We start from the raw sequence: 235020 nt of genomic DNA on the forward strand, positions 1-235020 counted from the left end.
TCAGAAGTGACGCCAATCCAAATTTAACCAATAAGAAAGGAATGACCCCTTTGCACGACATTTGCAAGAGAAATGACGATAACGTCCCATTGGCGAAGATGTTATTCGAGCTCAGCGACGAAAAATATCATCCAGTTCAAATCGACGCCCGAGACGAGTTGGGTAACACACCCCTACACTTGGCTCTCCAGAAAGGACACAACATGTTGGTAGAGTTGCTGCTAAAAAGAGGCGCCAGCACTCATTTAGCCAATTATAAGGAGGGATTTACCCCTTTGCACATAATTTGCAACAGTCACTCCAGCTATATTAGCGATTTGTTGAATATGCTATTCGAGCTCAGTGACGAAAAAAATCATCCAGTGCAAATCGACGCGCGAGACGAGTTGGGAAACACACCACTGCACTTTGCTCTGAATAATGGTACCAAAAAAGTCGTAGAATTGCTGCTGAAAAGAGGCGCCAATCCAAATGTGGCCAATAAGGAAGGATTGACCCCTTTGCACATTGCGTGCAATGGTAACTTCGACGATGAAGAATTGTTTGAGATGTTATTCGAGCTCAGCGATGAAAAATACCATCCAGTCCAGATCAACGCCCAGGACGATTTGGGTCACACAGCTTTACACTATGCTCTGGTTAGCCAGAACAAAAGTTTGGTCGAACATCTGCTGAAAGAGGGCTCTGATCCAAATTTGGCCACTAAGGAGGGATCGACATCTTTGCACATCATTTTCAATGATCGCCGCCACCATACAGAATTTGCAAAGATATTATTCGAGCTCAGCAATGAAAAATATCATCCATTGCAGGTCAACGCTCGAGACAAGTGGGGCCGAACACCGCTACAATTAGCCGTGGCGCGTCTTTCGCTGGATCAGGCTGATGTACTCTTGGATCATGGCGCTGATCTGTCCAATTTTGTTTTTCCCGATATGAATGTATCCGTGGATTATGAAAGTAGCAATATGAAATTGAAATTAGCGTCTCGCATTCTAGTCTTTCTTGAAAGTCTTGAAAAAAGAGGATACGAATTAGACCGAAGCGACGCCTTGAAGATTATGAAATTTTTTGCTGAATGCAAACTGTTCGAGGTCAAGTCGATGGATCTTGAAAAATCTTGGTATGACGACACGTTGTTCGTGATAGAAGCTAAAGAGATAATGTTTATTCCGAGTCTGTCGCTCTACGACTTGATGCAGTTACAACCCAAAGAGGCGGCTAAACAACTGACATTCAAAGATTACTTCGAGTTCGCCGGGTCGAAAAATTTTTTGTGGCTCTCAGAAAGATATAGAAAGGCTTGTGCTTTACATCTGTGCGAGAAACTATCCAGGGCATTTTTTCGGAGCTGGGCACTGGATTGTTTCTATGAAATTACACATAAACGACTGCCGCTTCTCTGCTGTGATATGGTCCTGGATGTGCTAGAGAACCAAGATTTATGTAATATTTGCTTGGCAACTCCAATCCAAAGCTCATGATAGCGATAAGTTCATTTTCGTTATTTTTGTAATGTCTGGTGTTATTTAATGTAGCAGACTTTCCATGTTATTCGAATAAAAAATGAGTACACCTAATCTATCCTACCTATCTATTTCAGAAATAGATTGCATTCTAAATTTTAATGAACTTTGTTTTCATAAAAGATCCAATTTTTGGTAAAGTATCATTGAATATTGTAAAAATTCCTATAAGAAAACTTATTAAAATGAAATATTGTAAAATACGAGTTTATTCACTGTCAATTTATGTTTATGTAAATTAATTATTTATAAATGTAAATTAATTTAAAAAAATGAGTTTACAATTTTAATGAAAATAAAATTTTGTATCAAAACATTGGTTTTATTTTTTAAGTATTTTTAAACGAATATAGTTGAATTTTCAGCTGATGGTTTTTATTTCAGAATTTAACAGAGTAAATTGCATCTAAGCCACGCAATTAGGATGAAAATTTGTAAATAAAAAAAGATTCGATAAAATACAGCTATGAAGTCGCGTCGGAATTATTCATCGTCGCGGAATCGATGGTACGACGGGCGACCAATGCTCCCAGCTCTTGATGATGTTGTAAGCTGCGTTGCCGGGGCTCAGGGTGTCTCGGCACTGTCTGTGGCCCAGCAGCGTGTAATCCCGCGCTATATGGCCGTGCTCGACGCCGTACTCGATGAGGTTGCATTAAAAAAAACAGACATTGCCTTCACTTATCCCATTTTAACGTATAGTAGCGAGGAGCGCGCAACACTAATGACAAAAATGTATTGTATAGCATAGACAAAACCTATGCTATGTTATCTTTACATTTTTCTCGCTTTTCAGAATCAATTTATAGTATAGGGCGTTATAGTACATTACGTCACTCGTGCGCGAAGTTGTTGATTCTCGCACGAGTGACGTATACTATTTTCTATCACGAGTTGTGGGAAGTTTTTATTTCCCGCGCGCTGTGATAAAAAAATATGAATAATACTCATTAGAGTAATTATAGCCGCGTTTTATCACAAAATGCTGAAAGATTGTCTCGCTACCACAGTGAAAAAGTCAGACTATCCATTACTGTTTGCGACGATTGTCCTGGGACTCACACTTGTCAGTCAGTGGCAATGGGGCATTAACAACGGGAAATATTGTTCATGACTGCTAAACTTACTATATATGTACAGTTATTTTTTCTTTGCCACTTGCAGATTTACAGATGAAATATACTTGACATCTAGTGGTGGATGCCTAAAGTGCTATTATCGTATTCAACTCAGCTGAAAAACTGACCTACATATTTGAAACAATTAAACTCTTATTTTTAGGTCATTTAAAGTTTAATCAATATTTTTAACCTTATTGTAACAGAAAAATCGACAAGAATGGGTCAGTTCTTGATCAGATATTTTAAAATATTTCAAACGGTCTTTTTTGATTCTTAGCTCATTATTAATTTTGTACATTTCTACAAGAATTACCATAAAACATGGCAATTTTTACTGTAGGTATTTTCTTCGTGATACTTGTGTGTGCAACAGCGACGACCGATGCTATTTTGATCAATACGAGTGCTGGCGCAGGCGTGTTGCGCTGGCGAGTCAGCTGCATTTGCGCGAACTCGAGTACGGATTTCGGCGGAAAGAATTCGAAAAGTTGAAATTGAAATCATTCATAGAATGACAAAAGTGGTAGTTTATTGAACTATCTTACAGAAATGATTTACGAAAAATAAGTTTTGAAAAATTTTAAAAACTCCTTGTTATTTATAACTGTAAGTATACGTATAGATTTATTACTCTTGTATCGTGTTACACAAAAAATATCATTCACCGAAGCATTGTTTTAACATTCGATGCAACGCGCATCGAGCCGAACAATCTATAAGAAACAAAAGAAAAAAATCGATTCTCTCGCGAAGAAGAACTTCGTAAGGGCGTAAAAGAAGAAGAATAAGAAACGACAAATTAAGCTCCCCTCGCGAAAAGAAAGCGCTATACGAGGGTCTTCCTAAGCCAAAGGGCAACACATATGACACTTGCGTCGAGACGAGACGCCGGCAAAAAGGTGTAACGACTGCGTATACGTAATAAATTGATCTGGAAGTTTTTACCGAAAAAAAATTATTGAACGTTCCGAGCGTATTTTAACGGTAAATTTGTTCAATGGAAAAAAGCTGTAGGAATTGAGGATTTTCACAACAATCCCGTGACTTCTGCCATCGATTAATTCACGTTTTCACGAAAAAGGCGTACTATTTCAAACTTAAAAACGCCCGAGGCATAATCCATGAAATAAATGAATCGATTCCTGCAATATTATTTTTAATCAGTCGTAGAACGCAGTGGCCCTTGTCAAAATCAAATGTTGTATCACGAAACGAAAGTGACAAAAAACAAAAAAAAATGATCGAAGGAATTTCGTCGTGGAATTGCCAGTACTGCTCGCGTAGGCATTTACAGCCGTCGCCGCCACCACCGCCACCCCACCTCGGAGAGAAAATAGCCCATTAAGCGGAGGGTTAAAACGCTAGAAGCAAGAGAAAGCGAGAAATCGACGGAAATGTCTGCTTGCGCGAGGGAGGGTGATGCGCGCGCAGACGCGTAATATCTCCCTTTTCAACCCCTTGAGTGTGCAGCGCGCAAGCCCACAAGCATCCCCTCTCGAGCTGTGTCGTCGGACTACTCTGCTATACGCTCTCTTGTTCCATCCTCTGCGCAGCAGCAGTCCAGTAGTACGTGTGCAAGATATCTCGCACCTACTATACTGCTGGCGGTGTACTCGTCGTCGTCGTCGTCGTCGACATGGCCTCTCCGTCGTGTCGCAGTCGCGCGTAATAGTCCAGCCGCAATATGGAAACGACGTTGCCTCCTGGAGGTGCTGCCGATCGGCTGTCAACCTGAGCTTCGAGAGCTCGAAAAAGTGCTGCAAAACAAACCAAATACGCGATCGATCGCGGTATCAGTGAAAAACAGTGTGTGCGAAAAAGCTCAGGGTGAGAAAAAGGGAGCCGCGCTGCTGCTGCCGCCGCGAGAGGCGCCACCCCCGCTCGTGTCGTGTGTAGCACTCAGCAGTCAGAGAAAGAGAGACACGAGTCGATATATCGAGGCTCGACAACGACATTGTGTGTGTGTCTGTGTGCGTGCAACGTATGCTTGACTTTTGAGGGTGAGTATTTGCGAGCGACGATCGCGTTCTCGATGCTATACTAAGATTTCACAACGAGAGACGCGTGTGCTCGATTAAAAAAAAAACGGAAGCGACGAATATATGGCTCCGGGTAATCGTACGTGCCGTGGAGGTAAAATCGTCCAGAGCCCTCCCCAAAAGGCTTGACCCGTCGCGCGCTCGCTCACGTATTTGCGCAGACACGTACACGTATACGTATACACACGGGGGTTGGCCTCGCGCGAGATTCACTGTACGTATGCGCGTGTGTCTGTATGTGTGTGTGTGTGTAATGTGCACTCGCAGCTAGTCTCTCTCTCTATGTCGCGCGTCCCGCTTTCGAAAGCTCGCGCAAAAGCTCGTGGAAAGCTCCGAAGCGCGCACCGAGTATAGCGTATAAAGAATTCATAATAGGTGGGCGAGAGAGAGAGAGAGAAAGATATGCAGCATCAGCTCTTTCTTTTTCATAAATGGAGCATACATATGGAAGGCGAATGTGTGCAGTGTCGTCGCGCGAAAGCTCGAATACATGTACACATAGTCGTATACCATGGCACATTGATTCAATGAGAGAAATAGCTTTAATTGTAATATAGGACAGAGCTGTCACGATTGACGCGCGTGACGCGTCTTCTAATGCGACATGTGCATCGACAAAGAGAGAGAGAAAGAGAGATGAAAGTGATACCATATATCGGTCGTGAATGATTATTTTTATCAACGACGTCGGCGGCGGGGGGACAGCGGGCGAAGGTCAAAGTGTCACAACTGGCTCGAACTCGCGCGCGCGTTAATATCATTATACATTGTTGCATCGATATCGCGTACAATACATACAACGGAGCTCTCGACGAAGCTTTTTTTCCACCCGATTAAAGGGTATCACGGATTTTCCCGTATATATATACAACGCGGCCCGTGCGAATTATCGATTAAACTTTGTGGTACGTTGCGAGTGAGAGAGAGAGAGAGAGAGAGAGAGATGTTCGTGTGGAGTATACAAATTCTATTATAACGCAATCGCGTTCGGAGGCATTTATGCATGTATACGTGCTGCATATATGCATTAGCGTGGGTATATACGAATCAAGGTGCCACTCCGATATTCCGACGGCCGCTCTTAATGAAGGAATATTTTCATTATTATCATTGTTGCTGTTGCTGCTGTCCTCTTTGTTGGGGGAGCAATCCGGTGCACGCGATCCAACTCGAACCTTTTTTTTGGTACTCCGTATTTGTAAGAGTGTCTGCGTATATACGCGCACACACACACCCGCGTTTCCCGTGCGCGACTTACATAACTTCATCCACGCGAAGAGCAAAAGCAAAAAAAAAATTACCGACTCGAGTTTTGCTGTCGTTTGTATAACACACACGCGTGTATATAGTCTGGGAGCTCGTGTGTATAGCAATGAAATTCGAAGCGTCGGCAAAGATATTGTGTGTCGGAGCACAGACGGCGTGTGCGGACTCGGCATATTTTTTTATCATATACTCATTACTTATCGCGAACGAAAGCGCGCAAAGAGGGTTCGCGTAAGTCTCGCGTGGTCTTCGCGTCAAAGGGATAGGAAAAAAATCGTAAAATTAAACGGATTATATGACACTGGATATAGTTAGTCGTACGTTATACGTAATATACGACCAGAACAGTTGATCTGTTGCTTCGCGCGTCGCGATGTACGCATTCGTACTCATACACGATACAACATGCTACGACTTCGGCCTCTCTGCAAATCGATATAAACCCGTACACACGAGAGCCTGCACACAACGCCGTTCACATGTACGTGCGTCCTGCAGTGTGTTATATATACATCGAGTCCCTTTCGTGTCTTTAACGTGACTCCGCGCGCCGCGATAAGAATAGGCCAATTTCGCCCAGCTTAGTTCGCGTGCAAGCTCTCTCTCTGTCTACTGCAAATTGTATACCACGCAAAAGTACTGCGTAATGACTCGTTTATATGTATACTCGTGCGGCTACGAGCGTGTTTGTCAGAATGGAAATAATTTGTCCGACGAGAATGAAAGAAAGAAAGAAAGAAAGGAAGGAAGCGAAGAATTTATTGCCTTGTCTATCCTCGATTAATGAAGTTCGAAAAGCTTCGGCGCGGAGGATTAAAAACCGATCGAGCTATTTGAATCGCAATTTACAACTACTGCTCCAGTTACTCAGACGAAATCTTTGTAACAATTATCTTTTCTATCATTCCAGATTTTACCGCTCGACTAGCAGCGTAATCTTTGGTTGGAGGAGAAGAAAGAAGAAGAAAAAGGGGGGCAAGAAACTTCCGATATATATCTATACGTATATACACACGGCACAGACATAGAGCTCTAAGTGCGTGGCGCGCTGTGCTGGTTCGGGAATCGCATGCGCTTGGCATCGGGGAGGCCGCCGTCGCCGCCACCATCGCCGCCCTCTTCCATAAGTCGCTGCTCCGCTGCTGCTGCCGCTGGTGACTCATCGTCGTCGCGGCGCCAGAAGAAAGCAGAAATCGCCTCGTGCTGCACATCGGCAGCAAAGAGTAGCATTGCCACCACCATTACCGCTACTACTACTACCTCTACCACCTACGACTCGCGACTCGAGCGGCTGAGCAAGACGATAATCGCCTTGTCGAGGCTCGACGCGGTGCGCGGCTTCGCGGATGCCTCGCTCGTTCTGCTGCTCGCTCGATTCGTCGCGATTTTAGTGAGATTCTGGCGGAGAGTCGTGCGGTGAAGTAAAAGTGCATCAAACGTGTGTGTGTGTGTGTGATTTACAAAAAAAAAAAAAAGGTTCAGTGCTTCTCGTGACACGTGCGAAGGTTTTTCATCGAGTTGTACACACGAGTGCTTCGACTTTCGACGTTTATAACTCGAAGACGTAGAAGAACAAAAACAGGCCACTACCATCGACGGACACACGCGCGCACTTATATAGACAAGATCAACAGCGTACTCGACCCAATACTTTAACGCGGAGTACAAAAGATAAAACACGGTCAGCATCCGACAGAAAAGAAAAACAACGGCAGCGACTGGCCGCAAATAGAATGAGCAACGAACAAAATAATAGAGAGAAAGAAAAAAAATCGAAGAATCCATAAGGGCACGAACACGACAGTCTACATCGGGCGAATGTCATGAGCAACTCCGACTATATACCGTGTATAGGGGAAAGAGCAGCAGCATGGCACGACTACCACTAGTCGCTTTCCCCTGAGCTGCTAAAGAGAGAGAGAGAGAGAGAGAGAGAGAAAAAGCTTAGCAGTGGTGTATAGTAGCGCGAGGGCAAGGAGCTCGCTCGCTCGCGCGGGGGTGTATATTATATATATCATTGTATATATACACCGCAACGATCGCGTCTGTGTATCGACCGCCTGGCGCTTAAGCTCGCAGATATATACACGGATAAACATAAAAAAAAAGCTCTCGAGTGGAGTGTGTGTGTGTGTGTCAGTGCTGTGCTGCGTGCGTCTGTACGTCCGTGCTCCGTCGCGCGCTCGTGAGCCGCGACACGGAGCAGGACTCAAGAGCCAAGTACCAGCATGAACGTGAGTATTGTACATCGCCAATCGAATATCATCTTGTTGCCGTGTATTGTTCCTTACTTTCCTTGAGTTACGGCGCGATACGGAATACGTTTACCCTTCGTCTCTATCTATCTATCTCTCTCTCTTTCCTTTGTGTTACGCACCTTTCGCGTCTGCACACCAAAGGTATATAAGCCTTTGAAGCTCGTCGCTGTTGGTACTGCTTAATTCGAAATACATAGCTTTGATATAAACAGGCAACCCTTTGGCCGTAAATCGAGCCCGCGGCACTGCGCGCCGTTGTACTTCTTTCGTCAAACGTCGAAAAGCTTTTATAAAGCTCGCTGCCGGGGCTTTTTTCGTAATGCACGCGACGAGGCCTAGATCGACGAACGCGCGCGGGAGAAGCTTTTTAGTGCAGCATAAACTTCATTGAGATATGCGCGTGCCGCGATATATATCCGCGAGAAAGAGCGAGAGAGAGAAAATAATAATAAAGCTCGCACTATGTGCGAAGTCTACGAGATATTTGGATGGACGTCTCGCTCTCTCGACGCGCGCTGGTCGCGAGTCGCAGCTAGCGTGTGCTCGGAATAACTATATTACCCCCGCCCCGTACAAACTCGCGCACATACACACGTGTGTATTACGAACTGTACTGTATATCAAAAGCGCGAAAATATGTCGGCGCGTGCGGATATTATGGGCGCGTCTGCAGTACCTTAACGACGACGAATTTGCAGCGCTCATTATTATCGTTGTTATATTATGCGAGGAAGGGAAAGAATTTTAATTACGAGGCCGTGGCCTAGCGTAGCTCTTCTTCTGCTTCTTCTCGGAGATTTTCGATTTATTTACGATGCGCGCGATCCATCGGAGCAATTAATTTTAGCCGCGCGGAGAAGAAGAATTTTCAAGCACGCGCGAGCGAGCGAAGCCCTACATAGAATCATATTTATTCATTCCAATTTCGATGATTTTGAGAAGCGTCAGTCGGTTGCGATTTATTTCCATAAATCGAGCTTTAAAGCGTCGTTATAAGGTCGCGGAGATGATAATTTACAAAAGCCACGAATAACTGTTTTATAACTGACACGTGATTTTGTTTATGTTCGCGTGGATGATCGGGCGGTAATGAATGAAGAAAAAAACGACGGGAACTTGAAGAGAGCGAAAGAAAGAGAGAGAGAGACGAAATGGTCGTTGTTCAAAAGCACATATGGCAATAAAATAGGTGAAGAATATGTCGAGCTTTGTGTAATTTATACGTGGTATGCGCGCGACCTGGGAAAAGTGCCAAAATGATCGTATGTAGAGCCTAGAAAGAATGTGTGCTGCGGCGCGCGTCCCATGTTTTTTTTTTCGTAAAAATATACCGATGAATGCAGCGATTCATTCGCGACCAGAGATTATAGTTTTGGTGAAACGTCACGCGAACTGATTTTCATTTAAAAATCATACAAACCACTTCGGGGTTTTATAATGTAAATTTTTTCTCTCCCACCGAAGCCGCTTCGCATGAATCTCGATCGACCTCGCTCGCGCCGCACAAAAGTAAAAAATCCTCTCGCGCTAAATTATTCAGAGCGCGAACGAGCCGAGTGCAGTAATACACAAATCCACGTTCACTTACACTCCGCAACGCTATAAACGCTTTAACTTTTATAATCGGACCGTATTGTAAATTTCTCGACTTTATAAGTGCCCGGAGAGAGAGAGAGAGAAAGAAATTTATCCTATTTTCTCTCGCGAGTCTTGTAGTGTATTTCAGCCGCGCAGCCCCCGGCTTTCCCCGAAAAGTGCACTCCAGCAATAACCCACGCGGGAGAGCGAGAGAGAGAGAGAGAGAGAGAAAGAGAGTAAAGAAGCTCTTTTGTCGGACTCTTGCTGCGTTTACCCGCGCGCGCGCGAGCAACTTAAGCTCCAAAAATATACCGACCTTTTATATTACGTTCACGTGTGAACACACATGTGTGTGCAGTACGCAGCAGCAGCAGCAGCAACGGCGTGTCAGGATGAAATTTTCGTTAAAATAGCCCTCTCCAGAAGCTATACGCGAAGGCGCACAAAATAAATTCGTATTCTACCCAGGACAGAGAGAGAGAGAGAGAGAGAGAGAGAGAGAAACGGAGAAAATCAAGCAAAGATCGCGGCGTGGTTTATTCGTAAAACAAGAAACGCAGCCATCCCTGAAAGCGCCGAAGTAAAACAACATTTTAAAGACTCCATGCGCACGACATTTTGCGCTTGTCACGTTGTACGCGCGTTTTTAAATTAAACCGCATCGCGTCGTGTTTTGCATATTGCACGATATGTTTGTTCTGCGCATAGCTATAAGGCAGATGCCTATGTTATATATCTATAACTCTCAATTTTTCCTATATTAATCTATGTTTTTCTCGACAATTGTCATCTTACAGATACTCGCTGCATCGGAGGTCATCCGATCGAACAACGCGGATCATCGTCACAATGGTGAGTCAGAATATAACAATGCTATTGTATATATACAGTCAACGCAAATACAATAATGATATACATTCTTTGCTAATAATGACTGCACTCGTGTACTCGATCCGAGCTTTGTCCCTGCCTCGCGAGTCGCGATAAGCTCGTTTCAAACAAAGTCGGGGAAATCCTCGCGACTATAGAGCTAAAATCGAGAATTTGGTCAATGCATCGTACGCGTTTGGCTCGCACACGCATCGCGGTTAAAGGCGCACGCGACGAGAAAGAGATTATCGCGACGAGAGACGCTCGCGCAGCGGCCGAGTTCTTTGACCCCGCGTACAGAGAGAGAGCTGTCAGCGAGTTTTATAACTCATCGCTCGCATAAGCGGGCCGCCGTGAGAGCATACGCATCGTATGATATTGTACTGCAGGCAGTTTCTTCGCACTCCCGATCAAAGAAGTTCCTTGTACACGTCGATGAGCACTGCGTGCTAATACCGCATGACCTATATCGCATAGCGTCGAGCTCGTTTTCGAGTTTGATGCAGACGAGGCCCTTTTTCCATTGCGTTGACCTGCGGGATAATTTTTTCGAACGAGTTCACATTTTATATGTCTACCTTAAGCATGTAGCTAATACAAAATGTTTAAATTGACCTCGTTAAATAGACATCAGCTTGGAAAAAAAGTCCATGCGAGCTTTTCCAAATATTATGCATCGTAAATCGTGTCCGCGCGCTAAAAAAAGCTCTCGTCTGTCTAGGCATTGGCTCTACACACATAAGACGGGTCTTGGGTTTTACAAGCGTTCTCTCTCTCTCTCTCTCTCTATAATGCTGCACAGCATGTGCATAAGCGTATACGAACGGTAAACAAGTGCCACGCGGAGCGACGTATGTGCGGCGTATGCACGTTTTGATTTTTTATTCGCTTGGATATCTTCCAAAGCTCTCGCTTGTAAACTGCAAGCTCGAGGCTGTATTGGCCTTTGGGAGCACATGCGTCCGTGGACGTACGAGAATATACACGTTCAAGCTACAAGAGCAAATTGTTACAAAAAGAGAATTCTGATTATCGTACATAGCATCTTAAGGGGAAAAATCGAGAATCATTCATTTATTTTACATCTATCAAAAAAAAAAAAAAAAAAAACAAAAGTAAAGTGGGCGCAGCGGGCCTCGCCCTGGTTCCCAGCTCAACGGCCGAAGCGTAGCGTCGTCTTCGTCGGCTCCCCGCGTTTGTATCCGCGGGGAATCGGCACAACGATGTGACATCGCGACTCGAGCCGCGAATGCCGAACTGCGGCACTTTCGGCGAGTCCCCTTTAGCCGCCGAGTCGGGGAACGATCCCGCGACACCACAAAGCCGCCCAAATGCGAATACCTCAACGTAGCCCACACGGCTACGCGGCGGTTTGTATACACAGAGGCTTAATTGCTTGTCTTGGCTCGTGTCCTGCGAAAAGTCGCGACTTTATCTTGTAGGTATGAGCGATGACAAGTGCTGTAACTGAGTCGTGCGACAGATGTCGTAGTGATCGGACGAGACTCGCGTCTTTCAGAATCGTCATCTCACTGATGATCGCTTCATTTAAAGTTTTTTATTGATACATGCAACGAGTCAAGCATAGAGTCAGAAAAATGGAACTAGCAACCAAGGTATACGGGGCCAGGAGAAAGACTTTCGGCGATCGGCAGCGGCGAGGCGTTAAATGCGTTACAATTCACCGAGCCAATTCAGCGGTACATTGCGGTTTCTCTTTTTATATATACCTATATATATACGGCAAAATCAACCGATTGCCAGTTCATCGTTAACAACATGAGCTATTGATAGATCGAGGGAAAATGACGCGGCAGAAATGTCACAGCGTACCGCGTGCGTTTCTATTTATATTATAAAAAGTACTTTGTACAAATAGTGAAAGTAAACACCGTACAAATTTTTCTTTGTCAAAGCGAACGATTGTATCGAAGCACTTCTTCGAGAGGATTTATATTCTGGATAGCTGCAAAAATAACTGTTCGGTAATCACGGCGAGATCGAAAGTCGCGCATTTTTTGCTGTGAACTGAACGTTTTCGAGGGCGAATAAAAATGTTCAGAAAAGAATCGACGTAGAAGAGGTTCTCGACATTAAACTTAAGCGTTGTAATCATGTTCTGTTCTCACGTGTTTATGGAGATTATTCCCGATTCCAATTGATTTGTCACAACGTTCACAATCGAAGGCATTGCTTCGATCATGTACTACATTTACGAAGCCGCAAGACTGGTAAAAAATATCACGTTCAAAAAGTTTGCAACGATTGACATTTTGTTCGCATTTGCTAGTGACGCCGTTATGCTCCGCGTCCATGTGCATTTTGAGCTTATTTGTCTGCGGAAATTTTCTCTGGCATATATGTCTCGCATTTGAAGTTGACGCTCAAGTGCACCGAGTCGACGTGAATTTTCAGACGATCCTTGGTCGAAAACGTCCTGCTGCAGGCGTCGCAGCGATAGGTCGCGATACGATCGTGCATCGTCTCGACGTGCCTGCGCAGATAACTCATCCGTTTGAATTGCTTTCCGCACTTGTAGCACGGATGCCTGCGAGCATTGTGCACCGAGTCCACGTGAGTCGCGAGATTGCCCTTCTGCGAGAATTTCTTGCCGCACGTGTCGCACGTATGGGCCTTGGCCATGTGCACCGACTTCGCGTGGCTCCGGAGATTGCCCTTGGTCGTGAACGTCTTTTTGCAAACGTCGCACGGATGATCGATCTCGTTGTGCGCCGCGTCCATGTGGATCTTCAGACAACTCTTGCTCTTGTACTTTTTTCCGCAGACGGATGGCTACGGCTCTTGCGCGTGACCATTTTGCGTCCGCGAGGCGATCTGCCATTTGCCGGCACGTGGCTCTGAACAGAATTAAGTTACGTGACGACTTTGTGAAGCATATTTAACGCATCGAGACCAACTTACTCGCGTGACTTCTTCCTGAAATTGCGTAAACGGAACCTCTTCAAAAAGCTCCTCGACGTATACTTCAAAGTTAATATCATTCAGCATGACATGATACCTTACCAGCACACAATACCTTTTCGCGTCTCTCGGTGCAACAAAGCTGCTATACCCTTAGCGTCGCGATTGGTCATCGTGGCGGGCGACACGACGGCCGAGAAGAGTATAATATGCAGGCCACGAGCTGCAGCGAAGACAGTTAGCAACGCAAATGTTGCAGAGAGGGTGGATCGTGATATAATTGTAATTATAATTAGTTTCAATCGTGTCCGGGGTGATCCAAGGGCTTTCAGCAGCAACAAAAAAAAGTAACAAAGTTGAAGTAAGAATTAAAATAAAGAGAGAGAGAGAGAAAGAGAGAAATAGAGATCTGGGTGTACAAGTGCTTGGACCCGATAAAGAGGGGAAAATGAATGAAAAAAAAGCTACCGGCATTTCACTGCTTACTTATCTGACCGAGATCTTTGGCGAACATTGGCCGGATCGAGAAATTGAGAGGTGTATATTTATCTATTGCCACTGTTAAGAGGAATATGGGATTTTGGAAAGTGGACAAAAAAACCAACATAAAACTGATGATATAAAGTCAAAAACACTATTATTATGCATTCTTTGTTTCACAATTATATACAAATCGGTTTTCATACCTAATAATCAATATCAAATAAAATTTCAAATATTTTTACATTTTTCTGAATATTTCATTATTTAAACAAAAACGTCGATTATAAAAATGTTTAAAAAAATTTTTAAATATAGTTTAAAAAAGTAATAACAAACGTAAAAAAATAAACTGATTTCAATATTTAAAAAAGCGCCCACTGACAGAGATGCCCGTTGATATTTCTCCTTTATCTGTAACAAAGAGAAAACAAAGTTGCGATTATTACATGATATTATTGATGAAACAAATTAACAATATTCAATGCACCGTTGTTATTATTATTATTATTATTATTATTATTATTATTATTATTATATATCGATTCGTATACGCTCGAGGCATATAAATTGGCAAAAATTCAGGCGTAAAATCAGTTGCTCAACATCAAATCATAATTAGCATGCTCGTGTGATCCTCGGCGAGCTCGCGCGATCACATTGACCGTTGCCGTCGTCGTCATTCGATGCATGCTCACAGAGCCGCCCAGGTCATTCGCGTAATTCAGCAAATTTGTGACAGAGCACGAATTGATTCAGAGAGCAGCAACAGAGATTGAGAGAGAAAGAGAACGAGAAAGACTCGTGTTCTCTCGATAGATAATAGCGAACGCTCGCCGAGCTTAGACGTTTCTCTCTCCTCTTAGAAACCAGCCCAATTATTTATTTATATTTATGGGAATATGAACCGACCAGAAGCGACATGTGTTGTTGTCTCCTCGGTAGCCGCTATATTTTGAAAAATCTAGCCTCATAACTTTTACTCGCGCGCGATCACGTATATTATTACTATTATTTAAAGTTAGCTTTGAGTTTTTTTACTATATTTACCTTAGTTATAAGGCTCATATGATGTATGTTCATGATCAGGATCTTTTATTAATCTGAATTTCCACGTATTGTGTCCATTTACGGTGGTGAGCCAATATCCAACGACTTTGTAAACTCCAGCGTATTCATAAATACGATCACGTATTTGTTTATAAACTCTGACGGGACCGCCGTGTCTCCATGCATTAGCAACAGTAAGGCTTCCATCCTCACAAAGTTCTACATTACAGTTTCGTGCTAATGCTCTGGTCTTGTTGGTCATAGTAATTTTATTAGGATCTGATCCACGTTGGCCACAGTATACGATTACATTTCCACTGTCAAGATCACCCTTGAATTTACGAGACAAAATAATAGAATAGGCTTGATTTCCTGGGTTTGCATATATTCCACACTGCTTTTCTCTATGAAGTCCATATTCAAATAATTCGCGTCGAGAAAATTTCCTTCCAACATCGTATCCAGAAACTGGTCCTACGAATCTAAGTCTATTTATTGTTAGTCCTGGGGGCATTATCATCACCTACCCAAAAAAAAAGAAATACGTCAAAGCTCGCAGTCAAGATGCTCTTGAAAAATGTAATAAATAAAATCGACCAAGCGTTTTACCTCGATTGTGTCAAGGGCTCTGATATTGAATCTGGTAAGATTGTAATCGGCATCAAGATATCGATCATTGAAAAAAAGCAGCAGCCGTTTTGATGGGACATTGAGCCTACTTGCAAGCTCTTTTTTTAGCCCCTCGACCTTCATTCTCTTATGGAATTCAACGTAATTAACAGAACTACCACTTAATGTCTGACATCTCAAATACGTCATTTTGACGCGCGAATCAAGAAAATTATTATTAGATTACACTTTGTACAAAGTAACAAAAGTCCCCGTGACAGTTAGCTTCACAGAGCACCACGACCGCGTGTACGTGAAAAAGCGACAGAAATGACGACAGCCAATGCCGCTGGTGTGCCAACCGACTGATTATTGGCGGCAAAAGAGTCGCGCGCTTATGTTGTTGCCCCGTCTCATAGTAATTCGTATCACGTGGCTCTCGAGTAGGGCAGGTACAAACTCAAAGGGCGTCAACTCGTAACGTATTATTATATAGTAATTTAACACGATACTTAATGATCAATTTCTTAGCTATAATATCAATGAAATCAAATTAATTCCATTAGAATTCGACAAGCTGACAGTTCCATATTTCAAACTGTTAGTCCAATAAAATATTTAATCATTCAACGAAAAGTTTAAATTACAGCTTTTCAGAACGAGTAGATGTGAATCTCGCACCGAGCGAAGAGGTCCGTAATAGAGAGAGGGTAGAGAGTATGACAAATCTCACATTCGAAAGGTCGATTGTGACCATGTGCTACATTTATGTGAACTTTGAGGATATGCAAGCGGCCATATGACTTGTGATAAATGTAACATTCAAAAGGCTTGCTACGATTATGTACTAAATTCGCGTAAATTTTGACTTCGCCGTTTTACCCAAATGATTCGTGACTAATCTCAAAAATGATGGGTTTTCTACGAATGTGTACCGCAATAATGAGTACTTTTAAGGTTCGCTAGTGCGATATCGCTATTGATAAGTTACTTATTGCGGCGCAAACATTTTCTTACGCGCTCATGTAAATTCGTCTTAGAAGCTACGAAAAACCCCAAGAGCATTGATAAACATGGAAAAGAGTACATTGGGATCGAGGAAATACATTATATACGCACGATAGGACGAGATCAATTATAAATGGTCGAACGATTTGTTGCAGCCGAACGTTAAGAAAATATCTGTCCCGTAAGATTTTCAAGAATCCCTCTCGTTCGTGCGACAAAAGCTTGCAAAAGCTCTGCGGGCCCCTCCGCGGGATCCAACATCGCACGCGTAGTTCGTGTACATAATATATAGTTCCAAAATCAGCCTTGTACAATAAAATCACGCGGTGGTCGTCGAGCGAACGTGCTTCGACACGATCGCTTTACGTAGAAATAAACAAAAACCTATACTGCAAAAATAAACCCATGCGCAAAAAGTACATAAAATGAGCTGCGCGAGCTCTCGTGCCGTATGTTCGCGCGCTCTAAGAGAGCAAAAGAGGAAGTTAAATAGGCACGAGTACACACACGCACACATAATACAGCACGAGACTCATGTGCGTGTATGCGTATAAAGACACACATTGATAATAATCGTTGCAAGGGGTGAGCGAGCATGTGTGTAGCTTTGTACGTTCTGCATGTGCTGCTGCTGCTGCTGCTGCTCGCGCGCTTGACTCGCTCAACGCTATACTGCCTATTCCACCTATTAATAGCTATTAAAGCTCGTGCGTGCGCGTCCCTCTCTCTCTCGTACCGACTCGAACTTGGTCGCGGAGATGCGTGAGTTACATATAGTCAGCATCGTCGTCGACGAGAGCTGCCGCTGCCACCGCCATCTCTTCGCGCAAATATCGTGCGTGCATGTGTGTGTGTGCGCGTGTATGCAAACGCACAGTAGCAGAGGAGCAGTGTCTCGCGCTGCGTATACAATATCTGCACGTCTCTCGGCGCGCGAATCAGTCTTTATTCCGAGGCCGGACGCGCGCGACCGATACCGAAAAGTGCATATATAATATATATATATATAGTTCGAGCCTGCTGTACATGTGATGCGCGTGTGAGTGTGCGATAGGCGAAACGCTTCGCTCCGTTTTACGCGAGCACGAGATGCAATTATACGGTGATGATCGTGATGATGTATGTGGCTGCGAAGTTCGTGACAAGATGTATAGTGACACGATAATGTGATCCAGGCGAGAAATAAGAAGAATACTTGAACGCGTGTTTTTATACAGTGACAGCAATTGTGCACGAGTACTAGACAACTTTAGTCAGCGATGACGTGAACTGGACCGTATATAACATAGTTTATAGGGTAAAATATATAATAATGGCCGATTCGTGGATCGAGATCGAAAAACGCGGGCTTACTACGAGTGTTCGAGTATAAACGAAACTACTCTCTGCACGAAAAAGAATAAAAGAATTCGGAGAGTATGCTGGTGTGCGTTTGTATGTGTAATATATATGGGCAAAGTTTAGGGCGTAAACGCGCGCGAGCTTGCAGCACGAAACGCAACGCAACGCATGAAACATCAGTCTCTCCTCCTCGCTCTTTGAGAGTCTCTCTCTCTCTCTTTCTCTCTGAGCTCTCTGGTCGTTCTTGGAACTGCCAGGCTTGAATGTCCGACCATGTATAAATGTGTGTGCGTTCGTGCTCTAACAAAAAGAGCCAGCCGCAGCAGCAACTAAAGAATATCTTATCGACGTCGGCGAGTTGGTGCTTTTTTTATTTTAAAACATGCGGCGGCGGCCGTCATCTAGTTTTAGTTTCTCTTATTTTCCAATGCTTTTTAGAGCTTTTCGGAACAAATAGAGAAAAAAATGTCGACACTCCGAGCTCGCGCGAGTGCGTAAATTATACAGGCATTCGATATAATACAGACAGCGTTTGTACGAACGAGTGTGCGTGTATTGCGTCGATCGACGGCGCGAGCTTTTGGCTCGGAATGTCGTGTTTATACGCGCGCGTGCGTTCATCTGTATGCGTGTGTGTCGCTGCGTAAAGCTCGCGCGGGATGAAATCATCGGAGAATTTCTGAAAATTGCGCGTGAAACTCGATTTTAGGTCGCTTCGTATTAAACTTCACAGCAGCAGTAGCAGCTCGAAAATTCCAAGTGCCTCGTCCCCCTCCACGATATATAACGACGAAATTGACGATAACGAGTCGCTGCTGCTGCACTGGCAGCTATATATAAAGAGCTTTCGTACATTAAAGTCGGTATCGCGCGGCTCGAGTCACGCGAGGTCATCCTCCATGTACTACGCTCATCTTGTATATAAACCGTGTCTGCCGCCGCTGCTGCTACACACACACACACATTTTATATTGCCGAGCGTAAAGGATAGAAACGACAAGCGACGATGATGAGTCTTCATTAAAGTTCGCTGCATCAATTTTGCTCCGTGCAGCCAGTCGCTGCCACTCTCGAGCCTACATTATATTACACGAGCCGTGTGTGTATATATGTTTTTTTTACATATATTATTCGACGACGCTGACGCTCGATATTCTTTTTGCAAGCTCGACACGTTTTATCGAAAAACTCACACGAGCGCGATATATTAATATTTTAATATGTATCTCGCATTTATTTCAGTAAAGTAAAGATCCCACGATGTATCTAGAACGTTAATGTAGATCGTGAGCCTTTTTGCGTCGAGTTACATGTGGATGCGTGCGCGGACGTTAAGCATATTGCCCTCTGACGTTTAGCGAGCTTGACCAATGACGCCAAATTCCCGTCAAGTACACATCTATCATTTTCGTGACGATTGTACGATTATTATTATTTTTTTTTTTTTCGTTTCATCGCGATCGATAATTGTTAAATGTCTTCGAATTAAAACGATTTTCCATCTTTATCGTCAATCTGACTCTCGAAAAGGCGAAGAAAATAAAATTAAGCTCTACTAGAAAGTTAAGAGTTTCGATGTTATATTACGACAGCTCACGCGCGCGAAACGTGAGTTTTAATTCTGGACAGTTTGATTTTTGCGTACACCGAAAATAGCATCTCTCTCACTCGGTTCTATATTTGATCAAACAAAAGAAAATACGTCCCCCGCTGCATCCGATTTCTGTTGTGTGTTGTGCTTACAGTTGCTGGCTCGCCTACCGGAGAGTTTTGAGAGAGAGACCGAAAGGAGGCATAAAAAAAATATATGCGTAAGACCTCTCGAGCGAAGCTTATCTTCGATTCGTTCTTTTCATTACTCTTTGTTCGTTTTTCATCACCGCACACATGCCGAGCTTTCATTACAGCCAATTCAGTCTGACAACTTGACACGGCTGCTGCCACTCTCGTATATGCATAATCTAAGATATTGCTCGGTCCGGAGATCTTTCGAGACCGATCGTGACATTTTTTTTCGCTCTTTCTTTTTCATATCGCAGGCCTGCGTATGTACATATACGTAGAGAGCTTTATTAGTTTTCCGCGCTGATTTTTCGAAGGCGGAAGGAAGAAATACGACGCCTGTGCACATGCACACACGCGTTCTCACGACGTCATTTTACAACACACGTTATAGGCGTGCACGTGAATAGGCGACGTTGTTCCATTCTGCTCTTTTTTCTCTCTCTGTCTGTCTCGTTCTCTATACAGGTTTATTGCGACCGGGCGATAAGTTACGCAACTCGTCCGTCGTGCTCATGTGCGCACGTATGTACGCAGTATTTATATGTATGAGTGACCCGGGCCGGTGTTACATGTACGCACGACCTTTAACTCGCCGTCGGGGACATACGTATCGACGTTACCTTCGACGATCGGTTTCGCTGCTATTTTTTTTCCTTCGATTTTTCAATTTCCGATTCTTCGCCGAGTATACGCGTGCGGATGATGTTAATATCGATCGATTACCAATAATACCGATACTCGAGGAAGCGTCGGCTGCGTATAGGTAATTAATACACGCATCGTATTATATAGTCGCATTTGGGATTTTGGCCCGCGGCAATGTATACACGATACTCGAAAACAAAACGTCCGCTCCCAGATTTTTTTTTTTTTATAATCCGGGACTGCCTATGTATAAAAACGACGTCACGTGCGTGAGTGTGTGTATCGGCGAGTCGAATCGATGCCATCGATGCGGGTATTGCGATCGAGCGCGCGCCACCCGCAGAGACGGGGGCCGGCACTTTAATAGAGGCACAGCACACCGCACGCGAGCCGTTTATTTTCATTCCTCGCGCGGCGCACAACAAAAAGCTCCCGCGCTTGGATCAGAATGTACTTTCCATTCGACCGTGCATATATCTAGGTTTAGGATTCGAAACCATCAAGGGCGTGCACGATCTCGATGTGTATTCATAATTATAAATATCGACTGCCTATATTCGGATACAAATCGTTAATATTCACGGCCGGATTCGCTGTACACGTACATGGCAAGAAGGTCGAAGAGTCTTGGAAAGGAAGTGTACGAAAAAAAATACCATAAATGACTAATTAAAATTGTATCGCGTTCACGAGTAATTGGCTCGGCTATATATACACGTCTCGTTATAATCATAAAATTAAATTCTCAGCGGTCGAGACAATGAACAACGCAAAAGATTCCTAACGCATTCAAGAATCTCACCTTTTATAGTTCGGCTTTAATTCGATCGGTGAGCTTGTGCCATCCGAGACTCGAGTGCTGCGTATAGGACACAGTCGCGAGATAAGGGAAGCTCGGCGCGCAAACAAGTGCTGTTATTGTAAGATATCGCGACGCGGACACTCGAGTCCGCGTGTTACGATATATATAAATATATAAAATGAATCGAATCGTTTGTCTATGCGCGCTGCAAGATCGAGGAAAGAGCGCACTCGATGATATATAAATTCTTTATCGCGTTAATCATCTAATTCACACATACACGCGTAAGAAAGGTGAATGATTATAAGGCGGAAACTATCGAGGGGAGCCGTAAAGGCATTGTTTAGCGTTGAGAATATAGATGGTTGAAATATTTTCATAGAATAAAATATGCACATAATATCGTACTAAATCGGGTATCGGCAGTCGCTCAACTCATTGCGTGGCCTTTGGGCATGACTTTCGTTTCCTCCAGTTGTACACACAGAAAATTATAACAGCTCAACTGAGAATCTCTATTTTGTTTTTCGAGCGCTTGCTGTTGCTCATACGAATGTTTCCAAGTCGTAGATGACAAATCAGACGAGCTTTCCACAAAACGGCACACAAATCTCAACGCGTATGTAATTAGCTATAGACGTAATGCGATAGTCGATGCATCTCCTGTATCGCGTATCAAGTTTTATCGACTAATTATCGATATCCATATGAACACGATCGATTCACGCATTTCATTTGTCTCAAGATTAAAGTCGTACGCACAAAGAAATCATCGCGTTTTCGTGTATGATCGATATAGCAAATGAACAACTATTTACATCATATAGAAATCTCAAAATTCTCGAATGCTTTAACTGTATACAAATACTCGCTTCTATTCTAGCACGATCGGATCGTAATTAGAAAGGCGCTACGTCACATCGCATCGTCGTCGTCGTCGCGTCGAGACAATAGGCGTCAAAGCGGAAGCAAAAAAGAGCGACGCCTATATAGGTTCGCGCATGTATATACACAAGTGACTTTTTATTTAACGCTGGTATATTACAGGATCGTGTATATATTTTACATTCATAGTTCAAAACTCACCTTAATATATATGCACAAGCTCGCGCGAGCGATCGCCTGTGAAATGTAGGATGGGGGAGGGGACCGGCTCTCATTGTTTCGATCTCGAAATTGCGCAAATTACGATATGTAATGTTTGGGAGTTGTCGATTATTCCAGCTGTATTATAAAGGAAAGGATGTATGTGTGTAAGTGTGTGTGTAAGTATGTATGTATGTTGTTGACCTCGTATTTAATATTATTATACATTAATATATGCGACGACGACGACGACTACGCCGGTTAACGACGCGCGACGACAATGTAATAGCGAATAATTTATTGCGTGCCGCTCGGTTGCCTGTGTGCAATATTGCATACATGCGCGCACACACGCACACATTTACACGCACACATTGCACTGTAAAAAGCTGTAATATAAATGCTATGGGATTTTTTTATCGTTGATTTAGTTCGTCGCGTCGATGAAAACGTATTATAGCCTTTTCTTTTTTTTTATTGAGTGGATGTGTCGAAGAGGCGTTATATTATTGTAGGCATGCTTCGATTGGATCTTGGATGCATAAATATTAAGGAGCTCTTTTTTTCATTGCATTATTTACGGCTTACCGTGCTGATGTAGTTTATATAAGGTTCTGAGGAGCAATCTCGTGCGAGTTTTGCAAGCTCGTGATATTTCGATCTCGATCCAACGCCGTGGCATATTATATTCTGCGTCTTCCGAGATCATAAAGTATCAAATGTTTCGTTTTTAAGTGAAAAACTCAAAAACTACTTTTGCAGTGTACCATAAGTGAATACATTGACATTATTCGAGGGACCCTCGACGCATCGCGCGCATCGGGCCTCGATCCGGAAGATCAATTATAATAATACACACATACGTGCGCGATAAGCGACGAAATCGTAATAATCGTTACATCGATCGGTGCCGGACATCGATCATGATGTTGATGCTGATGCTCTGCGTCATCATGAAAATCGCCGAGGAACTGACGCCGAGAATCGAGCGCTGCGGCTTGTACTACCAGCACGTCGAGCGGCCGAGCGCCATACCGATGCCCTGCGGAGGAGGTGGAGGAGGCGGCGGCGGCGAGGCTTTGGCCAGGCATCACCACGTCAGGCCGAGACGACGACGCCGATATCACAGAAAACGTAAGATCGACAACGGCGAGAAATAAATTACGGCTTGCGATAATTATGATGTGTATATAATTATTTGGAGCGGCGCTCGAGTGTCGTTGAACCCGCGTTGACTATCATTACTATATGCACATGCTCGACTTTATAACTAATATTGTTATATTAATGTATCCATTGTCTCGCGTTTGTCATTTTGCGCGCTCGATCGACGATCCGCGCAAGCTACTTATTGCACGAGTTACGTTCGTTGCGCGCCGATTAATAGAGCGCTTAGCAATGCAAATAATGTTATTTGTATCAATGCACGAATCGAGGCCGATAAAAACGACACGTGATATTATTGAAAGGCGGCTCAGATTCGCGAGACTATAAGAGGCGCGCTACATAATAATAATAATAATAATAATAATAATAATAATAATAATGTATAATATAATGTAAAGCACATGCTGCGAGTGCATTCCTTGATATCGCACCTACGTGACGGTTAACGCGTTGATATTTAAATGTATAATATTATATTATTGTGGCCCGTGCGCCGCACGCCAGAGACGGTGGAGTTACAATTGTGATAGATGCCTCTAAAACTTCACGAAGCTTATCACAAAATTCGCGATCGACACGGCGCAGCGAACATTTCTAAGAATTAACTCTCTTATGTGATCGCGATCATAATACAATGTGGTTTGTGCGCCTGGAGAGGATGGCACGCGGCGAATCGATGCTATAAAGGCCACTCCTCGAATAGGCCTCGAAGCGCATACGCATACATAAATATTGTATGGGTAAGTATAATCGTCTTTGCCAGGGTTCGCATGAGCAGTGATTAGAGATAGATGCAGGATATAAAGAAAGAACAATAAAAGTACCGTGAGAGGAATAATATAGTGTCGTGAGCGTATTTCTACGAATGATTAATTTTATCGGTAATACTCGTGTAATGACATCGAAAGTGAATACATAATGTACGTATTTTTCATTTTCAATAAAGATTTTTTTTTAATCTGGTACCAAAATTTTATTTTCTCAAAAAATAGATAACACGTTTACGTTTACGTAAAAATATTAGTCAAGAAAAATAAAATAGCAAAAATTAATAAAAAAAAAAAAAAAAAAGGAGGCAAAACTATATCGGGGCGAAGGCGCGCATCCTCCTGCGTCACCCGGTCGGCGGGCGGCGTTTACGTACGCGACCGTCTCCTGTATCGACACCCCCCGCACCCACTGGCTGTCCAGGGATGCATGAGTAGTGTATATGAAGCGGTATAGGAAGCGCAGTGTCATATCGCTGCCGCGCACAAGTCCGGAATTCGTGAGCCGGGGACTCGAACCCGCGCCCGGCCCGGCAGTTCGGTGCCTCATGATGGCCGTGCAGCGACACTGCGCGCACGACCAAGGGGCTCTGCTGCTCGGCAAGGACAATTTCGTGGCCCTTATGTTTCTTTCGCGCGCTGCGCTAAAACACGTTATAGCAAGTCGAGAGTCTACTGCTGTATAGCTCGAGCCCCTCCACTGCTCGCGGCGCGCACCGGCGGAGTAGCGCTTAGCTGCTCGGATCTCGTGTCTCTGAAACGTATACGAGCTTCGTGCGTCTCCGTCTCTGTCTTTCTACCGCGCTGCGTTGGCTGTACATTTTTACGCGCATACTCTCGTCTCAAATCGTATATAGTGTATACGATGCATTTTTTACCGATATCATTGACATTTGAATCGACGTCGATAAAAAATTTATACAAAAAAAAAAAAAAAAAAAATGTACGTACGTTTTTTTATTCCGATCGTTAATCGATAATATCATTTTCAAGTATTCAAATCATTTCCAACGAGCCAATTTGGTAAAAAAAAAACACCTGTGTAGTGACCGCAACTGCGAAAAAAAGGTCAAAAATATATCGGGGCGACGGCTTTCCTCCTCCCACTTCTCCCACTGTTCAGGCAGCGCGTCTGCGTTAATGGCCCATACACATTCCCCTACTGGGGCGGGCACTCTCATTCAATTTTTTCAGCGCATAACGCTTCCAAGGAATATAAGTAATCTATATTCTTTCACGCAACTTATTGACGCTATCACAATGGGATTCGAGAGGAATCGAACCGTCGCCCATCCCGGCAGGCACACCTTTGGCCGTTGATAAACATAGGCGCGCCGAGCGTCTCGGCCAAAGGGGCTGCTGCTCAGAGCGCTGAAAAATTTCAGTTATCAAGGATCGATATTTTTTCTCATCAAAGTTCAGGAGGAGGGAAAGAAGAACAGGACTGCATCGGTCGGTAGTCGTGGGCGAAATTTTGTGAAAGCAGCCTAATGTCAACGCCCCTATGTTACGTTCTTTTACGTAGCTCTCCGTCTATATACGTATCCGATCGTCTCACTTTCTCTCTGGCGACACGTGCGCGTCCACGATAACAGACAGCTATTAAATGAGACGTTCTCTCTACTTCCTCTGTACTCTTTATATATTTCTATGCATATAGTACGTGTTGCGTTCGATTAGTCGCTTGCTTCGCCGCGCAACGTCATACTTCGAGAAACTGTAGTCGCGCGCGCTGTTGTTTATAAACAATGAAGAAAGCGAACGATCGACCGCAAATTTTCGAGTTCCGCGTACCTATAGCGCGGCCGGTGTACAGTCAGTGTACACGCTGCGACGCCGCCACACGAAATCGAAGTACAGAGATCGAATGAGCGCGTGATTTTTTTTGAAGGAATCTAAAAATCGTGTACGTATCTTAAGTACGTAACAAATATCGTACTTTAAGTGTATCCGTGCGCGTTGCTGTGCGCGAGTGAGCAAAACGATGGTGGACCGCGACGTATTCCGTATGAGATATGACAATTTCTACGTGGAAGATACGGCGGACGACGATCCCAATTTTCAACGCGTGAATCGTTTGCGAAACTTGCGAGAAACGATCGATTGGGACATCGTAGCGGATCGACACCGATTCCTCGGTTATCTCTATACGATTTGATCCCAAACTGGACGGGATACCTCCCTGAAACTCCAGCAAACTTTCCGAAGGGAAGAGATCGATTGGCTTCTCGTGGAATCCGTAAAGTCCGCCAAAACCATATCTCAACGAAGCTTATTAGTCGACTTCGTGGTCCGAACCGGTTACAATGACGAGCCCAGGATAGATCGAAACGGCAAGCCATCGTCGCGTCGCACTACTGCGTTGCATCGCGTGCCTAGAAGCAGTCGCTACCTCAGCTGTCAGCTTTTTAAGATTTACGACAGGTTCGACGTTAATTACACCGATGAATTGGGATTGACGCATTTTCAGGTGGCTTGCGAGCAAGGCTTGAATAACGCAGTAACGAAGTTTCTTGAACGCGGTCAGGATCGCTCAATTGCCTCTTGCCGGACATAGGCGGTCCACCGCTATCAATCGACCCACGATTGCTGTCACTTACACAAGGGCGAAATAGTGTATAATAGCAATGAACGAGGTCGTCATCGGGTCGGCCCGCGCGAGTCGGTTTATAGCAGACCCTAGCACGTGGCTCTGAAGTACGGCCACGGAACCTTGGTCGAACTGCTGCTGAGGAGAGGCGCCGACGCGAATTTAGCCGATAAAGACGGATCGACCCTGTTGCACATACTTTGCAAAGAGAGCGACGTCCGTAACTTGGACGCAACGTTATTTCGATACAGCGACGTAACGCGACGGCCGATACGGATCAACGCCCAAGACAAGTTGGGCAACGCACCGTTGCACTATGCCACGAAGACCAGAAACAAGACGTCGATCGAATTGCTGCTGAGGGCAGACGCCGATCCCAATTCAGCCAATGAGGAAGGAATGACCCCCTTGCACATCATTTGCCAGGCGGACTATGGCGAATACTTCGCGAGGGTATACTTTGATATCTATGCTACCGAGTCAGTCATCGGAAGCTGCAGGTCGACGCCCGGGACAAGAAAGGCCGCGGACACCTCTTCAATGGGTCGTGACGAGTTTGAAACCGAATATGGTCGTTTTACTCTTGAATCGTGGTGCCGATCTGTCGAACTTCGTTTTGACCCACCTACAGTCACTTCGCCGAGAGATCGAAACTGCTGAAAAAGACCGAGAGATCAAAGACCGAAGATTTTGGCTAAATTAATAATGGCGACCGGAATTTTGGCTACGGTCGAGCATCTCGAGAACAGGGGATACGAGTTGAACCGAAGCGATGCCCCGACGGTGATGAAGTCGTTCGTCGATTACGAACTGTTCGTGAAATCGGCGAAACCTGCCGAATCTTGGCTCGAGGATGAAAATTTCGCGAGCAACGCGAAGGAATTGAAGATAGTTCCAAGCGTGTCGTTGTACTACTTTATTCGTCTGTCGCTCGCAGAGGTGGACGATGGACTCACGTGTATGGACTGCTTCGAGTTTTTACAAAAGCATTATAATCAAAAAGCGCTTCGTAATCATTTTCTCCCCGAGGGTGGTATCATTAAGTCTTGTGCCGTGTTTATGTGCGAGAAACTGGTGGAAAGATTCGTCCGCCGCTGGGTACTGGATTGTTTTCGCGAGATTACACATAAACGACTGTCGATTCTCTGCTGTGACATGGTCCTTGATAAACTAACGAATGAAGATTTGTGCAAAATTTGTTTGGTAACTACAATGCAAAGTTCATGAATGGCAAAGATGTTGCAAAATTTTCATGTTACTCGAACAAATAAATTTTAGATCAAACGCATTAATCTGCTTCGACTTTTGATTTTATTTCGGTTTTATTTATTAATTTATCATTTTAAGTGTTTCCATCTGTCTCTCTAGGCGAGAAATTTGTTCTCCAAATTCGTACCAAATATCAGTCAAGATAATGAAAATCGCATCTTACGCAAAGAAAAAAAAAAAAAAAGATCAAAACTATATCGGGGCGAGGGTACGCGTCCACTTCCACCCACCTCTACTCTAGCTTAACTCCGAACTTCTCCGACTCTATACGGCTCTAAATGGCGCGCACAAGTCCGGGGCCGCGTTTACGCGCAGTCCTTCTTTCCTGGGCACTCGCCGCCCGCGCAGCCCGTCGAATTAGCCACGCAGAAAGGCGATCGGTCGGGAACTGCCCGTCCCATATCGCTGCCACGTCCCTGCGCACAGACTCTAACTCTCGAACTCTGAATTTGGCGGCAACGGGACGCGAACCCTCGCCCAGCCCGGCATGCCCTGCCCCCGCCACCGCGCACACGTGTGTGTGGCGGTGGCGTCGAACGACTCAGCGCTCTCGGCCAACGTGGCAGCTGTTAGGAGGACGATAATTTTTACGATTCAAGGTGACGATGTGAATCGCGAAGATATAAATCAGTCGAGGGTAATTAGCGGCAGCGACGGAAAAAAATACGCCTGAATAACTATCGATTGAAAATAATATCACACAAAAAAAAATTAAAACCCAAGTGAATTGAGAATTGATTAACAAAATATTTAACAAAGAAATTAAAGTCTAAATAAACCATTTAATTAAAAAAAAAAATAAACATTATAGGCAAAAAAAGTTTATTAAAATTTTCAAATATCTAACTAAGGAAAGTGTTTTCTTGCAAAATGGATTCTAAATAATATAAACACCTCAATAAACAATAATTGCAAAAAAAAGTCAAAAATATATCGGGACGAGGGTTTTGCGCCGACGGTTTGTGTCACCTCGCAATAGCGCCCCACAACAATCCCCTCTCTCCTTGCGCACTCACTTGATGCGGGTCGAGCCGCCAGCGCCCCGCAACGATGGGCCGAAACGTCGGGTTCAGACGCGTCAACAAGTTCTCGTTGGTCGCTGATTCTATGGCCGCGAGAGTCCGCACGAAGGGTCCGGCCGAGAGAGGGAATCGAACCCTCGCCCATCCCGGCGCCACGCAATGGCCAGCAGCGACTAGTGCACTTAGCGCGCTCGGCCAGAGGGGCGCTGTTACGTAATGACAATTTTCATCATTATTAGTCGCTCTCTGTAGTCTGTCGAACGTCGAACGCGCAGCGGGGATCACAGCATGTGTGTATATAGCAGTCAGAAAGAATATTAGAAATAGCAGACCAAAGTCGAGCGCGTACGGTAAGGCGAGGCCCCCTCCCCTACCACGATTATATTTAGTGCGTAGGCCGCTGTGTCTCGTCGTCGTCGTCGTTGTCGCGCTCGGCATACGACACGGCCGTATAATTAGGAATGCAAAACGTCTCACTCACATCAGCTCTGCTTATATAGCTGTGTCATGCGTGTGTTTATGTGCAATGTGAATATGTGCTAGTGTGTGCACGCGCCTTCGTCGTCTAAATGTTTATAATCGCGTGAATCATGATTATTCCACATAGAACCAGTCGTTCTCTGCATCGTGACACATATATAATGTCGATACTTGACACATGCCGCGGCGAGATAAACGCGGTACTATGTAGGTGCGGGCGCGAATCTAAATTCTAATGTACCTCGTTTTCCTGTGAATTGCATTTCGCGCGAAGTGTTATGTCTCATTCTTCGATCGATAGATCGATGCAACACGACTCGTTCTTTGCTTTTTTTTCCTCTCTTGCGTATTAAAGTGTAAGTGATAATCGACGAGATCGCGAATCGTCAAAGCGACAAGAAAGTGGGAGCTCGATTGATAAAAGTCTGCTACTGCACGTCGAATCGTCGTGATGTATGTTTTCTGTATACTTCTAAGTCTTTAAACCATTTGTTTTTTATTTTCTCATCGTTAATCATATTTCCATCGTATTATGAACCGCTTCCAACTACATACGCATACTCTCCTTTCCCCCCCCGCATATCTGTCACCAAAAATTCAAGTGGTTCTGAAGAGCGTCGAATGTGTCGTCACGAAATGCTGTGCTTCGATCCTTTTACGATCGTTCCCAAAACACCACCACCCGCGCACAGACGGTTCGCACGTGTTTCTATAAATTACACATTCTGCGATGACAAACTCACACACACTCACGACATGTCATGTCAGTCTCCTGTACATATAGCTAATATCACGAATATTGATGTGTGTCAAGAGACAATGGAAAACACGCGTATATTAATTCATCGTGTGTAATGCGCGCTACGATGCGGCTGTCGTGTGTCGCCTGCGTACACAATTACGTCCGCATATTTTTCTTATTGAGCCTCGCTGTTAATGTATAAGATGCAATGTACGCAACATCGAGCATATTACCTATATTATATGTACGCACCTCGCAACGAATTACGTAAAAAAAAAACGGAAATTTCGAAATCAGCAAAAATTAATCTTCATTTGTGTTAACTCGTGGCGGCGGTGGTCATCGCGGTCAAACTCGGTAAATTTCAATTTGGAGTTGCGAGAAAAAAGCTTCAACTTGATTTTAGACGAGCTGCTTCATTATATTCTACAAGGAGTGATTGTTGATTTTGTTGCTCGTGAGCCTCGTTTGAAACCTCTTGAGACGATTACCGACCTACAATTTATAACGTAGAGCGCATGCCGCCTGAGCAGCTATATGCCGGCCGTTCGAAATATCTTTACGACCCGCGATAATCCGCCGATTTGCGTGTACAGATAACGCGTAAGTTAGAGGAATTGAATTTCGATAAATTTCGACTTCAACTTTCTTTACTCTCGAGCCTTGGATAAGACAAAAGGGAGAGAAGAGAAAATGATCAGAGTGGCGTCGCGATGTGTGCAGTCGATGTGCACGGCATGGGGGCGATGACATTGCCGCGCGGGTATTAAATGCACGAGACAGCCAAAGAAGCAGCAACGACAACGACGACGACAAAAATTATAAGCTGAAAAAAAAGAGAGTAAAAAGAGCGAAACAAAAATAAAGCCGTGTGTTTATGTGTGTACAACATACAGCGAGGCTCTCGGCTGTCACGTACATGACGGCACATTCTTCGTGCATTTATTATAAATGCAAAGTGACAAGAGAGGAACTCTTTGCGACTGTAAGCGTATGTTGGTGTATATCATACAGTATTTATATACGACGGTCAACGTCGCGTGCAGTTGTGTGTGTGAGAGACAGAGAAAGAAGAGTCCACCTTCGCAATTGCCGCGCATGACCTCGTCTATCTGTCTCTTTTCATCTCTCGCACGCGAATAACCTACCATGGCAGTTGTTGTCTACTGCCAGCAGCCAGCCAGCCGGTGAGCGCACAGTTATAAACGTGTATACCGTGCAGATTATATTATGTAGAGGTGTACTTACATACTGTAAAGGGAAGGAGAAACACACGGCGCCTCCTTCTTCTTCTACTGCTTGAGAACGAAAAAGAGCCGAGCGAGCGACTCCGACTTTACCGGCGCGCTCGAACATCGGAGTCAGTCAGTCAGTCAGTCTGCCTCGCAGCGCTGCTCCGAGAGCTCGTGTGCACGTGTGCGTGTGCGTATGCGCGCGTGTTTTTTTTTCTTTCTTTTTTTTTTCCTTCGTTATTACGCACACGCGAGGCGTTTCGCGCGACCGTATAATACGAGGGATAAGACAATATAATACTCGTACGCGCAGTGATTTTTTATCAAGTGTGTGGTGGTGGCCCCCCCGCTAAAGAATCGGCAGCCACTAGGAAGAGAGAGAGATAGTAGAGAGAGGCTTGAGAAAGATTCTCACACAATCGGTGACACTTTTGTTCGTTACGCCCGCTGCTGTATACAGTGTTTTCGTAACGATCTTCTTCAGTCAAGTGCATCGTTCTGTGTAGTGTATAGTTTTCCGCCCGTGTCTATGTGTGTGTACATAAGTGCAGCGTGAGTGTGTATAAATTGCTGCTTTTAGAAAAAGGCACGAAGAAAAGTTAACGTGTGTTTTTCATTGTGCGCGCGCGTGTGTGTGTATCTGCCACTGCAGCAGCCTTGTCATTATATTGCATTAGCCAAAGTGTGTCTCGTACATAATATAATAACGCACACGCGGCCGAGACGCTGCTGTATACGTGTGCGCACTGTGCTCGACTTTATTCAGCCTATCCTAACGTAATATCCCGAGAGATTATTATCACTCGCCTCAGCTGCTGGGGCAAAATTGCAGTTGCAAGATGATGTGATCACGGCTGCTGCTCGAAACACGAACGACACAGTCGAGCTATATTGATGATGCTGCTGCTGCAGCTAGTAGTATGCAGTAATAACAACAGCTGACCGACATAACTCGTGGATAGTATAAACACAAACGTCGAGTTGGTGTTATACCGCTGCAGCAGAAATCGCGAGTATAGACTGTGCAGAATTCTCTCAAATACATACATACACAACTGCACTCGCTGCAGCAGCAGAGGATAAATACCGATCGTCGTTTTGCGCTTCGTGGTGTTGGTGTGTGTGTGTGCTGCGTTTGTTGCATGCGTATATACATGTCTCGTATATGCATCGCAAACACACGCAGCAGCACGCGACGCAGCGGTCGTCGTTGTTGTTGCTTTCGTAGTCAACGAGTTTGAAAACGATTTTTAAACTCTCGACTCATCGTCGTGATCGGGTGCTAAGTGCGCTGTCGACATCATGGACGACGAAGGTTAGTCCACATACCACAGTAATACAGTGCGACAGTGCGAATTTTTTTTCTATACAAACGAACTTTCGATCAACGGAATTCCTGCCCGCGAACGCGAATTTCCGGGTAATGCGCGTATTATTTTCACCCTAAATAAAAAAAAGAAGAGACGTTTACGCGGATATTTGCGCGCGACGTATTCGACGCACACAGCTGTGTATTGTTGTGCCGTATTGAAAAGTTGATTTTGTCGATTCCTGCGGCACGCGGCCTTTCGCGGAAACTCGACGTTTATATGTGCAGTCGGTGCCGTCGATTCGCGCAAAAGAGCGAGCGAGAAAGATAGAGACCAGCTCGACTCGCTTCTTATGTTTTTTAAAAGCCGATCCGCTTTTTCTTTAGAAAGCGCCAGTAAACGGGCGCGCGCGACCAAAGAGCGCGATGATTATACTTTACCGATATTATATATAAATATTATATCGAAAAACGAGCTCGCCGCAGTTCGTGGATTTATTATTATATTAACGTATTTCTATCTATATATTTATGTATATACGCTTAAGTATAACGTCTATCTCTATCGCTTATATTAGCGCTCTCGAGAGAGAGATATATAGTGGTCGCGATGAAAAAGGAAAAAATAAAGTAAAGAGAATCGTTAATGACTGTCGAAGTTGTCGCGCGAGCGCGAGCTTAAACGATAAACTCGTTTGGAATATTACTTATAAGCTGCTTTTGTGTTCGGTTTCGAAACGAAACCGACGTTATAACACCACACACAACACACAGCGCGAGAGAGCTTGATGACTATTTTTGTAACTACGCGTGTGCTACTGCTGCTGCAGTCCGCTGCTACGAGCTGCATTATAGTCTCGAAGTCGAAGTTGTATAGTATAGCATTATATAGCGCCGACGCACAACACCTCTCTGTCGTCGTGCAAAAAATTATGTTACATAGGTATAGCTTTTTTTTTTTATTACAACGACGAATGATTTAATAGAGTCGCGACTTTTTTGCTCTCACTTTTATGTGAATGGAAAAGAGTCAGTTTATCGACTCCTGCTCCCACGCACGTATAGCTATATACAATGCATCGATTTACTGTGTTTACTTCGTTTCGACTCGACTGTGTGTATAATAATGAATTTCCTTATATTATGCTGCGCGTCATCGTTTGATGCGTTGTTGCTTCGATATAATCGTATAAATACATAGACCGAGTTCATTATACATACATTTTCCAAAAGCATAGAAGATAAGGCCTGCGAGTCCCGGGTCAATTAAGTTTTGACATTTGTTTAGGATCACGCAGCAGAAGCAGCGGCTCTCGAGAGTATTTTGTCTGAATAGAATATCTCGCGGCTCCGGAAGCGATAAAACAGACAACGAATCTCCCCTCCCTCCCCTTGTTTCATTAATCAACGAAACAGCGAATTAACCATAAGTTAGATAAATCAAATTTACGGGTTCATAATTTTAATGGCTGTTTGAAACTTCCCCATTATCGACTTATATATCTGTTGACGTATCTGCATATCTGAAAATTCCCACAATATTCTTACGAGCGATCCAAGTGAAAGCTCCGATATTTATATCGAATAACGATTTTTTTCGAACGAAGGATGACGCTGATCTCTAATCGATGAAATCGTAATTGCTTCTGTCTCAGGTTCTGGAAAGACAACAACAACCACGACAATGATGGACGAACCGCAGACGCCGGGCTCGGACTGCAACTCCAATCCGGCCAACGAGAATCAGGATCACGTCAATTCCGCTTTCATCCAGGACAATACGGACTTTTGGTTCATCGATTACAGGTATGCGATACACTACATATTATACTCAATATCGTTATTCTGCAGTCTTTCCTTCCAGCAATACCGATTCTTTCCTTATTTTTTAATCATCGATCATCGAAAAAAATTTTTTAGTTTTCTCATTTTTTATTTTGTTTATCTTTTCTCCCGCACAAAATCCACCGCACGCACGCACGCGCCACTTTTATTTTCTCTCGCACAACATCGCTTCTGCACAAATCCTCCCGCAGTCATCTCCAAACTGCACTCGACGATCTGCGGACTCGCGCAGCAGCAGTCGCTAATGTATCGCCGTTCATGTTGAAACAAACGCAAAAATCCAAAAACGAACAACAAATCGACGACGACGAAAACAGGGACGGCGGTCTGCACGTCCACCCGAGCGTACTGTCCTCGCTGTCGGCCTCCTACACCAAGGATGATCTCGGCTATTACGACGATCTGGCGCGCAACCTCGACGCGAATCTCGCCGAGGTCGACATGGAGAACTGCAAGACGTCGGATCTGCACACGCTGCTCAACGCCCTGCCGACCATGTGCACGGATCCCGTCCAGCACTCGGAGGTGAGTGTCTTTCTTTGCCGATGATGATCTTAATTTTATCGTTTTTTTTTCATTTTCTTCTTATTCGTTTCTTATTACTACTACTACTTCTTCTTCTTCTTCGTTGTGACGGTCTTCTATATCGATCTGCATTATGTAACTATAATAATACGCGCTGAAAGAAATCGATCCACCGCGTCGCTGAAAAATTCGTTTCCAGCGTCTATCGTCCAGATGCGACGGATAGGATCATTTTTTTTCAGCGCAGCTCTCCGACGTAGCAAAGATTTCGTTTAGAATTTTTTTCTTTCTTTCATCTGTATGATAATTCTGTAGTGGTTATGTACATTCATTACTGTAACGCACCTACACCTATACTATTTTATTTATATTTATATCTAAAAACGAGCTGAAAAATAAGGCAAATTAACCAGTAATCGGCTTTGATACTTTCAAGTTGCTATATTACGCAACGACCGATTGATTTCTCAAATTTCGTTATGCAAGCGTAAAATCGATAATATTTTTGAGTAATAATAATAATCGTAATGAACGTAAAAAGGTAATATGTATTGCTACTTGTACTAACACCTCTTTTCATCACCGAACCGGAAAACTCTCATCTTGTGTACTATACTCGGTCCTGTTATTCAACTTTTCTTAATATACTGCTATGTTCGCACACGATACAACAACAAAAACTACAAAAAAAATAAAAAAATAAAAAAAATTAAAGAAGCCAAAGTGAACGAATTAACGAAAAAGGCATCTGTTGTGTCCCCGTTTTCTCCGACAGTTTAACTATCAGCGGGAAGAATTCGCCACTTTAACTGGCTCCGTGATGGAAGAGATCGGCTTCAAATTACACGATGCTAACAGTCAGGTAGGACATATCCCGCTAAAAAAAAGAGTTGTGCATAAATAAATACAATACTTATTTTGTGCAACGCAAAAATGTTTATAATTTTTTTCATTATTTTCATTTTTTTCGTCTTTCATTTTACTTCTTACTTCTTCTTCTTTATCTTCCTCTTCGCTCACCTACATATTATACAACTATTTTTGTTTTATCTATTCACGGGAGTGCGATATCTATGCAAGGAGAGAGAAAGAAAGAAAGATAAAAAAAAATGCGCAACGAGCACAGCAGCACGAAATTGCGAACAAAGAGAGATGGACGGAGGTGGAAATAAAAATGTATGCGTGAGCCGTTGTCGAAGCCCGTTACACGAGACACGTCACGATAATACGTGACTCTTGAGAATCGCTGCGTTGCTCGTTACCCATTTTTCCATGCACACACACACGAACACACAGAGACACACATGAATATGCATTATATACGCAGCGTTGAGTTACACGTTACAGACTTTTTCTCCTCTTCTTTCGCGCGCACTCCTCTCCTCTTCTCTATAATTGCTTAGTAACAATACTGCGCTCTGTTTTTTCATCTTTTTGATACAGAGTTTTTGAGCGGAAAATGTCGTTTAACACTCGATTTATGCTTTTATTGACGATGGTGCTTACAGAGTATAAAGCTTTATAACGCATAACACGCACAGCTTTGCATATGGTACGATGCAATTTTTGATGCAGATGAGTGGCTATAGGAATACACTACTCACACGCACACTAAAATCCACATCCTCGCGCGGATAAGAATCTCGCGCGCGAATATCATTATAGACAGATGTAGAACACGCGAAAAGCGGCTCTTCTCGCCGACGAGGAGAGATCGTTAGAATAAAATACGAAATAACGCAAAAAATTAAAAATAAAACGAAGAAAAGCTCGTAGAGAGCGAATTATCATCGATGCAAATTAGAAAGTAATTTTTACGACACGTGTGCCCACACATATTTTTGCCGAGATATACACTTACATACATGCGGGGCATTAATATTTCCCGTTGCGGCGCGGCCGCTCTCGAGTTGCGCAGTGCCGAGAGAGAGATAGTCCAGCAATAGTTTATACATATGTATATAGACGCACACACCGGGAGAAATAGAGAGAGAGAAAGAGGAAGCTATAATTACACATATGTGCGCGTACTCTCGCACGCGTCTTACATACTGCACACCGTGCAGCAGGATCGTTTCTGCGCCGAGTATACGTTTCGAATTATTCATATACACAAGATGCTGCGAAACCTACATTCCGATACGATGCAGTTCGAGAAATTTTTTTTCTATCTCAAGAGGCGTTGAAATAATGAATTTGGGTACGATACGCGTCTCGACGTATATACTCGCGGGGCTCGATAATACTTATCAATGTACGCGCGCGCGCGCGACACACATGTTTACATATTATCGCACGCCAACAAATTTCACATTAATTACGCATACACAAGTATCGCTTTCCATACCGATGTGTTATTATTGTTTAAATTAAATTGCGTGTCTGTGTGTGTGGCTTATTACATTGGGCGTTGGTATATCACAACACGCACTTGACAATTATGTGTGATAGTAACAGTTGTATCTCGAACATAAGCTATATTTGACGTTTAGCTTGTACATAATATATAACCGCGTATACACATTCTCCTTGATAATATCAATACAATTGTTAATTTATTATCGATTTTTCCGCTTGATTGGCAAATCAATAAAATAAAAAAAAAACGTTCGATTTGATTATTTTTTTCTATACACATCGCTTGGTGGATCGTATCGTCACAATTGTTGCTCGAATTGTGTCCGTTTACTCAATTATAGATAAGGAACAAGCAATTTTTACTTTGTTGCACTCAAAGTATACTGTGGTGATAATGTGGTCGAAAACGAATTCAAATGTCGCAAAAATACGTGTAAATATCGAAGTTATACTGTGTTATTGTTCAATATTAATTATGTATCTTGTCCGCACGTCCGGAAGAAGGCATGGCTTCATAATAATAATAATAATAATAATAATAATAATAATAATAATAATAATAATAATAATAATGATACATGTGCACTTACACATACATATTTATGCGTGTATGTACGCTGTGCTTGTCGCGCGCTAAGAAAAATCTGTATACCGAGAGTGAGGAAAAACTCACCTTGCGAAAAATGTCGCGAGGAATGTCGCAAAATCGCTCGACCAAAGCAAAATTGTTTTATCGGTTCGTTCTTTTCTCTTTTTTTTTTGTCAACCATTTCGCAAGGTCAGTAATACGTGTTTTGCCCTACGTATGCAGACGCACACGCGCGTGCGGAGGTCGTAAAGATTTTTCTCAGCTCGCATCTCGTACACAACGCACATTACACGCAAAAAAAAGGATGTTTCGAGTTTCCAAAAAAAAAAATATTCACGAGCGAGAATTTTGTGTTTTTTTCTGTCACGCGATCGATGTATAGGGCGAAGACTCGGCCTGCTCGACGACGTCGATCTGCAAGTCGTCGCTGCTGTTCTCGCCCGTCAAGGAGATACCGGTGCTGCCGACCGGCGCCAGCTACAGCGTCGACTCGCTCGACTGCGAGGACATGCTCATCACCTGCAAGACCAACAACAAGGACAACTACACGATCGCCTTCGAGGGCAGCATGGCCATGTACTCCGACAGCTCGGACAATCAGGACTTCGATAATCACGGTTCGTACTTTTTTACTTATTATTATTGTTATATTTGTTTGTGTCATACCGCGTATACAATAATGTAATCGAACGATAAAGAGTCTTGCGAGTCGGTGCGCCGAGAGAGCGTCGATGAACTCGAGTAAAAATGAAAGTTTGCGCTGTGCTCCATGCTGTGTATATATAGGCGCATTATAGTCGCTGATTTATACCGTGTGCGCAGGAATCGCGTATGGTGTGCGTGTGTGCAGTCTCTGTGGCACAAGTTGGCTGTGGTGCATGCTCTATCGCGCGCGCGAACGCGCAACACCGAACACTTTCCCCGTTACAGCGATCGATGTGCTGTGCTGCCTCTCCTTGTCTCGTTGCGGGGAAAGCAAGCGAATCATATTTTTTTTTAAGAATTATTCTTTTTTTTTTCTTCATTCGATAGTAAATTTCTATATACATTATCCTTCAACGTTGATTAAATATTGACTCATAAACAGGCGACGGCCAGAAACGCATGATCGGCGGACCCTACGAGGCCCCCGACTCGTATTACGGCCAGGCGCTCAATCTCAAGAACATGCTGGACCTGTCGATGGCCTGCTCCGACACCAAGATCTACACGACCTGGAGCAATCTCTACAAGCACATCAACGCCAAGACCATGAAGCGCCATCCGTCCGGCAACAACAACACCGAGCCGAACTTTTTGCTGCAGCAGAGCACCGGTGCCGCCGGTGCTGGCGGCGGTGCTGCTGGTGGCTGCGACGCCACCGATGCCGCCTCGAGAGCCGTCATAGCCGCTGCCAACGACGCCTTCAACAGCAAGAGCCGCAGCCGAAGTCTGCCCGATCTGAAGAGGTCGGCAGCGTCGAAGAACGCCTTGAACTTTTCGGTGAGTCGCGCGCGCGCATTGATTTCCGATTTTGTCTGTATATATACTAGAACGGTGTTTTATACGTATGTTATCTCGTCGTCGTAATCAGGTCGATTCCGGTGAGACGAGCAGCCGCAACAGCAGCAACAATCGCCTGCAGAGCTCGGCCTCGATGATGAGCCGCTCGATCACGGCCAACGACCACGAGGACAACGACGACAAGAGCTCCGACAACAGCGTGTGCGGCGCCAACACCCTGTCCTCCGGCAGCAACAGCAACAGCAACAGCAGCAGCTCCACCACGGGCACGGGAAGCAAGAAGCTGCACAACATGAGCCTCGTGCGCCTGTACATGAAGCAGAAGAGCACCAGCGCCGAGGGCATGAGTCTGACCCTCGACTCGGAGAGCGAGGGCTGCTGGCCCACCACGAGCAACAGCGGCGAGAGCGCCAATAATGGTGCCACCTCGGTGCAACCCAAACAGCAGCAGCAACAGAACAACAGTGGCAGCAACGATCTCGCGATCAAGTGGGTGAAAAACGACAGTTTGGCTACGACAACGGCCACGACCACCACTACCGAGGCAACGAGCCAGGCTTACAAAAAGATGTCGACGATCGCTTGCTCGACGTCGATGGACGATCTGACGTCGAGATCGATCCTGTCCCTGGCCAAGGACGACGCCGGCAACAGCTGCTCGGACAAGTCGAAACTACTGTCGGACGACGCGTCCAACTGCACGACTCTGAAGATATCCACGGGCATTCAGGCCAAGACCGTGGAAACCGAGGACAACGGCGTGCAGACCTCGCTGATCTATCCTCCTCTCGGTGAGCAGCAACAGCAGCAAACGAGCCCCGACAGCGGCAAGGCCAGCAGCAGCAACAGCAACAACACCATCAGCACGAGCTCGCTCAAGCAGCAGACCACGACTCGCGAGCACATCGTCAACACGGAGAAGCCCGTGTACGTGGTCTATCCGAACTACGCGCTGCCCGATCTGTCCTTCCTGAGCGCCGTCTCGGCCGATCGGATCTCCCTGAAGCCGCAGGCGTTCAGGCCCGGCAGCCGTGTCGGGCGCAGGCCCTTCTCCTGCGGCGACTTCGACGCGCTCAAGCATCGCAACTTCAATCACGTCAAGGACTGGGACTCGCTGAATTTCCTGCTGCCCAAGGAGTACCGACAGGCGCTCGGTCAGTGCACGGGTGGTCCCGAAACCGTGGTCGCCGCGGCGAGCAGCAAGCAGCCGCTCTACTGGCTTCAGCCGCGCTCCAAGAAACGAGCCATGTTCTTCAACGACGCCGTCGCTGCCGCTGCTGCTCATCATCATCATCAACAGCAACAACAGAACGCGACGAATCTGTCGTCGAGCAGCAGTACGGGCACGCAGCCGTCGTCCGGCTACAGAGGCTCGTCGACCATACTCAGCGACTCGTCGGCCAATCAGAATCAGAACTCGGCCAACTCGGCGACGGGCAACAATCCCCTGTATCTCTATCGCTACGACAGCGTCTCGTCCGAGGCGTCGCTGCTCGGCCAAGAGAAACAACAGATCAACCGGCAGCAGCAGATGCAGACTCGTGGCGCGCCGACGCTACCCAAGCGATCGGTTTCCTTGCCCCAGAACGAGTGTCCACCTCGACCGCCTCTACCTCGTGGCATTTTGCGCAAGCACCACCGTGCCGCAGCAGCTGCAGCGGCTGCCGCGGCCAACAACAACAACGCCGCCGCCGCCGCTAACGTGGCTGGAAAGCGCAGCAGCATGTTCGAGCAGGGCGGCAATTACGCGATGGAGCCCAACTGCGAGAGCAATAAGCGCATGTCCCTGCAGGAGCCCTACTTCATGAACAATGACTTGCATTTCCTGAAAAATGCCGGAGTCCTCGAGTCCGAGAAGGATATCGACGAAGCCGAGGAAAAACAGCAGTTCGGTGAGTTCAATATCCGCCTGTGCTCTCTTATAGTCCCGGTATACTAGCAGCAGTATAAGTTTTACTATCTCGAGTCGGCGGAAATATTATCGATTTTATACATGATGACTGCTAGATTGATTTGCAAGTCTAATGCCATTCGGAACAAAGCTTTTGACTCGGGGAATTTAATTCAGTCCGCAGCGGTCTATGGCGTTATTGTACCGAACTTTTCCATTTATCAATGTCTGATTGAGTATTCAAGACAGTTAAAAAAAAACTAGTCCATCAATAAACTTTTTATTCTTACATTCGCGTACAGTGACCCCTTTTTTTTCTCTTTGTTACCCAAAAAAACGAGTAATGCGTTATCTTTGAAATTCGTTCTTTATTCGCAGATCGATTGCGAGGTTTCGACAACGAAGAACCTCTCAGCCTCGATGACGAGTTCAAGCAACTGGACGACTTTCTCAATCGTAGCAATTACTCGACTTGCAGCGACGATTCCAGTTGCGACCTCGACAAGAGCATGAAGCTGCGTTCGTGCGTCAAGAAATTCCTCGCTCTCAAAATCAATCAAGACATACCGAAAATGATCGACATGACGGACTCGCAAAAGAAGACCGTGAGCTTTGCCGTTAACAGGAAGCAGGGATTGCTGATGCAAGACATGATCGCCAAGGATCGCTTGAACGTGAGCGAGGCGACCGATCAGAAGATGGATAACAGGCCTATAAACTTGGAGGAGAAAAAGAGTAAGTGTATGCAGTTCAAAAAAAATGAATAAATAAAAATTGACTAACGTTCTTATTTTTGTTTTAGAATTGATAAAATCAGTGGGCAAAGCTGTCGACGTGCTGCTGAAGTACTGGAACAGCGAGCCGGTGCGCAGTCGCCAGGACTACAACGACAAGAACGAGTGCTCGCAGCTCTGCTTGAATTATCTCTGCCCGGCCATCTACGCCGTGATGTCGGACGAGCTGAAGCCCCATCTCGACTCAACGTTCGGCCCCATCGCCAATAGCGTCTGGCAAGTCGTGGAGGCCTCGTCGCAGCAGGGACCGCTCACAAAGACGCTCAACGACCTAGTGCAGAAAATCAATGCCGAGGATTTCATTCCCGAGGGAATGCTAAAATTCCGCGCTTTTGTTTTTGGTCTATTGAAGTGAGTAGTGTCTCTTTTGTCTTCAAAATGTCTTTGAGTTATTGTAATGTAAAACATCGTGTATTTATTGCTTTTTTCAGTTTGCGATCCCTGGACGCCTGGTTCGCTTATCTGTGCTCGCGTGAATCCGTCGTGCGCAAGCATTACAAATCTTCCAATCTGTTCGTCAGCGCGCTGAGCTGTCCGGCGAGTCGCGAGGTCGTCGACTCGCTGCTCAACGTGCTTCAGCCTCTGATCTACTGTCCCTTCCAGCTGGACCTGCTCTATCAGTATCGTCAGCTTCACAATAGCTTCGGAGTGCCGAGCTCCGAGCAAGTGATCAAAAGATCCGTGAGGCCGCGATCGTGCGTCATGTACGACGAGGACAACAAGAAGGACGAGGCCGAAGCCAAGAAACGTTGGAGCCATAATCCGATGAGTGCCATGTTTCACGTTCAGGATCGGCTCGACGATTCGGACGATTATACCGATAGTCTGGAACACACACCAATGAAAAAAGCTAGTCTCAACAACAAAATGACTTCCAAGGTGGCATTGCGCAAAGAGGAGGCGGCCGCGGCGATGAAGAGCGCCGAGGCCAAGGGCGAGACGCACTTCCGCAAGCTGCAAGAGAAATGGGAATGTCTCGGTCGCGATGATTCTAGTCCGAAAGAAGCCTACCCACTGCAATCCCCCTCCTCCCTCGCTTCCCCGACCACTCCCACTCGCACCCTGTCCTTCAACAAATCCAAAATCCCGCGTCCTCTCATGTCCCCGGTCAAATCCCCGTCCGGTCTCCCGGTCCCCGTCAAAAATCCAAGGGCTTCGGCAATACCCGCTCCTAAAAAATCCGCAGCATCGAGCACGACGGTGGGACAGAAAAAATCCCCAACGCAGCCGCAGGAGTCGCCAAGGCGAACGAGTCGAGTCGATCAGACCGGCGCGTCTAGCCAGCGCTCGCCCATGACAAGACCGAGTTCGCTGCCCTACAAGACCTATCAGGGCCAGCAGGACAGAAACGGCGTCGTGCACAGGCGAGCCGCCTCGACGTCGTTGCCCAGGCCTCATTCCATTGCCGCACCACCCAGCAGACATATCAGTAGCAAACAACCTGCACCAAAGTACGTACACACATACCTATACGATTTTTTTCTGTAAGAAAAATGTCATTATTACTATCATTTTTTTTTTTACTTTCAGACTCGTGCGTGCGACTTCAAGCAGACCACCGTCGCAGAGTGGCCACTTAGCATTCACGGAGGGTGAAACGATCAAGGTGATCCTGGAAGTGGACGCCAAATGGCTACTATGCGAACGGGGCACGCGCAAGGGTCTTGTGCCGCGCAACTGCGTGAAGCCGCTACCCACTTAGCGTGGAGCCTCGGGTATACCGCTACCGATCGCAGCCAGGAGGCGTGCAACTTTGTGTACATAGATAAGTTTAAGAAGAGAAGTTGTTATAAGTCGTAAAAAAGAAAAATAATAATAATGATAATGCTAGAGTACAGACTCGCGTTCGTACTTCGGAGTTATAAGGCGTGTGAGAGTGGTCCAATGCTATGCGTTGACGCTATTATAATAAGCTAGAATGCTGGAGTAAATGATTCTTTGATTAAAAAAGAAAAAAAAAAGAGTAAGATAGCTTTTGAGAGAAGGAAAGAGTAAGATAAATTACAAATGTATCGATGCTTCGTTTACATGTATTTGTGAAAAAAAAGTCACCAGCTATTAATTAATCTTAAGATTCAGATGTTATTATTATGATTATTATTGCTGAAACTATACATTGATTATGGTATTAAACAAAGATTAATGAAGATAAATCACGGCTAAACGTACGATTTTAGACGCTAGTCATATACCTTTAAATGCTTTCGAATAAACCAGAATGTATTTAATTATTATTGCTGACCATATATAAAAATATATATTTAACAAAAAAAAAGCTAAAACCATTATGGTATTCCCATAAGAAATGTACATAAACAAAATTGAAATGTATGAATGCAATGACAAATATAGAGATTAACGATCATTTTTTGAAGATTTAGCGATGATTGTCAGGTTATAAAACTTATATAATACAAAAATTATATATGAATATGTATAAATGTAACTGTGATGATAGTTTATAGACGAGTAAATTATCGGTGAAAATCTTGTGAGCTGGATAAATACGTAAACATTATCCCACGGCAAAATAAAAATAACGTGTACATCGCTATAACTTGATTTTTTTCTCAACGAAGGAAGAAACCAAGGCAGTTTTAAGATTTTTTTTTTTAATTTTTACGAAATAATTTATCGCGAATCGATAACTTATTTTTCCGCTTGTATCGTATAATACAGCAGCATTATTTTTTTGTTACGCTATATTTTATCATTTGCGGCGCACAAAGCGCGTGTGTATTATCATTACTGTCGAAAGCTGATGATCAAAAACAAAAGCGAAATAAAAAAAAAAATAAAAAGAAAACCCTCCGCTCTTTTGTATGTGTACTTTTAATTTCGACGAAGTTTTTAATTACGACGGTTTGTAGCTATTAGCGCCTACGAAAAAATACAAATCATTATTTCGGTAAAAACTTTTTAATTAATAAGTAAGTAAAATAATAAAAGAGCAGCAGCAGCAGGCATAGCGTCGCAGCAGGATACTGTCCTCGAAATGTAACGGCGCATTGTGTTTTTTACTAGCTTTATGTATTCCTCGGGATGTGGCAAAATTATAAAATGAGTATTAAGCTAATAAAAATTCATCTTAAACAATCAAATGTTCTACTTTTGTTATTATTTATCAACAAAAAATTCACATTAATAGTATCAAATTATACATTTTTTGCATATTAAGAACGAATGAGGTAAGGTTGAAAATGAAGAGACACATCAGCTTTTCTTTATACATAAATTCATTCACGTGTTTGTATAATTTACGTACAAAATTGGGGGATCTCGTTATCGGTCGTTTCTGTTTCTCCCACTGCAAAAACGTACACAGCTTTTTTATATATTAAATATTCATTATATAAAGGTTTATTATAATAATGACTATTGAATTGGTTCTCTGCACTGGGTGCGTAATAAAAAATACGCAAATAAACGCTTGCGGGTCTCCATTTGGAAGTCGTGTCCATTGGCGGAAAAAGTCGTTTCTCACCCTGTAATACATGGCTTACGAAAAAACGCGTTTTGAATTTCATTTTTAATATTAAAAGCAAAAATATTGTGCGATGCTTTTCTATTCATTTTTTTTGTCCTCGCAATTAAATGAAAAGTCTACATTTTTCGGATAGTATTGGCAGGCGCGCTCTGTGCAAGTCAAGTAGAGAAACGTCATTTCGCTTCAATAACACCACTCCAAATGGAACAAGCACACGATATTTTTTTATGTATATAATGCTCGTGTATATACGGACGATTAAAATTAGGATGATTTTTTCGTTTTTTTCCTTCTGACTTCGGTTTTTCACTGGTAATGCAGTACGAGTGTCGTTGGAATCGCATAGTTCACGATTACATATTATTTACAATTGTCAGTCTTTATGCGACCTCAAAGATGTATGGACATTGAAAGATAATCATCCATCGAGTCTTCTACAATTTTCTTTCGCCCGTGTCGATGATTCATTTATCAAAAGATTTTTCCCTGTCTTTTTTTCTTTAATTATATTATTATTAATCGATACGTTACATACCGCGTGTATATATAATATATTCAGATTATATAATTCGTACGTACACAGATATTAGATTTGTTTCTTGTTGTTGTTGTTTTTTTTTTTGTTCATTTCATAAAAAATAACTATATGACCTTGTAAATATGTTTATATATAAAACAAATATATCGAATAGTATAAATATATGATTATCAATTTTATATAATATAAATCTAGATTGTAACAAGAACAAGTATTGCGATGCGTCGTAGTATACACAAATCACATTCATAACTTAATAATCAATGTACAAACGTATACGGACACTCCCCTGGGTAAGGGGGTAGAGAATTAAATTTTCAACAAATCGATTTTGCCCCCTCTCTCTACTTTTTTAGCGCCGTCCGAAAAAATTATCCGTCGAGTCGATCATTTTTCTTTATTGATGTCGATGTGACATAAAAACCGATTTAAAGCCTGCCGATCGATTAATTAGTAATGTGTGGAAACTCACTGTCAGACTCTCTGTTTTATTATACATTTTCGATGATGAATTATAAAAACGATAATCAATAAATGATTAAATTATTTTTTTTTTTAAATAGGAAAAATTGTACTTTTTTAGCAATTAGCATCACAGACAAGTTTACATCATTCGATATAACGTTTTTTTACGTAAAGTTGATTAACTTTTAATCGAGTCCATTCGTTCGTTGAATTCTTTCTTTTATTTTTCAATAGAGAGCGCAGAGAGTATTCCACACACATTGATTTATCGATGCGACCTTTTTTTTCGTTGAACCGAATGAAGCAATTAATAACTAGCCGAATTACGCATTCACGCGATTACGAAAAAAAAAAATTAATGTTACAAAATATAGTAAATATATTATAGACGCAATTTTATGTATTAAAAGCTATTTACAACGTAACTTTATTTTTTTACAAGTTTCACCGATCGAACCCTATCACCGTGATCAAAATTTGTTATGATATTTACAGATAAACTTGCTCCTCTCGCGCTCGATCAAACGTACGATATATATAATATAATGTATATAAATCTACACACATTTATGTAAAGCTACGATGTGATTTCGATTATTTTCTTAGCTAAAATTCGTACACTGCTGATAAGTTAACAGATTTTTTTGTCCTCGCAGTGAATGATTACAATATAAATTAACTTTGAAAAAACGATGATAGACACAATTATTATTTACCTACATGCAGTACATGCCCATATTTTTTCGTTAAGAAATTACACGGCGTTAACATTTTTTATATGAAACATTAAACAATGATTAATGAACCAATTGAGAGCAATAAATTCGATATCGTTCAAAGTGAATCGTACTTTGCGGAAGATCGGTATGAGTCAGTCTTGTATTGACTCGTACTGCAAATCTTTCAGAAAATCAATGTTATAATGGCACGATATGTATGGATTATCTAAACATGATGTTAATTTTTTTTTCTCTCCTTCTCTGTGCTATGTGGCATTGGTGCTCAAAGATATCTGCGATTCGATTATTTACATAAAAACTACCGTTTACAGTCTATCGTTTTTTTCTATATAAATTAGACTAACATGCTCGGTTAAAGGTACACCCAGTCAATGATAAATCGCCATTTACACTCGTGATATTTTCGTCTCTCTGCTTATTTTATAATTATGTTTTACTTTTCATTTTTGGCACCGTCGAAAGCCAACAATTCGTTATATTGTAAAGAGCGCGGATTTAGGCAAACATTAATCAATCAGTCGAATGAATATCAGATGTTCGCTCCGATCTGCTTGGTTGCATATATATTATATACTTTTTTTGTGACCAGACAAAATTAATTGTTTAACGGGGCAAAAGGTGTGTAGACAGAATTGAGGAGTTTGCACGTAATGTATATATGCTTTGGAAGACTAACAAAAAAATCAGACACCAGTTCACTCGTTTCCCCGATTGGAGTTACGTCATAAAAAATAGGGCGGAAATTGCTCTTTTGTACACATCGTCTGCATCTCTGACAATCACTTCTTGTTCATTTTTCATTAACCCACTATCGTCAAATATTTTTTTTATTTCTCTCTACTACGTCGACAACCACTCATAAATCTCGCGTTGTAAAATTTTACATAATCTAACATTTATGCGGTTTTTACGTATATTTGGAATTGGCTATCATAAACCTTTTAGTTACATTAGAAACGTGAAAAATAATCTGCTTTGACCATCATTTTGAAGAAGACCGTCGGTTTGGGATATAAGAGTGTCTACCAGGTACATCGTAACAAGAATTCATACTCGCAACTTTAGACTGTACTGTCTTTTGTCGTGGTTATCTCGAAGAAGTTCCAGCTGCAGTTGCTCGACGCGAATCTATTTTTTTTTAGAAGGATATGAATTTTCATCGTTATTCTTTGAACTTAATGTTTTGTTTGTACTTTAGCTTTTGTTTAGATCGAAACTTTTCAAAAACCGATACTCCTTTCAAGCAACTGCAATTAAAATATCTTCGATGGCGGGTGGCTACAAGCAATTATCGAGCGAGAAAGACATCGTTAACAATGAGAAACGAAGTGTTTTCTAGACACTCGTATGCTCGAAAAGATTGAAAATGAAAAAAAAAAGAAAACAAAATATTTTCTATACCTATACGTATATATTTACATATTTATTTCTTGGTCTTGCTAATGTACCTTATTTTAACATAAATGTACAATTATTTTTTATAACGTCATAGTTCAACTTCAATAAGATATTTACAAAGTTTTGAGATGTTATGTACGCTTCTCATAAATCCATACGATTTTTTATAACGACATATCAATATATTTTATGCGGCTCAGAGCATACAAGTGCCACTGCAATGTAATAAATTGAATAGTATAAAACAGGAAACTCGTCATCCAGTCCAGTATTTAGTCAATTCAAATAGAAAAACAATCGTTTAAAAGGATGTCAAAAATTAAAGAACTATCACTGATACAAGATGGCTCAATAAATACTAACATATTATATATAATACAATACATTAATATATTATTACTTATTTGGCAGAGAAATGTCATTGCTCGGCAATAATTCAATAAATTCAAAAATTCTATTGACACATAGATGAAAAACTCATTTCTAACTCATTTTTTAATTAAATCAATTAATTTGATTAATTAATTTAATTAATATTAACTCGATAAATGAACATCATCTGACTTAATCTGACCAGTTTTAGGTTGGATAACTTATATACCCAAAATCACAAACTACAAAAACTTTTTTTACAAATAAAACTCATCAACCCCTATGATTTCTAGGCATCATTGGGGATGATTATTCAATGATACGTGTACGCCAACATTAACCCTATGTACATAATCTCGTTGCAAAATTACGTAAGACAAAACAAAATTTCTAAACTTATTCGTCATGGGTACATTAAAACGATAATAATACAAGCATTGTATTTAAAAGCCATCGTTTCCCATTGACGGTTATTTTTACAATTACCTATTTATAAATGTTAATGATATTTTTTTCTGATTAATTTAACATAGTGTAAGTTGAAGATTCGAGTATTAAACTACAATCATTGCTGGAGGCGTAAAGTGTGTTTACAACAAACAAATACGTTGACTCGCTTATATCAAGATATATCTCGCGAGAAAACCGCATCACATTGTGATTCAGAACAAACTTGGACCGTTATTATAAAACACACATATCAGTTTCACAGCAAATACATTGTAATTTTGATAACACTGTTCATCGCTCATAAAACTTCCAATGTCATTAAACAGAAACGTTTTAGAGTTTTTTCATATCACTGATCACATTTAATTCTTGTGCGACAGCTTGTAGATCGTAGAGGGCATGCTTCAACGACGAGTAATGGCAAGAACTTCTTTACGAAGTAATTGCAAAGTCATCGCTGAAGCCCGGATCTAGCTACATACTCGATTCCTTCGTTATGAGGGACTCGTTCTCTACGCGAATGAGGGTCGATATGTTGATCACCATACTGCGACTCAGCGATGCAACTCGCTCCATCACACATGACGCAGAAAGACGCGCTTCTGCGTCGTGATCCCAGCACTCCTCCATCGTATCACAAATAGATAGAAGACCCTATAAGAATGGAGTAAAACCGTTAGTTTAAAAAATTATGTAATTTTTTGAAAAAGCAGATATAAAAAATTCTTACCGGATGTTTGCGCCACGTATCTAAAATAAGTGGCCTTTCTTTTTTATGGACTACGCTCTCTTGCATGTCCTCTAATGTAGGATGAAGTCCTACTTCTTCTTCAAAAGGTAATCTGTATTCTCCTATTGGGCCCTGTAAATTAACCATGTGTGTAAATGGAAGAATTCGTATTCATCAGTCTGATTAAAAAAAAAAATAATAAAAACAATAACTTACGTCTTGTACAGTACAGCGGGAAGCCAATTCCCATAAAACAAGTCCACATGCATACATATCAATACGCAAAAATGAGTCTCTTGTAAAATTTATAGCTCCTTCTAGTACTTCGGGAGCCATGTAACGACGAGTTCCTACTTGACCGTGGGTATCGCCGCACGGTTTGTTCGGATGAAAGATAAGCGCCAAACCAAAGTCAGCTATGCAAGCACTCATGTCGCTTTTCAGCAAAACATTTTTCGATTTAAAATCTCGGTGAGCTACAGCGGGTTTGTAACCGTCGGCTTTGTTAGGCGGAATTTCTTCGTGAAGGTGCATTAGGCCTCTGAAAATTTTAAAGGAACAATTGATTGACTTGTCAAATACACAAAAATCAGATAAATAAAATGTATACAAAAACACATTAATATATATTACCTTGCCATGGATTCAGCAATTTTACACATTTCAGCCCAAGAAACAACGTTGGCTTTCAAATAATCACACAAAGAGCCTTTTTCATGATACGCAGTGATTAACCAAAATTCAGCTTGTAAATTATCGCCACGTTTTTCAACGCCGATAAACTGCAGAATATCTTCGTGATCCATGTGAGCCAGTTTGAATATTTCTTGTTCCGACTGCCAAGATTGCTTATCTTGGATAGGAAAAACTTTGACAGCAACGACTGTGGAACGAAGTTGCGCTTTCCAGACAGCACCGAAACGTCCGCGCGCTTTAATTTCCAATAATTGAATAGGTCGATTGCCCAAATTAGGTGACGGTTGAGGCATTGGACCGGGCTCCATAGTTGGCAACTGTAGGTAAAATATTAATTTTAGTTTTATTTCAAATAAGATAAATATTTACAATTTCAATCGAATTTTAAAGTACCTCGTTGAAATATCCTTGCTTCTTTCGTTTGCAATAAAACAAAACTGATCCAAGAATTACTACCAAACAAACAGCTGAGATTGATATTACAAGAGTTACAAGTTGTTGGTCATAATTTGGAACTGGTTCTGGTTCTGTAAAGAAAAATAGTAAGTTAAAATTACTTTTTTCCATACACTTATTAATAATACTAAGAATGTTAAGCAGCCTATGTTACCTTGAACAACACGAGGAGGTACTGTTGGCTGTGGATCCCAAGAAAAGTCTCTATTACACATGTCACCTTCACAGCAACAAAAGAAAAGCTGTTTCTTCCGATCAGCGCTCTTTTCAACACAACGTTCTTTGTCATAACATTCTTTGCTATCCAAAAAGCAGCCCTGAAATAGAACAAAGAAAAATTTTATTGATGCCTCAAAATAAAAAAGAAGATATCAAACAGCTTATAGCTGAAAAATTCACCTTCAATTTTATGGTGGAATTTTGAGTAACTCTGTCGTATTGCCACAATACATAACAGTGATTACGTTTTCCAGGCTCTTGAGGCGTACACCTTTCGATATCAGAGCAACCATCCTTATATTCTCCATTGCACATGGTTTCATTGAAAAACTCACATGTTTCTGACCCTTTGACATCGTGCTCAATAGGATATCCATGAATATCGTGGGCAAACGAAGAGCCTGGGGAAAAAATCATTTTCATTACAATAAACCCATTGAATTTGCAGCAAGGAAATGATTGATCAATTCATACACAATGTAAATGCCTAATTACAAAAAGATATTTTTCAAATTGACTGCATATTGCATCTATCATTATGCAAACAAAATCTACAAATATACACACAATCTTTATCAGCTTATCAAGGTTTTTGGAGTAGATGAATCAATTAAAATTTTAAATGCATAAAAACATTTGATTTTTTTTTTTTCAATCTAAAATTAAATATAGATTTATGAATAAGAGTACAATGCTCGTTATAGCATTTCACAAAATTTTATTATGATGAATGGCTATATGGAATACTTTTTATAAACTCAAGAGTATGAATTATCTTGACATTCGTAAAGATTCAAGATAAGAAAACTGCAAAACTTGAATCATAACTTGAGTGTTTTAAAAGGACCTAAACTGCATTACATGTTTCAATTTCATTCATCTCATTCATGCAAAGGATCAAGAATGCAAGCAGAAAATAACTTACCAATGAGCCCGAGGACCAGGCTGGTCAGTATTATCATGATTGCGCTCTCGGAGGCACTCATGATGATAATTCAATGACGGCGACGAGGATGATGCCCAACTGCAGCGGGATTACTCTCTCGCTCACTCACTCACTGCACTCTCTTTGTATCTCTCCTCCGTCCAGGCGGCTCTCTCTCTCTGTATATATATTATTAACGTCGCGCAACAACAGCAACGATCGGAAAGAACTGCATCGCATTTAACGAGCCGAGAGAAATTATATAGAAAGAGTACGACGACGACGACGACGACTAACGTCGAGCTCGTATGACGGATGGCTTACTAGGATTAATAGCAGGCGACAGTCGCTCTCTCGCCTATATAAATGCGCTACTCGGCTGCATTTACAGACGTATAAGCAGCAGCGGCAGCAGCAGTAGCAGTTTGCACGATCAATCTCCGGTGCATTGCTTTGCGCGCCTATGATGCATAACCACGCAGCAGCATATATTGGCCACTAAAGGGAAAATTGCGAGGCCGTGTGCGGAGTAGCAGCACACACACTTACTTCTCTATATAATAAAACACAGCAGCTCCGAAGCGCGCGAGCGAGAGCAATTGGCCGCAGTATGTGTATATTATATATAGGCTATATATCTGTACACTACAGGCGCACACACACATACACACTAGAGGCCAATGATATTCGGTATCCTTCCGGCAGTCGATACGACGACGTCGATACCGTATAAACAACAATTGCTAATTCCTCGTCTCTTGGCACGAGCTACGACTGCAGCCTCCATGCCTCGATACTCTCGCCACTCTTTTCTCGCTGTTCTTAGCGCGTGCGAGCCTGGAGTCCACTAGGATATATTTTTTATATATATTCAATGATTCTTCCTTTCTCACTTCTCACTTTTGTATATTTTTGTTCTGTCACCTTGCCTATATACACAGAGACAGGCGCACGCACGAGATTTCGGAGCAGCACTGCTTGCACTTTTATAGACGATCGCACATGATGCACGGCAAACGGAGCGCACACGCACGCCGAACTGTATCAAAGTCGCGTTGTAAATATATATATAACAGCAGTCGTCGCGCACACGAACGCACGATATATAACTGTATTTTATGTATACACAAAAGTGTGTGCGTGTGTCTATAAGCGGAGTCTGCCCAGCAGCGAGGCGAAGAACTCCGTGTTGTTGCTGCCCTCGTGCGCTAGACACAAAAGGAGGATATTCTCGTGTGCCTCCTCGCTCTCTGTGCACTCTGTGTTGTACTCGTCGTCGGCGTCGCAGACGAAGTTATGCAGTTATATATGTCCCGCGACGACCAAGATCTCGCACGCACGCACACAACGCGACTACGACGACACAATGGGTGTTTGGCGCGAGCCAAAAGAGCTGCAGAACGAAAATAAGTCACGCTATAACTCGCGGCGGCGGCGACGACGACGGTCGACTGCATACGAGCAACCGACAGTAATGTTAAATGTAATGCCTGCACTCGTACACACACGGTATACACAGAAGCAGCAACAGTGCGAGCATAAGAAGGAGAGAGAGAACAGGCAGCAGCTTCCACTAACTCCGAAACGGCGCCTCCAAAGATCCGATCTCTCTTTTTTTGTAAATATATCTGTCTGTCTGTCTCGTCTCGTCTGTCTCTCTCTCTCGGGGGGCACTGCCTGCCTGCCTGCTCGCTCGCTCGCTGGCGCACCGCGAGAACGAAGATATACGTGTGGCGTGTGTATTAATATAGTTAATGCACGGATTGCTGTCTGTCTGCCTGACTTTGATATAGTATATATATTTCGGTCTATCCGCGTCAGAGAGCCGCGCGCGAGAGGTTTTTTGCACGGCACAAACAACAGTCGCTCGCTCGCTCGCTCGCTCACCGCGTATGTAGAGTGTGGAATATTATAGAGGTGCTGCTGCTATATGTGAAAAAAACAACACTCTCGGCACTCCGCGAATCTCGCACTGCACTGCATTCGGCACTGCACTGCTTATGCACGGAGCAAGCGAGAAAAACGTCAACAAAAATATTGTATACGAAGTTCGAGCGAGGGGAGGCCCTTAGAAGAGTGGCCCACGGTTAAGTTAGAGTACAACAGTACTGCGTGCACTGTGCAGCACCTCGCGCTTCATATACACACTAATGAGGAATCGCGAGGATCGCGCATACATGTATACACCTACACACGTATACACGCTTATATATGCTGCTCTGCGAGTCTCGGGGACACCAAGAGTCCAACCAAACACTCCGCAAACACAAAAACACATAAAAGCGAGAATATGTATGACACAGGCGCGCACGCATACATAGGATATGGATGACACACACAGAGATTGTGCGAACGACGCGAGCGACGCGTTGCCGACAACGCGAGAACCAAACCCGCGCGATTCTTCTTGTGTGCTGCTGCTGTGCAGATTATACATGTATGAGCAGTAGCAGCGCGAGGAGGGAGAGCTGAGAGCGGAGGAACGTGATCCATATATCAACATGGCGCTACTGCCCCCTCCATATTCCGCGCTCGAGTTCATATATCCATTATCATTATTGTTATTATCGTTTGTTGTTGCATGTATCGACACATGCGTTTACATACGAGGTTGTGCAGTATATATATGAGTAAATAAAAATCGTACCAGAGGGAGAGACGGGAGGAAAATCGCGATTATAATCCGAGATTCTTTTTCCGGTCTTCCCTCTCTTCCTTCCTTCTTTTTTTTTTCGTCATTTTGTTGCACGATGCGATAATGTTGTTATCATTGTCGTGACCTCTCTCTCTCGTTCGCGATGTATTTGATGCATAATAAGTCATTCGGGTTCGTTTCGCGGGGGGGTCCCTCGTGTACCACGCGGGTTTTCGAATGCACTCGAGGCTGCATTATTCGGCAACCTAAATAATAGTAGTATTATTTTATTTATGAGCTTCAATTATTTATTTTGATCGCTATATGCGTACCCCAATTGACAGAGATCATTTTCTACTTTATCCACTCTACCCGTCTGTCAAAAACTGCTGCAGCTTTCGGAGAGCTTTATACGGCGCCGGACTTGGCCGCGCTATATTCGACGCCGAAGGCGCTGCTGTCCTCTCGTCGCACATGTGTCTGCATTTCAGTTTGGAGCTAATGTATAGCAGCCAACACTGCACGTGCTCCTGTGTTTACGTTATACTTGAAAGTACAAATTTTCAATTGGAACATCGACAATCCGATCATGAATCCGATGGAACAGCGAAACGGAAATCCAGTCCTCCAAAAGGTCGCGTTCGTTCGAGGGGACGGCCGATCGCCGAGTGAAATCCGACACATAAGCGCCCGGCTCGGTGTCTTCGGCCAAGCCGATGGCAGTGCATATTTGCAACAGGGTTTGACCAAAGTGTTGGCCACTGTTTACGGTCCGCATCAGGTTCGACTACAAACACTTTCACATTTTCAATGTTTTCATCGATCGCAGAGTCAGTTTTTTGACACAACAAACACACGATGGTGTATTTTTTTCAATATTTTTTAGCCTCGCGGAAAGTCAGCCGGTAATATGTTGAAAGCGGTGAAGGGTATTGTCAACTGTCAATACAGCACAGCAGTGTTCAGTTTTGGAGCTGGAGTGAGAAAGAAGAGACCTCGCGGTGACAGAAAGTCCCAGGAGCGGGAACAGCAGCTTCGTCATGCCATGGAAGCAATAATCAATTTGGAACTCTTTGCCAAGTCTCAAATAGATATCTTCATTGAAGTTTTACAAGTTGATGGAAGTGAATTTTGTGTTGCAGTTAATGCTGCTACTCTTGCATTGATAGATGCAGGCATTCCCATCAAAGTAAGCATACTTTTGTCATGTGTACCTATGGTTTTATAAAAATTTTTACTAAAATTTATGCGTTACTTTCTTAGGATTATGCTATCGCATGTTCAATCACTGTGGCAGATGATGTAACTGAAAAAGATGAAGAAGGTGCTCAAGATGGTGGTAGTCTCATTGATGCCAATTGGGTAGAGGAATGCTCTCCAGGCTTTACTCTATCAATAGTTTCTCTGCCTAAAGTTGTTGATGAAACACAAACTCAAAGCTCATTGATTTTGGCTCATGGAGCAGGTCGAAGGTTACATTTGTCTCGACTAGAAGCCTTGAGACAACGTGCACTTGATGCTTGCAAAGATATAAGAGATATACTAGATGCAGTAGTGAGGAATCATTTGCATACACACGCTGCGATACAATCTGTGGAAAAATAAGCATGTTTTGTGATATATTGATAATGATAATTGTAATATATTGCATAGTTTGTAATTAATAACTAACTCATTTTTTTTAATATTCATAAACAAGTGTCATTAAAGACTTTTATTTCTATATTTACAGTTATAATTGGTTCAATTTTCATAAAAATATCCGCAATCCAGTCAAATTTGCTTAAAGTCATTGTTACATTTTTTAATTAATTTAAAAATATTATCAACATGGTAGTTAGATGACAAAATTACTACAGCAATCATAGTAATAATTATTACAGATCCTAAATTAAAATAATGGATTACAGAAACTCAATGAAAATTTATCAGAAAACTATTAACTCTAGTTTTTTTCATGCAAGCTTTATCTTAAACATTACTTCAACACTTGCAACTAAATGAAATAATTTTATGCAAAGGTGCTTATGTACATTGGATCACTCTTAATTACTTTTGATGATCAAAAAATCGTATTTGAATGATTTTTTTTTTTAACGCCGTAAATCTAATCGTCCATTTGAACACGAAAAATCGTAACGCATAAAACCATTCTTTCGTTTAATACAATATATTTTAAATGTTACCTACTAAATGAGTTTCTCGACATTTTTCAATGTCAATAAAAACATTGAAATACAATTGAAATAATATGTAAAATTGACATATTTGTTATAACAGTCTCGATGCAAAACTATCATCTTTCAATTTACGCGATACTAAATTTTTTCATAGTTTTTTCTCGAAACTCCATGCAATTTCGCATAAAAAGTGAAATATTATACACTTTGATATAATAAAAAAAAAACAATGTTAAGAACCTAGGGTACATTAAATGCCATACTCATTAACAGTACTGCACTTAACCGATGGCAGCAATTGTAATAAAAGTCGTTTTCACAAAATCCAAAGCCTATGCTTTACTACAAGGTTGAATCGAATAATTAAGTGGCGGTGGTGGCACAAGCAAAGGTAAAGGCGTGGGTGGGGCTGGTCTCGGAGTTGTTGGAGTATCGTCGATTGGCTGCTGCGGCGTCGAAGGAGGCGGCTGTGTTGCAGCTGCGCCGTACGCAGATAAGTAAGCTGGCCATAGATGCGGTGGTGGCGGTGAACCTGGCGGAGGAGGAGGCGGCGAGCGGTCATCCAAGTCGTCCGAATCATCTTCCAACACGGGTGCTGATTTTACTGGCTTCACCTTAATCACCTTGACCTGTCGATAAAGTACCAATGTAAAGACTTTCGCGCAATTTAAAAAAAATTAAAAGAGCAGTTTGACACTCACCTTGACTTTCTTTTTAATCTTCTGTGGTTTGGCGCGCTTTTGCTTTTTCCGCAATTTTCGTAATCGCAGTTTACTTGGCATGTCTAAGCCCAATTCACTTTGAGCAAGCGCTGAGTTAGGAGGTGGTGGCGATGGCATGTCACCTTCGCCACCGCTGGGACTTGTACCTTCTCCAGGCTTTATTCCATCGGCAAACTGAACCGCCTTTTTCATTCTGATACTTTTAGCACTCTTCGATGTTATGGATGTCTCTGCTTCGGTTTCTGGGGCAGGCACCTCCTCGATAACAGGTGCAGATTCCGATGGAGTCAACAGACCATTCGTCATAGAAAGATTACTGTAAAATATAAATCAAATAAATTAAAACATGATTCATAAACTTGAAATTATTATTTAAACAAATAAAAAAATTCTTACCCAAACCCAGGTAAAATTAGAATTCCTTTTGCTGGAGGTGGTAATATTTTTATGGACGTATCGTCCGTTTTAGGTAACGAGCCTTCTTCGACATTGTCAGCATCATTTTCAGCTGCCAGAGCAGAAACCACAGAATTGTCTTTATCACCCTCGTCGACTTCCACCTGAGGTCGTTGCGCTTCCTCCTCTTCTTCCTCGTCAAACTCTTCTTCGTCTTCGGCATCGACTGCTTGAGTCGAGATCGAAGCAACTGTTTCCTCGTTTTCTTGCAACTTTCCTTCATCTTCCATTTCTTCATTATCCAAAAGGCACGGAAGGACCTTGCTCTTACCGAGAATTTTTTCAGCTCTTCTCTTTGCTCTCTCGAAGCGTCGCCGTTCTTTTTCCTTATGACGGAGTTCTCGCTGACGTTTACGCTCTTCTTTTTCAGCACGACGCGCTTCCAAGATGGCATCGTAATTGTAAACGGGTAGAGGCAAAGGTTCTGTAAAGTAATTAAATTAACGCATTTAGTTGAGACGAAAAATCATCGAATTAGACAAATGAGTCGTAAACAAACCTGGAGGAGGAGCTTTGGGCGCTGGGGAAGCTTTCGGCACTGCCGCTGGTGCCACCATGGGCGGTGGTACATTAGGAATGACAACAACTGGAGGTGGAGGCACATTAACTGGTGGAGGCTTAGTCAAAACGGTCTGCGGTGGTAACGGTGAACTCATGACACTTGCCGGTGACATGGGCGGTGGGACAGATGGACTGTAGCGTACGACGGGCGATGGTTGAGGCGATCGCTGCGACCAATCCATGCCCGTTGAAGGTACAACTTGCAAAACGTTACCGATTCTGACGATAGAGGTGGGCGTTGGTGGAGGTTCCGGAGGACGTACTGGAAACTCGCTGGGAACGACTTGAAGCACGTTACCGACCTATTAAAAGAAGAAACAAGCCTCGTGAGATCATGCTTTAATTTGAAAATTGTGTTGCTTCAAAAGAAAAAAGATTGTTCATCTACCTGAACCACTTGAGGGGGTGGATGTCTTGAGGGATAGTGTCCATGGTGTGGAGGAGCCGGTGGTGGAAAGTTTGGTGCATATACTGTTGGTGATCCGTAACCGGCTGGAGCACTCGTATCCATGCCCAAGGACTTTTTGATTCCCAATTCCAGTTCAAGCCTATGATACAATATCGATTTATTAGTAAATGTGTTTTTCAAAATTATAAAACGAGTAATAGCATTAGGGGCTCTCGTACCTATCGTCGAGCGACAGACGCTTCGGCGACTCAGGTGGCTCGTCAGCAATCCTTGGATAAGTAAGATTTCTACTAGTTTGGTAGTATTGATCATACGAACCCTCGGCTTGAGTTTCAGCGTACCTGTAAGATCTGGGATCTCCCGCGACCGGAGCGTCGGTGGGACGAGGAATAGGTTGCTGGGGTACGGGTAAGGGTCTGGTGGTATCAGGCACGCCGGTCAACTGAATTATTGTATCAAGGCGGCGAGCTGGTCTGGCGCCCTCGACGACGTGCGCCGCAGGAACTCCTTCGATACGACTGTAACTATCCTCGAGACGAGATCGATCGTTCATACCGTAACTGTGTCGTGGCGAGTAGGATCTGTTTACAGAAATATCCAAAAATTAAAAAAATCGAATTACAAACATATTAGTAAATAATTGTTTGATCCTTACCTGGATCTTGTTCTTGACCTGGTTCTAGAACGAGATCTCGACCTAGACCTGGATCTAGATCTGCTTCTCGATCTAGTCCTGGATCTGGTTCTAGACCGTCTGAGTTTATCCAAACGATCATGGTTCCTGTATCTCGTTCTTGAATTTGACCTACTTCTACTTCTGGAACGTGTTCTGGAACGACTTCGAGACCTCGATCTAGTCCATGATCTGGATCGTGAACGAGAACGATACTTCGGCCTCGACGGTAGCGGCGATCTTCTGGATAATCGAGGCGGAGGCGACTTTCTCAAAGGAGATTTTCGTTTTTCTCGTCGGGGCGGCAGTGGACTCGGCGAGCGACTGTCCCTCCTTCTACGATTCCGTCTCATCTTGTAATCCCGATCCACGCTCGTCTCTCGAGATCGATTTTTATTTTCATAACCGTAATCTTTTTGGTAACTGCTAGACGGTGGTGGTTTTGGGTCGTCCAATCTTGTTGACCTTCGCCTCTCGTGATCAAAGTTCTTTTCACGTAAAATTTCCATAGGATCGTAAGGCTTGCCGCTTTTGACTGGGTCTTTTTCATGATTGTCTGATTTTCTTCGACTGCTGGATTCACTTTTGCTATAACTTTTCTTTGAATCATCTGAATAATAAAATGAACAGAGATTAGTTACAATATTTCATAATTTTACAGAATATTTTATAAAAGTCTAATTATCTTACCTCTATGTTTTGCTGGGCTTGGATCTCTTTTATCGCGCTTACTTCTCGATTTATCACTCTTTCTTTTAGGACTCTTACTCAGGCTTCTGCTCTTCCTTGCACTCGCACTGCGACTGTCACCTTCTTTGAAATCCCACGTACGTGATTTCGAGCTTTTCTGATCTTTCTTTTCTCGGGTATCTTCACTTTCTTTACGACTCTCGTAATCCTTTTTAATCGGACTTTTCGCTCTTGGAGAAAGTTTTTTAGCACTACAATCATCTTTTAATTTTTTTTCAAGTTTGATTGGTTCGAGAGATTCTGACTTAGGAAGAATCACTTGCTGAGGAACGAATTTTAGAATATCTTTCTTTTCGTCCTTCTTTTCTTCTTCCGGTTTGGTACGAGGTTCTTCAGCTTCATGTAGTCTATCCATCGATTTTTCCTGCAACAATTTACTTTCATATTTGATTTTCTCAATGTCGAGGAAAACATCTCTGTAAGAGGAATCAACCGTTGTTTCCAGTTTCGATTCTATCTCAGCCAATACTGGTATGCCAAATTCTGAAGCTTCTTCGATAGCGGTTGGTTTGCTTTCCCAATCTGTGGGAGGTAGCGGTTGAAGAGGAATGTCAACGAACCGTCTTTTTGATGATGACGAATCTCTCGATTTTGTACTTCCCGCATCATTGAGTAGTTCTTTTGTACTTTTCTAAAATTTAAGAAAAAAATTGGTTCAACATCATAACTGTATTTGATTATAAATAAAGTTAAATTTAAATTTAAATAACTTAAAAAAAACTTACGATTTCAGAAATTTCCGGAGCTTCTAAATCTAGCTCATCTTTAACAGCGAACACATTTGCATTTATAGCCCTCTCTAACTCGGCAAGTTCTTCCATTTTTTGTCTTAAAGTTTCCGCAGACTCGATGTCGTCGACTGTCGGGCTGCTTTCTCGCGGCGACTCTTTTTTAAAATGAGGAGTTATTGTTTCTAATAAAGAATTCGTAAAAATGGCGCTATTATCACAAGTTTTTGGCGTAACAATGGGGATCGGTGCTGGTAAGGGAGCAGGTAAAAGTTCCGTGCTTGATGGCCATATGTTACCTTCGTCTTCCCAATTAATGACTACTGTTTGATCTTCTTCCGGCTGCTTGACTAAATTCCAATCTGCTGGTGGCGGCGGCACTGGTTGAGGAACTTCGATCGGTACACTCACGTTGAGTTTGGCATCTACTATAGAAAAGTAATATTTATTAATAATAAGCTTACTGAAAGTCACTCGTCTTTATGAGAAATTTAAATAATATAGAACTTACTTCCAATCGTACTGAGGGTTTCTTCCGCCATTTTCTCAATTTCTTCGAAAGTTTTTTCTGTTATTTCCTTTGAAGAACTTTGTTTTGCCTTTAGTAACATTTCCTCCCTATCTGCATTTTCCTGTTCATCCTCCCAGATTCTTAACGTACTGCTTCTCTTTTCTTTTTTCTTCTTGCTTTCTTTAACGGGAGTTACTTCAACTGGAATATACATTTCACTCGCATGATCATACTTCAATTCCTCAATTTTAGTCTTCTTTACTTGCTTTTTAGCCGATTCTCGTTTAGCCAGAGTTTCCGAAGCTTCGAGGCTATCCACATCCCACTCGTTAGCAAATATTTCATCATTGTTCGGGCGTTGAAACTCATATTGTTTCAAGGATAAAACGTTCAGAGAGTGGAAATCAGTATTAACCCAATTTTCACCCGTTGCTTTACTTAAGGCAAAATGCTTGGCCATTTTTTCATCGGCTTTAGAGTCTCTAGAATCCCAGTCAGCTTCAAAAGTTTTCCGAGATTCATCCTTTACTTCTTCCTTCTGAACCTCTGATTCATTTGGATCAACTTTATCTTTACTACTGCTATCTTTTATTTCTTCTGGGGATTTAGATGCTTTTCGTTCTTCTGGCACATTTTTGCTTTTAGTTTCTTGTGAATTATTTGATTCTTCGGAAACTTCTCTAATTTTCGGTTCTTCAATTTGTTCTTCTACCGAATGATTATTCGTACTCGTTTTATCCCAATCAGAATTAGAATCTTCTTCGTTGGCCGATGAATTTTTTAGATGTTTAGTGCTCTTTTCGCTACTTGACATGTCATCTTTCTTAGAACTTTTGCCAGATTTTTTCTTCGATTCATCATTCGATTTCAGCGATTTGTGTTTTTTACTTTCAACTTTTTTACTCTTGTCACTTCGAACTTCTTTGCTCTCCTTTTCGGCCTTCTTTTTCTTCTTCTTATCTTTAAGTTTGCGAGAGCGTTTTTTCTTCGGAGCTTTTGTATCGGAATCGCTCGAATCACTGGAATCGCTGCTGCTGTGCTTGCGCTTACGCTTGCGTTTCTGACGTTTGCTCAACTTCTTCATCTTCTTCTTCTTCTTCTTCTTCTTTTTATCGGACTTGCGACGTCTCTTCTTTCTAACTTCTTCCGAACTCGAGCTAGAATCATCGCTACTACTCTCACTGCTTTCGGACTCGCTAGTTGATTGTTTTTTGCCACGTTTGCGACGACGCTTTCTGCGTTTTACTTTTGCGTCTTCGGAATCCGAGCTTGATTCGCTCGATTCACTGCTCACGCTCAACTTGCGTTTCCTTTTAATTTTTTTGGACTTGCGTTTTGACGTTGATTTTTCGTCTTCTTCTTCATCGTCACTGCTTCTTTCAACTTTAATTTTCATCCTTTCCCAATCACTAGGGACTGAGTGAGAATTATCACTACCGTCATCTTGATTGCCATTATCATTTTTATTTTTATGGTTGATTTCCACTTCATTTGACTTAATTAAGTGATCAGTTTCGGAATCATTTTCTAAATTATCTGATTTTTGGTGAAGCTGAAAATAATAAATTATAATTATTAAGATATTTATAAAAGTAAGTCAGTTTTCAATATTAATTGATCCAATTATGTTTTTGCCAAAATTTCAAAAAAACATACCACGGGCGATTTTTCGAGACGAATTGGTGTTTCTTCATTTTCGTCCATATGTTTCAATTTATCAGTCTTCTTTGACTTTTCTTTAGTTTCAATTGATATCAGTTTTTCGTTTTTATCCAAACTTTTATCCCTCTTCTTTTTATGTTTTTTCGATGATTTTTCATCTATACTGGCTTCGTCATGTTTGTGTTTCTTTTCCTTATCTGTTTTTAGTTCAGATTTTTCTTTTTTTTTCTCACTAACGGTATCAACGATGGATTGAGAAATAATATTAGGATTCATTGGAGAACCTACTGATTCTTTCGAGACTTTTGCTTCTAAACTAAATTCATAGAAGCTAGCAGGAGAACCTTTACCTTTTTCACCATTAACAGTTAACATTTTCATAAACTGTTCATATTCTGAAACAAGCTTGTTATCCTGTCCATCAATAGCAGGTGAATTGAGTTTGTTTGTGTCCAATGGCTGGATTATTTCTCCACTCTCATGTTCTGTATGCAAAGGAGACACTAACATTTCCTCGACTTCTGGAGATGGTGATCTCGATTTTGAGTCTCTTTCCTTTTGCGGAGAAGGTTCCGTTGAATGTTTTTTGTGCTTATTGTGACGATGTCCATGGTGATGTTTATCTTCGCGACTATGATGTTTTTCGCGTTTAACTTTATGGTCTTTATGCTTTTTGTGTGGAGATTTATCTTTTTTCTTCAACGTTGGTGAATTAGACTTCTTGGATTTAGACTTTTTGGATTTTTTGGTAACACGTTCCTCTGATTCTATAAGTAGTAAAATTCGTGATGAAAATTAAAGCCTATTAAATTATTGAATATATCAATATGTAAAATAAATTGTATATCTAAATCACCTCTTTCATTTTCTTCTATTGATTCTTTTACTTTTAGTTCTTTTTCTTCTTCAATTTCCATTTTTTCGGATTCAAATGCTTCTGATGGTAACTTTGTTTCAACAGCAGCAGGCTTGATTAAAGATTTGTGTTCTGATTGAGCCGTAACTTCTTTAGTAGAAGGATTAGCTTCGAACACGTTATCGTCAACCGCTTCTTCGTCATTTGATTCATTCTCGCTATCCCACTTGGAACGAGGAAATGATGGCACATCGATCGAAGTACGAGTACTGATAGATTTGGATGGATCCATGGTTTTGTACCATAATCGCTCATGGTGTCCTTCCTCTCTTTCAGATGTTATAATCCTACAAAAATGACGATGGTGTAATAGAAAATTTACGTCATAAAAACCGCAATTATCATGATTTATCGATAGATTATTCAAGTAAATTTGCAGTAATATAAAAATGGCAATTACCTAATTTGAGTAGCTTCACAAATGTCTTCCATTTTTTCTCGTCTAGGTGGAGACACGACCTTAAGAATAAATTGACGATCGAGAAAACTTGGTTTCTCTGAATATAAAACAGGTGGTTTAGTTTTAGTTAATTTTATTGATTCAGGCGGAAATTCCTTTTGACCATTTGAACTTTCAGCAAGAAATGGGTATCGGTACTGTCGATTATCAGATATCATTAACATTTGCTCCAAACACTCATTATAATCTTCAACAGTTCTGTAAATAAAAGTTTAGTTGTTAAAATTATTCTATTAGGTCACCAAAAATTGCAAAAGATTCGGTACTAACCTGAGTTTATTCATATTATCTCCATAGTCAGAGCGCCTAATATATCCAACGTCATCGATTAAGAAACCATATTTTCTGAAATCGTCCCAATTTCTACATCTCAACAGTTCTCTTTCTCGAATGTCTCTTATTTTATCCTTCTCTCGTTCTCTATCTCGATGAATTTTGTTTCGCGGTTCTTCTCTTTTTTCTTTAATATCAATTCTATCTAATTTTCGATCTCTGGATACCGATCGTTTACTGAAATCGTCGTCAACTTTGTTTTTCATATCCTCTCGATCTTCGTCATACTTTGACTCGGATTTAGACTCTTCTCGTCGACTTGATTCAGGCTTGATATCTTCTTTTTTATTTTTCTCGAGTTTGGTTTCTTCTTTTCTAGAAGAACTAATTTTTGGGTCTTTTTTCGATGTATCCAATTTAAGTTCCTTTGCTGTTTCATCATCGGAATTTTTATTTTGTTCTGTTCTATTTATTTTGTTAATTTTTTCAATATGTTGTTTTTCATCGTCATTTTTTTCTTGTTTGCTAATTTTATGATCTTCTTTTTGGATTTCTTCATCATCTGTTTTATTTACTTCAGCCTTTTCAGGTTCTTGGTGGAGATGTTCCTTATTTTCTTCTATTTTTTCTGTTTTGTTACTTTTCAAAACTTCTGGTTTGCAAATATCTTTTTCAAAAGATTCATCATACAATGAAATTTCGGCAGATTTACTTTTATCTAATTCTTCACTACTTTTACTAACATCGTGCTTTTGATCATCTGCCTTTTTGCGGTAATCTTTTGAATCTTTTGACTTTGACTCAGAACGTCTTTTTTCTGATGATTTAGAATCTGAATTCTTTTGCTTTGGTTCTTCATGCCTAGATCTAGAATGATCTCGTTTGTCACCTCTACTTTTTCTATCTCTTCTGTCTCCTTTATCTCTGTTCCTTTTTTTATAATGATCATCATCAGGTGAAGATCTTCTATTATATCGAGTTCTATCCCTTGATCTACTGCGTGATTTTTTATCACGACTTCTTCGTCTTTCCCTAATAAAAAAAATTTAAGTTAAATTTTTTTTGATTCAATAATCATTTTTTTCATAAATTTTTAAAATGATGACTCAAGCATCATCCATTTTTAACATTAAAAGTATAATATTAGCCCTTTGTTTTCCAGTCATTTAAAATTCTTAAAAGCTGCTAATCAGTAATTTTTCTCAACAACAATATTTATCCCTGTTATTAATATTATAATGTTATTTATAGATAGATATTAAAAATTTATTGAAATGGTCAATGAACTGATGAGTTTTTTAGATTTTATAAAACTTTTAATCTTACCTGTCTCTTTTATGAGCTGAACCCCTTGAAGGTTCATCCATTTTCCTTTCTTCTCTCATTTCTCTTGCTTTTCGTTCTTCCATTATACTTTTTACATTAAGATCTCTTGCTTCTATAAATGACAAAAATTTATTCACAATGATTCATTAAATAAAAAACAAAAAAATAGGTTCAAACTTTACCTTGCGCAGCTTGCCTGCATTTATTCTCCTCCCTAACAATTTCTTCAATTGCCAATACTTTTTCTTGCTCTGTAATTAATCGCAAAACCATTAATAAAATGGATTTTTTATATAATAAGGTTAAATAATAATTTAAAAATTCAACTTGCTTTTAATTCTATCTGGTTTTGGAATTAATTTATTGACTTTAGTGACTTGACCAAATTTATTGGCAAATGCCATTAACCTTTTTTTTGCCTGAATTTTGCCTAGAACAGGTTTTGATACTTTTGGACTTTCTGACTTAAAAGAGTCACTGCCTGTTCCTGTAGTACTGTCGGGTGTTTCTGGAGGCTCTACATCTTCAGGCTTAAAATTTGTTGCTGGTGGCAAAGGAGGGTCCAAAGATTCTGAAGGTGCAGTGTCCATGTTGTAAATACCTACAAATACAAACAATCATTGTTTACTTAGATATACTATTAAATAGCCTACAAAATACTTTTTGGCAAATAATTTAAAATAATACAAAATTATTTAAGCCTTGTGTTCAAAGTATTAATAAATTTACTTGCCAAAACTCTAAAAAACTCAAATTATTTGAAATTAAATTTTATCATAAAAAGTAAGAATTCTCTGTAGTATTCTCCAAAATAAATAAGAACATTAGCAATGTCAAAAAAGACTATTCTACAAATTATTGACATGCATGCACTTTTGATAATTATTCAAATTTCTAAGTTCTAATGCTTTCTATTATTGAAGAAGTATTTTATAATTAATAAGAAACTAAGGATATCAATTAAAGATTATGTTGCAATAAACGAATTGTTAATAATTACGTTCATGTAGTTTTATCTTTTCTTTTCTTTTTGTTTTATCTTTTCTTTATCTATTGTTTTAATGCTCGACTCAATGAATAAAGAAAAATTTCAAAATGCTATCGACTGGAGTAATACAATACGATGTTATTGGATCGAGTGTCCCAAAAGCCGACAGTTAAGAAAAATAATACTTGACTTTTTTTGCTACCACACGATGGATTTTATGCATTTTACTTACTTACTCCCGGCACTGATCACGAATATCTCTCACTCTGTCATCAATCAACAGGAGAAAATAATAATAGGCGATTGCCAAGTCAAAAAACTGCACCGCAGCATCACAAAATTATTATTTTTCTTATTTTCCTATCTCGATTGACTCGGGTATAGGATGCAGACTCATAACCTTGTTTATCCACACACATTCATCCACTTACTTTACTGTGGCAACAGAATAGCAATGCAACCGCGCGCGTTATTGTCAGACATATTGCTTTACCGAGCAAGTGAAAAATTGGCGCCTAAATTCTAATTTTTCATACCTGTTGTGAGTTTTGAATCATTCGGTTGACGAATCTTCTAGTGAGGCGATGACGGAATAACAGCTAAATGAACACATACATTTTCAAAGTCACGCGTGACGCAGTGTCATCGAAAAATTCTTTGGAAAAATGACATTCCTACTGTTGTTGTTCACCATTATTTGAAAAATGAGAACACGAACTAGTAAGTTTAAACGTTCTTATACATTTTTTATTTACATTAGATTTACAATTTTCATTTTTGAATTACATTTCTACAAATGAATAAATAAAATTCTAAAAACTTTTTTTGTAAAAAAAAAGCGACAGTTATTATTAACAATTTACTTAAGAAGATTGCAAAGTCAGTCAAAAAAAACTGTATTGATAATTTTATTTTTGCTGACTTTGTCATCTCCAAAAATTTGTGTATAATTACAATAAAATTAATTACAATTCATCAGCTTATTGTTTTGATGACATAAGTAAATCACGGTTCGTCATCACTCTCAATTTCTGAGGGATCTTCTCCAATTGCTTTCCAAAATGCTGTTACCAATTGTTCAGCAGCAACTCTCCTTTGCATGTGTGGTAAAAGTTGTGCATGTTCTTTCATCACTTGTAATTGGCCAAATAGTGCGCCAAAGTCCACTTCATTAGTATCCATTATATTCTCTAAAAAAATATATAATGATAGCAAGTGGACAAGACTAATTTTTTGTGATTATTTATGATATGTTAAGAAATTTATTTACCTAATACATCTTTGAATTCCAATTGATCCACAACTTCTTGAGGACTACTCAAGTCAATGTTTTCCAATTGTTCGCCCACCTCCGCAACTTCTTTTTGTGCATTTTGTGTGTGCTTTTTAGTTTCTGCTGATTTGAAGCTGGCATTTGGCCATACATGAGCTTCTAATACTTCAACTATTCTGTCAATACCATATTTACTGTGATCATCTTCAAAATCCATAACATCAGCTTGTTGTTCCAATTCAATAAGTTCAAACTTCTTTGTTACACACCATTCTACAGCTGTAATAGATTTATTTCAGTGCAGTTGCAGTTAAAATTTAAAATTGTAATTTTCATTGTTTAATCTGAACATACTTTTTTCTCTCACACTACTGTTGGAAATAGAATCACACACTAACAACAATATTTCAGCATCTGTATTAGATATTATTGGCATGACCTGCTCATCAAATTGCTTTAAACAGTTTTCCTGTGAACAAGTTCAAAGTAAGTAATCATAACGATGGAAACATCAAAGAAAAAAATCATTTCTAATCAATATACCGTATTTAAATCACAGTGAAAAATTAGAGCCTCAAACTTAGATGGATCGGATGGTAAATTTTCATTTGTACATAACAACAGTTGAGCACTATAATACTTATTGTCAATATCTAATGAGTACAGGCCGGACTCTGCCATTTGTGATAAATGCTTTGCTCCCATTTCTGCAATAAGAAGTTTACTTTTGTCAAGCATTTTCAATATTTTAATGGGTGTAATAAAGTATGAAAAAATTTTTTGCACACTTGTAACGATTTCCTTGGCTCGTTCGGCATTCGAGCTCGTGATTGAAACACGGGGTAGTTTCGCGATTGACTCCACATTATTACTCATTGTTAAAGAGTGAAGGATGGAAATTTAAAACACAAATGTTTATATGCACTGTATGGACGAGCACTACTTTGACCAATGTGTCAAAGTCAATAAGGTTAGGTTGAGCTTTATGTTCAAATTGGCCTGAACCGATCGTTACAACTGTCACGTTCGTCGTGGACTCATGACGCGACATCATAATATTGATTTGATAGAATCGTAATGAGGTAATGAAGAAATCATTACATTTATGATATGTTAAAAAAAAATAATCAAAATAAACGAATAAATAAAAAGTCACAGTTACAAGTTTGAATTATATTTTATTATTAGATTTTCTTAGAATACTTAAATTATTGTAAGAACAAACATATTTATTAAAAAAGAAAGCCTTTATTTAAGCTCCGCACAGAAGTTAGTGGAGACTTTGCAGTCTGAAATTTATTTGTAAAATTCGTGCTCGGATTCGTCCTTCTTGATGTTGTTTTTGTAGCCTTTTTCAAAGTCTTTATTAAGAACGATGTATCGATTTTCCCTCACAGCATGCATACCTGCTTCTTGACAAATCGCATTAATGTCGGCACCAGATATTCTGTCGGGTCGTGCAACGTAATCTTCTAAATCTACTTCTTCGCTAAGATTCATTTTGCTGGTAATGGTAGAGAAAATTAATCGTTTTTGACGGCGATCAGGCAGTGGGAACTCAATTTTACGATCCAATCTGCCAGGACGTAAAAGAGCAGGGTCAAGAGTGTCAGCCCTAAAATGGAACAATAGTATGTTATTTATCAAATTCATTTTTTTGTACTCTCAATTGTATACATTCAAGCTTGTCCTACCTATTTGTTGCCATAATAACTTTAACATTAGTTGTTTGATCAAAACCATCCATTTGATTGAGTAATTCCAGTAAAATACGTTGCACTTCCCGATCAGCTCCTGTCTGAGCATCAAAACGCTTCGTAGCAATAGCATCGATTTCATCTACAAAGATGATTGCTGGAGAGTTTTCTTTGGCTAGACGAAAGACATCTCGTACCATACGGGGTCCTTCACCCAAATACTTCTGCACAAACTCAGAACCCACAACTCTGATAAAAGCAGCTATGAAAAAAAAAAAATTACTATTACCTCTGATTTATTCTATAATTAATTAATAGGAAAAGATTCTACCTGTAGTATGTCTGGCAACTGCTTTTGCCAACATGGTTTTTCCACATCCGGGTGGGCCATACATCAAGACACCTCTTGGTGGGTCAATACCAATTTGTTTATAGAGTTCAAAGTGTGTGAGAGGCAATTCTACAGCTTCTCTAATTTCTTGCTTTTGCATGTCCATACCTCCAATGTCACTATACAGTATATCAGGCTTCTCATCTTTAAAATAATTCAGTAAACCAAATGTTATCTATTGTTTTACCATAATATAAAAAAAGCTAGAATTGAGTTGAAAAATTACCGGCTTGAAGCATAGAAATGCTGGAATCTGCTTCTGGTGGTAAAACATCGACCAAAGCATTGCTGTGTTTGTGGAGAGCCACACTAGCAGAAGGTTTCAGCAATTCTCTGTCAATAGTTGACAAAATCCTTACGTAATAGTTTGATCCTGTGGTTGAACCAACAATACCAGTATTTTGATCTACGGCTTCTAAGAATTGACCAATAACTAAAGGAACACTTTGTATCCGTTTCACTTCTTCTTGAGCATGAAGATATTCCTTCTTGAGATTTCGTTGCTCATCTTTGATATACTCTTCTTGAACTTCAAGAAATTCAAGCTGGCGTTGTAATTTCTGCAAACAAATCCAAATGATTGTATGAGTTCAGAACAAAACATAACTCACTCTCCATCTCAGTTTATAACTATTTTATATGTAAAAATAAAAAAGTTGACAAGTAATTGATTAATAATTTACCTTGTATTTAGTATAAAGGTCTTCCATTTCTGTGTCCTCACTAACTCCCGTTGGATGGCCAATTGCTGCCTTGGGATCAATGTCACTGATGTCCTGTAAACACAATAAATTTTAATCAAAAGAGATTCCATATCGCGCAATAATTCTAACGAATCATTTAGCCTCGAAAAATACGTAAACATAACGAGTGCCCGTGGCAATCGAAACGAGCACCAAGGACAAAGGGGTTGGCAATTATTTTGTAAAAATTTTCAAAACACCCATGCTAACCCAATTGATTACAAAGATCTGTCTGATGGTTGGTTGGCGCACGGACGATTAACGCATCGTCGAGATTTATTTATAAATAAAACGTCTAGCAGTACGAGTTTACCTTTTCAGGTAGCGAGACATTCATTTCCTCCATGTTTATGGTGCGACTGTCAAAAAAAACAAAAAAAGTCTCGGTGAAAAACTGTTGAAGAGTCGCGATGAATGACTTGGTATTTTGAGTATTTTCTTTGAGGCTGTGCCTCTGTCTCTGTAGGTTATCGACAGTCGACTCGACTCCGCTAAATTTACGGTATTTAACGCCACAGTGTAGGCTCGCTTTACAACGGAAGGCCCTGTGACGGCTGTGACGCGCCGCATTCGCTCAAATCTGCAAGTCTCAACACGTTCTTGTAGTGGCCAGTACAGAAAGTGTTGCCCACCATAGTGCAAAAACATTGCCGCTAATACAGTCATCTGAATCGCGCGGTTTTTCACAGTTTAGTCGTTATTTAGTGAAGAATTGTAAAAATTCAAGTTACTTGTGTAAGGTTTGTGATCAAATCTTACGCTAATATTAGAGCTGGCATAATTGTCAAATTCTGTATCTAGTCTAGTCTGGAAAAAATCAGTTTTAGAACTGTCATAACCTAAGAACTGTCGGCCCCGGAGGTCTCATAGTATTTGTTTATCAAAGAAAAAAAACGAATATCAATTTCATTATGACGACCGAGGATTTGAATGTCGAAAAAGAATCACCTTCCGAAAATGTGCAAAAACCTCAGGATCGAACACTGGAAGATCAGTCGATGCAGACTGAAGAAAATGGAACTGAGGAGGTGACAAAAACCAGAAAGAAACCTAGGCGTAGGACGAAGGCCTTTAAATTAAATATACTAAAACAAATGGAATTTTACTTTAGTGATTCCAATTTGAGTAAAGATAGATACTTGGCAGAACTCATCAAACAATCTCCTGGTAAGCACTCCCATAGGAAAATGATTATTCAATTTTGTACTGTAACTTAATGCGTCTTTTGAAATTGTAGATGTTGACATCAACGAATTTTTGAAATTCAACAAAATCAAAGCTCTAACAACAGAACCTGCAAAAATTGCTTCTGCTCTTAAAAAATCGGAGATTCTCAAAGTATCTGAAGACGGCACTAAGGTTCGCAGAATTACTCCAATTAATGAAAGAAATAACGTTGACGATTGCACCATTTATGTTCAAAAATTGCCACCAGAAGCTGATCATGATTGGGTTGTAAAGGCTTTCTCAGAGTTTGGTAAAGTGGTTTATGTATCTATTCCAAAATTCAAACCTAAAAAAAAATTTAGAGAGCAAGATCCAGAATGTATGAAACACCAAAAGATAAAAGGATTTGCTTTTATTGAATTTGAAACACCAGAAGGCGTTGACAAGTGTATAGAGGTAATTTTTTTTTAATAATTTCAATGCATTTCATTAAATTTAGGCTTACATCTTGTTCTTAATCAAAAGTATGATACATTTTAAGAATTATAATAAAAAAATAAACATTTTCAAAGAAGTAGTTCAATAAGAATTATTAAAGTAGACTTTCTATTATTTTCTAAGTGTAGATTAAATAGTTCAATCTAATTCTATAAAATGTTCATCCTATAATAATGATCTATCAAAAAAATATTCATTTAATTAAGTTATTCTCAACACTTATTTGTAATTTATTAATTATTTTATATTAATAATTTTTAGAAATTCAAAGAAAATAATGCTCTTTTACCAACTGAAGTTAGTCATGATAAAGTAACAAGTATTACAACTCATGAAGATTACAACCCAGATAATCAGCAAAGTACTGAACGAGCAGCAGAGTCAGAAACACCTGCAATAAAACAGGAAAAAAATATAATTGCTTCTGCTCTAATTAAATCAACTGAAACGAAAGTTGATGATACTATTGAACAGTCCACAGAAACCAAAGCACCAGAGAAAAAAAAAAGAAAATCAAAAAGTTTATCAGATGTTAACGATTCAACTGAAGTAAAAAATAATGAAAATCATGAAAAAACTTCAGAAAAAAAACTAACAGAAAGAAAAAGAAAATCAACACAAGAAATTGATGAGCCTGCCAAAAAGTTAAAAAGGTCAGAAAGTTGTCCTAAAAATAAAGAGAGTTCCATTACTTCCGATTCCGTTGCAGAAAATGAAGAAAATAAAGTAAAAAAATCAAGAAAAAGATCTTCTTTGGGTGGAGTTCCAACTTCTGAAACTGAAACCCATCAAAAAAAAAAGAAGAAAAATAACGATGACGAAAATGAAGAAAAGGAAGTATTTTCTGAAGAAAACGATGTGGATGTAAAAGAAAAAACATCAAAGAAAAAAAAACAGAAAAATAAAAGAATTCGTGTAGGAAAAGATCAACCTCCTGCGCTTCCCAGCAATGAAGATAAACTACAAGTAATGCGAAAAACTGATTGGAAAAAGTTGCGTAATCAATATTTGACTTTACAACGAGAAAAAATGCGTAAATTGAAACAAGATATAAGGAAATCGGAATTTTATTCAAAGACGTCGAACGATCCAAATTTTTCGTTGGAAACAGAAAAAGGCAATTTTTGTTTGCCCACAAAAGAAACTAAAGTTCCAGATAGACTCAAATTTACACCTGGCGTAATTGTAAAAATGCAACTAAATGAGACTGATGATCCCAAAATATTGAAGGTTTGTTGCAAATGATTTTCATTTACTCAAATATAGTACATTTTTTTAAAATTTACTTATTTTCATATTACAGGATATATATAGAGGTCCAGATAATCCTAACATTAAATATGTAGATGCATCTGAAGATGCCAAAGAAATCTTCTTAAGATTTGATACAGCAGAATCAGCTCAAAGCTTGGCTGAAGCATCTGAGCAAAGAAAATGTACTGTACTGACTGGTAAGTAACTAATTTCTTTTTCATTCTATAAGAATCAGCGATAAAAAAACATTTATAATAAATATAAATTATAAAAAATATTTATGATTTGCAGGTTCAGATGAAAAAGAATATTGGGACAAAATACTACAAGATCGCACCCAGAGATTCAACAAAAAAGACCGACCCAAAATAAGAGGACGTCAAAAACTTTTCAAAAAAGCTGAGAAATTTCGAGAACAGATAGCAAAGCATAAGAAATTTAATGATGAATATTTATTAAATATATCTGAATGAACGTATGAATATTTAACAAATTCCATGTAGAATAATTTATAATTAAATCCAATGATTATCACTGGGCATTTTGAACCACGGAACTAGTATTACACAAATGTATATTAAAGATACATTATATTAGTAAAAATGTGAATGCCATAGATATTGATTAGACCATTAAAGTTGTTTGTAATAAAATAAATAAATCGAGTCTATTTATGATTAAAAAATTGTTACAAATTCATTTATATAATTAAAAATTCCTATATTTAATAGTATAATTTTATTTTTTACAAAACAGCTATGGTAATTATAAACCTAGTCTTATAAATATACACTCTTGTCAACAAGGCACTACCACCTTCCTCGTCCTCGGAAGCCACCACCGCCTCCGCCGCCACCGCCACCGTTTCCACGGCCTCCTCTGAATCCGCCACCGCCGCCGCCACCACGTCCGCCACCTCCGCGGCCGAAACTGTTGTTGAAACCGCCGCCGCCACCTCCACGACCGAAACCACCACCTCGGCCTCCGCCTCCGCGGCCACCGAAGCCACCGCCACCACGGGGTCCGCCACGACCGCCGCCTCCACGTCCTCCTCGGCCGCCTCCGCGTTTTTGTACGCTACCCGCGGGTTTTGGTAAGAACCTTTGTAGTGGCAAAAGCTTTGCTGGGTCGATGTAGAGCTAGAAAATTTTAAAAAATATTTATGAGTCTTTATGTAACATTTTGTTTTATGTGATTAAAGGAGTTACTAAAGTTAAATCAGTAATCAATGCTATCAAAAATTGTTCTTCAAGTCAGTATTTAATCCTTTTTCAAAAACTAAACATTTTATGGCTTGCTTCTAGACAAATGTTCACAAAGTAGTTTAGTAAACTCAAATACTGAGTTTGAAAATTTCTATTATTTATAGATGATAAATTATGAGTCATTTTACCTGTGTGTCTTTTGCAAAACTATCAGCTTTGCAATGATCGCTCAATTTAATAGATACATAGTAGTCCTTAATATTGCCAAAAATTTCATCAATTTTTCCAACTTGCTCTTTATTTTCTAAATAGATTGGAGCATTGAAGTATGGAACATCCTCAATGTCAACTTTGGCAACCAAGTCATTTTCAACTGTCCATGTGAAATGACCCAATGGAGTCACATGTTCTGGAGGTCCTTGATCGTAATTGCTAAAAATTGATAATTTTGTAAGTACTTATTCACTTCTAAGAGATAAAAGAATTATTTGATAAAAAGTGACTTACTTGCTTCTGCGATCTCCACCACCTCCTCTACCTCCTCGGAAACCACCACCGCGGCCACCACGACCAAATCCGCCACCACCACCTCCACGACCACCTCCACGACCACGGAATGACATGTTGATTATATTATGGTACCTGCGATAAAAATAGATAATGAATTTTTGATAACATAATGCAATTAAATGGTTTCAAATCACAGCTATATCACAGCTGCATTACAGCTATAATAGACTATTAAGGTATGTTATAATTAAGTTATTATTATTAAATAAGTTATTGTTACTGTTATTAATTTTATCTATAATGGTCAAAAAGGGTATAATATATTTTAATGAAGTATAACATTGTCTAGTTGGATACATAATAACAGTTCAATACAATGTTATGGATCTTCAACGCTTACTATTAAATACAATGCATTTAATATTAAAAATAATAAAAAATTAATAATGAATTCTATTTAACTACACATACAAGTAGTAAGAATATATCTTAAGCTGAGCTTGATGTTACGTCTATAGCCAATGGTTCATCACACAAAATGACACCACATGGAACTGAATAGACTCATTTGATGTCTCAGTATCTTTTGACCGATAGTTTGATCTTATTAAATGTAAAGGTCTATTGGTATTATAATGTTGTATTGAACTATTTTTATCCCTCCAACTAGACAAAGTACTTTTACAAAAAGAACTGAATAAATTATTAGAAAAGACTATCACGCCGGTTCTTCAAAAAAAAAAAAATAATTCTTTTAAGCTTTTACAGTCAAAAGTTGTAAATGAAAAATTTAAAAAAAAGCTCCTTCTCAGCCCTTGATAAATCACAACTACGGTGCACTTGACTTATTTCAAAATTAATTTTAAAATCCGCACGCCTCACGAGTTAACCGGTGTAAATCCACGTGTTCCTTCTTAACCTCACCGAAGAAGCACACTGCAACTGTACAAGTAAACAAATTTTTCAATTGTCCACTTGTTGCAATCGCGTACTTGCACAGAAACAACGACGACGACGTACGTTCGTCAAAGTCGGCGTCGAGATAAACTATTTACACTATATATAATTAAAATCTTAATCGTATGCAGACTTACGGGGTTAGATTATTACGAAAAACAACGTGCGCCGCTCAACACATGCACACAGGCGCGCTCGAATTTGCTTCAGGCACTACACACGGACAGACAGTAGACACGCGCACGAACGAGCGAGGAAAACTTGCGCATTCTCGGGGGAGACGGGACGCTGCTGCGACCAGGCGGCAACCTTGAGAAACATCTCGCGGTCGCTTATGCTCTGCGCGTGGAGTCGCCGCAGCGGGATATTTCAAAATCGAGGATTGAAATGAATACAGAGACTGCAGTTGTTTCGAAACTTTTTTGGTTTATCGTTGCGTAATAATAACAAATAACTTTAAAAAAAATAAATGTACATGAGGTATAAATCAGTCACAATATCTCATCTCAAGATCATTGATCGCAGCAAAAAAATGTTCGCAATCGCTTGATAAAATTTAACACTGGGTAGTAATTATCATCTATATGTAAAGGAGAGAATAAAAAAAAATAGATAAACTCGCTCGCTATGCTACATAATACTGGAACACGAGCATTATCATCTGTACATAATCGATCACATTCCTTTGTATGCAGCATATTTTTTTTGGTCACGTGCAGATTGTAACACGATTATTTCGTATAATCTTGAATTATAAAATTAACGACACGCATATATTTTTACAGCCAACTGCCAACTGTGTTGCGCTAAATTTCCGCGGGCTGCGGCGGATGCAGATAATCCTTCAGCTCGATGTACTTGGGACCGCCGAACGTGTCCAGCAGCGCGATCGAGCTGATCTTCAGCGTGGCGAAGAAGAAGTGATGATCTGCGGAGAGACGAATTACAAATTGAATATGTTGTTTTGATATGCGGCACTGCGATGTGTCCTTATAATTTACACTTATACCTTTTGGCATGTGAGCCAGCCACGGATGTCTGCCGAAGACTGCACTCTTGGCGGCTGGATAATCCGGATTGTCGATGCTTATCTGTAATCGCACGAAATAGAGACATCAATAATTGGATACGTAGTGAATATAAACATGGACGCAATACCGTACCGGCTTGATCAATCCAGAAAAGACCACCCGGGCGCATCGCGGATCCATCGGGTCGTAATTCATGGCCCGGCAGTAGCGACCTTGTGCCAGGGTCATCATCAGCGTCGCGCGATTGTCCCTCTGCGTAATTATAATCCATCATTAATATCATCGTCATCATTATTATTATTAAAATGCATGTTTGCGCGCTAGTCAAAAAAGCAGATCGTCTTATCGATCTCGCGATTGTTTGCCGATCTTTATCGATCGTCGTTATTCAGTCTGCTGCCTTATCTCTCGCCTCTCCTGTGCGCAGCCTCATTTTCACTCTGTTATCTTCGCGGCAATATAATCCTTTTAATTCCACCTACGCGCGCTCCTTTGTATTTCGTGCGCGAAAATTACTTTTAGTTTTATTACCAAGCTCGCGATAAGAAGAAAATATAAGGTTTGAACCGCGCGAAACGATTTGTATTACGTATATATAGGATATGCCCGCGTATATAGACGCGTGTTATATAGATACGATATATATACACTACTTACAAAAACGTCTTGCGCTGTAAAATCTAACGGTGTCAGGAACAAATATGGAATTCCAGTACCGTTCCCGAGAGGTCCATCGCTGAACGAAATGACATTGCAGAACGGATAGCTTTCGATGTCTTTTCGCGAGCTTATTGTCGCCACCGAGGTCCAACCTGTATATATTAATAATGATTATAATGTATGCGTAATTATAAAATTACGAAATTCGAACGTAACGTTACGTATGGATTCGCGCAAATTAAACACCGACGCACAAGTCGAGGTTATTGACTACTATATACATACCTGCTTGGTTGACGATGTATCGAGCCATCAGTGCCGCCTGATCGATCGGCGGCGGTCCTACCCGGCTTCCATGACTCCTATGCCGATCTTCCTCGGCGATGGGATAGAAATCGACGTCATCCTCGTTGTAGTAGTAGTAGTCGTTGAGATCGTCGACTCGGTGACGATGACCGCCGCCGCGATGCCAATTGGGCTTGTTGCGCTTGCCGTGCTCGTAATCGTAATACGATTTCCGATTCCTCGGAGCAGTTAACCCGGCGGCTTCTCGCCGCTTCCAGGCGCGAAACTCCTGGAACTCCTTGAATTCGCGCCAATCGCGATAATCCTCGATGTTGGTCGACTCGACGACGAGGAACAACGATACGATCGCGGCCAGACCGATCAAGACGATTTTTAATTCTCTAGACATCCTGTGTGTGTGTAGCGTACCGAAAATAAAAAAAGAGGAATTTGATTTTCGTTTATCTGCGATATACATGAATTTCGCGCGGTTCAAACTTTCTAAATCGCGATTACGTTACGCGTACGTATAATGCGTACGTATTTTTGGCCGGAAAATCAAAGAATCTATAACGCAATCAGCGCGTCAGCGGTGCGAGGCTGGGAAATTCGATCGGAATATAATATCATATCCCGAATCAACGAGACTGCAGGCACCCGAAGTGCTATAGTCGAGGATTTTAATTATAAATAGTAGCACAAATAATCACGTGCGTATCTCGAATCGAGCTTCTCTCTTTCTCTCTCTCTCCTTCGAGCGCGGCACGTAGTCATTATCGATTACTCGATCTCTGTGCCCCTAGCGCGCGAGATTATTATATCGTATATGTGCATTATACGCGTGTGTGTATACGATCGCGATCGTGCGCACAAAGTTGCCGAGCTTTATTATAAAGTAATAATAATATATTTTTCGCGTCGAAAAAGATCGGCGCGCGAGAGGCAAAAAAAGGTCAATTAGAAAAAGTCGACGCCGCGCGCGGGAAAAATCAACACGGGGAGAAAATTGCAATTAAACTTTCATAAGCTCGTTTTCACGCGTGTCCGTATGTAATGTATATCCAACATTCGCGGACGTTGATTATTTTTCTCGAAAACGGCGCGTCGAGGGTGGTCGTCGTCGTCGTCGTCGCGTGCGTGAGATATTTATACGGAAAAACGAACGTAATGCATTTCAGAACACGCAGCCAAAAACGAAATAAGAAGTGCAGAGTCACGAATATCGTATACAGAGTATACGTATAGCACTGCACGCGATCGTAGATGTATATAATATTTAATCTCGCGTACCTGTTCTTGCAACTTTGTTATCATACGTTAGTCGATGAAAATAAAATGGGAGGAGAACAAAAAAAAAAATTTGTCACCGGAACCGACGGCGACTTGTTGATTTAGCTCGAAATTGGTAATAATGTCGCGCACCGGTTTCACCGAATAAAGAGGCAGAAAGTACAAGTGCGCACTTACATACACGCATACACACACACACACACACACACACATGCACGAATGCGTCATGCGAGCAGACTACGCGCGTTGATTCGTTCCGATCAGAAGCACGAAGCACACGAGGCGATGTATTATAATAATGCTTCACCTCGGTCTTTCTTTTTTTTTTATCAAGTCCGAAACGCAGGTCTAATGTAACGGTTAAAAGCCACAGCTATGTGTGTTATTGGTGTGTTTGTCATCGGATCATCGTGCGCGCGCGAGAAACATTTACATACAGTGTGTATATATTTTCACGTGTGCCCGACCTCGCTCCGCAACTATAACGATGATCCGATCGCGTGAATATCACATTTGTATATAGAAACCAATGAACGAAGGAGGAAAAAAATGTCGATGTTTGAGAGAAAAAAAAATTTGATATACCTGAGTTTAAAGAGTATAATACTACGTTATATTCTCTGCGGTGTTGACCCTCGTTACATGCCTGGAGAAGCCGCTTCGCACACACAAACACACTCGGCGAAAAAAGAAGTGTATTACCTCGTATACGTATGGAGTTGCTCTATCGCGAAAATAAAAAGTAATACATAACTTCTCTTTTTGTATTATACGTGCCTATTACGACTGCGCTGCTCTTGATCACTGTCACTTGCTGCTGCAACCTGTCGTAATTCGCTCGAGTCGCGTTGTGTGTGTGCAGTCTGCTGCTGCTGCAGCACAGAGTCAAGCTGCACAGAACGAGAGACGACGACGACGACGTTATACTTATTATACTTTTACGCGCTACTGTTGTGTTGTGTATATGTAAACTCGGAGCGCCGCGGCGCGCTGCTGTTTTTCTGTCTCTGCGCCTTTTGTGTGTTTTCGCTTCTTTCTTCCCTCTGTTGTAAACGCGAGCGGCCACAGCTGATCAAATCTCTTCGGCAGATTAATGATTTTCTGCCTGTCCGACGGTGCAGTCATATTTCGCTTCATTATTATAGTCGCGTGCAAGACTCCAAAATTTGTATCATTTTATCGAAACTTCGCTCTCGTTTCTTTGCGGCTGTTGCGATGTATGTAATAGATGCGACGACGATTGAAAGGAAAAACACAGTCTTATTTTTTTTTACTTTTTTTCGTACTTTTTCTTTATTTCGAGAGATACGCGCATCGAGATAGCAGCGTACATATAGGAATCGTACGTCGTTATATATTATACTTTTTTTTACGCAGAATTACAGAAGAAATGTAGGATGTAAACAGGCATTAGAGATAGTGTATTATACAGTGTATACGTAGGACAGGTGGTTGTGCTCGTTGTCGCGACGTCGCGCATTGCGCAATTTTCGTCATTATTATACTATACTCTAACATAACGGCAGATTTATCTTTGTACGTAGTATAGGTACTTCCCATTTCTCACGGATTGATCGTTTTATTTCCTATTTTTTTTTCCTTTTAATACGACGACGAAAGCGTGTCACACGAGATTGTGTGTACACACATCACATATTAAAAAATAGAAGTTTATGTAGCGTCGCATCATCGTCATCGGTAAAGCGATCGGTAGGCGCGAAGGGACTCCTCGCTGGCTCGGTAATAATCTTCGGGGGTGACGCGCGCCGCGCCGCCGAAAAACGCCAGCACGTCGATCGTCTCGATTTCCATACGAGCGAAGTAAAAATGATGATCTGCGTCAGTGCGTAGAAAAGAGGAATTCGTGATTATTGCGAGAAATGTATTAGAAAATTTATTACGATGAGGTGCACTTACTAGCCGGCATGTGGGAGAGCCACTGATGACGTCCGAAAATTGCACTCTTGGCCGATTCGTGGTCTACGTCCTTTTCTTCTACCTACGTATGGATACATCATTGTGAAATATGTACATGCAATTTATATGTATTATGCTTACCGATTTTATTCTACCGCTGATGATAACTCGAGCGCATCTCGGGTCCATGGGGTCGTAGCCTTTGACCTTACACCAGTCACCCTGCACGAGTGACATCATCAGGGTTGCACGATTATCTTTCTAAAATATCATGTATACAAATCGAGGTTGTCCATTAAAACGAAATCAAATGTACTATGATTTATTCAATTGATTAGTAAGACTCACGCTGAGATCTTTACTGGTGCTGTCCAGAGGCGTGAGAAACAAGTAGGGCACTCCGCTGCCGTTGCCCAGTGGCCCATCGCTGCTCGACACGATGTTGACGTAGGGATAGCTCGTCAGCCTCGGGTCGGTGCTGATCGTCGCCACCGAGGTCCAGTCTAGACTCAACGAAACACACACACACAGTATGATATCTAACTTTGTATTAGCGAACTATGTATACACGGAACAGGATGAAACTTACTCGCCTCGTTGACGATGTAACGAGCCATGAGAGCACTTTTACCGTGATGAGGCGGCTCGCGGCGTTGCTGCAGCCCCGGCCGATCGGCGCTTATATCGCGCGACTCGACCAAGCTCGACAGCAGCAAAAGTACAACAAGCGGAAATGCGCAGGTGTACTTCATGGTGATGCACGATGATCGCTGTTTCGCTTGCAACTATAATGATATTTCGGACGCGACCTGCGTCGAGCAAGCGAACGATTCGATGCGTGCGTAAGAAAGTCGGTTTACCGATTTATATACAAGTATCGTTTATGACTTATATGTAAAGCATAAACGATCATTTGACAGATAGAGCATTAGTAATTACGGCCGATATTTTATCATTTTATACGTGAGCGTTCGTTGCGTGTCGGTACGTGCATATTGTTTATCTATAATCCGATCGTATCTCTAGTTATTATAAAATTAAAAAAAAGAAAAAAGAGGGAATGAAAAAAATCACGTCTATAAAAAAAAAAAAGAAATAAATTATATCTATCGAGAGAAAAGTGCCTACGAGTATCCCATTCTTATCGAGAAATCATAGTTCGTGTAATCAACGTTTGTTAATAGAGATACATTTCATTTGTAGATGTGTACCGACGAAAAATGCACTTTTCAAATCGTAATAATAAAACAATCGTCATTTCATTCAAATTCGCGCACCATATAACATTATCGTGGGCGCGAGATAATCTATTTATTCGCAGGTATAACATCGTCATCGTCTCGTATGAATGAGAAATAATACATAAGAAAAGTGTATGTATATAACGCATGGCGAACATAAGAAACTGGCACTGGTTTATCGTGTGCCTCATGGGTTTGGTATATACGCGAGCACAGCAAGTGTAGTATTATGTCTGTGTACGTATGTGTGCGTATATGTACGAGCGCGCGAGAGAGAGAAGAAATGTGGGTCGCCGGCTAACTGTTCCATCGTACCGTTCTCGGGGCCTCCTCCCACTCGGGCACGACGACGACGACGACAGCGGCGGCTGTGCGGCCTTCGGTAGGGGTCGTCGTCGCCACCATCCAACCAACTTCTTCCTTGGGGCCCGAGCGTCAACAACTCGGGAATACAGTCCCCGGCGAGACTTTGCGAGACACGCACATATAACACGAAAAATATACACTTACGCGTATACGGCGCAGGTATACACGTTAGATCGATAGACGCATTGCGAACGATTTGAGATAGAGGCGCGCGACGAGGCGCTTTCGCTTTTAGTATTTTTTTTAAATTTTTTCAACCCCGAGAGGTTGACTTTGAAGAAGAGAGTAAGAGACACAGTGAAAAATAAAACAACAATTTTGCATTTTCTTCTCGACATGATCAGTTGAGAAGCACTTTGTCGATCAAAAAAAATTTCGCGAGTATTCGGAGCAGATAATGAGAATACATCGTTGAAGCTTTTTCGAGGATAGAAGCTAATGTGAGAAGATTTGTTCATCCACGAGGACTTGATCAGCATCGAGTGAGTACCATCCATTCAATAACTATATGATACATCGTTTATCGATTCGTGAGAATATTTTCCAAATTATTTCATCCATCGGATCTCTCGTTGAACGATAATACATCAAAACACCCTATTAGCAACGATACGGTTTCGGTCGTTGTCTCTTGCAATAAAGTATCGACCCATACCGATCAGGATCTATCTCGAATCGTAATAATACGTGTTAATAGCTTTGGCACGCGGCTCCTACAGCGACGATCGTTGCGTTTACGTTACGTTACGATAGTAGTAAGTACGTCTTAACGCGAAAGAAACGGCAACGTTAGCGGTATAAAACTGCCGCGACGCGCGTGCACACGCGAGAGAGAGAGAGAGAGAGAGCTTCGAACTGCCCGCGCGCGCGGAATCGGCGCGTATCGTCGTTCGTAAATACGCGTATAAGTGTATTACGGTCCTTTGACTACTTTTGCGTGTTTACGTCTCTGTGAGTGTATATGCGCATAAACGGAACCTTTGGAACTCACGGTCGAATTCTATATCTGTAAAACGACAAAAAAGTATGTTTTCGAGATATATGGGCAAAAGGTAGCGATCCATTCGAGTGTACGTAAGACTAATGTGCTACAATCATTATCCGCGAGCTTTAATTGATATCTATTTCTCCAGAGTAAGAGAGAGAGAGAGATGTCTACGCACGATTATACACGCCTCGATTTCCGCAAAAATCAGCCGCGAAGCTGTGCGTCGATAGGTGCACACTATACACACACGCGAATGCACGAGCGGCTATCGCAATAAACACGCGCGTTAATTAAGTAGAGCGCTCAATTTTTCACTCGCCTCGGACACAGAGTAACTTTTCGTGTGCAAAAGGCACACAGCTAATAAATACCTATATCCCATACGGCTACAAGACTCCGAATGACGTGCCTCTATGTATATAAAGAGGAGAGTTGGAAAGAAAGTTCCGAAGGCGCGCGTTAACGCGCGCGGACTCCCCCTTTTGATTGCGTATAAATATATCACTGCGTCCAGTCCAGAGCGGCCTGTGTGCGTGTTTCAGCCAGGGAAATCCGCTTAAATTTCTATTTCGAAAAAAAAAGGAACAGAAAAAAAAAACGAACGAGCGTGTATACGAAACAACAACGGGCTACTACTACTATCCACTGCTAAGTGGCTTTATCTTATGCATTCGCATTCCGATCTACATCTGCGCGAGTGTAAACGAGCATTACACGCGCGCGCAGAATAGCAAATTATCATTGGAAATTGGCAATTTAATCGAATGTTTCCGAGTGTGTCTATATGGTGTGCGTTATGCTCGCGTTTCGCGCGATAGCAGGCACGAAACATATATATAATATATCATCATTATCCCCTGTATAGCGCCAAGGAAAACCTACCTACGTACGACACACGACGACGTATCGTACATATTTCTAGCTAAGCTGCGCGCGAGAAAGATATTTTCCGACTGAATTATTTTTCCCATGCTTATATATAGGCGCGACAAAAACTTTCTTCGCTTTCCGCGCAGACAATTATTATTGCGCGCTCGCGAGCGCAAACGCGCGCGTTTAAGATAATGTACACACACACATACGTACACACTAACGAGTTGACGTAACTTACGAGCTGAGCATTTAACTGCGCATGCATTATTTTTGTTTTTCCGCAAAAATATACAGTACCCGCGCGCGTTTCTATTAATAGACGTCGAAATAAAGAACGGAGAGAGAGAGAGAGAGAGAGAAAAAAAATCACTGCCGGACGGACGCGGACATTATATTAGGAGAAATTCAGTCCTCTCGCGCGCCAAAGTTATAAGTATATAAGTAAGCTCGAAATTTCTTTGAATGACAATAACTCGGCGCCGAGCAGTATAAATCTCTTAATCTATGTAGGACGTATTTGAGAATTTGACATCGTTTTACCATTTTCATCCTTTTGTACGGCGCTCATCGCGCGAATGCCTCGGCTACCTATATACAAGTGCGTCAAACGTTTAAGCTCGCGCGCGCGAACGCGCGTGAAAGTGACGATAATAACGCTCGGCGCTCGCTCCGGTCCGCGTCACCGTGGCACAGGTATATATATATATACAGGTACAGCACGATTGAATCGTTACCCGTGAGATTAATAAGATTTCCAACCATGTATATATGTACAGTGACGGCTTTCCATTTTTATCGAAACTTCGCCTAATAACCCATCGGGGAATTAAAATGTACTTTTTTCTTCCTCCTCTTCTTCTTCATTTTTTACGAAAGCCTAAATTCCTTCGCGTACTACGTTATAAATATGCTATATACGAGATCGTTGTACACGATGTTTCGGCGAGAAAGAGCAAAGGAGAAGAGGAACGAGCAAAAGAAGAAGAAGAAGCAAGAGCGAATCTGTTGCTGTATATATGCACGCGATAAGTAGGTCGTCCCGAAATCCCACTGTACCACTGCACCGCGAGAATCGTGCATGTGGTGCCGTATATATAATGTACAGATATTTCCGTACGTAGATGCACCAAAGATTACGGTTACGCGTGCGTGATGCGGAGTGTTTGTGTAGCTCTGGCATAATAATATATATAACAACGATTTCGCCAGGCGCACGCCTCGAGTGCATCGTACCGTGTACACACACACACACACATACACGCGCGCGCGAACGTATTTCAATGATATCTCGTTGCCGATTATGTATAGCTGTATAGTAAGTTGCTGTCGAGGTTGAACCTTGACAATGACCGGTTAGAGCAAAGTCGAGGACGAAAATACCTTGAACGGAGGCGTTTTTATATCGATCTCGAGAAGTTGAGCTTTTGTTTAAATTTCTTTTTTTCTTTTTCTTTTCGTGTCACACATATGAGACTAACGTACGAAGCAATGCCGAAAATTGTTTTAAATTATTTTCTTATTATCGTTTTTTCTATACGTTAATCGAAAACTTTGATACAAATCTCATTATGGTATAGGATACGCAGTGCAGTGCAATGTGGTCTAATAAGAGGACACATACCTGCACGATCCTCGGCTTATTTCGCTCGGCGTTCAATATACATACGTATGCGCTGTCCAATACCGTTAAGTTTTATACACATGTATAATATTATAAAGTCCGCACGTGTGTTTGTGTGTGTGCGTGTGTGTCTGCATGTGGCGCGATGATGTTTCAACTCGTTCGTGCACTCGTTCGCTGCGCGTATATGCAATATGCGCACACACGATGATTCTCGCTCCGAAAAAGAGATGAAAGACGAAAGCGCAGCGCGCAACAAAAAAAAAGTAACGTCTCGAATTGGATGGATACACTCACACACACACACGTGCAGAACTAATTTGTTTGCCTCGTGGACGCGGTCTGACGGCCGAACACGCATTATAACGGGCCCCGCGCTATCATAGAAGATGAGCGCGAATATAATATATACCTGTATGTACTGTTTCTGCAACAGCGACCGAACTATATCTGCACAATTTTTTGTTGCTGTTGTTGTTGTTACAAAATCACAATGCGTTAATCGGGCACGTATACACACGATGCTGCGGGCTGTTACGACACGCGATGCGACTGCTGCGCACATTATAGGCACGTGAACTTTTCACTGTCGCGCTGCGATCTCGAAAGTGCGAGTATATAGGTATATATAATACACGGTACGTATGTACGCATAAAGTCGCGTGTGCGAGCTGCAGCTGCTGAACCAGAAGCGTATAACATAACCGATGATGCGCTTCTATGCCTCTATATATACATGTGTATCAGCGACAACAAGAAAGTCGACAAAAAATATATATAGAACTGGTAAATCGGAATGCGCACCTCGTGCGCGTGTGTGATACAGGTTTAAGCGACAGAAGCGAGAGCAAATGCCGCTAGGATGCACTCTCGAACGTCAACGCACTCGCTTGGCTTTATGCGGTAATAGTCGATACGACCAAGACGAGATCGAAATGCATCGAATCGGGCGCGAGATGAGGAAAAAAAACTGACCGCGGCTATTATTTGTATATATAGCAGCTTTTTCCTTTTTTTCCATTCACGCAATCGAGTCTCGTTATAAACGAGCGTATCGGATCGAGCTATGGACAAAAGTACAAAACAAACGAACTAACGAAAGGATTATCGAACCGTATATTGCAAGGATTAACTTAGCTCGAGCTATAAATCGACCATTGATCGATGTTGGCAGCTATATCACCGGAGCCTAATTAACACGACATCGAGACTTTTGGATGCATATATAGATCGGAAAGTTTCACCGCTGTTATAGGAAAAGCGAAGAGCTTTGCACAAATTTGCACGATTTATGGGATTATATACGCGATCCAAGTTATTATACCCAGCCACGCCATAGCTGCGTCGTCGTCGTCGAAATCGTCAAACTCCTATAAATATATCCTCGTTATTTTTGATATCCCAGCGCAGCTCCTTGTTTATACCGATCGCCCGGCCGCGACCACCCACCTGCGCTGCGGACTGCAACTCGCTCTCTCTCTCTCGATTTTTCGATAAATCACACAACGGCGTCAGTAGCCCTCGTGTGCGAATACTTGTGTACATTAAGCAGAGCCTCGCTCGTTCTGGCCACGCCGATTAAACATATAAATTCACGGGCATTTATCGGGCCTTGTTTTTCGAAAGCGAAACGTGCTCGCGTTTTCGCGACAAGCTCGTATATACATTCTTTATCAATACGTATCACACACATATATGCGTGTGGTACAAGCAGTACAAGACAGACAGTGAGAGAGATCGTTAATTCATTTCCCGTGTATTATAAGAATATTATAAAAATGTGCATACACTGCACACATACATACGTACACGCGGCGATTATGACTCGCGCGCGCGCGACTTAAATCATATTATCAACTTTCTCTATTTGGCCTATAACCCAGCTCTCCGCTGGGGGGATAATTTTTTCTCACCCGTTCGTAGCGCGCGAGAGAGTGATTAATGCACGCGCACGCTAAATATCCGTGCGTGTATCGTCGTCAATCGGACCGTGCGGATATTCGCAATTTTCTTCTTTGCAGTATCCTGTGCATTTATAAATATCGCGTATACGCGGCTTACGTAAAACAACTCGCTTTTCAATCGACGCACATAGCTATAATGATTCCTCTCGTCCTTTTTCCCGAAGCAATTTTTTGCTCTTTTAGCTCGCGTTGCTCTCCTTTTTTTTCTCCTATCTCGAGTAAAAACAATCCGCGAGGCAGGTGAAAATATCAATAGCTCGCTCGCGTATAGTTATATAAAGCTTTTCCTCTCTCTCTCTCTCTCGCGGGGCTGGTGAATAATGTATAATAATGGACCGCGCGCGAGCATAGTTGGGACTGCGTAAATCAGCGTAAACTTTCCTATTTGGATATGCACATACATGCGTGTATGTATCGTTCATTGGACGCGAATACGCGTACGCGATAATTCATCGACGCGGGCTCGTTAAACTCATGTGCGCTGCTTAGTGTACAAACAAGCGCTTGCACTTGTGCGCGCGAAAATCAGTCGTGTCGTCGTTAATTCAATGAATCTTATAAACATCGTTCATGCGCCTCGATCAATTATATCCACGTCCATTTAACGAGTCCAAAATGTCGAGGCTGTGGATCCGTATATATTATAATATAACGCGTACATTGTATCGAGCGCATCGTCGTCGTCGTCATCTTCTCGTGTACGCGTATACAAAATCGTCAATCACGCGCGCTTATATACATTATTATCATCATCATTATTGTATATTACGAGCCGCGCGCATGGACACTCGAACGATGCGGTCGCGCGGCGGCTCGACGACCCAGACTCTCGCTGCGCGAGTATATAATATGTATAAAGAGAGGTCAGGCGAGCGCATTAATGCTAAAAGTCAGCTGCCAATATATAAAACGAGCGAGGAGTGCATGCTAACGAGCAGCCGCCGCACGCTGCGATACGTGCGTGTGTATATGGGTGTTGCAGCAGCGGCAGCAGCGGCAACGGCCGTGACCATGACCACGAGTCGAGGAATCTGTGTCAGAGAGCCAAGAGAGCCTCGGCGCGCACACTTCCTTGCATATATATCCTCCTTTTTACTCTTTCTTCTTTCGTCTTCTGCTGCCTCTTTCTCTCTCTCTCTGTGTTTCAGAGTGCAGTACTTATACATCCCATTGTTATAAAGAGATGTGCTGCTTCGTTCTATACGTGCCTTTGTGTGTTGATTCATAGTTGTCTCGTTGTTTTTTTCTTTTATCTTCATTCTTTCTTTCTTTATCCTCGAGCGCAGAGGTTGATTTTATCCAACGCGACGAGGATGGGAAAAAATGGATATTTTTGGCACTCCGTACTAAAAAAGAAAGTATCGCTTGGCTCGATCGATCAAAAAATATAAAGAAAGAAAGAATCAGGAGAGTTGGAAAATTCGCTATGACGTTATACAGTTGCGGTTTGCACGAGCTCTAAGTACGAGCCATCTTTTTAAATTCGCTTCGTAAGTAGGCTTTCTATACGTGATTGCTCGTACGCATACTAACGCGGATCACAATAAAGCTCGTATTCTCGTAAAAAAAAACGTAGCGCATCTCAACGAATGCGACATCGTAGACATTTTTTTTTCTTTTTCCGGCGCGAACAAAATCGATTTCGGAAGTAGGCAGCTCGATATATCCTCGTCGCATAAAAGATAAAATAAGTGGGTCCTCGTGCAATCAAGGGCGTGTATAGAAGCAATACGCGCGCGCGCGCGACACGTTAATTTATTACGGTAAATTTTTGCGCGTTATCGGCAAAAGCGACAGCTGCTGCTGCTGCCGCTGCCGCTCGAGCGACTAAAATGTATTACGGTCGCGTGTATATAGTGTATATATATATACGAGAGCTTGAAAAGAGATAAACACCGATTTCGAGCGCGCAACGCCGCGGAAATATTGAAAAAGAAAGCCCCCCCGCCGCTACGCCGTGACGACGATCGGTTGGGCGCCTGCCGGTCGTCGTCGACCGGTTTATACATATATGAAATATACTGCAAAAATAAAAGCGTTATAATACCGATTGATGCGCGCGCTTCGGGAGCGATTATAATTTTCGATCGCCTCGACTAACGGTATATACATATAATGTCATTGTCAAACTTTTCTGATTTGTATTAAGACTCGACTTTTGCTTTCTCTCTCTGTGCGATATAGAAAATCAACGGAAAAATGGGTCCGCTGAAATGGACGACGTTCCTGTTCGCCGCTGCAGCGATAACGTGCGGCGGCGTTTCCGGGGACTTTCTCATGGGCGGCCACTTGGACAACAAAAACGGCCAGGAAATGATGGAGAAGCGCATGGACGACACGGACCTCATGGCGGAGGAGAGCAGCGCGTCCGCGACGAGCTATCCCGACGGCGAGGCGAGGTGAGCATCTTCATATTTTTATATACTACATTATATAGGAAACGATCGACAAATTTCACGACTACATCTTGCGGCTCGTACAGGTACAAAATTCCGTACGCCTTCGCGTTCAACGGTGGCGTGCCCTTCTCCCTCGAGAAGGATCCCATCACCGGTGAGATCGATCTGGAGAAGGCGCCGCCGCTCAAGGCCCTCAACATCTCCGAGATCTATCAGGACGATGATGAGGAGAGCAGCGACGATTCCGCCACGGAGTCGGCGGCTGCTCGCAACGACGAGGACAGCAGCAACGACGACTACGGCGGCGCCTACGGCAAATTCGGCTATCACGACGGCAAGCGCAAGGGCGTCGACCGTCTGGGCCCCAACGAGATCAATCCCTACTCGCCGAGCTTTCACGACTTTCTCAATCTGCCGGTGAAGTACAGCTCGGACAAGTACCAGCAGCGGCAGGATTATCCGCTGATCTCGAGCAGCTACGCCAACACCAAGGTGCAGAGCGGCTCCAACAGCTACAACATCAACAATCACCGGCCGACCTATCACCAGGAGACGGCTATCAGGGTAAATATTGGATATATAACTATTATAGAGCGAATGTTGAATAGATGTAAATTCTTACGATTGAAAATTTGTACAGGTGTCCACGAGTACGCCGAGTCGCAGGATTTATTATCCCAAATCGACTACGACTACTACGACGACGACGACGATGAAACCCAGAACTACTCCCACGACCACGAGTACGACTACGACTAGCACGACGACGACGATGAGGCCAACGACGACGTCGACGACAACGACCACGACGACTCCCAAACCCGTGGAAATCATCAAGAAATACACGTCCCCGAAACTGGTGAGATTGACGAAAGCGACGACGCCGATGCCACCGCCGACTCCCAGAGTGACGACGTGGAAGCCACCGAAGACCAACGCCAATCGCTACGACGTCGACGAGTACGACGAGATGCTGCCGATCGAGAAGCTCCAAGGCACCGGATTCAGCGGCGACAGCATGGGGTAGGCATTATAAAGATTCTTAACGCGTTTACGAATCCGAGATTTTTAAATTTTACACGATCGTCGTTTGCTTTACAGACACTACCCGATGATGGTCAACAACGGACACAACAGCGGACCTCAGAGCCCACCCAGAATGACCACGACGACGACGACAGCCGCGCCAGCGGCCTACGACAGCTACGACGACGGCTACGACGATTACGAGCTGTCGTCGCACGAGGAGCAGGCTGACAGCAACAACTCGCACAATCGCTATCAGGCAGCGGAAACGACCTTGTCCTCGAGCACGTCTACTACTGCTACGTCTGACTCGAGCTCGACGGCTGCCCCGACGACGATGAGCGACGAGTCCGAAGAAACCGTACCACCAACAACGACGCCGCCGATCAGCGACGACTCCTCCACGGTGATCCACCTGACGACGGCCAAGACGACGGCCTCCGTCTCGACGCCGGTCACCTCGATGCCGATCGACGTGCCGCACATACCGCCGGTGCACGAGAACTTCGTCGAGATCAACAACAGGCCCGTCGTGTCGAACGTCGTCGATTTCTATCATCACGGTAAAAATCCGTCGAGCGTCGTTCAGGCGCCTCCGCCACCACCGCCTGCGTTGCACGGCGCCATGCGTTACCCACCACCGCCACCACCGCCTCACTCGCCGTACACCAGACCGGGCAGCGTGATCAGTGTGCTGCCCGAGAGCACGAGCAACGTCATAGTGCCCCACGACCAGGACACCGTGTCGTTCGTGCTGGGCAATCGGCAGAACGTCGAGGGCAGCTACTACACGCACGGCTCGGCCGTGGAGGAGCGACCCTATCCGGTCAACGAGGCGAGCTTCAGGCCGATTTACGGATCGATGAGCGTGAGCGTGAGTTGCTCATTTATACTTTATTCTTTTTTTATAACTTTGCGATTATTTTCATATTTTTTTTTATTCTTAAACAGGGTTCAAAAGTCCAAGTACAACAGCCAGCTCCGGATCAAAAAGTGTCGGTATCGCTTTCGTCCGTGGCCGTCGTCGAGCCATCGTCCGCTTACACGCCCCAGAAGTGGTACAATAACAACAATGAACAAGATACGCAGCAGCAGCCTCCAGCTGGTATGGTCAAGGCCGGCTTCGTGAGCGACGCCGAGCCACCGAAACCCCATCGTCAGGGACCTTACAACATCAACCAGAACAACAAGGACGACCAGATGGACTCGTCTCTGCAGAACGACGAGGTGCAGGTGTCGAGCGTCGTGACGTTCCCGCATCGGATCCAGGACAAGAAGGACGACCAGGTGTCCGAGCCCAACGTCAACTCCAATCGCGACCAGAGACCCGTCGAGGAGCACGTGATCGTGATCAATCAGGCCGACGGCTCGGTCAAGGAGATCGAGCAAGGTAATAATCAGCAGCAGCAGAATCAGCCGCAGCAGCAGCAGCCGGAGGTTGAGGGTGTCTTCGTGACCGGAAGCGTTTCCGGCAACGCGCCCAATCTCAATGTCAACAACAATCCGCAGCCAAAGCTGCCCCAACTCACGGACATGCTGACGCCGCCGATGATGGATAGACCACCGATGAAGTGAGCTCGATCGATCGAATCTTTTTTCCCCCTTCGGCTTTTTCTCGATGCTTATCGAATCGATTTTACCTTACAGCAGACCACCGACTGGAGCGCCGAATCAGCGACCACCGCACTACTTCCATTATCAGCACGGCGGTGGACATCATCATCAGCAACAGCAGCCACAGCCAGCGCCGCCGCAGCCACCGCAACAGCAACCCCATCATCCCTCGCATCAACATCCGCATCCGCATCAGCATCCACACCCTCATCAACAGCAGCAGCATCATCCGCATCAGCATCATCAACAGCAACAACATCCCCAGCAGCAGCAGCAGCAGCATCACATGCCTCACGGTCACATGCCACCGACCTCGGGCCCGAGCTCGTCCACTCCCATGCGTCCGCCTCAGAGGCTGCCGATGCCGCCGCGCAAACCCGAGCCCGTGATGCCCACGGTGGGCTTCAAGCGTCGACCCGGCAGCACTCAGGACCCCAAGCTGCCCAATGTGCTGCCGCACTTCCGGCCCAACGCCAAGACGTCGCACGGACATCGCGGAGCTGAAAAGATCGGTAAGCATCGGCTATGTAGTGGTATAGTACTTTGTATGCGCGCGAGGACGTGGGAAAGTAACCAGAGATAGAAATCCGTATTATTATATAGCGACGCATCGACGTATATATCATCATTATCGTCGTCCAATTTGAGCTCGGCGCGAAACCGTTTGAAACGCCAATATTTGAATTGCCGTATACGACGTGTGTATATATATAGCCGCGCGTATAAACGTGGTATTACCTACTTATTTCTCGTCAAAACTATGTCAATTGTAATATTTTTCCTTCTTTTTCTATATCTATAATGTACTTTTTCATCCATCCATCCATCCTGCGCAGATGTGACTTGTAATATTTTCGCGGAACTGTCTTTTATATATATACTACTATCTCGTGCCACCGTTGCCGTACATTATACACGGAATAATATCCATCGTCACTTTCTTATAAAGCTTCCTATCTCCGAGCGGCGGGATAGGAATGTAGGTGAAAAAAAAACACCATATCTATTGTGCGCTGCTGCTATATAGGAGCTGCGCTACGGAGAGAATGTCTGTATCTAATACGCGTCTTCGCGAAGGCACTTGTTTATTTACTCGCGCGTGCGCGCGGCGGAAACTGTGCCGATTTCGATCGCCACGTGTCTCGTTATTATAAAACGATGACTGTAATTACTGTACTTAACGAGCGAAATTGCGGCTCGTTACCTTTTTTTTCGCGGGATGTATAATGAATTTTCATTTTATTTTTATTTTTGCTACGCTGCACCTAACAGGTACCATCCCGGCAGCGCAGAGCTACTTGAACGGCAGACCGCCGCGACCCCCGGTACATGGTCAATCGCCACCGCCGCACTTCCATCCGGGTGTCTTGGGGGCCGCGCCGTCGTCTCAGCGTCGTACTCATCTGCCGCCCCAGCCACCGCATCAACAGCCCATGAACTCGCCGGCACCGCCGTCGCATTTCCAGCGTCCGCCGCCGTTGCCGCTGCCCCAAGCGCTGCAGCGCAAAAAAGAGGATAATACGGTAGGGACGATGCCCGCACCAGCCTCGGCGCTGCTGCCGCCGCAAGCTCGACCTCAGCACGGGGCCCACCAGCAGCAGCAGAAGCACCGCATGGAGGACGAGCTGGCGAACGCCGAGCGCTTCCCCGTGGAGCCGCCCCAGATATCGCCGAGGCCCATCGTCTTCATCAAGAATCGCTCGGACGGCCACATGCCCAAGGTCGCGACCCTGCAGATGATACAGCAGCGGGGCGGTGGACTGGACGACGATCTGATCAGGTCGAATCTGCCGCCGCTGTTCAAGGTCAAGAGCGGCAGCAGCAGCAGCGACGACGAGACCGATGATCGCAACGAGAACTCGACCCTGAACAACGAGACCGACCGCAAGGACAACGACGTCAACAACAACGCCGGCGCCGACCAAGTGGGACCCGTCTACGTCGTCTACCCGGTGAACAGCGCCGTGAACATCGGCAGCCAGGAGGACGATCGGGACGGCGACGACGACAGTGCCGGCGAGCGCGACGAGTCCGTGGTGATCGGTACCGCGAACGGCTCCCAGCGGCCCCTGCCCCCCGTCGCACTGCCCGTGCCCGGTCAGCAGTCCTCCTCATCCTCCCAACAGCAGGATCAGGACGACATCAGGCGCAACGAAGCCGCCGACGACGCCTCGGACAGGCTCACGGGACTTTATTACGGAATAAAGAAACCCGATTTGGGAAACGGAATCGTGAGTACAAAATGCAAAAAAAAAATTACATTATAATTACGTTGTATTATTATTGAACGCACGCGCGTGTGTGTGCGCGTAATCGTTAAATCTGCACGCCTTTCGCTCGTGTAATGCGTATACCACACTTTATAGTATACGTATGTATGATGCCCATTTGAAGAGTTTTTAATGCCAATACGATTAACGGTACATATCCGACTTGACTCCATCGTCCGTCCGTCCGTAAGTGTGTATACGTGCTCACCACGTATCGCGCGAGAGAATTAACGGTCGCGCGCGAGTGACCTATTTTTTTCTGTTTTTTTTTCTTTTTTTTCAACTCAATCTACATACGAGATATGTTATTATCGCTCAATCAATTCGGAATATTCAATCTCGTGCCGGTGATAAATACATACGCGCGAATAATAATATTCCTTCTTTTTTCTCTTGCCTCTCTGCAGAATTATCCGGAGCAGCAGCCGTTCCTGAGACACGAGAAGCCGCTGCTGGTGCCGAGCGACGGTCGGGACGATCTCGAGCTCGCGCCCCCCATAGTGCACCATCCTCATCCGAATCATCAGCAGATCTATCAGCTCGATCGAGAGTTCGAGGACCAACAGCAGCAGCAACAACAGCAGGCCGAGCAGGAGTCATCGTCTGGTAGCAGCAGCGACAGCAGCTTCAACGTCATATCCTACCTTACCGATCTTCTACCGTTCGGCAAGAAGACTCAGCCACCGCCGCCGCCGCCACCTCCCACGTCGACGATCTCGGCGACTCTGCCGCGTCTGCCGCCGAACAAAGCCACCTCGCCCATAGCCTTCGTTTACACGCCGACGACGCCCGCGTCGACTCGTCAGCGGCTCGATCTCAGCGACGACGGCTCGGCGGACGGCTCGTACGATCCCTACAACGGTATTGTAAGCAATCATCGGCCCAGGGACGAGAAGCCCGTGCTGCTGCCGTTCCAGCAGCCGAGCAGCTCGTCGTCGTCGGCACCCTCGCCCCAGAACTTCATGGCGCCCTTCGTAGCGAGCGTGTCGGCCGAGATGCCGGCCAAGAACGGCTGGAGCGTCGTCACGTCGGCGCCGAAGAACGCCAGTAGCGGCGCTTCGTCGTCGTCGTCGTCGACGAGGGACGATAAGAACAGAGAACAGCAACAACAGCAGCAGCAAAATATCGAGAAGAGAACCGGCAACGCCGAGTCGGAAGACGGTAGCCAGGAGACGGAGGCGCAGACCGAGCGAACGAACGCCGAGAATAATAACTCGGCCAATACCGGTGGTAATCCCGGCAGCAACAGCGGCTTCGATCCCGAAAATTTCAAGCCCCAGCTGTTCGGTGGCTTCAAGCCGATCTACGAGTTCCCGGCGAATCCGAGCGCGGGCAACGAGCAGCAGCTCACCGGTCGCAGCGGCAGATCGAGAATGTACAAGTGAACACGATGAGGACGTAAAATGACGCGATCATCGATAAAGAAAAAAAAAAGTATAAAAAAAATTCAGGTCCCGTTCCCTTGGGCATTTCACACGAGCGATCCGCGCTAAAATCGGAGCAAATCGGATGTGCGCTGCGACGATGCGAGCTTCATTCTTCAGGCGCACTCTGCGCGCTCTCTTCCTACCCGCATTCGACTCATGCTGCTATTTTTTTTTTTTTTCAACGATAATAATAATTTTGTAAATACGCGTGTGCGAAGACGGGCGGATTCGTGTGTAGCTCGCATTATGTGCATACATGAAGTATTATACACGTTCGTATAGAGATACGAAAATTTGAAATTTAAACGTAAAAGTAAAACATAAACGAAACGAAATGCTAGAGGGAACGCGATCGGTGTAAAATGCGCGTAAATAGCAGCGCGCGCGATTTGTGTCGAACTCGAAACGACCGACAGAGCCAAGCAGAAAGATGTATATAACGGAATATTTAATATGATTTAATGAGCGAGAAAGAGAGAGAGAGGGAGAGAAAAAAACGAAACGTTTCGTTTAAAGTATTTTCAATAAATATAAATCGTGCAGCCTCGTGAGCACATTTATTATAATATAGGCTTTAATACTTTTAATACATATAATAAATATATGGGTCAAAATAATACTTTTTTACAAAACCGTGCGCACGTATGTCACCGATCTTGACGCGCTTTTGGTATGTTATAGTACATGGTAAAAAGGTCCCAAAAAAAAATTTTTAGACCCCCTCCCCCCTCCTACCCCCCACTTCCGGTATAAACGTCCATTTTCGATCTATATTTTTTCTGAGGACATGAAGCAAGTAAAAAATCTGAAAAAATTCATAAAAATACTTTTCCACAATCCAAACAACCTTGAATTTTTTCAGATTTTTTGAGTGCTTCAGGCCTTCAGATAAAATCATTGAAAATTTCAAAAATCGAGATACGGCGGTATGAGCCGATGTAGTACTCGGAAATTTTTTCAGTTATTTTTCGCATTAAAAAACATAACCTCAATTTTTTTCAGATTTTTTCAGATTACCTAACGCACCTTTTGAAGCCAAAAACCGATTTTTTTGACGAAAATAATTTTTTTAGGACAGTACGGAGCCTCGAAAAATCTGAAAAAAATTTTTTCTTGTTTTTTTCATCAAAATACGTAATCTCAAATTTTTTCAGATTTTTTAATTGAAGGCGATAGCTTCTAGGGCCGAAAAATGCTATTTTTAACAAAAAATGGTTCCTAGAACCCGATGGTTCCGGTGAAAAAATTTGAAAATATTTTTTTTGAATTCCTTGTCAAATTTTAATAAATTTTGACCGTTTCAAAAGTTCGATTGAAGCTTCCTAGCTCATTTTAGAGCATCAAACGAGTTTTATCATTCCTTAATGTCTTCAGAAACGTCTTCAGATATTTTGCACTAATCTTTGTCCTGCTCTAAAATGAGCTAGGAAGCTTCAATCGAACTTTTGAAACGGTCAAAATTTATTAAAATTTGACAAGGAATTCAAAAAAAATATTTTCAAATTTTTTCACCGGAACCATCGGGTTCTAGGAACCATTTTTTGTTAAAAATAGCATTTTTCGGCCCTAGAAGCTATCGCCTTCAATTAAAAAATCTGAAAAAATTTGAGATTACGTATTTTGATGAAAAAAACAAGAAAAAATTTTTTTCAGATTTTTCGAGGCTCCGTACTGTCCTAAAAAAATTATTTTCGTCAAAAAAATCGGTTTTTGGCTTCAAAAGGTGCGTTAGGTAATCTGAAAAAATCTGAAAAAAATTGAGGTTATGTTTTTTAATGCGAAAAATAACTGAAAAAATTTCCGAGTACTACATCGGCTCATACCGCCGTATCTCGATTTTTGAAATTTTCAATGATTTTATCTGAAGGCCTGAAGCACTCAAAAAATCTGAAAAAATTCAAGGTTGTTTGGATTGTGGAAAAGTATTTTTATGAATTTTTTCAGATTTTTTACTTGCTTCATGTCCTCAGAAAAAATATAGATCGAAAATGGACGTTTATACCGGAAGTGGGGGGTAGGAGGGGGGAGGGGGTCTAAAAATTTTTTTTTGGGACCTTTTTACCATGTACTATAACATACCAAAAGCGCGTCAAGATCGGTGATATACGTGCGCACGGTTTTGTAAAAAAGTATTATTTTGACCCATATATATTTACGATATTTAATCTTTGTAATCATCGGAAACGAGTTTCCAGGTGCCCCGATGATGATGACGACGACGTTTTAAGCGCTCGGGCGAAATATTTCTCACGGATGTACAGTCACGCGCGCGCGTCGTTAATCGAGAAAATAAAATGTAAGAAGGATGAATTTTCATTCATCGACGCGCGATCGGATATTGCATATTGAGAGAAATATTTTAGATCGAGCTCGTTGACGAATTATTTATGCGCACGCGTAATTTGCAAAGCGATTTTTCAAGCGCTCGTATCGATAGTGCTGCGACGAGCGCGTGACGAATTCGTAATTGTTGAATGCCAAACTGTATTTGTGTAATTTAATGTTTTTTTTTTTTTTTTAATTATGTTTTTCTTCGTCCTCGTATAGTTTTTACGTGTACTCATTCAATACGAATCGAATTTAAAGCTTGTAATCATCGATTTCATTAAACTTGTTTATATATCATTTGAAATCATTGATAACGTGAAACGTTGCAATATACAATAATAATTAATACTGATAGAGTAAATTTTAAGCGGTGAGTTGTTGTCGACTGTACTACTCAGCTTTCGTAAAACAAAATGTATCTTAAGTAATGTAAAGTTTATTAAATTTGTATCTATGTTAAAATATACAAAATAATTTTAAAAAAAAAAGTATCACTTTTTTCACGTCATGAAGCACTGTCCTCGCTGCTGACACTCGCCATCACCCTCTTCTCCCATTCCCTCTTCATTCTCGCTCTTTCCTCGCACTTGCGAGCTCGTCGCACTTTGCGCTTTTCTTCGCGCTCGTTGAAAAACAGATCACGAAAATTGTCCTCGCCAATCACGCAAGGCGGATCGTCGGACTGTGATTGAATGTGGAAAAAGAAAAGAAAATTATGATTAAGTATTCTGGTACTTGTAAGCTGGTAAAATGAGTGCAAGACCAAATTGAGATTTATATCTTACCTCGACTTCTTTGGTTTTTTCATAAGTTAATAACAACCTACTACTATGACTACTGAGGACTTGTTCTGAATTAGCTACTAGTTCAAGGCACGGGTGAACAGGTAATTGCTCAGAAGTAAACGTTTTTCTGAAAATAGGGAACCAAAACACAACTCTTCCATCCATTTTTAAATGTTCAGCAGCAAAATTCAATAAGTCTTTAAACAGATGTGGTAATGCATAGTCAACTTTAGATGGTATGTGACTGTCTGCTTGTTCTTCGCTAATGGAAACACTATCTTTGGTGGTTCCAATTTTTTCTACAGATTCACGGATCCCATAAGGAGCTACAAATAATATTGTGTCAAGGGTGTTTCAATAAAATTTATCTCTAATTTAGTTAGGTATTATACTTACGATCTGTGACTATTGCATCTATTTGAAAACAAGGTCTCCACGCAGATTTTGTAAAATCTGAAACTATTACATCTAAGTAACGATCTTGAATTCCATATTGTTTCATATTGGCAGCTACGCTTTCATCTTTTTCTCGAACCTATGTTGATTATTTATGATGATATTTTTTTTAAAAATAAATTTACACTGAAATATAATCATACTATGATTGTATTAAACAATTCTATACATACTTTTTGAGTAATTCTACTTGGTCTTGTTCGAGCATGCAACGTTTGGTAATCAATATCAGCACCAAGTGTATATGCACCAAATTTAGCTGCACTGATCAAGACAGATCCAGTACCTACAAATGGATCTAATATAATGTCACCTTCTTTAGCTTTTGTTTGATTAACCATAATTACAGACAACTGTGGATCCATTGATGTATTGCCAATGAATTTTCTTTGCTTCAAAGAAAGTTCCTTCATCAAATTTCTTTGTCCGTCAGTAATCTATAAATTTTAGTATATTTCAAATAAAATTTCTTAAAAATGAAAGACACATATTTTAAAATATACATACCCATCTACCAAAAAACACATTTTCAGGCTTTTCTGGTACATTGTTGGCATCAAGACCATAATACTCTATATAATACAAAATTTTGTCAGGATCTTTTAAGCTTACTGTCCCTTTATAAGGTAGATATTTAAAATTCTAAACAAAAAAAACAAATGATCTAGAAAATGAAACAAAAATGTATAAATGAATATTTTGATTAAAAAACTCACCTCTATTTTATCTATTTTCTCTTTTTGTGTAAAATGTTTGCCAAATGTCTCAACAATAATTTTAAAAGTAGATGACATATGAGTCGATACTAATTCCACTTCTTGCGTCTGCAATTGTAAGTTCAGACAAGACAAGTCAGTTGAAAATGCCCATAATTCTATAATGTATCTCAATAAAATAGATCGGCTTGCAATTTTTCGCGCATCATCTTCTGAATCTAGTTGAACAACCCAAAATGGCTATAACACAAAAGAGATACAGTTACAACTTGACAGATAACAAAAAATGAGAAATGAAGTTCTTTTTATTCTTTTATAGCTCATTGACTTACGTGAATTTTATTTTTTACTATTGAATTACATTTTATATTGAACATGCCAAATATAGAGTCCATTTCCTGTAATCATATTAAAAATAAGTGTCTTTAATATCGTCATAGTAATCTTTTTAGCTTTATTGTTTACGTTTGTTGACACTTACAGCGACTCTGAAATCCACGTGTTCCTGAGCGAACCATAATAAATAATTTTTATATCTAAACTTTTGTGACATGGCTAGTCTTTTTTTTCAACAATGTAACAAAAACAAGTGAAAGAAATTAAAAATGGTCTGTTTTTGCACAAACCATTAAATTAAAACCTAACCGTAAACGCTATTCGCACGTGTGCTGTTCACCCCTGCACAACATATGCTGGTGTCTGTTGACAGCCGGTATAAAAACGCACTATACGCTGGCAGAGCTCAACTGTCGTCTGCTCTGCTGTCGATGACTACTGACTACTCTTAATGACTACTCTTTTGAAATCGAAACTAGAAAATTGTTTATAGGGGCTACTGGTATTTCAAATTCTACCGATAATAAAATTAATGATTCATTTTCAGAAAAATTATTATTAGGTTTCTCTGGTTTGATTCATAATGAAATAAAGGTTACTGTCATGACTGTAGTAATATTATTTATCTCCAATTTTTTCAGAAATTTAGTTTTTAAAAAACGTAATAAAAAAGTTATATAATGTAAGTTTCAAGTAAAGTTTAGGTTTTAGGAAAAACTAATTGAAAAAGTTTTTGAGTTTAAGGTTTCAAGTTTTTGGAAAAAGCTCACTGGTTAAGTGGCATCTATTTGTTTATTATAATTCATAATGGGTATTATTAATGAAATGATGGATTTTGACAAAATTTATAGTATGATTAAAAATAATTTTATTTAACAAATTACATAATCCTTTGAAGTGCATGTATACCACAACATACAGATTATGAATATGTTTATCGCTTTCTGCGCAATGAAAGCGAGTTCTGTTTCTTCCAGTGAGCCTTTCTGGAGCCACCAATGGTATGGCTGAAACGATGGCCTTTGCCAAGACCTCTGGAGCTCTTTCCAGCTGATGTCAAACCACGCATCTCACGATGTTTGTGAACAGCCTTGCAGATCCAGTTGACTTTAGCGTCATTGCGGATAGCCTTGTGGAAGGGATCAACACAGATTACCTCGAAGTATTTGTATGAGGAGTCTTGAGCTACCCAGTAAGAGTTGAGCACTCTCAAACCACCACAACGTCTTCCAACGCGCTCCTGAAAATTAAATAAATGTTTGAATTCTAGTTGAACAGACAGACATACATAATTGATTTAACAAGTCAAATTTATCAGACAGCCAAGGGAAAAAGGTCATCAATTGTATACATTATGAAAAACCATATTTGGTTAGCATCATGGAATTATTTGTCATGTAGAATATGATTGAATGAGATTATTAATCAATTTTACCTCAGCAACTGATTGCAGTTTGCGTGTGGGCTTGAGTTGATTGATACCCTGACCCTTGGGTTTGCCATAAGTGGCACCTTTGGGGACTGGGCGTTTGCGTCCACCACGGCGAACACGAATTCTGAAGATACAGAATCCTGTAAAAAAAAACATTAATCAGTAAAATGTTAAACTAACAGCAGCTTTTTAATATAATGAATTCAATTGTCAGAAAAACATAATCTCCATATATGAGGTAAGAGTGGTGCATGTACAATTCATCATGTACTGATGTACATAAACAAAACCAAAAATATACAAGTGAATGAAGATACATACCCTGCTTAGCCTTGTAGCCCAAACGACGGGCTTTCTCAGGGCGTGTTGGCCTTGGGGCTCTGTGGAGTCGTGTAAGCTGACGATATTGCCAACATCTCACACGAAGGAGGAAGCGCATAACTTCACTCTGCTTCTTGCGAGAGATCTCTGCAATATACTTGTAGGCTCCCATTGTAACCTATTTAATTGCTGAAAACAAAAGGTTCAATTAATAAAACTTATAAAAAACACATTAAAAAAAAAAGTTCATTTTCTAAAGACTTCAGACATCCAAGGAAGTTAAATAATCATCTTTTTTCATTTTGATGAGTGAATGTATCATCATATTGATAACTTGTCAATAAATGAGCATGTTGAAAAAAAACCCTTATTTATGGCTATAAATAAGGCAGTAACAGACACAAAAATATTAAAAACTGCAAGCAGCTGACCACGCGGCCGCAGATTCACGAGGTTATCATTCTTAACCTAATAATGCAATTTAAATGTAAGATAGCACGAAACACACAGTTCAGCGAAAATATGCAAAACGTCAAATAAAGTCGATCTCGTCTCTTTCATTAACAAGTTGCAAATTAATAGTTTATCACTTTACTTATGGATATTTATTGATTATTCTTTGGCCACCATACTTACTTCCACAGATCTTTGACAAAAAAGAACACGCCGCGGTTCGGGCGTGTAACATAAAAGAAGCTTATAAAGGTCGGAGAATCGAATTTTCGTATTCTGCTAGTGCCATCTGTCTGGTGAATATAGAACTAATCGATGAGTTTTAGTTCGAAATAGAATAAATTAAACATTTTTCGGGCAATCAAATTAGGAATAAATTAGGAAAAATTGTATTTTCGTACGTTAGTTTGATATAAACTGATTAAACGGCAGCTACGATGCTTTTCTTCTGACTTTTAACGTTCGTTAAAAAATCAAAAAGTAAATCATATTTGCATTACATTTTACGACGAGGCGAGACACAAAATTCTTCAAAATTTCCTTATTGCAACGATAATTTGTCAATCAATTTTATGAATCATTTTTTAAGGGAGGTCTAACACGTCCTATGTGTATTAAAAAGTGCGCGGGCATTCTGCGACCTGACGATATACGCGCCTTTTAGAATGAACCGGATTGACTTGCACGCATTAATTCGAGCGTCGCTGCTATATAAAAACGAAAAAAAAAATTGAACCGAACCGTTTTAACTCAGGTGCATGCACACGAGGAAAGAGAAAAAGAAGAGAGAGAGACAAAGTTATACGTCGCGAGATATGGACCAAGCAAAGAACGAAAATCGAGAATATCATCTAGGACTATCCACGGTCGCTCTGCGGGACTTTATATCAATGTACTGGGCGTGTAATTAAAGGGAGGCAATTTGACAGATTTGGGTGGATAATTATCGGTGAGAATTGACTCTATTAAAGATTGAAAATTATTTGTTTCATTTTCCAGTCAAACGAATACCCTATAGACTTCTTTTATATACGTGAGCGCTCGCTCGGACATTTTTGTCTCTTGCACGAGCAATTTTTCCACACTATAATTTAAATAATTTAATTTGATTTGACAATTAAAAGAAATTTGAAAAAAGCTACACAAAAATTTGTGTACAAGCGTTAAAACCTGGATTTCGACGAAGGTTTATATAACAATGGATATGATTTTTTCATAATTCTTACATATGTCTTTATGAGTACAGTTAAATGGGATCAATAAGCGGCGCTAACAACTTTAAAAATGTATAACTTTGAAGAGTCGGCACGCAAAAATACCGAAAAGGTAGGAGATGGCATTTGTAAAATTTCGATGTAAGTGTCACTTGAAATGGTTTTTATGCAATAAAGTTTCTCTAGATATTTTCTAGAATAAACTCTATCATGCTTGCCGCTGATCAAAGTATTACCAGGTAATCTTATCATCAGTTCTAAACATTTTCTCGAACTTTTCCTCAACTTCAAATTGAATCATTTTCTTGTAACAGGGTAGATGAGCATCCTGATGCGATTTGTATTAGTTTCGTGAAATTTTGGTTCAATCTTTTCCCTTCGGTTCATATGATCTTCAACATTACTAGTTTAATACCTTCACCTCTTCAAAGTAAATATCATGTATTCGGAAATATTTGCCGCTATTTTGTTCAGTTTCTTTCATTAACAGCCACGGCAAGTATTCATCAGAACTAATTAACAATTATTACAATAAAGATAAGTAAAAATTAAGGTTTTGTGGATTGTAAAAGAGAAGAGAGAAACTAACATTTTCAACAACTCTATGGTTGAATCTTTATTTCAACTTATACTTATTACACATATAACATTCGCTTATATGTACTTCAGAGTATTTAAAACAAAGGTGTATTTTCAGATAGTTAAATTAAATAAAACGCTTGTTATTTTTCAATATTACATGAAAATATTTCAGATTTATCGGTTAATGGCACGAATGTGGTACAATTACAACGAAGATATTCAAAATATTATTTTAAATTTTATCACAAAGGGATACTATATCGGCAATATTCAAGCAGGTTAATTGATAGCTCGACTTTTCAATTTGTTGCGTGCACATTTGGAGATGTCCGTTATTTCCCGACTCTTTTGTATTGCTTCTTCCCCACCTAGATGTATTCTATTTGATTAGACAATAAGAAAGCCGGGTTATAGAGTTTGGAAAAATAATTTAAAGGTGAACCCCAAGCGGCTTGAAGCTGACATGAATTTTAAAAGATTAAAACTTGAAAGTTTGATTCTTATTGATAAAAATGGGAAATTTTTTTTTTTAAATTTACAGACCCAAGTATTACATGTATTTTTTGACGAAGAATTGATTGGTAATTTTCAATTTGACTTCAAACACAATCTCAAAACTACGGCGAATCCAAAAATGATTGTTTTTCACAGTGACCCCCATTTTATATTGCAGACTCGAATAGAGCGAAAATGTTCAAATCTGATTATGTCTTTTGATTTTTTCCAAGGTCATTTCAAAGGTTTCACAGATAAAAATAAACCCTACTTTTAGCGCCCTTTTTACTTAATTATCTGTATCTGCAGCACCTTGAAACAAATCAAAAGACATTCATGTAAGCTTCAAGACGCTTGGTGACCACCTTAAAATCATTTTTTCGAACTCTATATATCATCTTTCTCAATGTCTAATCAAATAGAATACATCTAAGTAGGGATAAAAGCAATATCAAAAAAATCGGGAAATAATGGACTCCCTATTGCACATTAATAAAAGACATAATTTTTTGTTTTTCAGTAACGGTCTTTTTCGTTTGTACTATTTATACCTTTGCTCCTGTAGCTTTACCTTTGCTTTTTACTTTAACAAGTTCAGGAAATGAAACATTTGAGAAAACTTTACCGCTTCACGAAGAATTTTTGATCGACGAAGATAAATATTTTTATATAATATTTGCATTCCAGTTAATCAGTACAGCAGATTTTTGTTTTCTAATAACTGCTTTGATTTTTTTTTACTTTTCATTTTTAGTTAGTATTATTGGAGGAGTTCATGGTTTGAAGTGTGTACTTTATAATTGATAAATTGACCAAATTAGTACGATTGGTTCAAAAACAAATAAACCCAATAAATTTTATTTCAGATTTTTATTGAAAAAAATTGATACTGAGTTCGGTGAAAAAATTTCGATAAGAGATGAACATGCAGATCAATGGATTTTTCTGCAATTCAAAAATTTTATTCAATATCATCAAAACCTCATAGAGTAATTACTTCTATTATTCGTTTAAATTATTTTCTTACTAATAATATTACTTTAGTTTCTATGAATTTGCTCGAGAATTGTTCAGCCCCTTAATGTTCATTGGATTACTGGGAGCTAGTTTTTGTGTCATCTTCACAACAACCTCAGTAAGCAACCAAACATCGACTGGACTTAAGACATTGAGCTCTAAATGTGCTTTCAATTTTCATAACATTGTTTTTTATTTTAATAAAAAAGGTGGTGGTTGCGATAGATACAGAATTTACTAGTGCACTTAGGATGATAGTTGCATCTTTTATGGTAATTCTGGTTATTATCTTCGTTTGTGTTCCTAGTCAAATGTTGAAGAATGCAAGCGATGATTTTTTTCTCACGAGGTAAAAAAATTGCATAATATTATTTATTTAATTCATCTCCATTAAATCTGTTTTTATTATAAAAGTTACGAAATGATTTTTTTCTCACGAGGTAAAAAATTTGAATAATATTATTTATTTAATTCATCTCCATTAAATCTGTTTTTATTATAAAAGCTACGAAATGATTTTTTTCTCAAGAGGTAAAAAATTTGCATAATATTATTCATTTAATCCATCTACATTAAATCTGTTTTTATTATAAAAGCTACGAACTGAATTATCAAGATTATCCACCGAAAATAAGGAAGATGTTTTTGTTTATAATAATGAGAGCTGAAACATCTTTTGCGTTGACTGCTGGGCCTCTAGTTGAGTTAAATTTAGAAACTGCCAGTACTGTAAGTATATTCGTATATTACACGTTTTTACGAAGGTAACATTTAAAAAAAAAATTACAACATCACTTTAATTTTATTCATATGTATTTCAGATAATTAAATCCGCATTTTCGTATGCAGCAGCTTTCAGATCAGTCTACACGTCACAATAACTAAACTCATATTTCATGATAAACTCAATATTGGGTTAGATCTTATAGTCCATCTGGACGTTCGATTCTGAGCTTAATTATAACTCGAAAAATCTTGTACTACAATTTTTTTTACCTTAACAGCCTTTTAAAATAGTATATTACATATGCTTTGGGGCTTTCTTTTCCTATGGCATAGGCCTGTATGTTTTTTTTCTTACTCAAAGACTCGAAAATTGTTATTCCGGGTTTACGCATCGGCCGGCACGTAGTTACTTTCGGAACGCCAATATTTACATTTTGTTGAAATTTTTAATAACTTTATATACGATCCAGCAGTTTCAACCCCCACATCTAAAAAAAAAAGAAGGAAATTCTGGCACTAAAAGACATTTCTTTGATTTTTTTTGGAATTTTCGAGCCACGGCACTTTATTTTAAACAAAAATATGACGTTCCAGATTGAGTTTCAATATTAAAAAAAAAAAAAAAAAATTTAATGAAAAAGGTTATTTAAAGAATTTTAAAATAAATTTAAAATATTAAATTAGCTGTCTATGTAAAACTATCAAAAATAAAACTTTTTTAAAATCAATTAACTTGAAACGTTAAAATATAGAGTAGAAAAATCTAGAAAAATTGGAACGCAAATTATAAAAAGTAAAGTTTAAGCAAGTCAAAGATATAATTGGAAAAAACCAAAATTTTAAATAGAGAAAAATAGATTACAATATCATGAAAATAATTCAACCAAGGAAAAGGGCTCCGAAGTTTTACTTCTAATGCTTTCACATAGTGAAGTGGATGTAAGATAATTTGAACAGCAAAATACAGAATTATAAACATATTTATTATTTGATGAGTGGCTAATAAATTTATTATTCGATGAGTAGCGTCTCTTTTTGTTCATCGATAATGTACTTCGAGACATCTTTAAAATCTTCTGGCTCAAAGCACCTGGCGCGCAGTTTTATATAACCCGATTCATCGAAGTCGTGAAGGAGGTCCGACTCGATATTTTTCACGCAGACACTGCTCACGCAATAATTGCCTCGATCGTCTTCGAAAATTTTATTGAAACCGGCTTCCACGTCCATCCGGCAACTCATGCCGGGATCTAGGAATTGCTTGACTTTCCCATCCAGACTGATTTTCAGCAGGTACTTGTCGACCAAAGTGTCGACGTTGCTGACGAGATGAGTGAGAAGTCCCTCGCCCCTAGGTAAGTTGTAGATGGCTCGTTTCAGCCCCAACGATTTTTTTTCCCAGATGATGCTGGTTGAAAACCATTTGATCTCCTTGTCGCTGAACCTGAACTGGGTGCATTGCATCGTCGTCAAGGTCTGCTGAGCGCATATGCCGATCATACCGTTGGCCAAGGAGACCATAGGTTCACTATAGAAGTCGAAACCTTCGATGCGAGTTAAATTTTGCCTTTGACCTGAAAGCGTGAAATATCGTAGCGATTAGTATCGATTAAAGTCGCGAAAATCAAAAGACGACCGTTTATTTAGCAATTACCGTTGGGCTGGATAAGAGCCACAGTCATGGAGTGACAATCCTCATCGTAATGACAATTCTCCCGAGTTTCCTCCATTGCAATGAACAAATGACCTTCGCTCTTTGACAACGGATAAAAATATGGTACGACCCGGTGGGAGTACTTGGAAGCGTAAGTGAACCACGTTTCGGTTTCGTCCGCAAAGAGCTCCGTCTGGAACGGTAGTTTCAGAAAGTCCACTGATTTTACTTCATCGTCGGCGTCTTTAATTAATACAATTTCAAAATCATCTTCTCCTTTCAAATAAATTGGCCGGTCGAATTCTCGATCATGCGAATAATCTGGTCTGTAATCGTTAAAAAAATCCCTAAAAACACCATTCACTGATTTCGCCTCACGTTCGAAATATTTATTTCTGATCACTTGATCTTTTTCATCCGAAGGACTGGAATCTTCAACTTTACAATTGGCAAAATTGATGACGGTGAAATACAAGTGAGGCTGTCTAGTGCCATCTGACACGGCCCAACGCACGATCGCTCGATCCTTGCCGAGCGGATCGATTTTACTGAATCCCCTCACGACGAAATTAGCTTTCGGCCCTATGGCATGCAGATCGAATTTGCACGAGTCTACCTTGGGGCTGTAACCCTCGAAATTTGCCTGCACTCGGTGTAGCACGCAATGCTTCCACCTTGGATAAAATAAGTTCCTCAGTAGTAGGCTATGTTCGCACGTTGCGTAATACAAGGTGGTATTTTCGAAGGCGCTTTCACTGAACGTTATAAAATCGTTGGTCAAGTCGCGATGGAGGTATAATTTCCGATAGGCACTAGCGGGTGTTATCGAGCCGAGTAGGATTATGCTGATCAGAGACGCGATGATCGCGCAGGACATCGCTAGCGACGACATCGCTGCTGCTCTGTCTTGGTTGCGTTGCTCGCCGAACCGACACTGAGCTCCAACTTCGTTTTTGCCTTGATTTTTATACTCGTAAAAAACTTCCAAAATAACTCGACGCATGTATAATTCTGGAAGTGATTCATTAACGAAACAATTTTATAGATCTTTTTTTTCCATTAATCATCGATAAATAGTAGAAATAAAAAAAAAATTCATTATATTTTTATGTTTCATTCACAGTAAACTTAGAGAGCGTTAATTCGAGGGCTAGAAAAATGAAATTCTATGAAATAATTTTGAAATGCTTCTATAATACCATCCAAATTCCTCATTCATTTTAGGCGTAGTGTAATATAATTTGTAGTTGATACAAGACGATTGCGAAAAACCCAATAAATTCATGACTTTGAAGACGTTATTATATTTTTTCCACTCTAACGAAAAATTGTATCATCAACTATTTCTCCATCCATGTGTAATAGTTAAAAAAAATCCCAGGGTTAATGGGAATTTCAATAAAAATATACTCTGATTTAATGAGAAAGCTGAGGGCTTGGCAATCGTTTACTTTTGCGGATTTACGTCAATGGTGCAGCACTTATCAAAATATATAGCAGTTATTTCTATACTTAATTAGTTTTTTATTAGGATTGTACTAATACCCAAACCCGGGTACTTGATGGAATTCGGGTCAGACGAAAAAATCGGGTCAAAAGATCAAATAAACCGGTGTGTAGAATAAAATGAAACAATATTGTTTTAAGAAATATACAATAGTTTTGCGTATATATTAGTTTATAACTAATTCCGATCCCCACTCTGAGCGACGAGATAGTTAATAATGCGGATTTAGCGGGTCAAAGTTCGTAGAATTACACTTCTTTTTTCGTGGGAACCCAAAATACATACAAAACCCCGTCATGCGCTTAGACTAGTAGCAGCAGCGGTGGTGGAGGCAAACGAGGTGTCTATGTATAGCGCTAGGGAGTAGCATCAGCTCGATTATATACGAAATGCGGCAGTCAAGAAACAATGGTCAAGATGTTACAACTTTATCATGCTGATAGCTTTAAACTTCTGGAAATAAACTTTGAAAATCGAAGAAGCAATTTTTTAATTATCGAAGACTAAGATACCATCAAACTATTGTATTTATTTCAGATCATACAATTTTCCGCTATTTTCTAATCTGCACTCATTATTGGGTCGCTGGGTTGTGTTCAAGATCAAATTCAACTATCGGATTCCTTGTAAAAAAATACGTCATATAAGTGGGTTTTTATTTTTTTAACGCATATTCCGCGATACTTCTAGGGGTTTCCATACATTTGGCACAGACAGTATAGGGGCAAGTATGACAGTCCGATCATTGTAATTTAAGTTTACTTCCAAAATTCTTTCTTGTTCTTGTATTGAAACTTTTAATTTCAATCAGACAGATATAATGTCCGTCGGGTGTAAGTGCGGACGAAAATTTAAAAAAGTATTATTTTGACCGATATGTATTCGAAAGTGCGCAGGCGTTCTGCGACCTGACGATATACGCGCATTATTGAATGAACCGGATTGACTTGCACGCATTAATTGCAAGCATCGTGACTATATAAAGACGAAAAAATAACCCTTTTGATTTAGGTGCATGCACACGAGCAGAGAAAAAGAAGAGAGAGAGAGAGAGGGAGAGACAGAGTTATACGTCGCGAGATATGGACCAAGCAAAGAACGAAAATCGAGAATATCATCTAGGATTATCCGCGGTCTCTCTGCGGGACTTCATATCAATGTACTGGGCGTGTAATTAAAGGGAGGCAAATTGACAGATGTGGGTGGATAATTATCGAAGAGAATTGATACTTTTAGAGCTTGAATATTCAAAAAGTCAGTATTTTCTACGATGGTAATTATTTGTTACATTTTCCAGTCAGATAGATACCCTGTAGACTTCTTTTTTATACGTGAGCTAGCTCGCTCGGACATTTTTGTCTCTTGCACGCGCAATTTTTCCAGACTATAATTTAAATAATTTAATTTGATTTGACAATTAAAAGAAATTTGAAAAAAGCTACACAAAAATTTTTATGCAAGCGTTAAAACCTGGATTCCGAAAAAGGTTTATATAACAATGGTTATGTTTTTTTTATAATGCTTTCATTTTTCTTTATGAGTACAGTTTAGTGGGATCAATAAGCGGCGCTAACAACTGCAAAAATGTATAACTTTCAAGAGTCGGCACGCAAAAATACCGAAAAGGTAGGAGATGGCATTTGTAAAATTTTGATGTAAGTGTCACTTAAAATAGTTTTTACACTATAAAGTTTCTCTAGGTATTTTTTTGCGCTTCACATTCTTTAAACAGATCTTCTCGAGTCAAATTATTCGAAAGAGTCCTCCACGCACGAGCTTTTTTCATCATTTCACATTATTATTTATTATTAATATTATTAATACTTGAAATTACTTTCTTTACATACACGCTTGGCTCTGTGCATACAAGTATTGTAATACAATACAACAGTTGTGACATCTATTTATAAATACATTAGAGAACTGACGGTGCCTAGGAGAAGCTCATTTATTACAAGACTATTATAGAGTGAACTTCATTATGCTTGCCGCTGATCAAAGTATTGCCAAGTAAACTTATCATCAGTTCTAAAAATTTCTCGAACTTTTCCTCAATTTCAAATTAAAAAATTTCCTTGCTGAAATAGGATAGATGAGCATCCTGATGGCACTTGTATTAGTTTCGTGAAATATTGGTTCAAGCTTTTCCCTTCGGTTCAAATGATCTTCAACATTACTAGTTTAATACCTTCACCTCTTCAAAGTAAATATCATGTATTCGGAAATATTTGCCGCTATTTTGTTCAGTCTCTTTCATTAATAACCACGGCAAGTATTCATCAGAAATAGTTAACTATTATTACAATAAAGATAAGTAAAAATTAAGGTTCTGTGGATCGTAAAAGAGAAGAGAGAAACTAACATTTTCAACAACTCTATGGTTGAATCTTTATTTCAACTTGTAGTTATTACACTTATAACATTCGCTTATATTTACTTCAGAGCATCTAAAACAAAGGTGTATTTTCAGATAATTAAATTAAATAAAATACTTGTTATTTTTCAATATTACATCAAAATATTTCAGATATATCGGGTAATGGCACGAATGTGGTACAATTACAACGAAGATATTCAAAATGTTATTTTAAAGTTTGCCACAAAAGCATACTATATCGGCAATATTCAAACAGGTTAATTAATGGTTCAATTTTTTAATTTGACGCGTACACATTAGGGGGTGTCCGTTATTTTCCGAAATTTTCATATTACTTCTCTCCCCATTTAGATGTCTTTTATTTGATTAGACAATGAGAAAGCTGGTATATAGAGTTTGAAAAAATAATTTTAAACTGGCCCCCAACCGGCTTGAAGCTTACATGAATTTGAAATGGGAAAAACTTAAAAGTTTCATTCACATTGATAAAAATGAGGAAAAAATTTTAAAAAATTCACAAACCCATGTATTTGGTGTATTTTTTGGCGGAGAATCGATTGGTGACCTTCAATTCGACTTCGAACATAATCTCAAAACTATAGCGAACCTCAAATCGTTTTTTTCACAGTGACCCCCATTTTTCATTGCAGATTCGAAAAGAGCGGAAAATTTCAAATCTGATTATGTCTTTTGATTTTTTTTACGGTCATTTTAATGGTGCTGCAGATAAAAATAAAACCCTAAATTTAGCGTTCATTTTTCTTAATTATTTGTATCTGCGCAGCGCCTTGAAAAAAATCAAAAGACATTCATGTAAGCTTCAAGCCGCTTGGGGGCCACCTTAAATCATTTTTTTGAACTCTACATACCAGCTTTTTCATTGTCTAATCAAATAAAAGACATCTGAGTAGGGAGTGAAGAAATATAAAAAAATCGGGAAATAACGGACACCCTATAATGCACATTAACAAAAGACGTATTATGTAGTATTTTTTGTTTTACAGTATCGGTCTTATTCGTTTGTACTATTTATATCTCAGCACCGGTAGCTTTACCTTTGCTTTTTACTTTAACAAGTTCAGGAAATAAAACATTTGAGAAATCCTTACCGCTTCACCAAGAATTCTTGATCGACGAAGATAAATATTTTTATATAATATTGGCATTTCAGTTAATCAGTACAGCAGATTTCTGTTTTCTTTTAAGTACTTTGAATTTTTTTTACTTTTCATTTTTAGTTGGTATTATTGGAGGAATTCGTGGTTTGATGTGTGTACTTTATAATTGATAAATTGAGCAAATTAGTACGATTGTTTCAAAAACCAATGGACGCAATAAATTCGATTGCAGTCGGTTCTTGAAAAAAATGGATACTGAGTACGATGAAAAAATTTTGATGAGAGATGAGCATGCAGATCAATGGATTTTTCTGCAACTTAAAAATTTTATTCGATATCATCAAAACCTCATAGAGTAATTATTTCTAATATTTGTTTAAATGATTTTCTTATTAATAATATTACTTTAGTTTCTATGAATATGCTCGAGAATTGTTCAGCCCCTTAATGTTCATTGGATTATTGGCAGGCACTTTTAGTATCATCTTTACAACAACCTCAGTAAGCAACTAAAAATCGATCGCGGACTCAAGACATTGATTTCTAAAAGATTTTTCGTTTCATAATAATGTTTTATTTTTAAAAAAAGCTAGTGGTTTTGATAGATACAGAATTTACTAGTGCACTTAGGATGATAGTTGCATCTTTTATGATAGTTCTGGCTATTTTCTTCGCTTGTGCTCCCAGCCAAATGTTGAAGAATGCAAGCGACGATTTGTTTCTCACGAGGTATAATATTTGCACAATATTATTTATTCAATCTATCTCCATTAAATTTGTTTTTATTATAAAAGCTACGAACTGAATTATCAAAATTATCCGCTAAAAATACAGAAGATGTTTTTGTTAATCATAATGAGAACTGAAACATCTTTTGTGCTGCCTGCTGGACCTTTTGTCGAGTTAAATTTTGAAACTTGCAGTACTGTAAGTATATTCGTATATTAGAAAATTCTTCAAAGCCCATGTTTAAAAAATGATAACGTCCCAATTTTGTTTTGCTAATTTTCAGGTTATTAAATCCTCACTTTCGTATGCAGCAGCTTTCAGATCAGTCTACACGTCACAATAACTGAACTCTTATAATTTCATGATAAAGTTAATATTGGGTTAAATCTTTTAATCCGGGTGGACGTTCGATTCTGAATTTAATGTTTACTCGAAAAATCTCTCGTACTAGAATTTTTTGTACCCTAAACGCCTTCTAAAATTTCTTCTTTAAATTTTTAATAATTTTATTTCTGATCAAGCAGTTCGAAATCCTAAACCTCAATATTTTTCTCTTTTTTTCTGGCACTAAAGTGTATAGTCGAAAAGCCCTTATTTTTAACAAAAATGAGACGTTTGAGATTTAGCTTAAATTAACAAAATGTTCAATGTAAAAGAATATTAAAAAAAATTAAAAAACAATTTTAAATATTAAATTAGATGTCTACGGAAAGCTGTCAGAAGTAAAACTTTTTTAAAATACACTAACTGAAAACTATGAAGAAAGAAAAATCTTGAAAAGTTTGAACAAAAAGCATAATAAATATTGTGCTGGGTTGTGTTCAAGGTCAAATTCAAAGTCACTACTGTATTCCTCGTAAAAAAATACGTCGGATAAGTGGGTTTTTATTTTTTTAACGCATATTCCGCGATACTTCTAGGGAATTTCCATACATTTGGCACACTCAGTATAAGGGCAAGTATAACATTCCGATCCTTGTAATTTAAGTTTACTTCCAAAATTCTTTCTTGTTCTTGTATTGAAACTTTTAATTTCAATCCACCGCTGGAAATCAAATACACTCCGGTAAGTATTTAGGCAAACTCTTACTCTTCTTAAACTATATGATTAATTGTTAACATTTACAGTTACGATTATTTAAGAACATATTGTGAAAAGTGAACTGATAATCATAAGTAAAGTTAAAATTTGTATAAAACCCTTACCTATGACACTACTTAGCCCGGTTGAGCTTTTTTTACGAGAAATCTAATAAACTTATCAGATTTTTGATATCTCTTATCAAATTCAAATGAAAGCGAAAAGAAAATTGCGTAGTTCCTGCCACACTTACTAGGTGGAGCGCGACAAGCGTTTCTCGATGTATCGTCCAGTTTTGTTGAGTAAATGCATTTACCAAATATCATATAATGTCAACTCAGCTCTCCCCGGCATTGCGTGTCTGTAAAGGCTCGCGCGCGCGACAATGAGGCCGATTAGCGATATGCATAACACACACGCATAAAGTATGCCGATGACTATAAAAGAATGAAAGGAGAAGAAGAAAAAAAAACAACTCGGCAGAGTATATCGTGCAGCAAGTATAAACAACCGAGCGCTACGTCGTCGAGAGTTCGGAGTCGCCGCAGGTTCCGTTCGATGTAATATTATTATTTCGCCGCAGCTGCTCTCTCGGTGTGGGGTTTACTTTTTCACTGTCAGCTGAGAAGCAGCAGCAGCAGCAGCAACACTCCACTCGCGTATACATATACGGTATATCGCTTGCCGGCTCGCAGGCAGACACTGATATTGGCGTTTTTTGCGGCAGACAAACAACAAAACAGAAGGTGTACAGTCGAGCTGCGAAGGCAGTCCATGAGGTCCAATAACTTGTATAGATAATCATTCGTCGTTGTCTTCTTCCTCTGCAAGCCAGAAGTAAGTTACTCTTTATGTGCGTGTATTTTGCAAATTAAATTAACAATTGGTAGTCTTTTTGTAATCGAATGCAATTTCGAGTTGAATCGAAGTTCTGTAGAGATTTCGTCGTTGTTATTGTGCTTTCAAAAAAAAAAAGAGATAGCTTTGAACGTCAAATTTTCTGCGTTCTCAAGGTCGTACTCTCGTCGACCATCGATTGCATTTTTATTATAAAATGGCTCGCTGCTGCTCGACGCGTCTCGTGCGAAACGCAAAATAACTGACATAAGACTTTGAGAATTTAATAATATGCGTGACCGTGTTCTCGATTTCTATAACTGCCGAGTTATCCTTGCCTCACGGCCAAGGATCATTGCTTTTTTTACGGCCTAGGTATATAATCTATGATTCAAATGTTACTGCTATTATGATCGCGTCGTGTGCTAAACGCAGCTCTTTTTTTATTTTTAAATTAATTAAAAATGATTCAATAAGTAGCGAGCTCGAGGCTTGGTAAGAAAAACGACGCTATAATGTAGCATATTTTTCTCTGTTACTTTGATAAAGAGTTCATTTGCTTTAGATAGCATCAAATTTATATCATTGTTTGGAAATATATGCTGCATGTTGCTGAAATATCTGTTTAAATTGTTTTTTCAAACTTATTTAGCTCATTATTCTCATTTTGTAATTTTTATATTTCATTACAGATTTGAATACTCATTTGTCAAAATGCGTTTAATCATCTGTGATGATTCAAATAATGTTGCTGAGTGGTCTGCCAAGTATGTTATGAAAAGAATCAATGACTTCAAGCCAAATGAAAATAAATACTTTGTCCTGGGCTTGCCTACTGGTAAAAATCAAATTTAAATGAAATTTATTCTTATATTTATTTCATACTAATAAAACTATTTATATTTTTAGGAGGTACCCCTCTTGGAATGTATAAAAAACTCATAGAATATTATAAAGCAGGAAAAATATCTTTTAAATATGTCAAAACATTTAACATGGATGAATATGTCGATCTGCCCAGAGATCATCCAGAGTCGTATCATTACTACATGTTCAATAACTTTTTCAAGCACATAGACATTGATCCTGCAAATGTACATATTCTTGATGGTAATGCGGTAGACTTAGAACATGAGTGTGATGAATTTGAAAGAAAAATGAAGGAAGCAGGAGGTGTTGAATTATTTATTGGAGGTAAATTCAAACTCATTATTTTTTTACTCACAAATGAGATTATGAATTATTAAACTTAAATTTTTGATAGGAATTGGACCTGATGGCCATATAGCATTTAATGAACCTGGTTCATCTCTGAGTTCAAGAACTCGTGTAAAATCATTGGCTCAAGATACTTTGGAAGCTAATGCACGGTTTTTTGGTAATGATATCAACAAGGTGCCAAAACAGGCCCTTACTGTTGGTGTTGGCACAGTAATGGATGCAAAAGAAGTCATGATACTTATAACTGGATCTCACAAAGCGTTTGCTTTGTATAAAGCTATTGAAGAGGGTATCAATCATATGTGGACGGTATCAGCATTCCAGCAGCATAAAAGAACTCTCATTATTTGTGATGAAGATGCTACTTTGGAGCTGAGAGTTAAAACTGTTAAATATTTCAAGGTATTTGAATTATTTACTGTTGCACATACAACTAAACTAAATTTAACAATTGATTTTTCTATTTATTATTACTAATGTTGTGACGGTATTCTTATTTATTTATACACTTACTTTACATGTTTATTATGGTGATTTTATAAATGAAAATTGACACTTGCAAATAACTTTTGCGGGCTCCAGGCTCTCAGTGAAGTACACCGTAAATTGATTGAAGACGATGGAAAACCTATCCCGCGTCGTCCTCAAAAGGACGCGTGATCTGGTATAGTTCAACTTTTGAATTAAGAAGTTTAAAATGTTTCTCAGAATCATATTTTTTTTGATTACTCCAATTTTTTTTACATCCATTAAATCGTTTCGATTTAATTTTACCCTATGAAACGTTGCAACCCCCAATATTTTTTGGTTTTATTTTTTACTTTTGTCATTTCACGTACTCATCATGCATCTTTTTGTCTTTATGTGTAAAGTGTGCATCAAACTACCTGAATGTTTCTTTCTGGTTCTATATGAAATAACTGTATGAATCTTCAGCTATATGTAGTATGCATTCTAATTTGCTTATTTCATATAATTCTTCTACTTTATGTTTGAATTTCTAATAATTTTTTTGGGTAAATATTCATTACTTACTATTGTTACTTAATGTTTTGAAATCATTGCATTATTCGGGATTGAACGAATGAAAGACTTAAAAAACTAATTCATGAAATTATATTTTAGACTTTATTGGGAGTTCACAACAAACTCGTGGAAGAAGGAAACGCCTACTTGGATTGAGATTCCGATTCTTTTCATCCAAAAAGAGGAAAGAAACGACAGAGCTTAAAATGAAAAAAAATATTATTTTATTTTATTTTTTCAAATGTTATTGAATGTTAAAAAGAAACGTAATTTTGCATTTTAACGAGATTGCAATGTTCTGCAATATTTTTGTACTGTTTATGTCATAACATTGACGTTTATGATTTTAAAGATGAATAAATATATTTATATACATTTATATTGAATCAAGTTTTTACTTCATTCGTATGAAATAATTGAAGAGGATTTTCTTTCGATTTCCAAAATTCAATGTAATTTTCAAACGATCTAAGCTTCTCTGTTATATAAATATCAAACTTTCATCGAACAACTTATAAATTTGACTATTTACTTTGTTGCCGACATTTATTATATCATGATTACGTATTTCGTACATCATTATCGCTCCTCAAGTTCGATAGAATGTGCGGCAGACGTGTGTAGCCTTTCGTGAATTTGGCGCACTTATCTTATCGCGCGCGCTCGCAAGTCGCTCGCTTATTATTACATCAGCACATCGATATACGTTTGTCTAAAACGCGAGCCTCCGCGCTGTTTATGCGCGAAATTATAATTGTAATCCGTTCGTTCAACGAGCTGGTTGATCGCGTGTCTCGAGAGTGCGCGTTAGCCAAAAAAAAAAAAAAAAAATACTTTTTTAAAATACAGCAACAACTATGAACGGCGAAAAACGCTACGAGATCGTTTTGCGCGACCTCGAGAGTCTGCTACGGAAACGTCTCGGGCCGGAGACTCGACTGCTGAATTACGAGACGTCGCCGTTCACCAAGGAGGGCGACAATTACGGCAGCACCATGCTGAGGGCGCAGGCGACCATCGAGAAAAGCGCCGACGACGAGGGGCCGACCGAGCTGAATCTCGTGGCCAAGATGATGCCGCCCACGGACATCCAGCGGAAAATATTCCAGAGCCTGTTCACGTTCAAGAAGGAGATATTCGTGTACGACGAGCTGCTGCCCAAGTACGAGGAGGTGCTGGGCGAGCGACTGGACATCGTGCCGGCCGTGTTCGGCTCGAGGCTGTCGCTGAAGCCGGACAGCGACGAGGTCGACGACGACGCCGTGATTCTCATGGAAAACATGAAGCTCAAGGGATACTACATGGCCGACAGGCATCGAGGTAATGCCGAATTTTACTGATTTATACTTTTACGATCGGAAATGATTTCGTTTTTAATCACGCGACGACACTCTCGCGTGCACGCAGGTCTGGATTTGGAGCACATGCGAGCCGCGATCACGAGTCTGGCCAAATTCCACGCGATCGGTATCTCGATCAAGCACAAAGCGCCCGAGTTCTTGCCGAGAATCGAACGGTTCAGCAAAACGATGCTGACCGGATTGGACGAGATCAGGCACGTGATCGACATGCAGCTCACGGCGATCAAGAACGATCCCGAAATCGGTGAATTTTACGAGAAAATCAAGGCCACCTGCGACCCGGACGAGCTCTCGACGTATTACACGGAGCTGGCGGTCGACCATCCGTGGGCCTGCGTCGTTCACGCCGATTTCTGGCTCAACAACGCCCTGATGCACAAGAACGCCGAGGGCCGCGTGGACGACTGCAAACTCGTCGACTTTCAGACGTACTACACGTCGAGCCCGCTGACGGATCTCGTCTTTCTGCTGTGCACGAGTTTGCGGGTGCCGCACGAGGGCTTCGACGAGCTCTTGGAGACCTACAGAGGCGAGGCCGCGCGGGTACTGACCAAACTCGACTGCCCGCAGGCGCTCGAGCTGTTCGCCCGGGAGAAATTCGACGAGAGGCTGAGACTCGACGCCGGCGCCGAGCTGCTCCACTTGATCGAGATGTCGAAGATCGTGGAGCAGCGCGAGGGCGAGGTCTACGAGGAGTCGCCGCCGAACGAGCACACCATGAGGAGGTTGAGAAGCATATTCGACGTTTACAAGAGAAAGCAGTGGATCTAGGCGTACGAGGCGAAACGATGATGTACTTTTTTTTATGGACGATAAATTGTTGTTGTTTTAATTTTCTATGTATAATTGATGTTGCGCGGGAAGAAGAAAAAATTTAATAAATATAACGTGATCTTATTGAGGCGCGAAAATATCGCGTCTGATTTTACGTTAAATACTTGTTTTTTTTTTCTTGCATCAAACGCTATTACATATTTTGACATTATAAATGTTTATCGCGATAAGATAAACGATATTATTATACCAAAGAATTGAGCGAACGACACGCGCAAATATCTCATTTTCGTGTAAAAGACTCTTACATCGTTTCTAAACTACGTTGTTTTTAATCAACTATAACGTTTCTGAACTAATGTTGATTTTATTGTTCATTACGGCGTTTGTTTATTAAAGGTTTCGAGATTGCTTAGAAATGATTTGTACAACGATCTAACGATTTCTTGATGATAAGAAGATGAAAGAAAAAGAAAAATTTTAAAATTATTCTTCATTTAAAAATTGTGTCTAAAAGTATTTACAAACGAACACAACGTGTAAAGTCGGCTTCAATCACGCTTCGATTCTAGCAAGCTCCTGACGCACACTTTTTCCGAGTTTTCGCCTGCAAATCAGTGAGAATTCATTAAAATTTGGGGGCGGGTTAAGGAGTATGCCAACTACGTCATGGTGGGGAGGGGGGGGGGGGNGGGGGGGGGGGGGGGGGGGGGGTACTTAGTTTTTCAAGGACGAAAAATTTATCGAAGAAATCGTCACCAATTTCGAATTTCAAGCTAATTCAAATATTGTACGAACGATGTATCAATTAGTAACATTATTGTAAACAATATCATCATTGACGATTTTGTCATCGTCTCTCGACACACAGATCATTTTTATTTTAAAGAGAAATTAGGTTGAATGTTGTCTTCACCGACGAAACAAACCATAATACCAGAAGATCAATTTAACTCATTCAGTTTCCGTAAAACAAATTGAAGGATCCATCGTTAAATTGAGGAATCAAAATGGATAAAAGTGAGAAGAAATTCGAGCAGGCTGACTCAAAAAATAATTTAAGTGAGCACGAGATTGCTTTTTCAGACGATAAAAAAAAAGTTGATGATACTTGCCAGGAATCATTTACACTAGAATCAAGCATGATAATACATCGAAACACATTTCACAATGAAAAAACAGATTATGCATGTGATACATGTGAGAAAAAATTTGAGTTTAGAAGTCATTTGAGTAGACACCAAATATCAGTACACAAAGGCAACAACGTTTTTTCATGCGACCAGTGCGAGAAGAAATTTATGAAAAAATCGAGTTTGATGATTCACCAAAAATTATTACATAATAAGGATCGCAAGGATTTTTTCACCTGCAACAAGTGCGAGAAGAAATTTGAAAGTAAATCAACTTTACTCAAACACAAAAAAATATTCCACGAAGTTTTCAAAGACTACTTATGCGAAAGGTGCGCAAAGAGATTTGGAAATAAAAAGAGTTTGCTTTTACACATAAAGATAGTACACGACAAGTATGAGGAGGAAATTGGACAAAAATTGAAATTTATTCGACACCAAAAGATGAAAGACGAAGGTCGGCAGCATTATGCATGCAACAAGTGTGAGAAGAAATTTACAGAAAAAAGAACTTTGCTCACTCATCTAAAGACAATCCATGAGGGTCTGAAAGATTACGCATGTGACAAGTGCGAGAAGAAATTTGGACGAAGATCGGATTTACTCAGACACCAAAGGACAGCCCATGAAGGTCGCAAAGATTACGCATGTGACAAATGCGAGAAGAAATATGGACTAAAATGGAATCTGCTCACCCACCAAAAGACGGTACACGAAGGTCGCCAAGATTACACATGCGATAAGTGCGAGAAGAAATTTACAGAAAAAAGGTCTTTGCTCAAACATCAAAAGTCAGTACACGAAGGTAGAAAAGATTACGTATGCAACAGATGCGAGAAGAAATTTACAGAAAAAAGGTCTTTGCTCACTCATCTAAAGACAATCCATGAGGGTCTCAAAGATTACGCATGTGACAAGTGCGAGAAGAAATTTACAGAAAAAAGAACTTTGCTCACTCATCTAAAGATAATCCATGAGGGTCTGAAAGATTACGCATGTGACAAGTGCGAAAAGAAATTTGGACGAAGATCGGATTTACTCAGACACCAAAGGACAGCCCATGAAGGTCGCAAAGATTACGCCTGTGGCCAATGCGAGAAGAAATTTGGACAAAAATGGAATCTGCTCACCCACCAAAAGACGGTACACGAAGGTCGCCAAGATTACACATGCGACCAGTGCGAGAAGAAATTTGGAAAAAAATCCGCTTTGCTTTTCCACCAAAAGACGGTACACGAAGGTCGAAAAAGTTACCCATGCGACATTTGTGAGCAGAAATTTCTTAATTTAAACCATTTGAGCAGGCACAAAGAATTAGTCCACGAAGGTCGCAAAAATTACGAGTGCGTTAAGTGCGAGAAAACATATGGGCAAAAAAATGATTTGCTCGTCCATCAAAGGATAGTCCACGAGGGTCGTAAAGATTACGCATGTGATAGGTGCGAGAAGAAATTTGGACAAAAGCAGCATTTACTTTACCACCAAAAAGCAATTCATGGAAGTCGTAAAGATTTTGCTTGAGAAAAATGATGTTTGACAATTGTAAAATTTTAATAAAGATTGTGCTGAAATGATTGTGCCTTACTCGAACCTCGAGTGTTCTAATATCATCACATCTTACAAGGTGACTACATGAGATGCGGCTCCCCAAATGTCCTGAAAATTGTTTTCTATTCACCTGCTACCTAATAATAAAACCCCCTATGTTTAGTTTGATCCAATAGGCCTTATGGCCCATTTGAAAAACCATTTTCTAATTTATTAAAAAATCTTTGTGATTTTCTAACTTGTAACAGGATGTCTGAAACGAAAAATTGCACAATGTATACAAGTCTTAGAATTAGTCAAAGAATACGTTTGAATTTTTTCAGAATTTTGGAGATCTACTATCAGCTATTTTTAAAGGCCTGAATTTGACGCATTTTTACATTTTTCTTAAGAATTTCAGAGACCTTTAAAAATGGGTGATAGCCGGTCTCGAAAATTCTGAAAAAATTCAGACGTATTCTTTGACTAAATCTAAGACTTGTACATTATGCAAAATTTCGTTTAAAACGTCCTGTTACAAGTGAGAAAATCACAACGATTTTTTAATAAATTAGAAAATGATTTTTCAAACGGGCCCTAAGGTTCATTGGATTAAACTGAACATAGGGGGCTTCATTATTAAGTACCAGAAGAATAGAAAAATTTTTTTAGGACATTTGGTGACCCGCATCTTCTGTTTTAGAGCTGTGAAAAGGTCAAAATTCTAGTTGGATATTGGATTTCTGCTTAGTAAAACGTGATCGATAATACCAAAAATTTTGCACCGAAAAAAACGAAGTGAAAGCCATTCAATAATTTAATTTTAATCCTACAAAAGTTCTCTACATTCCTTCAAAATTATTGAAAGCTCTTGAAAATATTTTATCCTTTTCTCTGTACTTTTATCAATCCATAATCTGATAATGAAGCTCTTCGAATTGCGTGAGCGGCGTCATTTTTTCAAAACTGCCTCTGCTTTCGAGTCTTTATAATAAAAATATTTCAATGTAGCTCGCTACTTCACTGCTGCTTTGAGAGCAGTGATGACTTATGGACCATCCCAAGCACGCCTCTACGGGTGGCGGCAAATTTTAGAATAAATATTAAAAATTTTTATTATAATATATAATAATATATATTGTATGAACGTACATTAAATAAATAATACAAGGAATTTTTTTTAAGTAATTAGTTTTTTAAGAGCAAAAAAATTTCTGGAAGAAATCATCTTAAAGTTCAAATTTAAATTGTTTTAAATATTGTAAGAATAATGTATCAACGTATAAATCGGTAACATTATTGTAAACAATATCATCATTGACGATTTTATCATCATCTCTCGACTCACTGATCATGTTTATTGTAAAAAGAAAATAGTTCAAATGTTGTCTTCGTCGACGAAACAAACTATAATACCAGAAGATCAATTTTCTCATTTAATTTCTGTGCACTTATTTAAAGATTCATCGTTTGATTCAAACAACGAAATGTATAAAAATGAGAAGAAAATTGAAAAAGTTGTCTCAAAAGATTATTTACATGAACACAACATTGTTGTTCCGGACGATAAGCGACACGTTTGTGATATTTGTCAGGAAGCTTTTACGCTAGAATCAAGTATGATAACACATCAAAACAAATTTCACAATGAAAAAACAGATTATGCATGTGATACATGCGAGAAAAAATTTGAGTTTAGAAGTCATTTGAGTAGACACCAAATATCAGTACACAAAGGCAACAAAGATTTTTCCTGCGATCAGTGCGAGAAGAAATTTATGAAAAAATCGAGCTTGATGACGCACCAAAAATTATCACATAAGGATGGCAAGGATTTTTTCACCTGCAACAAGTGCGAGAAGAAATTTGAAAATAAATCAACTTTACTCAAACACAAAAAAATATTCCACGAAGTTTTCAAAGATTACTTATGCGAAAGGTGCGCAAAGAGATTTGGAAATAAACAAAGTTTGCTTTTGCACATAAAGACATTACACGAAAAGTGTGCATTGAAATTGTTTCGACACGAAAAGGTAGAACACGAACGTCGCAAAGAATATGCATGTGACAAGTGCGAACAGAAATTTGGACAAAAATCGCATTTTCTCCGCCATCAAAAGACTGTACACGAAGGTCGGAGAGATTATGCATGTGATAAGTGCGAACGAAAATTTGGAGAAAATTGGATTATGATTCGACATCAAAAAACAGTACACGAAGGTCAAAAAAATTACGCGTGCGAAAATTGCGATAAGACATTCGGACATAAATCGTATCTTCTTTTGCACCAAAGGATAGTCCATGAAGGTCGCAAAAATTACGCATGCGACATTTGTGAGAAGAAATTTGGGATTAAAAGTAATTTGGAAAAACACCACAGTACAGTCCACGAAGGTCGCAAAGATTACGAATGTAACAAATGCGAGAAGAATTTTTGTAGCAAATTTGATGTGTTAAGGCACCAAGAGGCAGTTCACGATGGTCGTCAAGATTTTACATGCGACATTTGTGAGAAGAAATTTGGGGTTAAAAGTAATTTAAAAAGACACCACAGAACAGTCCACGAAGGTCGCAAAGATTACGAATGTATCAAATGCGAGAAGAAATTTTGTAGCAAATTTGATTTGTTAAGGCACCAAGAGGCAGTACACGATGGTCGTCAAGATTTTACATGCGACATTTGTGAGAAGAAATTTGGGCTTAAAAGTAATTTAAAAAGACACCACAGAACATTCCACGAAGGTCGCAAAAGTTAGGAATACAACAAGTGCGAGAGATAAAATTTTGATTAATAATTTAATATGAACAAACACCAGAAAACAGTCCATGAAGGTCGATTTCGCATGCGACAAGTGCTAGAAGAAATTGGGATACAAACTGCATCAGACATTAAGAAATAGCCCACGAGGGTCACAAAGATTTTTCTTGAGACAAATGCGAGAATAATAATGAGTAATAATTTTGAAAATTTCAATAAAGATTTTGCTGAAATGATTATGCATTACCCGAACCTCGAGTGTTCTAATACCATTACATCTAGTTCACTGTCGCGGTGATGCTTTATTGTTTAGCTAAACAAAATTTCGTGTACTGCTTATATTATTACTCTACGTGAATTTTTTTGGATCTTTGGTAAATGCTGCAGTTTTTCGTTCAAGGATTAGAACAGTCAAAAAGTTTTTGTACATGTCTTGTTTGGAGCTGTGAAAGGATCGAACTTTTACTTGAATACTGGATTTTTGATAAACCTCGCGTGATGATAATATGCCGAATTTATTAAACATGCCCTTGTGAAAGATTTCGATGCAGTTGCTGACGGACATTGATTATTTAAGCTTAGAGAGACGTGATTTTAACCCATAGGTTGTTCTCTATTTTTCTCTGAAATTAGTAAAAACTTTCGAAACTATTTTATCCTTTTCTCAGTACTTTTTATCTAATATAAAAGCTCTTCGCCTTGCTTGAGCGGCGTCATTTTTTCGAATCTGCCTATGTTTTCGAGTTTTAATAATAATAATATATAAACTATAATAAAATGTAAATTATTTCAATGTAGCTAGCCATTTCTCTCCTGCTTTCAGAGCAGTGGTGACTTATTGAGAACGCCAATCACGCCATGGCGCGGGAAAGGCAAATTTCAGAATGAATATTCAAATTTTTTATTACAATATATACCTATTATATTTTTCATATATTGTATCCGTATTATATATTGTACGAGCATAAATTGAATCGATATTGCATACAATTGTTTTAAAGTATTTAGTTTTGTAAGGGCAAAACAATTTTCGGAAGAAATCGTTTTCAAGTTAGAATTCAAAAATGTTTCCAATATTGTAAGAATAATGTATAAACAGATAAATCGATAACGTAATTGTAAAGATCATCATTATAAACGATATTGACATCGCACCTAGACACTGATCATTTTCATGGTGAAAACAAAATAGATTGAATGTTGTCTTCAACGACGAAACAAGTCTTAATACTAACAGATAAATTTGACTCATCAATTTCTGCGCCAAATCGAAAGATTCATCGTTTAATTCGGAAACTAAAATGGATAAAAGTGAGGAGAAAATTGAAAAAGTTGTTTCAAAAGATCATTTAAGTAAACCCGAGACTATTTTTTTAGAAGATAGACGACATGTTTGTGATATTTGTCAGGAGTCATTTACACTGGAATCCAGTATGATAACACACCGAGACACAATTCACAATGAAAAAAAAGATTTTGCATGCGACAAATGCGAAGAGACATTTAAGTTCCGAAGTCATCTGAGTAGACACCAAATATCGGTACACAAAGGCAGCAAAGATATTGCATGTGACAAGTGCGAGAAAAAATTTGTAAAAAAATCGAGTTTATTTACGCACCAAAAGTTAGTACACAAAGATCGCGAAGATTTCGCATGCAACAAGTGCGAGAGGAAATTTGAAAATAAATCAACTTTACTTAATCACAACAAAATATTCCACAAAGTTTTCAAAGATTACTTATGTGAAAAGTGCGCGAAAAGATTTGGAAATAAGCATAGTTTGCTAGTGCACACAAAAAGATTCCACGAGGCTTGCAAAGATTTCGCGTGTGATAAGTACAAAAAGAAATTTGGACGCAAACGTATTTTGCTTTTGCACCAAAAGACAGTACAAGAAGGTCGCAAAGATTACCTATGCGATATGTGTGACAAAAAATATGGACACAAATGCCTTTTGCTAATACACCAAAAGACAGTACACGAAGGTCGGAGAGATTATGCATGCGATCAGTGCGAGAAGAAATTTGGTCAAAAATCAGATTTGTTTAAACACAAAACGATAATTCACGAAGGTCGTAAAGATTATGCATGTGATAGGTGCGAGAAGAAATTTGGACTTAAAAGCAACTTGACTCAACACCAAAAGACAGTCCACGAAAGTCGAAAAGATTACGCATGTGACAAGTGCGAAAAGAAATTTGGACTTAAATGTAATTTGATAAAACACCAAAGGACAGTCCATGAAGGTCGCAAAGATTACACATGCGATATCTGTGAGAAGAAATTTGGGCAGAAAGTTCATTTGCTTGTCCACCAAAGGACTATACATGATGGTCGCAAAGATTTTGCATGTGACGAGTGCGAGAAAAAATTTGGACAAAAAGCGAGTTTGCTCTATCACCAAAAGACAGCCCACGAAGGTCAGTAAGATTAAATAAGCGACAAGCGCGAGATAAAATGATGATTGACAATTATAAAAGTGTAAAGATACGCATACATATGTTTTTCTAAAACTTCAATAAAAATTCTTTATTATCTAAACTTCGAGCGTTCAAATATCATTACACATTTGTTAGTACACTGGCGTAGTAATTTCAGATTTCGCGTACTAATAATATAGCGTATATTTTCTTATATATCCTATTATATAGGTAAGCGACGACGGTGAATCGGCGAGCAACTGGTCTCGCAGCTGCAATATCCAAGTGGCGCGAGCCCGCGTGCTTATGCTCCGCTGCGTGCGTAGGTAAGTGTACGTATATGTGTGTATTTTTTTCTCTCTCTCTCTCTCTCTCTCTCTCTCTCTCTCTCTCTCTCTCTTTCTCTCGCTCACTACTCTTTTTCACGGTGCTCCGTGTGTACCCATATAATACCGCAATAGGGTAAATCGGCCAATTATGGGCCACTGTGAGCTATTATTTAAATAAATTGAAATAAAAATTAAATTTTGACTCTAAAATTCTTTCCCTGTTTCTATTAACATTATTCGTTCAGAAAATATGAATAGCTCTACTTATGGACTGCTAAATCTTCTTTTTATAGGATTTATAACTTTACCCTGGCCCATAACTGGGCTATCCGGTAAAATTGTCCATCCAGTTATGGGCCACCTGTAATAATCTTTAATAATATTTATTTAAACGGTTCAATTTAATTTTTAAGAATGACAGAAGTTTCCCCATACATTTTGAAACACGTATGTTCATTTTTTAGACGTTCAGTGCTCGAAAATAAAAATTGAACCCAGTCCTTTGTTCAGAATCATTGGCGTCCCTATATGGTGGCCCATAACTAGTTGATTCGCATTTTTTTGCTTTAATCATTTCTTGAGAAATATTATTAGCGTAATTATGTCGAGTATATATATTCATTCGAAAAATTACCTTTTTTGCTTTCAGAAGCTATTTCCAGACATTTTTTTTAATGTTATGCACAATTTCTATAAGTAAGCAAAGTGAAAATTGTTCTTAGGTGGCCCATAACTAGCCACTTTACCCTATTATGCCTATGAGAGAATCGTGTGTGTGCGAGGTGAGCGGAAGTCAAGTACGGATGTATGCGCTTGGTGCAGGTATAGGCCCCCGCGTGCGGCGACCGGGGCTAATGCATAGCTATATATAGGATAGGAGGTATAGGTATAAGAAGGGCCCCATTATGCTCGGACGCGCGCGGACTCGATGCGCTTAACGAGATTTCGCTATGTAGCAGTCGTCGTCTATACCTATACGTGCAGCTAGGGTATATATAAAAGTCGAGAATCTATTCTGCGCGCGAGTATACATGTACAGGCCGGAAAAACGTTTCGATCGCGCCGATCGTCCTCGCCTCTACTTTAATACGTCAAAGCGATACGATACGTACGCGTGTGTGTACGGATTGAGTTTGATCTTATAGGCCACAGAGAATCGAGATCGTCGGAAGAGAGAGAGAGAGAGAATTAATACGCGTGCTGTTATATATCGATGCTAATATATAAGAATTCTTTTTTTTCAATCATTTCTACCCATTAACTCGTTTCGCTACAATTTTCAAAAATTGCCGCTCGCTAGTAGGTGCGCCGGCGTCTCGCCGGTGCTGCGCCACACCGTGAGCGCGCAGTCTACTACGTGTACGGGAGATAGCCAGCGAGCTACCTCGGGCTTCTCTTTTCTCGCGTTGATCTCTTACGCTGTATAATAGGTTAGGAGGCATGCTTATTTTTTACCGTTAAAATAAATTTAATTTATTTGCAACAATCGTCGTCCGAACGACAAAAATATCGTTCGAACGATTGCTTGAACGATCTCGCGCGAGAGAATAGAAAATTGTTATAACGTGAAGACTTTACTTTTTGCAGATCAAAATGGTGCAAAGGCTGCAATACCGCCGTCGGCTTTCGTACAACACGAAGTCCAACAGGACAAAAGTGTAAGTTTGTTTTATACGTTTTATCAGTTTTTTGTATTGTAAAATTTGACTTTGTTTATCGGAAGAGTGCACCATGTGCTCGACAATTTTGCACATGCTCGAATATGTTCAAAGTCTTTATGCGCATGTACGCCTATGACAATTAATTCACTACTGCTACTGCACATGCTGGAAGCGTTGAGGTTATAATGTTATACTGTTGAAACACCACTGCTTGAAAATCCATTGATTTTCACTGTTTTACCAGTATACTAAAATTGCTTTTCAAGTTAGTAATCCCAAAGGTTCCTTTTAAACGTACAATATCAACCTTTGCTTGTAATCCTATAGTTTTCTAGTATATAAATCATAATAGCTAAGCAATATGAGTACACATAGTTTATACTGCTTGAAACATACCCAATGATTATTATTGAATCAACACGTCATACTATTTTAGTAATTATTTATGGTTCATTGATGTTTAAACGTAATTTAGTTCATTTTAAAAATAAACAAAACCAATAAATGTTTGAAACTATTATAACTTGTGGAAAAACATAATCAAACATTTCTGATGGCAAATTCTTATAACGATTGATTTAATTTTCAGTGTTCGTACTCCCGGAAATCGTCTTGTTTTCCAATACTTGAAGAAGCACAAGGTTATCCCTAAATGCGGTAACTGCAAAAACAAGCTGAGGGGTATTGTTCCTGCCAGAACAATGGAGAGATCCAGGATGTGCCGCCGAAAGAAGACAGTGAAGCGCGCTTATGGTGGTGTTATGTGCCACAAGTGTGTTAAAGAACGGTATGTCATTACAGCTGACTTTTCTTATTTACAACATTTATCATATTTCTTTTAATTTCTTAATATTTTCCTGGTAAACTTTCAAAATTATTATTTTGACACTATAGTTTATAAATCTTATTTTAACTACTTTAATATTTCTATTGAGTTGATAACTAATGATTTTTTTTTATTTTCAGCGTTGTCAGAGCTTTCCTCATTGAGGAACAGAAACTGGTTGTCAAAGTTATCAAGGCCCAAAAAGCTGCTAGCTTAGCCAAACCAGTAAAGAAGTAAAGTTTTTTTGTAACTTATATTTAATGTACCAAATAAATACAAATATACTTACAAAAAACTAAATAACTTTTTTTACTGTCTCAACTCCCTTCAACTGGTACTTTATAAACTGTCAAAAATAATAATCAAAATATGCAAGTATAATTTGCTTCTATAATTAGGCTTTTTTTTGGATTCTAAGTTTACATCATTACCAGTTGGATGTCAAGGCTTTTGTTTTAATTTTATAAAAATTTTATTTCAATGTATATAAATATTTGATAACATGTTAATGCTTCTACAATGAGCAAAAATAGAATTTTTGGATTATGGAATATGCATTTTACAAATATGAATAACTTAACAAATTTATCAGATGTATTTGTATTTTTTCCACGAAAACATTTACATTGTGTGCTGGAAATTAAATGCAATTCGTTTAGGAAAATTTTCTTACGATAAGCAATAATATTAGTAAGCATCTATTCTTCAGAAATATATATCAATATATAGTTTTTGTTGCTTACTCAGCTATTACATTGCCACAATTCGAGAGATTGATATTACGTATCCTAACTGTAGATATACAACATTCTCAGTCATTCTAAATACAATTGGAACGTCATCATTATCATTAGTATCTTAGTTTTTTCGCATTTTGTACTTTGAACATTCGTTAAGCTTTCACACTTTCTTTTCTTACGTATTATTGAAATGAAAAAAGGGAATGAAAATAATAAAATGAACAAAATAGGGGTTTATTTTGTACTGGCATTCGAATTTTATTAGAAAAATTAAATACAAATTCTTTGCCTTTCTATTTTCGTTTTTCAAGATGCATACAACAAATATCAAGCTAATATTTTTAAGCTTACCATGAATTGAGTAAAATCTTGAAAATTACGAAAAAGTGAGTATATCCGAACTTATTTATTCAATATTATTAAAAGTTGTGAACGCAACAATTAAACATAAGAAAATACATGACTTTTATTTTACACTGACTCAAGCTATTTCATTACATAATTATTGAATAAAAGAAACATTTTTATTACATTGTTCTCGCCTGGAGAATAAAATACGTCAGCAGTAAATACTTGCGATAACTTTGTGCGCTTGTCTCACAAGGATAATTTTTAAAAAATCTGTCTCAATGATGGAATAAACGTCCTTGAACATTAATTACATTATTGAAATTTAGATCAACGCTTGTCATGCAAAAAGCTCTAAATTAGAGTGTATAAAATTAATAGAAATACGACTGGAATGACAATGAAATACCAGATAAACTTATACATTACACGAATTTCTTCTTTTTTTTTTACTTATAAAATATTTACAAACACATAAGCACTTTTACTGTGAACGAGCTTATTAACACATGCAATATATTTTATCTGAATCATCAATGCTCCAGATGAATTTAAATACAAATCCGAATGTTTTATGAAAGCCCAAATAGACATTTGATGTTTGAAAAGAAATAGTTTTCTCGTTCATCGAGTAAAGATAAATATATATTCCAAGACCTCTGACTTGATTACGACAACGCATTTGAAATATGTACAATGAAGAATATTGTAAATGAATGTTTTTTATATTATTTATATAATATATATGTGGGTGTATGTGCTCATATAATTTTATCAAGGATGGTTTATATAGATCTGTTTATATAATATATAATAGATTGTTTCGACGGTATGGTTTGATCTTTAAGGGGGTGAGGTGAAATAACGCGCGTTTCTCAGTTTTCGTAAAAATAATAATTAATAATCTCTCGGGTCTACTATTTTAGTAACGGTTGCTGTTTCTTTGAACAATTGTAATTGATCGTCATAATTTAACTATTTTACGACTAAAATACAATTTTATGTACATAAAAAATATGTATGGGACTGCGTAAATCGTCGTAGGGATTCGGAAGGGCTAGCCACTAAAATTATATCGTACGACCTGTGTGGACAGAGTTGAAGGTGAACGATACCGATTATTATACCGATTTTTTTGTTTTGAATACAGTGCCGGGTTATGAACTACGTCAATGAGGGCATGGCGTAGGGGCGACAAATTTTGAAATGAATTTTAAAATTTTTTATTGCAAATGTGTAGAAGAATTTATTTTCTCGATGTTGTCTGTCGGAGTTTCTTTGAAAGTATTTAGTTTTACGAGTCTCAAAAATTCCTCGCAGGAATTTCCGATAATGATTTCAAATTTTGTGAGAACAATGAATAAACAGATAAATGGATAATTTTTTTGTAAACAATAATGTTACAGCCTATGATGGAACCTTTTACTATAAAAAATAATTATAAAAGAAACCAATAAAACTGTGAGAAGCAGCTAGCGAGCAGCTACACATGTATTACAATTTAATGTATTTCGTGAATCTTTTATGCATAATTTCGATGACACACGCGACAAGTAGAAAGTAACTAACATCATTTCGGACACGCGCAGCCAGCGTGAACAATGCCGAATTGAGCGGCCTAAAACCATCACCTACTTCTGAGGTCTCTGTTAATTAAACGTTTGTAAAACTCTTGCGAAAATACAATTCGCGCTGCCGCGAGATGAATGAATATCGGAGAAAACCTATAAAACTGTGGTGACCGCGGCTCCATCAATTTCGGGAAGAGTGTGGCTCTGGGGTTTTGTAAGGTACACGCGCATGAAAGATATGTGTGAATTATTGACACATATCGAGCCGACTACATACTCTGCAACCGCTAAGGCGGGGGAAATTTAGGTGTATATAAGCTACGAGAAAAGAGTCTCAGCAGCTTCTTCTTATCTACGAAATCGCACACTGCGTATCGTGAGCTCGGTGGTTCCTCCAATTTTGTGAGTCGCGCATCGAGTCATTAGGCGCAAGCTCTGTCATTTCCGATTTTTTATACGGCGTACAGTCAGTCGCCATTCGTTACTGTAGACTCTTAGATTTTGAATCTTTCGAAAATGTGATTAAACGTTCATAGTCTTTCAACGAAAAGTATTGTCCAACGCTGTACTTCTGCTCAGGCAGAAAGTCAGCAATGAGATATAAAATATTGTTCTATTCAACGGGAGTGACGTGCGAATAAAAATATCGTAACAGCACGAGCAAGTGCATCTGCGCGATCCAGCCATCATCCAGACTTCAACCAGGCAAGCGACATCGCAGGCAGCCAACGACTCCAAGCAGCTAGGACGCAAACAGTATGAGTATGAGTATGCGTGTGTGATCTGTAGCGAACTATGCTGCTTGTTAATTATCAATAATTATTATTATGGTAAACCATCTCACTATCAAAATAATATATAAACTTCAAAATGCAGGATCGTAACTTTTCAAAGTATATATTTTGAAAGTATATATTTTAAGTATATATTTTCGAAAGTATTTATTTTGTCCAAATAAAAATGATTAAGTTACATATATTCGGAAAGCAAAAATGTAACTATCATTGAATTGAGATCTTCTTATGAAACTGTAAATCATAAAATCTTTTATGGGAAAAATTAATTCAATATTGAATGTAATATTGCCAATGTGTGTTCAAGGATACGTGGAATTTTTAGAATTTATAATTCATCTTGTAATTTAAAATCAAAATATTATTTAGAATTTTGTTTATTTATATTTATAAAAAAAAATCGATTTGAAAATAGAAGAAAAAAACGTTTATGTTTAAAATGAATAAGAGAAATGAGATGAGAATAGGAAAATAATATAATGATGTAAAAATTGTATGTTCTATCTACTTTAATTATGTAAAATTTGTTTTGATTGAACTTCAATGTTTGAAAATAACATTTATGTAAACGAAAAAAAAAGAAAACAAAAAAGGAATTTATATGTGTACGAAAATCGTAGTAGTTAATGAAATAATGGTAAGCAGTCTAATCAAATAAAAGAGAGAATGGGTATGAAAATTTGTGCATGGATCACACAAACTTTGAAAAACGGCATGCGTCGAAATTCAAGAATGAATTTATTTTTTCCGCGCATGGAAGTGTTACAGCCTGTGATGCAACCTTTTACTATAAAAAATAAGTATAAAAGAAAGCAATAAAACCCAGTGCCTTCTTGAGGCAGTGCATGATGCGCCTGTTGCCAGTTGCAGTTTGTCCGCTTTTATGTCTACTTTCGCTGTGTAGCTTTTCATATCGATCGTTATCCATCCTGTCACTACCACATCGTGAAATGATCCGTATGCGTCGACATACCTGGATTCTCCAGTGCATTTGCCGAATTCGCCAGTTGTTCCGGCGAATGTGTGAGGGGTGGTGATTATACCATTCCTGGGGATGTCGTTGATTACCACGTTCTGATATACATATGAGCCTGTGGCGTGTAACCTCTCGCATTCAACGCGAGTGACTTCTTTGTAGTATTGCACTTTGCCGTTAGCCACCGTTGATATGTGCGAGTGCATGCCGCAGTAAAACACCGATCTTTTTATTAATATGCGGCATTCCTTTACGGTAGCTATGCCATAGTCATTCATTTGTACCAGTTGGGCTCTAATCGTACTGTTTTTTATTTCAGGACGACTTTTTTTGCATTTCCCTACGTCAATTAGGGAAATTGTAGTTACGTTCGTTAGTTCGGCGCCGCAATCATATCCGTATTCGACTTGGCACATGGTGACGGTTGCTAGCGCAGCATGCATATGATGATGGTACCCCACATTTTCCTTAAACAATTTGAAGTTATTAATAGTGTTTCGGCACTAAGTCATAGATACTGTTAGTGTCTAAGTCTTTTGACCAATTTGTTGTTACATTGAGGGGTCTACTGATTATTATCTTATTACAGGTACCCCACTTATCTTTGCAGCGATTTCTACATGCTCTTATTATTTTTATTATTAGTATGAAACTCAATATTGCTATTGCCATGAGGCTGCTTGATGCTATCATTATCGTTGTCTGCAACGTGTCGTCTTCGTTGCACAAATATTTTATTGGTTCAACTAAATCTCCCTCTAATGCTGAAATTTCTTCCATACATTTACTAGTGCTCAGCTTTTTCGTAAATTTTTTAATGTCCAGGCTGGCATTTGGAATAAATGGAGGGTCGACTGTGTGAATTTTTAATATTTCCTGATCTGCACTTATGTTGCATTTTGGCGACACATGTGCAATACCCGTATGTATGCTGATATTTTTGCTATCTTGATTGTTGCATTTCACCGATAATGTTGAGTTTATGTGGAAAAATAGCATCTTTTCAAAATTGTCGTTTGATGTGAATTCAAATAAACTACCTTTTGTACTGTTATTTAATTTAATTTTGCTATATGTAAAAGGGTTAGAAATTGAATTGTCGAAGAATTTCGTTTCACATGACTTAATTGGTTTTAGATTTACCCAATTGCTTGGACAGGAAATTATTCCCTTATTATTGTTGTACTCGCTTAATTCTGATGTGTTTTTACATTGATAATTTCTATTAAGTTCTAGTAATATGTCTCCGCAAATTTGTATGGATGCAGTCATCTCATTTTGCCATTTCTGATTGACTGGATAAGTGGTCATTTCCCATGCGTATGCTATTATTTTTGTCTTTAATGCGATTTTAATTTCGATTATCAAGCGATTATTCCATAACTTGTATCTCAATTGAGCGATTTTGTTTATATTATTTTTGGCTTTTCAAGATTGGAGCTTTTTTAATATTACTTTCCAGTTCAAGGCGTCTTTTAATAGATGCATATATATCTGGAGATAATATGTTTTTTGAAATTATATTTTCTCTTAATTCTGAAATTAGATTATTGAATTTACAAACTCCGTTGTTTTTGTCGTTTTCGTTTTTAAGGGATGATACTACTGACGTTTCTTTTTTTATTTTAGTGTAAGTTTCAAGGAGTGCATTTAACTTTAACTCTCTCTCCGTCCACTCGTTATCTATTAAATTTTGAATAAATATCGTGTAATTTGAAATATTTAAGTCAGTAGCGTCATATTGTAATTTTTCTTCCGCGTTTAAATATTCAAAAAGTTCATCATATGGCAGTGAACCTTCATTGCTATGTGATATTATCGAATTCTGGTTTTCCGTTCATTTTCTTAGTATGTCGGCATGTACACCCCTTGCCACCATGGGTTGTAATGCGACAGCGTCTAACCACCTTGTGTCGTTATCACATCTTTGATGTTCTCGATTTGGAAGGTATATAAATGATATTATTGCTATGGCTTCGTTAGATTTTACTTCTCCTATTCTGTCGAAGATTATACCTGGATTTGTTACTTCTTTGATTACTATTTCTGCTGTTTGTCTTGATTGCAGCAATGAGAACATAAATATCAAAAATATTGACATTTTTCCTGAAATCTTCGAGCGTGTTATTTATTGTAATTTATTGTATATATTTATTGTATATTGTATGTATTGTTATTTATTGTAATTAATAACAAGGTTGTTTATATTTTTTTACTTCGCTTCTATATATGATCTTTTAAGTCTATTTGCGTGTATTTTTTTACATTTGCCCTTAATTTTAATGGTTAATTCCTTCTTATTGCTCCAACTCGACAACAAGTCTAAGAAATAAATAGTTTATTGTTAAATCCCGACCACGGGATCTAACAATAATATTAACGGTTTTGCTATTGTCTTATCGACACTGTGATCATGTTTATATTAAAAATAAATTAGTTTGAATGTTGTTTCCACCGACGAAACAAGCCATACTACGAGAACATCAATTTTACTCAGTCATATTATTCTCGGTTGTAGTAACTAGAAGAATCCATCGTTTGATTTAGACACTAAAATGGATAACAGTGAGAAGAAATCCGAAGAACTTGTCTCTAAAAATAATTTGAGTAATCAAGGCAAAGATTTCACGTGCGACAAATGTGAAGAGAAATTTGAGTTCCGAAGTCATTTGAGTAGGCATCAAATATCAGAACACAAAGGCAACAAAGATTATACATGCGACCAGTGCGAGAAGAAATTTATGAAAAAATTGAGTTTAATGACGCACCAAAAATTATTACATAAGGATCGTGATGATTTCACATGCAAAAAGTGTGAAAGGAAATTTGAAAATAAATCAACTTTACTCAAACACAAAAGAATATTCCACGAAATTTTCAAAGATTACTTATGTGAAAAGTGCGCCAAGAGATTCGGAAATAAACAGAGTTTGCTTTTGCACATAATGTCAGTTCACAATGATCGCAAAGATTTCACATGCGATGAGTATGAGGAAAGAATAATAAAATCCAATTTTCGCTCTCATCAAAAAATAGTAAAAGGTGATTGTCGCAAAGATAACACATGTGACAATTGCGAAAGAAAATTTCGAATCAAATCCCAATTGCTCAACCACCAAAAAACAGTACATGAAGGTCGCAAAGATTACGCATGCGACAGGTGCGAAAAGAAGTTTGGGCTTTCAAAAGCTTTGATCAGACACAAAAAGACAGTACATGAAGGTCGGAAAAATTACGCATGCGACTATTGCGAGAAAAAATTTTTATATAAATCAGATTTGTTAAGGCACCAAGAGACAGTACATGATGGTCGCCAAGATTTTACATGCGACAGGTGTGAGCAAAAATTTGGACGTCAAAGTTCTTTGATCAGACACCAAAGGACAGTCCACGAAGGTCGCAAAAATTACGTATGTGACAAGTGCGAACAGAAATTTTCGCAGAAACCGCAACTGCTCTCCCACCAAAAAGTAGTACACGAAGGTCGAAAAGATTACGGATGTGACAAGTGCGAGAAGAAATTTGGACAGAAACAGTATTTGCTCGTCCACCAAAGGACAGTGCACGATGGTCGGAAAGATTACGCATGCGACAAATGCGAGAAGAAATTTGGAGATAAAAGCAATTTTAATAGACACCAAAAATTAGTTCACGAAGGTTGCAACGTTTTTGCATGCGACAAATGCGAGAAAAAATTTGGGCTTCAAAGCAATTTAATAAAACATCTAAGAACAGTTCACGAAGGTCGCAAAGATTACGCATGCAACAGGTGCGAGAAAAAATTTACAGAAAAAAGGTCTTTGCTCACTCATCTAAAGACAATCCATGAGGGTCTCAAAGATTACGCATGCGACAGATGCGAAAAGAAATTCGGGTTGAAATCTAATTTGATCAAACATCAAAAGACAGTCCATGAAGGTCAAAAAAATTACGCATGTGATAATTGCGAAAAGAAATTTGGGTATCGAAGCAATTTGGAAAAACATAAAAAAACAGTACATGATGGTCGCAAAGATTTTTCATGTGACCAATGCGAAAAGAATTTTGGACTAAAACAGCATTTGCTTGTACACCAAAAGACATTCCATGAAGGTCGGAAAGATCTGGATGCGATAGATGTGAGAAGACATTTGGACGCAGAAGGAATTTGATCAAACAACAAATTTCAGTATACAACGTTTCGCTATAAAGTTGAAAATAAATATAAGGCTCTATGGAATTTGAGTTGACACCGAAAAAAGTTCATAAAATTCACATAAACTACCAATTGGACCATTCTCGAAGTTTCAAGCGATTACGTGTATGATTTTATTTCTCACGTATGATTGGCATATAAGGGCAAAGACTTTACATGTGAATGTGTTAAAAGAAGTACGGATTAAAAATTAATTTGACTGATCATAAACGAGTTATTTAAGAAAAATGTGAAGAATTGTGATCTCAATAAAACTTACCCAACAATGAACAAAGTAAAATGAACCTCCTACTACTTCAACAAGTCTCGAACTCACCAAAAAATCTGAATTCTACAATAGTTTCTTAAATGGTCAATACTGAAAATAAATACTACAACATACTGACTATAGGAATATTTTTGATGAAATACAATGAAGTTTTGTTGGAGCTAGTTTTGTTCGCATGATTAGATGAGCTAATTGTATAATAATCATATTCATCACGACAAAAACTTTTTTATAATAATTTGCTTTGCAATTTACATTGATTATTTTTCAATCAAAACTTTTTAAATTTCAATTTTTAAAAGCAAAGCTTGTGGCTTGCAATGCATGATGGATAATCATAAACATGCGCGATGCATCCAATCGTACGTCAGATGATAATCAAGGTTTTATGAATAGTGACAGCTTGGAGAACTAATTGTAGTCGCGTATGCTCTGAATAGTACATCAAGGAATAATTGTTTGCATTTCATGAAAAGCGTTGATTTTCTTCTTGATCATTGTAAATATTTATAGAAAATTGTTCAACTGTTCGAGTACACGTTTTTCAAAAATCCGAATAAAAATTTTGTCAATATGATTGTGCCTTACCTAAACCTATGAATTATGAACAATGATCACACCTTTGTCCACTTTCGTGGCGGTGCTTTAGTTTTGAATCCGACGGAATTTTGCGTACTACTGATTAAAAATTATTCCGAGCATTTTTTGTCAATTTCGTTCACGTAGAAATAAATAAAACTGAAATAAAATTAAGAGTCGAAACAAATTAATGCGTTTGATTAAACAATTTTTTTATTTAAATAACGAGAAAAGTTTACAGCATTAAACAACACCAGACATTACAAAAATAACGAAAATGAACTTATCGCTATCATGAGCTTTGGAATGTAGTTGCCAAGCAAATATTACATAAATCTTGGTTCTCTAGCACATCAAGGACCATATCACAGCAGAGAATAGGCAGTCGTTTATGTGTAATCTCATAGAAACAATCCAGTGCCCAGCTCCGGAAAAATCCTCTCGACATGATTTCGCACAGATATAAAAAACAAGCCTTATGTTGCTTTGTTGTGAGCAAAAGCATCCATAGATCATGAGATTTTGCTAACTGGAAGTAGTTCCTATATGTGATTTGTTTAGCTGCCTCTTCGGGTCGTAACTGTATCAAGTCGTAGAGAGACAAACTCGGAATAACCATTATCTCTTTAGCTTCTGTCACGAACTCCGTGTCGTCATACCAAGATTTTTCAAGATCCATCGAGTTAGCGAACAGTTTGTATTTAGCAAAAAATTTCATAATCTTCAAGGCGTCGCTTCGATACAATTCGTATCCTTTTTTTTCAAGACTTTCGACGACGGCCAGAGCACCCGATGCTAATTCCAATTCCAAATCGCTCCTATTTTTATAACGTTTGGATACAATTATATCGGGAAAAGCAAAATTAGACAGATCAGCGCCATGATCCAAGAGTACATCAATCTCATTGAGCAAAAGACGCGCCACGGCTAATTGTAGCGGTGTTCGGCCCAACTTGTCTCGAGCGTTGACCTGCAATGGATGATATTTTTCATTGCTGAGCTCGAATAATATCTTTGCAAATTCTTCGTCGTGGCGGCTATCATGGAAAATGATGTGCAAAGAGGTCGATCCCTCCTCAGTGGCCAGATTTGGATCGGCGCCCCTTTTCAGCAGCTGTTTGACCAAAATTTTTTTCTGGCTAACCAGAGCATAGTGTAAGGCTGTATGACCCAAATCGTCCTGGGCGTTGATCTGGACTGGATGGTATTTTTCATCGCTGAGCTCGAATAACATCTCAAACAATTCTTCATCGTCGAAGTTACCATTGCACGCAATGTGCAAAGGGGTCAATCCTTCCTTATTGGCCACATTTGGATTGGCACCTCTTTTCAGCAGCAATTCTACGACTTTTTTGGTACCATTATTCAGAGCAAAGTGCAGTGGTGTGTTTCCCAACTCGTCTCGCGCGTCGATCTGCACTGGATGATATTTTTCGTCACTGAGCTCGAATAGCATATTCAACAAATCGCTAATATAGCTGGAGTGACTATTGCAAATTATGTGCAAAGGGGTAAATCCCTCCTTATTGGCTAAATGAGTGCTGGCGCCTCTTTTTAGCAGCAACTCTACCAACATGTTGTGTCCTTTCTGGAGAGCCAAGTGTAGGGGTGTGTTACCAAAATCGTCTCGGGCGTCGATTTGAACTGGATGATATTTTTCGTCGCTGAGCTCGAATAACATCTTCGCCAATGGGACGTTATCGTCATTTCTCTTGCAAATGTTGTGCAGAGGTGTCCAACCCTTTGCATTGGTCAAATTTGGATTGGCGTCACCTCTGAGCAGAAATTCGAACGTCTTCTTGGGTCTGTAATTGAGAATCAAGTGCAGGGGTGAGTCACCTGTTTCTGGCACGAGGCAATTGGGATCAACTCGGCCGAGCTCGAGAAATTTACAGACAACTAACTCGCAGCCATGCCTGCACGCCACATGGAAATGCGTTAATCCAAATTCATCGGTGTAATTAACGTCAAATCTGTTATATATTTTGAACAGCTTGCGGACGAGGCCCCTGTAGTCTTTTGTAACTTTTCCAAACAAATGATGCACTGCTGTAGTGCGTCGCGGCGATGGCTTGCCGTTTTTATCAACATAGGGCTCGTCTTGGTAGCCGGTTTGGATAACAAAGTTGATAAATGGACTTGGAATCCCATTTTTACGGTATTTCATTTCCTCCAAGACGAGCCTATCAATTTCTTCCCGTCGGAAAATGTCCCGTAAATTCGGAAGTGGGTCTGTCCAATTTTCGATCAAATCATAAAGTTGACGAAGAAATTCACGTCGTTCCTCTTCGACCTCCCATGTGACATTTTCACGCATAGCTTTCAATTTTATTATGTTGTCTTGGCTAAAACGACGACGTTTAAAATCATGGTATTCGGGCGTATCTATTGAATAGTAACGAATTTGGTTATTTTCGTCAAGCTTGTACATCTTTTTCAGCACTCACATACACAACACACGGTCACTTGTAATTTAAGATATTTTTCAATTTTTTCACGAAAATCACGTGTTAATTCAGTCGTCGCGATCTTTACTTCTTCACTTTAAGGCGTCGTGACGTGGACTGACTATACTGCATAGAATTCCATATTCATGTAGAGAGAAAGAGAGAGTAAATGAAATTCGACACTAACCTATAGTAGAGAGAAAGTAAAAAACGTGTCGTTTAACGGCTATAGCCGTCTGCCGTCCGCGTGGATGTGCACATGTGCGAGAGAGAAAGTTAGACAGACGTATGCAGACGCTACAAAATTGAATAGTGAGACTACTACGTTGCAGTAAGGCTGCTTTCACACAACTTGAATTAGATATAATAATTTAGTTGATTCTGTTCCACGACTAGCGACTGATGCGATCATATAGAAAAAATTGAATGAAATCGATTTTTCTTGAAATTTATGCTTCTTATCGTAATTGAATTCTATTTTTATCAAAATTACCAGATTTTTACCATTCTTATTATTTGTCCGAATTTTCTTTTCTATGTTTATAAATTAATTATACATTTTAATTAATTATACACAATTTGGCAGCCATATATCACTTTTATTCATTAGTATTCATTAGTAAACAAAAAATGCTGATATCTCCCAATACCTTTGAAAGTGCTTGCTTTTGTAGCCATTTTCATGTAGAACAGTCCCTGAAAATTTCAGCACATTTGCTCAAATGGTTTACATGGAAAGTTAAGGTATCAGAGCAATTTTGTGATGAAACGTAACTGCCCAACAGTTAAAAAAAACAAAAATACACCAATCTATGTCATAATGATACTGTGATGTCACTGAGGCTGCTTAAAACTTTTTGGACAGTAAAAAACAGTAATTCAACTTAAATTTTCAATATATTAGACCCGCAAGGACAACGTTCAATTATCCCAGACATCCACACAAAGCCACATGCGTCAATTTTATTATTACATTTTATAAGTTGTACTAAAATGTTAGTTACCAGTTTCCACATAAAACCCATATTAGTGTATACTATCAACCAACAATATCAAACAATATCAATCAATACGCTAATATCAGTTTCCACATAAAACCCATATTAGTGTATACTAAGTTGATTATGTCCTAATCAACTTTTCACACAAATATGCACAATCTCACATTAGAACTTGAACCCAGTCCTCCACCTATTCACTAACATTCATAAAACATTAATCACTGGATCTATAATTGGAAATAAAATCACTAAAAATTGATCAATTATCAATTATTACAGTCATATAGACATACATAAAGTACAGTGACATACATATACACTCATGTATATATGTCAATTTACATATGTACTTCTGTATTTCTTGAATTTGAACTGCTAAAAATTTCACATTTTCATAAAAAGCTATTGAAACTTCTTCATAGCTTCATTATGGAACACTATGTTGAGTTGCAAAGATATAATTGCACTCTACATATACTTTTTTCAATTTCAAAAAAATGTAATATTTAGCCATTGGAAAATCAAGAAGCAGTCAGCAGACTGTTGACATCCGGGCTCGCGCACGTAAGTGAGAGAGACACAGACAGAAGATATCGATGAGCCGAAAGCCACGTGCTGCGAGTGGTGGCGTTATTGTACACCTATAGTCATGTAAACAAACAAATTTCTGCTTGGATGTATTCTAATCAAAGAATGAAACGAGTATCTATAGATGGCATTACCGACTTATGAATGTCCGGAGATTCATGAAAGAACGGCAATGTTTTTATGAACGCGTCTTACGATCCTACTGAACCGTCGTTGGACGTTGGACCATCACTCGAAGCTCGCTTTACATCCACAGCGCAACGCTCGTCGATTCGTGCTTGCCTTTGTTACATCCTCGTTGAGTCATTTCGTCTTTCTGCTGTCCGACTGCGTAATGTAATTCTGGAACGCTTCGACGCACTCCGCGTGATCGGAAAGTAAAGTGATCAGTATTAGCAGTTGTGCTCGTGGTGTACGTGCGCCGCGGCAGTCATGTCAAACAACATTAATCGTGTGAAAACATCGTCGCAGAAGCAGTGCATCAGCGACGAGACCGGGTCCGAGAGTGGAGGCAGTGTCGACGAAAGTCAAGTCGATTCGATAACAAGCGAGATCGACGACGAGGATGTGAGTTCTGGTGATGCTGGGCATGAACGGCAAGTGCAGGTCGCAACCAACATCGCCGGGGAGTCCCAACCGCCGCAGAACTTCGGTGAAATTAGCTTCAGCGACTCTTCCAAAATTCAAATAGGACACAGGATCACGTACAGGGCCCCGGTGCACATAACGCAGCACGTTTATACAGGCCCGGTCGACGAAAAGAGGGTGGTCGATGCACGAAACTTCGTAAAGCAGAACATCGACATTGGTAGTAAATCTTCGGTCTCGTTGGAACCTGGGAATTTTTTTTCCAGTAGTAAGTTTATTCTTGTTATTTGGCATTGCCACTCTTTTTCGACTTATTCAAAATTATAATCAACACCTTTAGGCTGGTCGAATGTCAAGAAGGTTTGCAGCGATATCTTCACTGGTACCAACTCGTCAGAAGTTCCACATAATGGTATCTTTTCTTTTGATTTTTATCGATAAATTTCCTCGACCCTCTTCGATTCGTATGATCGATTATTGAAGCATCATTGCCAACAACGGACGGTATTTTGAACACTTGATTGATTATATGAACTAATGCATCTTAAACTTCGTAAACACATTTTTAGGAATTTTGTTGACCGAAAAAATGGTACTACGTATAACTGTAATACATAATAATCACAGCAACGCAAGAATATACATGGTAGAAATGTTAAATATTAATTATGGCATAATGACTATAAAAAATATAGACCAGTTTTTAATCATTTTGAGTACCTACCACTAGATGGCGTGTACCATTATCGGTAAAATCTGCAAGTGACAAAGTAAAGATAATAGCATAATTCGAGCAGAGTTTCGAAAAAAAATTAAAAGAATTTTATTGATTGATATCAAATATCATTGAATTCAAATTAATACGTTTAATTTTTATCAACTTCAGAAAGTAAATTTAAATGTTAATTTACACGAATTTTAGTCAAATATGATCTTAAAAATGTTGAACATTTCTGTTAGTGTCGTGTAGAACCGACAAATGGGTAAATTACACAGCTTCAAATTAGACGTTTTAGTATCCATTTATTTCTATAGCTTGAAGTGTCAATGAATCTATCTATATACGTTCATTGGTTTCTTATGACGATTCGTATGAATCTTTTCGCGCTTTACGTAAATGCCTTCAACCTTAAAGAATTTCAATCGTCTTGTCCCAATCGAATATTGTGCCATGTACTTATCCGGTAAAAAGTATTGTCTTTTAAAGACTTTGATTAAGCTTTTAAAGAATTAATAGAATGAATAAAAAACTAATGGGCAGTTATTTTCCTCGCTTTTGCAGAATCCACATTTCGCTTACAATTCGTCCAGCGCAACGAATGGAACGCCGAGCGAGCCCGGGACCCGCCGGAGCCGCTGTCGACCCTGCCGGCGATCTTAGTGATAATAAGTCACACGGTCACGAGGTTCTGCTTTCGCAAGGGCGACGGTGCCAGAATCGTACTCAGCTGCCAGCAGCATCACAAATACGCCAACGGCTGGTCCGACATCGGTTACAATTTTCTCGTGGGCGGCGACGGCCTCGTCTATGTCGGCCGGGGCTGGGGCGTCGTGGGCGCGCACACCCTGAATTACAACACCTGCAGCATCGGCATCTCCCTCGTGGGCACCTTCAACGAGGTCGAGCCGAGTCTGCCTCAGCTCGCGGCCACGCGCAACCTCATCGAGTACGACGTCGAGCACGGCCATATAGCGCGGGATTACGCGCTGCTGGGCCAGAGACAGTGCCGAGACACCCTGAGCCCCGGCAATGCAGCTTACAACATCATCAAGAGCTGGGAGCATTGGTCGCCCGTCGTACCATCGATTCCGCGACGATGAACAATTCCGACGCGACTTCATACCTGTATTTTATCGAATCTTTTTTTATTTACAAATTTTCATCCTAATTGCGTGGCTTAGATGTAATTTACTCTTTGACAAATTCTGAAATAAAAACCATCAGCTGAAAATTCAACTATATTCGTTTAAAAATACTTGAAAAATAAAACGAATGTTTTGATACAGAATTTTATTTTCATTACAATTGTAAACTCATTTTATTGAATTAATTTACATTTATAAATAATTAATTTACATAAACATAAATTGAAAGTGAATAAACTCATATTTTACAATATTTCATTTTAATAAGTTTTCTTACGGGAATTTTTACAATATTCAATGATACTTTACCAAAAATTGGATCTTTTATGAAAACAAAGTTCATTAAAATTTAGAATGCAATCTATTTCTGAAATATTTTAGGTGTACACATTTTTTATTCGAATAACATGGAAAGTCTGCTACATTAAACAACACCAGACATTAAAAAAATATTGAGAATATGTTTCTCGCCATGATAAACTTCAGATTGTACTTGCCAAGCAAATATTACAAAAATCTTGGTTCGTTAGCTTATCAAGGATCATAGCACAGCAAGGAATCGGCAGTCGATAGGGTGTTATCTCATAGAAACAATCCAGTGCCCAGCTCCGAAAAAATTCTCCCCATATAATTTCGCCCAGATATAAAGAACAAGCCTTATATTGCTTATATAGCAAACGCACACATTTTCTAGGGTCTATATATATAGACTTGCAGTAGTCTATATACATGAATTCTCTAGTTGCCTTTTTGTATGCCTTCTTCGTGCGACGATCGATCGAGTTAGCGAACAGTTTGCATTCAGCAAAAAATTTCATGATCTTCAAGGCGTCGCTTCGATACAATTCGTATCCTCTTTTTTCAAGGCGTTCAACGATGGCCAGAACGCGAGGAGCTAATAGAAATTCTTTTCCCCCATTTTTATAATACTCGGATACAATTATATCGGGAAAAGCAAAATTAGACAGATCAGTGCCATGATCCAAGAGTACATCAATCTCATTGAGCAAAAGATGCGCCACGGCTAATTGTAGCGGTGTTCGGCCCCACTTGTCTCTAGCATTGACCTGCAATGGATGATATTTTTCATTGCTGAGCTCGAATAATATCTTTGCAAATTCTGTATGGTGGCGGCGATCATTGAAAATGATGTGCAAAGATGTCGATCCCTCCTTGGTGGCCAAATTGGGATCGGAGCCCTCTTTCAGCAGCAGTTTTACCAAACTTTTGTTCTGGCTAATCAGAGCATAGTGTAAGGCTGTGTGACCCAAATTGTCCTGGGCGTTTATGTGCAACGGATGATATTTGATGTTGCTAAACTTGAATAACATCTTCACCAATTCTTGATCGTCCAAGTTACCATTGCACGCAATGTGCAAAGGAGTCAATCCTTCCTTATCGGCCACATTTGGATTGGCGCCTCTTTTCAGCAGCAACTCCACCAACATTCTGTTTCTGTTCTTCAGAGCCAGGTGCAACGGTGTTTTACCTGACCTGTCCCGAGCCTTGACCCGCACTGGATGGTATTTTTTCTCGCTGAACTTGAATAACATTATCGCCCAACAGACGTTATCATTATTTATGCAAATGTTGTGCAAAAGGGTCATTCCTTCCTCATTGACTGCATTAGGATTGGCGCCTCTTCTAAGCAGCAATTTAATCGTCTCCTCGAGTCTGTAATCGGACTTGAGAAAAATTAAGTGCAGCGGCGAATCGCCTCCGAGCGGCGCGCGGCAATTGGGATCTTGGCCGCGTTCGAGGAATTTCTCCACGACGTCCTCGAGGCCAAACAGGCAGGCTATATGAAAATGGGTCAAGCCACACCCGTCGGCGTAATTCACGTTGAAATTGGCGAATATCTTAAACAGTCCCTTGAGGTGGGCACGAACGTAAACGGCACGGTTTTTGAGTTTAGCAGCACGATGCACCGGCGTGATACGGCGCAACCACGGCTTGCGGTTCTTATCAAGGTCGGGCTTGTCTTTGTAGCCCGCACTGATGGCAAAGCCGATAAATGGACCCGGGACATCGACCTCCAATTCATCCGTGATAAGCCAATCGATTTCGTCCCTTCGGAAAATGCTCAGTAGATTCGGAAGTGGGCCCTCCCATTTGTGTATGAAACGATAAAGGTGAAGACGAAATTTTCGTCGCTCCTCTTCGATCTCCCATTTGACATTCATACGCATAGCTTTTAATTTTATTATTTCGTCTCTCCTACGACGAAAGTAGAAAATTTTTGGCTCTGCAAAACGCGGCTCCCTAAACCCATGTTTAGGGAGATCTTCGTAAAAGTTAACCATCGTTTTGCTCACTCACAACACACAACAACACACAGACTCTTTAAATTTACGATATTTTTAAATTTCTTCTCAAAAATCAATTTTAATTCAGTCGCGATCTTAGCTTCTTCGCGTGGCGGCGTCGCAACGTGAACTGACTATGCTGCACAGAATTCGATATCCATCCGCAGAGAGAGAGAGAGAGAGAGAGAGAGAGAGAGAGAGAGAGAGAGAGAGAGAGAAAGAGAGAGAGTAAATAGGAAATTAGACACACAGCTACGCTCTATACCGAACACAGTAGAGAGAAAGTAAAAAACGTGTCGTTCAACGGCTAGCCGTCTGCCGTCCGCGTGGATGCACACATGCGCGAGATAGAATGTAAGACAGACGCATACGCGACGTTACAGGTCAGAGCAGCGTGGCGCTTTCTCGTGTTAATTCTCATTGGAAAAAATTTAGTTCGAGCCGCCGCAGCTGGCGTTTTTGACAGTACGTACAGTTTTTTTCCATAAGATTAGATGTAAATGGTGACTGCATCGTCACTCATAGGCTCCGCCCCAACGCTCAGAGCGAACAGGCTACTTACACAAAATTTAGATTTAGATATGCAACTTCGTTTATTTCATCCAGCGAACCGACATTTTGAGACAGAATTTAATTTGTATAATAAATATAAAGTCATTATACATTATGGCACATTAGTTCTCTTCGAGGAATTTTTTTCAATGTTCGATGATATTCTCCCAAAAATTGGATATTTTATGAAAATAAAGATTATTACAATTTAGAATGTAATGTTATTCAGATACATGAGGTACGCGAATTTTTTTGAATAACATGGAATGTCGGCAACATTAAATAGCACCAAAGATTATAGTCATCAAGGAAATATTGTATATAATTTGTTTCATTCGCTCTTCGAGGATCAGTAGTGCGTCTGCTACAAAAAACAAAAATAATCTAGTGCCCAGCCCTGAAAACGTGTTTTTTTCGGAGGTCTGAAAAAATTCTTCGAAAAAATTGTTACTAAATCCAATTGAAAAACTGATTTAAATATTGTGTGGGCAATGTATAAACAGATAAATCGATAATTTAATCGTAAACAATAATATCATTAACGATTTTACCATCGCCCCTCAAACACTTATCATATTTATAGAGAAAATAAATTCGTTTGAATGTTGTCTTTGCCGACGAAACAAGTCATAAATAACAAAAGATAAATTTCACTCAATTCATTTTCTTGTCACTTAGTAAGATCCACCGTTTAATTCAGAAACTACAATGGATGAAAGTGAGATACAACCTGAGGAGGTGGTCTCAAAAGATAACTCAAGTAAACACGAAATTACTGATTCAGACGTTTGTGATATTTCTCAGGAGGCATTTATACTAGACTCAAGTGTGAAAACATACCGAGACACATTTCACAATAAAAAAAAAGATTTTGCGTGCGACCAGTGCGAGAAAAAATATGTAAAAAAATCGAGTTTACTTACACACCAAAAATTAGTACACAAAGATCGCGACGACTACTCATGTAACAAGTGTGAGAAAAAATTTGAAAATAAATCAACTTTACTCAAGCACAAAAAGATATTCCACGAAGTTTTCAAAGACTACTTATGCGAAAGGTGCGCGAAGAGATTCGGAAATAAACAGAGTTTACTTGTGCACATAAAGACAGTACACGACAAGTGTCAATTGAAATTGATTCGACGCGAAAAGATAGAACACGAACGTCGCAAAGATTTATACGCATGCGACAAGTGCATGAAGAAATTTAAACAAAAATCGCATTTGCTCTATCATCAAAAGACTGTACACGAAGGTCGCAAAGATTATGCATGTGACAAATGTGAGAAAAAATTCGGATTGAAATCTAATTTGATCAAACACCAAAAAGTCATACATGAAGGACGGAAGAATTATGCTTGCGACAAGTGCGAAAAGAAATTTGGACACAAGTGTATGTTGCTTTTACACCATAAGACAGTACACGACGGTCGGAGAGATTTCGCTTGTGACAAGTGCGAGAAGAAATATGGACGAAAAATAGATTTGTTTAATCACCAACAGACAGTTCACGAAGCTCGTAAAGATTACGCATGTGACAAATGCGAAAAAAAATTTGGACTAAAATGGAATCTGCTCACCCACCAGAAGACGGTACACGAAGGTCGCCAAGATTACACATGCGACAAGTGCGAGAAGAAATTTGCACACAAATGTATTTTGCTTTTACACCAAAAGACAACACACAACGGTCGAAAAGATTACGCATGTGACAAGTGTGAGAAGAAATTTGGGATTCGAAGCAGTTTGGTGAAACATCAAAAAATATTCCACGAAAGTCGCAAAGATTTTGTATGCGACTATTGCTTGAAGAAATTTGGACTCAAATGGACTTTGCTTTTACACCATAAGACAGTGCACGAAGGTCGGAAAGATTACGCTTGCGACAAGTGCGAAAAAAAATTTGGACAACAATCTACTTTGATTAGGCACCAAAAATCAGTGCACGAAAATCGAAAAGATTATGCATGTGACAAGTGCGAAAAGAAATTTGGACTACAATGTACTTTGACTAGACACCAAAAAACAGTCCATTATAGTCGTAAAGATTTCGTATGCGGCATGTGCGAGAAGTTATTTAAACATAAATCAGTTATGATTCGGCACCAAAAGACGGTCCACGAAGATCGCATTGATTACGCACGCCACCGTCGTGAGAAGAAGCTTGAAGAAAAGTGATTTTGTTTAGGCACCAAATGATAGTTCAGATAGCAGATAAGACAAATGGTAGATAAGACAAAGATGTTTAAGAGTTCTCTCGCAAAAAAGCAATCATGTACTTGATTGAATTCGAGGTACTGAAAAAAGTCCACAAAATTTCCAAAAACGATCTATCAGGCAATTTTCGTAGTTTTATTAAGATAACGTATTTGATGAATACGTTAAAATTTTTACATAAAAAGGTAATTTGATTCCCCAGAATTGCTTTGCTTTTTGAATATGAAACGATGTACCAAATAACTGTAAATTTGAACACCATACTCACAAATGTGCGCAATTATACCTAATCTCATGTCAGAAAATTATTAAGTTTTTGTAAATAATTTATTGTTTATATCAAAAGCTCCAATTCGTGCAGCCAAATGCTCGTGTGTCTCATCAAGGATATAATGAAAAATACTAATTATTTCTTGACAATTGTGAATATGTATAGACAACTCATATAGATTTTCAAGTACAAGTTTTTCTAAAATTTCGATAAAAATTGTGCCTATATGATTGTGTCTTACCTGAATTTCATGTTATCAATTATCTTTACACCTTTGTACACTGACCTGGTGGAATAACGTATTTTCAAAGTACATATTTTGGTCTACTTGTTAATTCACTTGTGGTTTAATTAACAATCAAATTATTGCTGACTGTTTATCATAATTTTTCAAAAATTCTGTAATTTCACTAGTACTTCATGAGGAGGATGAGAAGCGTAATCGATGTTTATTTGAAAAATTAGTGGATTTGAGTAAACGAATAGAACAAATATATATTTTTTTTTACCATAATTGTTTTCGTTTTTATTTTAGATTTGAAATTGATGTTGTGCAAAAAGACAAAACAAATTAACATATATAACGTGATCTTATTGAGGCACGAGAATGTCGTGCCTGATTCTACCTCAATCTGTGTTTTTTTTTCTTGCATCAGATGCTATACTACATATTTTGAAACTATGAATGTTCATTTCGATAAGACTCTATAAGCTGTCGGTGTGTAAAAAAAATATCTTTTATTTAAAACTGAATCAGCAGAACAGTTTTCTGGTGTAACAATCAGCAGCCCTCTCTTTTAGATCCTAGAGTAGTATCAAAAATGAAACATTTGATTGGATCAGAGTTTCTTTCGGTCAAACAGGTGTAATATTGTATGTGTCATGTGTACAGTTTTCTGGTGTAACAATCAGCAGCCCTCTCTTTTAGATCCTAGAGTAGTATCAAAAATGAAACATTTGATTGGATCAGAATTTCTTTCGGTCAAACAGGTGTAATATACATTGGTAGGTATACTTTACTATCAAAATACAAAAATTTGAACTATTTTTTAACAAAACACAGAGTTGTCACCTTAACTAACTATATCGTTTCTGAACTCTCGCTATATATTATTTATCAATGGCTTCGAGACTGCGCACAAAGGACATTTTCAACGATCGAAAAAGAAAAATTGTTAAATAAATTTCTTCGTTTTCCCTTTTATTTACAATTATGTACGAAAGTACAAGCGATGTTTACTATGGAACACAACACTCACAGTCGGTGTCAATCGCGCTTCTACACCAGCCAGTTCCGAGTACAACACGCTTTTCCCCATAGTTTTCGCTCTCGAATCGTCCCGCGATAGCTTCGATAAAACAGTTTTTACCTCTCCTCGTCCAAAATGCTCGTCGACGACGATTACGACATGACGATCAAGGATTCGTCGAGCGTCGTGAAAAGCGTAGTCAATGCCAGCAGCGAGCTCGAGGGCGAGGGCCACGTCGAGAGGAAAATTCTGGACGTGTGCTACGCCGCTGTCTCGGTGCCCGGTGGTTATTACGGCAGCGTCTGTAAACGGCTGTGCGTCGCCACCGAGGGCCAAACAGTCAACGGCCAGACGAAGCGACGAGCCGACTCGTACCTGGTGAAGCAGTTGCCGCCCACGAAGATGGCGCGCCGAGTCTTCAAGCACCCGATGACCTTCTGCAAGGAGCTGTACTTTTACGAGACGCTGGCGCCGCTCTACCAGAAGTTGGCAAAGATCGACTTCGCCCCGAGGTACGTGTGGTCGCGTCTGTCGACTCGAAACGGCGACGCCGTGGCGCCGCACAACGACGCCCTGTTGGTCACCCGTTACTTGGAGGACTTCAAGACGATCGACAGATACAAGGGCGCGAGCTTCGAGGAGGCGAAAATCGTCGTCTACACCATGGCTCTGTTCCACGCCACGGGTATCGCGATCAGGCGCAAGAGACCCGACGTCTACCGGCAGATCCAGGAGAGATTCGGCTTTCCGATTCACTCGGAGGACAGCGACCGGGCCAGACGCGAAAACATCGAATCAATGATCGACGACGCCTTTAGAAACCAATCCGAGACGATGTCCCGGATAAAGCTGGATCCGCGCACGGCCGAGTGGCTCAAGGAGACGCAGAGAGACTCGCCGCGGCTCGAGTGCTGCTACCCCAGGGCGCAGAGGAGGGACAAGCAGGGGGACGAGCTGTCCTGCCTCTGTCACAACGATCTGTGGGCCAACAACATCATGATCAGGCAGTCCGAGGTCGTCGACGGCGGCGACATCGACATCGACGACGACAATGTCAGGTTGTTCGAGTCCCTGGAGATATCGGCCAAGCCGAGGTACAACGACGCGCGCTTCGTCGACTGGCAGACGTACTACATAAGCTCGCCCCTGACGGAGCTCGTCTTCTTCGTCTTCGTCACGCTCGAGCTGCCCCTCGCAGCGGAGAAAATCGACGAGCTGTTGGCCATTTATCGCGAGACTCTGCTCTGCGCCGCGCTCAACCACTACGGCATCGATCTGAGCTCGCATCTCGAGGCGGCTCCGTTCAGCGAGCGACTGAGGCGGGACGCTCGCGACGAGCTCTATCACATCGTCAAGTTCGTGAAGATAGCGTCGCTGACGGAGAACGAGGACCCGTTCGATCACATCATGGATCGGGAGACCCTCGATCGGTTGCGCTCCATATTCAAGGTCTATCAAGAGAATAAATGGCTGCGGGAAGAATGACAATGGTTCGACCCGCCCGTGTACAGAAGACGATAGACTCGTACATGGTTTTTATTCAATTTTGTTTTTCTATGTGTTGGGTAATCTTAATTTTTATTTTATTTCGTTAAGTTTGAAATTCAACGGACTCGAGATAGTTCATATTGTAAATGTAAATAGTATATAATCTATATCCCGAATGTTTATGTAAACACTAAAACAATTTTATGAAAAGTCACTATATGAGACTGACGATTTTACAAAATAAATTTTTATGTCTCTATAAACGTAATCGTTACATAAATATTTTTGATCATTTTTTTAGATACACTTTTTCTAGATACACGCCGCAGAACCATTGATATCGCTATAGAGCGCTTAGTGACGAACGAACGAAGGAATAATAATTACGCTGATTAATAAAAAAAATGCCTCACGAGATATAATATGATCGATCCCTCGTTCGAACAAAGAGTCGTATCGATTAATTTATGTCAATCGTCATAAAACATTCACGATTTGGATCTAAAAAATTGTGATGTCATTCGTGGTCTTGCTTCGATAACGCATAATTTTTCAATCGTACAAAAAATTATTACGAAATACGTTTGGATGTTACATATCGTCGTGTAAATTTAAATGTATCTACCGGTGTCGCATCGATACTACGACAGAGTCAACGCGTGTGATGTGTCACGTGAAGACATACTCTTGACATTCGCAGTCGTCTTTTTTTTTCGAGCCCCGCTGGATATACAATACAAACTCAGGCACTCGATTGACCCCTGTAAGTTCGCTATTTCATCTTTAAATTATTTTATATCTCGCAGCGAGCTCTCGTTAATAGCAACTGCAGTGATGGTACATAGCTCTGGTAAATTGCCACGATTTTACGCTGCATCACGCTTCGACATCGAATATTGTATTATTATATTATAGGAAAAGTTTGGGCATCGAAACGTCAAAAAACGAACGTGTTGATATTGTTTTGAAAAGTCACAGTGTTGTTACACTATTCAAGCACTCCTGCGATCGTATATTTTTATCTAATCGTCGTCGCTGTGCGTTCAAAGGCACGTATACGTATTCGAGCGATAATAAAAGCTCGCCCCCGCGCGAATCGAGGTAAAATAAACAAGTCGACAGCTTTACCAATATGCACCAGTAAAAATTAAGAATCGTGCAATCGAGCTGAGAATTTCTCAGCGCTGCTAAGCGCGGGGGGGTCGCAAAAACCGGAGTCGAATCTTATATCGCGTAGTGCATGTGCGTGTCCGAGAGCTATATTCTATATACATATATGTTGTTATTATAATCTGTTCGTATGTAAGGTCGTCGAACTCACTGCTGCGCTTGCGTACGTACACCCGTGCATGTGTAGTATGTATATAGTACATACACAACACACATCGAGCGATGCATCCTTATTATTACTCGTGACTCTTTTTGCACTACTATATATAATACGGAGCTCGCTTCCGAGACTCTACTCCCGCGCGTTCGGTTCGGTCAATTGGCGCATCGCCGGATGGCTCGCTCGCGCGCGCGCGTAGTATATACAATCGAGCCAAGCCCCCCCGAAAAAAAATTCAAAGGCACATGTGCTGATCTCGCCGCCATCGGTCTCGTATATATGTATATAATTTCGTCGTTGGTTTATGCTGCTTCTGCTTCTGTAGGGGTATTGTATTATATATAGAATGCGTGCCGCTGTAGTTTGTAATCGTCCGTCGTGCTAGGCGCGCGATCCAGTTCCCGAGACTCTCGAGTGCCGTGCGTGTGTGTGCTTTTAAGACGCTACTAGAGATAAGAGAATCGTACACAATCATCGTCGTCGTCGTCGTCGTACAATCTTCTGCGCGAGTTCGAAATTAAGTTCGAAGAACTTTTTTACAACGTCAAAACGTATAAAATCGCGGAGCGCGACGATAGTTAGTGATTATTCAGCCATGGCCGAGGCAGCATCAGCAGCATTAGCGCAGGCGGAGGTGATAGCGGAAGCTCCGACAGCTCCGACCCCGGAGATGACCATCATACACGAGATGAAGCTGAGGGACCTGCAGGGCCTGCTGCGCCATCGCTTCCGCAACGACGAGCTCGTCGTCGACAATTACACGTACGAGTCGCTGCTGCCCATCGGCGAGAACTACGGCAGCACGATGTTGAAGGTGCACGCGGTGTATCGCGAGCACGACGAGGACGACTCCGAGCAGAAGGAGCTCGAGCTCGTGGCCAAGATGATGCCCCCGACGGACTTTCAGCGCAGCGTCTTCGACAGCCCCTACACGTTTCGCAAGGAGGCCTTTCTCTATCAGGGCCTCGTGCCGGCTTACAGACAGCTCGAGCGCGACTTCGGCGTGCCCGAGGCCGAGCTCTTCGACATCGTGCCGGGCTTCTACGGCGTGAGGTACACCCTGGCCAATGTCGAGGCCGACGACGGCGGCTTCGACGAGGACGCGGTCATACTCATGGAGAATCTCAAGGTCGCGGGCTATTACACCTGCGACAGAAAGATCGGTGAGTGGTGTGGTGTGTGTGATTTTGTTACGACAGTGACGACGAGTAATTGACGTGCCCTTTTTTTTAAATTTTCGTAGGACTGGACTTGGAGCACGCGCGCGCCGCCATCGAGAGGCTGGCGCGTTTCCACGCGCTCGGCATGGCCATGAAGCAGCACAGGCCCGAAAAATTCGCCCTCATCCGCGAGCGATCCCAGACGCTGGCCTTCAAGGAGAACTCGGAGTTCGAGAAGACGACCGTCTACTTCAAGAATCTGTTCAAGATGGACCCGATGCTGTCGGAGTACAGGGCGAGACTGGAGCGAGCCATGGATATGGACCCGACGGTGGTCTGGTCGTCCCGGCCCACCGAGCCCTGGGCCACGATCGTCCACATGGACTTCTGGGTGAACAACATCATGTTCAGGCGCGACGAGGCGACGGGCCGCGTCGACGACGTGAAATTCGTCGATTTCCAGAACTACATGTACATGAGCCCGTTGAGAGAGCTGGCCTTCTTCGTCGGCACGAATTTCCGGCTCGACGTCATGCTGGAAAAATTCGACGAGCTGATCGACCGCTACTACGACAAGTTCATCGGCACGCTGGAGAGGATGAACTGCGACACGGAGCCGTTCGCGCGGGACAAGTTCGACGAGCGCATGAAGGTGGACGCGTTCGAGGAGTTCACCCACTGTCCGTTCATGCTGCAGATAATGACCAAGGACGTGGACCACGACGCCAAGGCCCAGGACATCAAGCACATGATGATGCAGCAGTCGCTCAACTCGACGTTCCTCGAGCGTCTGAGGCTGCTCGTCAAGACGTTCGCCGCCAAAGGTTGGCTGTGAGATAAAGAGAGAGAAAGAGAGAGATCGCTTATTTTGTTTTTTTTTTTTTTTTTTTTATGAATGCTGTCGAGTGGGTTTTCCCGACTTTATGAATGGCGCATTTGAAGAAAAAAAGAAGTGAATTATTTTTGTTAAACCGATTGTAAGATAGAAATTGTATAATAGCAAAAGTATATAACGTGTAAATATTTTTATTAAAGTAAGCTGCTGTACGAGAAAATATATAACGTTAAGATATTATTTTCTGAAAATAGCGCGAGAGATTTTTTTTTATTTCGTTCTCCTACCCTCTCGATTATCTGAAACTAATGAGCCGATGGCCGATAAAGATATATTGTAAAACGAGATAACGACTGATTTACGGGTAACAGAGCGCGATGACATTTACAATGTTGTTCGTGATTTACGAGTGACATATGACTTGGAATATTGAGCGTAGTTTCATTAAAAAATACCGAATGTTTTAATTGATGATTGAAATCACTGAATACATCTATTATTTTTTAAATACCTGTGAAATTTTATCAAAATTTGACTTCTTAATGCATTAGTTTTATTAAATAATGAAGCCTGATTTACACATGTTTATTAGAATATGTGAAATAAATATTTAGAAAACGTTTAGAAACCAATTACCGATGGAAAAGAAGCAGGTTTTTATTTTGGTATTTAATAACTGCTAATAACTGCTAACATTAGTTGTTGCCATTAAACGATTTTTCATTTCATAATTGATGGAATTTGTTCCAGCCAATATGTTTTGTTTTTAACGAGATTGTTACATTAAATTGTTACATCAAAAGTTACAGTACATTATTCAATCGCTGATAAAATGCATATAATCATTTGATCCATTTATTACAGTTGATAACAGAAGAAAACAAACGAGTATATTAAGTATTAATTAGCTTTCCAGCCTGGAAGGATTAATACATAAAGAATCAAGATCTCATGACCGACTTTGCGTAAATATTTTTGCAGGTGAAAACATCCGAAAAATACTGATTAATCTCACGTAATTGCGAATTTATCGGGCATATCTCGATTGACATTTGCCGTCGCGAGGACGCAACCGTGTCGGTTCAAAAGTATCCGAAAATCTCATTCAACGCGAACGATTTAGTCGTTCGGTTGCAAGAAACGTGTCAAGTACTTGCTTGATTTATTCGTATATTAAAGATTAAATTCTTAAACAAAAATTATTAGCCGGACTTGATCCGCGAAAGTTATATAGAACAAGTCTGAAAGTTAGGTGGTTGAAATCATCTGTCTCCGCCGATCCGTGCAAGAGCAAGTAAGTACTGGTTGGGCTTAAATAATTCAAAACTTTTTAAGCCTCTCGACATATAAGTTTTTTTTAAAATCAGCAGAGCAATTGTAGTGATTGATTTGCTTTAATCTTGCGCAATAGTTATTAGTAGATCACAAGAAAAAAACTGATGGGTTTACCAATCCAATGTTGAGATCAACTCATCGATTTTTATAAATAACACAATCATAAAAAAATTATTTATAAAGCTTAACATATTTTACACAATGCAAAATATTTTTGCTTAATAAAATTCATTCACACGAGTACTTTTTCAAAAATAAGTTTTTTAATAATTTACATGCCTGAGTTTGACGGTAAATTTTGAAAGTAAAACTCGATTTTGAACCTAACTCATACCTTTTTTAGTTTTCACTATTGCGGTTTGTTAATATGACAGCATAACGCAACCTTGAAAACTTGGTTTTTACGATATTTTTTTAATCAGATCCTAAATTTTTCATAGAAATGCTTAATATAAATAAAAGTCTAAAATGCTATTTAAAATGTTTTGGAACGATCATCATCGATAGGCTTGTTTTTTACCAATTCTTCTGTTACAAATGTTAAAGCACATTTTGAATGTAAATGAAAATTTAATTTTTTTTAAATTTAGAGAAGTTTTCAACCACTTTCAATACTATTATACTAGTTTCAACCTTCGCCGCTAGGCGGCGAGTACACTTTATCTGTAAATCTGCAAGTGGCAATGTGAAAATAATTGTATAAGTGTAAGCGTAGTTTTGATTTACACAGATACTTCTAATTCTGATATACATTTTTTTATAAGAAACATTTTCGTTCGCAAAAAACTAGCCACAAAATGTTGAGCATTCCTACCAGGGATAGACAAATTATTAAAGATGCCTTGAAACCTTTTCTATAACGTTAATCCTAACTCATTAGACATGGTTAACAACGATTCCACCCCCACCACCGAACCGATCGTGCTTCGACAGCCCGAGCAGCTTCTTCGGCAAGTACTTGGGCGTGATCTGATCGTCGTCGACTGTCAACAAGTGCCCCTGCTGCCAGCGGGTGAAAATTATGCCAGCTTGATGCTCAAAGTCGACGTCGTCGTTAAGAAAAAGCCGGACGCCGACGACGAGAGGCTCGAGTTGGTGGCCAAAATGGCTCCTGCGACGTCTCTGCAGCAACGCATAGTGAAAATCACGGCCGCCTGGAAGAAGGAAATTTTCATTTTCAAAGAATTGATACCGCTGTATCGAGAGCTGCAGCGAGAGGTCGGCGTCGCGGAGAAGGATCTGATCGACATACTTCCAAAATATTACGGCAGCCGATTGTCGCTCGATCCGAGCAATCGGAACGAAGCCGATCTCGATGCCGTGTTACTCATGGAAAATCTTAAAAGTCTCGGTTACGACACTTACGATCGAAACAAAGGTCAGCTTCATTTTCATATTTCAAAGTAATTAAAATACACTCGATACTGAAAATGAACTTGGCGCAGGTATGGATTTCGCGCACGCGAAAATGGCCATCTCCAAACTGGCGGAATATCACGCGCTTGGCCTGGCTTTCAGAATGAAAAGACCGGAACTTTTCGAAGAAGCCCGAACAATGACGGATACCATACCCTTTGATTTTACCAGCGGTACGACTGCCGGTTTCGAAGACCATCTTTTGAAAATTATTTGCAATGATTCTCGCATGGCCCCTTATCGGGATCGGATAAAGAAGAATCTCGATAAAAGCAAAAATTTTGGTTATTACAATATGAAAGCCGTTGAGCCGTGGCTCACGATAACTCACGGCGACGTTTGGGGTAACAATATGATGTTCAAAGAAGACGGTACGTAGCGAAAAAAGATGATTTTTGTTCTAAAAAAATTATCGAGTACGTATTTTAATTTCAGAAGATAAAAATCCGATCGACATCAAGTTCGTCGACTTTCAAATCGCCTTCGCCTGCAGCCCGATGAAAGACATCCCTTACTTCCTTTGCACCAGCTTACGCATGGACACCTTCATCGATCACTTCGACGATCTGCTGGACGTCTATCACGATCGATTGATCGACTCGTTGACGCGGCTGCGGTGCGACGCCTCGCCGTTTCGGCGCGAACGGTTCGACGAGCAGCTTCAGCGCGACGCGAGCGATCAATTTTCTCGATGCATGCTGACCCTGAAATTCATCACCATGAACACGGCCGAGAACGACATCGACCTGAACGACCTGAAGGGTAGCGTGGTCGAGTCGGAAGCCAACGACGTGTTCGTCGAGCGTCTCTGGCAGGCGATTCGAGTGTTCGTTGAAAAGGATTGGATGTGATTCGCGGGAAAACTTTCGGCCGATCGACGACTTCTTCGCGGAAGAAAAAAAAGATTTTTTTTCAAGAGAGAGAGAGAAGATGAAGAGGAAAAATTGTGGATGAGTCGTCGATTGCTATAAAACACTCGCTTGTACCGCAATGTCGACGAGTATAATCGTTCTATCTGTTCGTATTCTTGCACGTCGTCCATTCAAGTTGTAATATTATGACGAAAGACCTCGCGGAGGACGTCAAGGTCACTGAATCTCGAGCGAATGACGAATTTATTTCATAATTTGCTTATTGTTCGGTCGATTTAGACGATTGCATTCAGACACGATGGCACTATGTCCATTTAAATATCTTCTTTGTTATCTTTCGCAGTAATACAAATTTTATTGAACGTTTAAATTTTCAGTCAAAAATGTTGTTGTACGTAAATAATAGATAAGAATCTGCATTTTTAAGTCACATTGACAATAAAAATCATAGGCTCGAAGAAATGAGCGAAATTATTTTCCGACATCAAAAATTTTATATATGATTTTAACTTTACTATAATAATACGATAAACCTATTAGGTAAAAGATAAAAAAAAAAAATTGAAGTTGCAATGTCATTTGTGGTTTATCAAGAATGACATGCATGTACCGTTAATTATAGATTTTAAAAATAATATCTAGTATCTTAATCAGTGCAAATAGCGATAAGAGAAGTTTTTTTTATTAATGATAGTGAAAACAATTTTTTGATATCAAAATGCACACGTAACGACTTGGTGTATTTTTTGATTTTTTTTTCTTACTGCTACATAAAACTAACACACAAGCTATAACTCATATTGATGTTATTTATTAATTTTTGAAAGGAATTAAGTAAAATGGGTTGACACTCGTAAAATTCGACGATACATTTAATTTGCTTCGTAATATCACAATTAAAACTGTAATCTTTACAGTCCATCTCTTATAAAATTTTGAGCAAACGAAACAAGTGTCATTGTATCAAATAGCGCCACACTTGATTTCGGAATTTAGCTTATTACATTTAAAAACCCCAGCCCACTCGACGACGAATGAAATTTTTCCATTGTAATAATTAGAAACGTTAATCGGATTAGTACTTGCTTTGATTTCTTCACAGCGGATTTCAGTGCTTTCGATAAAATTTTTTTTATCTATTTTTTTTCATTGAATGTTCCGGGTAATCAAAAAATCAAAAAATATACAATAAATATTAAGAGCGAGGTGAACGAACATTCGCGAAATATATAAAAATAATAAAAATAAATAGGGCTATTGGTTCAGCTGTCTACGAGATATCGTTCGCAGCGTTTGATAGTAGCACTTACAATTCATTATCGAAAGATATAAAAGAATCGGTTGAACGGCTAAGGAACGATTTCTGTAATACACGAGAGTTTCGCGGTAATTTCGAAGGATTCCGATCGATTAAATCTCAATATTATTATGCGATTGAAGCTCGATCGCTATTCTTCTTTCACAAATAGGTGTAAAATTAATTTTGTTTTCTCTTCGGAAATCGCAGAGCGATAAACGGCGCTCGTGCACTCGAAGATAAACGTTTTTTATATTTGCTCTATATAATATAACACCTAAAATGAACAGGTATGGACGCGCACGAGAGCTTCGCCGATGAGAATAATGTCAACAGATTATTCTTCCTCGTGGTGTGTATAGACGATCGCGGACGAGAGCATCACACGGATCGTTAATAACGTTCGAAGCGCAGCGTATACATTATAACACAACCACGTCGGAGGCGCGTCGTCGTCGTCGTCGTAAATACACGGAGGTGGGATATTTTATATAACGCTCTTGGATTAAATGGAAAATCAAGTCCCCTCGTATAGTCATTGATTCGCTGCACGCGTGCGAGGTACTTTGTTCATGAATTGGTCGCACACGAGAGAGGCGACAAAACGAGAACGATTTGTTTACACTCCAGGCTCGCACGCGCGCACGCAAAAACGTTGTGAAATTTTTTCAATCGAGAGTTTCGTTGTTGTTGTTGAAAATAATCCGAGATGTCGGCGAGTGACAAAGTTAGCAACGGCGATTCGCTGATCGTGCTTCGCGAGCCCGAGCAGCTTCTGCGCCAAGTGCTGGGCGACGAGCTCACAGTCCTCGACCTCCAGCAGACGGCCCTGGTGCCCATGGGCGAGAACTACGGCAGCTCCATACTGAAGATCGACGTGGTCGTCAAGAGGACAGCCGACGCGGCCGAGGAGAAGCTCGGCCTGGTGGCCAAGATGGCACCCGCCACCGCCTTCCAGCAGGAGATGCTGAACGTCAAGGCGTCCATGCTCAAGGAGATCTACATCTTCAAGGATCTGATACCTCTGTACCAGGAGATGCAGCGCGAGGTCGGCGTCCCGGAGAAGGACGTGATCGACGTGCTGCCAAAATATTACGGCAGCCGATTGTCGCTCGATCTGGACAATCGGGAGGAGGCCGATCTCGACGCGGTGCTGCTGATGGAGAATCTCAAGTGCCGCGGTTACGAGACCATGGACAGAAAAATAGGTACGCCTTTTGTTTTCGTTGTATACTTCCGTATCGATTAATGCGTTTTCTTTCAAAATTTATTGTATCGCGCGTGACGATGTGTTCCTGCGATAATGATCGTTTTTAATCGTTACGTAAATGTTTTGATACTGTGACAATGGAGTGGAAAAAATGTTTCATCATATCAATCAATTTTTCTTTACCCACAAAATAATGCATTTTTAAATTAAAAAATGAGTCGATGAAATCAAATGTGAAAAATATACGCAGGTATGGACTACGCGCACGCGAAAATGGCCATCGCCAAGCTGGCGGAGTATCACGCGCTCGGCCTCGCGCTCAGAATCAAAAAGCCCGAGGCCTTCGCGAAAGCTCGCGAGCTGATCGACGTCATTCCCTTCGAGACGAACACGGAAGTGTTCGCCGGCATGGGCGAGGAGATCTACAAGACCATTTGCAGCGATCCACGGACGGCCGTTCACAAGGACCTGATCAAGAAGCAAATCGACGACAACGTGAATTTCGAGTGCTTCTACAACATGGACGCGGTCGAGCCGTGGCTGACACTGAGTCACGGTGACTTTTGGGTCAACAACATAATGTTCAAGAACGGTACGTAATATAAAAATAATAATAAGACTTGAATTGAATGACTGAAAAATCGTGTATCTTTCCCATCGCGCAGACAACGGAAAACCCATCGACATCAAGCTCATCGACTTTCAAATCGCCTACGCCTGCAGCCCCATGAAGGATCTTCCCTACTTCCTCACGGGCAGTCTATCGATCGAGACCATCGACCGGCACTTCGAGGATCTGATCGACGTCTATCACGAGACGCTGCTCGACACCCTCGAGCAGCTGAAATGCGACACCGCGCCGTTCGCGCGCGAAAAGTTCGACGAGCAGCTGCGCTACGACGCGAGCAATCAGCTCTACCGCTGCATGATGGCGCTCAAGTTCTTCACCATGGACGCGGCCGAGAACAACATCGACCTGAACGACCTCAAGGGCACCGTGATACTGTCCAAGTCCAACGACGTGTACGTCGAGCGACTCTGCCGGATGGTCGACAAGTTCGTCGAAAAGGCCTGGCTGTAGATTATAATATGTAAAAAAAAATTCGGTTGTAAGAAAGTAAATATTGTACTTTATAGGCGAGCGAACGATGTTTTTTTTCTCTTTTGTAAATACAACTTATTTTTGTATAGTGACTACAAAATTGTTACGGTGATTTGAGAACCACGAAAAAATGCACAGTATTACTTGTAAAAAATTGCGGGTATAAAATAAATAAAGTAAAATTACATTTTTGATAAAAAAATAAAAAATAAAACATTTCGTTATTTCGACAAAATCGAACACGATCATCATCGACGTTGGGCAATTAAAGCACGATGTGCAAACATTGCATTGCGCGTTATACCATGTGACAACGACGCGCATTGATCAATTCTTCTGCTGCTGCGCATTATATTCGTTATTATCGCATTTTCAATTGCCTTTATCTTTTCGCCTCTACACTACACTATTGCTTTGTGTATGTGTGTGTGCATTTTTTGCATCGAAACCCAAGAGTACAAAGAACGCGAGTTGCCGGTATTACGTAAAATTTTCATCGCGCAATCTGTCATTAGCGCTCCGCGCGCGTTTGCCTTACGCCTCTATGTACGCGAGCGGTGAGTAATTTTCATCAATTTGATTTTCGATGTAAAAAAAAAGGAATAAAGGAAAAAAGACGCGAATCATGCACCTGCTACACGTACTCGAAATGATTGTACGCGCGGGGTTGCAAACACGATACGATAAAATTCTTTATCTGCCAAGCGCACGAGGTTTTTATCGATATGTACGGAGGAATATGAGGAAATAACACGAGAATAAAAAATCAACACCTTCTCTCACGAGTGTTTATCGTCATCTCTGCGATAGAATTAATCGCGCGAAGCTTTTGTATTAGAATTTTGCCTGATAGTTTGAATCGTACTCACCGCGAGACGTGACTGGCTTTTCGATGATAATATAACCGCGCGCGAGTCATTAATTCGAGCTCTTTGCTATTCAAATAGCCACTTTGATGTCACTTTTGACATATTTCAAAGTGTCAAAACGGGACATGTTTCATTTGATAAATTAGATAATCGATTTGTTGGACGCAGAAAACATTTGCGTTAATAACCGGTACCATTGTCTTTTTTTTCTTCAAATCGTAAATACAAATCGAGAGAAAAAAAAAATTGTTGAAATCGCTCAAGGACGTCTTTAAAAGCGCTAGATACGACGATATATAGTTTATGTTTTTACACTCGCGGCTAGTGATTTTTTTCTCGATACGCAATAGTTATATTTACCATGTAGTAGCTCAAACTCGTTCCTTTATAATTACGGCCTCGCGCCACGATAATAATAACAATAATAATGGTGAAAATTACCATAAATCAATAAGGGCATTGATGATCTCTCGATTTTTATGCAAATATTCATACAAACTTTGTTTCGGTTCGAACTTCCTGCTCCGCGTATATAGTACCTACCTTTATAATAATATTGAGTGTGTTTGATCAGCGTCTGCGAGCGCTGAAAAATTATTTAAACTATATAAACTGACGTGTCTCTGAAAAAGGCGCATTGCATAACTCTTTGCACGTGCGCCGTGCGGAGATTGAACGATGTATATATGTAGGTGCTTGTCAAACATGCACGCATACACACACGCACCAGAAATCAATTGATCGTGTAAAATGGTCGACTCGTTTGTATATTATATAAAAAAAAAAGCAAGTCCGAAGTATTCCACTTCGCACTCGCGCCGAAATGTTAAAATGTTTTTCGTGGCTCTTTATTGTTTTTATTTTTATGTATTCCAGGTAAAACGACTAGACCGGCGTAACGATTACATTATTGCCTTAATTAATATATGATGTATTTCAGCCACTCTATCGTTATTAATTAATCAACGAATAATGATGACAATCGACGTTTCGGGCAAAATCGTTGTCTCACCCGAAAGCGCGATAATTAACAAACAACGATAATTATCACTGTCAAATCGTACGACTCGCGCGCTCGTAACGACATCATCTACGTACTAATGGTCACTTTTATATACCTGACTGATAATATGAAATATGATTTAATAATTAATGACTATCTCGATGATCGAGGTCAATGAACTCTCGCCGCGCGATCGAGTTTTCCCCATTTCACGAAATGACGTTTCATCTATATACCAAAAGGTAAAGAAGAGCAAAAATCGAAAAAAAAAAATTATAATAGCGCAAAAATGAAAAAAAAAGGTGTAACGCAGCAGCAGCAGCGAGCCGCGAAACTGTGTCAGTGCAGCTGCACCGCGCGCGCGAAAGAAGATAAAGAAAGTATTATACGCGTGTGCGTGTGTGTGTGTATATAAGTCATTCACACCGGATCGGCGCGCAGTATGATGTATACATGTTTGTAAATTCGCCGCGACTGTGTGAGTGAGTGTATTTGATATATATATATATATGTGTGTGTAAGTGTATATACACACGGTTTTCCTCTGACGCATCTCGAAGCTAATACCTACGAGCTAATTACGATATATCACACATACACGTACGTCCATATGCTCTACAGCTCTGCTAAACGCGCGAGGCGTGTGTGTATCGGTACCTAATAGATTTCAGATAAGCCGATCCTGGGCTACTGCCGCTACTATATATATAACACAAGCACCGAAAAAGGCACTACACAGCAACAGCAGCAGCAGCAACCACATGTGTGTATCTTGGTCATCTCTTTAGTTCGGCCGGAGTAATTGCAGAGTGCGCGCGACTTATTTTATACATACATACATATACCTACTACGAGTCGACACAGTGCCGCGAGGAGTGTGTGTATACATATATCGTTCCCTCTTTTCTCCGTGTGTTTCCGAGCTCTGAAAGTATATACGGAACGGCAGCAACGTCAGCCGAAGCAGTCGAATCGGCACGGGGCACAGCAGCAACGCTTATTGCAACGAACGCGCAGAAAAATTAATTGTCGATCGGTTGCAGCGCGCACAGAATTTGTGTCCGACCCGAGGTCCTTTTTTTCCCTATTTTTTTTTCTAATCGAGTGCCAGTGTTATTTATCGATTCGATAAACTATAATACGATCGTCATCATGTCATCCACGGACGACAATCGGCAAAACAACGCCACCGGCGAATCGGTTGCCGTGATCAAGGACCTGGAGTCGCTGCTGCGCGAGCACGTCGATCCCCGACTGCGACTGCTCGACTTCACCAGCGACAATCTGCTGCCGGACGGCGAGAATTATTCCAGCATCATCGTGAAGATCGAGGCGAGCGTGAGAATCGGCGACGACGATCGCGAGGAGAATCTGTCGCTGGTCGCGAAGACGGTGCCGCAGGGCGGCCACAAGACCCAAGTCAAGACCGTGATATCCTTCTCCAAGGAGATCTTCATCTTCGAGAGTCTGATGCCGGCTTTCAAGGCGCTGGATCCGACGATGGACGTGCTGCCGAAATTTTACGGCGGCAGACTGACCCTGGACGAGGAGAGCGAACACAACGACGAGGACATCGTGCTGCTGATGGAAAATCTCAAGACCAAGGGTTACCACACGAAGGACAGAAAACAAGGTGAGTTACCGCATTTTTCTTGTTTACGAAGACTTTTAAATCGGAGATGAATCTCGTACGATAAGATAAGAAAAAAAAGAAGTATTGAATAACAATCGAGTAACGCACCAACACGATCGAATCGACAGGTTTCGACTACGCGCACGCCGAATTCGCGATCCGCGAGCTGGCCAAGTGGCACGGGCTCAGCATCGCCCTGAGGCAGAAGAACGACGAATTTTTCGCCAGATGCCGGCGGGAACTCTGCCGATTCCCGTACGAGCTGCAGGTCACCTCGATGTCCGATCTGGCCGAGCACATCACTCGTGACATCTGCGCGGACGAGCGCATGGCGCCGCACAAGGAGCTCATCAGCCGCGAACTGCAGGCCAATCTGCGCTGGAACGAGTCGATCGAGCGGCCCGAGGAGGGACCCTGGGCCGGCATAACTCACGGCGACTTTTGGGTCAACAACATCATGTATCTCGATGATGGTCAGTGAGACACGATCATATCCATCATCTTCATAATCGACGATAATGTATGCATTAATCGTGCGTTAAATTTCAGAAAACGGCCAACCCAAAGACGTGAAATTCGTCGACTTTCAAATGGTCAGCGCTCTCAGCGTGCTGCGCGACCTACCCTACTTTTTGTGCACCAGCTGCTCGATGGAGGTGCTGAGGAATCGCGTGGACGAGCTGCTCGACTCGTACTACGAGACCCTCGTCGAGACGTTGAAGGGCCAGGACTGCGACCTCGCCGACTACACGCGAGCGAGCTTCGACGAGCAGCTGCGCCAAGACGCCAATCCCGAGTTCATTCACTGCCTGATGTCGCTCAAGTTCTTCACCCTCGAGGTGGACGACGATCTCGATCTGATGGACGTCAAGTCGACGCTCTTCGACAAGCAGAGCAGCAGCCTGTACCTGGATCGCTCGTGGGAGGCGGTGCGCGCCTACTTCCACAAGAAGTGGCTGCTGGACTGCTGAGAGTCGCGATCGAGTGGGGTTGTACGTGTGGATGTGTGTGTGTGTTTGTTGTTGCCTTTTTTATAAATATTATATTTTTTTTATCGAGTGGATGACAATGACAATTTTGTTGATGAAATTAAAAAAAAAAACATTATTAAGGCATTGATTAATTGTAATTCATAAAAAAAACTGTATAGTCGAGCGCGTGGAAGAGAATTATTGTATTAAGATTAAGGTATGTGTATAATAAAAAATGCATTGATTCAGGTAAAATATCCGAAATTGTAACATGTATTTAGATGTCTTGAAGCATTCACGCGTTATACATTCTTCAACATCACAAAGCTTTGGTTTCTCACTCTTCAAAAAAAAAACATGCGTTCGAATCATCGTCGTTGGGGCTTCGATCGAACGAATAGCTTATAGCAGCACTTCACCAATCGGACAACGCAGAGCTCGAGTTAATAAATAAAAACACTTATCGTCGATGAAGGTGCTAACATTTAACAAGATTATTCAGGTAGTTCCTTTTTTTTTCGTTTTCATTACACAAATCAACAAGTGCACAACCAAAGAGATAAAAAGTGAAATTAAAATATAATTATCATAATTCATTAACAATTGATAAAAATCATTTCGTTTGATATAAAATTCGAAAAAATTATAATATACGAAGTTAAGCGGTTAAAATACAAATCGAAAATAGTTAATAACGTTTCACAGTTAATTGTAGATTGTTATAACTTTAGTTAATTTTATTTAGAAAACTGCGTGTACACTAGCAGTTTTTTCAGTCGAAACAGGTACATTTCGTAAATTATGGCTGCCATTTTAATCGTCGAGTGAATTTAGATTAGATTAAATCAATTCTACTGCATCAGTAAGATTAATATTTTTTTTTACATTATATTCCGGTTATTATGCATCGTTGAGCTTTTTTTTATAATTTCTTTTAAAGAACTAGAAAAGATAATTTTCATTCGACGGTTCAATGTTTAGTTTGCGAATTGTACCTTTATGGAGAAATCGAAAATGATCTAAATATTACAATTTATGTCACTTTCAATGATCATTCCTTCACTCAAACATTAACTCTAAACATTTTAAAATTCTGTATATTTATTGTAGTTGAATTCAAAGTGAATGTGCGGATTGGAAATTATCGATTTAACAATTGGAACTATAATCTAAAATTCATGTAGTTTATCTGAAATATAATACGACGAATTTTTGAAATTCTCGTATTTTTATAAAAATTACAAGTAGAACGAAAACCGTAAAAATTTTAAAACAATTTAAAAACGAAAAAGTTAGGCATCACATGCATTTTAAAAAAGCTGCCTAAATTTTAATCATGATCATTGAGAAACTTCTGATATGTGTTAACAATAATATAAATTCGCTTGTATATATTGAATTCGGCTACGAAGGTCACTATCACTCATGACTTTTCAAAGCATATTTTGATATCACGATAAAATAATGCGTCGATGACGCAACAGATTGTTTTCAATGTCAACTTCCAGGTTCGTTGATAGGGATGTGTAACTCGATCATCTGAGTGACATCATCGCTTCGGTTTGGGGTTGTACTGGTTCCTTCACCTTCGACATCTCTGGGCTTAAAGTTTTTGCCGCAGTCTATTTTTTGGTTCAAACATTGAGAGAATTAATATTGGTAATTCCCTCCATAGTCCAGTTGAATTGAACTGAGATTCTTCAAATGGTTAAAATAGCCTCTATTCAAACTCTAGAACAGCTCTCAATGTTCTCAATCTTCTCCTGTTTCGACATCCTTCGGCTTACTTTTTTTGTCGCGGTCTTTTTTTCTAGCGATAACATTGAGACAGAGACTTATCCAATGGACTTCTCCTTTTTCAACGAGACCTTTAATAGAGGCTATTTTCTGCCATTTGACGAATCTCAGTTAAATTCAACTAGACCATGGATGGAATTACCAACATTAATATTCTTAATGGTCTGAACTAAAAAAAAACTTCGACAACAAGTCGCGAGATATCGAAGCCGGCGAAGGAACTAGCGCAACCACCAACCGAAGTGATGAGGTCATGGAGATGGTCGAGTTATCCCTATAAACGAATCTGGAAGTTGACGTTGAAAGAGATGCGGCATTGAAAGCCGTTAGTCTCTATTATGTGACAGAACATATTCAGATATGCCGGAGCGCATCGTGCAAATAATCTGTTGCGTCGTCGAACAAATCGAAGAAAAAGAGCCCAAATATCGCTGTTGGCGCGTGACTATTTTTACCGGCTTTTTAGTAATCCTCACCGTCGTAGTGATCCAATTATTGTTCAGCCAAGGGTGTTACGAATTAATTGGTTCAATTGAATTTAATAATATTTACAAAATATTTTGTCTACATTTTTAAAAGAGCATTTTGTAACATCTAATCAATGGTGACGATCGCCTTCATAGCTGAATACAATGCATAAGTGAAACACAGAAGGCATCATGAATTTGAAAATATAAATTCATTTTTCTCATTATTCTCTCCTCATTAGTTCATTTGAACATTATTAGAACATCAATGACTTGAATTCACGCTACAGCTATACCGTACGTAAGGAGCTATAGAAAAATATTCTCCATTGCTCTGTTTAATCGGCTGATTGACCGGCAATCCACGGTTATTCGAAATGTATTTTTCTTTTGTCTACTTCCTATTTTGAACAAGAAGGCTTTACATACTCTACAGCTATTATATTGAAAGAAAGTAAAATTTTTCACATTTTTTTATCTTACAGTCTTTTTTTTTTAATGAACATCATTTGCGCAGAAAGCTACTCTTATTATATTTCTGATTGCTGCTAATTAGAAGAGTGTCATTTTAATTTGTTTGCCTCGATTCAATTCACAGATTAACCAAACGTTCAGCACCGGTATATCGACGCACCTCGTTAATGCACTTATTGCATAATATGCGCTCACTTTATTCACTCATTTTTATTGAAGTCGCTTACTTACACATACTTTCTTTCATCCTATAACAGGTATATTGTAGACGGTACAAAAAAGTACTATTTTTTTATACTATAACTTCACGTGAAATAATTTACTTTTATATAGAGACATTTTTTTTATCGAATCGAATTGAATCGGAAAAAATTTTTAATACTTCCGGAGTATATATTTACAATTCAAAAAAATTCACGTACAATCAATTTATGACAAACTTTCGGCGAAATTCATTTTTCTACCATCGACTAATACACAACTCCTATTAAAAAAAAAAACAAACAACGTAACAAAAAGTGTCGTTAAATCTATTTACCAAAAAATAATCACGCTTACACATAAAAATGATTGAATATTTCAATTTGTTAAGAAACGTATACTCTTACTAGTTTCAAAACCATATTTTCACCGTAATATATTTTATCATTGTGCAACCAAATAAGTGCAGTCTCTAGCCACTAAAGTACATTATTGCGGTAATTTAAAAAAAAAAGTTCACTCTCGTACAATGACGATTGGCCATCATGATATCTTCCGACGCCTCCGTCGCCGAGGCGTCCGAAACATAACGAAAATGCATTGCAAAATTGTAATCTAATTTATCGTACATCACCATAAAATCGTGTGATTACCGTAAGAATTGGTTTGCTGTTTGCGTACTTGGAAAAAAAAAAAAATTAAAGCGATGCTTCGCGTCGAACGGAGCGCGAGGCATTCCTTAATTTTCTTTTTTCTGTTCTACTACGACTTACTGGAACTGCAGCAGTTGGAGCAGTCGAAACAGCTGGTGTGCTATCTTTTGTTGGACCAGACGGAGCCGCGACTGCCCGACAGGCCGCCGAACGCGCCGACGCCGGCGCCCGGCAGCTGATTCTGCAGGTCCATCACCGACTCCTGCAGTATGCGCTTCTCCTTGAGCAGCACCGATATGTCCTCCTGGGCCGCGTTCAGGCAGGACCGGAGCTCCTCCTTGACGCGGCGGAGCTTCGAGTTCTCCTCGGACAGGCGCTCCATGGTGGACAGGCGACGGCGCAGCTCCTCGTTGTCGGCCTTCAGCTGCTGACTGAACTCTTTCAAGGCGTTGATCTCCATCTCCTGCTCGACGAACTTCGACACCTGGGGACTCGTCAACATGCGAGTCTTGTTGCTGGAGGAGGTGGGTTCCCGGATGCTACTTACTAAAAAGTCAGTAATTGAAATACAAGCCGTTAGCGACGTACAGTGGAAAGAAATTACTTTTAAATGTATACAAAAAATATGTATGTATCCGTGAAAAAATTTTGATACTATATAAAAATATTTTTCAGCGATATTAGTAACAACGCGAAACCGTAAAAATTGTCGATTGAAATCATCGATTGATTTCAAAATTGATTATTTGCAACGATAGGCGAAATATTCTTAAAAAATTTCTTGTCCTATACAAAAATCATCTATTCTATAACTACGAGTCATGCTCTAAACAATTTTTGTCATTTCCAAATGACTTTTTGTTTTAATTAAAAAAAATATATAAAGCGCTGCAATTTTCTTTGCTTCTATAAAGCCTAAAAAGTGCCAACTACCACAAATGCTAATTTTGTTTTTTTATCTAGATGCTCACATTCGATAGGCCATCTGGGGTGCACAAAAAACAATGCCAATATGTAGTATAAATAACGATAAAATCACAGCTGCAAAACTTCTGCCACTTCAACATCATCTAGATAATATATTCACAAATTAAAAGTCGTAATCTTACGGAACTTTGAACAAAACAAAATATTGAACAAAAGCACATCGTTCAGAAAATGGCTCTTTGAACAGCCTGTGTGCGTATAATATAAAAACTGCTACCACCTAAATTGACAAAATAATAATAATAATCGATAGTCCAATATATCTATAGACCTTGCTCGTATATGTCTCAAACAAACTACAGTATAATATGGTAATAAATGTCAATAAACACGACAAGGGACAGAAAAATAATTCAATTTACATTTCTCGACGGGAATAAAAAAAAAACGGTTCGAAGCAAACGCTGAGAACTTACCTGCTGGCTCGATATTAAAGACTCCGCTCTCGTCCCTCGTTATTTTCAACTTGGCCACGTTCAAATCGATGGGAATCGGTCCGGGCGACGTTATATTGTTCGGTGGACGGTCTTCGTTCAAGCGTAACGTTATATTCTCTAATAATACCTGAGAGCAGGAAAAAAAATCATTCAACACCGTTTATCTAGATCGAAGCCCAAAAAAGAAAAAGTTGTCGAAATTACCTTCATCGGAATGGGTTTGGGAATCACTTCGTCCTCGATCAGGTCGGTGAGACCTGTGACGAAGCTCATCGACAGGGACAGCGGCACGTCGGCCACCTTGACGTCGATCTTGTCCTCGAACATGTTCATCACGCTCTCCTTGTCGTGGAAGTCGATGCCGGAGGTGAGCTTGACGCGCTCCTTGCAGTCGGCGTTCATGCTGGCGAGCTGGCTGGCCGCCGACAGGCGACGCTCGTCCTCGCGATTCTTCAGGCAGTGATCGAGCCGCAGCTTGACGCGCGATCGACAGTCCGAGTCCGAGGGCAGTTCCACCCAGCCCCTCGATCGCGAGCTGAATTTCGTCTATTTTTTTTTTTTTTTTTTTTTCATGCGGAGGAGAGAGAAAAAGAGAAGAGAGCAATTTGTAATTAGTTCGACTCGAGGAAGTGTGCGCGACGTGCAGATAAATATATAATAATGACGAGATCTAAGATCAAACTTTCGTCGTTGTGTTTTCAACTTTTTCAGTTCGACAATGTATCGTGTTAAAACGAAAAAAAAATTTGTATCTACTTTCTTAATAGTAACATCACAATGATACATCGTAATATATATGGCTTGCCCAAGAGTGTCAAAGCGATGCACTGATTGATTATATGTTGGCATGTAATTCGTATATCATGGTGAATTTTTTTTTTCAATTTCAATTGCTATAACTGTTGTGCTTTTTTACGTAGCTATTTGCCTCTATGAGTAGCGAGTCGCGTATAGTAAAAAAAAAACTAAAATGAACAAATTGACTCGATTGAATCTTCTCCGGAAGGCATGCTTCTAACGTCGGAGGAAGAAAAATCAAGTCTATACTTCCGATACAAGTAATGAAATTATTTTGGTTGCGAACGTAATTTTTAAAATCTTCGAATTATTGTGTGCTCTTATACTTGCAGTGAAAATGAAAAATATCTTGCGCAAAAATATTTTAGCGTAAGCCAAGAGTACTGAGAAAAAATTTTCACATCATGCACAGTGCCAAAGCAGTTCGAAATCGGTGTGATTCGTCATTGATCGTCGAATATAAAAAACAAGCTACATTAGCCTGACATGCGCGAACTAAAAGCTGAATTGTTTGCTATTTTTTTTCTATCAAAGTAAAGTACCGCAACGGTATTTTACCTCTAATTCTAATAAAAAAAGTCTTAAAGCTCTAATTTGATCTAATTTTGCTTGACTAATAAAAGCTGCAATCTAAAGACCTCATGCGTTCACTCATGGTGGGTCGCTACTATTTTGTGTTTCTTTTTTTTTTTTTTTTAATTAAAAAATATAAGTTTGTTTGCCAATACCTTTCTTTTGGCCTGCCACAAGTGCCATACAAAAACATTCACAAGAGAAGGAGGTACGCGGGAGAAGGCATGCAAAAAAGTTCAGAGACAAAATCTGTATAAGTATAACACTTATATTATGCATATAAAGAGTTTTGATTATTTTGATTATGCCCAAAGAAAAACATTAACATTTTCCAGTAGTATAATAGAAGTGTTGCCAGAAATATTTGTAATAAAAAGAAATCACAATGCTGCTGCGCATATTATGCTTTTGAGTAAAATTTTGAAGAAAAAAGTCACAGTGCAACTTATATATGGAAAGCGGGTTTTGCAAATAGACCCCTCGACAATGATCAACGAAAATAAAACTTTTAGCTTTTGTACGACTCTTTTCGTTTATTTTTTTTTGAGAATGTTATTATATACGTTTTTGTTTTATATACCTAAACTCGTGGAAAACACAGGTTACTTATTATAAGTTATAGTTTATAGGAAAAAGTATGAGAAAACTGGAAAAAAAGTTATCTTCGAAAAAGCTTCGCTATTTATACGATGGTCGGGAAAATCCTTTCCATTTCTTGTTCTCTTTCAACACGTTAATAAAAGTTTTTTTCCAGAGCAAAGAGAGAGAGAAACAAAGGTCGTTAAAAAAAGTTCGCCAATAACTCACCTGAAACTCGTCCCACGGTATGGACGAACACTCGTCGTTCGCTACGTTGCAGACTTGCACTTTGATCGCCGACGAGAAGCCGTAAGATTGCTGGATCAGTTCGACTTTGGACAGCTTGAAGGTCGTCATCGATACCTGCAATCAGAGATTTCGCGCGTCCAATTTGCCATCCGTTATTTTCCGACGAGTACTTTTTTTTTGTTTTTTTTTATCTATCGTTATCGCAACACGTACGAGATCCTTTCGCTTGCAGACGCTGTCGAGCGACTTCTCGCTCTGAGTGTCGGGCGTCTCCTCGACGACCTCGCTCGCCTCCTCGACGGCGGCTATCCGGATGGAATTGTCGACGTTGAACACGGCGTCGATCTTCTCCTGGTCCTCGAGCGACACCACGAGGTAGTTCTCGCTGTCGGAGCTCACGTCGCTCTGCATGGATATGGTGTCGCTACCGTCCTCGGGCGACGGTTTCAGGGCCGAGTCCAGCGACGTCATCAGATTGCTGAAGCCCTTCTTCATGGAAGACAGATTGACGTTGAAGTTGTTGGGGATGATGCCGCTAGCCACCGAGTCGCCCCGGGCCAGCTTGGGCTTCTCGTCGTTGCCGCTGGATTTGGACCATAGCTGCTTGGCGGCGGCCGTGGCACCGACCGCGACCTCGTCGCCGTTCTGATTGACGTTCTTGAAGGTGACGCTGGGCTGCGACGTGGTGTTCGCATTGTGGGCAGCGGCAGTGGCTCCGAAGTCCATCGACAGCATCGACGATATCTCGCTCTGCGGCGTCTCGACGTCGTTGCTCGTGTTCATGCGCTTGGCGCTGTAATCCACTCGAGCCGTGACGGCGTGCTGCCAGAGGGTCGGGCCGGAATTTCCCACGCCACCAGCGCCGACGGTACCGAAGCCCACGACGTCGTCGAGGATCGACGAGGTGTCGGGCACCACCGACTCGAGATCGCCGCCCGAGTTCTCCTTGCCCGGCGTCTGCGACGGCATTATGAAGGTCACTTCGACTTGCGGAACTAGGGCACCGATGACCATGGAACCTGCGGGAAAATACGATTTCGTTTCTTTACGACTCTCTGCGGGCGGAATATATACAATGATACTCGCGTATCAAGCGTCTCACGCAGCCTCGGCTCATTCGATTTTATATACATACGACTTTAAACAATTTATACAGCGGCATAAATTAAATTTTGCTCTGGCGATGCGTGGTGGAGAAGGCGGCGACGGTGGCTTATCGATTTTTCAGGCCATAGGCCGCAGGGTAGACTTTATTAAATGGAGCTGTCAGGCGGCGCGCGCGCGCGCGTGCTATCTTGAATGGACTCGAAGCAATGGCTTATAAAAATAATAAAATTGCTGCTACCTACTGCTACCCGCACTCGGGCGCGCGCGCCGAGAGTCGGTAATTAAATTTTTACGAGCATAACCGGCTTTTTAATAATAAAAAAAGCTGTCTTCCGACGGACGATGCTTTTTATAGCAGCTTAAAGTCGTGTGCGTGCGTGCAGCAGCAGCACTCTTAAAGAGACGTTTTTATACAAGGGAGAGAAGGGAAACGATTTTGATAAACGCTTTAAGGGTAATGAAAGTGTATCGCGAGGGGTGCGATATTATTGATAATTAGGTCAAAGGGGGTGTATCAAAGCACGAACATTTTTTGCGTGTATATATATGTGGCTCACCTCCAGTCTCGACTTTTAGAATCTTGTTGGAATCGATCGACATGTAGGTCGCCAGCTCGGCCAATTGCTCCGACAGCCTCAGCAGGAACAGATACTGATAGTGATTGATCTGCACGCTGATCAGGTTGCCGATGTAGGCGAGCCCCTGCACGTCCGGCACGTCGGACGGCACTTCCGGATTGCCGGGCTCCTTGATGTGCACCCAGAGGGTCAGCGGGAACGCGTCCAAAAACGGAACAGGCCGATTCTGACCGACGGCTCGGGCGCCGAAGAAGTCGCCCCAGACCGGCTCGAGATTGCAGCACCAGACGTCCTTGGCCTCGGTCCAGAGCAGCTCGCGCGTCAGCTGCTTGACCATCTCCGCGACCGAGTTGCTGTTGAAGTCCGCGGGAATCTTTCGAACGCAGTCCGCGCCTGTAAATCGAACGATCGAATTTTCGTTCACAGTGCTGTCAACATTTTTTTAACGCGAAGGTTTGTTGGTTTATGTACCTGCGCAATGAGCCAAAAACTTTTCGCTGATCACGTTGTAATCGTCGGGCCTGTTGGGATATTCCGTGCCGAAAAATAACTGGCCCATTTGGAAAGCGTTGAGGCATTGAGCTAAATCGGCTCTGGATGATCGTTCCGAAGATCTGACGTTCGTAATTGTTGCTCTCGAAGTTTGCAAGTGCAACGATTTTGGCCGGTCTTTTTGATTCGGATAATCTTGTTGACTTTCAAATATCACCTGAAAATATCGAAATCGATATTAATTTTTTTTTTCAAGAGTAGTGACAATTTTTTTGGTTCCTGCTAAATTTGTAAAACTTACTCTAGGTAAAATAGCTTCAATTTTAACATCGAAATACATCAGATTTGAATTTGCGCTCGCCATGTTGCTACCATTGCTCATTAATGAATGATAAAGGTTCAAAAGAAAAGAATTGAACCATAAACAGGAAGAAAGGTCAAAATTAATTTGAATAGGATTCAGCTGTACATAAAACTTGGGTGGTGGCGCTGTAAACGATAAAAAATCAAGTTTAATCTTCCTACAAATTCCATTGCAATTGAGAATTAATAAAAAAAAACTTACATGGAAAATTCAAGTCCCCAGGATAGTAGTAATAGGTGAACTCGGCATGAATTATGTTAACATCTTCCGGCAGGTAAAATCTTTCGCGATCACCTGGAAAAATCATTAAAAATTAGGTTCTCATCGCGAAAAGACAATATCAAGTGCTACAGCATGCTGAGGAGCATTGCACTTAACGGATTACTACTTTATTTCCACAAAATTTACCATGGTATAAAAAAGTCTTAGTTCACGGATTAAATTAAGTGAAGGGTCGTGACTATTGAGTGATCGAACATAAAATTATAAATAATATATATATCACATGTAAATTTCTAATGCTATAATAATGGAAAATTTTTACTGTGGCGAATTACAAATACAAAGTATGTGTAAACAAGTGTTTAAGTGTTCACCACGATTGGACAAAAGGAATAGTGACACAAGCAGGATAATAATGGTATTATACGTGTTCGAGGTGTGTGTGGTTACGCTTGGATTCATTGCTCAACACATGTGTATGATATGTGTGTTCAAGAGTTTCACTTGCACCAATGATGAGTGATACAAGTTAAATCACACTACAAATTGTTTTTTGCTGTCATTTATTATGTACCTGAGCCGTGTTTCTTCCTCGATTGCGCTATAGGTAAATATAAAATTTTCGATGAATGCAAAGTTTTTACTAGGTATTATATTTTGAATTTATTTTTTTTGTAATCTTGTTCCTGATTAATGGTAAATCATTTATATCGTTACCTGAGATGAATTCTTTCGGCGCTGCTTTCCTCGCGGACGTAGTAACTTTGTACAGCGTAAAGTCGTCTATTCTGATCACGATGCAGGTAGTCATGAGTTTCGCTAATTGCTCTAATACGTAGTTTTTAACGGGATTTCCGCTCGGATGCTGAGACGGTTTCTTAGGCTCTTGAGACGTCGAGTTTTGATTTTGATTGCTTGTTGATTTTTCACGATTCTCCACATCTTTCTCCGAACCTGTTGAATATAAGTCAAATATTTTTCACTCAATTTTTCATGATGATCGCAGATGAATGAGGGGAAAAGTTTTCTCACTAGTACTGTTGCCCTGACTTTTGTTTAACGGCGATTGCTGAGCCCGTCCAGAATCGATAAGATCCATGAACTGGCCTCGGAATGAATTGAGAGACTGCTGCAGCCACTGGCTGTGTGGCGTCGCGCTCTCTTTGTACAATGCCCAGTGCTTGCGATCGGCCAGAGCCAAATGATAAGGATAAAAATCTACTTGGAATTTGGTAAGTGAAATCTGTAGGGCACCGCCTTCCTTCAGATCGGGATGCAGTGATCTACCGGCTGCGTAAATTAAAATATATTTAGAATCATTCAAAACGATCCAATCGCGATTAATTTTTGTCGTCGCATTTTACTCACATCCCATATCATCACAGAGATGCAAGTCTATTCTTTGAGAAAGAAAGTGATACGACGTTTCCACGACATCGTATCTGGTAAATATCTTTCCAATTGCGGTATTGCTTGAGTTTCTGGTTCTCGTTTGTTGCGAAATTTGTGCTTGATATTCCGGCAATTCCTGCAATTAACGCGCGATTGAATTATGCAACGTAGTCATAGAGGCATTGTTACACTTGTGCGAACTTTCGTTTCCACTTTCATTATACTTACATCTAACTTCCTGGCTGCCTTAGTTTTTCTTTCTAAACTGGTAGCTCTTTCGATCAGTCCGCCTAACGAGTCTATAAAGTGCAATGCTGCTTTGAGCTGTGAATCAGTTAAGACCCATAAGAGATCGTCTAAAATTATGACCAGTCGTGATCCCATCACAAAACAATCTGAAATCACATAAATAAGGAAGCGTGAGTAATTTTCACGAAGGTAAAAGTTTATAACGCGTGACCATTAACGTTAAATTATACGACGAGGCAGATTTCTTATTTAAAAAAAAAACTTTGCATACATCATTAAAAGTAGTTCTATGTAATGTGAGTCACTGGTTGTAGAAAATAAAGTGTTACATCTTCAAATTAATTTTGTTACACAATTTTTTTCTGAAAAAGACAGACCAGACGAGGCCGTGATATTAGCGAGTAATTTTTTACTAATGATCCGCGTGTGACTTGCAAATTTCAAAGGAAATTCAAAACCGTTCATGCTCACTTTCCACTGAAACATTTAGCAGTTCCTCACAACAACTTTTCGGAAAAAACAAGTTAACAGTTGAGTCATGGAAAAAATTAGTTCAATAATTTTTTATAATAAAAAGACACAAATAAATTACCAGAAAGTCTTTTCTTGATAGTAACTCTACATCTTGCTTGATTTGTAAGAAGTCTTAGGGGAGTGAGATCTTTATCTACAGTACTATGTGCTTCAATTCTCACAGTTTGCCATTCGAGTTCTTTAAATATTAATAACTGCCCTCTATCAGGATCTTTAACCCTGGTTGTTCTCAAATCACACTTTTGCCACGTTGGAGATTTTGATTCTACTAGTATTCTAGTCATCTGAAAATGTGAAATTAATATAATTATAAAAATATGAAAATTATAAGTGTTTGAAATCAATTGTAAAACCATTACCTGAACTTTAGCAATAAATGCAGGGCTTTTGAAGGTAACAGAAACCGTATTGACAGTAACTGTTATGCCATCAATTATTTTATGTATGTACGAATATTTTGCTGGCCCAGTATAAGAAGCCAAACCGTGTGCAGAAGACATGTCCCTCAAGTCCTCACATGTCTCAACTTCAACATGGACTTCATCCAAAATCTGGAGAAAAGAAATTTATGAAAAATGATAACTTTTCATTAATTCATTTATTAGTTTAAAATTCAATTTCTTACCAAAAATATAGGAACATTTTTCAGCTTGGTCCACTGTATCCTGAAAGTAACTTTGTTGCACCAAGCACTTGTCAATCTCAACCATGATGGCAATTCTAATAAATCAGTTAACACAGCTTCATCAAGCTCCAAGTTTGTGAGTTCTCCTTCTCCTTTGAATGTGCTCAAATTAATTTTATCAGCAGACAAGTTTTTTGTGAATCTGAGAAGAAAAATTAAAATTGTAAGTATTAATTTAAAATAAAAGTACAAAAACTATGTTTTGCTTATGAAAACAAAAAAAAATTTTAATTAGCAAAAAGTACTAATTGCTCAGTACCTCAAGGATAGCCAGATAAGCCAATGAATTTTATGAACAATTGAAAATGTGCAAATATGAATTAAAAACATAAGATAAAAATAAATTAATAGCAACATAGCTGCTAATGTGAAAATTTGTCATGAATTTTGAATTTAAATGAAAACACAGTGTTGATGTGTCAGTCATAAAGGCTTCAAGCACACTACACACTGAAAACTCATACAGTCAACGAGTGTAGAAAATTTCAAGAAAACGGCTCTGCACACTACCTCAGAAAAACGGAGAGGGGAAAGTGTGTATACGGCCTTAAAAACGATTTTGCAGGAGAGAGAGAGAGAGAGCGAGCTAAAAGGATAATTTCACTCGATGCTTATTTACAAGATTCCTCTCTACACGGAGTTTTCACTTCTCAATCATATTTTTCTCTCCATTAATTTCTTTTTTTTTTTTTTAAATATTATTTTCGCCCACGCAACGATGGATACGTTTTTTGCGCGCTCGCGTCAGAAATATACTCCACATCGTTATCGATAATAACATCATTATTTTCCTTTCATCGTTTTTTAAAATTAAAAGTTACGTTGCGAGAAAAGTATGCTATTGATAAGAAAAACCGAATAGCCTCTCACTTCTCGCGAGGTGTGTGAGTGCAACGAGCACAGATATTATACATCCACGAGCACACGAGCTCTCGCGCACGCATATAACACACATATTTTATATATATGATTATTTAGCGATCGACGAGGCGTGAAATCTTCTGATACTTGCATCGATGAACCTAAAACGAATCGGGTACTATATACGCGCGACGATAATGTAGGCGACGCCGAGAGCGCGTGTACTTTTATAATTAATTTTTTCGTTGGAATAAATAAATTGAAAAATTCTAAAAACAGAAGCATTTTACTTTGATAACGTTTCTAGGCGAGTTTCGCGACGGCGACGACGCTCACTCAATTATCGAAATTGAAATATTAATCATGACATATAAGGCTCTGTGAGGCCGACGGTGTTGCATTATAACAGGTATCATATACTCGTGTACTATGCAACACTCACTCGCTCACACAGTCGCACACAGGCGCGGTCAAGTCAATTAATTGTTTTTTTTTTCCTCCTTTCACGAAGTATCTGCCTGTCTACTATGGTGTTTATTGATTTTCGTCACATATCCACCAATAGACCGAAACGTCTGCAATTCTTCGTTTTGTACGTATAATAAGATCGAACGTACAGTGCAGTAGTGCTGCCTATTCTTTCCTCGTTCGATTGGGCTCGTTCTAATTTTTTGTTCTTTTCTTTACTTCGTCAGTTTTTTCTTTTTTACTTCTGCGAGCGTAGCAATAAAATGAAGGTAATAAAAATTCGCGTCGACCAACTGATAAAACGTTCGAACACGATTCATACAATGCACGCGCGCTCGATGTTTAGATAAGAGGCATTAGCCAATAGATCAAAATACTCGCAAGACACATTCAGCAGTTCTCTCTCGAACGTGCATAACTTCCCATTCGTTTCCGACGCAACAGTACACATTATTTTTTAAGAATTTTTTGAACGATAATATCGTACCTAGACAGATGTTTGAGCAGCTGATTCTTGATGATCGACACCATTTTCGAGGAACAGCGCGCAGTGGAGTGTCAAAAAAAATGTTTTTTTCTCTACACGTTATAATACACAGTAGTAGCAGTAGCAGCAGCAGCGTGCAACACACGCGCCTTATCAGCGACACTCTTCCGACGCGTGCTCCGTTTTCGTTCTTTCTTTCTTTCTTTCTTTTATTCTTTTCTTTTTTTTATTTATGTATTATTTGTGTCTTTGGAGCATGTATTGTAGGTGCACACACGACACTTATTTTTATTATTATCACTGCCGCACAGACACTCTATATATATTTACAATGGATACAGCATACACACACTACCTTCACTCAACCACAACAATAACACACTGCCTCTCTGCTTATGTATACGAGTGCGATTGCTTCCCTTTTCTTTCTTTCTCTCTCTCTCTCACTCTTGTATCTTGTATCGTCAGATCATAACCGCGCCTGACGACGATTGCTCAGCTATATGACACTACATAAGCCGAGGCAGCAGCAGCTCCTATCGAGCAGCAGCGCGGACTGCTCCGAAGAGAATCGGGGATAATCGTACGTATTGTATCGTCGTCTTCGTCGTTGTCGGTCAGTGCCGAGAAAATGTCATGCTGCACAACGACACGCATAATAATAATATCCCCCTCGAGCAGCGCACCACGATTCGCACTGCACTGCACTCACTGCACACTGCTCTCCGTCTCGCATGCAAAACGACACTGACTGGCGTTGTACACAACGCTGCGGGGCTAGTATCGGAGACAGGCTGCTGCTATATCTATATACTATACACTATGCTGCTGCGCGCGCGGCGTTCGACTTGTGCAGAAAATTCGCTACATTAGCCAAGCCAAGGCGAGTTCGTATACATATATCACTCCTCTTGCGCCTGCCAAATGCGATGACACGTTTTTACGTATATACATGTATAGGTTCGCTTACACTATATAGTAGGTATCCCTGCGGTGCGCGTGGTCCGTTTCTGGCTGTTGCTGCTGCTGCTGCACGCGAACCACCGACGCGAAGGCCGCCGTTGGTTAGCAACATACAGGCGCAGGTGCACAGTAGCAGTAGCAGCAGCCAGAGCCAGCAGGGAACGAGATCGATATATATGTTTCGAGTGCGGTATTTGTACGAAAACCGACCGAGAAAGAGCTGAGCTCGTTGCGGCGTTCGAAAGTGCTGCGCTTTAACGACGCGGTCATCGGAGTTGAAATCGCGGGCGGGAGAATCGAATGCTGAGTTACGCAAACGTTTTTTTACATCGATTAATTTGAATTTGTGGATGGATCGAATGACCATAGCGCAACTCATGAACTTTATCTTTCAAAACATCTGATATTAGATAAAGTGAGAAATAATTGTATTGGAAGTTAAGTATTGTCTTTGACATATTTAATAGCAGTACGACAAATTAAAATTTTTCTCTGTTTCAAAAAAAAAACAAAAAAAGAGTTTGTTGCACACGGCAGGTGTAATAAGGTTGATGTTAATTTTACTTCTCAATAATACTGGATGCGAGCTAAGCAATATCCCAACGTGTGTACTTACGTCAATGCGTCCGATGCGCGTCGCTCGATAACTCTCGAGTCTGCCCATCTACACGTGTTTCGACTTTGGCGCTCTGAACTCACTCGGCTCGGCATGCGATGCATTTGTTGCGCAGCACGCCTGTAGCATCGTCTGCGTATTAACCTCCAATTCGACGCTCGAGCTCTACACGCCGCGTGTTGGCACACGAGTTCCAAAGTTTACATATTTAAATCATAGTTTATATATTTTATAAATTTATATTTTTATAGTTTTAACGTTAGTTAATTTTAAAACAAAAAGGTAAGTCTATTCAGAATATTTTAAGAAATGTATGTTTAGAAAAATGTCATGTACATTTATGTACAAATGTGCTAGCACATGTGATGTTTGCTTATTTAATATAAAAAGAAAATAGATTTTCTAGGTTTTTAGATATATAATGAGACACTATTGATTATTGACTAACAAAAATAAATCATTTTATTTGCAGTCAAAATGGCTAAAACAAGTTCAAGCAACCATGCCCCGCGAAAGCAGGGCATCAACAAGGCTGGTCACAGCATGAATCCTGAAAGGCCCAAGGACAGCGTCGCAGGCAAGGGTGTTTCCAAGCTAAGAACCAAAGCTACCATCAAACGTCTGCAGATGTACCGTAATTCCAAGGCAAAGCGTAACAAGGCTGGAGAAATTCTTACGCCTGCACCGTTTCAAGGATGGAATTCTGCTGGTACAATGGCCAGGGTCGAACCATCCCGTAGATGGTTTGGTAATTCTCGTGTCATTTCTCAAAATGCTCTCCAGACATTTCAAAAGGCATTGGGTGAAGTGAAAAAGGATCCTTATCAAGTTATTATGAAGCCCACTAATCTGCCTGTAACTTTACTTCAAGAAGTAGCAAAAAATCAAAGAGTACACATTTTAGAAACAGAATCATATGACAGAGTGTTTGGTCCTAAAAAACAAAGAAAGCGACCAAATTTGAATATTGCATCTTACGATGAATTCACACAGAAAGCTGAAGAAAAAGTTGAACAGTATGATAAAGAAAAAGATGTCAAAGATCACGATCTCATCAAACCCGATACTGGTATGAAAGATGCTGTGAGAGATTGGGTTATGGCTGCTGGACAGAGTAAAAGAATTTGGAATGAATTATACAAAGTTATTGATTCCTCTGATGTCGTTTTGCAAGTTCTAGATGCCAGAGACCCAATGGGAACTCGATCTCCACCAGTTGAAAATTACCTTAAAAAAGAGAAGGCACACAAACATCTTGTATTAGTGTTGAACAAAGTTGATCTTGTACCTACTTGGGTTACCAAAAAGTGGGTATCTATACTCAGCCAGGAGTACCCAACTATTGCTTTCCATGCTTCAATAACGCATCCATTTGGTAAAGGATCTTTGATTAATTTATTAAAACAATTCGCTGTATTCCATAAAGAAAAGACACAACAAATCAGTGTAGGATTGATAGGATACCCAAATACAGGCAAAAGTTCAATTATCAACACATTGAGATCCAAAAAAGTTTGCAAAGTAGCTCCCATTGCTGGAGAAACTAAAGTATGGCAATACGTTACTCTCATGAGAAGGATATATTTAATTGACAGTCCTGGAGTAGTATATCCTCATACAGAATCAGACACCGAAAAAGTTTTGAAAGGTGTCGTGAGAGTAGAGCTTATTCAGGCTCCAGAAGATTACATCGAATCAGTGTTAAAAAGAGTGAAACCAGAGTACATCAGAAAGACGTACAAAATCGACGATTGGACCGATCATGTTGATTTCCTGGAGAAGCTTGCCAGACGAACGGGTAAACTCTTGAAGAAAGGAGAACCCGACGTGAGTCAAGTGGCTCGTATGGTACTGAACGATTGGCAAAGAGGAAAATTACCATTTTATGAAATGCCAACCGGATGCACCGAAGAACATATACCTAAAAAAGATAAAAAGAAGACCGCAGCAAACGCTGAAGCAGCTGAAACTGCTGAAACCACCGAGACTACTGAAAAGGCAGAAACTGCTGAAACTGCTGACACCGCTGATAAAACTGAAGCTGCTGAAGAGGTAGAAAAGGCAGAAAAGACGGAAAGTAGCGAAGCCGCCGAAATCGACGAAACAGTCGAAACCGTCGAACTCACCGATTTGAATGAAGACGCCGACAAATCGGCAATCGAACTTCCGTTCAAAACGATCGTCGATGAATTGGCCGACGAAGTCGTCAGCGACAACGAGGACGCGGAAACCACGAAGACCGGCGACAATCTGTCAACCACCGCCGAAATGACGTTAGAAGATTCGGTTGTTACCGAAACCGAGAACGACAAAACAGTCGACCCGGAGAGTGACGTTTCTAATGACGACGACGACGACGACGACGACGAGATACCGATCGAGAAAGACTCGTTGTTCCAGAGCGCTTACGAACCTGTGGTATCAACCCTGGACTCAGACGCCACAACTTCGGAGGACGAGGCACCGGTTCCTGCTCCCAAGGCCAAGAAAGTCAAACAGATGACTGCAGCAGCACCGGTTCCTGCCGCCAAGGCCAAGAAAGTCAAACAGATGACTACGGCAGCACCGGTTGCTGCTCCCAAGGCCGTCAAGAAAGTCAAGGAGATGACGTCGGCGAGCGGCGCCTTCGAAGTGGAGGAGATCGAGCCCGCAGCAGGCAAGAAGGCCAAAAACAACAAGAAGGCCGAGCCACTGAAGAACAAGCTGACAGCCAAGAAGAGGCGCGCAATCGAGCGCGCGACCAAGAGGAAGACCGTGGGCAGCAACTTCTACGAGACGAGCAACGTCAAGAACCGTAACAGGGACAGAAAAGTGCCGAAGGAAAAGGAGCCAGTGAGGGGCAAGAAGAAGTAAAAAGTGTCATTGATGTCATGAAATCTCATGTAGTTCTCTTATTTTTTATTTGTTGTTGTTACATAGTACGTAACGATGCCACATTAATACGTACGTAAAGTAATTACGACAATATATGTAAATAATGTACATAAGCTGTAGGAGTTTAAAAAAATTCTTCTCAACTTTAGCTGTTCATCACATTTGTTACGTTGATAATATTTAAATTATTATGTATCAATATGAGTCTAAAATAAAAAAAACTTTTCTCAATTTTACAACATAAAATGCAACGTCTCTATTTAATCATCGCAAGTCTATTTTCCTGTTAGCTGCACAATTCACGTATTACATATACGCGCATTAATCATATACATTACACACGCGCGCCAATTTTCGGAGTCGCATCGCATCGTCGTTCGTAAAATAATAATCGATGTGCTGTACCTCGTTCTAGTCCGCGTGCTAATGTCTATATCTGTGTATTAAAGATACGCGCGATATATATAGAGTCACGTGAACTGTCCCACTCACTCTTGTATCATGTGTAGTTTATACTTATATATACACACTTGCCCTCTCGGCGCGACGCGTGGTAGTAAAGTTTGTGCCGCAGCAGCAGCAGCAGACTTTCGGAGTATCGCGCGAGCGAGGCATAGCAGTCTCGGCTCGTCTCTCCAAGCGCCGAGATCGTGTTCCCCCCTACCCCCGGAAATAAAACGACAACAATAGCAAAAAAAAAAATTAAAAAAACAAACAAACAAACAAACAGCGTCGATAATACTAGTTATCGCCCAGTGATTGAGTGCGCGTGAGAAAAAAAAAATAAATAAATAAAAACAATGAGCAACAACAACAACAACGAGATCGATCGGGACGAGTTGGAGTCGCTGCTGCGTCCGCGCTACGGGCCCAAGTGTCGGGTCCTCGAGGCCGAGACCTCGGACTTTCTGCCGCCCGGCGAGAATTTCGCCTGCACCCTGTACAAGGTCGAGGCTCGGGCCAGACGCTCCGAGCACGACGACGACGACGACAACGAGGACGTGCAGCGCCTCAGTCTCGTGGCCAAGACCTTCCCCAGCAGCGAGGCCGTGCTCAAGATCTTCGACTTCAATTGCCTGTTCGAGAAGGAGATCTTCTTCTACGACAGATTGGCGCCGGCGCTGAGGCGGATCGAGCTGCGTTATCGCGCGGACGCCACGGAGGACGACGCCTTCGACATCGTGCCCAAGCTCTACGGCTTCAGGAAGTCGAGGAAGGCCAGCGAGGCAGACGACGACGACAAGGTCGACGACGGGGTGGTGCTGCTCATGGAGAATCTCAAGGCCAAGGGATACTACACGATGAACAAAGTCAAAGGTACGAGGCGTCCGATACTTTTTTTTATTTTTTAACGTCATATAATGCGCGAGATTATAATAGAGAAGCGGAAAGTTACCGAGTCGATAAGAATCTCATCGCATTGTATACGCGATTTGATCATTTTTCTTTTTTTTTTCCTTCTTTTTTCTTTTAAAGCTCTAATCATCGTCGTCTCTATTTACACGAAAATCGATGTAACGCAACCACGCGCGGCGATCGGTATGAAATTCTCTATACAAAAGATAACGAAAATCCGCTTACGAATAAACGAGCGTGCGGAACGCGTACATACATAACATTTTCAAGTGCGCGCACGAGCGGTATACATAATAATGCTAACGATTATATGTGTGTGCGTGTGCGTGTGTACGCGTAACGCGTAAATTTGCGCGCGTAAATCAAGCGCACTTTCTACGATCCGCGCGCGGGCAGCGCAGCATCGCGACGCGCATTCTTTGACGAAAAACTCTTATACGTGACGTATTACGCGTACGCATTTTCACACGGATTCTCTGGGGCTCGAGAGTAAAAAAAAAAAAAAAAAAAAAAAAAAACTCATACACATCTGATCGTTAAAAAAATGCAACATCATAAGAGCACTGGAGCCGCTCACTCGCGCTGCACCTCCTCCCGCGAAAAATGTGCGGAGAGGGAGAGACACCCGTGCACTCGTTCAATTTCTCTTTGACTTTCGCCTTTCACGGAAGCGCTTGTATACATTTTATTTATATATATCTATATAAATGCACACGCACACGATCGTTAAATGAAAGGTCCCCGTGCTTATCGTTTATCCTACCGGCGGCGGCGTGTTATACCGGACCCCGCGAGCGAGCGATCGATCGGTAGTGGCGAGCGTGAAATTTTAAGAAAGTAAGATCGCTTACGCACGCACACACACGCGTATGCGTTTATGATGTCATGCGCGGCGAGCGAAATTCAAGTGCAGAAAACGACAACAAGCACAACAACACCAAAAATAATGATAATGATAATTATACAAGTAGCTGCTGCACACACGCTCGAGATCGTGTATAATCCGGGTTTTCCATGCCACTTACATAATTTCCGCATTCTCTCTTCTTTGTGTGTTTGTTGCATGTTTCCCGACTACCTCTGTACTTATACGCTGTGCAGGTCTCGACTTGGCTCACTCGCGCCAGGCCATACTCCATCTGGCACGCATGCACGCCCTCTGCGTCGCCCTCAAGCACCACGAGCCGGACTTCTTCGCCGCGGAGGTGGTCAAGCACGCCCGAGTCGCGCCCTTCCACGAGCCCGAGGATCGCGAGGATCTGTACGAGGTGATGCGTCGCCTGCTGATGCTGGACGAGCGCAACGCCCCGTACGCCGACCAGATCGCCAAGCTCCTCGGCGCCGAGTACAAGGCGGGCTTCTTCCTGTATCGGGCCCCCGAGCCCTGGTGCTCGATCATGCACTTCGACTTCTGGACCAACAACGTGCTGTACCATCGGGACGAGGCGACGGGCCTGATCGACGACTGCAAGTTCATCGACTTTCAGAATTACGTGTACAACAGTCCGCTGCGCGATCTGCCCTACTTCCTGTGCTCGAGCACGGAAGCTAAGGTGATGCGCGATCATCTGGACGAGCTGCTCGACCTCTACTACGAGACGTTCTGCCGAGTGCTCGCGAGCGTCCAGTATCCGAGGCCCGAGGCCGTGTTCACGAGGCGCAGCTTCGACGAGCAGCTCAAGATCGACGCCAAGCTCGAGTTCTTTCACAACGTGCTGGCGATCAAGTTCTTCTGCGCGGAGATCGACGCGAGCTTCGAGCCGGGCCAGATCGACGCGGTGATCATCGACAGCGGCGTCAACAAGACCGGTTACGACAAGTGGCACAATATCGTCCAGACGTATCTGAGAAAAGACTGGTTGTAATTTCGAACGAGCTGCGAGGAAAGAAAGAAAGAAAGAAAAAAAAAGAACTTACGTGAGTAATTGCGCGCGCGGTGGTACTTATGTACTTACGTTTTATACGGATGACGACGACGTTTCTCGATCATATGGTACAAATATTTTATAACTGTATTTTAGTAGTACTGCAGAAATTTTAACTATATTTTTTAATTATAATTTATAAACTATATTTTTAGTAGTGCTGCAGAATTTTTAAGAATGATGAATTGTATTGCGTTTCTTTTTTTTTATCCTGCTTTGTACAATTATCGAAACGCACACGCTGATTTTTGTATCGAATGTTAACATTTTTTATTGGATTAATAAATTTTACCTCTTTTTTTTTCTATTTTCGTCTGATTTATTTTCGTAAATTATATTACAAAAATAACAATAAGCCCTCGAAATAAGATGAGTCAGCACGTGATAAGTAACTGTGTAGCAATTGTATATTCTGATTATGGTACAATGTAGCAGTTATGTACACAAAACCAAGCATATTTTTAGCTCTGTCAATGCCTTTATCAAGTGATTCTTTATTCGTGCGATACAAGTAATCTGATGCTTCAAAGAAATTAATTTGAATGTCACGTACTCTAAATCGGTCGTCGACATTTGGCCAGACCTAAATTACGGAGCAAAAATTTTTATTCCGCTGCGTGTTTGGGTAAGCAAAGTGTTTATTGCTAAGCGCGATTTAATTGTTAAAAATAATTAACGAAAAAAAATTTTTTCAAGTCTATCACATAAGTAACACTAATTATTGTTACGAGATTGAAAAAAACGCGAGGGTAAAAAAATTTGTTTCTTTTCTACCACGACCAACAATATGATTAATCAATAATCTTATTCGATTCATTATTATATAAATTATGCAATCTTTATTATGAAATGAGTAAAAATCGTATTAAATTAGACACACTACGTGTTTCAAAATTCATTGTAAAATAATTGTCGTCGTTGAAAAATTACCAGGTTGCTAAAACTTGAGCTTTATATTTGAATCTAGTAAGATGTGAGAGCGTTCTATTCATTCCCTTCGATATATCTCCTTTTCTAAAAAAAATGTGTCGAATTGATTGATGACAATTTTTTATATAATATTTACAGATATCGAGCAAATCAAACTTACCGATGTTTTTTTTTATTGTTCTGAGAATCCAATGATTTGGATGATATTTTCCTTAATTCTTACCAGCCAGCTTCCATTGATCATCTCCAGCCGCTTCTCTCATGATTTCTCGTTCTTCTTGGTCCCACGTGGGATCATCGGAAACGTTTTCGGCCATCATACCCTCTATTTCGCGCTGTTCGGCTAGCAATTCAGGATCTTGAGATAACGGATTATCCGACACCTTAGGAGGAGGAAGCTGAGGTGGATCTTGGGGGGCAGCCTCGATATTCGTAACGGATAGCAGGAACACTTGAATGTAAGTCGTTCGAATTTATACAAAAACTTGTACTAAAACAGGACAGTTGAAATGGCACAAAGAATAAAAATCGTCATTACCGGTCCCGAGGAGGAATAATAGCAGCGAAGATTTGAACATTTTGCGGATATGAACGACGCTCGAATGAAATCGAATTACTCTGAGCGCGATTCCAGCCAATGCTCGTTTAAGTAATCGTTATTCGTATGATTTATGCGTTCGATAAAGTTTACGATCGTGTACGTACTTTTTTCGTCTAGGCGATCTCGTGCGTAAGCACATAAAAATGTTTTTTCAATTAATCAAAGTCGATTTGCGTAGATCGAGAAAACGAGATCGTTACTCGGAAATCTAATAAAACGTGTATACAAGACTTATCCAAAAGTGATGAGTTTTTCAATCGATAGTTATTCAAAAGAATTCTCAAAGTTTTGGAAAAAATATTTTTTATTCGTCGAAGCAGTCGAATCATTATTATTATTTTTTTGTTTTTTCGTTGATTTTTAGACGCAGCAGCTCGACCTCAATCTCTCAACAGACTCAACTGCAGCAACGGCATGACTTTGATCGATGACAAATCGGCCAATACCGCCTGCGAAAAACGATCAGAAGTCATCGTTAAAAATTTAATCGGTTTATAATTTACGATCGGTGACTCGCACCCCCACACCCACCTCGACGTTGTGCACCGTGTTGACCTGCATGAGATTGTCCTTGCGAAAGCTGAGTATGGTCGCGGCGAGCAGAGCGACGATCTCGAGCGAGTCGTAGGCCAGCACCAGGTCCCAGAGGTAGAGCAGCTGCTCGGGCGGCAGGTGGCCGCTGAAGCCCCGCATCAGCCACTTGAACACGACCTTGACGCTAAAAAGTGTAGTTACAAAATTTATATCTATCAACGATCGATACAATTATATTTTTTTATCATTATGATGGTCAGTTTGCAACTAACGGCGGTATGTGCAGATTGCGAAAGTGGGCCCAGAGCTCGGGCTCGTGGCACTGCAGCAGTCGCTCGAAGCACAGGCAGACCGCGACGATGCCCTGCTCGTGGCTCGACACCGTGTGCAGCCTGAACCAGTAGCGCAGATAGAAGGCCCGAAAGGTGAAGTAAATGGCGCACGGATCGTCGTACAGATAGCAGAACGGCGTGGCGTACATGGTGAAGCCGTGAAAGGGTATCACGCCGCTCGGCGGAAACACGAGGGTGTTCTCCAGCGTGGCGGGCTTGCCCTGGAGCACGGCGTGTATCACCTGGCCGCCGGCGCACTTGTCCCTCGTCACCGAGGGCAGCACCTCGCTGTCGCGCGAGAAGCTCAGCATCGTCTTGTAGAGCAGATCCTCGAACACGAAGTACTGGTCGTCGTTGCTCGCGGTCAGCTGGACGTCCTTGATGATCAGCTTGTCCACCATGATGTCGTACTGCAGGACCATGGCCTTGAGCTCGTCGTAGTAGTCGGCGTCGGCGTCGCGCACCACCGAGCCCAGCACCAGTGACCAGAGACGGCCGCGCAGCGCACGGGGACAGCCGCGCTTGAGAAATTCCTGGGCGACGGGCGCGTGATTGGCCTTGAGGACTTTTTCGCCCAGATGGATGCGCTCCGCTTCGAAATTGGGGCAGTGGGCGAGGCTGCTGGGCACGTTGCCGTTGACGCCGAGCAGAGGCTCGCCGCGGGATAACTCCTCGTACACGTCGCGCTGCAAAGATGCCGATTTTTTACTCGATGTAGATTTCGATCGGTATATATATTATATGGATAGATCGACGTACCAACTGAGCGAGCGTCTTGACTTTGATCTGTATGTGGCTGAATTCCCAGTTGAGCTCGTTTCTGAAGCAACGCGATTCGTTAAATACGAGATTACGATATTATTATTATTCAAATAAGACATACTGTGATCTTACGGCTGCTTTTTGAAGGTCGGATCTCTCAGCGAAAACAGCACCTCCAGAAAGTCTTTCGGGGCGAACAGCGGCCTGTACTGTCCCAGATCTATACAATCAAAAATGATGAAAAATAATAAAAAAAAATCATGCACCAATTATAATGTAAATTATATGAAATTCATTTCAAACCAAAATCGCAGGTACTGAGCTCGTTCCACTTCTCCGCGAGCTCGTCGCGATCCGCCGCGGACCTCAGCCGCGCCAGCGGTATATTCAGCTCGTTGCACATGGAATTCAGTGACTTCTGTATTCGACGCTCCCACTGCATCTGCGCCTTCTTCAGATAGCTCAAATCGGCCCCGTAGACGTTGGCTTGCTCTTTGGGCTCGTCGAGCCTCTGTACGTATATATGATAAAAAAAAAAGTAAGTCGAGTCGCTTGCAGCAGTTTCGGGTAGGGTGGGGTTGCAACAATAACACAAAAAAAAATAACAGCGGAACGTGTTGATATTATTAAATAGTAGGGTTTATAACCTGCGACCTCATCCAATGGAAGACGGTATTTCTTAGCTCGGTTTCTAAACCCTCCCTCTTCAGAGCCTCGAACAGTGTATTCTTGAAGTCGTCCTTTTTCACGGCAGACGACGCTACTATCCTCTAGAAAACGATTTATAATAAACGCAAAGGAGGCTTAATCAATCAATAGCATCAACCATATGAATGTGTCATGTACTTGTATCTCGCTGTAAAGCTGCTTGTAATTGCTCATGCCCTGTATCTCCAGGCTCAATTTTTCGGCCATCCCTTGGAGCTGTTGAGCTTGATCGCTCGCCACCGCCGTTGTCACCTGCTCCTCCTCGTCCCTCACCTCCTGACAGCTATTTTTCGCCTTCTTCGTCCTCCCACCGCTCGCTGGTTGCTCCGTCGCGAGTTTTTCCTTCTCCATGCTCCTTCTTTCGAAAAACCAAAATAAAGATCAACCGAAACGCATAGCGTAAAGCTCGTTTTCACTCGATGATCGGTCGCACGACTACTCGTACTGGTTACTGCTGCGACGCGGCGCTGCTCGTGGTGTGCATGTTACATTTGTTTACGTACGCGTGTGTGAGTGCGCGTCCGTGCGCGCATAGAAACAGGTGCTCTTCGTATATATGCAAGGTGGTATTTTTTTTATCTCGCGATCTGTTTTTTTTTCTTTCTTCGTGAATAAAATCCATTTTCTGTTTTTTCTCGTGAACGCGACAAGCTCGCCACTTGTTTGAACAATTTTCGACATTCAAAGGTACAAGCACGTAGATCGAAGTGCATTAAACGTTCATGAAAATTCAACTCATTATGATTTTTGCGGTGTCGTTCGATGACTATTTTTAATCTCACGAGTATAAAGATGAAGTGGGCCACGTTTATTTATTGTGTAATAACTTGTGCGCGGTGCGACCAACAAAATATTTTTAAAAATCTAAAAAGTATTTTTTTGGTCGATACCTCCGAGACGGAATGTAAAAGAGGATTCACGCTAATAATGGTTACTTATGAGTAAATTAAAATATAAGAAATATTTCGTTATATCCATTGAATCAAAAATATTTCAGAGAGTTCTTCTGGAAAATTGTCATCAAACGATGAATACAGGTAAAAAAGATGTTATCGTTTTTGGAGAGTGGAAAAATTGTGAAATGCTTTCTTATAGACCTTTACCTTTGCTCATTTTCAATGTGATTCGAATTAACGATACCTTAAAATTGGAAAAATATCGCCGATTTGTGAATATCAGGAAATCGAATTCAACCATATTGGACAGAAAAGTTCATCCTGTACAAATAGTTTTCATAAGAATTAACTCAGGAAAGGAACTGTTGCATTATCTCACCAACTTTCGAAACTCTATTTTTTGGAACAGTCGTGCAACGCTTTTTATCGTCGATAAAAATTCGACTGATCCATGTTTTATCTCGTATGAGACATTGCACATAGCTTGGAAATTTAAGATATTAAATGCTTTTTATCTGTGTAAAACTAACGGCGACAATCTCACGTTGTATACTTACAATCCTTACGCATCGATCGCATCGACATTTTGGAAGTCGAGCAAAAGTTCAAAATCAAAAAGTGAAAAGTTGACTTTATTTTCGCGCGGGATACAAATTGATTCGCCGGAGCGAGGTAAATTTGTGATTGGTAATTGATCGTCGATAAGAGATCGTATCATTTTGAATTTCTTTATTTCCAGATGAAAGAGAGTTCGAGTTATGTCACTTTGACCGATCGCGAGATTTAGCGGGTTACGAATTATTTTTGAGCGTGGAAACCTTACTAACGATATCAGACCCCAAAAATTTATCGGATGACGATCTCGCGCGTATAGATTTCGAAATATATTTCTCACTCATGAAAATAATAATTCAGCATATAAAGGCCACGTATCATATAAAAATATACCCTTATTACGTCGCTCCGTTCGACGAAAACGGTGATCCCCAAGGATCGAGCATGGATATTATTTCTGGAAAAATCGACATCTCCGCTCGACCCAGAGTCATAGACGAGCATTGGAAAATGCAGACCGATTTCGTCAAGAACAACGTCGTATACATAGTATCGCGTAAAAGTGTGACCAGCCGTTTGAGAGTCATGTTCGCGTCGAAGAATAAGGCCTCCGGCGTATTTGCGTGCGTAATATTTTTCATGTACGTGATTGCATTGCGATGTATTTTCGAGCTGTCCTGGACTCGCTCTTTCTTCGAAGTCGTTCGATTGTTTTCCCACTCGTTGCAATCGAGCATTTTCACAAAAGCTCGTGGCGCGTCGGAGAGAATTCGGATTCTGGCGATGATCGTTCTCGCGTCGCTCGTCGGCACTTACTTCCTGACGTCGTTGAGCGCCCTCGGCACAATTACGAAGGCCCGTTCGGATTTCGAGACCATGAGCGACATATTAAGAGACTCGGACTATACGATTTACGCTTCGAAGGTGAATCAGCAACGAATGCGCCGAGCAACCGGCAAAGAAATTCGCGCGTACGACGATATCGCGTCGTGCTTGGAGATGCTCCGCGACGACGAGCGGGTGGTGTGCTTCGGGAATCCGCCACAGTTGAATCTTCGCGGAGTCCGCGAGACCGAGGCGATACACGTGTCGAGGCCGGTTCCGATGCCGTTCGACGGCTATCACGCGGCACCGGATTGGCCGCTGTTGGCGCGATTCAATCGGATGATCCGTCGAATCGGAGAGGCTGGAATTACCATGCATTACGCGAACCGAATAAGGAAGCTCGCCGCTGGTCGCGATAAGAAAACCGATCGGGGTAGCGAAGTGAAGGGGGCGGCTCTCGTTTTGTTTTGCAGTTGCGGAGTTGCGACATTGATATTTCTATTGGAAATATCGAAAAAACGATTTTTTATGAATTTATCTATTTTTGTATAACGTTTTTGATGAATGGATTGCTAATACTTTGTAATAAAAATTATATTTAAATCGAACTATATTAAAAACAATTCAGAGACATTGAATAATTCTTTTTTGATTTAGATACATGAATTTTTCAATTTTTTTTCTTCTTATCTTGCGCTTTCTAAAGCACAGCTCTTACCTTGCAGCTTATGCGTTATATATAGTCGCAACTACAGCGTCCGCGAATCTCACCGCGAACCCCTACTTCTCTGACTATTCCTGGACATCGCCTGCAAACGAATGAAAAAAATCATCGATACAAAAATTTCAAACGCTGTGCTAAAGGCATCGTGCTAAACCCACGTGTATGTTGTTATAAACAGGATACATGGTCACGATGTAAGGATCGCTCGCATCCCTGAACACCGTCTTCACAGCTCCGATGTAAAAGTCGTCCGCCGTCTTTCTCTCAATGTTGTACGCCACGCCGATTTTCCGCAAGCCCAGAGAGTAAATATCCGAGAGCATGGGGTACGTGTGGCTGTAACGCAGCGACTCCATGACGCCCGCCCCGCCGTCGCGTTCCAGCTGCTTCCACAGCGTCTCGTCCTGGTCGTGATCGCTCTTGAAGCCGGACTTGAAGCCGCTTCGGGAGAAGCACTTGATGCAGTTGACGCGGCCGAGGCCGTCGCAGCCGCAGCTCTTTCTCTCCACGTGGGAGCGCGGGTGTCCGTTGCGCGCCGACACCGACCAGTCGAGCAGCTGCTTCGCGTCGTGTATCGAGCGCACGGAGATCGACGCGCCTCCGGAGATTTCGTCTGCGCGAGAAAATTTATACGAGTTATTCCAAAGTTTCGACGACGATGATCATGTCATTTTCGATGCGAAAAAAAAACCTTCGAAAACGTAATCTTTGCCGAGCAGACGAGCTCGATACACTTTCACGAGGATCCGTCTGGCGGCTATGTCCCTTAGATCAGCCGCTGGATATCCCGTCTGGTCCGAGATAACGTCGAAGGCGCAATTGTGTCGATGGCCACCGCTGCAACTGGAGCTGCCACCGGCACCGTCGCAATTTCTCGGCTCGCTTCCATCGACCAGCGCAAAGTGACGTTTTTCTCTCGAATACTCGAGGCTTATTCGGGGCTGACGATGAAAATCGCGCCCGAACAGCCAGACCTCGTACTCGTTCTTGAACCAGCAGTTGATTGGTCGCCTCAGGAAAAGGCTGAGTTCGGCTATGTGGGATTCAGTAGCTGGCCCGTGAACGATGGACAAAATCGTCTCGCCCTGGATTGGTTTCATGGTATTATTGACGCGTTCAATGAATTTTAATATTTTACTATTTTTTTTATATTTTTTTATCGATTTATTTTTGATTAATCAACTTGTTAATTTTGAGCCGAAATGATAGTTAACAAATTTTGATGAGTCCGAAATGATAGTTAACAAATTTTGATGAGTCCGAAATTAAAGGTTATCGGGGACTGCTCGTGGCAATCTGAATATACTTACTTTCTATTTTTTGTAAAAAAAATTTGATGTTCCATTTTTCGTTATTTTTGAATTTTCGTTATTGAAATTTCCACTGAATATAAACCTTCTTGATCACTAGTAGACGCACTTCACGCGCGTTAATTTCAATTTATATTCACAAAGTTTCATTATGCTCTATTTTATTTCGATTTTTACTTTGGTAAATCGCCAGTTTACGTCCGATCACTGATACGAAACTAAGCATTGTTGAGCGAAGGGTTAGTACTTGCATGGGTAAGTACCTGGGAATCCCCCGTGACGTCGGGAATCGTAGCATATCGTTTGTTTTTCGTCGACTACGTTTTTGTTACACTACGCCCCTATCGTTGAATTGACTGAATTTTTGAATTCGAACATATGCATTTGCCGTTTAAATTTATTTCAAAAAATAAGATTCGAAGTGCGCTCATCGAGACCATTCCTACAACGAATTTTTATTCTTCATGGAATCGTTGCAAAGAAAAATGAAACCATATACTATAAGGGTCAATTTTAGACCCATTCCACTGCCTTATTTCCATCAGTATAGTAAAAAATGAAGATAAGGAGAAAAATTTATGATTATTTGAACAATTTTCAGTTCCATTTCCAACTCCATTTCCAGACCAATCTTGGATTGAACTTGTGTCTGAAACTTCTTTGCCGATGATCGATAGTTTATCAAAGTTCGAAACTAACCTAAAAGTAAATTGCACAACGTGTCAATGATAGGAATTCTATATTCATATCCGAGCGAGCCGCTGCCCCAAAAAAATTCGTCGATGACTCAGCGTATCGATTGTGACGACCTCTATTAACACTCTTAGTTGCTTGTGCTGCCATGTGAACGCGTCTTAACCTGCTACAACGGGCCACCTGGTCGATTGGTCTCTCCCACTTTCTGTATCTCGCACACAAAGAGAAAGTTCCGCTGCGGCTATATACATCGACGCGTATAGGCCATGCCACGTCACGTGAACATCGTACGATCGTGATGGATGCGGGTGATTGTGGGAATTTTCAACGCGTGTCCAACGGAAGTAACGATGTAACGGGTGGATTTCTCTCTAAACAGCCCAACGTGTCGCTTACGTTCCGTGACGTGGCCACTTTTTTCTGGGTTTCGAAAATTGGCGGCAAAATGCCATCGGTCCTGAATAGGTTTCCGAGTATTTTAGCGAATCGCGAACCCGCTCGATAATCATGATGTGCGAGGACTACGATGGACGGTGGCACGTATTCCAGTGGAATATTATATTATTCCACGGCATGGTTCGCAGAGCCAAATGGCATATGGGCGAGAGTCGCCGACGGACATTTTCCTAACGCGAAAAAACGTAACAATTTAGTTCCGAGATCGACCGCCACGTTGCGGCGCCACGCGTCGACGCTTCGCGCCTGTATTGGTGAAACCGAAGCGTTGAGCGTTCATGTAATGTATACATGTGTGCAAAATATAGATATACCGCAATGTTTAACATTACGAGCTTGTATTTAGTGCTCATACAGTCTCTGAATTGGTGTGCTCGCGAGCAGTCGAGAGCAGCAGCATTCTGCTTAAAACACAAACTATATCGCGACAAGTAGATGTTGAAGATCGTCTCATTTTTTTTGCATAATTGTATTATTTAAATAATTAAAAATGGACGACATATCTTCATTCGTGGAGGTGGAGTTGCGCGAGGGAGAAGAAGTTGACGTCGAGGAAGTCGAGGAAGTGCCGCCAGGTAAACAATTCGGATTTTCTCCGCTCGTGTGTGTCCCTTTTATTTGTTAAGCTTAACCTGAAAACGGTTTCAAAGTTTGCTATTTCGCGTTTGACATTTTTGATTGATTGGTCTGTTCGTGTTTGTTTGTGCCGAACTCTGTTTTTCCGGAAAGAATCATTTTATTTGATGTATAGACTTGTTCACGAAAAAATGAAACGCTTATTTTTATTAATTGTTTCATTTTTTTTTTTTTTTATTATTTTATTTATTCCAAAAAGTACTTTATTTTACTCGAATTAATTGATATTTTATTTTTTCAAAATTCTTAGAAATTTAAGTATTAATTATTAATATATGCAAGATTAAAATTTACCTTAGTGATATGATAATTAAGAATTGTAGTGTAATGTTTAGTTGAAAATTTGATAAATTATATCTTTTATAATAATAATGTAATTTCTGCCATTCAATTCATTGATTTATACCTTAAAATTGAGTGAGCATAAAAAATGATACTAATAATAAACACAAATATTCCAAACACTCACACCCTTCGTATCATATTGATTATTAACAATAAAAATCAAAACCTGAACGGTGTAAGCCTTTGTCTGTAAATCAAAACCTTCTGGGAAAATTTAAATTCCTCATGTTCTACACAAATATACTAAAAAAAAACAATGTTTTGCTAAGTGATCTGTAATCTTTTAAAATGCTGATTAAGCTACACCTGGAAAGTAAAAATCACAAAGCAGAGACACTGTGCATTTTGTGCATTTTGACTATATTTGTGACAGATAATAAGTAAGGAGTTATAATTTTTTAAACAAGTTCAACTCCATAATTGAGTTTTTTAATCATTTTTAGTAGTAATTGACATAATTTTCATTAATTTCAGTGGAACCAGTTAAAGCATCTAAACCAGAGCCAAAATCTTATCCTTGTCAGAAATATTCCCAAAGTGAAAATGAATTTTATAAATTAACATATGGGAAAGGTCAGTATCTTTATTGCTTTCAAATTTTCTTTTTATTATAATATATTTATAATATATTATTACTTTTTTTAGACATTCCTGGAACTCGTTTTATGAGGCTTCATTGTACTGGTTGTGACGAGCACATAGGCTCTGCTCCTAGTGAAGAACAGAATATGCATGAACATCCTGTTCTGAAAACACTACTTTGTACCAAATGTTATCAATTTTATGGTGATGGTAATTTTGAGCAAGGTTAGCATGAATAAACAACTTGAAATTTTTATTCAATGCAATTTTTAATAAATATAATCTACCTTTATACAGGGGAAGATAAAACAGACATGTTCTGTAGATGGTGTGCTAATGGGGGTAATTTATATTGTTGCTCTAATTGCAGTAATACATTTTGTAGCAAATGCATCAAAAGAAATTTTGAACCCAACGTTATAAAAAAAATTGAAGAAGATGAGAATTGGAAGTGTTTTGTTTGCGACCCATGTGATATTTTTCCATTAAGATCTTTATGTAGAGCTTTATTAGAACACATCAAAAAAGCAAAATTGTAAGATACTCATTTAATGATTTTAATACTGATAGTATTGCTATGAAACTCTTGTCTGATAAAGTTCCTTTTTTTTCAGTTTGTTAGAGTTTTCAACTAATTTAGATGCCAAAACTAAAGAAGAAAAGATGCACCTTGATGAATCTAAATGTTGTTTACGTAAGCGTAGAAAGCGAACACATAGTTTATCTCTTTCAGATGATGATGATGATGATGAAACAGACGATTTATATTTACCTCACTCTAAAAAAAATCAATCCAAAAAGCGTAAATCTACTCGCAAAAGTGATTTTACTAATGGCCACAGCAAAGAAGCAAAAAGAATCCCAGATCCTGTGAACACCTCAGCTGAATTTGACCCATCAGACTTATTAATTCCTTGCGAACAAACAATGATTGAGGGCGATGAAATATTAAATCCTGAAAATGCTGAACCTTCTAGAGATGGTGAAGTTTTAGAAGAATCAACTGAATCATCTGAAATTATTCCAGTGGGAACAATTATAGATAAACAAACGAGAGACAAAATTGTAATTTGAAATGAAATTTTCTTATCCATATAACACAATACCTAAAATTTATCAATGATTTCACTTTTCAGGAAACTAATGGTCCAATAGGTAACAAAACTTTTGCCAATTTACTAAAAGCGGCAATGGCAAAATCAAATAATAAAACAATCCAGATTACAACTACATCAAAAGGCACAAAAACAAAACTTGTTGCAGTACCTATCTCTCGTGTAAAACAAGCTATGTCTTCTAATAGCCTAAAGATTGTGAAGCCTCCAACGCACTTTCTTCTTTCAAATTCGGGTCAGAGAAGAATTTTACCCAAAATAATTCCCAAACCCATTCCTCTGGGTTTAAACTCGAAACCACAGTCTACACCTAAAGTAATAAATTTAGATGATGAAGATGAAGTGGAGGATATCACAGAAGTTGCAAATACATCATCATATAATCAGTGTAATGGCACACAAGTACGTATAATTTTCACAATCAATAAAATAACTTTAGAACTTTTCTCAAAATATTTTAAAAAAGCTGAGAATTTGATTTTGATCATTAGCAAAATTAATTGTTTTTTTCATGGATGTATATTATGTAACAATCGATAAAGACTTACTTTTATGATAATTACGCCAATTCTGTTCATGTATTAGAAGTTTTATTTTTTTTTTCTTATAAGCCAAATTAATATCATTAATATCATTGTTTGTGCAGACCACCAAAGAAAATCAACAAGCAGAGGAATCATCGATTTCGATTCCAGATCCAGATACTGACCCTAAAGTATCAGATAAAAATGATAATTGGTCAAAATCAAAAGATACTGTGCCCAATCCGTTTGCCTTTGAAAACTCATCTGCTATGAAAACGAAAAATCGAGATTTGAGGTTCAAAAAAATGTTGCAGCTTCAGGGGCAAGAAATCGAAAACACGACTTCAGAACTCAAAACTAAAATTTATAAACTCATACAGAATTCCAATTTAAAGCCAGCTCAAGATGGTGATTTGCTGCAATCTGCAGCATTATCTACTAAGAGGTTTCACAGAGCTATGAAAAAAACTTTAGCTGAATTAGCGCACATTAACGATAGGTTAGTACGTGATTTTCTTCATTGGAAAAAGAGAGCGGATGTAATTCCTGGTGTTTCGACGACTGAAGAAAACAAAAATGTTCAAACGGACGGACCAAGTAATAAGAATTTAAGCAGCCATGTTTCTTGTGCTGAGAATAGCAATGAAAATGAAGTTGCAACAATTGGAAATGAAAATAAGACTGATTATGAAGTTATTGAAATCGATAACCGTGATAGTAGGCAATTTACAAATGTTGAAGTGGCTAGCGATAATGCTGAAATTATAGAAATCGACAATAATCAAGAAAATAAGGAAAATCAAAATGAAGTTAACCTCAGAGCCAGGTAAGATTCATATTAAAATTAACCAATTGAAACTTTTTTAACATTATGTGTTTTCTTTATGTTATCAGTAGAAAGACGAATAAATCAAAAGATGATATACCATTAGAAATGATATGCGAGAGAGACTCCGCATCTGATTCTTCTGATGATGAAATGGAATCCACAATCTTAAAACCAACCATAACGCCACTCGAGTTTGCTAGTTTGCTCGATCACTTATCGATTTTTAAGAAAAAGATAACTTGCAACAAATCTGCTGGAGATAACAGTATAGCACATACCGAAGACAGGGGCTGTCAAGTTGACATTGTACCTAAAAGAGATTTCGAAAAGTGTATAGGATATTCGCTTGTAAACAGAGCAAAATCGGATGCACAATCGGAGGAGCCTTTCACGGAGTCTGAAACTTCAATTAGTAACAATTTTGATGAATATCAAGAACAGTATTTATTTTATCTTCAGCATATAGAAGACAACGGTATTGAGACTGACGAAACTAAGGTTAATAAAATTGAGACATTTTTTCTTAGCTGTAATAGTTGATACTCATTTTTTATCTATATATTTTTCAGGGGTTTACAACAGAAACCGATCACATTCCTGAAAAAACGCCTACAGATAGCTCAACACCATCTAATAACGATGAAATATGTCCAGAGATATCTTTAATTGGTAGTAGACCAGAAAATAATACTTTCAGTGATTTCACTGACACGCAAACAATAGATTGCAATTTACCATCACTTATAGATCATTTTGTTCAAGAAAATAGTCATAACAATTTGATGACTGAAAGCCAAGTTGATGAACCTGAAATATTATCCTATTATCAATCACCAAAAGATATGGATGCACTTTTAGAAATTGTCAAAAAGATTCCAGAAAACTTAGAAACTTAACAAAAGCGTCACAATAGTTTCATAAAATACTTCTAAAATGTTACTCACAATAGCTGCAAGTAAAGTCACAGTTGACTGATGACTTTCTTGGTGTGATTATATTTTTAAATTTAATGAATCTATCAGTTAGAAGCCTTTTATAACAAATCTAGTTAATTTTGTTGTCACTGTAAATAGTATTAGGATAAGAGTCTTCTTACACGTATCGATTTTTATACTCTAGTTCTTAGTTATCATTAGATTAATGTCCAGCATAATAGGAATTCACTCGAAAAATAGTCATTGCGATATACAAGTTGTTTTTCTAAAATTTTCAATGTTTTTCATTTATACAGATGAAAAATAGAGTAAATTTAATGAGTTTTTGATAAACTTGAACTTAAATTACTCGTAAACTATTGTGTCGATAGTTACGAAAAAAATGTTTTAAATAACAAATTTCATAACGAAATATTATGATTTTTCGGGAAATAATTTGCGCAATAATAGTAAAATTTATTATTAATGCTTTTAATGTATTATCAAATCTAAATATATCTCTTAGGTTAAATTACAATGTGTATAATCGAAAAATGAATTTGTACAGCAACTTCGATAAGTATTTTTATAATTGAATTTTATTTATTTTTAAATAAAATTTCAATCTTTAGGATAATGGCGTTTAAGAATAAGAATCAGTTTAATGTTATTTAAAATGATGGCGAACATCATGATACATCTCATAAGTTTTCAAACACAAAAATCATAAACGCAGAATTATGTAAATAATCAAGATAGGTAGAAAAACTGTTATGTGTTAAACGCAAGCAATGATCGACCGCTATTCTTCTAATTTGTTTTCTATCTTGAAAATAATTTGTACATAAATAATAATAATAATTATAACGTTCGTCTGCTCGAATAAATCCCACTGGACGAATTATCATAAAAACTTTGTTGTATGTACATTTTTTTTCATCCATTTCGTAGTATTATATACTCAAGAACTTTTAAAACTAATCATATCTTATTGATTCAAATAATAAAAATTTGTATATCTGGTCATACATAGTAAAAGCACGAATTATATTTCTCATTCGGTTTATAAAAAATAAATTAACATATAAGTCACTACATTATAAATGCATTACAGTATACTGGTCTTCTAGTGTTCATTCTTCTCAATATCGGAAGTTTCCTTTGCGTCCATTGCTACCATTGTGATAAACTTTCAAGGGTGTGTAGCTTCCATTACCGTTCATCGCTGTAAAGAAATAATCACCATTAGATGCAATACTACTCTCAATATCATATCGTCTAAAAGCTCGAGCAAAAGCACATATAGTATACCTTGAACGATACTGGGCGTATGATTTCGTTGTCCGTTTTGTTGCTGAGCGGATTGAGCGTGATGGCATCTGGGCTTCAGAACAGCGTGATACGTGGCGAAGTACAGCGTCGCGATGACGGCAGACGCAATGGCCAAGCATTGATAAATGTAGCGCATTGCGACGACTTCATCGTCCCTATTCACTTTGTCGACGCATGCACTTATTATAGAGCCGATAGCCCGACCTGTTGACGAATCAATGATGAACATTTTTGAAATGAAGGAATAAACAAGATTTGCGATAAATGATCGGGGAAGGGTAGATTACCGATGCAAAAGTGAGCAATGACCGGTAGAGCCTGTCCGCTCGTTGTCATTTGCCTGGGTATGAGATGACGGAAGTAAAGCATAGCCGTAACCCAGAGTATGCTAAGGGTAAAGAGCTCCAGGGATTCAACCAGTAGAGTCCACCATATATCAGTCACTAAACTCAATCCTGTAAATCTGTTTAAAAATTCGAGGATCGTTAATACCATGACAAGTAAAATATGTTTTGAGTGAAATCATTCGTACTCTGACGCTGCACATTACGCTTACCTTACAATGTAAAAAACAAAAGCTATAATGAGTAGATTACTGTGTCCGCAGTAGTCAACGAGACGCTCGGACTTCCAGAGGAAAAGAATAGCCGGTACGGCACCCACTGTCATGGCAATGCCAATCGTAAGCTCGTTACTCCTCAGATGCAACAAGTGTCTGCAAATAGTACGAACAGATCATGAATATTTACGACATTTCCACTTTACCGTCAAAGAAAAAAATTAAAAACCTACATCGGCAAATACATATCGATGGTGCTCCAGAGCGTACCAGCCAGGAGCAGCACGACGAACAGTGCGGCGGCCTCTCCGCCGTATCTTCGCACGTTGCTCATCGGCAGAACACCGCCGGCGCCGCCGCAGCCGCCGCGCGTGTGCCACCACCAGTCGGGCGGCGCCAGGGGCATGCTGTCGGCGCTCAGTGCGACGCAGGCCGCGATCGTCGCCAGCAGTCCGTGCAGCGTCAGCGGCGCGTAATAGGCCATCGAGCTGCCGGTACCCGTGAGACTGGCCAGGTAGCCCGCGAGGGCGCCGAAGACGGCGAAACCCGCCGAGCCGAAGGCCAGCTGACGGCCGACGTCGCCCCGGCCGCAGGCGGTCTCGCGCGTCGCCAGGACCACCGCGGCCTGGACGAGGGTGAGCCCCGCCATGGGGAAGATGTCGGCCAGAGACCTGATGGCCAGATACATCCAGAAGGTGAGCTGCTCGTTGCCGATCACCTGGCCGCACTGGCTCTCCGACAGTACGCTCGTTTCACCTGGTGTGAAGATGGTATTTGGAATGAAGCTTCGATACGCATAATTACGTAATTATTACCCTTACCGTACTCGGTGTCGTAGGGATTGTCGATGCTGCACTCGACCACGCAGCTCTGATTGGCCGACCTGGCGGCGATCTCGTAGGCCTGCGGCACGGTGCAGTCGAAGTGTTGCGCCACCGGATAGACGCACCAGTCCTCCGTGTCCTCGGGATTCGTGGCCTGGCGCAACGTCGCGTCGACCAGCAGACTCTTCTTCGAGTCCGTGAACACGTGGCAGACCGAGCGATTGTTCCGCTTATCCTTGTAGCAGACCTGCGGAGCATCTTTGACCACGTGGCGCTTGGATCTACGAGAAGACGCTCTCTTCTCCGCGACGGTGTAACGCGGATTCGGCGTCGTCTCCAGGGGTATGACGTTGAACTCGTCGTCGTCCTTGATGGGCCTCTGACGGAAGCCCTCGTCCTGCAGCACGTCGGCGCTCACGCTCGGATGCTCGTACTCGTGATCGAGACCCACGTGATCGGCCTGCGCCGGCGGAAACTTGCCCCTGCGACGACGCTCGTCCGGCGGATAGCAGGCGTACTCGCACTGCTTGAGTCGCAGACGGCCCACCGCTTGAAACGAGGCGTCGTCCTCGTCGTTGGACCAGCGATGGCAGCCGAGCTGCTGGTCGTTGCGGCAGCGCTCCTGGTGTACGACGGCGCCCCGGGCGTCGCAGCTGAACTTGACGCCGGGCCGCTGCTCGGCGGGCAGCACGATCCTCTGGACGCTCGGCACGGTGAGCAGCAGCGAGTAGAACAGGGCGGAGAACACGCAGCAGCAGGCGATCATGACGCGCAGGTAGCGTCCGCTCTGGTCGTCGCCAGCGCCACGAGCACGACGACGCAGTGACGACTCGACGTTGCCGACGATGACCGCCGAGGGCGGACTGCCGCTGGCTCGACGCGTCGCCGCGGCCACTCGGTCGGCCAGAGGGCCGGCGATCAGTGGGCCGAGCACAGCCACCGTCGGGGCGATCATCGAGATGGTGCGTATCTCGCGAGGGTCCAGGCCCACGGCGAGCATGTGAAGAGGCAGAAACGGCAGTAGACATCCTAGGCCTGTACAGTGAAGCAAAGAATTTATTCACTTATGATAATCATGGCGGAAATGCTCGACATTTTGCGTGGCTAGTTTTTTGCGCATATCATAACAAGGTCTGGAAACGTATAGGAAAAGTAAATGCTTCTGATACTTATATAATTATTTTGACTTTGCCACTTGCAGATTTATTGAAATAAAGGTACTCGCCATCTATCGGTGGAGGCTTGAAATAGAATTATCGTATTGAAAGGGATGGAAATTTAGTTTAAATTTTATGATACAGTTGAATTGTCATTTACAGGCCATTCAAAATGCGATTCGCATTGATAGCATAATTTTATCCGAAAATTATTAATAACATTACGAAGCCTTTAAAACAGTCAGTTTTTGGTCATTCAGTCATAATCAACGTCGAGATTTGATCAATTACCTCCGAAGAAGAAAAACAGCAGGCACTTGAGCGATAGCAAGCTGGCCTCGACGACCTTTCGCTGGACGCTCAGTCCTCGATTGGTCGTCGTGGACTCCTCGCCACCGCAAGCACCCGTCGACGCGTCCGTCGTCGAGCTCATTTTGAAACTTTGGTCCTTGACTTATTTATCACCAGTGATCTCTTCTCTCTCTCTGTTTTTCTATGTGTGCGTTGAAAACTTCAATGATATTTAACGAATTTTCACTCCGAGGAGTCGTCCCTTCGTTGTCGCTCTGCTCGATCGCGCCAAGTCATTTTCGGCATTACCGAGGAAGGTAATCTCTCTCAACCTGCAATCAAAAAAATACATACGATCAGAAATCGAATAAATCATCGGCTTTTGTTTTTTTGTTTCGTTTTTCAATTGTTTCAATGCAATTTGTATTCATGATCTACTTCTAGTTTTTTCTCTCGCTCTCGCTCTCTCTCTTCGCACACTTTGCATTTTATAATTACTTTATACCACCCACGCACACGTACGTATATATAAGTGGGGGCGTGTGCGTGCCACGAGCACACACACAAACACACACACACGCAACGACATCGACGACGCGCGTCAACCTCCCTATGGGCGTAATGTGAATGTGTACTTTATAATGACTCGAGTACACACGTACACGAGGAAAGAGCGACAGAGCTATGATAAAAATGCCACAGCGCAGCGCTAGCTAGCTATATAGCTGCACGACATTTCCTGTTTTGGCCCTGCGTAAATAACGAGCACAATGCCGGGCCCCCGCGGCCGCATTTACGTGCATCGATGGTAAAAAGAAACTCTGGTATAATGAAGTAATTATACCACGTCGAGAGGTGAAAATGATGGAATTAAAAAGGTTTTATCGTGAAATTATATATCGACAAAATTGAGCGTTCGATGATAACGATCGAAGTTTTTCCTATACGTTCACTTCCGCTTTCAAAGGCTTCGACAATTTGACAAGCCCAGCCATGAAAGCTCAGTGTCACAAATGGGTCGTGATACAATTTCATTTTCAACTCTGACATCGCATGGAATAATAATAATAATAATAATGACAATGCTTGTGCGAGGCAATGCTACAATGTAAGCAAATACATATCTATATCGTACGGCGTTATTTTAGCTGCGCCCGATAAGCCTATACATACACATAAGATGCGCGCAGAGAACGCGTAAGCCGATTTCGTTGGCAGCGGCGGCGCGTACGTATAATACGCTTGCTAACGCCACTCTTTTTCTTATGCAATATATAAATCCAATAACAAAAAGCACGTGCTCGGCGTGAAACGGGATAATTTTTCACTCGTTGTCGGCAAAAAGGAGCTTCCATCATGGCGACGATCGTCAATGAGACCTCCTCGATATCGCTAAATAACCATGTTTCACAACGAGCTGTACATCATCATGATTACTATTATTATTATTATATACGATTACAACCCGTTAAACCAAACTCGTATTTTATAACGATACAGAGAATCGTGGACGCGATGATAAATCCAATCGTCGCGTTTTATACGGCGCTTCGCGGAATTTCGCGGGACGAATGCGCGCCAATTGTCCGATGGTGAAGACACTGCGAGCACGGCGCGCATTAAATCGTTTTATGTCCTCGCGCGCGCGCGTATTATGAGCATTCGAAGACTCTCTTTAGTGCCTTTAAAGCCCAAGTGTACGACACTCCCCTCGCTCTATGCGTACATATACCAAGAGACACACAAAAGCTCATTTTTGATCTAGCGCGCTGATGTATATATTATATATACGCAAAACCAATTAAAGTCTTTATTACGTGCTGCTGCTACGTGTGTGACCCCCTTTTGAGCAGCTACGCCAAGCCAGCTGGCGTACTGACCAGGTAATGGGGGGAGAAAAAAAAATACCGAGAGAAGAGAAAAAAAGCACACAGAGGCAACAGTATATATAAGAATCTAAAATGCCGCGTAGTGCAACTCGCCTGATTCTTGGCCATAAAACTTCGTTGTTGTTCTCGCTCGCTCGCAGAAAGAGAGCTATAATATGCACGAGGCCACAGCATACCTCGCGAGTAACGTAATACATCTTATAATATATTTATTATTATCAAGATTATACGATTTTCTTCTGTGCCGCGCCGGTGACGCTTGCGTTCGAAATTAAAGAAACAGACGACGACGACGACTACGTCAACGAAGAAGAAGGAGGAGGAGGTGGAGAAGGAGGACTGGCCAAGAAAGGAGGGCACAGAAAAACGTGTTGTGCAGTCTCTCTTTCTCTCTCTCTCCTCCTCTGCATGGGCTCTAACGGTACCGTGTGTATAATACACGGACTTCTCGTTTCACGCGCGCGCGCGCGTGTTTATAATACTGCCATAGGTCTCTCTCTCTCTGTGGTCGTATACATATTATATACATCTGCTTAAAGAAACTTTTGTTTCTCACACGTGGAATTCGCGACGCGATGCAGATTTTTTAAAACGGTGGTATGGTGCGGCTGCATATATATATTATTGTAATGCCGCACGCAGATACAGTCGCGCGAAAGTTAAGCCTCTCTTTGCGGGTGAAAGGTATATACCGTATAATAATATTATAAACAAGCTCTCGACAATAAGCCGTGAAAAAGTTGCGGGTGCATTTTAATAAGTTGAGAAGTAAAAAAAAAAGGAGTCGTTTTAATTTTTTTTTGCCCATGAGTCAACGTCTTTATACGCGCGAGCTAGCGAAATGGCCCCTTTTTTACTAATATATTACAGCCTAGGTTAATTCCAATGCCAATCGCATCTTGGTATAACGAACAACGTGCCGTGCTTTAAAAAAGGTATATATTATTTTTACGAGTGTTAATACGCTCGCGGGGAACCGTATTTCAAGCCTTGTCCGGAAATTGCAAAGATTTTACTGTACACGGGTTATTGCGTTCCTTTTTTTAATCAATCTTTACGAGTTTAAATATCGATCGACGCCCAACCGTTGGGAAGAGATACCGATCCGCGTGCGTTGGCGAAAGACAGTTAAACGATCTTGGTTTTATCGTTGTACATCGGTTCGCGTCGAGGGGAAGAAATCATGACGAGCGTGATAACATAATGATGCTGGAAATATTAACCAAAACGCTACATTTATCGTCTTACCGATATTGCGAGATATAATATTTCGTTAACGAAATTGCACGCGTAGATTTACTAGAATCATTATCGTCATATTTTATGCGCGTTGCAAGCTTGCGCACTATGAATCGACGAAAATTAATCGATTCGTCAAATGAAATTTAGAATCGATGAAATCTTTATCTCGAGCAACGATACAATTTTCGTTCGATAATAATGAATGTATATCGCAAAGGTGCATTACAAAAATGACACTTTGCTAACACACGTTCACGCGTATACAAATATACTCGTCTCGGCTCATTTCTCGTCGCGGAGCACTCGGATGGATCGAGGAAAGCGATCGGATGTTGTAGCGCGCAGGAAAAAGCTGCTGTTGCGGTCGCGCGTAAGCGATTACGGGTGTAAGCTTATAACCCGCTATTATACGAACAATTTTACGTGCACGATATAATATACGCCCGGCATTTACCGTAGAGAGATGACGATGATTTTACCAAATTGCCAGGTGTATAATAGAGAGCGTCGTAGCAATTCTAAAAAGTCGTATATATACGCATTCTCGAGCGCATCTCTATTATAATACAAAAGTACAAAGTACACGTAGCTTTTGAAAAGTGTCTGTCAAAAAAAAAGCTTTTTACTAAAAGCTTTGCTCGAACGCGTCTACACGTGCAGAAGTCGTCCGTACGCGACGCACTCGTGTGCCTGTGAGAGGTAGATGCCCCCTCGCATATAATACGTGTGCAGAGCAGCGACGAATCTCTCTTGCTCGCGGCACGTTATATAGAAAAGCGACGCGCAGCAGCGGCGGCCAAGCCATAAGAAATGCATGTGTCCAAGCGAGAGGGAGAGAGACTACATTACATCGAGAGAGAGATACATATAGGCTGACTCTTTTTTAAGGCGCGCGCACGCACAAAAGCTATATAAGAGAGCTTAGGTACGTTTCACGCACGTACACCGCACCATCGCCAGGCTTGTGTATTCGGAGCCGGAAGCCCCGGGTAAAGGATGAACCTTTTTTTTCGGAATAGGACGACGAAGAGTGTAACATAATATATTAACGGGCGAGGGCGATCGATGCAGCATATGCACGAAGAAAACATATAGGAGAAAAAAATCGTGTCTTTTTTGTTATCGATGTTGTTGTTTTGGAATATGGGTGGAGACACCCACGCGTACCGTATATATACAGAAACGACTCGAGATGTTAAACGGTTCGAGTTATTTCTCCGTACACATATACGTACCAATAATAATACAAGTAAGTATATGCCTCGAACAGGTAAAATACAGTGCTTGGAATAACGAGAGGAGAAAATACGATGCACAACGCTCTTGCAACGCTCGGACGCGGATGTTATGTGGCGTTTGTTGCTGTATATATATTTTCTTTATACGCAAGAAGCATGTATGTACGCGCGGAGGATGATCGTGCTCGTACGTGCACACACATATACAGTACACACGCTGCTACCTATAGGTACGTGCATGTGCACCTCGCAGGCTCGCGCGCCGCAGAGAATATAACGGCAAAAAGGAGATGGAGAAACGAGATCGAGCCTTTTATAATTGGACGAGTCTAAAGAGAGAGAGAGAGAGAGAGAGAGAGAAAGAGAAGAGGAAAGGAGCCCTGCGAGCGTGTATAAAGGGGGGATCCTGTATAGAGATAGAAGTCTGCTGCTGCTGCTTCACACGCACTGCGAGCGACGCGCTTCGACAAAGTTCAAGGGCACGCGTGCGGAGAAATCTCGTGCTCACGCGCTCTTATAGGTGAGCATTTAGGATCCAACGAGTATAGTCCCGCGCGAAAAATACCATGTACAATATATTTTTCGATCTTACGAGAGTTGAATCTTTTGATCGATGCGACGCGTGCGACACTATACCGAACGACGACGAAGATCGACGCGACGAGCGATTCAAGCTCGAGCTCCGTTTAAATGCCCGACAGCGCATCCTCCCAGTAAACTTGTCGCCTTTATATACATACAAACTGCGCGCGAATGATAAATACCGGATCGCGAGCCGTAGTGTACGGTCGAGTGTCTGTCTGTACGAGTTTCTAGACACTGTGCATGCTTCTACACACGTACGTACACACACAAGAACGAGAGCCGTGTGTGCGGAAATTCATAGCAATTTATCGTTACGCACGTATACGTTATGGCGGCAGCGCGACTATGGCGTATATATGGTAGCTCGACGAGAGAGAAGCCGCCTTTAACTTGAGTACTACATATACACTAGTCTAGCTGCTGCCAGGAAACGCTAATAGAGCGCGGCGCGCGCGCACATAGACGAGAGGCGCATTTCTATTCGAGGAGTTGCTGCTGCTGCTGCTGCTCGCCGCCCGTCCCGCGCAACAGCATACGAGTTTATAATATGCACACGTACACGATTTATAATCGCGTATACGCGCAAATATACGCGCTTTCCATTAGACATCGCTCGGGGAAATTGTACCTTAGATTATGAGTGCACGTATGTAAATTAGCGAATGAAAAATGGCGCCGTTTACCTCGATGATTATTTTTTCATCTATGTGGGCAACTCCTCGGTGTGTGCGCTTGAAGCAACTCGTATACATAGAAAATACAGCGTGTCAGCGCGAAACGATAATGAGTCGACACACAGTTTGTACGTCTTTTATAATACGAGAGATGTGTTTATGCACGAATCAAATTTCCGCTATTCTTTCGCGCTGTATAAATATATAAATACGTAGCAGCATAGACACATCCTTTACTTCGAGAGCGAGAGTCTCTCTCTCTCTATTCGCAACTCTGTATGCATAAGTGCCCTGCCTTTGAATAAAGTTTCCGTACGGCGAATCGCGCTAGAGAGAGCAGCAATACAGGATGCACGTATGTATCGTATATACAGTACTTTAACAGCGCACGTAATGTATTTAATGAAAATTATTTAATTCCAACCGAGTCATCGCGTACAACGCGCATTTTCGTTGATTGAGTCTAATTGAATTTATATAGAAGCTTCGCTGAGAGAAGCTCGATTCGCTCGATTCGCTCGTATACATATATCGCATCGACTCATTACCGCGCGGGTCGAAATTTAACTTGATTTCTCGCCGACGCTCAGGTGTGCCGGTAAAAGCATGAAAAAAAAGACGAGACGTTTCAAAGCTGTATATCACGACGTGCAGAATGTGTGCAGCTGCACCCGAAAGCGCCGGTCTTTCGCTCTTCGAAATCCATTCGAGCTGCGCTGCACGTGCACGACGAGTGGACGAAGATACGGTTCTGTACGGCTGACAACGTCGACTGCAGGATTCTCGACGAGTTATTCTATAAACACGTGTGCGTATCGTGTGCTTCGGACGATTACATATTACACATCGATATTTTACGCGCTAGATCATCTCCTTCAGGTTAATTTTTTTTTTTTTTTTTTAAGCAGCTCGACGACGCGATGAGGTGATATTCCTCAAGGACCGATGATTCCAACGGACGAAAAGATAAAAAAAAGTTTTTTGTGTTGTTTTTGAGCTATGCATTATTTTTCGAGGAGCGCACCGGTATTGTCATGACATCATTCGTGTACCATATTGTATGAAACTCGAAAGCCTCGAGTTTAGTAAATCTTGTCACGCCTAAACGTTTCAATATTCACAAATTTTCTTATCTCATTTATCGTTCAAACACTATGAGTAATTTAAACGTGGATGATATTATTAGCGAAACCGTAATGTTTTTCTATCGTTCTGTCCATAAGGCCTCTACGATCGTTCTAAATTTGCTTAGAACGATCAAGGCCATTTATCATCTCTCGAGCAAAGCTTCTCGGCGATCGTGTATACACAGTTGCTTTTGTTGCGTACATAATACTAAGTGTACGTTTCAGGGCTTAATGCACTGTCGATCAAAAATCGTAATACATACACCGATACACACATGTACGTATCTCCGTAAGCTCGACAATGTGTCATTGAGTGCGCTTATCGTATTTCCAAAGTTTTTGTTGGCGTAGATTCAGCTGTATACTTACTCTGATATATGTTTTCAGACATTAACGACGAAGGTTCAGCCTAAAATTCAAATGTTCAAACAAGTTTCAATGACAAAGAAATTGGATAAGGTTAAAACGTTTCAAAAGAATTTATTAGAATTTAAGTTTATTATTCACATGCTCATTTTTCTGTTTATTAAAGAATCTTCAAATCAATGCCGCCAAGCAAATGCTCCATAAATCTTTGCATGGTAGTTTGTCGGTGACTTCGTCACAAACGAGCGACGGCAACCTGTTTTGATTCAACTCCATGAAAGGACCTCGTGTCCACTTGCGGAAAAATATCCTGGTTATTTTATCGAACATGAGCGTGACGTAAGCCGTACGCAGATAACCAGGTATCCACATGTGACACGAGCGCGCTAGGTCAAGGTAATCCTCAAGATTGAATTCTTGCGCAGCTTCTCGAGTACCCAATTGAACTAGCTCATAGACCGAACGATTCTCGCTTACCATTATCTTTTTTGCTTTGTCCACGAACCTCTCGTCTGTGACGTACCAGCGTTTATCACCGATGTCAGGCTGATCGTACAATCCCCATTTATTGAATATCGTCATAATCGTCGTAGCGTCCGTTTGTTTCATCTCGTAGCCCCTACTCTCCAGAAGCTCCACTATGAATAGAGTGCTAGTGGCCAAAGTCAATCTGTGTCGAACCCAATCTCGATCGTATATCGCACCAAATCTCGACTCATCGAAATGACTTTCGGTTGGGAATACAAATTCACTCACATTAGCACCATGATTCAATAGCAACCTTACCGCGTTGGGCAAGTGACTAGCGACGGCCCATTGTAATGGTGTACGCTTATTATTGTCTCTAGCGTCTACCTCTATTCGGCGATCGAATTGTTCGTGTAATTCAAAAAATTTCTTCATCATGTCGGGGTCTTCGACTAAGCAATACTGGCAGAGAACGTGTAGAGGTGTAAAACCATTTTTATCGGCAAAATTCGAATTGGCACCACGCTTCAGTAAACTTTCTTGATATTACTTTCACAAGGACTGAATCACATATTGTTACTAACTGGTACAGAAAGGAGATTGCCTCGCAAAGAACTATTAACTTCAAATCCAACCATCCTGTCAAACTCAAGATTAATAACATCTATAACTTAGTTGATAGAGCTATTTTACTCTCGGACAACAAGCATCATAGACATAATATCCGGATCGTTCACAATATCCTCCGGCAGAATAATTACCCGTTGCGTTTCTGCCAAAAATACATTGACAAAAGATTACATCACATTTTTCACAAACCATCTGCTGCACATGACGACAGGGCGCTTGATATTGACGTCAATAGAGCTACCCTATGTGTCCCACAGATTCACAACCTGGTGAATTTCACGTCTCTACTATTAAAAAATCATCATGTTAAACTTTTGCCGACAATTTGTAACAAAATTGACAATATTATCAGATTAGGTAAAGACAAAACAGCAACTCTAGATCAAGTCAATTCTGTTTACAAATTCGATTGTAAATCGTGTGATGCCACTTACATCGGGCAGACTAAGAGAGCGCTTGAAAAGCGCATCATTGAACATAGAAAAAACAAGAATTCAAAGTCGGTCGTTTACGCACACGCGCTGGAGAATAAGCATGAATTTGACTTTGAGGGTGTAAAAATATTACTTACTGAAAATAATCTTCACAAAAGATTAATAGCTGAGATGATCTTCATCAAAAAACATAAAACGTCGATCAACAAGCAACAAGGACACAAGGGGACTTAGCTCGATGTATAGAAATATATTGAATAATTTAAAATTGTAATCATTTCACTGTCACTGTCTTCCTTGTTTTCGTGTTCGACAGGTTTTATTATTATTGACCGGATTGTATAACTTTCGCTCCTATTTACCTAATGTATTAGTTTTACTCGCTATTCCCTCGCAATAAGGTGTGTAACTTAATATCTCTGTTTGATCTTAAAATAATTTTTATATATTAATTTGTCATCTATTATTAATATCATAATTTTCTATATAGCCTGATGAGGTCGTTAAAAATACGACGAAACGTTGCTAATAAATGACTTCGGCAGTCTTTGCCGAAAAACGGAAATAAAATGTGTTTTTTAACTCATTTTATTTTCCCATACTGCCTAAACGGATCATTTGGCGAATGCTAAAAAATCCCTAATTTAAATCACAAGTAAATGGCAGCATTGCGAATGCGATGAGACATTTTTCCATTAGTTTTAAAAAAATTAACAATTTAATTAAATATTTTAATTGAACTACATCAATAGAAATGCTATGACACGGGGAGGACGGGACAGAATGCTCGAGAGCGCGAATTAAATGTTTTAACACTGCGTGCGCGAAACACGGGTTTTATAACCTTGAAGCGTCAGAAAACCCTAGTTTCTCGCAAGCAGAATTAAAAAATATCGTTTGCAACTAGTCTGCGAGGAAGTTGACTCATCCAGGAGTCTTTGCACCCTCGCTAAGCTCGGGTAAAAACAACTCCTGGATGAGTCAACTGGACTCATGACCAGCCATTAGCCAACTGGACTCGTGACTCATGTCCTGGTGAAAACAACTCCTGGATGAGTCAACTGGACTAATGACCAGTTCCACATTCTATGGGACTGCAGATTCTACCAAACGCAGAGGAAGGTGTTGCTCGAGAGACTGAAGAGGATCGGGTTCCGCTGAAGGTGAAGCGCTTGATCGCTCGCCCAACCATTGAGGCTTGCACAATGTTATGCGGTTTCTTCATCGGGCTGGGAGTGCGAGTCTGATGATGGCAGTCAGTTCGCGAAGACCCAAGATCAAGTATCAATGAATACTCTATACTATTTTGTAATTAATTTTGTTTTTCTTTTTTATAAATTGTAAATAGTTAATTCGTTTGAAATAAAGTAAGTGCAGATGCCCTAGCTGGTAAAAGCACTATAATATAAAAAAAAAGTATTACTATCAGCGCATAAATATTAGGTGAGCGTTAATTGTGTCGGGTTCAACAGAGTGGCGAAACGTAGGAATTCCGGCGTTCCACCGAGCAGAATCATCACTTATCACACTTTGGCTAACTTACCTCACATGCCAACTAACACACCCCGTTTTCCCCTGATGTAAAATATTGTAAAATCAATTCATAGCAACTGAATTTTAAATTAAATTCCGTCATTAATTACCGAAGTAAATTTGTGAAGTTGTGAATTTATAGAGTTTGTGAAATATGCTTTATCCACCATTAGTTTTTTTCTACAAATAATTTCAATAGTGTATATTTGACAAGAAATATTCTTCACGAGTCATTATATTATTTATAGCACTGTAAGGCATAAGTTCACATTTATGGCACGCTTCTCTGTGACATAAGTCACACATTCTGGCACCGCTGCGTTCACATCACACTCGCATGTGCTCGTGCGCTAACCTCACTTCGCGCTACCAGAAGTACGACTCATGGCTCGGAAAAGGGGGCATAAATGTGAACTTTGCACAGTACTATAAAATGTTGTTCGATATTCGGGCCATAGGGGACACTTTTCGGCCCAGCTATTAGGACCCTCGCTGCGCTCGGGCCCTCAACTACGCCGTGTCAAAAAGTGTTACTTATGGCCCTTGTATCGAGAACTACTATTATATTATAGTCAATCTGACTATAGTAGGTTAAAGGAGCCAAAAACTTACGAGTTCCACGTGCACGTTAGAAGCAACACTCCGGTCAATGACAGCGTTCGAATGATTCTGTCTCTGAGAAGTGTATTATTCCTCGTTTTTCATGAGCTTAAATTGACTTCTCATTGTCCAATGCACGTAAAGAAGTTTCAAATTAAAGTAGTGCTTTACGCAACGAGGGCTCAAGATTGATAACCGACCCAGTTGCGCATTATATTTTTAAGATTTTCCCCTACGCAGCGATAACAAAAAAAAATTGTTTTTAGAGAAAATTGTTATAAGAGTATCTTACTCATGGTAGAAATAAGCTCATAAGAAACGTGCACTTTATGAAACGAAATAATAAAACTCTAACACTTCGCCGAAGTTCCCATGAGAATTATTGTATGTTAAGTTATAAACGCCGATAGTTCGTACAGTTTTACTCGAAATTTTACCAAAACAATTTGATCGTGGGCTATTTTAGTTTTTCGATCCTGAACTATAACACATTCAACGTGTTATTTCCTAACTTCTGGGAACAATACGTGCCAAGTATAAGTCCTCGGCGGTGTAACTTTTTTTTATAAACTTTTCCCCCGCGTCTCTCGGCACGTGTTTTTATATTAAATCGCTAGTAATGCGCGAAAAGTAAAATAAAGCAAATACTCGCAGAGAGCCAATGGACCATCACGTCAGGCGCTAATATCCAAATATTTCAAGCCTAACAAAGATGTACGGCAGTTTTTTCTTCTCTCGCGGCCGAACGCGCCTGTGTAAACTTAGCATCCCTATACCAATCTCGTACAGTAATTTCCATTATTTTTATTCATTCATCTTCTTCTTATTCTTTTCATTTTTTTCCAAGCCTCGCACGTCTTGGCAGCACGTCGTGCGATAACGAGAGAGTTTCCATTGCCAATTCATCGATGAAAGATTTCCATTGGTTTCCGAGCTCGCAGTCACGTACTAAGCCGTGTTAGTACAAAAACAATATATAAAACGTGTGCCATTATCGCGAAAGAAAAAATAAAACAGCGCACCATAAATTTTCGCCCGAGTTTAGCCTTGATTTTCGAGAGAGTTATACGCGCCGCAATGAGCATCTTTCTGTACATAAAGTACATACTAAAAAAAAGCGTGCCAAAGTAAGAGAGAGAGCAGTGCACTTACACTAATAAACACGCGCGAGCGCGCGGAGTTTCGTAACAAAAGGCGCGACACACGCGCGCGCGCGCGCAAGTATATTACAACGAAAAAGTATAAAAAAATCAAAGAAACAGGTAAAGGAGAAGCGAGCGAGAAAGCAGCGAAATAATATACTCTCGGCGCACACGCGTTATGAAAGAGCTCGTCTCTTCCTCGCACGCGCGCGTCACATATAATACGAGCAAAAGGTTCTTGCCCTTTTAACACACTCTTGCACTCGTGTGCATGAACTAAAACTCGTCGTCGTCGTCGCTATAGATGTTGCTGTGTATAATGTGTCGCGCAGAGAGGAGTGTCGTCGCTGTGGGGCGACTAATAGTATGCAATAATATAATAAATCGTAAACGTTAGATCGGGATGATCGATTATAATGCGTTAATGGCGCCTATAGTACGAGATCTGCAAGATCGGCGTCGCGAAGCACAGAACCAAAGGGTAGTTTTGTTGCAAGGCTAGTTTGACTTCCAGGTCCAGGAACTCAAAAAAACGTGAGATATGCACACGCTAATATATCATTTTAGCCAACGTCACCTATAATATGCGCGAAACTTGTTCGTTGCCTTTCTTTCTCGTTGCAAGATCGAATACGAGACCATAAACCTCATCTTGGGACAATTTCGGGCTGCTTTTCAAGATCTCGCAGATGCGCTATTACTTTGGGACTTTTTCGCTTCACAGAGTCGACGTTCGACACAGCATGAATTAACAAACGAACGAAAAATAAATATAAGTCATCTGAACAGGGAAAAAAAGGATGGAAAATCCAATGAATAAATTTGAAAACTGCACTCGGCAACGCGCGCAAAAGAGATAACCGGCTAATCGTGTTATATGAGACAAGTCGACGACGCCGCCGCGATTGGAGCAGCATATATGCGTGGAGAACAGACCGAGAGCTGATTGGATTTTATTTATTTATTTATTTATTTATTTTTTTAATTAAGATGAATTAAATTAAACGAGTCTCGAGAGGAGGAGGGAGGGAACCTATACAATACACAAGCGTGAGATACTATATAATTATATATGCTACTACGAAGCAGTGTACCGACGTAATGATGAAACCCTTGTGTGCAAAGCGTCCCGGGCAAAACGTCAAGTGCACCGATGCGCGCTATTGACCGCTCGACGACGCTCGATTTATGTATAAATAGTTTCTTTCTCTCTTTTATTTTGCCATTCGTCAAAGAAATCTAGCTCCATGTGACGTAGAATAACACACAAGACTCGATTAATTTGGAGCCCGAGACTCTCGCGTCGCTGTAGTTTAATAACAGATTATTATTATACATAATAACCACGCGAAAGTCAACGGCCGGATTAATAAGAATCGGTATCGTTTCTCGCGACTGCGCGACGCTTTTCCAGTCAGCAGCAGCAGCAGCAGCAGCAGCACCGAGTAAAACACGAACACATTGCGAGTGCTGCTGCAGACAGTACATCGAGGCATCACGTCGCGCGCGCGAACTAATGGGCCTCTCTTTCGTCGTATTGTTACTTTATACAAAGCACACGCTCGACTTTTCGTCTCTCTCTCTCACTACTCTTCTCTCTACTACTCCGTGGTACATCGTCATTTATAATAGTAGAACGAGACGATTAAGAACTCGACGTTACTATACCACTGGGCTGCAGCGTGTGAAAACGTGTATCTTTATCGTATAGCGTTGTCTAAATGGGATCGTGCGAAATACTCGTTCGCGGAGCCCTGCGCGGATGATGAGCTCCTCCTCTACACATGCGTGGCATTTTAATAATAATTATTGCACGCAAAACGCGAACGCGACAACCGAGTCGATTCGGCGTATAACGTTAACGCGCGCGCGTAAGTGGGTCTCATTGTTGCTCCGATTATTCACATGCAAATTTATCGTAACGTGCGACCGCGAGTCGAGCCGGGTATACATTACACAAAAAAGAAAGACAGAGAACAACGAATAGGCGACGAATGTTATGCATTCGAAACTTCGTATCGAACGCGACGATCGAGGCGCAGTCTCGAAAGGACGTTCGAATTTTCAAATCGCTTACCTTTCAACGTTTTTGGTGTATCCATGAGTGTCGTAAGTATGCAACGCGCTACCAGCGTGTGGAAAATTCTTCTGGACTCGAAAAGAGTAACGTATCTATGCGGATTTCACGAAAATAACTAAAACTCGACACAAAACTTTTCGCAAGAAGAACGATTCGCTCTTCTTCTATTTTATTTTTGCTTCCCCCACAGCGAGGGTACGCACACTAACACACGCACACACACAACTTCGTAACGTTTGAAAAAAAAGAAGAAGAAGACGAACGACAATAATACGGTGAATCTGCAAAATCACAACTTGTACGCACGAGGGGATGCGTAGTATATACGGCAATTTTTTTACCGCTGCCTCTGACAAAGAGCGAGAGAGAGAGAGAGAGAAGAGATGCGTGCGCGCGAACGCGACGAAGGTAAACCACCGACTGACTGCTGCTCGGCTCGGGTCGTCGTTCGCGCCTGCTGCATGCCGTTCGTTCGTTCGTTTCGTTTCGTTCGATCCCCCGCCCTTTTTTTGCGCGCGCGTGTGTTATTTCATATATAACACTACGGGAGCAGCAGCAGCAGCATGCCATATACCTTGTGAAGCGGCGGCCGGCGTGTGTGCAGCTGTATAGTACTAGTACTACACGCGTATGTACATTTGCCGGCTTCTAATTCCCAAATTATTGGCGAACTGCAGAAGAGGGTTACATGTCACACAGTATATGCTATGCTAATGAATGTGGAATACGAGGTATGTATAGCAATTAAAACCTACCCTATCTCTCTCTCTCTCTTTCTTTCTCTCTTTCGAGCGTTCGATTAACTCGTTTTTCTCTCGTATATGAATGTGCACAAAATTTGTATCATATACGGTTATGACAATTTGAGCAAGTGGTCTGCGTGTAGAGTTTTAAATGCAATAATATTACAAGTGCTCGTATGCGTTTGCATGTGTGGCGATTCATCGTTTTAAGTGGATGCGATCGTTCGCGGCACACAATGAGGCGTGTGTTTGTTTACTGCCCATCGCATGCGTGCAAACTCGCATACATAGCGCATTAAATACATATACCGCCTTACAACTTCGCAGTCTCGCGATGGCTGGTCTGTAATTTTTTTTTTACTTTTTAATGATACCGCGAACCGCGAATACAATTTATCGTATTAATGTGTGTTCATATGCGAGGGATAGGTGAACGTATGTATTTGCGTTTGCGCATCGCCATTGACTATTGGCACGCACGATGCGCGCCAGACAATGGAGAGAAGCGTGACCGATTCTCCATCTACTTGGATTATTGTACGGCGCACGTTTATATTAACTACTATACAATTGTTGTTGTTGTTGTTGTGTGTTTGCATTGAAATTAAAAAATACCACACGATCGGATTCATCCCCCGCGGCACGAAGATATTATTATTATTTTCTCTCGTTTTGTCGTGCGCTCATAATATATAAAGATCGAAGAACATGCGACTCGTGTTGTGTATCGTGAAATGTTCACTTTGTTTGCCTACTATACACGGTGTGCTTCGTACGATAATGAAACATATTTTACCTCCCCGTAAAACTTGGCTGTATGTACGTGTAATGCACATTCTTTGATTCCCTTTTGGTCGACGCAGTAATAAATGTGCGTGTTCGGTATACGACGGCAACGGATATTTCTGGTATGTGCGTATATAGAGAGGGTCCTGTCCTGTTGGAAACCCCCCTCGGTCTTGCGGGCCAAAGTTCCTTGTCTCTGTGTGTCTAATAGCATATACCTACTGCAACGAGCAGGTGTGTCGCATAGCATCGAGTGGAGCTTTTGTGATATATATTTTTATTATACATGCATTGCGGTGTTGTAATAAACTAAATGTACATAACTAATATTCATTGTGTATTCGCAAAGTACTTCGAACAAATTTTATGTATCGCGCATCTTTGAAGTTGTCTCGATTTACCCTCGAAGATTTTGCATTTATGCATGTATAATCGAAAAAATGCTTTTGCCTATAGGGTATATTATATAGGTACGATTCTGTCGCGCGTTTCTCGTTCAATGGTAAAGAGAGAGAGTGAGTGACAAAAAAACACGCAATCGAACCGTTTTTTACGTTGACTCGTTAATTAGAGCCCTTGGATCGTGGCGGCGGCGGCGCTTTGGGAACAATTAAGAGTCGCGCGATACAAACACGCCCCTACATATACCTAGAGCTTTTTTTTCGTAGGCGCTCCTGTAAACGGGGGTAGGTGTAGCTGCAGGGTAAACACGTGTCTATGGGTGAGTGATGATTTTTTTTGCTGCTTTTTTTGAAGTGCAATTGCGTCAAAGGAGCGTCAAAATAAATACTGCAGAATTGCGAATATCTACCCTTGTACAGCTTTTCTTTTTTTTCCATCGATCGAACGAGTCTAAAATACGTTTAATCGACGCTAATTGAAACATTCTCGCGTGCTAAAAACGAAACCATTCAAACGCGATATTTCCATATTCTCGTCGGACGGTGAAGTTCCCTTCGTCGAAGCTTTGGACAGGATTTTAAAAATATAATATGATGAATTCCACGTAAACTTGCCTCGCTGCGATCGAAACGAGATTTACATACATAAGATACTTGGCAAAAGAGATCCTCGCAGTTCCAAGAGTCGTCGTGTACTTTCTTCTCGAGCAGCCATCGATAACGCAGATTTTGCCTTGCACGTTTGCGTACTCCGAATTTTAAAAACGTCGCCTCGCGCGACTCGGTATCATCGAAGGATCGAGAGATGTCACGCCGGTTATATTTTATGTATATTGTTTTTAACCTCCGTCGCGCATAATGCGCGCTGGTGACCGAACTGCGTAGGTAAACACAACGAACTATATACCTATACCTATATATTATATATACTTATGCCAGTGAGTGATGAGTGCCGGCGACTGTGTGACATTATGCCGCTGCCGCTGCTGCTCCGATAAAACGCCTTGGTAAAAATTATACTTTCAGTCGTTGGGTGACAGCTCGTCTCGTAGATTGGCCTCACTCTTTCTCTCCTCTCTTCAAACACACATATACTGCACACATTAAGCGAGTAAGTATGTACCTATATATAACGCATAATTTATTTTTTCACCTTTATATACCATGACGATGCCACATTATCCGTTCCTCGTATATCGTATATAAGTATATGCGAAGAAAGGTGATGTGTCATTGCGAGCGTATCGCTGCAGTTTTCTTTATGCAGAGGATATATTTATTATCGCACATTGTGCTCGGATTTTTGTATTCGTATCGTGGCATAAGGATAGGATACGATTATTGCGATTATAAATGACACGCTCACTCGTTCGCCGGTTAAAACTTGGCGTTGTGCCGGCTTTTTCGGCGTTGCAACTCGTATGCTCGTTTCAATGCGACCTCCGTGTGAATGTTGTCCAATTATACGCTAATTATCTAATTTACAGGAATGCGCGTGCCTGATGTGTCATAGAAAAACTCGTAGGACGTAAAGCGTGTTGCGAAAATATGTAAAAAAAAAAATACGTAGGTAGATTAGGTGCACCGGAAGAGCTGTACGGATTTGGTATAAACAATTATACTCGCAGCTCACGAGAGAGGAAAGAAGTGAAAGGCAAATTTCTGCACACGTATCCTGAGACTGCATATACTCAATTTTCAGTCTAATACCGATCAAAGATCGTGTCTCTATTAACATCTCTATTTTTAGTCTCGCTCTTCAAGTAGTTTTTGTATAATTATTCATCTCGCGTATATTTGTAGTTTACGTACCGCACGACTTCCAAGCGAGTTTTTCTTTTTTTCATTATTTTTGTTCGAACTACCGCGAGCTGCAATTAAAACTTGCATTTGTGGAAAAGCTCGTATTTTTGCCTTCGATGAATTCTCGAAAAAAAAAAAGAAAAAAAATGAATCATTTGCTCTTGTAAATTTTGCGCTTCGCTGTATAGTATCGTTCTCTCTGTGACATTTACATAAGTGTATTCAGAGGAGAGCTGTTATCTGTGATAGCTTCGTGATTGCATTATTTTTTGACCGTATCGATGTTCGGGGCTTACGTTATACCCGAAACAAACATCATCAAAATGTGTTCATACAATAGATAAAACAATGTTTTTTTTAAAATCATTGCAGGAAAAAAAATTTAACTTTACATCTGTAAGTGATGCCTATTTTCAGAATGGCTGCTGAACGCTTGGATCTTGTTATATTTGGAGCTACAGGCTTCACAGGAAAGAACACCATAAAGGAGGCTCAGCGCTTAGCTAAAGATTATCAATTTACATGGGGTATCGCTGGAAGACGCAAGGATGCTTTGGACGCAGCTTTGAAAGAGTATGCACCAGAATCTGGTAAGCGTTAAGCTTGATTATTAGAGTTTAATCATATTTACATCATTCTAATCTTTTATATTATTGCAGAAAATATTCCAGTCATAATTGCTGATTTGAAAAATGAAGAGTCCTTGAAAAAAATGGCTGAACAAGCTAGAGTTCTGGTAAATTGTTGTGGTCCTTATAGATTTTATGGAGAGCCAGTTATTAAAGCATGCATAGCTGCTGGTACACATCATGTGGATGTCAGTGGAGAACCTCAGGTGAATTTTGTCAGAATATATAAATTTAGTCAGAATATATAAATTGACTAACTGATTATAATTTCATTCAATAGTTTATGGAAAAAATGCAGTTAGACTACAACAAGGCAGCTAGAGAAGCAGGAGTCTATGTTATCAGCGCATGTGGATTAGACAGTATCCCAGCTGATATGGGTTTAATTTATACTCAGAATCAATTTAATGGAGAAATCAACTCTGTTGAAACATATTTGAAACTATGGGGAACTGGTCGAGGACCTGGAATCAATTTTGGAACATGGGAGTCTGCAGTGTATGGATATGCCCATATGCATGAGCTTCGAGCTCTTCGTTCAAAATTGTACCCAGAAAAGTTACCTGAATTCAAACCTAAATTAAAGTTAAAGTAAGTTATTAATAGTTGTTTGGAACTATAATTGATTTTCTCCCATTATACTTAATTGATCATTTGATATTTTCAGGAAAACAGTACATTGTACACCTCTTTCAGAAGGTTACTCTGTTCCCTTCCCAGGTTCTGATCGAGCAGTTTGTCTTAGGACTCAAAGATATTTGTATGACAATTATAAACAAAGACCTGCCCAAGTACAGACCTACATGACTTTCAAGTAATTAAAATCTGATTTAATGGAAAATTTAAATAATTACAAAATGCTCACATTTATAAACATTACAGGACTCTTTTCCAATTCATCGCAACTGCCATTGTTGGAGGTATATTTGCCACACTCGCAAAAACTTCATTTGGTCGCAACTTGCTACTCAAAGTATGATTTATTCAAATTGCTGCAATCCAAATATAATTTTGTCTAACACAAGTCTTAATTGCAGCATCCTAAATTGTTTTCACTTGGACTTATCAGCCATGAAAATCCACGACAAGAAACAATAGAGAATACCTGGTTCTCAGTGACACTTGTAGCTAAAGGATGGTCTGAAAAATTAGCTGACCCACTTGATCAGCACAAAGAGCCACCAAATAAAGAAATGATCACCAAAGTCAGTGGCAGAAATCCCGGTTATGGTGCTACTTGTACGGCACTTGTGTTATCTGCAGTGACCATTCTCAAAGAATCTGATAAAATGCCTGACAAGTATGGAATAGTTATAATGGCTTGATTATATTGTAAACAATGTAATTTAATATAATTTTTATTTTTCATTGCAGTGGTGGTGTATTGCCTCCAGGAGCCGCATTCTGCAAAACATCCTTGATCGATGAGCTAAACAAGAATGGTGTAAAATTCGAAGTTATATCATCTATTGATAAGTAAGAATAATGCAAAATGTCATGTCGTCGATTTGCAGTTCTTGAAAACCGTGAGAATTCAAGAAACGAACCTATGCCAAACAAATCATTTCAATTATAACATTCATTTAGAATTTGTAAGCCGTTACCACCTTTTTAATTTATGTTAAACAATCATATATATACTCTTTTTCAGAGTAAAAGAGAGCGGAAATGATTCACATTTAAGATTAGACAGCCAAAATCGAGTAACTTCTAAGATGTGATCACGTCCAATCATGAATGATAGATCGTAATTCATTGAAAGAACGTTTGTTATATTTTATTGGTAGTTGTAAAAGTTTATATTCAATTGTAAATCAATTTATGCTGCGGTGATTATTCTTCGGAATTAACGTACACGTAACTTTGTACTTTTTTTTAAAACGAAAAATGGTTGTATGTTGTGAAGTATATATTATATCTTTTGCACTTGCACGCAGTGTAACGCGCAAAGCATATATTACTTATATTCTATTAATAAGGTGCATTAAATGTATCTGTAATCTTTTTTACAATGTTTTAATAATAAATGATATTATATATTAACACGAATTTAATAATGTAGTCGCTCTTGCGCCATCTCGCTATCTTTACACGCGTTTTTACAAAATTTTTAGCGCAGCAAAAAAAAATCCACAAATTGCTTACTTATAAGCGTATAATATTGAAATCGATTCGTTATAATCATCGGCGACAGCGACTCGTCGTTACGTCGCGCGCTCGCCGCGATATTAATTACTTCCAATGCAAATCTCGGCTCGGCTAGGCTCGACTGCTCCCATATATAACGACACTTTACAAAGTATTTTTTTATATTTCGGATGCAAAAATTTGTATCCACGCGTGTGTACAAAATTATACGTGTATCGCCGAGCGCGAGCGCAACCATTAATTGCAGCATACAGCAGCAGCAGCAGCAGATCTATCTATATGTTCAAAAGGCTAAAGAAAAATTATATCACGATAAATTTTTCCTCTCGTATGTAGATCCGACAGGCGGTAATTATAAAAGCGAGCAATATATATTATAATAACACAATAGTTCACGACCAAGGTTTCAAAATTCCATGTTTCTCTCTCTCTCTCGCTTTTTCTTAGCGGGGCTGTCAGTACGCGGCGTCGGCGCGTTTATGCACTCGGCTCGCACATTTCGCTACGCAGCGTAATAATCTACAACATTTTCAAAT

The 235020-nt window shown here is 40.4% G+C and overlaps 31 protein-coding genes across 60 annotated transcripts; 17 read left to right on the forward strand and 14 right to left on the reverse strand.

Moving 5' to 3' along the window:
- The first annotated feature begins 4223 nt into the window (after positions 1-4223).
- On the forward strand, positions 4224-45565 carry LOC106655868. Of its 9 annotated transcripts, XM_014376488.2 has the most exons (13): positions 4224-4647; positions 6863-8186; positions 10586-10640; positions 34620-34770; positions 35127-35334; positions 36110-36196; positions 38664-38898; positions 39369-39763; positions 39855-41676; positions 42054-42410; positions 42478-42820; positions 42901-43920; positions 44000-45565. In XM_014376488.2, exons 2-13 carry the CDS (start codon positions 8181-8183, stop codon positions 44169-44171), a joined length of 4851 nt encoding a protein of 1616 aa, XP_014231974.1. In that variant the 5' UTR covers positions 4224-4647; positions 6863-8180; the 3' UTR covers positions 44172-45565. The 9 variants fall into 9 exon arrangements, with proteins under 9 accessions (XP_014231974.1, XP_014231949.1, XP_014231957.1 ...); XM_014376463.2 differs by lacking the exons at positions 4224-4647; positions 6863-8186; positions 10586-10640 and adding exons at positions 17680-18024; positions 23122-23520; XM_014376471.2 differs by lacking the exons at positions 4224-4647; positions 6863-8186; positions 10586-10640 and adding exons at positions 17680-18024; positions 23149-23520.
- Positions 14359-16363, reverse strand: LOC106655926 (E3 ubiquitin-protein ligase UHRF1-like). Its single transcript, XM_014376539.2, has 3 exons — positions 15720-16363; positions 15111-15633; positions 14359-14474 (listed from the first exon to the last, which is right to left on the reverse strand). The coding sequence occupies exons 1-2, from the start codon at positions 15927-15929 to the stop codon at positions 15112-15114; spliced, it is 732 nt and encodes a 243-aa protein (XP_014232025.1). The 5' UTR covers positions 15930-16363; the 3' UTR covers positions 14359-14474; position 15111.
- A 108-nt stretch (positions 45566-45673) lies between the features above and the next one.
- Positions 45674-55279, reverse strand: LOC106655918 (activin receptor type-2B). The gene is made up of 8 exons (XM_014376528.2): positions 52946-55279; positions 52201-52421; positions 51956-52118; positions 51739-51872; positions 51283-51662; positions 50866-51190; positions 50650-50781; positions 45674-50573 (listed from the first exon to the last, which is right to left on the reverse strand). The coding sequence occupies exons 1-8, from the start codon at positions 53004-53006 to the stop codon at positions 50394-50396; spliced, it is 1596 nt and encodes a 531-aa protein (XP_014232014.1). The 5' UTR covers positions 53007-55279; the 3' UTR covers positions 45674-50393.
- Positions 55280-55781: 502 nt separating this feature from the next.
- Positions 55782-57311, forward strand: LOC106653570 (exosome complex component RRP41-like). Its single transcript, XM_014373070.2, has 3 exons — positions 55782-56361; positions 56467-56769; positions 56844-57311. Exons 1-3 carry the CDS (start codon positions 56170-56172, stop codon positions 57183-57185), a joined length of 837 nt encoding a protein of 278 aa, XP_014228556.1. The 5' UTR covers positions 55782-56169; the 3' UTR covers positions 57186-57311.
- Positions 57312-57366: 55 nt separating this feature from the next.
- LOC106657171 (serine/arginine repetitive matrix protein 2) lies at positions 57367-68653 on the reverse strand. 5 transcript variants are annotated; one of them, XM_014378552.2, is made up of 19 exons: positions 68428-68652; positions 67539-67808; positions 67390-67458; positions 67208-67319; positions 65879-66913; positions 65549-65806; positions 65089-65435; positions 64227-64999; positions 62571-64122; positions 62359-62487; positions 62057-62244; positions 61272-61962; positions 60564-61191; positions 60127-60489; positions 59888-60047; positions 59438-59801; positions 58879-59362; positions 58462-58798; positions 57367-58389 (listed from the first exon to the last, which is right to left on the reverse strand). In XM_014378552.2, the coding sequence occupies exons 2-19, from the start codon at positions 67795-67797 to the stop codon at positions 58093-58095; spliced, it is 8046 nt and encodes a 2681-aa protein (XP_014234038.1). In that variant the 5' UTR covers positions 67798-67808; positions 68428-68652; the 3' UTR covers positions 57367-58092. The 5 variants fall into 5 exon arrangements, with proteins under 5 accessions (XP_014234038.1, XP_023318452.1, XP_014234030.1 ...); XM_023462684.1 differs by having other exon boundaries at positions 61272-61695; positions 61765-61962; positions 62057-62487; XM_014378544.2 differs by having other exon boundaries at positions 62057-62484; positions 68428-68653.
- Positions 68654-69040: 387 nt separating this feature from the next.
- On the reverse strand, positions 69041-70487 carry LOC106655638 (alpha- and gamma-adaptin-binding protein p34-like). The gene is made up of 5 exons (XM_014376138.2): positions 70257-70487; positions 70012-70175; positions 69823-69937; positions 69466-69747; positions 69041-69385 (listed from the first exon to the last, which is right to left on the reverse strand). Exons 1-5 carry the CDS (start codon positions 70342-70344, stop codon positions 69201-69203), a joined length of 834 nt encoding a protein of 277 aa, XP_014231624.1. The 5' UTR covers positions 70345-70487; the 3' UTR covers positions 69041-69200.
- A 209-nt stretch (positions 70488-70696) lies between these two features.
- On the reverse strand, positions 70697-72737 carry LOC106657684 (26S proteasome regulatory subunit 6B). Its single transcript, XM_014379315.2, has 6 exons — positions 72613-72737; positions 72240-72332; positions 71783-72116; positions 71497-71700; positions 71163-71427; positions 70697-71083 (listed from the first exon to the last, which is right to left on the reverse strand). Exons 1-6 carry the CDS (start codon positions 72643-72645, stop codon positions 70765-70767), a joined length of 1248 nt encoding a protein of 415 aa, XP_014234801.1. The 5' UTR covers positions 72646-72737; the 3' UTR covers positions 70697-70764.
- Positions 72738-72816: 79 nt separating this feature from the next.
- LOC106657670 (la-related protein 7) lies at positions 72817-75838 on the forward strand. Of its 3 annotated transcripts, none has more exons than XM_014379294.2 (6): positions 72817-73039; positions 73101-73466; positions 73537-73922; positions 74226-75194; positions 75268-75415; positions 75510-75838. In XM_014379294.2, exons 2-6 carry the CDS (start codon positions 73211-73213, stop codon positions 75689-75691), a joined length of 1941 nt encoding a protein of 646 aa, XP_014234780.1. In that variant the 5' UTR covers positions 72817-73039; positions 73101-73210; the 3' UTR covers positions 75692-75838. The 3 variants fall into 3 exon arrangements, with proteins under 3 accessions (XP_014234780.1, XP_014234789.1, XP_023318531.1); XM_014379303.2 differs by having other exon boundaries at positions 73121-73466; XM_023462763.1 differs by having other exon boundaries at positions 72817-73466.
- A 79-nt stretch (positions 75839-75917) lies between these two features.
- Positions 75918-78125, reverse strand: LOC106657692 (probable H/ACA ribonucleoprotein complex subunit 1). Its single transcript, XM_014379327.2, has 4 exons — positions 78028-78125; positions 76931-77065; positions 76612-76855; positions 75918-76357 (listed from the first exon to the last, which is right to left on the reverse strand). The coding sequence occupies exons 2-4, from the start codon at positions 77044-77046 to the stop codon at positions 76028-76030; spliced, it is 690 nt and encodes a 229-aa protein (XP_014234813.1). The 5' UTR covers positions 77047-77065; positions 78028-78125; the 3' UTR covers positions 75918-76027.
- A 171-nt stretch (positions 78126-78296) lies between these two features.
- On the reverse strand, positions 78297-82162 carry LOC106655235 (protein CREG1-like). The gene is made up of 6 exons (XM_014375527.2): positions 81742-82162; positions 79867-80276; positions 79579-79733; positions 79054-79173; positions 78900-78981; positions 78297-78818 (listed from the first exon to the last, which is right to left on the reverse strand). Exons 2-6 carry the CDS (start codon positions 80273-80275, stop codon positions 78697-78699), a joined length of 888 nt encoding a protein of 295 aa, XP_014231013.1. The 5' UTR covers position 80276; positions 81742-82162; the 3' UTR covers positions 78297-78696.
- Positions 82163-82793: 631 nt separating this feature from the next.
- On the reverse strand, positions 82794-84000 carry LOC106655664 (protein CREG1-like). Its single transcript, XM_014376180.2, has 5 exons — positions 83663-84000; positions 83422-83576; positions 83215-83334; positions 83074-83155; positions 82794-82991 (listed from the first exon to the last, which is right to left on the reverse strand). The coding sequence occupies exons 1-5, from the start codon at positions 83823-83825 to the stop codon at positions 82849-82851; spliced, it is 663 nt and encodes a 220-aa protein (XP_014231666.1). The 5' UTR covers positions 83826-84000; the 3' UTR covers positions 82794-82848.
- Positions 84001-92325: 8325 nt separating this feature from the next.
- Positions 92326-98965, forward strand: LOC106653579. The gene is made up of 10 exons (XM_014373081.2): positions 92326-92525; positions 92609-93089; positions 93166-93548; positions 93627-94429; positions 94519-95122; positions 95199-95266; positions 95474-95677; positions 96438-97396; positions 97843-98457; positions 98554-98965. Exons 1-10 carry the CDS (start codon positions 92326-92328, stop codon positions 98818-98820), a joined length of 4584 nt encoding a protein of 1527 aa, XP_014228567.1. The 3' UTR covers positions 98821-98965.
- A 2730-nt stretch (positions 98966-101695) lies between these two features.
- On the reverse strand, positions 101696-103808 carry LOC106653590 (tRNA (guanine(10)-N2)-methyltransferase homolog). Its single transcript, XM_023462790.1, has 8 exons — positions 103629-103808; positions 103480-103545; positions 103148-103387; positions 102939-103073; positions 102605-102868; positions 102372-102510; positions 101976-102301; positions 101696-101872 (listed from the first exon to the last, which is right to left on the reverse strand). The coding sequence occupies exons 1-8, from the start codon at positions 103698-103700 to the stop codon at positions 101696-101698; spliced, it is 1419 nt and encodes a 472-aa protein (XP_023318558.1). The 5' UTR covers positions 103701-103808.
- Positions 103809-104327: 519 nt separating this feature from the next.
- LOC106657184 (60S ribosomal protein L15-like) lies at positions 104328-105946 on the reverse strand. Of its 2 annotated transcripts, none has more exons than XM_014378565.2 (4): positions 105873-105946; positions 105237-105425; positions 104919-105055; positions 104328-104723 (listed from the first exon to the last, which is right to left on the reverse strand). In XM_014378565.2, exons 2-4 carry the CDS (start codon positions 105406-105408, stop codon positions 104418-104420), a joined length of 615 nt encoding a protein of 204 aa, XP_014234051.1. In that variant the 5' UTR covers positions 105409-105425; positions 105873-105946; the 3' UTR covers positions 104328-104417. The 2 variants fall into 2 exon arrangements, with proteins under 2 accessions (XP_014234051.1, XP_014234056.1); XM_014378570.2 differs by lacking the exon at positions 105873-105946 and adding an exon at positions 105832-105863.
- A 12599-nt stretch (positions 105947-118545) lies between these two features.
- Positions 118546-121579, forward strand: LOC106654073 (glucosamine-6-phosphate isomerase). Of its 2 annotated transcripts, XM_014373764.2 has the most exons (6): positions 118546-119026; positions 119719-119864; positions 119936-120220; positions 120291-120649; positions 120830-120911; positions 121373-121458. In XM_014373764.2, the coding sequence occupies exons 2-5, from the start codon at positions 119741-119743 to the stop codon at positions 120905-120907; spliced, it is 846 nt and encodes a 281-aa protein (XP_014229250.1). In that variant the 5' UTR covers positions 118546-119026; positions 119719-119740; the 3' UTR covers positions 120908-120911; positions 121373-121458. The 2 variants fall into 2 exon arrangements, with proteins under 2 accessions (XP_014229250.1, XP_014229259.1); XM_014373773.2 differs by lacking the exon at positions 120830-120911 and having other exon boundaries at positions 121373-121579.
- Positions 121580-121845: 266 nt separating this feature from the next.
- LOC106655430 lies at positions 121846-123530 on the forward strand. The gene is made up of 2 exons (XM_014375819.2): positions 121846-122593; positions 122681-123530. The coding sequence occupies exons 1-2, from the start codon at positions 122131-122133 to the stop codon at positions 123403-123405; spliced, it is 1188 nt and encodes a 395-aa protein (XP_014231305.1). The 5' UTR covers positions 121846-122130; the 3' UTR covers positions 123406-123530.
- A 9389-nt stretch (positions 123531-132919) lies between these two features.
- Positions 132920-134363, forward strand: LOC106650758 (60S ribosomal protein L34-like). The gene is made up of 4 exons (XM_023462772.1): positions 132920-133006; positions 133164-133234; positions 133827-134024; positions 134204-134363. Exons 2-4 carry the CDS (start codon positions 133170-133172, stop codon positions 134298-134300), a joined length of 360 nt encoding a protein of 119 aa, XP_023318540.1. The 5' UTR covers positions 132920-133006; positions 133164-133169; the 3' UTR covers positions 134301-134363.
- A 13639-nt stretch (positions 134364-148002) lies between these two features.
- Positions 148003-149979, forward strand: LOC106653601 (peptidoglycan-recognition protein LE-like). The gene is made up of 3 exons (XM_014373103.1): positions 148003-148426; positions 148499-148570; positions 149441-149979. The coding sequence occupies exons 1-3, from the start codon at positions 148003-148005 to the stop codon at positions 149977-149979; spliced, it is 1035 nt and encodes a 344-aa protein (XP_014228589.1).
- Positions 149980-150056: 77 nt separating this feature from the next.
- Positions 150057-152213, reverse strand: LOC106653609 (ankyrin-1-like). The gene is made up of 2 exons (XM_014373115.1): positions 150754-152213; positions 150057-150084 (listed from the first exon to the last, which is right to left on the reverse strand). Exons 1-2 carry the CDS (start codon positions 152211-152213, stop codon positions 150057-150059), a joined length of 1488 nt encoding a protein of 495 aa, XP_014228601.1.
- A 4428-nt stretch (positions 152214-156641) lies between these two features.
- On the forward strand, positions 156642-158309 carry LOC111694454. The gene has a single exon (XM_023462788.1). The coding sequence runs from the start codon at positions 156756-156758 to the stop codon at positions 158103-158105; it is 1350 nt and encodes a 449-aa protein (XP_023318556.1). The 5' UTR covers positions 156642-156755; the 3' UTR covers positions 158106-158309.
- Positions 158310-159806: 1497 nt separating this feature from the next.
- Positions 159807-161686, forward strand: LOC106654804. The gene is made up of 2 exons (XM_014374832.2): positions 159807-160601; positions 160682-161686. Exons 1-2 carry the CDS (start codon positions 160034-160036, stop codon positions 161431-161433), a joined length of 1320 nt encoding a protein of 439 aa, XP_014230318.1. The 5' UTR covers positions 159807-160033; the 3' UTR covers positions 161434-161686.
- Positions 161687-162498: 812 nt separating this feature from the next.
- On the forward strand, positions 162499-165531 carry LOC106655339. The gene is made up of 4 exons (XM_014375672.1): positions 162499-162727; positions 163649-164146; positions 164214-164555; positions 164620-165531. The coding sequence occupies exons 2-4, from the start codon at positions 163651-163653 to the stop codon at positions 165033-165035; spliced, it is 1254 nt and encodes a 417-aa protein (XP_014231158.1). The 5' UTR covers positions 162499-162727; positions 163649-163650; the 3' UTR covers positions 165036-165531.
- A 1141-nt stretch (positions 165532-166672) lies between these two features.
- On the forward strand, positions 166673-168858 carry LOC106655238. The gene is made up of 3 exons (XM_014375541.2): positions 166673-167561; positions 167814-168155; positions 168229-168858. The coding sequence occupies exons 1-3, from the start codon at positions 167063-167065 to the stop codon at positions 168642-168644; spliced, it is 1257 nt and encodes a 418-aa protein (XP_014231027.1). The 5' UTR covers positions 166673-167062; the 3' UTR covers positions 168645-168858.
- Positions 168859-171110: 2252 nt separating this feature from the next.
- Positions 171111-173398, forward strand: LOC106656446. Its single transcript, XM_023462880.1, has 3 exons — positions 171111-172170; positions 172299-172643; positions 172720-173398. Exons 1-3 carry the CDS (start codon positions 171690-171692, stop codon positions 173139-173141), a joined length of 1248 nt encoding a protein of 415 aa, XP_023318648.1. The 5' UTR covers positions 171111-171689; the 3' UTR covers positions 173142-173398.
- Positions 173399-176224: 2826 nt separating this feature from the next.
- On the reverse strand, positions 176225-188884 carry LOC106656411 (UHRF1-binding protein 1-like). Of its 7 annotated transcripts, XM_014377413.2 has the most exons (20): positions 187796-188882; positions 185920-186121; positions 185654-185845; positions 185353-185578; positions 184740-184906; positions 184488-184647; positions 184152-184409; positions 183837-184073; positions 183694-183720; positions 183099-183191; positions 182835-183022; positions 182513-182750; positions 182021-182434; positions 180570-181375; positions 180336-180470; positions 179684-179695; positions 178362-178703; positions 178137-178284; positions 177705-177718; positions 177206-177279 (listed from the first exon to the last, which is right to left on the reverse strand). In XM_014377413.2, the coding sequence occupies exons 1-20, from the start codon at positions 187837-187839 to the stop codon at positions 177277-177279; spliced, it is 3906 nt and encodes a 1301-aa protein (XP_014232899.1). In that variant the 5' UTR covers positions 187840-188882; the 3' UTR covers positions 177206-177276. The 7 variants fall into 7 exon arrangements, with proteins under 7 accessions (XP_014232852.1, XP_014232877.1, XP_014232869.1 ...); XM_014377366.2 differs by lacking the exon at positions 177705-177718 and having other exon boundaries at positions 176225-177288; positions 187796-188884; XM_014377374.2 differs by lacking the exon at positions 177705-177718 and having other exon boundaries at positions 176894-177279; positions 187796-187839.
- Positions 188885-189495: 611 nt separating this feature from the next.
- LOC106656224 (nucleolar GTP-binding protein 2) lies at positions 189496-193044 on the forward strand. The gene is made up of 2 exons (XM_014377032.2): positions 189496-189656; positions 189847-193044. Exon 2 carries the CDS (start codon positions 189852-189854, stop codon positions 192225-192227), a length of 2376 nt encoding a protein of 791 aa, XP_014232518.1. The 5' UTR covers positions 189496-189656; positions 189847-189851; the 3' UTR covers positions 192228-193044.
- On the forward strand, positions 193026-195836 carry LOC106656230. The gene is made up of 2 exons (XM_014377044.2): positions 193026-193565; positions 194706-195836. The coding sequence occupies exons 1-2, from the start codon at positions 193049-193051 to the stop codon at positions 195467-195469; spliced, it is 1281 nt and encodes a 426-aa protein (XP_014232530.1). The 5' UTR covers positions 193026-193048; the 3' UTR covers positions 195470-195836.
- Positions 195837-197423: 1587 nt separating this feature from the next.
- Positions 197424-199816, reverse strand: LOC106656260 (TBC1 domain family member 19). The gene is made up of 8 exons (XM_014377104.2): positions 199535-199816; positions 199336-199458; positions 198992-199199; positions 198821-198908; positions 198686-198746; positions 197867-198612; positions 197592-197778; positions 197424-197509 (listed from the first exon to the last, which is right to left on the reverse strand). Exons 1-8 carry the CDS (start codon positions 199745-199747, stop codon positions 197441-197443), a joined length of 1695 nt encoding a protein of 564 aa, XP_014232590.1. The 5' UTR covers positions 199748-199816; the 3' UTR covers positions 197424-197440.
- Positions 199817-205198: 5382 nt separating this feature from the next.
- On the forward strand, positions 205199-210716 carry LOC106656248 (transcriptional regulator ATRX-like). 2 transcript variants are annotated; one of them, XM_023462852.1, is made up of 9 exons: positions 205199-205433; positions 206314-206412; positions 206485-206646; positions 206719-206956; positions 207036-207486; positions 207558-207938; positions 208183-208886; positions 208958-209387; positions 209459-210716. In XM_023462852.1, exons 1-9 carry the CDS (start codon positions 205349-205351, stop codon positions 209783-209785), a joined length of 2877 nt encoding a protein of 958 aa, XP_023318620.1. In that variant the 5' UTR covers positions 205199-205348; the 3' UTR covers positions 209786-210716. The 2 variants fall into 2 exon arrangements, with proteins under 2 accessions (XP_023318620.1, XP_014232563.1); XM_014377077.2 differs by having other exon boundaries at positions 205200-205433; positions 208955-209387.
- A 63-nt stretch (positions 210717-210779) lies between these two features.
- Positions 210780-228349, reverse strand: LOC106656252. The gene is made up of 8 exons (XM_023462853.1): positions 227972-228349; positions 213967-214298; positions 212516-213553; positions 211928-212450; positions 211692-211850; positions 211423-211598; positions 211115-211339; positions 210780-211028 (listed from the first exon to the last, which is right to left on the reverse strand). The coding sequence occupies exons 2-8, from the start codon at positions 214106-214108 to the stop codon at positions 210946-210948; spliced, it is 2346 nt and encodes a 781-aa protein (XP_023318621.1). The 5' UTR covers positions 214109-214298; positions 227972-228349; the 3' UTR covers positions 210780-210945.
- Positions 228350-230768: 2419 nt separating this feature from the next.
- On the forward strand, positions 230769-234385 carry LOC106655255 (saccharopine dehydrogenase-like oxidoreductase). Of its 7 annotated transcripts, none has more exons than XM_023462754.1 (9): positions 230769-231019; positions 232109-232297; positions 232367-232542; positions 232617-232927; positions 233004-233150; positions 233219-233309; positions 233374-233636; positions 233711-233812; positions 233988-234385. In XM_023462754.1, coding segments are annotated over exons 1-9 (1350 nt in total). In that variant the 5' UTR covers positions 230769-231018; the 3' UTR covers positions 234058-234385. The 7 variants fall into 7 exon arrangements, with proteins under 7 accessions (XP_023318522.1, XP_023318523.1, XP_014231067.1 ...); XM_023462755.1 differs by having other exon boundaries at positions 232125-232297; XM_014375581.2 differs by having other exon boundaries at positions 230769-231015; positions 232080-232297.
- Positions 234386-235020: the final 635 nt, after the last annotated feature.

Source organism: Trichogramma pretiosum, unplaced genomic scaffold (genome assembly GCF_000599845.2).
Source record: "Trichogramma pretiosum strain Unisexual culture from Peru unplaced genomic scaffold, Tpre_2.0 scaffold1, whole genome shotgun sequence".
In the NCBI taxonomy this organism is placed as follows: Eukaryota; Metazoa; Arthropoda; class Insecta; order Hymenoptera; family Trichogrammatidae; genus Trichogramma; species Trichogramma pretiosum.

Bases quoted from the DNA above. Each gene is read 5' to 3' on its own strand.
- LOC106655926 (XM_014376539.2), bottom strand. From the start codon at position 15,929: ATGACGTATTTGAGATGTCAGACATTAAGTGGTAGTTCTGTTAATTAC. The intron at 15,634-15,719 runs GTAAAACGCTTG...TTTTTTGGGTAG, and splicing joins GAGCCCTTGACACAATCGAG to GTGATGATAATGCCCCCAGG.
- LOC106653601 (XM_014373103.1), top strand. From the start codon at position 148,003: ATGTCAAACAACATTAATCGTGTGAAAACATCGTCGCAGAAGCAGTGC. The intron at 148,427-148,498 runs GTAAGTTTATTC...CAACACCTTTAG, and splicing joins TGGGAATTTTTTTTCCAGTA to GCTGGTCGAATGTCAAGAAG. The intron at 148,571-149,440 runs GTATCTTTTCTT...TCGCTTTTGCAG, and splicing joins GTCAGAAGTTCCACATAATG to AATCCACATTTCGCTTACAA.
- LOC106655430 (XM_014375819.2), top strand. From the start codon at position 122,131: ATGAACGGCGAAAAACGCTACGAGATCGTTTTGCGCGACCTCGAGAGT. The intron at 122,594-122,680 runs GTAATGCCGAAT...GCGTGCACGCAG, and splicing joins CATGGCCGACAGGCATCGAG to GTCTGGATTTGGAGCACATG.
- LOC106653590 (XM_023462790.1), bottom strand. From the start codon at position 103,700: ATGTCACAAAAGTTTAGATATAAAAATTATTTATTATGGTTCGCTCAG. The intron at 103,388-103,479 runs GTAAGTCAATGA...TTTGTGTTATAG, and splicing joins TAGTAAAAAATAAAATTCAC to CCATTTTGGGTTGTTCAACT. The intron at 102,511-102,604 runs GTATGTATAGAA...TAATCAACATAG, and splicing joins CAAGTAGAATTACTCAAAAA to GTTCGAGAAAAAGATGAAAG.
- LOC106655638 (XM_014376138.2), bottom strand. From the start codon at position 70,344: ATGAGTAATAATGTGGAGTCAATCGCGAAACTACCCCGTGTTTCAATC. The intron at 70,176-70,256 runs GTGTGCAAAAAA...TTCTTATTGCAG, and splicing joins AGCCAAGGAAATCGTTACAA to AAATGGGAGCAAAGCATTTA. The intron at 69,748-69,822 runs GTATGTTCAGAT...AATCTATTACAG, and splicing joins CAGTAGTGTGAGAGAAAAAA to CTGTAGAATGGTGTGTAACA.
- LOC106657184 (XM_014378565.2), bottom strand. From the start codon at position 105,408: ATGGGAGCCTACAAGTATATTGCAGAGATCTCTCGCAAGAAGCAGAGT. The intron at 105,056-105,236 runs GTATGTATCTTC...TTTTTTTTACAG, and splicing joins GGGCTACAAGGCTAAGCAGG to GATTCTGTATCTTCAGAATT. The intron at 104,724-104,918 runs GTAAAATTGATT...TTTAATTTTCAG, and splicing joins AACTGCAATCAGTTGCTGAG to GAGCGCGTTGGAAGACGTTG.
- LOC106655339 (XM_014375672.1), top strand. From the start codon at position 163,651: ATGGTTAACAACGATTCCACCCCCACCACCGAACCGATCGTGCTTCGA. The intron at 164,147-164,213 runs GTCAGCTTCATT...AACTTGGCGCAG, and splicing joins CACTTACGATCGAAACAAAG to GTATGGATTTCGCGCACGCG. The intron at 164,556-164,619 runs GTACGTAGCGAA...TTTTAATTTCAG, and splicing joins TATGATGTTCAAAGAAGACG to AAGATAAAAATCCGATCGAC.
- LOC106656446 (XM_023462880.1), top strand. From the start codon at position 171,690: ATGTCATCCACGGACGACAATCGGCAAAACAACGCCACCGGCGAATCG. The intron at 172,171-172,298 runs GTGAGTTACCGC...TCGAATCGACAG, and splicing joins CACGAAGGACAGAAAACAAG to GTTTCGACTACGCGCACGCC. The intron at 172,644-172,719 runs GTCAGTGAGACA...GTTAAATTTCAG, and splicing joins CATCATGTATCTCGATGATG to AAAACGGCCAACCCAAAGAC.
- LOC106656230 (XM_014377044.2), top strand. From the start codon at position 193,049: ATGAGCAACAACAACAACAACGAGATCGATCGGGACGAGTTGGAGTCG. The intron at 193,566-194,705 runs GTACGAGGCGTC...TACGCTGTGCAG, and splicing joins CACGATGAACAAAGTCAAAG to GTCTCGACTTGGCTCACTCG.
- LOC106655255 (XM_014375566.1), top strand. From the start codon at position 231,989: ATGTTCGGGGCTTACGTTATACCCGAAACAAACATCATCAAAAT. The intron at 233,151-233,218 runs GTAATTAAAATC...TAAACATTACAG, and splicing joins CAGACCTACATGACTTTCAA to GACTCTTTTCCAATTCATCG. The intron at 233,637-233,710 runs GTATGGAATAGT...TTTTCATTGCAG, and splicing joins TCTGATAAAATGCCTGACAA to TGGTGGTGTATTGCCTCCAG.
- LOC106657684 (XM_014379315.2), bottom strand. From the start codon at position 72,645: ATGGAGGAAATGAATGTCTCGCTACCTGAAAAG. The intron at 72,333-72,612 runs GTAAACTCGTAC...TTGTGTTTACAG, and splicing joins ATGTCTCGCTACCTGAAAAG to GACATCAGTGACATTGATCC. The intron at 72,117-72,239 runs GTAAATTATTAA...ATTTGTTTGCAG, and splicing joins ACCTTTATACTAAATACAAG to AAATTACAACGCCAGCTTGA.
- LOC106656252 (XM_023462853.1), bottom strand. From the start codon at position 214,108: ATGAGCTCGACGACGGACGCGTCGACGGGTGCTTGCGGTGGCGAGGAG. The intron at 211,851-211,927 runs GTAGGTTTTTAA...TACTATTTGCAG, and splicing joins ATCGATATGTATTTGCCGAT to ACACTTGTTGCATCTGAGGA. The intron at 211,599-211,691 runs GTAAGCGTAATG...ATTTTTAAACAG, and splicing joins TTTGTTTTTTACATTGTAAG to ATTTACAGGATTGAGTTTAG.
- LOC106657171 (XM_023462683.1), bottom strand. From the start codon at position 67,797: ATGGACACTGCACCTTCAGAATCTTTGGACCCTCCTTTGCCACCAGCA. The intron at 61,192-61,271 runs GTAAGATAATTA...TTTATTATTCAG, and splicing joins AAGCCCAGCAAAACATAGAG to ATGATTCAAAGAAAAGTTAT. The intron at 59,363-59,437 runs GTTTGTTTACGA...ATTACTTTACAG, and splicing joins GCCCAAAGCTCCTCCTCCAG to AACCTTTGCCTCTACCCGTT.
- LOC106656260 (XM_014377104.2), bottom strand. From the start codon at position 199,747: ATGGAGAAGGAAAAACTCGCGACGGAGCAACCAGCGAGCGGTGGGAGG. The intron at 198,909-198,991 runs GTTTGAAATGAA...TTGATTGTATAG, and splicing joins GCTCAGTACCTGCGATTTTG to ATCTGGGACAGTACAGGCCG. The intron at 198,747-198,820 runs GTAAGATCACAG...GCGTTGCTTCAG, and splicing joins CCGACCTTCAAAAAGCAGCC to AAACGAGCTCAACTGGGAAT.
- LOC106654804 (XM_014374832.2), top strand. From the start codon at position 160,034: ATGGCCGAGGCAGCATCAGCAGCATTAGCGCAGGCGGAGGTGATAGCG. The intron at 160,602-160,681 runs GTGAGTGGTGTG...AAATTTTCGTAG, and splicing joins CACCTGCGACAGAAAGATCG to GACTGGACTTGGAGCACGCG.
- LOC106653570 (XM_014373070.2), top strand. From the start codon at position 56,170: ATGAATCCGATGGAACAGCGAAACGGAAATCCAGTCCTCCAAAAGGTC. The intron at 56,362-56,466 runs GTTCGACTACAA...AATATTTTTTAG, and splicing joins CTGTTTACGGTCCGCATCAG to CCTCGCGGAAAGTCAGCCGG. The intron at 56,770-56,843 runs GTAAGCATACTT...TTACTTTCTTAG, and splicing joins ATGCAGGCATTCCCATCAAA to GATTATGCTATCGCATGTTC.
- LOC106653609 (XM_014373115.1), bottom strand. From the start codon at position 152,213: ATGCGTATGAATGTCAAATGGGAGATCGAAGAGGAGCGACGAAAATTT. The intron at 150,085-150,753 runs GTATATAGACTA...TTTTTATTTCAG, and splicing joins AAGGCAACTAGAGAATTCAT to AATTTGTCAAAGAGTAAATT.
- LOC106650758 (XM_023462772.1), top strand. From the start codon at position 133,170: ATGGTGCAAAGGCTGCAATACCGCCGTCGGCTTTCGTACAACACGAAG. The intron at 133,235-133,826 runs GTAAGTTTGTTT...TTTAATTTTCAG, and splicing joins AAGTCCAACAGGACAAAAGT to TGTTCGTACTCCCGGAAATC. The intron at 134,025-134,203 runs GTATGTCATTAC...TTTTATTTTCAG, and splicing joins CACAAGTGTGTTAAAGAACG to CGTTGTCAGAGCTTTCCTCA.
- LOC106656411 (XM_014377366.2), bottom strand. From the start codon at position 187,839: ATGGTGTCGATCATCAAGAATCAGCTGCTCAAACATCTGTCTAG. The intron at 185,579-185,653 runs GTAATGGTTTTA...TCACATTTTCAG, and splicing joins CATTTATTGCTAAAGTTCAG to ATGACTAGAATACTAGTAGA. The intron at 183,023-183,098 runs GTAAGTTTTTTT...TATCGTTTACAG, and splicing joins TGGGGACTTGAATTTTCCAT to CGCCACCACCCAAGTTTTAT.
- LOC106657670 (XM_023462763.1), top strand. From the start codon at position 73,211: ATGACGACCGAGGATTTGAATGTCGAAAAAGAATCACCTTCCGAAAAT. The intron at 73,923-74,225 runs GTAATTTTTTTT...AATAATTTTTAG, and splicing joins GCGTTGACAAGTGTATAGAG to AAATTCAAAGAAAATAATGC. The intron at 75,416-75,509 runs GTAAGTAACTAA...TATGATTTGCAG, and splicing joins AAAATGTACTGTACTGACTG to GTTCAGATGAAAAAGAATAT.
- LOC106655235 (XM_014375527.2), bottom strand. From the start codon at position 80,275: ATGTCTAGAGAATTAAAAATCGTCTTGATCGGTCTGGCCGCGATCGTA. The intron at 79,174-79,578 runs GTAAGTAGTGTA...ATAATTACGCAG, and splicing joins TTACAGCGCAAGACGTTTTT to AGGGACAATCGCGCGACGCT. The intron at 78,819-78,899 runs GTATAAGTGTAA...GTCTCTCCGCAG, and splicing joins GCTGGCTCACATGCCAAAAG to ATCATCACTTCTTCTTCGCC.
- LOC106655868 (XM_014376463.2), top strand. From the start codon at position 23,310: ATGATGTTGATGCTGATGCTCTGCGTCATCATGAAAATCGCCGAGGAA. The intron at 34,771-35,126 runs GTATGCGATACA...CGACGAAAACAG, and splicing joins TTTTGGTTCATCGATTACAG to GGACGGCGGTCTGCACGTCC. The intron at 43,921-43,999 runs GTACGTACACAC...TTTTACTTTCAG, and splicing joins AGCAAACAACCTGCACCAAA to ACTCGTGCGTGCGACTTCAA.
- LOC106655664 (XM_014376180.2), bottom strand. From the start codon at position 83,825: ATGAAGTACACCTGCGCATTTCCGCTTGTTGTACTTTTGCTGCTGTCG. The intron at 83,335-83,421 runs GTGAGTCTTACT...ATGATATTTTAG, and splicing joins GCACCAGTAAAGATCTCAGC to AAAGATAATCGTGCAACCCT. The intron at 82,992-83,073 runs GTAAGTGCACCT...GCACTGACGCAG, and splicing joins GCTCTCCCACATGCCGGCTA to ATCATCATTTTTACTTCGCT.
- LOC106656248 (XM_014377077.2), top strand. From the start codon at position 205,349: ATGGACGACATATCTTCATTCGTGGAGGTGGAGTTGCGCGAGGGAGAA. The intron at 206,647-206,718 runs GTTAGCATGAAT...ACCTTTATACAG, and splicing joins TGATGGTAATTTTGAGCAAG to GGGAAGATAAAACAGACATG. The intron at 209,388-209,458 runs GTTAATAAAATT...TATATTTTTCAG, and splicing joins TTGAGACTGACGAAACTAAG to GGGTTTACAACAGAAACCGA.
- LOC106657692 (XM_014379327.2), bottom strand. From the start codon at position 77,046: ATGTCATTCCGTGGTCGTGGAGGTGGTCGTGGAGGTGGTGGTGGCGGA. The intron at 76,856-76,930 runs GTAAGTCACTTT...ATCAATTTTTAG, and splicing joins GGTGGAGATCGCAGAAGCAA to CAATTACGATCAAGGACCTC. The intron at 76,358-76,611 runs GTAAAATGACTC...AAAATTTTCTAG, and splicing joins GTTTTGCAAAAGACACACAG to CTCTACATCGACCCAGCAAA.
- LOC106654073 (XM_014373764.2), top strand. From the start codon at position 119,741: ATGCGTTTAATCATCTGTGATGATTCAAATAATGTTGCTGAGTGGTCT. The intron at 120,221-120,290 runs GTAAATTCAAAC...AATTTTTGATAG, and splicing joins TGTTGAATTATTTATTGGAG to GAATTGGACCTGATGGCCAT. The intron at 120,650-120,829 runs GTATTTGAATTA...TGCGGGCTCCAG, and splicing joins AAACTGTTAAATATTTCAAG to GCTCTCAGTGAAGTACACCG.
- LOC111694454 (XM_023462788.1), top strand. From the start codon at position 156,756: ATGCTCGTCGACGACGATTACGACATGACGATCAAGGATTCGTCGAGC.
- LOC106655918 (XM_014376528.2), bottom strand. From the start codon at position 53,006: ATGAGTGCCTCCGAGAGCGCAATCATGATAATACTGACCAGCCTGGTC. The intron at 52,422-52,945 runs GTAAGTTATTTT...TTTTTTCCCCAG, and splicing joins CCTGGTCCTCGGGCTCATTG to GCTCTTCGTTTGCCCACGAT. The intron at 51,663-51,738 runs GTACTTTAAAAT...TTTTACCTACAG, and splicing joins AGCAAGGATATTTCAACGAG to TTGCCAACTATGGAGCCCGG.
- LOC106653579 (XM_014373081.2), top strand. From the start codon at position 92,326: ATGGGTCCGCTGAAATGGACGACGTTCCTGTTCGCCGCTGCAGCGATA. The intron at 95,678-96,437 runs GTAAGCATCGGC...TGCACCTAACAG, and splicing joins TCGCGGAGCTGAAAAGATCG to GTACCATCCCGGCAGCGCAG. The intron at 97,397-97,842 runs GTGAGTACAAAA...GCCTCTCTGCAG, and splicing joins CCGATTTGGGAAACGGAATC to AATTATCCGGAGCAGCAGCC.
- LOC106656224 (XM_014377032.2), top strand. From the start codon at position 189,852: ATGGCTAAAACAAGTTCAAGCAACCATGCCCCGCGAAAGCAGGGCATC.
- LOC106655238 (XM_014375541.2), top strand. From the start codon at position 167,063: ATGTCGGCGAGTGACAAAGTTAGCAACGGCGATTCGCTGATCGTGCTT. The intron at 167,562-167,813 runs GTACGCCTTTTG...AAATATACGCAG, and splicing joins GACCATGGACAGAAAAATAG to GTATGGACTACGCGCACGCG. The intron at 168,156-168,228 runs GTACGTAATATA...CCCATCGCGCAG, and splicing joins CAACATAATGTTCAAGAACG to ACAACGGAAAACCCATCGAC.